General features: G+C 39.8%; 1 protein-coding gene and 2 pseudogenes across 6 annotated transcripts; 1 reads left to right on the top strand and 2 right to left on the bottom strand.

Moving 5' to 3' along the window:
* Positions 1–5,300: 5,300 nt before the first annotated feature.
* Positions 5,301–5,953, bottom strand: LOC143661659 (ubiquitin-conjugating enzyme E2 variant 1-like; annotated as a pseudogene).
* A 72,157-nt stretch (positions 5,954–78,110) lies between these two features.
* Positions 78,111–269,802, bottom strand: KCMF1 (potassium channel modulatory factor 1). Of its 6 annotated transcripts, none has more exons than XM_077134757.1 (8): positions 269,649–269,802; positions 259,877–260,062; positions 124,113–124,280; positions 98,134–98,273; positions 89,711–89,812; positions 87,109–87,283; positions 85,292–85,574; positions 78,111–78,735 (listed from the first exon to the last, which is right to left on the bottom strand). In XM_077134757.1, exons 2-8 carry the CDS (start codon positions 259,932–259,934, stop codon positions 78,474–78,476), a joined length of 1,188 nt encoding a protein of 395 aa, XP_076990872.1. In that variant the 5' UTR covers positions 259,935–260,062; positions 269,649–269,802; the 3' UTR covers positions 78,111–78,473. The 6 variants fall into 6 exon arrangements, with proteins under 6 accessions (XP_076990872.1, XP_076990874.1, XP_076990873.1 ...); XM_077134759.1 differs by lacking the exons at positions 259,877–260,062; positions 269,649–269,802 and adding exons at positions 148,029–148,144; positions 197,615–197,760; XM_077134758.1 differs by lacking the exons at positions 259,877–260,062; positions 269,649–269,802 and adding an exon at positions 197,615–197,762.
* Positions 254,865–255,946, top strand: LOC143661266 (farnesyl pyrophosphate synthase pseudogene; annotated as a pseudogene).
* Positions 269,803–270,304: the final 502 nt, after the last annotated feature.

Raw genomic sequence — 270,304 nt, 5'->3', positions numbered from 1 at the left:
TTCCAGTCAACTTTGCTGTTTGCTGATAACAAGCAGTTTAGGCCTTTCCTGTCTTTTTTTTTTACACACAATTAACACATGAATATGGTCTAATAAAACTTTTTCAAACAATATGGATGTATCTCCAGTAGCATCTTGAGTAGAAGTAGAAGTTCTTCTTTTCCCCCAGAATTGCAGGACTCTTACCCCCAGTTAACCCCTGTAAATATCTTGGCATAGTATCCTTCACGACTTTATCCCAGGCAGCTCCATACATATGTAAGTACTTGTGCAAATGTCCAGATTTGCTTTGACATGAATAGTTCTATTTTAGGGTGGGTACATTATATTATTTTTATAAGATTTTAAAAGTCAGCAGCTTTGTTGTGTGACCCATGAACGCATGAAAACGTGTTGTACTGGTTTCCTGTGGCTGCTATAACAAATTCCCACAAACCAGGTAAAAGAACAGAAATTTATTCTCTCATGGTTCTGGTGGCTTGAAGTCTGAATGAAATCAGCTCCACTGAGCCAAAATAGGGGACCTGGCAGGGCTGTGCCACTCCTTGCCTCTCCTGGCCTCTGCTCCTAAAGCTGGCAGCATCATTCTCTGCCTCTGTGCTGGCATGGCCTCCTGCCCTTCTGAATGTCGAATTTCCCTGTGCCTCTCTCTTAGAAGGTCACCTGGGAAGGCATTTAGGACTCACCCTGATAATCCAGGGCCATTACTTAGTCCTTAGAAGGGAGCATTAACAACTTCTTGGATTAGGAAATGGGTGGAGCTTTGAGAAGGGCTATCAGCCTACTGCACCTATTAACTTCCAAAAAATGCAAATTTTTTGGAAGCGCAAAAGTGCCATTTTTCATCTATCAGATTGGCAAAGGTGGAAAGACTAGAAAACACATATAGCCACTGGGCAAGCTGTTGTGTAATTCTTAAAGGAAGTTTGGAAATACTCATGAAAAACAAAAGTGTAAACCCTTTGACTCACCGATGTATTTCTAAGATTTTAAACTTGGAAATAAATGAATAAACCTGTAGAAGCGTGTTCATGATAGTCTGATTTATAACGGTGAAAAGCTAAACACAACCTCAGTGTCTCAAATTGGAAATTGTTAAATAAATTGTGGTGCATTAATCCAATGAAACACTATGACACTGAGGAAATATGTTTGTTAATGTGGAAAGAGGTTTATAACAGTGAGTGAAAGTAGCAAATTAAAATGAACATATCTGGACTTCTAGTTCCCTTTCAAATGGAATATCAGATTTGCCCTTTCACACAGAACAACTATAAACATTGGATAAAATATAATTGAAATACCTACAGCAAACCCCACTGTTATGAAGGCAAAATAATCAACCAAGTCAGCCAAGGCTAGAGGAATCAACCTGTGAGTTTAGAATTTTTTTACATTTTTGAATAGTGAAAGAAAAATCGAAAGAAGGATAAAATTTTATGACACCTGGAAATTATATGAAATTAAAATTTCAGTGTTGATAAAGTTTTTTAGAACATTTTCACACTCATTAATTTACAGATTTCCTATGAAGACTTTCACATGGCACCTAGTGCAGTAGAGACAATACGTGGCATTCTGTTTCTTTATCCTGTTAGGTGCAGTGATAACTAGACTGTTTTGAGTGCCATGTCAATCACTGCACCGCCATCTTTTATGTTATTTTTTTGTTGCCAATGTGTACACATCATCTCAAAACGAGGTGGTGATGCATTTTTAAATTATTCAATGACACCCGTTCTGCCAAAAGAGATGATTAACAGCATTACCAGATCAAGCAATCATCACTATTTTTCCAACTGACAGGAAAGGAATGGTCAGAAAAATTAGAAAATTGAAAACAGAATATGTCGTCACAGCAAAACTTCTTCACAAACTTAGTTTCCTAGTGGTACATTTGTTAGCCAAATGAGGAAAGCTGTTTACTGATGGTGAATTAACTAAATTTTGTATTTGATTGCAACAGTCATACAAAAGTATTCAGAGAAATAAACTTGTTTAAGACTTTCAGCATTGCTTAAAAAGGTGAGGACCTTGGGAGCTGATTAGAAAACAAAGACAAGGGGTTACAAGTGGCTTTTTTTTTTCTTTTCTTTTTGCTAAGTTGACAGATGCTCCTAGTGCTACTCAGTTATTGCTTATTTGTAGGATCAGCGCTGACTTGGAAGTGACTGAAGAATTAGCATCTAATAATAATCTGTGTGGAATAAACTACAGGGAAGAATATTTTCAAAGAAGCTGAGAATATGCAAAGTCAGTACAACCTGAAGTAGAATCTGCTAAGATGTGCTGTAACTGATGGAGGTAAAAAGGATGTGTGGGGCAAAAACAGGACTTATTTGATCAAATGTACAAATTTTCTGGAAATGCAAGGTGTGTATATAGCCTATGGTGTTTATTTTATCATTCATCAGCAAGTACTTTGCAGAAAATATTTGAATCTATCATGTGTTATTGAACCAGTCATGTCAAATGGTAAACATTATTCATTCTTGTTGGGAAGGGCAAGTTAAAACCATAAGGGGCTAACACTTCACACCTACTAGGATGGTTAGAATGAAAAAGACAGATAACAAGAAGCGTTGGCTAGGAAGTGGAGAAATCAGAATGCTCATACATTGAAGGTGGGAGTGTAAAATGGCGTACTTTCTTTGGAAAACAGTCTAATGACAGTTTCTCAAACCCAGAAGCATAGAATTACCATTTGACCTAGAGATTTCTCCTACATATATACCCAAGAGAATTGAAAACATATAGCCCCACAAAAACTTGCACATGAAAGTTCATGGCAGCATTTTTGTCATAATAGCAAAAAGTAGGAATAAGACAAATGCCCATCAGCTAATGAATGAATAAACAAAAGTATTTGTCAAAACAGTGGAATATTCAAGAATAAAAAGAAATAAATTACGGATACATGCTACAGCATATATGAACCCTTGACAATATTGTGTTAAGTGAAAGAAGTTGATCACAAAGGACACAGACTGCACAATTCCATTTATATGAAATGTCCAGAATAAGCAAATCTATAAGGCAAAAATCTAAGTCAGTGGTTTCCCAGGGCTGAGGAAGATGAGAGAATTGGAGGGTTACGGTTAAGGAGTATAGAGTTTCTTTCAGGAGTAATAAAAATGCTCTAAAATTGATTGTGCTGGTGGGAACAATTCTGTAAATACAATAAAAGTCATGCAATTGTACACACTGAATGGGTGAATTGAATAGTACATGAATAATACCTCAATAAAGCTATTTAAAATAAAACAATAAAAAGTCTTAAAAAGTAAAAAATTGCAGTGGATGTATTTTATGAGTTGAAACTACAACTCCAGCAGTGTTTTTCAGACATTGATACAAGTGCAAAGAAAATTTCCATATTTCAAAATCCATTTAACTGTTCAATAGGGAACTTCTACCTAAACTTAAATGGAAGTGATTAAGCTGCAGTGTTATGACATTTAAAAGGGAAATTATCAAGAGAAATATGCTCAATTAAAATCATACACCCATGGATCGATATCAGTATTTAGTGCAGAACCTATCTGTGTGAAAGGCATTTTCAAAGAGGAAATAAGTAAAATCTAATTACAGATTGCCATTAACAGGTAAATATTTGCAATTGATTTTGATGATAAGAAAGACTAATTTTGATACATAGTTAATACAAATATTATTCCCCAAAAGAGAATTCATTCTTCTCATTAGTAGAGCAGCATTATGTAATTGTACTAAATTGTGAGACGTTTTATTTTATATTGAGTAGTGTCAAAAATTTTGTGCAAATTTGTTTTCTTTCTTGTTATTTAAGGACATACATAATCAGAGGACTAACATCAGAGACAAAGATCATTGTAGCCATCTTAAAATTCTGCCTATCACAGTCAGTAGAAAATATCCCAGGTTGAAGCACAGAGAGATAAAAGGAAGAAAAATCTACAAGAGTTTATAAGAAAGAGTGAAAATAACTAACTAGCTTACATTTAGAGTCCAGAAGAAGAGAGATAAAATGTGGTAAAAGTAATATTTGAAAAGATTCCAGCTGAGAAGTTTCTGAAACTGATGAAAGATATGAAGACACTGTTTCAGGAGGACCTACAAAGTTCAGGCAAACTAAAAACAAGCAGACAAAGGTGGAGGGATGTGGGGGTACAATCCACAACTAAGCACATCATAGTCACTGATGAAATCCAAAGGCAAAAAGAAAATCTTACAATCAATTAGAGAAAAAAAAAAAAAAAGAACCAGACTAAGACAGACAGCTAACTTTTAAAGAGAAACCATGGAAGCCAGGAAGCAATGGAACACATTGTTACATGAGGAAAGAAATAACTACCATAGAATATATCCAGTTAAAATGAAGGGAATCAAAGGAACTTACAGATAAACAAAAACTGTGAGAATTTATTGCCAGTAGACCTCTTCTGGAAAACAAAAACCAAGAATATTAAAGGGAGTTCTTCAGGCAGAAGGAGAATGATCCCAAATGGAAGCATGGTAAAAGAGGAAGTAATGAAGAGCATCAGAATAAGTAAATATGCATGTAAATCTAAGTATTATTCTTTGTTTAAAACAATAATCATATTTTTGCATGGCTTAAACAGATATAGGGTGATACATGGAATTAAACCCTATTAGGGTTAACTGGAAGTGGTGGGTGTATTAATTTAGGGCATCTTTATAAGCCAAGGGAGCATGCTGTCACCTTTAGGATAGCACTCACAGATTAATAAACTAATGCATCACTAAAAAAAAATTAATGAGCAAGAAAGGAGAAAGAATTAAAGAACAAATGAGACAAGTAAAAAACAAATATTAAGATGTTAGATTAAAACCAAATTTATCAGTAATTATATTAAATGTAGATAATACTCCAAATTTAAAGACAAGAGTCTGACGCTAGAATTTAGAAAAATCAACAATATGCTACCTACAAAAGCTACACCTGAAGAATGAGGACACAGAGTGTTGAAAGTAAAAGCTGGAAGAAGATAAACAGGAAAACACTAACCTAGTGAAAGCTGATGTATCTATTCTAACATTAATAAAGTAGACCTTAAAACAAGAATATTACTAGAGATAGGAGGAATTTTTTTTGTTATAGTACAACTTATATATTTCAAATGGACCAAAAATTAGTATCAAAAGACAAAATATCTTTGAATGGGAGCTTCCTTTTCTGTATTTTGAGGTCTACAAGATGTGTCTAGGAAATTTGCTGCTGTGGAAAATGAAGACTGCTTAAATCAAATGGGAGTAAGGGGAGGGCATGTGGGTTTTCTTTTATACTAAATGCTGTAAAACTACCCTTCAGTTGGCTGAGGGAGTTTCATATTTTCTTTAGACATTAGGCACTAAAGCTCTTGCAGGACTACTTTGACAGTATATGAATTCTGTCATTTTGCTAACACTGATATGGCTCTTGTGTCTATCACTCCATTAGAACTATTAACTCCATTCGTATCAATTTTTGTTATAAATCTTACAAAGTGTGTGGAGGGGTACTTCTGAGCATTTGGGTCCACATTCTATTTTGGTGTATGTGTGTGTGTTGTATGGCAGGGTCACATTTCATTATTTTTTTCCATTTGAGTATCCTGTTATTGCAGCACCATATGTTGAATTTTTGTTTGTTTGTTTGTTTTGCTTGTTTGTTTGGGTTTTTTTGGAAGTACATGGGCCAAGAATTGAACCCAGCTCTCCCACATGGCAGGCAAGAATTCTACCATTGAACTATCCTTGCACCCCATCAGCATTCTATTTTAAAGTTGTACATTCAGTTTGCATAAATTTTTCTTGGAGACCCAATTAGCATCCCTATCCATCCCACGTCGTCTTCATTATCTTCTAGATGCCAGCTAACTGCACCATCTCCTACTCCTTTCTGGCCTTCGAGTTCTGCCAACAGTTGGAAATTGTGAGGGACTTTTACTCCTGAAACCATGGTGTCTGCCATCTTGCATCACTGTCGCCCAAAGGCACCAGGAAACAAAGACTGGGACTGTATAACTTAGCAAAACCTCTATTACTGTGGCAGGATCTGGGGCTGTGGCAGGCAACCAAAACACCCTCCTTTGCCTCCAACATATTCTTCTTGTGTGGCTCTGATGAGGGCTTCTCAGCCTTGGCACCATTTTGGAGTAGATAATTCTTTGTTGCGGGAGACTGCCTGTGAGTTGTAGGTTGGCTAGCAGCATCCCTGGGCTCTACCCACCACATGCCAGTATGACAGTCAAAAGTGCTCAGCACTTCTGGCTATTTCCCCATACGCCTCGGAGAAATATTAATTAATGGCAAAAGAGGCAGATTTAATTATTGAAAGTTTGTATTTCCATAATAACAGCACTTCAAAATATATGAAGAATAAACAGACAGAACTAAAAGGAGAAATCGACAAAAGTACATTCATAGCTAGCAGTTTTAACATACCTCTTTCTGTAATTGATAGAACAAGCCACAAAAAAGCCAATAAGGAAATAGAAGATTTAAACAACACAATTTAAAAAATCTGACATACATAGAAAGAAATTTTTTTTAAATGCCATGCAGAATATATTCTTCATCAACACTGGAATTAAGTGAAAGATCAATTTAAAACAAAGGAAAACAAAATATGAAACTTACCAAATTTTTGGAAGTTGGCAATATATTTTTAAAGAGAGAAGGTAGTGTACAGTAATCAAAAGGGGAGCATAAGACATTAAATATATTGACATTGAAAGCCAAAAGGATAGTATGAGCAGGTTTATATATATAATAAATTTGAAAATTTAGATGAATAGACAAATTACTTAAAACTCAACCTACCAAATTGACATAAGAAAAACTGGGAAATTTAGAATACATCTATTACTAGTAAAGAAATGTAATCCATAATTTAAGGCTTTCTCACAAAGAAAACTCCAAGCCCAGATGGGCTTCTTCCAAATTTTTAAGGGAAAAAAAATAACACAATCTTACAACTCTTCCAGAGAATAGAAAAGACAGGAATACTTACCAATCATTTTATGAGGTCAGCATAGGCTTAAGATCAAAACTAATAAAAACATGTGGAGAAAGAGGTACACTTATTCACTGTTGGTGAGAATGTAGAATGGTGCAACTACTCTGAAAAGCAGTTTGGTGGTTCATCAAAAAGCTAATTATAGAATTGCCGTATGATCTAGCAGTCCTGTTACTAGGTATATATTCCGAGGAACTGAAGCCAAGAACATGAATGGACACTTGCACATTGATGATTATAGTGGCATTATTCACAATTGCCAAGAGATAGAAACAGCCCAAATTTCCATCAACTGATGAGTGACTAAACTGTGGTATATACGTATGATGGAATATTACACAACTGTGAAACAAAATAAGGTCATGATGCCTGCAACAACATGGATGAAACTTGAGGATATTATGCTGAGTGAAATTAGCCAGAAACAAAAGGACAAATACTAAATGGTTTCACCAATATGAAATAGCATTAATTAGCATACTTTGAGAGTTGAAGTTGAGAATACTGTTTATCAGGAGATAGAAAGAGAGTAGAGATTGGGCAACAGAATGCTCAATAAGATTGATTGGAAACATCCAGAAATGGATACCACAATACTGTCTGATGGTAACACAATATGCGTAAGTGCAGTGAACGAAGCTGAATGTGAGTGTGATTGAGGGAGGAGGTCTGGGGGCATGTATGACATCAAAAGGAAAGATAGAGGATAAAGACTGCAACGGTATAATTTAGCGAAGCCTAGAGTAGATAATGATGGTGGTTAAATGTGTAAATAGAGGAATGCTTTTGCTTGAGGGAGAACAAATGAATGTCAACATTGCAAGGTGTTGAAAATGGGATGGTGTGTTAGTTAGCAAGTGGCCAGAATGTGACATACCAGAACTGGAATGGCTTTCAAAAAGAGGAATTTAGTAAGATACAAGTTTATGGTTGTAAGCCTATGAAAATGCCCAAGCTAAGGCATCCAGGGATAGATACCTTAATTCATGAAAGGCCAATGCATCTGGAACACCTCTGCCAGCTGGGAAGGCAGGCTGGGCCCCTGCTCCTGGGCTCTGTTGCTTTTAGCCTCTCTTCCTGTGGGGGTTCCTCACTTTGCGTCCTTGGGGCTGGATTTCATTTGCTTCCCTTGGCTCTCTCCATGTTCTGGCTTGCTTGTCATGTCAGGGCGACATCTGCTGGACTCTAAGCATCTCCAAACACCTGTATCTCTGTTCTCCAAGTGCTGGCATCTGTGTCAGCTCTGCTCTGAAGTTTCTGTCGGCTCTCTCTCTGTTGGCTCTAAGGTTTCTGTTATTTACAGCTTTCTCCAAAATGTTTCCTCTTTTAAAAGATTCCAGTAAACTCATCAAGACCTAGCTGGGAATGGGTGGAGTCACATCTCTGTCTAATCAAAAGATCACACCCACAACTGGATGTGCCATAACTCCATGGAGATAATCTTATCAAAATTTCCACCTATTGGCAAAGTATTGAATCAGGATTAAAAGAGACTGCTGCCTCCACAAGATGGAATCAGGATTAAAACATGGCTTTTCTGGTGTACATAATACTTTCAAACCAGCACAGGTGGTATGCAGAAAAAAAAATACAATCAATGCAAACTAAGGTCTATAATTAATTCCCAGTATATGCACCTTCCCCCTCTCCAAAAAAAAAAAAAGTGATCAGTCTTCAATTAGAGAATTGAATGCAGCTGATCTGGTTAAGACTAAATAAAGCAAATCAGACTAAGGGGTAAAGGATGATATAGACTGTATATTAAACCTTCAAGTTCTTTGTGAGACCAGAGGAAGAGATATTTATTTGGTGCAAAATTTATGAAACTTATTCCTGCAAAGGAGAAGCTAAGCCCACTTACCATCATGCCTAAGAGACACCCCCAGATAAACTCCTTTGGGGGTGCAAGGGTGGTTCAGTGATAGAATGCTCGCATTCCATGCAGGAGACCCAGGTTCGATTCCTGGACCATGTACCTCCCTCCAAAAAAAAAAAAAAGGAGAAAAGAAAAGAAACAAAAACTCCTTTATTGCTCAGATGTGGCCTTTCTCTCTAAGCCAACTCGGCAGGTGAGGTCACTACTCTCACCCCTACATAGGACATGACTCCCAGTAGTGTAAATCTCCCTGGCAATATGGGACCTGACTCCCAGGGATGGGCCTGGCCCTGACTTTATGAGATTGCTAAATCCTTCTCGACTGAAAGGGGAAAGAGAAATGAAACAAAATAAAGTTTCAGTGACTGAGATATTTCAAATAGAGTCGAGAGGCCATTCTGGAGGCTATTCTTATGCAATATAGAGATATCCCTTTCAGGTTTTGGTGTATTGACATAGCTAGAGGGAAATACCTGAAACTGTTGAATAGTAACCCATTAGCCTTGATTCCTGAAGATGATTGAATAGTTATATAGCTTTTAAGGTGTGAGCGTATGATTGTGAAAATCTTGTGACTGACTTTCCCTTTACCCAATGTATGGATAGATGAGTAAGAAAATGAAGACAAAAAATAAATAAATAATGGGGAGATGGGGGGATGGGAAGTTTGGGGTGTTCTTTTTTACTTTGTTTTAATTCTTATTTTAATTTTTTTCTGGAGTGATGAAAATGTTCAAAAATCAATTGTGATGGATGTACAGTTTTATATATATATGTATACCATGAACCACTAATTGTATACTTTGGGTGACTATATCATGTTGGAATAGATAATATAAATAACTAAAATTGCATTAAAAAACTAATAAAGATATTATAAGAAAGGAAAGTTACAGTACAACCTTTCTCATTATGATAGATGCAAAAACTCAAAATAAAATATTATCACATTGAATTCAGTTATGTATAAAAAGGGTAATACATTGTGATCAATTAGATTTATTCCAGGAATCCAAGATTCAAATATCAGTCAATAAAATTTATCACAATTACAGATTATGGATGAAAGAAATGAAGGAACATCTCAATAGATACAGGAAAGTTATTTTTATAAAATTCGACACCCATTTATGATTGGCAAAGGAGCCAAGGTTTCCAGCACCTGGTCTTTGGAAAGAAAGCAGAGCCCTGATTACACCTTGATTTGGACATTTTCCCAGCCTCTAAACTGTATGCAAATAAATTCCCATTGTTTAAGCCAAATCCTTTTTATGGTACCTGCTTTGAGTGGCCTGGGAAGAAGTAAAACTATCACTACTTTTGGGGCAACATGATTGTGTATGTAGAAAATTTAAAAAGAATTTATAGGGAGACCATTAAAATTTATAAGTGAATTTAACAGATCACTAGATACAAGTTCAAAATAACAAATTTTAGTTTTATTTCTAAACCTAACAATAAGCAATAAACAATTAGAAAACTCAAAGTAAATACGCATTTAAATTCCATCAAAAGATATCAAATATAACCATCTCAATTGATGCAGAAAAGGCATTTGACAAAATCCAGCACCTCTTCTTCTTTTTTTTAATATTTTTATTGACAAATCTTTACACATGTACAGTCCAAACATGGTGTACAATCAATGGCTCACAATATCATCACATAGTTGTGCATTCATCACCATGATCATTTTCAGAACATTTGCATCACTCCAGAAAAAGAAATAAAAAGAAAAAAGAAAAAACTCATACAACCCATACTCCTTACCCCTCCCTCTCATTAACTGCTACTATTTCACACTATCCAATTTATTTTACTTCTTATGCCCCCTATTTATTTATATATTTATTCATTTATCCATACTTTTTTTTACTCATCTGTCCAAACCCTGGATAAAAGGAGCATTAGACACAAGTTTTTCACAATCACACAGTCACATTGCAAGTTATATCGTTATATAATTGTCTTCAAGAATCAAGACTATTCATGTTTCTTGAAGATGATTGTATAATGATATAGCTTTCACAATGTGACTATGTGATTGTGAAAACCTTGTATCTGATGCTCCTTTTATCTACCTTATCAACAGATGAGTAGAACATATGGAATAAAAATAAATAATAGGGGGAACAAATGTTAAAATAAACTTAGATTGAAATGCTAGTGATCAATGAAAGGGGGGGTAAGGGGTATGGTATGTATGAATTTTTTTCTGTTGTCTTTATTTTTTCTGAATTGATGCAAATGTTCTAAGAAATGATCATGATGATGAATATGCAACTACGTGATGATATTGTGAATTACTGGTTATATATGTAGAATGGAATGATCATATGTTAAGAATGTTTGTGTTTCTTTCTTGCCATACATATTTTTTAATTTAAAAATTAATAAAAAATTAAAAAAAAACGAAATTGGATCCAGCAAAAAAAAATGAATGTATTAAATGCCACTGAACTGTTCACTTTAAGATGATTAATTTTGTGTTTTGTGAATTTCACCTCAACAACTTTTTAAAAAATTTTAGTTTTAAGTGGGTGTGTTAGTTTATAAGCTGCCAGAATGTGATATTTAAATGGCTTTAAAAAAAAAAAAAAAGAATCAAGGCTATTGGAACACAGCTCAACAGTTTCAAGTTACTTTCCTCCAGCCACTCAAATACACCATAAACTAAAAAAGGATATCTATATAATGCATAAGAATAACCTCCAGGATAATCTCTGGACTCTATTTGAAATCTCTCAGCTACTGAAACTTTATTTTGTCTAGTGTCTTTCTTCTCCCTTTTGGTCAAAAAGGCTTTCTCAATCCCCTGATGCCAGGTCCTGGCAGATCCCAAGAGTTCTGTCCTACATTGCCAGGGAGATTTACATCACTGGGAGTTATGTCCCACAGTGTGGAGGGCAGTGATTCACCTGTGAAGTTGGCTCAGAGAGAGAGGCCAAATCTGAAAAACAATAGAGGTTCTCTGGGGGCAGCATCTCTTCTTGATAAAAACACTTAGATAACTAGAAATGGAAGGAAATTTCTTCAACACGATAAAGGGCATATACGAAAAGCCCACAGATAACATCAAACTCAGTAATGAAAGACTGAAAGCCTTCCTTCTAAGATCCTGAGCAAGGCAAAAATGCCCACTATCATCACTTTTATTCAACCTTGCACTACAAGTTCTAGCCAGAGAAATTAGGCAAGTAAAAGAAATAGAAATCATCTAAATTGTAAAGGAAGAAGTGAAACTTTTCCTAATTTCATGTGTCATGATTCTAAAAAATCCACAACAAAGCTATCAGAACCAGAAAAGAAAAAATAGATAAATGGGACTTCATCATAATTAAAAACTTTTTCGCATTAAAGGACTTCATAATGAAAATTTAAAAACCTATGGAATGGGAGAAAATATTTGGAAACCACATATCTGATAGGAATTTAAAATCCAGAATATATAAAGAAATTCTACAACTTAGCCACAAACAGACAACCCAATTAAAAAATGGGCAAAACACTTGAATAGAATTTCTCTGAAAAAGACACACAAATGGCCAAAGGCACACAAAAATATGCTTAACATAATTAGCCATTAGGAAAATGCAAATCAAAATCACATTAAGATACCATTTCATATCCACTAGAATGACTAATATTTGAAAATTGAAAAATCAGTGTTGGAAAGGATATGGAGAAATAGGAACACTGGTTCATTGTGGGAATACAAAATGGTGTAGCTGCTGTGGATAACAGTTTGATAGTGCCTGAAAAAGTTAAGTATAGGATTACTGTTTCAGTTAGCTGCCAGAATGTGATATACCAGAACTGAAACAGCTTTTAAAAGGGGGAATTTAATAAATTACAAGTTCTAAGCCTAAGAAAATATCCAACTAAGGCATCCAGGGAAAGATACCTTAACTCAAGGAAGGTCAATGGCTCAGAACACCTCTGTCAGCTGGGTAGTCACATGGCTGGCATCTGCTGGTCCCTTGCCCCTGGGCTCTGCTGCTTTCCACCTCTGTTCTTGTGGGGGTTCCTCACTTTGCTTCTCCAGGGCTGGCTTTCATCTTTGGTTTCCCTTGACTCTTTCCAGGTTCTGGCTTGCTTAACATTCCATTGTGACGTCTGCTGGGCTTCAAACATCTGTGTCAGCTCTCTCGCTCTCTGGTGGTTTTTTCATTTCTGTAGACTCTCTAGCGGTTCCAAGGTTTCTATCACTTCTGTCTCCCCCCAAAATGTTTCCTATTTTAAAAGGATTCCAGTAAACTAATCAAGACCCACCTGGAATGGGTGGAGTCACATCCCCATCTAATCAAAGGTCATACACACAACTGGGTGTGTCACATGTTTGTGGAGATAATCGAATCATGGACTTCCAATTTACAGTGTTGAATTAGGATTAAAAGAAACAGCTACCTCCACAAGACTGGATAAGGATTAAGACATAGCTTTTCCAGGATGCATAATACCTTCAACCTGGCACAATTACCATATGACCCAGCATTTCCACTTCTGGGTATATACCCCATAGAATTGAAAGCAGAGATTTGAACAGATATTGGCACACCAATGTTCAAAGTGGCATTATTCACAATTGCCAAAAGATGGAAGTAACCCATGGCCATCAACTGATGAAAATGGATAAATAAAATCTTGTATATACATAGAATACAATATTATTCAGCCATAAAAAGTAATGGAGTTTGGTACACACAACAAGAATGAACCTTGAAGTTATCATGTTGAGAGAAATAAACCAGTCATGAAAGGACAAATATTGTATGATCTCATTGATGGGAACTAGTTAGAATAAGCCAATTCATAGAACCAGAAACTAGGATACAGGTTACCAGGGGCTGGGGTGGGGGTGGGGAATTGTGAGTTAATGTTTAATGGGTGCGGAGTTTCTCTTTAGGGTGGCAGAAAAGTTTTGGCAATGGTTAGAGTGACAATGGTAGCACAACCTTGGGAATGTAATTAACACCCTTGAGTTAAATATGTGAATGTGGTTAAAAGGGGAAATTTTAGGTTGTATTTATATTACTAGAATAAGAAAAAATTTTTAAACATAATACTGGTGGACAGAGGAGTCCAGGCCTGGAGAAGAGACTCCCCATTCCTATTCCTTCTGCAGATCTTTCCTTCCTGACATCTTCCTTCTTGACCATCCCGAGGAGTCTACTGCACCCAGAGGGGTCACTGGGATTGAGGAACCTCAGCCCTGTCTCAGGGATTCAGCCAGAGAGACAGAAAGGAGTGTACCTTCCTGTGGGCACCCAAACTCACATATTCTGACCCATGATGACATCAAACACCCAGGAAATGTCTCAGGGCTCAGTTCCCTGGACCCTGGTGCACCTCCACAGTGAGGCTCTAGCTTTGTCCCTGTAGGAGGTGCCCAGGATTCTGGGGTATCTCTGTCCTTTGCATGCTTGTCTAGTTGTGAGTGAAAACCCAGGGTAAGATCATTGTCAGCCGAGCTATTGACAATGTAACCACTAAATTGGAGAGATCAGAATGGATTGAGAGGCTTCTTGTACTCCTGAACATACTGAGGAAGTGAAGATAGAAGAGAAGCAATGAGCGTCGGTATTTGAAGACCCCCAAGGGAAGTTGAGATGGAAAGATCACATATCCCTGGAACGGTCAGGCTAGGGCCATCCGTTCAGTAAAGCAGTCTCAAGAGAGTTAGTGAACTTGAAAGATGCAGTTATAGACTTCATCCAGAAAGAGCAGTCCCTGATGGACATATCCCAGAGAAAGCTGTTCAGACATGTGATGCTGGAGAATATCAGTTATCTGGTCTCAGTGGAACATCTGAAACTCAAATCAGAAGTACCTTCCCAGTTGGAGAAAGGAGAGGAGCTGTGGAGAGAAGAAATTGCATTTTTCCAATCCCAGAATTCAGGCAGGGAAAGTGGTCTTAAAAAAAAAGAAATACTTTCCATGCACCATAACATCAGGAAAGACACATCTAACATTCTGTCTTTGAAGCAGAATTCTCATACTTAAATGAATTGCTTTATATGTTGTGAATTGCCAGAAGATTTTACTTGCAGATCCAGTGTGACTCAACATGTGTTAACTTGCAATGGAAAGAAACTGTACTTCAGCAATCTCATTGGAAAAGTCCTAATTGACCAGTCATTTGTTAATGAAAAGAAAAGTAAGTATACCTTAAAAATAAATCATATAAATGCCATCTTAAATGGTAAATTCTTTATTCAAAACTTTGGCATTATACATGACAATGGAACTCAACCTAAAGAGAAACCCATAGGTTCTCTTTAGGCCATCTATGTGGCCTTCACTCTATATTTTGCCAAGAGACAACATGAAAGAACTGACACTGGAGAGAAACGATATAAATGCCATATATGTATGAAAGCTTTCATCCATTATTGTATCTTGAGACAATATGAGAGGAGTCACAGTAGAGAGAGACCCTATGAATGTCACCTATATGGGAAGCCTTCACTAGCAGTTTTAACCTGAGTCAATATGAGAAAACTCACACTGGAAAGAAACCATGAAGATGCCATCTCTGTGGGAAAGCCTTCATTCTGTGCTTCTCTTAGAGTACTTCTGAGAACTCACACTGGAGAGAAACTGTGTGAATGCCAGCCTTCACCCACTGTTCTAACCTGCCACAACATAAGAGAACTCACACTGGAGAAAGACTCTATGCTTTGGTTTTCTAAATCTGCTGGAATGTATCATAGCAGAAATGGAATAGCCTTTGTAAAGGGAATTTATTGTTATAAGTTTACAGTTCTAAGGCCATGAAAATGTCCAAATTAAGGCACCAAGAAGAATTTACTTTCACTCCATGCAACATCATCAAGAAAGACTGATGCCTACCAGAACTCCTCTGTCAGCTGGGAAGGCAGCTGGCTGAAGTGTGCTGGTCCTTTGCTCCTGGGCTCCATTGCTTTAAGCCTCTGTTTCTTGTGGAGTTCCTCATTTTGCTTCTTCAGGGCTGGATAGCATCTCTTGCTTCCCTTGGCTCTCTCCAGATTCTGGCTTGCTTAGCATCTCATGGGAAGGTACAAGGCAACATCTGCTGGGTCCTGCATCTCCAAACATCTGGGTCTCATGTTGGCTGTATCGACTCTCTCGCTTCTGTTCTTCAAGCTTCTGCATCTGAGATTTCTCCAAAATGTTTCCCTTTCAAAGGACTCTAGTAAACTAATCAAGCCCCACCTTGAGTGGGTGAAGTCACATCTCCATCTAATCAAAGGGTCCCACCCACAATTGGGTGTGTCACATCTCCATGGAAGTAATCTAATCAAAAGGTCACATCCACAATTGAGTGGGTCAATCTCCATGGAAACAATCCAATCAAAGTTTTCCACCCTAAACAATAGGTCTGGCCTCACAACATTGGATCAGGATTAAAACATGGCTTTTCTGGGCTACATAATAGTTTCTAACTGGCACACCTTACAAATGTCATCTTTGTGGGAAAGTCTTAACTTATAATTCAGAAATTATAGAAAACTTTAGAAAACTTACCTTGGAGAGATGCCATAAGAATATCATCTCTCTGGGGAAACCTTTGTTTATTTCTGTGGTCTTAGACAAAATGGCAGAAACTAAACTGGAGAGAAACCATATGAATGCCATATATGTGAAAGGCTTCAGTCAATATTCTGACCTTAGATGACATGAGAGAACTCATTGTATAAATCTTTTATATATGGAGAGATTTTAGTCCTTGATTGAGCCTTGAAACATGCTAGAAAACTCACACACTGAAAAAACACCGTAATCAATCTAGGAGAGCTTTTACTCATCCTGACTACTGCATCAATCTAAGCAACTTTGTTCTGGAGAGAATCAGTGCATATGTCACCTACGTATAAAACTCTTTAGTAGATGTTCTAATGATAGGCCACATGAGAGAACTCATAATATATGTGTAATGAAAGTGGAAGAGTTTATATCCACTGGTCCATCTGATAGAGAGACGAGTCTTTCCAGGAGATGAAGCCCCTTGAGAGAGTCCCAGATAATGCACGCTGGAGATGTTATTCATGAAAAATCACATAAAATCATTTATTCATACAGCAACACTCGTAGGGCAAGTGTGAATTCACGCTGTATAACTGTTATTGATGTCATGAATGAAGGCCTGTCTTTGGTGATGAAGAATATTATTAGCATTAATATTCTTATGCTTCGGAATCAATGATTCTAACCTCAATTTAGGAAAATCATCAGCTGGATTTCACATCAGGAAATTCATAGAGTCATATAAAATACCTTATATGGACCATTTAGCACCCCATTCAGGGAAGTTAAGAAGTTTGAACAAGACTTACTATTGAAATTCTGTAGGAAAACAATGTAAAATTGTGTCACGTCACTGGTATTATACTGAATGATGAATTTTGTAAGAAGTATTATGAAGTGAGATTAATTCCATAGATTAGTACTTGCATATATGTCAGCAACAAATATTGTTGCTGAAAATCTAATATGTTGGCCATGTTCTAGTTTTGTTTTTATGCAGTTCTAAATAAAAATGTTTGAATCAATCAGAAGATAACTTTAAATGTTAACTGAAACACTTAGAATATAAAATTATGATTCTTAACTATTATCGTAGTTTTATATATATGTTCATGGCAAGGGTGAAAACAAACTTGATAATAAACACCCTTCAGTAATAGAGTCTTATGGTACATAAATACTCCTATTTTAAAATACCATTTATTTTAGAAAGGAATTTAAAATGAACTATTTTAAATAAAATCAAACACATCAAAAAATAAAACACACCTTAGGACTGTACAACACAATGAGTGAACCCTAATGTAAAATGTGGACTATAGTTAATAATGTAACTATAATACTGTCTCTTTAATTGCAACAAAGTTACCATATTAATGTGTTAATAATTGAAAAATTTAGAGAAAACTGGGAGGGGGCGAGAGAGGTATATGGGAACTTTGTATTTTCTGCATAGTTTTTCTATAAACCTACAACTTCTCTATTAACAATTAATTGTATTTCTACATCCTAGCAATCAACAATTAGAAAATTAAAATAAATGTGCCATTAAGATAGCATCAAAAGATATTAAATAATTAGAAATAAGTTGAATAAAAGATGTGCAAGAGCTCTGCAGAGAAAACTTAAAAAAAATCAGAAAACTAAAAAAAAAAAATCAGAAAAATCTGAAAACTAAAAAAATCAGAAATAAAGAAGACCTAGATAATAATAAAAGGGATATATTGTGTTCATCTACTGGAATAATCAGTTGCAAAAATGTTAATTCTTCCTAAATTAATTTATAGATTCAATGAGATCTCAATAAAAATTCCAGCAGGCTGTGTGTGTGTGTGTGTGTTTGTGTGTGTGCTGGAAATTGGCAAGCTTATTCTAAAATTTATTTGGTATTCAAAAATAGCATAGATAAGTTCAAAGAAGAGCAAAATTGAAGGATTTGCACTAACAGATATCAAACACTTTTAATAAATCTGCAATGTCTTCTTGATGCAAGTTTAGACAAAGAGACTAATGGAAAAGTCCAGAGACAGACCCACATATATACCGTACCCATTATGATAAAGATACCACTGCAAGGAAATGGGTAAAGGATGGCATTGGACCAAATGGATATTAATATGAAGCAGAGAACCTTGGCCCCTAACTCAAACTATAGAAAAATCTAGTTCACATAAATTGTAGACCTAAACTTAAGGTAAAATAATAGCTTTTAGAACATAATATAGTGCAATATATTCATAACTTTGAAGTGAGCAAAGATTACTTAGCTAGGACCCGAAAAGTACTAAGTATAAAGGGAAATAATGTAAACTGGACTTACATTAAATTTAAGAATTTCTGTTCATCAATTGGCATCATTTTCAGAGTAAAATGGCAAGACACAGACTAGAAGAAAATATTTGCACAACGCATATCTTAACAAGAGACTCATATTCCGTATATACCAAGAACTCGTATGAAACAATAAGAAAATGCAGATACCTCCCAAGAGAGAAACAGGCAAAAGACTTGCACAGGCACTTCATAAAAGAAGATATCCAAATAAACAAGAAGTATATGAAAACATAGTCAACATAATTAGTCATCAGGGAAATATAAATGAAAACTATAACCAAATTGATAAAATATATATTGGCAATACCAGGTAAGGCCAAGGAAGTGCTGTAGTGGAAAAAAGTATGTTATTGGTAGGAGTGTAAATTGGTCTAAGCATTTTGAAAACTCAATGGCAATATTTACCAAAGCTGGCAAAAGCATATTTCATGGACCAGCAATTATATTTCTAGGTATACACTTAATGAAATGAGTACAAAAATGCACCCAAACAATTCTTTTTTAGAGCAATGAAAATGGTCTAAAATTGAATGTGATGATGATTGCACAATGAGGTAATGATACTATGAGATGCTGAGTGTATACTTTGGACAGAATATATGAAATGTGACTATATCATAATAAAATCTGTTTTCATTTCTACTATTCTATAATGCCTCCAAATTCTCCCTGAGACACACTTTCATTTATGCATTTTCTTATTAATTTAATACCTATTGACTGAGCCCTAACTGTACCCAGGTCATGGTTTGTATCCCTGGGAATTCCAAATTGTCTGGGAGGGAAACCACGGGCAGCCACGACTACCCTGGGCATTCCCAGGGGCGGCCCCACATGGTTCAACTGCAGCTCCCAGGGAGGCCTCACCGCCCTCACCCCACACCCTCACACCTGGCCTCTTGGGCCCTCAGAACTCCCCATCTTTCAAGGTCGATGGGAAGGCAAATTCCTTCCCCTTTCTTCAGCTGAGACCAGAGAGGAATTACCTTAAAAGACCTTTATTAGGAAATCAAGGTAAAGTGACGATAGCAAGAAGACTCAACAGACAGAATCACAAAAGTGGAAAGGTTTCATACCAGAGTCTGGGTACAGTGGGGTTGTCATAAATATTTAATTAAATGCTTAGTGACATAGAGCTCTTACACAGCTGAACTTTTGTTGGCCATGACATTCGGGGAGTCAACCAATGCAATATTTCTGTTCTGAGTTTTAAATGGTAATCAGATTACAAATTTAGGAATGTATGTATTTATGCCCAATAACTTCTAAGATTCTGTCACCCTTTAATTTCCAGCCAATAGAAATGTAGGAGAAATATGTAGCAACACAGACAATGCTGAGTGAAGAATAGCACACTGCAAAACTGCAGGTACTAGATAATTCAATTATACATACTGATGAGGTCTTCAAAGAAAATAAAAACGGGTTCACGTGGTGGGAAAAGTGGGCAATTTCTCCCTCTTTTCAAAAATAGCCACTATTATTCTTACGATGATGTCTTTAGCAATACAGAAAAGTCACACCAAGATTTTATGGAGCATGAATATAGTACAATGCCAATTCATAAACTGCTCCCAAGTCCAATTTTAAGCTGCTAATTTAAAAACTGGTGCTATTTTCTAGTAGCAAAATGTATGCATAACTCTGCATTTCTTTTCATCAATTTGACCAACCTCTTTTGGCATCGTCTGCAAACTGATGAATGACGTGTAAGGCATATCAAACGCCTTGTTCTAATCTGGGATAATTTATTGCAGTAATCACTGGTGGTTGTTCTGATATCCACCAGGAATGGAAGCAGTAGGATGGGGATTCATTTTGTTGTTATCTTAACTGTAGAGATCATGATTATTTAATTTTTGTGTTTTGGATTCCTTTCATACAGCGTTAATTACCTTGAAAAAGTTTTTTCCAAAATGTGTTCTTTGGGTAGCTATTTCTAAATAAATATCTCTTCCAGGTGGCCCAAAACTTTCCTGGTCTGGCATGTAATACCAGATTCATAAAGAAGGTATACATTCAAAGTTCTTTTTACATTGCCACAAATCCACTGTGGTCAGAATGAATTTTTCCAGTTACGTCATTTAGTCTATTTTGCAAATGTGGAGTTAAATCATTTTATGGATCTGTTAAGACTTGAGCACTCAACCTACTCATTTCATGAATTAAGGAATTTTCCTGTGTATAAAAATCCCACTAAATTATCCCAATAAATGGTTATTAAACATTCTTTGGATTTTTAAAATAAAGTTGTGCATTAAACCCAGCTTTCTCATTACTCTCAAGATGGAGAACACAATGAATCACAGTAAATAATGAGGATTAGGGTTTACATACAGGTTCTGTGTCACTCTGGACAAATTATCTTAGTATCTTGAAGCCTCAGTTTCCTCACCGTGAAACAGAGTAACAGAGCCACCAGTTCCCCTGTCTGGCCCTGATTATATAAACAAATAAGATGTAAAGGGCATTTTGGGGTCAACTGGGGAAATCTGAACATTGTCCCGGTACTGAGGTAATAATAACTTGGTAAATAACAATTTACCAAAAACATGCTTTTTTTTTTAGTATTTCCCTCCAACAAGTCAACTTTTCTTTCTTAGCTTGTTATGAACTTTCTGGCTTTGAATTATTTTTGTGTTATTGTTCTTGGCAGAATTACATCAGTTTATTTTCTTTTTCCCTCTGATTTTGAGGGAGGAGGTGGCACTCTAGCACTTTCAACTAATTGCAGCTTAAAAATACAGGCATACATAGCATGGAGATATTGCAGGTTAGAATTCAGACCACTGCAATAACGTTAAAACAGCAATAAAATAAGTCACATGAATTTTTTGGTTTCCCCATACATATAAAAGTTATATTTATACTATACTGTAGTCAATTAAGTGTGCAATAGTATTATGTTTAAAAAACAATGTGCATGCCTTAATTAAAAAATACTTTATTGCTAAAAAATGCTAACGATCATCTGAGCCTACAGCGAGTTGTAATTTTTTTTGTTGGTGGAGGGTCTTGCCTTGATGTTGATGTCTGCTGACTGATCAGGGTGGTGGTTGCTGAAGGTTGGAGTGGCTGTGGCAATTTCTTAAAATAAGATAACAGTGAAGTTTGCTGCATTAATTGACTCTTCCTTTCATGAAAGATTTCTCTATAGCATATGATGCTGTTTGATAGCACTTTACCCACAGTAGAACTTCTTTCAAAATTGTGGTCAATCCTCTCAAACCCTGTGTTTTAGTTTCCTGGGCTGCTCAAGCAAATACCATACAAAGGGATGGCTTAAACAATGGGAAATTATTTGCTCATGGTTTTAAGGCTAAAACAAAGCTCAAATCAAGGGGTCATGAAGGCATTGCTTTTTCCCAAAGACTATGGCATTCTGGGGCTGGCTGCCAATAATCCTTGGTCCTTAGCTTTCATAAAGCAATGCATATGGCAGCATCTTCTGGACTCCCCCTTCCTTTCTCGCTTCCATCTATGTTCTGCTCCTGGCTGCTTCCTTGTAGACTTTCTCTCTGTCTGGATTTCATCCCACTTATAAAATATGACTCCAGTAATAGGGTTAAACCCACCCTGATTGAGGTGGGCCATAACTTCACTGAATGGACTACATTTAAGAGCATGTTTTTCTGGGACACATACAGTGCTAAACCACCATACTCTGCCACTGCTTTATTAAATTTATGTAGTATTCTATATCTTTTTTTTTTTCATTTTAACAATTTTCACAGCATCTTCACCAGGAATAAATTTCATCTCAAGAAAACACTTTTTTTTGCTCATGTACAAGAAGCAACTCGTCCTCTTCCGTTAAAGTGTTCTCATGAGATTGCAGCAATTCAGTCCCATCTTCAGGCTGTTAATCTTGATATTTTGACTTCTTTCCAGGAGTCACAAATGTTCTTAATGGCATGTAGAATGGCGAATCCTTTTCAGAAGGTTTTCAATTTACTTTGTCCAGATCCATTAGAGGAATCACTATCTATGGCAGATAAATGTATTTCTCTAACAGTAAGTCTTGAAAGACAAAATTACTCTTTGATCCATGGGCTGAAGAATTATGCTTTGTTATCCAACATGAAAACAATATTAATCACATTGTACATCACCACCAGAGATCTTGGAGATGCACTGTCGATGGGCAGTAAAATTTTGAAAGGAATTTTTTTTTTTTTTTTGAGCAGTAGGTCTCAACAGGGGGCTTGAAAATTTTGGTAACCGTGTTGTAGATGTGCTGTCATCATTCAGGCTTTGTTGTTCCATTTATAGAGCACAAGCAGAGTAGATTTAGCATAATTCTTAAGAGCCCTATGATCTTCAGAATGGTAAATGAGCATTGGCTTCAACTTAAAGTCACCAGCTGCATTAGCCACTAACAAGAAAGGCAGCCGGTCATTTGAAGCTTTATAGGCAGGCATTGACTTCTTTCTAGCTGTGAAAGTCCCACATGGCATCTTCTTCCAAAAGAACGATGTTTTGCCTCAATTGAAAAGCTGTTGTTTAGTGTAGCCACCTTCATCAATGATCTTAGCTAGATCTTCCGATAACTTGCTGTAATTTCTAAATCAGCTCTTGCTGCTTCACTTTGCACTTTTATGTTATGAAGATGGCTTCTTTCCTTAAATCTCATGAAACAACCTTTGCTAGCTTCAAACTTTTCTCCTGCAGCTTTATCACCTCTCTAAGTCTTCACAGAATTGAAGAGAGTTAAGGCTTTGTTCTGCATTAGGCTTTGGCTCAAGGGAATGTTGTGGCTGGTTTGATATTCTATCCAGACCACAAAAACTTTCTCTGTATGAGTAATAAGGCTGTTTTACTTTCTTATCATTCATGTATTCACTGACGTAGCACTTTTAATTTCCTTCAAGAACTTTTCCTTTGCACTCAAAACTTGGCTAACTAGCTTTTGGATTATCTTGGTTTTTGACATTCCTTTCTCACTAAGCTTAGTCATTTCTAGCTTTTAATTTAAAGTGAGAGACATGGTACTCATCCTTTCACTCGAACACTTTAAAGGGCATTGTAGGGTTTTTAACTGACCTAATTGCAAAATTGTGGCTCAGGGAGTTAGGCCTGAAGAGAGGGAGAGAGATGGGTTACAGCAGGTTGGTGGACCAGTCAGAACACACACATTTATTGATTAAGTTTGCTGTCTCATACGGAAACAGTTTGTGGCATCACAAAAGAAGTACAATAGTAACATCAAAGATCAATGATCACACATCATCATAACAGATATAATATTAACAGAGCTTTAAAGGTAGGCATTGACTTCTCCTCTCTACCTGTGAAATTCCTAGATGGCTAGTTTTTGAAGTATTGTGAGAATTACATGCTGTTTGAAATATGGCACCAATAGATTTGCTTGACACAGGGTTGCAAACATTCAATCTGCAAAAAAAAAAAAAGTCTGCAAAGCATAATAAAGTGAAGTGCAATAAAATGAGGTATTCCTATAAAAGATCATTAAACATTACTCTAAGTGCATTAGTAAGGATGAACAATGCTCAATGATGGTTCTAGGAGAAGACAAATAGGAAATAAAGAACAAAGATCTTCCACAACAGTCTTCAAAGGTAACTCCTGAGGACGTCACTGAAACTGTTTGCGGTGGGGACTGTGGAATCCTAAGCTGGAGAAAGAGGTGGGGCTGGGGGTACTGTGTTAGGAGAAGTGACTTGAACTGAAGTTGGAATATGGGACCAGCCCTCTGGCTTCAGTGTTGTGGGGTTTTTTTTTGGTAAATATCTCTTCTCTTGTGGTCATTGTGAATTTGTGCTTGGTCATATCAGAAGTTAGGTCTCTAAAGAGGAAGTTAATGTCATTACCAACTAGTCTTCTGACCTTACATGCCAAGGAATCCAAGGATTGTTCACTCCTGTGGGGTCTCCTGTGGCACCTGTGGCCCTTTTGATTCCAGGTGAGTTTGGTGCATAAGCCCTTCCACATCTCATGGTTTGGTAAAGAAACACCTTATTATAGACATGGTCATAGCAACAATTTCACTTCTTCCTTTCTGTGCTGGCTTGAAGCTGTAATGTACCCCCAGAAAAGCCTGTGTTATTTTAAACCATCCCTATGTGTGCAAACCTAATGTGGATGGGAATTTTGTTTAGCTTGCTTCATGGAGATGTTACCTGGCCCATTCAAGGTGAGTCTTAATCCCCTTGCTGAAATCCTTTTTGAGAGGATAAAAGGCAGAGATATTTTGAAGAGAACTCAAAGACAGAAATGCCCCAGGAGATACTAGCAAGGATCCACAGAAATGCCCTGACGCTTTTGGAGAGAAGGACAAGCAAATGTTGCCATGTGCCTGCCCGTGTGATGGAAAAACCCTTGATGCCAGCAGCCTTTCCTCATAGATGGTATCTCCCTTAATTTGGATATTTTCATGGATTTAGAACTGTACATTTGTAACCTAACAAATCCCCTGTATAAAAGTCAATCCATTTCTGGTATATTGCATTCCAGCAACTTTAGCAAACTGAGACACTTTCTCCATTTTTCTCTGATGACTTTTATTTATTTTTCTTGCCTAATTCCCCTGGCTAGAACCTCCAGTACCAGGTTGAATAGAAGTGGCAAGAACAATCATTCTTGTGTTGTCTAATCTTAAATGAAAACCTTCAGCATTTCATCATTAAGTATGATGTTAGCTGTTTTTGTTGTTATCTTGTGGTTTGTAGATACCTTTTATCAGGTTGAGACATTTTCCTTTTATTCCTTTCATTTGGTGACTATTTTAATCATGACAGGGTATTGAATTTTGTCAAGTACTTTTTTCTGCATCTATTGAGAAAATCACATGGTTTTTGTTCTTTATTCTATGAATTTGATGTATTACATTAACTGGTTTTCATATATTGAACCAGCCTTGCATTTTCAGGACAAACCCACTGGCTCATTGCGTAGAGACATTTTTATATGTTACTGCAATTGTTTGGATTTTATTTTGTTGAGGATATTTGCATCCATATTCATAAGTGAATATGATCTATAATTTTCTTTCCTTGTGATGCCCTTGCCAAGTTTTGGTATCAGGGTGTTTAGTTTGTTAAGTGCTCCTGGAATGCAATACACCAGAAATGGAATGGCTTTTAAAAAGGGAATTTATTCAGTTACAAGTTTACAGTTCTTAGGCCATAAAAATGTCCAAAGTAAGGCATCCAGAGATAGATACCTTGACCTGAGAAAGGCTGATGTCTGTCACATGGGAAGGCAGATGGATGGTGTCTGCTGGTCCTTGTTCCCAGCTATGTTGCTTCCAGCTTCTGATGCCAGTGGTTTCCTCTCTAAGCATCTGTGGGCCTTCACTTAGGTCCTCTGGGACAAAACTCTGGGTTCTGGCTTATTTACCATCTCATGGGAAGGCACATGACAATGTCTGCTGGGCTCTGCATCTCCAAACATCCATGTCTAGGCATCTGCTCTCTCTGTCAGCACTCCAAACATCTCCAAACATCTGTGTCTCTATCAGCTCTGAATCAACTGTCTAACTTTGGTTGGTTCTCTCAGCTCCTGGCATCTCCTGGGGCTTCTGCATTTCCAAACATCTGTGTCTGTGTCTGTATCTGGGATTTCCTCAAAATGTTTCCCCTTTTAAATCTGGGATTTATTGGGGCATCACTCTGGACAAACCTACAAAATTTTATGCCCTACTCAAGGTTCCATGTACTTATGGTGTTCAATTAAGCTGTCCACATAAGTTATATTAGGAAACGCACTAGTCAAAATATAAATTTTTACCAAATAAACATTTTTTGCTTTAGTCTCACACATAAGTTAAAAATTTTAAATATTAATTACCATCTATTTTCAACACATTCTGCAGTAATGACATTCCTTTGTTCTTCCTCATGCAAAAACATTTTTAAATTTGTACATTTAGTCACGATCATTATACAATCTAGGCATGCCTGGATTATATCATCTCAGTCTTTAACGTCTATCTTTCTTTCTGATTTCATTTGTGCCCCAACCCTCCTTCCTCTATCATTCTCACATTCAGCTTCATTCAGTGTCTTAAATTATTGTATTACAGTTAGGTAGCATTGTGCTGTCCATTTCTGAATTTTTACAATCAGTCCTGTTGCACAATCTCTATTTCTTCAGCTTCAATTACCCAGTATCTACCCTATTTATATCTCTTGATGACCTCTGTTCTTAACTGAAATTATCCAAGTTCATTAGTTAATGTTAGTTCATATCAGTGAGACCATACAGTATTTGTCCTTTTGTTTCTGGCTAATCTCACTCAGCATAATGTCCTTAAGGTCCATCCATGTTGTTACATACTTCATAACTTTATACTATCTTACAGCTGCATAATATTCCATCGTATGTATATACCACAGCTTGTTTACCCACTCATCTGTTGATGGACATTTAGGCTGTTTCCACCTCTTGGCAATTGTAAATAATGCTGCTATAACATTGGTGTGGAAATGTCCGTTTGTGTCTTTGCCCTTATGTCCTCTGAACACATACCTAGGAATGGTATTGCTGGGTTATATGGCAATTCTATACTTAGCTTCCTGAGGAACCACCAAACTGCCTTCCACAGTGGTTGTACCATTTGACATTCCCACCAAAAGTGGATAAGTGTGCCCCTTTCTCCACATCTTCTCCAGCACTTGTCATTTTCTGTTTTATTGATAATGGTCATTCTGGTGGGTGTGAGATGATATCTCATTGTGGTTTTGATTTGCATTTCCCTAATAGCCAGGGAAGTTGAGCATCTTTTCATGTGCCTTTTGGCCATTTGTATTTCCTCTTCTGAGAAGTGTCTGTTCAAGTCTTTTTCCCATTTTGTAATTGGGTTGGCTGTCTTTTTGTTGTTGAGTTGGACAATCTCTTTATAACTTCTGGATACGAGACCTTTATCTGATATGTCATTTCCAAATATTGTCTCCCATTGTGTAGGCTGTCTTTCTACTTTCTTGATGAAGTTCTTTGATGCACAAAAGTGTTTAATTTTTTTTTATCATTTTAAATTTTTTATTAATTAAAAAAATTACAAGAAACACAAACATTCCCAACACATACACTCAGCAATTCACAATATCATCACATAGTTGCATATTCATCATCATGATCATTTCTTAGAACATTAGCATGAATTCAGAAAAAGAAATAAAAAGACAACAGAAAAATATAACAAACAAAGAAAAAAAATTTTACATGCCATACCCCTTACTGACCCTTTCATTGATCACTAACATTTCAAACTAAATCTATTTTAACATTTGTTCCCCCTATTATTTATTTATTTTTTTTAATTTTTTTTATTAATCAAAAAAAAAGAAAAGAAATTAATACAACATTTAGAAATCATTCCATTCTACACATGCACTCAGTAATTCTTAGTATCATCACATAGATGTATGATCATCATTTCTTAGTACATTTGCATCGATTTAGGAAAAGAACTAGCAAAATAGCAGAAAAAGATATAGAATGTTAATACAGAGAAGAGAATTAAAATAATAATACTAATTAAAAAAAAATATATATATATATAAAGGAAAAAGAAAAAAACAAAAACAAAAGATACAAACACACAAACAAAAAAAACCATATTTCAGGTGCAGCTTCATTCAGTGTTCCAACCTAGTTACATTACACTTAGGTATTATTGTGCTGTCCATTTTTGAGTTTTTGTATCTAGTCCTGTTGCACAGTCTGTATCCCTTCAGCTCCAATTACCCATTATCTTACCCTGTTTCTAACTCCTGCTGGTCTCTGTTACCAATGATATATTCCAAGCTGATTCTCGAATGTCGGTTCACATCAGTGGGACCATACAGTATTTGTCCTTTAGTTTTGGGCTAGACTCACTCAGCATAATGTTCTCTAGGTCCATCCATGTTATTACATGCTTCATAGGTTTAGTGTGTCTTAAAGCTGCATAATATTCCATTGTAGGTATACGCCAGAGTTTGTTTAGCCACTCGTCTGTTGATGGACATTTTGGCTGTTTCCATCTCTTTGCAATTGTAGATAATGCTGCTATAAACATTGGTGTGCAAATGTCCGTCTGTGTCTTTGCCCTTAAGTCCTTTGAGTAGATACCTAGCAGTGGTATTGCTGGGTCGTAATCCATTCTGCCATTCTATGTCTTTTGATTGGGAAAATTCAGTCCATTAACTTTTAGTGTTATTACTGTTTGGATAATATTTTCCTCTACCATTTTGGCTTTTGTATTATATATATCATATCTGATTTTCCTTCTTTCTACACTTTACTCCATACCTCTCTCTTCTGTCTTTTCGTATCTGACTCTAGTGCTCCCTTTAGTATTTCTTGCAGAGCTGGTCTCTTGGTCACAAATTCTCTCAGTGACTTTTTGTCTATAAATGTTTTAATTTCTCCTTCATTTTTGAAGGACAATTTTGCTGGATATAGGAGTCTTGGTTGGAAGTTTTTCTCTTTTAGTAATTTAAATATATCATCCCACTGTCTTCTAGCTTCCATGGTTTCTGCTGAGAAATCTACACATAGTCTTATTGGGTTTCCCTTGTATGTGACAGATTGTTTTTCTCTTGCTGCTTTCAAGATCCTCTCTTTCACTTTGACCTCTGACATTCTAACTAGTAAATGTCTTGGAGAACGCCTATTTGGGTCTATTCTCTTTGGGGTGCGCTGCACTTCTTGGATCTGTAATTTTAGGTCTTTCATAAGAGTTGGGAAATTTTCAGTGATAATTTCTTCCATTAGTTTTTCTCCTCCTTTTCCCTTCTCTTCTCCTTCTGGGACACCCACAACACGTATATTTGAGCGCTTCATATTGTCATTCAGTTCCCTGATCCCCTGCTCAAGTTTTTCCATTCTTTTCCCTATAGTTTCTGTTTCTTTTTGGAATTCAGATGTTCCATCCTCCAGTTCACTAATTGTAGCTTCTGTCTCTTTAGATCTACCATTGTAGGTATCCATTGTTTTTTCCATTTTTTCTTCTTTGTCCTTCACTCCCATAAGTTCTGTGATTTGTTTTTTCAGATTTTCTATTTCTTCTTTTTGTTCAGCCCATGTCTTCTTCATGTCCTCCCTCAATTTATTGATTTGGTTTTTGAAGAGTTTTTCCATTTCTGTTCGTATATTCAGCATTAGTTGTCTCAGCTCCTGTATCTCATTTGAACTATTGGTTTGTTCCTTTGACTGGGCCATATCTTCAATTTTCCGAGCGTCATCCATTATTTTCTGCTGGTGTCTGGGCATTTGATCAGATTTCCCTGGGTGTGGGACCCGGCTGGTTGAAAGATTTTTCTGTGAAATCTCTGGGCTCTATTTTTCTTTTCCTGTCCAGTAGGTGGCGCTCGTGGCGCTTGTCTGTCTGCCGTGCAGTCGGCCCGGGAAACCGTGCGTGGAGGGGGGGTCGCCGGCCGCCGCGGCTTGGGAGAGTGCCGGTCCTAATTGCCCAGCTGGCCCGAAACGCCAAGCGTGACGGGAGGGCCCCGCTATCCAACGTTCCCAGTCAGACCGGGGAGCCACATGCGTGAAGGGGACCCCAGTCGCCAGCCGCCCCAGCCGGGAAAACACGCGCCCTCGGGTATCTCACCGCAGCGGATTCTCCCTGCCCGTTCAGCCGTTCCAGAATGGGGTACGCTGTCTTTTTGGTCTCTGTCGTGACTCCGGGAGCTGTTTCGTATTGTTTCTGTTTCTTTAGTTGCTTTTCTGGAGGAGGAACTAAGACCCGCGCGTCTTACTAAGCCGCCATCTTCTCCGGAAGTCAAAAGTGTTTAATTTTGAGGAGCTCCCATTTATTTCCTTCTTCAGTGCTCTTGCTTTAGGTTTAAGGTCCATAAAACCGCCTCCAATTGTAAGTTTCATAAGATATCTCCCTACATTTTCCTCTAACTGTTTTATGGTATTAGACCTAATGTTTAGATCTTTGATCCATTTTGAGTTAACTTTTGTATAGGGTGTGAGATGCGGGTCTTCTTTCATTCTTTTGCATATGGATATCCAGTTCTCTAGGCACCATTTATTGAAGAGACTGTTCTGTCCCAGGTAAGTTGGCTTGACTGCCTTATCAAAGATCAAATGTCCATAGATGAGAGTGTCTTTATCTGAGCACTCTATTCGATTCCATTGGTCGATATATCTATCTTTATGCCAATACCATGCTGTTTGACCACTGTGGCTTCATAATATGCCTTAAAGTCAGGCAGCGTGAGACCTCCAGTTTCGTTTTTTTTCCTCAAGATGTTTTTAGCAATTCGGGGCACCCTGCCCTTCCAGATAAATTTGCTTATTGGTTTTTCTATTTCTGAAAAATAAGTTGTTTGGATTTTGATTGGTATTGCATTGAATCTATAGATCAATTTAGGTAGGATTGACATCTTAACTATATTTAGTCTTCCAATCCATGAACACAGTATGCCCTTCCATCTATTTAGGTCTTCTGTGATTTCTTTTAGCAGTTTTTTGTAGTTTTCTTTATATAGGTTTTTTGTCTCTTTAGTCAAATTTATTCCTAGGTATTTTATTCTTTTAGTTGCAATTATAAATGGGATTCGTTTCTTGATTTCCCCCTCAGCTTGTTCATTACTAGTGTATAGAAATGCTACAGATTTTTGAATGTTGATCTTGTATCCTGCTACATTGCTGTACTCATTTATTAGCTCCAGTAGTTTTGTTGTGGATTTTTCCAGGTTTTCGACATATAGTATCATATCGTCTGCAAACAGTGATAGTTTTACTTCTTCCTTTCCAATTTTGATGCCTTGTATTTCTTTTTTTTTTTTTTGTCTAATTGCTCTGGCTAGAACCTTCAACACAATGTTGAATAATAGTGGTGATAATGGACATCCTTGTCTTGTTCCTGATCTTAGGGGGAAAGTTTCCAATTTTTCCCCATTGAAGATGATATTAGCTGTGGGTTTTTCATATATTCCCTCTCTCATTTTAAGGAAGTTCCCTTGTATTCTGATCTTTTGAAGTGTTTTCAACAGGAAAGGATGGTGAATTTTGTCAAATGCCTTCTCTGCATCAATTGAGATGATCATGTGATTTTTCTGCTTTGATTTGTTGATATGGTGTATTACATTAATTGATTTTCTTATGTTGAACCATCCTTGCATACCTGGGATGAATCTTACTTGGTCATGATGTATAATTCTTTTAATGTGTTGTTGGATACGATTTGCTAGAATTTTATTGAGGATTTTTGCATCTATGTTCATTAGAGAAATTGGTCTGTAGTTTTCTTTTTTGGTAATATCTTTGCCTGGTTTTGGTATGAGGGTGATGTTGGCTTCATAGAATGAATTAGGTAGTTTTCCTTCCACTTCAATTTTTTTGAAGAGTTTGAGGAGAGTTGGTACTAATTCTTTCTGGAATGTTTGATAGAATTCACATGTGAAACCGTCTGGTCCTGGACTTTTCTTTTTAGGAAGCTTTTGAATGACTGATTCAATTTCTTTACTTGTGATTGGTTTGTTGAGGTCGTCTATGTCTTCTTGAGTCAAAGTTGGTTGTTCATGTCTTTCCAGGAACCCGTCCATTTCATCTAAATTGTTGTATTTATTAGCGTAAAGTTGTTCATAGTATCCTGTTATTACCTCCTTTATTTCTGTGAGGTCAGTAGTTATGTCTCCTCTTCCATTTCTGATCTTATTTATTTGCATCCTCTCTCTTCTTCTTTTTGTCAATCTTGCTAAGGGCCCATCAATCTTATTGATTTTCTCATAGAACCAACTTCTGGTCTTATTGATTTTCTCTATTGTTTTCATGTTTTCAATTTCATTTATTTATGCTCTAATCTTTGTTATTTCTTTCCTTTTGCTTGCTTTGGGATTCGTTTGCTGTTCTTTCTCCAGTTCTTCCAAGTGGACAGTTAATTCCTGCATTTTTGCCTTTTCTTCTTTTCTAATATAGGCTTTTAGGGCAATAAATTTCCCTCTTAGCACTGCATTTGTTGCGTCCCGTAAGTTTTGATATGTTGTGTTTTCGTTTTCATTCGCCTCGAGGTATTTACTAATTTCTCTTGCAATTTCTTCTTTGACCCACTCATTGTTTAAGAGTGTGTTGTTGAGCCTCCACGTATTTGTGAATTTTCTGGCACTCTGCCTATTATTGATTTCCAACGTCATTCCTTTATGATCTGAGAAAGTGTTGTGTATGATTTCAATCTTTTTAAATTTGTTAAGACTTGCTTTGTGACCCATCATATGGTCTATCTTTGAGAATGATCCATGAGCACTTGAGAAAAAGGTGTATCCTGCTGTTGTGGGATGTAATGTCCTATAAATGTCTGTTAAGTCTAGCTCCTTTATAGTAATATTCAGATTCTCTATTTCTTTATTGATCCTCTGTCTAGATGTTCTGTCCATTGATGAGAGTGGTGAATTGAAGTCTCCAACTATTATGGTAGATGTGTCTATTTCCCTTTTCAGTGTTTGCAGTGTATTCCTCACGTATTTTGGGGCATTCTGGTTCGGTGCGTAAATATTTATGATTGTTATGTCTTCTTGTTTAATTGTTCCTTTTATTAGTATATAGTGTCCTTCTTTGTCTCTTTTAACTGTTTTACATTTGAAGTCTAATTTGTTGGATATTAGTATAGCTACTCCTGCTCTTTTCTGGTTGTTATTTGCATGAAATATCTTTTCCCAACCTTTCGCTTTCAACCTATGTTTATCTTTGGGTCTAAGATGTGTTTCCTGTAGACAGCATATGGAAGGATCCTGTTTTTTATTCATTCTGCCAGTCTATGTCTTTTGATTGGGGAATTCAGTCCATTAACATTTAGTGTTATTACTGTTTGGATAATATTTTCCTCTACCATTTTGCCTTTTGTATTATATATATCATATCTGACTTTCCTTCTTTCTACACTCTTCTCCATACCTCTCTCCTCTGTCTTTTCATTTCTGACTCTAGTGCTCCCTTTAGTATTTCTTGCAGAGCTGGTCTCTTGGTCACAAATTCTCTCAGTGACTTTTTGTCTGAGAATGTTTTAATTTCTCCCTCATTTTTGAAGGACAATTTTGCTGGATATAGGAGTCTTGGTTGGCAGTTTTTCTCTTTTAGTAATTTAAATATATCATCCCACTGTCTTCTCGCCTCCACGGTTTCTGCTGAGAAATCTACACATAGTCTTATTGGGTTTCCCTTGTATGTGACAGATTGTTTTTCTCTTGCTGCTTTCAAGATCCTCTCTTTCTCTTTGACCTCTGACATTCTAACTAGTAAGTGTCTTGGAGAATGCCTATTTGGGTCTATTCTCTTTGGGGTGCGCTGCACTTCTTGGATCTGTAATTTTAGGTCTTTCATAAGAGTTGGGAAATTTTCAGTGATAATTTCTTCCTTTAGTTTTTCTCCTCCTTTTCCCTTCTCTTCTCCTTCTGGGACACCCACAACACGTATATTTGTGCGGTTCAAATTGTCCTTCAGTTCCCTGATCCCCTGTTCAAATTTTTCCATTCTTTTCCCTATAGTTTCTGTTTCTTTTTGGAATTCATATGTTCCATCCTCCAAATCACTAATTCTATCTTCTGTCTCTTTGAATCTATCATTGTATGTATCCATTGCTTTTTCCATCTTTTCTACTTTATCCTTCACTTCCATAAGTTCTGTGATTTGTTTTTTCAGTTTTTCTATTTCTTCTTTTTGTTCAGCCCATCTCTTCTTCATGTCCTCCCTCAATTTATCAATTTCGTTTTTGAAGAGCTTTTCCTTTTCTGTTCGTATATTCAGCATTAGTTGTCTCAGCTCCTGTATCTCATTTGAACTATTGGTTTGTTCTTTTGACTGGGCCATATTTTCAATTTTCTGAGCGTGATCCGTTATCTTCTGCTGGCATCTGGGCATTTAGTCAGATTTCCCTGGGTGTTGGGCCCAACAGATAGAAAGATTTTTCTGTGAAATCTCTGGGTTCTGTTTTTCTTATCCTGCCCAGTAGGTGGCGCTCGTGGCACACGTTTGTCTGCGGGTCCCACCAGTAAAAGGTGCTGTGGGTCCTTTAACTTTGGAAAACTCTCACTCTGGGGGAGGTTCGCCAGCAGAAGCGGCTTGGAAGAGTGCCAGCTGGCCCGGGGATCCAAACGCGGGGAGGGTCACCGGCCGCCGCAGCTCAGGAGAGCGCCCGTCCGAATCTCTTAGACGGCCCGGGGCACCAAGCGTGGCGGGAGGGCGTCAGCCGCCGCGGCCCAGGAGAGTGCACCGTTCCCAGCCGGACCGGGAAGTCCAAGTTGTGTTTGGAAGGGACCCCGGTCACCGTTCTCCACGGCCTGGGGATCTCTGATCCAATTCTCCCAGTTGGTCCGGGGGGCCACGCGTGGGGGGGCGCCAGCCGCCGCGGCTTGAGGGTACCGCCTGTCCAATTGTCCCAGCTGGCCCGGGAAGGAGGAAGGGAGGGACTCCGGCCGCTTGCCACCCCGGCCTGGGGAAGCCCGCGCCCCTCGGCGATCTCACCGGAGTGGGTTCTCTCAGCCAGTCAGCCATTCCAGGATGGGGTACGCTGTCTTTTTGATCTCTGTCGTGGCTCCGGGAGCTGTTCTGTATCATTTTTACTCCCCTAGTAGCTGTTCTGGAGGAGGAACTAAGATCCGCGCATCTTACTAAGCCGCCATCTTCTCCGGAAGTCTCCTCTTTCATTCTTTTGCATGTGGATATCCAGTTCTCTAAGCACCATTTGTTGAAGAGACTGTTCTGTCCCAGGTGAGTTGGCTTGACTGCCTTATCAAATATCAATTGTCCATAGATGAGAGGGTCTATATCTGAGCACTCTATTCGATTCCATTGGTCAGTATATCTATCTTTATGCTACTACCATGCTGTTTTGACCACTGCAGCTTCGTAATATGACTTAAAGTCAGGTAGCATGTGACCTCTGACTTCATTTTTTTTCCTTTTAGCTATTCAGGGCACCCTGTCCTACCAGATAAATTTGGTTATTGTTTTTTCTATTTCTGAAAAGTAAGTTGTTGGGATTTTAATTGGTATTGCATTGAATCTGTAAATCAATTTAGGAAGAATTGACATCTTAACTATAATTTAGTCTTCCAATACATGAACATGGTATGCCCTTCCATTTAATAGGTTTTCTGTGATTTTTTTTAACAATTTCTTATAGTTTTCTCTGTATAGGTCTTTTGTCTCTTTAGTTAAATTTATTCCTAAATATTCTTTTGGTTGCAATTGTAAATGGAATGTTCTTCTTGATTCCCCCCTCAAATTGTTCATTACTAGTGTACAGAAACACTACAGATTTTTGAGTGTTGATTTTGTAACCTGCCACTTTACTGTACTCATTTATTATCTTTAGTAGTTTTGCTGTGGATTTTTTGGGTTTTCAACATATAGTATCATATCAACTGCAAACAGTGAGAGTTTTACTTCTTCCTTTCTAATTTTGATGCCTTGTATTTCTTTTTCTTGTCTAATTGCTCTGGCTAGAAGTTCCACCACAATATTGAAAAATAATGGTGATAGTGGACATCCCTGCCTTGTTCATGATCTTAGGGGGATCATGTTTTCAGTTTTTCCCCATTGAGGATGATGTTAGCTGTGGGTTTTTCATATATTCCCTTTATCATGTTGAGGAAGTTCCCTTCTATTCCTATTCTTTGAATGTTTTCAACAAGAAAGGATGTTGAATTTTGTCAAATGTCTTTTCTGGATCAATCAAGATGATCATGTGTCTTTTTTCCTTTGATTTGTTGATATGGTATATTACATTAATTGATTTTCTTATGTTGAACCATCCTTGCATACCTGGGGCAAATCCTACTTGGTCATGGTGTATAATATTTTAATATGCTGTTGGATTCTATTTGTGAGAATTTTGCTGAGGATTTTTGCATGTATATTCATTAGAGAGATTGGTCTGTAGTTTTCTTTTTTTGTAATACCTTTGTCTGGCTTTGGTTTGAGGGTGATGTTGGCTTTGTAGAATAAGTTAGGTAGCTTTCCCTCCTCTTCAGTTTTTTTTGAAGAATTTGAGCAGGATTGGTGCTAATTCTTTTTTGAATGTTTGGTAGGATTCACATGTGAAGCCATCTGGTCCTGGACTTTTATTTCAGGGGAGCTTCTTAATGACTGATTCAATTTCTTTACTTATGATTGGTTTGTTGAGGTCATCTATTTCTTCTCAAGTCAATGTTGGTTGTTCAGGCTTTTCTAGGAAGTTGTCCGTTTCTTCTACATTGTCTTGTTTATTAGCGTAGTATCCTCTTTTGTTGGGTCAGTGGTTATATCTCCTCTTCCATTTCTGATTTTATTTATTTGCATCCTCTCCCTTTTTCTTTTTGTCAACTTTGCTAAGGGTCCATCAATCTTATTGATTTTCACAGAAAACCAACTTCTGGTTTTGTTGATTTTCTCGATTGTTTTCATATTCTCAATTTCATTTATTTCTGCTCTAATCTTCATTATTTCTTTCCTTTTGCTCACTTTGGGCTCAGTTTGCTGTTCTTTCTCTAGTTCTTCCAAGTAGACAGTTATTTCCTCTAGTTTTGCTCTTTCTTCTTTTTTGATATAGGCATTTAGGGCAATAAATTTCCCTTTTAGCACCATGTTTGCCGCATCCCATAAATTTGGATACGTTGTGTTTTCATTTTCATTTGCCTTGAGGTATTTACTGATTTCTCTGGTAATTTCTTCCTTGACCCACTGGTTATTTAAGAGTGTGTTGTTGAGCTTCTATATATTTGTGAATTTTCTGGCCCTATGCCTATTATTGATTTCCAACTTCATTCCATTATGATCTGAGAAAGTGTTTTGTATGATTTTAATCTTTTTAAATTTATTGAGACTTGCTTTGTGACCCAACATATGGTCTATCCTTGAGAATGATCCATGAGCACTTGTTCCTCATTATATCTTCTTTAACCCATTTGGAAATGTTTTGTTTAATTTCTACATATTTGTGAATTTCCCAAACTTCCTTTTGTTTTTGATTGCTAATTTCCTTCATTCTGGTCAGAGAACATTATATAATTTCAGCTTATTAAATTTTATTAAGACTTGGTTTATGAGCTCACCTATGTTCTATCTTTAGAGTGTTCCATGTACATTTGAGATGAATGTCCCTTCTGCTGTTGTTGGGTGGAGCATTCTATAGCTTTCTGTTGGGTCTAGTTGGGCTATAGCATTGTTCAAGCCTTCTATTTACTTGTTAATTTTCTGCCTAGTTGTTCTATCCATTATGGAAAGTGGGGTATTGAAGTTTGAAACTCTTATTATTGAATTGTCTATTTCTTCATTTTTTTTATGTTTTGAGGCTCTATTGTCAGGTGCATACATGTTTACAATTGTTATATCATTAACTGCAGTTCTTTGCTGCAGAAAAAATGGTTTTGAATTTCACTATTATGTTAGAATATCATAAATATTATGGTGTGATGCTTATTTAGAAAATGTGTTGGCTCATCAACATGGACAGAGATGCTGTTGATTTTACTTTATTGTAAAAAACCTCTTTCATCATTGGGCATGTCATCAACATAGTGTTTTATATTGTTTGGGAGAAGAACCTTTCCATTTTCAAATAGTGCATCTCGTTCTAGAGTTCATTCAAGTCTAACTTGAGTCCGGCATTATTAGATTCTCACCAACAGTATGAGTTTTCCTTTTCTGGACAATATGTTCTGCTACTGAATAATTTTTCCCAAGTCTTTCCATTGAATATGATTTTTTTTTTGTATGGACAGGCACCAGGAATCAAACCTGGGTCTCCAGCATGGCAGGCAAGAACTCTGCCACTGAGCCACCGTGGTCCACCCTGACTTTTTTTTTTTTTTTAACAAAAGCTTTACTTTCTTTGTAGATTCCACTAGCCTTTACTACAATTAGTTCCTTTACTTGTCAATGACAGGGTCTTGTATTTAAGTGTCTTTTCAATTTTATTGGTGCAATTGCTGAATGTGTAAATTGTTCACCACACACAGTACCAGAGGAATAAAACAACTCAATTTACTAGCTTACGCAAAACCCCTTAATAAATACCTTTCATTGTAAAGATGGACCTTTCTGTGTCCCTTGACCCCAGTACATTGAAATAACTCAGAAGACTGAAATTTTTCATCATTAACATGATCAGAGATGTCTGCTTTTTCACAGTGTATCTTTACAAATCACCATGCTGGACTGTCAAATGAACCTACTTGAGAAATTTGCAACAAATGATCAACACTGCATGATACATATAACTTCTAACATACTCAATACACATTTTGCAACACTTACAACAACTGCAAAGTGACTGTGATGGTCAGCTAAGTTTCCACACTGAAAATTCCTTCTTTTTTTAATTTAATTTTAATTTTTTTTAAATACCAAACAAATGCAAACATTCTCAACTTTTGATCATTCCATTCTACATATATAATCAGAAATTCACAATATCATCACATAGTTGCATATTCAGCATCATGATCATTTCCTGGAACATTTGTATCTATTCAGAAAAAGAAATAAGAAAACAGAAAAAAAATTCATACGTATCATACCTCTTACCCCTCCCTTTCATTGATCACTAGCATTTCAATCTAAAGTTATTTTAACATTTGTTCCGCCATCTTTATTTTCATTCCATACGTTTTACTTGTCTGTTGATAAGGTAGATAAAAGGAGCATCAGACACAAAGTTTTCACAGTCACACAGTCACACTCATCTTCATACAATCATCTTCAAGAAACATGGCTACTGGAACACAGCTCTACATTTTCAGGCAGTTCCCTCCAGCCACTCCATTACATCTTGACAAACAAGGTGATATCTATTTAACGCATAAGAATAACCTCCAGGATAACCTCTCGACTCTGTTTGGAATCTCTCAGCCATTGACACTTTATTTTGTCTCATTTTATTCTTCCCCCTTTTGGTCGAGAAGTTTGAAAATTCCATCTTTAGAATGAAAATTTCTCTCATTTTCTATTTCACTGTTAGGACTTGTTTGCCTTTTAAATGGCAGTGTGTAAGGGGAAGTTGCAGAATGAAATGTAGGTGGGAGAAATGGTGTTTTTAAATATGTCCACAAATTCTTTGATATTTGCTATTTAATAAATGGAGTCCAATTCTGCTCCCTGTATGTGTGAGCCAAACTTAGTGATTCACTTCATGAACAGTATGTGACAGACGTGACCTTGTATGAGATTCAAGATTAGGACATAAAAAGCATGTTGGCTTCCGCTTTCTCTTGGAATGAATTCTCTGGAAGAAAGCAGAAGCCATGTTTTCAGGATACTCAAGCAGTTTTACAAAGAGGCCGACCTGGTGAGGATCCAAGGCCATCTGCCAAAAGCCAAGTGAGGGGGCATTTTGGGAGTGGGCTTTACAGCCCCTGTCAAGCCTTCAGATGACCAAATCCCTCGGTGACATCTTGGAGACCCTGAGCCAAAACTACTCACCTGAGCTGCTCCCAAATTCCAGATCCACAGAAATTGTGAGATAATCATTGGTTGTAAATTTTGGAGGAATTTGCTATGTAGCAATAGGTAACTAATATAAGAGGCTGACACCATTAGCTTGGCATCCACCCCTCCATGTAATACAAAGCTCACCATTTACCAACAACCTCCTCATCTAGTGTCAAAACTGCTCATGGATTCAGCCAAATGAACTCACCGCTGCCCCACTGCCAATAGTATCCCATTAACGAGAGCAAGTCACATGGCCAAGCCCGGGTTCAAAAGGAGGAGAAATGAGCTCAGCCTCTTGACGGAATTTATGTCCATTTTAAAAATCTACCACAAGTGGGCACATTTTGTGTCATAAAACACAAAAGCTGTCGAGGACTAATGGAGTCCTTTTAAAAGGACATGTGGCAGACTGAATCATGCACCCCACAAAGACGTGTTCGCGTCCTAACCTTTGGCCCTTGGGGCTGTGACTTATTTGTAAATGGGATCTTTGAAGGTCTTACTTGGATGAGGCCACATTGAATCAGGGTGGCCCTTACTCCAGTACAGCTGAAGTTCTTCTAAGCAGAGGACATTCAGATGTGGTCCATTAGGAGAAGCCGGAGAAGAAGAGGGAGAGTGCCTTATAACGGAGACATTCATGCACCCCACATATTGCCAATGGCTGGCACCAGCAGGTACAGACCCCAGGAGAAAGCATGGCCTGCAAACACCTTGGTTGGGTCTTCCAGCCTCCCCAAATGGTGCAGTAATAAGTTCCTGTTGTTTAACCCAACCAGTGTGTGGTATTTGTCATAGTAGCCCAGGCAGACCAACATAACCTATGAGACAACTCAAAGAGATATCCACTGGCCTAGGGATGCTTTAAAATACCCTAGAAAAGCCTGGAGAAGACACTTACCAACTCTGAGCCTCAGTTTATATATCTATAAAATGATTCTCTCTGGCTTTACGATGGATTTTTTTTTTAATTAAGAAAAATAATTTTTTCTAGTACTTTACTACATGCAGGACAAGATTTCCAGAATAGTGCACCTCTTAACTCATTTAGTCTTCTCGAAAACCCTGAAAGGAAACCGAGGCTGAGAATCCAGTCACTTGCCTGAGGTCACTGGAGACTGGTAGCACCAGGACTGGAATCTCACAGGTGTACCCCAAAGCCCCACTGCTGGCCTGCCTCATCGTCCGCGACCTCCAGACCCCCCATAAATACATGGGGTTAGGCTATATAACCCAAGAAGTATAAAAAGAAATATGACAGGTCTGGACCCTGAACTAGTTTATGATCTTCATGGATACAATGGGTCGAAATTATGTCAGACAAGGGGCCCTTCTCCTCCAAAACACCTTTAGAGTATGAGCAGCTTAGCAGCTATCCCATCCTGTAAACTGAGTTGACAGACTAAATGTGATTCCCTCAGCTAGGTAAGAAGAAGAAGAAGGAAAAAAAGACTGTGGAAAAAAAATTGTTGATGGGTGGGGAGATGGAACACAATTGGCAGAATATTGATAATAGTTACAGGAAGTTCTGGACGCAGGAAGGTCTATTTCCTAGTCTTTTTGCTTTTGGTATATTTTCAAATGTCCTTAATAAGAAAAAAATTAAAATTAAGAAAACACAGAAATGTATAAAAAATACAAAAATCATGGGTTAATCCCACCACTCAGAGCGAGGTACTGGTAACACTGGAACTTTCCTTCTTGGCTGTTGCTATTCAGATCTGCAAACCCTGAGCTCCAGGATACTATTCAGGAGTGTCTTTAAGTATTATTAAGAACACCCAGCCTGCTGCCGCTCACCAGGGGAGCCACTCCTTCCAGTTACCTGTGGGGAAGCAGCTTGCTTGCAAATTGGCATCTGCAATGCAATCCAGAGTCTCCATCCCTGGCACAGTGGGTTTGAGGCTTGGGACTAATGTCTAAACCGTCTTCACCCTGACTCAGCAGCTTAACCCTTGGGCAGGTCCCTTTTGGCACTTGCACGTCTGTCCTTGAACTTGATTAGCTGTGGTCTCTGGATCCAGGGCTGTGGGTGTGCCACACAGCCTGCATTCAAGTCCCATCCTAAACAGACTCTATGAATCCTAAAGAGACTCTATGAATTTAGAGAGGCTTCTGCCCTACTTTTCACATTATTAGACAACAAAAAGACTGAAATTCTAAAATTTAACATATTTATATTTATTTTTCAAATTGGGATCATGCCTTACTTTTTTCACTTTCCAAACACTGGAAGCATTTTCGTGTGCCATTAAGAATACTTAATAACACGATTTTTAGTGCCTGTGTAATTTCCTGAAGCCCACATGGTGTACATTCAAATCCGTTTCCATTTTCTCACAGTTCTCAATAACGCTGCAATGAATATTCATGTAACTAAACCTCTCCAGTAATTCCTAGCTGGTAGTATGAAATGTGTTTGCGAGGTTTTTTTCTTAGTGTTCTACAATCTTGAAAGTTTCTATAAGAATTCTGTGTTACTTTAATACATTCCAAAAACTGTTTAAAACATCCTTTAAAAAACGCAGCCCCACCCGGCTGGAAGCCCTCCTCGCCGGGTTTGCAAACGACCCCCCAGGGGGCTGCACACCCGCCCCCACCCCACCCCACCCCACATCTCAGAAGGCTGCGTGGCTCCGTGGCTCCATGCTCCCGCCCAGGTGCCCAGCTATGACCCCCTCACCACTTGAGCTGCTGTCGCCTTGGCGATCTGGGGACACTGCTGGCTGGAGAGAGGGTCCTGCTAGCGTTGAGCAAGCGAGAGGGAGCCAAGAAGCGCTGCTGCGAGCTCAGGCCATCCGGCGCCGCCATCTGTGCTGCAGCCTGGTGAGCCCCAGCGGACCTCGGCCTATTTTTAGGATTTATGGAGCCAGCCTGGTGCGGCCGAGGCTGCCTGTTAGCATCATTCAGGAAGTGTTTTAAAACAAGTCTATACTGGGCCCCATCGCAGAACTAATTAAAGCAGAATCTCTGGAGGGAAGGCCTGCCAGCGGCAGGTGAGTATAAAGGTCAGACAGGATTGAAAACCGCCGATGCGAGTACTGAGTTCTCGCTCCGGTTCTCCTGGAGGGGGAAACTGAGGCTTGGAGGCCAAGTGCGTCTCGGGCAGTTCCAAGGCCCATTGGTGGACTCAGACCCAGAACCCAGCGGGTAGCAGGAACACAAAGCATCACAGCCCCGCTGCCGGTATTTAGAGGGTTCGGTGGTTCAGGAAGCATTTTCTCAGTCACAGAACATGGGGTGAAGAGGACACGTAGATTTTTTCTCTGCTTTGAAGCCCAGGAAACTGAAGTCCAGAAGGATGGAATCCAGAGAACTAGCGTTGACTCAGTTCCCGGGACACCCGAGCAGGCAGGACTCCCTTCAAAGGTGCGAGTGCTTTTTTTGCCGGCTGCAGCGCCCATTCCCCAGTCCGCTCCAGGCCCTCTACCAGCACGTCTGGGGCTGAGTGGGTGCAGTTTTTAGGAACTCCTCAGGGGATTATAAGGAGCGCTGAAGTCTGAAGATGGTTTCAGGTTCCTCCACCCTGAAGCCCTGCGGCCAAATAGCAACAGTGTGTTTCAATTTTTCTTTTAATTTTGAGAAGAGGGTCTTCTAAGTTTTGATGGCTGAGCAGAGGAAAACCTTCAAGAAGTTGGGACTAATCCTCAGAGACATGAGAAGACAGTGTATTCATTAAATAAGATAAGGATGGTATTTTTTATTTATTTATTTATTTATTTAATTTTACAATTTTTTTTTAAATTAGAAAAATTGTAGTTGTACAGGAAATTTATGTAAAACGTACCGTGCTATATTCTTCACCTTATAGTGATTTGGTACATTCATTTTAATGAATGAGAGAACCTTTTAAAAATTGTACTGTTAGCTATACTCCATCGTTTACGATAGGGTTCACTGTGTTGGACAGTTCCATGTTCTGTTTTTAAATATTTTTCTAGTAACATCTATAAGACCTAAAGTTTCCCCTTTTAATCACATTCGCAAATATGATTCAATGGTGTTAGTTATACTCATGATGTTGTGCTGCCATCACCACCAGGATGGTGTTTACATTAAAAAAGGAGGGCGGACCATGATGGCTCAGCAAGCAGAATTCTCGCCTGCCATGCCAGAGACCCAGGTTGGATTCCAGGTGCCTGCCCATGCAAAAAAGAAAGAAAGAAAGAAAAGAAATAAATAAAAGGAATTACAACAGTGAAAAACAAAAGCAACGGAGAGAAGCAACCCAGGTGCTCAGCAGATGAATGGATAAATCAAATGTGGTGCATTGATACAATGGAATATTATTCAGCCTTAAAAAGGAATGAAGTCCTGATCCATGCCACTACATAGATGAGCCTTCAGTCATGCTGAGTGAAATCAGTCAGATACAAAGGGACAGATGTTGTTTGGTTCCATTTATAAGAAACAGCTAGGATATGTAAATGCATAGCGATAGAAAGTAGATACATATTACCAAGGTGGGGGCATGGAGATAGGGACTTAATGCATAGAGAAGGCAGGGTTTCTGCTTGGGGTGATGATAAAGTTCTGGTAATGAATGATGGTAAGGGTAGCACACATGGCAGTGTGGTTAATTCATTGAATTGCTTGAGAGTGGTTGAAGTGGGAAAGTCTATGTTGTATATATGTTTCCACGATTGAAAAAAAAGCAACTAAAGAACAGTGACAATTAAATGCAATGCATGATCCTAGACTGGGTCTAACAGTGGAGGAGAAACTGCCCCAAAGGACATTATTGAGACATGAAAATATTGAAATTCAGACGGAAAGCTTTGTGACAATGTTCAAGTTCTTGAACTTCATAGCTGTTTTTAAGGTGTTACATAAGTAAATATCCTTGTTCTTAGGAAATGTATATGAAAGTATTATGCATTCAAGGAGCATGATGTATACAATCTACTCATAAATATTTAGAAAATTGATTGATAAATAGCTAGATGGACACATAGATGGATGGATGATGGATAGATAGCTAGCTAGCTGTAGGTAGAACGATACAGCAAATGTGACAAAATGTTAAAATTAGTGTATCTAGCTGTTTTAGTTTGTGAAAGCTGCCAAAATGCAGTTTACCAGAGATGGAACAGCTTTTAAAAAAGGGAATTTATTAAGTTGCATGTTTAAAGTTCTTAGGCTGTGAAAATGTCCAAATTAAGGCACTAACAAGCGGTTACCTTCGTCAAAGAAAGGCTGATCTGCTCCGGAACACCTCTGTCAGCTGGGAGGGCACATGGTGCAGTCTGCTAGCTTCTCTCCTCATTTCAGAAGGCTTCCCTGGGGGCGTTTTCCTTCTGCATCTCCAAAGGTCTCTGGCTGTGTGGGCTCTGTCAGCACTAAAGCTTTTTCCAAGATGGTTCCCTCTTAAAGGACTCCAGTAAGCAACCCCACTTTGAATGGGTGGAACAACTCCATGGAAACCACCCACGACTGGGTGGGCCACATCTCCATGGGAGCAATAAAAAAGATTCCACCCAGAAATATTGAATGAGGATTAAAGATCATGGCTTTTCTGGGTTACACAACAGTTTCAAACCAGCACACTAGCTATCTGTAGATGGTTAATACTGGAGTTCTCTGTATGGATTTTGTAATATTTTCTACAACTGTCCTGTAAGTTTGAAATTACTTAGAACTAAAAGAGTTGAAGATCAAAAAAGTCAATGGAAGATATGCTTACAAAAGTCTGAGTGACAATGCTTTTTACCTATGGATTCATTCCATGTCAAACTATCAATGAGTGTATATGAAATGGGGAAGTTTTCAGACTTGCAAAGTGAAAAGTGAAGCAAGCAATGAACAAGCAAACAAAAAAAGTATGTGTTCTTTCCCAGAAATCTGCTGTGCATCAGAAACCAACCAGTTCCGGCTGGAGGTAGAGGACAGCAAACTCTAGGGTGAATGTTTCTGGGAATACACATGAAGAGATACATTTGGCCCTATGGAAAAATTGTACTAAGAGGATTGAAAAATAGGGGAATACTTGCCAGAGTTTCAGAGAAAGCTGAACAAATGGGGGGAAATGAGATGAACACCAAAAGTTACTTTAGAAAGGAAATGTAACCAGAGTATGCCACTTGGCTTACTTGTAAGCAGTGTTTCATAGAATAATGAAAACACTGATTATGGATTCCATAAAAATTACAATATATTTAAGTTTAGGGGGGTGAGAGGAAGGGTGGGTATTAGAGTGCTAAAGTCCTTTCTTTTTGCCACAAAAGAAAGTCAGTGAATAACGAGTAAGGTTGATTATCGAGAGATGGCAGTATGTGCATGTTATTTAGAAATGCAGGGGTAAATACTAATAAAAATGAAATTAATTGAATGTAGTTGCCGCTGGGAAGTCAGAGAGGAAAAATGGGGGTAGGGAGTAGAGGATATTCAGCAATCTAATGATTTGAAGAGTTTTTAGATGTTGTTTGGCTTTTTAAACTATTTGCATGTATAACATTAATCTTTTGTTTTTAATCCCATATCTTCCAAAGGTAATTCCAAAAATGTTTGACCCAGTAGCATCATTGTTTGGTTGAATTTCAGACAGGAAGAAGATATTTGCAACACATATACCCAAAAAAAAAGGTTTGTAAGGAGAATATGTCAAGAACTGCAGATAAATTAGGAAAAACCTCAATTTAAATGAAAACATGGGCAAAAGATATGAACAGGCAATTCATGGAAGAGAAATCCTTGGATGATTCACATATATATGGAAAGTTTCTCACTAGAAATTAAGGAGATACAAATTAAAAGCATAGTGAGATACCATTTCATTTTTTTCTTTTTTTTCTCACCTTTTTAAAGCACGAGTTTTAAATTTTGCTTGTTTTTTCTTTCATTGTTTCTCCTGCTCATATGGGAATAATATATACTTTTAATGTTTATTACTATCTTTCTCACCCTAAATACTTAAGACAGTCTAAAGGAACTATCTTAACACTCATTCCTTCCGAAAAACCCAAGAATCTTGTCTTCTTGTCCAGTGTTTTAGTTTTCTATTTTTAACCCTACAAATTAGGATTTTTTTGTTATTGTTTAGTAATAGAGAAGGTTTGTTCAGATTTCCTACAAAGTTACAAATTTCTTGGCTCTCCATTTCTCTTTGCATCTTAAGCCATTTTTCTTCTTGCTGAAGTACAGCTGTGGTATATACTGTTTGGACCCCACCTAGATCCCTTCTATGGGCAGCCCTGCCCCTCCCTGCGCTGTGCGTATCAGCTGCCAAAGGCTCGCATTCGTGTCCTGCTCTGGAGAATTTCCCTTGACCAATGGGAGCAGTCTCACCTGGAGAGGCCTGGGAAGTTACGCTGCCCTTCAGGGGCACAGTCAATGACCAAGAGTCAGTGATGGGGGATACAGAAGTCCAGACCCCTTGCACCCAGGTGGGAACTGAGGTTCCATTACTGCTCCAGAGCTCCTGAGTAGACTTCGGCTGATTCTATATCTTTGCTTAGCCTGTCCTGTCTTGCTACCCTCAATTCTTTACAGGTTTTTCCTGAGATTGCTTTGAGGGACTTATACCTAATGAAGCATCTTTTAGAAGTTCCTTTTGTATAGATCTATTATGTATAACTCTCTCCATTGTGGTCTGTTATATCAAATTCTCTCCATTTTTGTTTTTCTGAAACAGTGTCTTTTCTCTTTGTTCTTAAATGGTAGTTTTGCAGGATAAGAAATTTTAGGTTGGCATTTATTTTTTTCTTAACACTTTAAAGAGGTTATTTGAAATAAGCATGTGAAAAGATGCTCAACATCATTAGTCATTGGGAAAATGCAAATTAAAGCCCAATGAGATACAACTTCACACCCACCAAGATGGCTATCATAAAAAAAAAAGATAAACAATGATCAGCATTGACAAAAATGTGGACTAATTGGAACACTCATACATTGCTGTTGGGAATGTAAAATGGTGCACCCACCATGGCAAACAGTCTAGCTGTTTTCTCAAAAATGTAAACTTAGAGTTACTATATGTTCTAGTAATTGCATTTATAGGTACATACCCAAGAGAAATGAAAACACAGGTCCACACAAGAACATATGAGCAAATGCTCATACCAGCATTATTCATAATAGCCAAAGAGTAGAAAAACCCAAATATCCGCCCACTGATTAATGAATGAACAAAAGATGGTCCATCCATAAAATGAGATATCTTTGTAGATAAAAGGAAATATAATTGTTAAAATAAAATCTCAATGAACAGACAAATCTCCCTCATGAATAAATATTAGCAAATAGAATCCAGCAATATATAAAAGACATACACCATGACCAAGTGGGGTTTATTCCAAGAATTCAAGGCCAGGTCAATATTAGAAAGTCAATCAATGTAATCTGCCATAATAACATATCAATTGATGAAGAAAATGTATTTGACAAAATTCAACCTGTTAATGATTTTCTTCAACTCTCAAAAAGCTAGGTATGGAAGGAATGAATCTCCAGAGAATTATGCTGAGTGAAAAAAGTCAATCCAAAAAGTGTATCTATGACTCAATATATACTATCCTTGAAATGATGAAATTATAGAAATAGAGAAGAGATTGGTGGTATATAGAGTTATGGGGGAGTGGAGGAAAGAGGGAAGTGGCTGTAGGTTTAAAAGGACAGCATGAGGGTCTTTTGGGAAGATGGAATGTTCTGTATCTTGACTGTATCGATGCCAATATCCTGGTTGTGATACTGTATTGTAGTTGGTTGTTTTTCCAACTTAAAAAATTATTGAGGTGAATGCACATAACATAAAATCAGTCATCTAAAGTTAACAATTCAGTGATATTTAGTACATTCACAATAATCAGTCTAGATACAAAACATTTCCATAACCTCAAAATGAAAATCCATACCCACTAATCATGCACTGTAGTTTTGACAGATGTTATCATTGGGATATTACCATTCACCTCATGTGACTCTATAATTATCTAAAAGTTAAAAGTCCATGAAAGGATAAACAGTAAATTATATAAAGATGAAGAAATGATCCAGTATGAAGTAAGGAAGACAAAAGAGATGGAAAATATGAAAAGGAAGTTACTAGAAAAGAAGGGCAGGGCAAGAGGGTCTAGCAAATGTTTATCAGAGCTCCAGAAGGAGAGAATAGAGAAAATGGAAAAGATGTGCCTTTAAAGAGGAGAAGCTGAGAATTTTCCAGTACTGAGGGTAGATCAAAACTCATAGCTGCAGGAAGCGAGATAAATTAAAACAAAAAGAGTCAATACCTAAACACAGTATAGTGAAACTGCTAAACACTTCACTAGAGAAGATCTTTAAAAAGACTATAGAAAAAAAGTCAGATCACGTACAAAGAAACTGCAATTGGCCTGTATTAGTTGTTAAGCTGCCTGGATGCAATATACCAGAAATGGAACAGCTTTTAAAAATGGAATTTAATAAGTTACAAGCTTTCAGTTCAAAGGCCATAAGTATGTCCAAACTAAGACATCCAAAGAAAGACACCTTGGCTCAAGGAAGGTTGATGTGGGAAGGTATGTGGCTGGCATCTGCTAGTCCTTGTTCCTGGTTCTGTTGCTTCCAACTTCTGATGCCAGTGGTTTCCTTTTTAAGCATCTGTGGGACTTCATTTAGCCACTCTGGGACACAATTCTGAGTTCTGGCATGCTTAGCATCTCATGGGGAGGCACTTGGCAATGTCTGTGGTTCTACCTGTGTCTAGACATCTGTTCTCTTTGTAGGCACTCCAAGCATCTCCAAACATCCATGTCTCTGTCAGCTCTGAAGCAACTGTTCTCCAAGCATCTGCATCTGAGGTTTCTCCAAAGTGGTTCCCCTTTTAAGGGACTTTGGTAATCTAATCAAGGGTCCCACCTTGAATGGGTGGAGTCACATCTCCATCTAATCAAAAGGCCACATCCCAAATTGGGTGCATCACACCTCCGTGGAAAGAATCTAATCAAAAGTTTCCACCCTACAATATTGAATTAGGACCCCAAAAGATTGGATCAGGATTAAAACAAGGCTTTTCAAGGGTACATCATAGTTTCAAACTGACACATAGACTGACAGTAGATTTCTCATAGCAACTTTGAAGCCAGAAGACAGAGGAAGTATATCTTAAAAAAATAACTTCATTGAGGTATAATTCACATACCATTTAAGTCACATACCATTTAAAGTCTCCGATTCATGTTCTTAGTATATTCACAGGGTTGTGCAACCGTCACCAAAACCAATTTTAAAACATTTTCATTACCCCTAAAATGAACCTCACATCCCCTGGCTGTCACTCACCATTCCCCCCTTGCTCCAAACCAAGCTCTGGGCCACCGTGAATCCGCTTTCTGCATATAGATCTGCCTGTTATGAACATTTCACATAAATGAAATTGCACAGTATGTGGTTTTCTGTGACTAGCTTCTTTCTTTTAGTATAATGTCTTCAAAGTTACTTCATGTCACAGTAGTGATGTTAAGCGTATTTTGATGTGCTTTTTAGTTATTTGCATTTCCTCTTTGGAAAAATGTGTATTCAAGTCTTTCATCCAATTTTTAATTGGGTTGTCAATCCTTTTGTTATTGAATTGTAGGATTTCTTTCTATATTCTAGATATTAAATCCTTATCAGATATATGGTTTTCAAATATTTTCTCCCATTGAGTCAGCTGCCTTTTCACTTTCTTGATAAACTCCTTTGAAGCATAAAAGCTTTTAATTTTGAGGAGGTTCCACTTATCTATTTTTTTTTCTGTCATTGCTTGCGCTTTGGAAGTAAAGTCTGAGAAACCACTGTCGACCAGAAGATATGAAGATGTTTTCCCACATTTTCTTCTAGGAGTTTTATGGTCTTAGCTCTTAAATACAGGTCTTTGATCCATTTTGATTTAATATTTGTATAATGTGTGAGATATGGGTCCTCTTTCATTCTCTGGAATATGTATGTTCAGTTCTCCCAGCACCATTTGTTGCAGCCTTGTCAAAAGTCAGTTGACAAGAGGGGGGCAAGATGGCAGCATAGGGAGGTGTGGGATTTATTAGCGCAGCCAGTAAATAGCGAGGAACTGTCTGGAACGATTGTTTGGGGGATATTCATGACTGGATACACGTTGTACACCCGTGTGGAATATGTGGAAGGGCCAAGACCATAGCCCAGAACTGTAAGTGAAGCCCCCGAGCTCACATGGCTGGCTCTCTCCCCACTGGCATGGCAGGCTCAGTCTGGGGTTTCTTCCCTGTGGGAAAAAGAAACAGCCTCTGCTAGTAGCTAGGGAAGGCAGCTCAACCAAGCTCTAATTGTGGCTTTAATGAACAAATTTGCACTGCTGAATACAAGCTCCAAGCCAGATAAACCCAGAGAAAGCAGAAAAGTAACCCTGACAAAGAAGAAAAAAAAATGGAGATGGCTGAGTTCAGAATACTGGAAAAGGGCTCTGCCCCAAGATAAAGGGCATATAGAGTCAGGTACCAACTCCAGCTCTTGACTGGTGAACCTTAGGGACTGGGACTGGCTCTGAAAAAGGATTTTTGGACTCGCTGCTTCGTGGTGCTGCAGCATTCTCTGCACTCTCTGAATCTCTTCATTCTCCAAAATGTTTCCTCTTTTATAGGACTCCAGAAACTTATCAAGACCCACCCAAATGGGTGGAGACATGTTGTCACCTAATCCAGCTTAACAGCGACGCTTGATTAAATCACATCTCCAGGGAGATGATCTGATTATAGTTTCAAACATGCACTATTGAATAGGGATTATTCTGCCTTTATGAGATGGGATTTAGATTAAAACATGGCTTTTCTAGGGGACATACATCCTTTCAAACCAGCACAGATGGATTGTATGATGTGTGAATAAAACTATTTAAAAGTAAACAGAAAGATACAAGTGCTGGAGAAAACGTGGAGAGAGAGATGTTCCTATTCACTGTTGGTAGGGAAGTGGAACGGTGCAGCCCCTCTGGAGGGCTGTGTGGTGATTCCATAGGAGGCTAAGTTTAGGGTTGCCATATGATCCTGCAGCTCTGTTATTGGTATATACTTGGAAGATCAGAAAGCAAGGACATGGATGGACATTTTCACAGTGGTGTTGATGGTCATAGTATTCACGATTTGCAGTGGATAGAGGTGAGCTAAGGGTACATTAACTGATGAACAGAGTGGCGAATTGTGGTGTATACATACAATGGAATATTGAGCAACTGCGAGAAGGAATGAAATTGTATGACATATAACTGGATGAATGAAACTTGCAGATAGTATGTTGAATAAAATAAGCGAGAAGTGAAAAGACAGTATTATAATGCCTCACAAGTATGGACCAGGTATAATGTATAACCTGTGAGAACTGAATTTGAGAGCATAAGTTATCAGAGGAAGGTTTATTGTAAAGGTTCCTAAACTGTAAGCTCTAACAGCACTCATATCTATTCCAGAGTTGTAATTGTTATTTCTGAATTCTGAAATGTTGAGCTCTTTGTGTATAACCTGGTGGTTCTCTGGAACTTCAGGTGTCTGTGTGACACCTGAGACTCAGAGCTAGAGTTCTGTAGTTATGAAAGTCAGCATTACCCCATATAGCAACTGTTAAAAAATCTGAAAAAGAGGACAGACTTCAGTTAGAGATATGAATGAAGCTGATCTGGTTAGGACTTAGGTAAATCAAAATAAAGAGAAAAAGATGATATTGACTGTATTTTTAAAACTTCAACTTCCGTGTGGGACCAAAGAAAGATATGTTTATTTGGTGCAAAACTTATATCTAATTTAACTTATATGGTCAGCTTATTTGTACACCATAATTACATGGAACCTTGAATAGGGAGCGAGATCTTGTTGATTTTTACAGGTTAGTGTGATGCCCCAATACATCCCAGAGTAATCTGGACAAAAGATAAAAAAGTATTTGCAAGGTTCCCTTGAGGAACTAGGGGGAAATGTAAAATATTAAACTTCCCCCCCTGGGGAAGACCTGATATTCTCACAAGCTACCAATTTACTAGGCCAAGACTTCAATCAGGGGACTTGTCCTTATGAAACTTATCCCTTCAAAGGAGAAGCTAAGCCTACTTATAATTATGCTTAAGAGTCACCCAGTGAACCTCTTTTTTTGCTCAGATGCAGCCTCTCTCTCTAAGCCATGACTCCCGGGGGTGTAAATCTCCCGGGCAACATGGGACATGACTCCTGGGGATGACCCTTGCCCTGGTATTGTGGGATTGAGAAAAACTTCTTGACCAAAAGGGGGAAGAGAAATGAAACAAATTAAAATTTCAGTGGTTGAGAGATTTCAAATAGAGTTGAGTGCTAATTCTGGAGGTTGTTCTTATGCAGAATATGCATATCCCCTTTCAGTTCTTGGTGTATTGTAGTAACAAGAGGGAAAAGCCCGACACTGCTGAACTGTAATCCAGTAGCCTTGATTCTTGAAGATGATTGAAAAACTATAGACGTTTTCAGGTGTGACCATGTGATTATGGAAACCCTGTGACTGACATCCCCTTTATCCAGTGTAGGGACAGATGAGTAAGAAAATAAAGACAAAAAATAAAAAATAGGGGGGATTAGGGGTGTGGGAAGTTTTGGGTGCTCTTTTTTACTCTTATTTGTGTTTTTGTTCTTGTTCTTATTGTTTTTAGAATAATGAAAATGTTGAAAAATCTATTGTGAAGATGAACTTACCACTACATGATGGTATTGTGAACCACTGATTGTATACTTTGGATGATTAGTATTTGAATATAACAATAAAATTGCATTTTAAAAAATCAATTGACTGGAGATGTTAGGGTTTATTTCAGAACTCTCAGTTCAAGTCTATTGATCAATGTGTCCTTCTTTATGTCATTACAATGCTATTTTGAATACTGCAGCTTTATAATAAGCTTTAAAATCAGGAAATGTGAGTCCTCAACCTCTTTCTTCTTTTTCAAGATGTTTTTTGCTATGCAGGGCCTTTTACCTTTCCAAATAAGTCTGATAATTGGCTTTTCATTTCTACAAAGTTAGCTGTTGAAATTTTGATTGGGGTTGTGTTCAATCTGTAAATCAATTTGAGTAGAATTGACACATTAATAATATTTAGTCTCCTAATCCATGAAAGCAAACTGTCCTTCCATTTATTAGGTTTTCTTTGATTTCTTTTAACAATGTTTTATAGTTTTCTGTGTACAGATCCTTTATATCTTTGGTTAAATTTACACCTAGATATTCTTTTTAAAGTAATGTTTTTATTGTGAAATATAACATATATACACACACACAAAGCAAGAACTTTCAAAGTACATTTTAATGTAGTTACAGAACAGATTTAAAAGTTTGGTATGGGTTACCATTCCACAATTTCAGGCTTTTGCTTCTAGCTGCTTCAAAACACTGGAGGCTAAAAGAAATATCAATATAGTGATTCAGCAGTCATACTCATTTGTTAAATCTAATTCTCTGTTATAACTCCTTCTCCTTTGAACCTTCTCTCAATCTATAGAGATCTTTGGGCTATGCCCATTCTAATTTTTTAATGTTTCATAGTGGTGTTGACAATATAGGATAGGAGGATGGAATTAGTTGACACTCTTGGAGAGGCTGACCCCTCTGGGTGTCAGGGCTTATCTGGCCTAGGAACCCTGTGGAGGTAATGGGTTTCTGGAAAGTGAACTTTCCAGAAGTTCATTGCATGAAACTTTTGTAATGTCTCAGTTGGAGCCCTAGTTGTTCTTCAGTTAACAGGAATGATGTTGACTGGTGTTTGGCAAACCATGGCAATTGGCAATAGCCAGGTGAAGCTTGCATAAGAGTAGCCTCCAGAATAGACTCTCAACTTTATTTGAACTCTCTTAGCCACGACAACTTATTTTGTTACATTCCTTTCCCCACCGTTTGGTCAGAAAGGCATTGTCAGTCCCACTGTGCCAGCTCCAGGCACAATCCTGGGAGTCATGTCCTCTGTTGTCAGGGAGATTTTTACCCCTGAAGGGTCCCAAGTAGGGGGGAGGGTAATAGTTTTCCTTGCAGAATTGGGCTTAGAGAGAAAGAGGCCACATCTGAGCAACCAAAGAAGTTTCCTGGAAGCAACTCTTAGGCTTAATTATACATAGTCTTAGCTTCTCCACCACAGAAATAAGTTTCATAAGGGCAAACCTCAAAATCAAGGGCTTGGCCTGTTTTCTTGGGAGTCTCTAATGTTTGAGACAGTACCAGGGGTTTCTCAGGTGGGAAACGTTAATAGTTCCATATTTTTTTCTCCAGTCCCTCAAGGGACTCTAGCTATACTTTTTAATGATCTGCCCAACAAACTGTGGGATGTGTCTGGTATTCCGTTAAGGTATACAGAACTACAAGGCCTAGTTCCCATTCTTGACTCCATGTGTTTGGATTGTTTAAGTGAGCTACCCAGGAAGGTTGATTTAGATTGTGTGTTACAGAAAATTAGATTCTAGACACAATAAGCCTCTCTGCCTTTGGTCTTATATGGTAGGTGAAGCTCTAGAATATGTTCAATATCATCCTTTGTCCTGTATTCCGATTTACCTTAGTACCAGCCAAATTGACTTTGTTTTTATCTCTAACAGAAGCCTGTTCTCTTTTTCAGTTAGTTTTACACCTAGATATTTTCATTGCTATTGTAGATGGAATTTTTTTCTTGATTTCCTCCTCTGAATGCTCATTACTGGTGTATAGAAACACTATGGATTTGGTGTGTTGATCTTTTATATCCTGCCACTTTACTGAACTTATTTATTAACTTCAGTAGCTTTGTTGTAGATTTTTCAGGGCTTTATATTCATAGGATCATATCATCTAAAATAGAGAAAGTTTTACTCTTCCTTTACAATTTGGAGGCCTTTTACCTCTTTTACTTGTCTAACTGCTCTAGCTAGAACTTCTAGCACAATGTTGAATAGCAGTGGTGACAGTGGGCATCCTTCTTTTGTTCCAGATTTTAGAGGGAAAGCATTCAGTCTTTCACCATTGAGTACGATGTTATTAGCCATGCTTTTTTCACATATGTTCTCTTTTTTTAAATAATTTTTTAAAAACTTTTAAAATTGCATATGTCCTAGTTTGCTAACTGCCAGAATGCAATATACCAGAAAACAGAATGGCTTTTTTAAAAGTGGAATTTAATAAGTTGCTAGTTTACAGTTCTAAGGCCAAGAAAATGTCCCAGTTAAAACAAGTCTATAGAAATGTCTAATCAAAGGCATCCAGGGAAAGATACCTTGATTCAAGAAGGCCGATGAAGTTCAGGGTTTCTCTCTCAAGTGGAAGGGCACATGGAGAACACAGTCAGTGTTCCTCTCTCATCTGGAAAGGCACATGGTGTACATGATGTCATCTGCTAGCTTCTTCTCCTGGCTTCCTGTTTCATGAAGCTCCCCGGGAGGCATTTTCCTTCTTCATCTCCCAAGGTCACTGGCTTGTGGACTCTGCTTCTTGTGTCTATGTCGTTCTGCTCTGCTCTCTCTGAATCTCTCATTCTCCAAAATGTTTCCTCTTTTATAGGACTCCAGAAACTAATCAAGACCCACCCAAATGGGTGGAGATACGCCTCTACTTAATCCAGCTTAACAACCACTCTTGATTAAATCACACCTCCGGGGAGATGATCTAATTACAGTTTCAAACATACAATACTGAATAGGGATTAGCAGAAACGGCTACCTTTACAAAATGGGATTAGGATTAAAACATGGCTTTTCTGGGGTACATACAGCATTTCAAACCAGCGCACATAATATAACATATATACAAAGCAAAGAAAGGAAAAAAAGCAATTGTTTTCAAAACACTCTTCAACAAGTAGTTACAGAACAGATCCAAGAGTTTGTCATGGGCTACCATACCATCATGTCAGATTTTTCATTCTAGCTGCTCCAGAACATTGGAGGCCAGAAGGAATAAATATTTTTTATCATCACAATGGACTTTTTTTTTCTATTTTGTGAAAAATACATATATACAAAAAATTCAATAAATTTCAAAGCACAGTGCAACAATTATTTGTAGAATAGATTTCAGAGTTAGGTATGGATTTCAATTCTCCTATTTTAAGTTTTTACTTCCAGCTGCTCTAAGATATAAGTCAAAACTGTTCTTTATTATGTAGAAGAAGTTTGCTTCTATTCTTACTTTTTGAATTGTTTTTATCATGAAAGGATGCTGAATTTTGTCAAATGCCTTTTCTGAGTCATTTGAAATGCTCATGTGGTTTTTCCCCTTCAGCTTGTTAATGCATACATTAATTTTCTCACGTTGAACCACCCTTGCCTACCTGGGCTAAAATTCACTTGATCATTGTGTATAGTTATTTTAATGTGCTTTTAATGTGGATTGATTTGTAAATATTTTGTTGAGGATTTTTGCATCTATGTTCATTAGAGAAATTGATCTGCAATTTTCTTTTCTTGTAGTATCTTTATCTGGCTTTAGTATTAGGGTGATGTTGGCTTCTGTGCTGGTTTGAAAGGACCTATGGACCCTAGAAAAACCAGATTTTAATCCTTATCCAATCTTGTGAGAGCAACCATTTCTTTTAATCCCTATTCAATAGTATAGGTTGGAAACTTGATTAGGTTATCTCCACAGAGAAATGACTCACCCAATTGTGGGTATTAACCTTGATTAGATGGAGATGTGACTCCACCCATTCCAGGTGGGTCTTGATTAGTTTACTGGAATCCTTTAAAAGAGCAAGCATTTTACGAGAACAATGGGAGACCCACAGGGGCTACAGAGCCCACACAGCCAGAGACCTTTAGAGAAGAAGAAGGAAATGCCCCTAGGGGAGCTTCATGAAACAAGAAGCCCAGAGAGAAAGAAACCTAGTTGACTTCGTCATGTTTACCATGTGCCTTTCCAGTTGAAAGAGAAACCCAGAACATCACTGGCCTTCTTGAACCAAGGTATCTTTCCCTGGATGCCTTAGATACAACATTTCTATATCCTTGCTTTAATTGGGATATTTTCATGGCCTTAGAACTGTAAACTAGCAACTTAATAAAGTCTCCCCTTTAAAAGCAGTTCTGTTTCTGGTATACTGAATTTTGGCAGCTAGCAAACTAGAACAGCTTCATAAAATGAGTTAGGAAGTGTTACATCCTTTCAATATTTTGGAAGATTTTGAGCAAGATTGATATTAAATTTTCTTGGAATGATCAGTAGAATTCACTTATGAAGCCATCTGGTCCTGGACTTTTCTTTTTGGAAGTTGTTGATGACTGATTCAATCTCTTTCCCTGTAATTGGTCTGTTGAGATCTTCTATTTCTTCTAGAGTCTGTAGGTTTGTTGGTGTGTTTCTAGAATTTTTCCATTTCATCTAGATTGTCTAATTTGGTGGCACACATTTGTTCCTCTTATCCTCTTACGATCCTTTATATTTCTGCAGGTTCAATAGTAATGTTCCCTTTCTCATTTCTGATATTATTTGTTTGCATCCCTTTTTGTCTTTGTCAGGTTAGCTAAGGGTTTGTCAGTTTTATTTATCTTCTTAAAGAACCAACTTTTGGTTTGTGAATTTTATAAATTCTCAATTTCACTTATTTCTGCTTTAATCTTTGTTATTTCTTTCCTCCTGCTTGCTTTGGGTTTAGTTTGCTATTCTTTTTCTAGTTCCTTCAGGTATGCAGTTAGGTCTTTGATTTTCTCTCTTTCTTTTCTAAATGTAGGCATTTAGGGCTATAAACTTCCCTCTCAGCACTGCCTTCACTGCTTCCTGTAGTTTTGACATGTTGTGTTCTCATTTTCATTCATCTCCAGATATTTACTAATTTCTCTTGCAATTTCTTCTTTGACCCATGGGTTGTTCAAGAGTGTAATATTTAATTATTTTTGTGAATTTTCCAGTTGTATGCCTGTTACTAGATTTCCAGCTTCATCCCATTATGGTCAGAGAGAGTGCTTTGTATAACTTCAGTCTTTTTAAATTTAGTGAGACTTTTTTGTGACCAAACATGTGGTCTATCCTGGAGAATGACCTGTGTGCCCTTGAGAAGACTGTGTATCCTGCTGTTTGGGGGGCAATGTTCTATATATTATTTATATATTATCATATTATATTATTTATCATATTATTCAGTTCTCTGTTTCATCTTCTGTCTAGATGAGAGTGTGTATTGAAGTCTCCACCTGTTAATGTAGAGAAGTCTCCCTTCAGTAATGCTCTTGTTTGCCTCATGTATTTTGGGGCACCCTGGTTAGGTAGACAAATATTTATGATCGTCTCTTCTTGGTGGATTGCCTCTTTTATGAATATATAGTGTGCTTTTCATCTCCTGTAACAATTTTGCATTTAGAGTCTACTTTCTCCTATATTAGTATAGCTACCATAGTTCTTTTTTTTTTTTGTTATTGTTTGCAAGGAGAAACGTTTTCCAATCTTTCACTTTCAACCTATTTTTGTCTTTAAGTTTAAGATGAGTCTCTTGTAGACAGCATATAGTTGGATCATACTTCTTTTATCCATTTTGCCAATCTGTGTCCTTTGATTGAGGGGTTTAATCCATTAATATTCAATGTTATTAGTGTAATAGCAGTACTTACCTCAGCCATTTTGTCCTTTGTTTTTGTGTGTAATTTTTGCCTCTCTTTGTATCTCTTTTGTATCTTAATTTCATCTTTCTTTTTTCCCTTTTAGTTACCCTTACTGATAAACTTCATTTTTACCCTCTCCTCTACATCTCTGTCCTGTCTTTTCCCTCAGCCTTCAGAAGTTCCTTTAGTATTTCTTGTAGGGCAGGTCTCTTTTTGAAAACTCTCTCAGTTTCTGTTTGTCTGGGAATCTTTTAAACTCTCCCTCACTTTTGCAGGATAACTTGGCAGGATAAAGAATTCTTGGCTGGCAGCTTTTATTTTGCAGTACCTTAAATATGTCCTATCACTGCCTTCTTACCTCTACATTTTCTGATGAAAATGGCACTTAGCCTTATTGTGTTTCTTTTGTATGTGATGAATAGTTTTCACCTGCTGCTTTCAGGATTCTTGCCTTATCTTTGGCATTTGACATTCTTATTAGTATGTGTTTTAGGGTACATCTGTTAGGATTTATTGTGTTTGGAGTACGTTGCACTCTTTGAACATGTATATTTATGTCCTTAATAAAAATTGGGAAATTTTCAGTCATTATTTCCTCACTTCTGCTTTCTGCCCCTTCCCTTCTCCTTCTGGGACACCCATGATGGGTATGTCTGTGCACTTTGTGCTGTCATTCAGATTCCTGAGACCCTGCTCTCATTTTTTCCCATTCTTTCCCTATCTGTTCTTCTATGTGTAAGATTTCTTTTGTTCTGTCTTCTAGTTCACTGATTTTCTTCTCCCTGTTCAGATTTATTGCTATATGCCTCTAGTATATTTTTAATATCTTCTATTGTCTTTCATTCCCATAATTTCTGTTATGTTTCTTTTTATATTTTCAACTTCTTCTTTGAGCTCACACAGTGTCCTCTTAATATCCTTTATCTCTTTAGCCATATTTTCCTTCATCTCCTTGAGTCAATTTAGGGGATTTGTTTGGACATCTTTGATTAGTTGTTCCAAATTCTGTGTCTCCTCTGAAGTTTTTTCTTTTTTTTTCACATGGGCAGGCACCGGGAATCAAACCCGGGTCCTCGGGCATGGCAGGCAAGCACTCTTACCTGCTGAGCCACCGTGGCCCACCCTCCTCTGAAGTTTTAATTTGTTCATTTGGGCCATATCTTCCTGTTTTTTTGTATGGCTTTTAATATTTTGCTGGTTATAGGCATCTGATTATCTTGATGAATTTACTCTGGAGGTCAGTGTCTCTCTCTTGCCTAGGGTTTTATTGTTTTGGACTTTGTGTTAAGGTACATCTTTGACACTTGCTTCAACTTATTCTAGACCTAGAGAATAACTCATGTTTAATCAGATTTTTTTTCAGCTCTTTTTTCATCTGATTCTTGCTCTGGATACGTGATAAAATTTTCAAGAGTGCACTATTTGTGCAATTGTTTCACCCCAGGAGAAAGCTTCCTTTCCCTGAGAATGTTGACTTGTTCTGTTTGGTTTTTGCCTCTATAGTCTTTTAACCTTTGTATTGTTGCTGCTAGCTGTTTTTGCCTGGAGGGCAAATTCCGGGAGGCTATTTCACAGGCAGAGTGCACTTCCCCAATCAGCGCTTCCCAGTCAAAACAGGCCAAGAGCCCAAGAAGGGGCTAGATCAGTTCTAAGGTGCCCATTTTTGAGCAGACTTGTCTCAAGCAGTTACCCCACGTCCGTCCCACCATGGTATATTGGGAGGGCAGGTATCTTGTTACGTAAGTTTCACAAATCCACAGAGAGGAGCCATACTCATGAGCTAGAAATACACACAAGACTCCTTGTTCACGCTTGGTTTTAGATGATGAAATTCTGAATTTTGGGTTGATGCTGATGAGACATTTGGGGACCTTGAGAAGGAGCAAATTGATTTTGCCTATGAGAGGGAACTGACTCTCGGGGCCAAAGGGCAGACAGGGGTAGGCAGCCCCAGTTGTCCCCACCTCCAGTTATCCATATGTTGTGTAATAGCCACACCTGGACCAGGTGACTCTTTCTGAAACCAAGAACCTTAGCAGGTGCTCCAGATCCCACCAGCGGGGTTGGGGGTGGATCCCATGGCTCAACACACGGCCCCGTGGTATCAGGTTCCCTGAGCCCAGAGCAGGCCATGATGTCTCCAGGTGGCTCCGGAGACACTGCCCTGCTCTGATTCTCCTCTGGCCTTTGCTCACCCTGTGAGAGCACTACCCAATCTGATCTTATCCTGCAGCTTTAGTCTATCTCTCAGAAGCCCGTGCTCTCAGAGGGGACCCTGAAAAGGAAGGCAGCCTTGCCCTCCTTGAAAGTATCAGGGTAGAACAGTCTGATTATTCAGGGGCCCCACTTTCCTTGGAGTGCAGGGTCTCATCCCGTCGTGGGGGTGGGGGAGGTGAGGTGCTGACCACTCTGCAACACTGCTAGTCCTTGGTCACTGTTCTCCTGGCTGCATCTGCTCCTGGTGGGTCTGGCATCTTTGCTTGACAGCCTTTTCAGAATGTGTAGGCTGAAGGTGCATTTGAGCTGTGCTGGGAGCCAGAGTGATTGACAGCTGGGGCTCCTAATGGAGCTCATTAAGGGAAGCTGGGGTAGGGGTCTAGGAGAGGCCAACTTCCCTAGCCAGCCCCAGATCCAGGGAGTAGGCTGGGAGGGGACAGGAGAGGAGGCCCGAGCCTGTCAGGCTGTATGTTCTCTGCCTTCTGCCAGCTTGAGCCCCAGCTGTACCCACTGCCAAGGGTAATGCTCTTCTCCTGAAGATTCAACAGAATAGCCAGTTTGGAATATTCATAAGTGCCAAGGCCTCCCACCCCGGGGCCTGTGGGCTTCTTCAGACCACCTGACACATCCTTCACTGCCTTCTGTTCTAGAGACCACCAGCTACTAGGTATTGCTCCCAATTTTTCTTCCTTTCTGCCCAAATCCTTCCCTTCCCCAATTCCCAAGTCCTGCAACACTCTGGGCCTGTCTGTCAGCATACTGATTTGCAAATTTAATCTCCCAAGAGCTGGTCATAATATACGGTGTCAAAAACCAGATGTATATATACATGGGCTAGTGGAGAGATTTTTCCTTTTCTATCTATACCTTTTTCTGTTGTCCAAATATTTTTTATGACTCTCTGTTACTTTCAAAATCTAGCAAAAGCAATAGATATTTCTGATTTGGAGGGGAGATGAAGCCCACTCTTTCGTCCCCCGGTGGTGAAGGGTAAGAACTCAAACCATACCGGCTGCATGTGAATCTACCTTTTCCAGCTGGGTGGCATTGGCTAAGTTGCTAAAACATGAAGGAATGAGAATCATTCCTATCTTGGAGGGTTACTCTGAAGCTTAAGTGAGTGAATATGCATAAAGAGCTTACTGATACATAGTAAGTAGTAAATAAGTATTTATTGAATAAAAATGTAAAATTCAGCTCAGCTGTCTATGAAAAGAGGCAGATGCATCACGGGGTCCAAGGGCTCCTGGCCTGGCGCCGGCTCCCATCTCTTCCCATCTGCTTCTCACCCTTTCTCCCCAGGGTCCAGATGTCAGAACCCGTCTTGGTTCTGGTTCCTACTCCAAGCTGTTGGCCCAGAACCCCATCCAACCCCTGGGCAGGTCCTGAGGGCCTTGGGCCAACCCCATCCTCTGCCTGTCCTTGCCACCCTGCAGACCATCAGGGCCTGTGCCCAGGCCACCCACACCTCAGCTGCCCTCCCACCTGGCTTCCTGGGGTCACCATGTCCCTTGCTGTCCCTCCCAGGCACTGTGGGGCCCTGGGCCAGCCCTGGATCTGAACACTGAGTGCAGGCTGCCTAGAGCCCCACGCCAGACCCTCCGCCCGCTCTGCTGCTTGCCTCTCACCCCCAAATCCCAGCCTCACTAGGTCAGAGCCCGCCCTCTCTGCCTGTGAAGTCTGGGGCTCCATCCCGAAGCCTGTGTCCCCAGCCCCTGTCAGCCCTGCCCTGTTTCTCTGGGGCCCGAGAGGCGCTAGAGGCTCCTGAGTGCTCACTCATCACCTGGGCTCAGGCTGCAGAGACAGGTTGTGATGTGCTGGTGGGCGGGCTCTGCCGCTCAGCAGGGTCCCGTGGAGAGGGTGAGGGCGGTCAGGGTGTACCAGGCCAGGCCACATCATGGCTAGGGGCCGGGGCGGGGCAGCCTCGAGAGAGCAGACGCACGCGCTGTCTGGGCGGCGAGGTTGATGCAGAGGTGGACTCCGAAGGGAGCGTGTGTTTGATGAGGGTCCTCGGGCTGCACTGTGACTTCTCCGAGCTTGTCTCCTTGTCTTTAGAATGGGGGTGCCTGGTCGAGGAGAACCCATGAGATGATGTTGCAGTGACCACAAAGTGCTTAGCACGGTGCCTGGTACAGTAGGTTCTTAAGAAGGAAGACTTGAAAGCGGTTTGTCTGGTGTCGGCAAGGCCTGTCTTGGGAGGGGGGTCCGAGAATAGATGGGGGACGGGGTGGCAGACCAGAGGTGACTTAAGGTGACAAGGGGCGAGGGGTGAGTTGGGTAACAGTGGCAGCTGTCCTTTCCTGACATTTATTCCTTCAGAAGTTCTCTGCCCCCAAATTCCTTTTTCTCTCTTTTTATTGCAGCTCAAGGAAGCCTTAAGCTCGAGATGGGACCTTTTCCCACCAGTGGCTCATGACAGGGGAGCGCGGCTGCTCTGCCTCTGCAGAAAGGACCAGGGCCCGGAGTGGATGGCCCCTGCCTGGGTTCAGCTCTCTGCCTCTCTTGGGGCCAACATCAGGGAATGGGCCTGGGGGGAAATGGCCACTGCTCTGTCACAGGTCAGCAGGTTGGGGGTTCACCGGGCTGGCTTTTGCCACACCCCGAAAGCCTCAGAATTTCCCGGGCAGTTGAGCTTGTCCTCCTTGTTCTCTGGGACTGGATCTCCCCAAGGCAAGGGGTGTAGAAAAGTTGAGGATTCAGCATCCATCCATCTCAGTGATTCAACTGATTGTATGTCTTGGCAAGTTTCTGAGGACAAACTCCATTAAAGCGGGGCCATGTTTGAGACTTATAACCCCAGAGACGTCAGAGCCCACACATGACAAAGAATACAGACTTCCCACAAGTAGTTAAGAAAAGTCATTAAACAAGTGACTAAACAAGGCTACAGCCTACAGCAAACAACAAAAACAAACCCCAAGGAAGGGGAATAATCTGACTTTCAGACTTACCACATTACAGTGCTCAAAATGTCTAGTTTCCAACATAATTTATGAAGCATCCAAAGAAATACAAAAGTATGGCCCATTCACAGAAGAAATAAACTCTCCTGAGAAACAAAGACATCAGACTAACTAGACAAAGACGTTAAATCAACCGTCTTAAGAATGCTAAAGAGCTAAAGGAAACCAGGAGACAATGTAGCAACTCATAGAGAGCATCAAGGAAAATGTAGAATTTACAAAAATGAACCAAACAGATAAGGAAAAATGAGCCAGAAACAAAGGAGTGAATATTGTATGATATTATTTAGAAAATACTTATAAGAAAACAGGGGCCTAGATTGTAAGCTCTCATAGTAGTTACACATTTAGTCCAGAGCAGTAATTGTTATTTCTGGATTTTGAGAGGCTGTTTTATTTCTGTACAACCTGGTATTTAGAGATAAGAATGAAGCCAATCAGGTAATTCAGAATTCAGGGGTAAGGAAGACATTGTCTATATTTTAGAACCTCACCTACTCTTTGAGACCAAAGAAAGAAAGTTTTACTTTGTCCAGAACCTAAATTTTCTGTAGCACATAATCTAACTCAACCTGTCTGGATAGATCATTTAAACAATCCAAACACAGGGAACCCAGAATAAGAATGAGGGCCTTTAATCTGTATAGCTTAAGGTAATGCCTGGATAAATCTTAGAGTATATTAGGCAGATAATTTTTAAAAAGGAGTGGGGGGGGGGGAGAAAAAATACAGAACTATTAAATTTTACCACTGGGGAAACCCCGATACTGTATCAAACATTAGGGACACCCAAATCAATAGGCCAAGCCCTTGATCTTGAGGCTTGCTCTTGTGACGTTTATGTGTATAGTGGAGAAGTTTAGCTTACTTATAAGTATGCCTAAGAGTTACTTCTGGGGACCTCTACTGTTGCTCAGATGTGGCCTCTCTGTCTCTCTAAGCCCAATTCTGCAAGTGAAATCATTGCCCTCCCCCTTACATGGGACATGACATCCAGGGGTGAAAGTTCTCCCTGGTGGTGTGGGAGATAACTCCCAAAGATGAGTCTGGCCCTGGTACCATGGGATCAACAATGTCATCCTCACCAAAAGGGGGAAAAGAAGTGTAAAATAAGGTATCAGTGGCTTAGAGAGTTCAAATAGAGCCAAGAAGTCAGAGCCTACTCTGGAGGTCAGTCTTACACATGCTTCATTTAGACATTGCTATCTGGCACAACTTGACAACCCCCAACCAAAACCATTTCTGCCAATCCTAAAGAACACCTAGGGCATTACATAAGATTCTACAAAGGTTCCATGCACTAGAGTAACTTTTCAGAAACCTACAACCTCCAGATTGGTCCCTACACCGGAAAACTCCTGAAATGCTGAGGGGCCAGCCTCTCCAGAACATCAACTAGTTCCATCCCCCTATCCCATATTATCAATAGCCCTTTCCTACATGAAAAGGTTAGAATGGGCATAGCCCAAATAACCCTAAAGAGTGGGAGAAAGATCAAAGGTGATGGTGGAGTTATGCAGAGAAAGTAGGGTTTAACAAATGAGTATGGTTGCTGAATTATATTGATATTTCCTTTAACCTCCAGTATCTTAGAGCAGCTAGAAGTAAAAACTTAAAATTGTGGAATTGTAACACAAACCAAACTCTGAAATCTGTTCTACAACTAAGTGTTGTAATGTGCTTTGAAATGTATTGCTTTTTTGTATATATGTTATTTTTCACAAAAAAAGAAAAAAAATTCTTCCAGCTCCAGCGTTTTGTAGCAGCTAGAAGGAAAAATCTGAAATAGTGGAATGGTAGCCCATAACAAACTCTGCAATCTGTTCTGTAACTACTTGCTGAAGTGTACTCTGAAAATCATTGCTTTTTCTTTCTTTTCTTTGTATATTTGTTATATTTAACAATTAAAAACATTTAAAAAAACTGAAAATGCATATTTGATAAGGAATCAGTACCATGGGCTAAAGTAAGATTAGATGGAATATGACTGTACTTCCTTCCCATCTTATGAGATAAATTCATTGGTTTTATTCCCAATCAATAAATAGCAAGAAAAAGAAGACAGAACCAAACAGAAATACCAGAGCTGAAAAGTACAACAACTGAAATAAAAAACTCACTAGAAGGTTCAATAGCAGATCTGAGCAGAAGAATGTCTACTTCTATTTCAGACTGCTAGCTTTTCTTGGATATTCATTGTCACCTTCACCATATTTCCAACTTGCAGACTGCTTTATGGAACACTGTGAATGTGCTACATTCCAGTGAATTTTTCACTTTTATATGGTTGATTTTATGTTCTGTGGATTTTAATAAAAGCAATTGTATAGTTCTTAGGTAACCTAATAGAATTCAATGGTAAAAGAAAAAAAAGATTTTAGATCTAAATATAAAGACAAACACTATAAACTTTTAGAACAAAACAAGGAGAAAATCTTTGTTAGGCAAAGGCTTCTTAGACATGACACTAAATGCATGATTCATAAAAGAAATTCTTTTTCTTTTTCAATTTCTTATTGAACTTCATCAAAATGTTAAACTTTTGCTCTGTGAAAGATAATATTAAGAAAATGAAAAGTCAAACCATTTACTGGGAGAAATGATTTGCAAATCATAAATGTGGTATGGACTTTTATTTAGAATATAAAGAACTCTTGCAACTCAATTCAAATCCAATTAAAATATGGGCTAAATAGACATTTCACCAAAGCAGATATACAAATACTTATCAAGTTTGTGAAAGATGCTCAGTGTCATTAGTCAATTTGTAAAAGTAAATTAAAACCACAAAGAGATACCCACTGTGGTTTTATATACACATTAGAATGGCTATTAAAAAGAAACCCCAAACTGTAGGTATTAGTCCAACTACCAAGTATCTCTATTCTGAATTTTCATCTGGGAACTGGGGAAATGACCACTGATGGGCCTATTCTGAGCTGGACTTTAGCCAGAACTCCATTTATCACTTTATTATCTAGCTCTTACATGCCCTGACAATTGCACTTTGGTTCTCAGGTTATCAAAATTAAGTAGGATGCTGAGTCCAACAGTCTTAAAATGTTTAGATAGTTCCCTTTTCCCAAAGCCTAATTACCCAAGTAAATGGCCATAGGTCCCTGTTTTGGTTTGCAAGCTACCGAAATGCTATATATACCACAAATGAAATGGCTTTAAAAAGGGGAATTTATTAAGTTGCAAGTTTATACTTCTAAAGGCCATGAAAATGTCCAAATTAAGGCATCCAGGGAAAGATACCTTCATTCAAGAAGGCTGATGATGTTGGGGTTTCTCTCGCAGCTGGAAAGGCACATGGCAGACATGGTGATGTCTGCTAGCTTTCTCTCCAGGCTTCTTCACTGGATTCCCTGGGTGTGTTTTTCCAATGGTCTCTGGCTGTGTGGGCTCTGGTGGCTCTTGTGGCTCTAAAGCTTTTTCCAAAATGATTCCCTTTTAAAGGGCTCCAGTAAGCAACCCCACCTTAAATAGGTGGAGACATATCTCCATGGAAACCATCTAACCAAAAGTTACCACCCACAATCGGTCCATTCACAGTGTTCTTTCTCTCATTCCATAAATATTGAGCACCTGCTGTATGCCAAGCATTGTTTCAGATAGAGGGATACAGTGGAAACCACCAGAAAGTTCCCATTCAGCAATACTGAATGAGGATTAAAGGACATGGCTTTTCTGGGATATATGATAGCTTCAAACTGGCACAGTCCCTTTGAGGAAAGGGCTGAAGCAGTCATCATCATGTCCAATCGTCATGTGTTGCGGAAGGCTCCCTCCTGAAATCCCAGTCTCTTCTTTAATCAATGGGTTCTGGGTCTGGAAACTGACTTGGGGTGGTCACTGGGCGAGGGAAGTGATTGTCTATCGAGGCACTGCTTTCTCCTTCATGTTCACCCATCTTGATTTCTTTGATGGTTCAATTTGAGTAGAACGTTTGCTGGCTAACCAACTATTTTGTACCTAGCTGTGCCATGTTCTACTAACCATCTCCATAACTCGCGTCTGGTCTGACCCCATTGACTACCCCTGTCCCCAACCCTGCTGCTCATTCTGTTCATTCCAAGCCCCAGGCAGCTGGAGTGAGGTGCTGCATGCAGCCTGTCTGCCATCGTTCTGGAGTCGGGTACCACTCCTTCCCAAGGGAGCCATTTCAGAGGAGGAAACAAGGTCAGGGAGGATTAAAAGGGAAGGTAATACGTCTCCAGTATCACAAGGCTGTCAACGTTGGAGGCAGCTTCGAACCCAGGCAGTGTGGTCATAGACACCACACTTCTATCCAATTCCTACTACCACTGCTTGTGAAATTGATAAAATGAAAGTTAAAATGGACCCCTCTGAGGCCTCCAAGGACTGGGGGGCTGGGCAAGGGGTTAGCCCTTCAGTTTTGTATCGATCCACTGCCCCCATGTGGCCACGTCCTGAATTTCTCCCTTCTTTGGTCCTTGTTCTGAAACTTTCCCACCTCACCCGGCTGGGAAACACCACCCCCCTTCTCCCCCTACACAGTAGACAGCACTGTGTGACCAGGCCACATCAGTTATTTAACCTTCCTTAGCCTCGGGTACATCCTTTCCAGAATGGGATGACAGCAGACAAATATGCGCTATGACGCTGTGATGCTCAGTTTCCTGATCTGTAAAAAGCTCTCCTCACACTGTTGCTGTAATACAGGAGCTGTAGAGTCAGGCACGGGATTCAAAGTGAGGTTCTTGAAGAATGTCCTGCCAGCCTAGCTTGGGTCTCACTGGCTTGACTCCGACCATCTTTGAATAAAATAGCCAAATGTACTGGCCAAAGGAAAGGCCCGGACCTGTTCACATCTCTGTGTCTGAGAATGTTCAGGCTGGAAGGACAGACAGACTTCCCCAGGCTTGCACTCAGGGAAGCATGCATTTCCCCCAGAGCTCTCCTTACCAGCCAGGAGCTGCAACCTTCCGACGGGCATGACTTGGGCTCCTCTTCACAGCCTGCCGGTGGATTAAGCCTGCCATGTCTCGCAGAAGGGAAGCAGAGAGAGAAGTTGCTGCTCCCACTCTGGCTCCCGCAGCCAGTGTAGGCTGGAGCTGGTTTCAGACCCAGACCTGGTGCCTCACGGCACCTGCTCACCAGCCTCATGGATCTACAAGGGGCTCCCCCACTGTCCTTGTACAGATGCAGTCAGTCCCAGTGGGCCCAGGTGATTCCGTAGACAGCAAAGGTAAAGTCCACCGGTGCCAGGTCCCCCGTACCTCAAGGAGGACACCGAACCAGAAAGTCCAGAGAACAGCGAGCCTGGGCAGTGCAAGAGGGGCGCAACTCCAAAGCAAAGCCAAGTGGTTTCATAGAATTACCTGGAGGTGCGCTGCTGGGCCTTTGGTCTCTAGGCGAGACAGGGCAAGTCTTGCACTCAACTGAAGATAGAGAGGTGGAGGAGAAGGATGTGGCACATTCCCGCAGGACAGGGCTGCAGGCGAGGAAGCACCTCTCAGCAGCAACACGTGAGGCGGCTTGGGTATCCCCTTTCCAGGAGGGATCGTGGGGCTCGGTTCGACTGGGGGTCAAGCCTTTGCTGGCCTGCTTGGTGGTGGCCAAGGTTCCTGGGCCCTATGACTGAACTGTCCCCACACTCAGCTCCACCACCTCTGCAACAGGTCTATGAGAACACCCATCCTCGATGTGTACTTCTAAATCATATAAATCACTCTGGTCAGAGCCTGGGCCGTTCAGTGTTCCTTGTCTCATTCCATAAATATTGAGCACCTACTGTATGCCATGCATTGCTTCAGATGGGGGATACAGTGGAGAAGAACCAACAAAGCTCAGCCTGCACAAAACTTGTATTCTAAAGTGGGTGTGTGGGTGCATGTCCGTGTGTGTGTGTGTGGTGGGGGGATTGTCAGATGGCGTTGGGAGTTCTGGAGCAACAGTGAAGCTGGGGAGGGGGTGGGGAGGTGCTGGGTGGGCATGGGATGGCTGTTTTAAAGTGGGAAGGCCGGAAGAAGCAAGTCCAGGAAAAGGGGACTGCAAAGGTAGAAGTCCGAGGTGTGCCTGGGGGACAACAAGGAGGTCAGCGAGGGAGTAGAGTGGCAGGGGACAGGCCCATCCGAGTCATGGGCAGCATCCTGCAGCCCTGGGGTCATGGGAGGCTCTGGGCTTCACTCTGAGCCACAGGGCCTTGGAAAGGTTTTGGGCACAGAGCCCGCTGTGCTGAGGGGAGACTGAGGGGCGATGGCTGATCCTGGAGAGAGGCTGGTGGCCGGGGCCAGAGATAGTGGTGGAGACAGGGTGGCATGGGCAGTCCCTGGCTGAGCTGTGGAAATAGAGCTATTTGCTCATGAAATGGATGCAAGGTGCGAGAAGAAAAGGAGGGTCAGAAAACGACCGTGGGGGGTTGGGCCTGTCCAATGCTGAAAGGAATAAGAGCTGTGCCAGTTAGTGAACTGGGGTGAGCGTTGGTTTTGTTCACTGCTGAGCCCCAAGTGCCTGGAGCAGTCGGTGTCCAGCACTTGGTGCTTAGAAAATTGATTGCTTGCAAGAGTGACAAGATGGCAGGCTCCATACAGAGGTCTCAGCATCTATCAGTTGGCACCACTGGTCACCTGACCTCAGGCCATAACTCCCTCCCCCCAGCTCTTGAACTCTTCAGATGGAGTCTTTTGAGATTTTGTGATTTTTATCAGGTTGACAACCCTCACGGAGATTTTTTTGGCAGAACTACCCAGAGGTGTTTGGAAGACGGTGGGCTGACTGAATAACTGTACTGCAACCCCACACCACAGCTCAGGTCTGGGGTTTGCTCTGAAGCAAATCCCACCCTCTTCATTGGCTACCTTTGGTCACTGCTTTGTTCACAGCCTTCTGAGCTTCCACCTACCATACACCAGGCACTGCATCAGGATATTATTTAATGCCATTATTTTTTGGCTCATGTAACAGTGAGGCAGCAGGCACGCTTATTAACTGACCCCAATTAAGTGGGAGATTCAGCACTGAAACTCGTATCTGTTCTTGTAATGTGTGCGTACAACGAGTGAACTTGATCTTCTCCCTGCTCTAGGGTGGACGTTCACTTGTCTGGAGGGTTTTGATAGGCATTCCTTCATTCAGAGGACAACTGAATCTCCCCTAGTCTAAGTTTTTTTTTTTTTTTCTTGCACCAGGAATCGAACCCGGGTCTCCAGAATGGCAGGTGAGAACTCTGCCACTGCGCCACCATGGCCCACCCCCAACTCCAAGTTTTAATTCCCAAGTTCCAGTCCCCAGGTTTTTCTTTACCTCAGCTTTAACCCAACTTGGTTTCTGAACTCTAGCCAGTCTGTGACAAAATGTCCTCACCATAAAATTTCAAAATCTAACATTTGATTAAAGAACACTTTATCTTCTCTCCCCACTTTTGGGCAGCCTGCACCCGTTATCCAGAGACTTCTGCAGATTTGAAACTACTGCACAGGACTGACTGACTGACCAGGGGTTATTGCCAGAACTTGCCTTCTTGTTCAGGCGCGATTTGGGCACTTTAGAGGCGGGAGAGGGAACCTTAAGATGATTAAGCTGAAATCCATGTCCAGTCTCATTTTTCCTGTCACCTTTCCAACCTCCTGTTATTGCAGGCCTTCTTCCATTCCTTCTGATCACCAGCTCTGGCTGGTGATCAGAATTTGCCAACATCTGAAAGCTGAGTATTTTCCAGATACTTCACCAAATAATGCTTTATATTCTACCCAAACTGCCCCATCATGATGTCTACAATCTCTATCTTACAACCGCATAATAACATGTGAAAAGCAATCCCTATCGTATTCTTTAAGAAATATTAAAATCAATGATCAACCCACCTCCTCCAATTTGGCTATCAGACTCCAGGGGAGCTGAAGGCCATTTGAAATCCAACTGTGGGAAAAGAACGCCTGGTGCCAGGGCCACTGGACAGGAGCCCAAGATGGTGGGATTTGTTTTTTTTTTTTTTATTTTTTATTTTGAGAAAGGGAGGAAGGGAAGGAAAGACAGAGAGAAGGAAGGAAGGATGGAAGGAAGGAAGAAAGGGAAACATCTTTAAACATTTTCTTGTTTTTTTTTTATTATATTTTGTTTGTTTGTTTGTTTTTTACATGGGCTGGGGCCGGGAATCGAACCGGGGTCCTCCGGCATAGCAGGCAAGCACTCTTGCCCGCTGAGCCACCGCGGCCCGCCCGGGATTTGGTTTTATCATCAGGACTGCTGGGGACCTACAACCACAGAATGGCAAGTGCTTGTAAAACCAACAGTTTGAAGGATTAAAAGATTCCTCATCTAAACCTGCTAAAGGCGTTCTTAAAGGAGATACCCCACCCCTCCCCAGAAGAAAATGACTTAGGGGACACCACTTCATAGTCCCAATCCCCGGAGCCCTGGGCTAAAAAGTGAAAGGGTTTTGTTTTGGCTGGATGCTAGACTTTTGTGGTTTTTATCAATCACTTTTAACCTGCCTTTCCAGTCGAGGTATTGGGCACTCAAAAGGGAAAAACAGCAACCAAAAAGCCACAGGAGCTCTGAAGAGGAAAAAAACAAGGAAAAATATCTGACAAGGAAGAAGACACTGAAGACAGAAGGAAAGAGGAAAGGAAGCAGAGAATGAGAAAAGGAATGGGGTACTCATGAGGCATCAAAACAACAGAAATTCTGTCCAGCATAGCTGAGACTCGGTGTTCACACGGGGACCAAGTCTGTCGTCAGGCACTTCTCTCATCGTAAAAGGGCACAGTACAGCCAGTGAAGTCAAACTCCATCATCCACATGAGTGGAATGGGGACTGACGTGTCTAAAACCAAGTTTTAAATACAGAATGTGCCCAAGGATATATTCAAATCAGAATCCACAGAAAATCTGGTGAACAAGTGGTCTTACAAACGGTTATCTTTATAAAGACTCCTGGGGAAGCTAGTCTTGGAGTCTGTTGTCTGTAATTTACCTTAAAATACTTCACTACAGTCAGGGTGATAGTTTGCAAGTCTAGTCATTAACTCTAGGTGTGATCAGCAAACAGTAGCTGCCACCTCATTGGACCACATTCCAGCGGCAGTTACTGCAAACTCTCACAATTCTTCGCAAGTTAGCATACCACAAATTAAAAAATGGGTTTTTATTGGTGAAACCAGTGTCTGTACCTAAGAGGAGCATCACCCATTGGTTACTTTAAAAAGCCAAGAGTGTGTGAAAACTGACTGGGGCTCCTTTCTAGGGCAGGAGGAATGGGGAGCTGTTAAGTGTGTAAATGAAAGAAGACTGGTGTGGTGGTGGTTTATGTCCACTGCCTGTAAGTGGAATAGCCCAGACGCTAACCCTAGTGGTTAGTAAAAACCTGACGAGAAAAGTCATCTATGCCCAAGGAAGACAGTCCAAGGGGTTTGGACACAAAAGGCCCACAAGTGTATCTAAGCCAAGCAAGCCAATATGCATCCTCTTGGTGTCTGTGCATAAACTAGGCAAGGAAAGAATGAGCAGGGACACAAAATCTTGCTTGGGTTCTTTCAAATGGGATGATTGCATTTAGTAGAGGGTGTAAAGTTCAACTGACTTTATAAAGCCCAAGGATTTGTGTGTGGGGGGGCGAGAGGGGGTGCTCTTTCCAGGAACCTGAGGCACCATCCCTTACAGCAGTGGGCACAACGTGCAGGGTGTGGGGTAGATTTCAGGTTCGGGATCAACTTTCCTGTGAGATGAACAAACTATCAAAATTCGAATCTGTTAACCAAATTTTGTTTTTGTGGAGTGGCAAATGACTGGAAAGCTGAAAACTGCTGCCCCTCCTGTATTCCAACCCTAGCCTCTCCCCACTCCAAGCTGGAGACAGGCTTCAGTGACAGCCAAGGTGCTTCGCACAGGGCCCCACTCTCCAGGAGAGGATGGTTTTGGGTTTTTAAGCATTTAGTTGGGCTTTAGTTACAGAAAAGGGTGACCCTTTGCCAGCATTAATGTCAGCTTCAGCGTATTATAATTCCGGAAAAATTTCATAACCAATGTTTTACCTGTTATTGCACGAGTCAACGTTGCATGCGCCTACAAAAAAATTAACACAACAGATACCTTGAATATTGTAGAGTGCTTGGAGGTTTTTCTCTGCAAAACTGATGAGTTTCTTGAGCTCTCAGCACCCACACCTCCTGCCATTACTCCTATCATAGGGCTATGACAACCATATTATGCTTTACTACCTCCCTCCGTGGGCTTTGTGACTTCCACAAAAGTTGGGCTCACATCTGAATGCCATTTTCTTATCTTCTGGCTCAGTATACAATAGGCTTATATTTTAACCGAACTTTTTTCTGTGGCAGAGATCCCATTCTAAGACCCCTTTTCTCCAACCACCTACTTCCACCATCTCCTTTCCCTTCCTATTCTCCCTTCAAGTCTCCAATAAATCTATGAACTACTGACGTGTGTGCTGATCCCAAGATCCATGTAGTAAAACGTACAAGGGAAATGGAAAACTAGGCTGGGAGGGGCCTAGTTTTGTATTTGGACCCCCACCCATTTTGTTCACTCTGGCTCACTGACCACGTAACACAGGCTTGGTGACTTTTGAAATTCTTTTTAGTTTTAGTACATTATTGAAATTTCAAATATCGATTGAGAAAAATGGGGGGGGGGGGACAGGATAATAGGATGGGTTCTGTGTTACTTTTGTTAATCTAATGAAATCATCTGCATTCCTCCGGGCCACGGGGAGATGTGCTTTCTCTCATTGTACCTGAGTCTCATCACAGAAGAAACAAAAATCCACTACTCTGTCAAGAACAGGTCTAGGTTCCAGCTCTGTTTTTTAAAACTATGCAAACTAAACACAACTCCAAACAGCTTACTGTGGTCAATTGCACCAACTGTATCTTATGCCTGCAGCTAAAGAAGACACAAGAATTCCTATTTGTTCTAAGAGTTGAAAGATTTCAGGAAAGCAAACAAATGAAAAACCAGCCTAGGAAGTCATGAGGTAGATTAAACTATTTCAATCAAATTTCACATTCTGATTTTCCCTGTGATGAAATATCCAGGAGAGTGATGCCCATGGATATCCTACACACAGCTGCACTATAGCTTAGCAGGAGTTATCTTTGGAATTCTTAAACATATTGTATATCTCATTCCATCAATTATACAGAAATAGAAACAAGCATAGTTGTAAACTGTGAGGGTTCTCTATGAGACATGAAATTTAACTCCTTCCAGAACACCTTAAGCAGAAAGACTCAAATTATTCCCAAACAGGACTTAAAGTGCAGAACACTTACCAATTTATATCATCCTAGACACTCATAGCTCAACAAAACAAACTAAAACCCCTCAAAATTCAGGATCTGGTTCTTAGAAATTTGCAAGTCTAGTAAAAACAACGGTGTATTTCAATTTTGTTTCCTCTCCATCAGTCTCTGCAAGTTATTTTTATTCAGTAGTACATCCACTATTATGCTAATTCAGAAACTAAAGAAAAAGGACACAAGAATTTGAAGGGCTGAAATATATTTTTATATTGATATTGTGTCTTTCTACCCTAAAATAATACATTTTTATTGATTACATACAGCATGAGGTGAGGTATTTGTAAAATATCTGATAAAAAATAATGAATATACAGTATTCTACATGAGATGGAATCTTATGAACCTTTAGGTCTTCTGAAGTGTTAAATTGATTATCTAAATTAAACTGCCCTGAATGGACTTACAGTTGGTTCCTTAAAACCATGTTAAGAAAGGAAGGATCTTACATATTCCCAGAATTTGTGCACAAAGGGAAAGCACATATATTGGCAATTTCTATTTCTCACATTCAAAGTAACACATTCACACAAAATCAGGATCTTCATGTTTAGCATACAGAGAAAAAAAGATGCTGGAGTAGAGATACAGAATCTCTGAGCAATGATTAGGCTAAGTCACCAATACCAAAGAAATTCAAGTGCTCAACAGTCTTGAAAATGCTTTATTGAAATGTGTGACTTATGTGCAGAAGATGTGTTTGAAAAGACCACAGCTTGAAAACTGGTTTTTGAAACTTCTCAACAACGAATTAAAGAAAGAAAGGAAAAAAAAAATCCCTATCGGAGTTAACTTCTAGTATAACCAGAAGCCTGGTGTAAAATTTTTGTAATACAGAAACTAAAGAAAACAAAACAAAGCTATTGTATTGGAAGTCGTTGGAGTCTGAAGTTTCAGAGGAGGAGAAGCAACAGTTTTTTAGACCCGTGGGTGACTTCTTTTTTTGGTTACATGTGGATGAACATGGACTTCACAGTTCTCAGAGGAACACTGGAGGGTGTTCCGGCCTGTACGCTTGTTGTGTTGGAGAAACGGAAGAACACAGACAGGAGGGGAAAGGGAGAGGAAAAGAATGACGGGAAAGAGAGGGTGGGCCGAGAAAACGTTCAGAGAAGAGAACTGGAACGAGACATGATTAGGTTAAGTCTAGTTTATAAATTTATCAGAAGCTGTGCGCACCTTTTTTAAAAGTCCTAAATTTACATTCCAAAAACTGCCCCCCACCCAATCCCAAACCCGCCATCCCTGCCTTGGAGCTATTGTGAAAGTCTATGCACAAAAAACTGAAACAAAAAATAACCCGGCCCTTCTATACCCCAAAACAAACCCAAAAGAGCTGTACATTTATTTTTTACACATAGAATTAATAATATAGGCATATAGGTGGCATGATTCAATTAAAAGGCTTTACTTTTTTTATGCCAGGAAAAAACCCAATAAATAAAAGGTGCTAAAGTTACCCTTAAGAATTTGGTTGTAATATATTGACAAAGTCTGGGAAGGCAAATCCTCAAAGCTCCCCTGATACTGTCTCAGCAAACTACAAAACAAATACATAAATAATGCAAAATAAGATTGAGAATGTGAGATTTTTAAAAACAGAGACAACATAATTCAGGTTAACGTTGTTGAACAGTGAACAAATGAATTCATCTAAACCTGAATAAAACATACTTAACAATCAAAAACATTTTCAACAACCACAAAAAGAAAAACTTTAAACAATTATGAAGAGGATTTGTTTTTAGGGCACACAGTGCACCTGCAGCAGATGCCAACAGTAGCTTTACTGGTGTCTTCTGCGGACGAGGTAGAGCCGGGCTGGCTCCACAGGACAGGGCAGGGCAGCCCGGCCTCGGGCCCCGACTCCACTGCAGAGCTGGCTTTGTGCGGAGGAGGCACACACAAAGGTGGTTCAGGCAGACATTACTCAAGAGCTACTTGTCATGTAACCATTGAATAATGTTTGGGAAAGCTTTGGGCTTTTTTTATTTTTAAGTTTTACTCCTTGTATTTAATTTTTTAAATAACAAGGTCACTAAAACTCATGCACGCTGCAAAAAACCTCATGCAGTAGTTAAGGTAAACCATCCAAGCAGTTTTTATTCATTAATATTCATAAATACACACAGCAGCTTCATTAGAGATTTCAATTTTCCTCTTCAGTTTGAATGTGGAATATTAGGAGAGCCTTTTGCATGTCAAGGTACAGGAAGCAGAGATCACCCCTGCACTGCTACCTACATTTACCTGCTAGAAGTAAAAATTAGTTAAGTGGAAATGATTATCATATATATTTTCTCTCTTCCTTTTGAATGTACACAATGTAACAAGAGTGACAGACCTGAAATTACAATCACCAAACAAACCCAATATAGTTGTTGTCCACTTTCATTGGCAAATACAGCACAGAGGACATTGTCTGCGAATTGGGATGTCATCAAAGAGGAGGTGGTGGAGGCTCATTTCCTTTATTACTCTCTTTTAAATTTAGGTTTTCTAAAGCAACATCTAAAGGCATAATATCTACACAGCCCATAGCACCGAAATCTGCCATCTCCCCCCGTTCATCCTCGTCTGAGGACGAGCTCTCTTCGCGCACTAATGTGGACAGAAGGAGCTCTTGGACAAACAGGCTGCGGTCTGCACGCTCGCTTTCCACAGACTGGCGCTCGGTTTCAGACATTTTAGGGTCATTCAACCTGTGTGAGTTAAAGAGAAAAGAGCTGATTGGTAAAGGTTCGTGAACAATGCCATGGCCGCGCCCTCTGCTCTCTGCGCTCCGACCCATCCCATCCCCTTCCCCATGCTAGCAGCAATGCTGTTGTCCTGAGGTACACATTTGTACTTTAATTAGATTCAATGAGAAGAGAAGAAAAACAAAAAACATTTGGACTTCTCCCACACCTTCAGAGAAAACTGTGGTGAAAGCTTTTCTGAGGAAAAACAGGATTTCTAACACAGCAGATGTCTGGGGAAATAGTGACTTCCCTAGCCGGAATTTCACCCATGGTCACAAAAAAACAAATCTGCAGTGACTACAATGTTCAACTAAGAAAATCCCAACTTTTCCCCAATTTTTCTCAGTCCCTTCCACTTAGCTTTTCCTGAAATAAAGGTCTGCTCAGAAGTCTCCAAGAGCAAGAAAACACACATACACATACCACATTCCCCTACCAAGGACTGTGCAGCAGGCAGACATGAGCTCCACCTGCCCGACATGCTCACCTACTGCGTGCGTTCGTCAAGTCAGGACAGGCTAGGGGGCAAAGCCATGTGCACAGAGATGTGCCAGGAGGTGAGAATCCTACTGACCAACTCGGCACAAACCTGGTGAACGACTTAAAAATGACAACTCTTCAATTAAAAATAAACAAAATTCTGCCTAGATTAGGTATTGTTTTTATTTCTCTACACTTTTAGTGGCAAAGAGAGACTAGCTGGAGCACTGGGTCAGGAGGCCTGGCAGCCATACACCAGGCATGTCTCTCGAGAATCCAGATGCCCTCAGAGCCCAGAGAGAGGTCCACTCAAGCTCCTCCACCAGCAGGGTACCTACCCTCAGTCCTCCTTCAGACACCCCAAAGCACTCAGTGTGGATAGTTACTCTGTTTTAAGTGCTTTTTACATGCTTTTAGGCTTCATAATAGTTCTATGAATTAGGTCCTATTATTATCAAAATTTTACAGGAAGAGGAAACTGAAACAGAGGTTAAGTAACTTGTTCATAATCTCATAGCTGTTAAGTACAAGACCACAGAATGATCAGATCTATGACTCAGAAAACAAATGAAATATCAAAAGAGAGTACGCAATGGGATAGGAGATTGAACAGAAGGCTACATATTTTCAGTCCAAAAGTATAAGAGTATTGAGGAGGAGCCAAGATGATGGCTTAGTGAGGTGTGGAATTTAGCTGGTCCTCCAGAGCAGCTACCTGGTAAACAGCCAGGAACAGTACAGAACAACTGCTGGGACCACATCAGTGACCGGACACACAGCGTACCCCAGTATGGACAAGCTGGACTGGCTGTGATCCCCTCAGAACTGAGAGTCCCCCAAGCCATGGTGGCTGGCACCCCTCCCCCACAGGCTACTTTCCAGAGGGGAAAGGAAAGAGACTTTACTAACAACAGCAGGGGCAGAACCCAACCAAGCTCCAATTGTGGAATTAACAAATTCTGATTACTAAAAATAGGCCCTCAGCTCAGCTGAACCTTGAGTAAAAGCTGAGGTTGCTGGTTTTTGCCCTGGTGAAGAGGGGGCAGGGCTGACGGAAAAAGAAAAAAGAAACAAAAAGAAAAGAAAAACCCAGAGGTTTTTTGGATCAGACAACCCAGAATACTTGAAAGGGTCTGGGCCCTGAAGGAAAGGAGGGGGCACATAGGACCTGGAGATACACAGAGCAACGTACCAACTTAAGCTCTTGACTGGCAAACCCGAGGAATGGGGGTCCTGCCCTGAAAAGGAATTTTCTTTTCTTTTCTTTTTTGTGGCTGTGTTTCTATGGCTTGACTGTCCTTGGATAAAGCTGCCCAGGCGTGGGCAGAATTAAGCTTGCTTGAGAGTTTGTTTGGAGGCTGTGCATTCCCCAGGAGAGGAATGGGGCCCAGCTCAGGTGGAATCCTTCCTGCAAGGTATTCAGACCCCAAGATCTGGAAAACTGAAGTGATTAAGAACAACCTACAACTTCTCCTCTGTCTCAACCACACCCCCAGCAGGAGCAGTTTGCTCAAGTTAAAGGTACCACACATCAATCAGGAGATAGAAACAGGGTAAGATATTGGGTAATTGGAGTTGAAGGGATACAGATTGTGCAACAGGACTGAATATAAAAACTCAGAAATGGACAGCACAACACTACCTAAGTGTAATAAAATTATGTTAGAACACGGAATGAAGCTGAATGTGAGAACGATAGAGGGAGGAGGGCTGGGGGCACAAATGAAATCAGAAAGAAAGACGATAAAGACTGAGATGGTATAATCTAGGAACACCTAGAGTGTATAATGATAGCGATCAATGTACAAATTTCAAAAATGTTTTTGCATGAGGAAGAACAAAGGAAGGTCATTACTGCAGGGTGCTGAAAACAGATGGTAATTAATATTTTAAAATTTTAACTTATCTGTGAGACTAAAGCAAAAAAATGTTTATTTGGTACAAAATTTACATGTTGACTAGTGCATTTCCTAATATAACTTATGTAGACAGCTTAACTGAACACTATAAATACATGGAACCTTGAACAGGACATGAGATTTCGTTGGTTTGTCCAGAGTGAAGCCCCAATAAATCTCAGGGTGATTTGAACAGTAAATAAGAAAATATTTGCAAAGTCCCCTTGGGGGAATGGTGAGAAAGAGGGAAAATTCAACTTCCCCTAGTTGAATTCTTGATATTCTCACAAGCAGTGTGGATAACCAAAGCTATAGGCTGAGCCTCCAATCTTGAGGTTTGTTCATATGAAACTTGACCCCACAAAGGAGAGGTCAAGCCTACTTAAAATTAGGTTGAAGAGTCACCCCTAAGAGAACCTCTTTTGTTGCTCAGATGTGGCCTCTCTCTCTCCAGCCAGCACAACAAGCAAACTCACCGCCCTCCCCTGTCTACATGGGACATGACTCCCAGAGGTGAGGTATGGACATTCCTGGCAACGCGAGAGAGAAATACTAGAATGAGCTGAGACTCAGCATCAAGGGACCGAAAAAATCTTCTCAACCGAAAGGGGGAAGAGCGAAATGAGACAAAATAAAGTGTCAATGGCTGAGAGATTCCAAAGAGTTGAGAGGTTATCCTGGAGGTTATTCTTACACATTAAATATATATCACCTTGTTAGTCAAGATGTAATGGAGAGGCTGGAGGGAACTGCCTGAAAATGTAGAGCTGTGTTCCAGTAGCCATGTTTCTTGAAGATGATTGTATAATGATATAGCTTTCACAATGTGACTGTGTGATTGTGAAAACCTTGTGTCTGATGCTTTTAGCAAGACTAAAATCATACAAAACACTTTTGCAGATCATAAAGGAATGAAGTTGGAAATCAATAACAGGCAGAGGGTCAGAAAATTCACAAATATATGGAGGTTCAACAACATACTCTTAAACAACCAGTAGTTCAAGGAAGAAATTACAAGAGAAATCAGTAAATTTCTTGAGGCAAATGAAAATGAAAACACAACATATCAAAATTTATGGGATGCAGCAAATGCAGTGCTAAGAGGGAAATTTATTGCCCTAAATGCTTATATCAAAAAAGAAGAGCAAAAATCAAGGCATTAACTGTCCACTTGGAAGAACCAGAGAAAGAACAGCAAATTAACCCCAAAGCAAGCAAAAGGAAAGAAATAATGATTAGAGCAGAAATAAGTGAAATTGAGAACGTGAAAACAATCAAGAAAATCAACAAAACCAGAAGTTGGTTCTATGAGAAAATCAATAAGATTGATGGTCCCTTAATGAGGTTGACAAAAAGAAAGAGAGGATGCAAATAAATTAAATCAGAAATGGAAGAGGGGACAAACACTGACCCCACAAAAATAAAGGAGGTAATAAGAAGATACTATGAACAACTTTATGCTAATAAACTAGACAATGTAGATATCTAGTTTAGATGACAACTTTCCAGAACGGCATGAACAACTAACAATGACTCGAGAAGAAATAGACAACCTCAACAAACTAATCACAAGTGAAGGAACTGAGTTAGTCATTAAGAAGCTCCCAAAAAAGAAAAGTCCAGGACCAGATGGGTTCACGTGAATTCTACCAAACATTCAAAAAAGAATTAGCACCAATCCTGCTCAAAGTCTTCAAAAAAAAACTGAAGAAGAGGGAAGCCTACCTAACTTATTCTATGAAGCCAACACCACCCTCATACCAAAGTCGGACAAAGATATTACAAAAAAAGAAAACTACAGACCAATCTCTCTAATGAAGATAGATGCAAAAATTCTCAACAAAATCCTTGCAAATCAAATCCAGCAGCACATTAAAAAAATTATACACCATGACCAAGTAGGATTCATCCCAGGTAAGCATGGATGGTTCAACATAAGAAAATCAATTAATGTAATACACCGTATCAACAAATCAAAGGAGAAAAAACACATGATCATCTTGATTGATGCAGAAAAGGCATCTGACAAAATTCAAAATCCTTTCTTGTTGAAAATACTTGAAAGAATAGGAATAGAAGGGAACTTCCTCAAGATGATAAAGGGAATATATGAGAAACCCATAGTTATTATCATCCTCAATGGGGAAAAACTGAAAACTTTCCCCCTAAGATCAGGAACAAGACAAGGATGTCCACTAACACCACTGTTATTCAACATTGTGTTGGAAGTTCTAGACAGAGCAATTAGACAAGAAAAAGATATACAAGGCATCAAAATTGGAAAGGAAGAAGTAAAACTCTGTCTGCAGATGATATGATACTTCATGTCGAAAACCCTGAAAAATCCACAGGAAAACTGCTAGAGCTAATAAATGAGTACAACCAAGTGGCAGGTTACAAGATAAACACTCAAAACCTATAATGTTTCTATACACTAGTAATGAACAATCTGAGGAGGAAATCAAGAAAAGAATTCCATTTATAATTGCAACCAAAAGAATAAAATATTTAGGAATAAATTTAACTAAAGAGACAGAAGACCTATACAAAGAAAACTACAAGAAATTGTTAAAAGAAATCACAGAAGACCTAAATAAATGGAAGGGCATACCGTGTTCATGGATTGGAAGATTAAATATAGTTAAGATGTCAATTCTACCTAAATTGATTTACAGATTAAATGCAATACCAATTAATATCCCAAAAACTTACTTATCAGAAATAGAAAAACATACCAACAAACAAATTTATCTGGAGGGGCAGGGTACCCCGAATAGCTAAAAATATCCTGAGGAAGAAAAATGAAGTTGAAGGCCTCAGCTACCTGACTTTAAGGTGTATTATGAAGCTACAGTGGTCAAAGAGCATGGTACTGGCATAAAGATATACTGACCAATAGAATCGAATAGAGTGTTCAGATTTAGACCCTCTCATCTATGGACAACTGATCTGTGATGAGGCAGTCAAGCCAACTCACCTGGGACAGAACAGTCTCTTCGATAAATGGTGCCGAGAGAACTGAATATCCACATGCAAAAGAATGAAAGAGGATCCATATCTCATACCCTATACACACATTGTACTTTTGAGCTGATACACTGTACTATTTTTCTTTTTCATTTTATGTAAGGTTTCTACCTTATATTTCTCTTGATTCCACTGAAAGTCCAAATGAGTCCAGGATGGGTCTCATCTCTGTCTCTAGCAATCTGCCAAGCCTAAGTTTCAACTCATCACTGCTCTTTTTAAAATCCTTTATATTCATAAGAGTCGCATAAAATGTCTATAAGGTTTTCGTAGAGGAGTATTTTCAGTTACTAAGGACAGTTTCAAAAGCAAAGAACTCTCTTCCATTTAGTGGAGGTGTTTACTGTGCACTGAAAATTATTTATCCCGTGGCAAACTTTTTTGTTACAGTTACTTATGTGTGCCAATAAGTGATGCAAATGTTCTAAAAATGATGATGGTGGTGAATATACAACTATGTGATGATACTGTAAGCCACTGATTGTATACTATGGATGGACTGCATGTGTGTGGAGATTTCTCAATAAAAATATATTTTTAAAAAAGCTGAACAAATAAAAGGCTAAAAACATTACAAAAATTTTCAAATAGCTCTGCATAAATTTCAGTATTACAGATTCTATGGAGACTGTTAATAATAATGAGTGTATGCTTTTAAAATAATAAAGCTTTAACATTCAGAAAAAAAGAAATTCTCAAGAGAAAACTATCACTATACTACAAAATCCTCTTTTGTAGCTTTTAATATTTCAGAGCAGACTGAGAAGGGTGATAAAAAAGAAAGCAAAGTTGATTACACTAAAAAATGTCTATCTATGTCATGATCTGGGGTTTAAGTTTTATGGGCAGAAGGGAAAAGAAATTGTTATTAGCTAATGAAATAAATGTGAGAACAAGACCAGCATTTTATCTAAATCATACTGTCGTACACATTCTTGGGGAAATAGTAAATATGCAGTTTTGATTAGAGATCTGTGAATTTCAATGGTATGATCAAAGGCAGAGTTTCTAAGAAAATACAGCCGTACAAAAGAAAAGGCAGATAATTTCAGATGGCATGGTGTTAATAAAACACTACTTTTCAAAAAAGGTAATATGAACAAATGTGCTACCTTGTTAAAAGAAATTGTGAATTCTGGAGAGTTTGCTGACTGCTCTCTGTGTTAGCTGTGTTGGTTGTTGCTGTGGATTGTGTGATTGTAGTGGTGACACTGCTTGTGTTGGTGCGCCGGGTTGCGTTGCGTGCAGTCTCCAGTTGCTGCCTTGCTGCCTGGGCGTGCTGCCGCTCTAGCTGCAGCTGCATCTGCAGTTGCTGTAACTGAGAGGCAGAAGGGCCGGAAGAATTAAGCTGTCCTCCTGCAGAACGTCTCACTCCTGATAACTGAGATAAGAGCTCTGCCAACAGAAAAGAAGATGATTAAAGTTGACTTATATACTGAGGGAAATAAAATGCTCAGGCCACTATTATTGGGAGAACCAATAAATGATGCTAAAAAGCATCATGAACTGGTAGGTATCTACCTGTGATATAGAGAGTGGGCTTGGAGCGCAATACCTTTCAGAGAATGCCTCCTAGATTGTTGGGTATGGGGATGCAAACACACATGACTATTAACACACATAATTATTATCGTTTAAAGCAAATAACTTAATAAAACTTGTTTAAATTACAATTACTTAATAAACTAATTTAGTCAATACTTTCTCTTTGTATTTTATTAAAGTGGTATATCTACTGGCTGAAACATAAGCCCTTCAACACAGGCTCCCTGAGAGCAGGAATTAAGTCTGCTTTGTTTACTATATCCAGCTCCAGGAACACAGCCTGACACATGCAGACTCTTATAGCAAGAAGGCTGTGCTCCTTAAGAGCCATACAGACCCTCTGCCCCTGTGCCTTGCTTCAGTAAGGAGTGGCGACTGCATCCTCCCAAGCGGAGGGGACACCCAGCTTACAAAGAACAGATGACGGCCTCACATACTCCCAGGCCAGCAAATACTCTTTAGTAACAAACTCATGTCTGAGTTTGTTTCCGGGTAGGTTTCTGTTTTCTTGCTCATGGTTGCTTCATCCCAGGTGCTCTTGCAGCTACTTTTTCATGGACTATATTTTCTATTACTAAAAGGAACTGATTATCATTGACAGGAAAAAATGAAGTTGTGGACAGAATTTTTCAATTTTTCCCTCAGAAATTACTTTAACCTTTGGAATCTATGACCAAAGAAAGAAGAACAAAGGAATATTAACACAAACAAAACAAAACCCAAACTCAGTTACTGAATTGCTTTCAGTGGTGATGGCATCTATATGTGTGAAAAAAGCACACTTGAAATTGAGATTTTATAGTGTATATCCCACTTAGTGATTTCTGACACCTGTGCTCTCTGCTAGTTTCCCAGTTGTGTAATGCACTGGATCAATGACTTAGCCATAAACATGTTCAGATGTTGGTTTATTATTTTTTTAAAATAAGATTTCCCCCAAACTTTTCAATATATTTTGCAATAATATAGTTATCAAGACAATGACAGAGAAATTCCTATTTACTTCCTTTCATGAGAACAGCTTTATGTTTTTCAGTCTTGTCAACTCATCAGTTTTTTTGTTTATAATCTGTGTAGTTGCAGAGGTTGAATCATTGACTTTTGGAGATCTTCCAATCTGTAACCTTTCATGATTTTCACAGGCTTCAAAGGAAGCCACAGATATAACTAAAGTCCTTATTATCTTATGTCCCTAAGTACTTGAAGAAATGCTAGAAAATATATGAACTGCTTTATGTTGTCTGTTTTTAATGTATTTTCTACATTTGGGAATTTAATGAAGGAACATAGAAATGTGATCAGGAAGTAAAAGACCCCAGACCCACACACAAAACATTAAAGAGACCTGCCCAATATTCCCTTTATAAATGTGGAACTAACTTACCAGCTATAGGATCCATGGCCTCCCTACTGCTTGGAGAATATGAACTCTGAGAAGAAGAAAGTCCACCAGTAGAGCTGCTAGTAAAGTGCATGTTTGATCTACGAGCACGAGGACCTCCTAAGCCCCGGCCAGGGTGAAACATTCTACGTACATGTCGAACACCACTCGATTCATCATAACTCAAAAGTTAAGAAAAAGACCAAAGTACTTCACAGAAAGGGGGGGAAATCACAGGAGCCCTTGCTACATGGACAAGAAGACTTCTTAAACTGTAAGCATTATAAAATAGTACATCTAATTTACAATGCAAATGACCCAACTCTATCTATGACAGCTATTAAGTGTAAAAATGACACTCAAATATAAAGCAATGTGTGAGTGCATATTTCATATGTGTGCTCCCCAGGGCCCAGTGACCATGACCAGTGACTCTGCCAGTACAAGGTCTGAGCGGCCCACAGCAGGCACCCAGGCAAAACATTCCCTGCCCTGACCTCAGTACTAAACCTCAGATATTTCTTCAGGCTCTTTTCCAGTGCTGCGGTGAAACAGCAAGGCAGAGATGTCAATGCCTAGTGGAAGTGGAAACGCAGAGAATATCATCACATTTACCAAGAAGGCAAATTTTCTGCAGGCTCAGCCATCTTACACAGCTGAGTATGGGTCAAGCTGATATAAGTTTACAAAGGAAAATGTGTGTGTGGGAAAAGAAAAAAACATTATAGCAGAAGAATAAGATTTTTCCTAAAAAGCAGCAAAGAGAATAGCTATGTAATACAGATTAACTCTTTTATAGGCTCCTCAGTTTTTCAGCTGATGGTTTTGAAGCTATTCAGGGACAGGTTCAATGGTCCCAAGAGGCCTGCAGGATCCTTATAACTCAAACTGTTTAGTAGAATCCATGGTGAAGGTTAGGGATCTAAAGAAAATGATATAACGATCACTATATCTTGTCATATAAAAGAGTAGCTATGCATGAAATGGAATTTAAGAATTTCATCCAAAGAATGAAAAAGAAAAAAGTTATGATGCTGAAGAGGTTACATAGAAGACACCTCTGATGTCAAACAGAGTGACTACAGGGTAACATCAGGACTATCTGAAAAATTAATGTTATCAGGATAATTGCCGTGTCAACATTTTCATTTCTAGAATTTAATGTTAATACTTGTTAGGAAATTCTAAAATGTAATCCACGTCTTCTCTTTGTCTTGTATTTTACATAATTTAATATTTTCTTGGTCACTAGAGGCTCATTAAACTCATAAAAATTGAGGCAGATGATGTGGGACATTCTAGTGAATGGACACCCATTTCTTCCGAGGCCCTGGAACTTGTTGGAAAGGTCCAGCATGCCAGCTTGGTTTTAAGTTTATCTGTCTAGTTTCTTCATGAAGATGGAGCAAAGACAGATAAAGCACAACCTTCTGGGTATTGTTCAGGAATCTTCCACGCAAAATTGCAAAGTGACTCAAAATTTTAAGCACTCCTGACTCATTTGGATTTTCTCAATCTCTTAAAGAAAAAAAAAGGTCACCCCTTTCCTCAACACTAGGGAGTATGGTTTTCTTTGTCCACTGAATGCTCACTCCTAGCCTGACCTGGGTTAGGCTGGCACTAATTTCTCAGGTTGGTTCCACTTCTTTACCTTTCCATTAGTTTCTCTTTATCTTCCCCTATATCTAAAGGGCCATTTTCCAATGAGAGAAGTAGGGATTGTGAACAAGGGACGGGGCTAAAGAAAACCACCAGTCCAGTTTCTTTCTCAATAGGTTTGAGGTTGAATTACAACTGCCAGAGGCAACTGAAGGGATCAGGAGAAAGCTGGCAGAGAGAAAAGAGAGATTAGCTCTTGGATTGCTTCAAACTGCGCTGACCACTGAAGCATTTACATGAGAACAGGACTCTAAAAAGGGACAGTTGTGGAAAAACAATTCATAATCTGAAACGAGAGACATTAGCCCTACAAAATTAAATGCTCTCCTGGGCTGGTAATCTCTTAGAGATTACAGGGAACACTGCCTATATTTTTGAGAAATAGGGTTGGAAAGAGGATGCAGAAATGTAGCAGGAAAGGAATAGAGCTGGACTTAGCCTTATGCTATCCTCAGAGACAAGGCTGGAAATGGCTGTCTCTGGAGAAGGGGACCCCAAAAGAGAAAAGAGATCCAAGACGCACTCCTCCCACGACAGACGTTGAGAGGAACAGGGTGCGGGTCAGAGCAACAGAGGTGAAACAGATAAACCTTCCTTTTATTTAATTAGGCAGATTTTAATTTGGATTAACACTTTCCTCTTTCAGATGAAAACATCCTCCAGGAGGGCACATGGCCTGATCAAACTGCCTTCAGAAAAGCTGTGACTGTAATGAACTACAGGAAAGATGACGGGCAGATGTCCCCCACGTAATGAGCAGGATGTGCACAGTGGTGATGGCACGGAATGAGAGATGGAAGAAAGCGCACCTTGACACTTTCAGGAAAGGGCCAAATAAATAATCTGGAGATTAGTTTTTCTCTCTTGGGGGATAGTGTCCTTAAAAACAGTCAAAATGACAAGTGTTTAAAAACACCCTTTCCCTTGATGTGTCTTAAAAGGATATTAAATCTCTAGGGGCTCTGTGTTCAAGTGTAAGGTGAGCTGCAAAGTCGTCCGTGACATGATTAGGATCGCCTCCGGGTAATGCTGCACAGATTGGACAAATCTGAAACGAAAGTCAAGAAAGCAGGGTTACTAAGCGAACATGGATTACGCATTGTTATGGACCAGTGCTTTACTATTAACTATTACTATCAGCAAATTGTAACCAGGTAAAAGCACAGTAGATCCAGAACCAGAGAAAAACAGTGGACTAAACAGACACTGCAGTACATTTGAGAAGCAGATGCGGTGAGGGCTGTCTTCAGGACCAGATCCATCTGTTCCTGACGGTTCAGACTTCACTTCCAGCACAGCTTTCTAACAACCTTGCTAAGTCATTCGCATGGTCTAGCAAAATGGTTTGCTAAATAATGTGCTATTCAGTGCATGTTTTTGTCTGACTAAGTCTAGCTTGAATGGCAAAGACTGAGACATAAGCTTACAGCACACTTCCCCAAAGTCACTTAGAATTGTGGCCCAATCCCCAAAAGATAGCAGATGTTTAGTTAAACTCAATCGTGTAAACTTGTATACTTTGAATGTAACAGGGTAAGACAGACAATTATTATTACTGATATGCAAATGTGCTGTATATATTCATGAATGTGACTTTCAAGGAGAAAGGGGGGGTGGGAGGCCCTTTTTGGAACCTGATTTTCCAGACCAGTGAGTCGAGGCGAAAACAGGGTGTAATGATTTAAGGGATGGCAGGTAGGAGAGATACCTGTAACCCAATCAAGGATCAAGGAGCAGAAGACTAACTTCCCCTTGGGCCTTAAGGCACAGGATAAAAGGAAGAAGGAATACAGCAGATGTATAGAGCCCAGGGGAGGAGGCCTGGCAGGCTGGGAAGGTGGCATGTGAAATAGTAGTTTGAGTAGAAATAGGAGAGGGGACAGCTAAAAAGAGAGAGGTACTTTCAGTGGGAAGGTCTTTACTCTTCCAGAAACTGAAATGGGCAGACAGTGGCCCAAAAGTGGCTGAGCTGCAAAGCATGGAGAATTTTAATCTTAAGGATGCAGAGGCACGACCAAAGGGAGTCCCAAGGAAGGTACAATTAAAGATTTTAAGCTTGTCCCAGAGATAAGATAGGATATGGGGTTCATCTTGCCAGTACATGAGCTATATGCCTACATTCTTTCATCCTGGAGTAAAGTCCAGGCAACAAATGGGCCTTACTGCTGCTCAGAGTAGAATGAGAAGAAGGGGTAGGACTGGAGACAAGGAGGCAAAGGAAAAGTGAGACTTGGAAGGACAATGCAGGGGTTTGGAGGGGAAAAGCAAGCTACTCTGGTTCCCTAGCATTAAAGCAAACTCAATACCTTCTTATAACTAGAACAGGAAATCCCTGAGAGTTTGACTTTAATTCAACGCCCTTTCCTCTCATGCCCAATCAACTAATCCAGTCACTTGCTTTAGGAAGCAGAGAACACACAAAACTAACCAAGCAAATGTCTTAGAAATATCCTCAAGAAAATCAAGACGTTCATGAGATGTAACATTCAAGCATGGCAGTGTGCAAAAGGACTAGGAGGTCAGAACAGAAGGTGCCTTTGAAGCACGTAAGAGAAAGCAGACAGACATGCTTGTTCGTATCTTTCCTAGAAAAATGCCAGAAATGTGGTCAGGTATGTTTTTTTTTCCATCAAAGAGAAAAGCAATTTTGTGTGATTGCAAGTTTATAGATTTTTTACTCTCTCTTTGCTAGGAATTTAGGACCTAACACCATTATTGTACGTGACACTGTGTCTAGCGTCTGATTCAATTATTTTACTTTTCATGTGTTAATGTCTCATCTAGCCCCTGCATAAACCCTATGAGAGATGCAGGACAGTACAGTCTGTCTCTGGTTTGGGAACTGTGACCAGATTTCTGGCTGACTTAAAATAAAAAGACCAACAAGATGCAGAGAGGAATCAAACTGCAGTTATTTAAAAATAAAATGAACAAGCCAGTTTAGATATGTTGAGATTCTTCCCATTTTTTTTAACAATGATACTCTCAGTGCATCGAATAGTGTCCCCTAAAATCCATGAACACTCGTAACTTTAAAATGTGCCCTTATTTGGAACTAGGGTCCTTGCAGGCACAGTTGATTAAATTAAGATGAGGTCCTACTGGCTGGATTAGGGAGGGCCCTACATCCATGACTGGGGTCCTTGTAATAAGAGGGGACATAGGGAAGGCAGAGCCACAGGGAAGGCCATGTGATAAGGGAGGGAGAAGTTGGACTGAGGTAGCCAGTCAAGGACTGCTGGCAACGAACAGGAGCTAGAAGAAGCAAGGATAGATTCTTCTAGAGTCTTCTGAGGGAGTAAGCCCTGCCAACACCTTGGTGTTGGTCTTCTGGCCTCCAGAACTGTGAGAGAATAAACTTCTGTTCATTAGAGCCACTCGATTTGTGGTAACTCGTTGTGGTAGCTCTAGGAAACTAATATACTGAACTATGTACAGTTTTATCACAATATCCTAAGATTTTATATATATCAAAATAAAGGTATCGAAAATATATATAGGTATCTTTCTAAAATGTTTCCCTTTCGAGTGGTCTTTGAGTAAAATCTATGTACAATCTGAACTGCACAAAGATGGCTGCAGAAGTTTCAGTACCTTGAGGATACATTTAAATGTTCTTAGTGAGAAAGGTTTTTCAATGACATGCACTCTTGGAAGGGAAACTACAGCTATCAAACATATTGAGACTTCTCTAATAAAATGGATTATCTCCTACAAACTAGAAAAGCACCTTTGAGATGGGGATGTAAAACAAAAAGAAAGAAAATCAAGACCCTTCATTATTGTACATCAACTTCAGTTCTAAACTCAAATCCTTTAGAACTGCTTCATTCAAAGAAAAATAATACAAAAAAGAAAAAAACAAAAAAACCTTCTCTAATGACTAGGGAGAAAGAATTACTAAAGATAAGGGATTACTAGCGTGGGAGGATCACCAAGTTTGACAGCTGATGTAGAAAAATCAAGAAACCAGGTAAGAATTGAGTGAAAGATGCCACACCCTTGGGCTGTGTTAAGCTAACAGATGAATTCAGACCTGGAAAGCGTTGGTTAGAGCAGAAACCTGGTCATCTCTTAAGTTTTATATTTCATACTTAGCAAGCTAATTCACCTTTTAGCATAAAAGCTCTGGCAACTCAGAGGAGCAAAGTGGGCAGGGGAAACAGAGCATAGGTAAGGGAGGGGAAGGGGGGAAGGGAGGAGGTAGAGAGGCAGAAGGCTGCTCTGTATGCAGCGCATGAACGTTGGTTTGTTTTAAGTACACCTGTGCTTCCACCTGATGGTCCCTCATGCCTTCCACAAACCAGAAGTTTGCCACTTGTTCTGTAATATCTAATTGCTGGAACAGGAGAATTCCAAATAACATATTAGCTTTAAATTTTGACTGCTTGTCAACATTAAAGCTTACTGACTTGGCTTAAATTGGTGCTTCCTAAGTTTACCTTAGACTATAAATCACTTAAGGCACTTGTTAAAATCTATTTTCCTAGGTCCCTGCCTGGAGACTGATTTCCAGAGGTTCAGAAAGTTCGATGTTTCCCCATTCAGGTAATTCTTATAACTCAATAACTCTGGCAGATACTGCTTAAATACATAATGGTGCTGAATGCCTGTGGAACGAAACACTATAAATATTTTCGTATTATATGAACACCATAACAATGAAAAAGTCCTTATTCACAAAGTCCAAAGTCCTTGCTATTGCCCGAGACTTCCTCTTCTGCTTCATCTTGCCACTGAGGGTCACCATCAATCTGCTTTTCATCTGCAGCCCTGCTGGAAGCCTCTCCCAGCATAGTAAGATGAGATCCGTCCCAAGAGCATCATGGAGTTTCCACATAGTCCCAGGGCATGAATGCCCATAAGCAAGTCAGGGCGATTCTAATGTGGGTCACTGGAGCATATCTCCTAAAGTCCTAACTCCACTTTGAAATGCCAAGTCACTGCTGAATGTATAAAACTCACTCCACCCATGAAATAGGCTATAGAGATCTATTTAAAAATTCATCTAGATTTTTTGGTGTTTGTTTTTAAACAAGAGCTCCATCATTTGTCCCCATGCAATGATCAACTAGGCTAAAGTGCCTTGGGATCTGTACTAAGTCCTTTCTTGTCCATACTGAGGCATTCTCTGAGTCCTATGCAGGAAGAAGGGCTAAGTTACAGGATGAGATAAGTGCTTTTACCTCTTTTGGGGAGTGGGGAGAGGTGGAGAGATTTCACAATAGGTAACTTGCCTATCTTGTTCATTGCTACAGAAAAATGCATGAAAAATCCTGTTAATCTGATCCAGCACATGGATATTCGTCTGGAATAAGGTTGGTACATATTTCCCTTTCCAAGCTGTCCTTAATAACTGGCCCAGGAATTATCTACAACAGCCTTTCCTTTCTCATAATCCTTCTGAGAGCAAAAAAGTGGGTAAAGCAAATGATGTGTTTCCCTCACCCTTTTCATTTTTTACTGATGACGACTCAGTTAATTTTTGCTCAGGCACCCACACTTTTTCTCACATATAAGCCTTCTGCAGTCTCCACCCTCCTGTGTTCCCGTGCTTTCTGTCTAGTCATTGCTTGAAAATTCCTTCCTCTTGTCCCTCTCCCCATTCCCTATGCCTATTTACAGCTGTGAGTCAAACTATGAACTTAATCACGGTTGAAAAGCTTGAAAGAAGGATTATCCTTTTAACTGAGGAGTTGCAGGTTCTGAAGTGAAATCAGATAAAATGAAGACTCCATCTGACTGCTATAGCTCCATCTTTGGAAAAACTCTACCCATTTCTTCATCCTCCCATGAATTTGCTTTTTACCCAACCATAAGCACAGAAAGATAAAAACAAAATTTCAAGTTAAATAATTTTCCTGTGTTAATACAGTAACTCATTTTCTAGCGTAAAGTTAGGAAAACTTTCCTAGGCTAGCTTTGAAATGAAAGTTCACCACATGGTGTATTCTGACAAGTTATGTGCTTGCTTGCTCGGAGTTCCAAACCATTTATCCAAAGAATGTTTACAAAAATAGTCTCATTTTAAGTTGGGTTGCTTCCCTTCTATAAAATATGTAGTCTGTATAAATCTGAACAAAAATATGTAAGTAATAAAAACATATTAAGTATGTAACTCAGGGCTAACAATACTTTGGGTTATAAAAAGTATCAAGAAATGGGCATGGATACAGCTCACCACTGAAGTTCATATGAATTTTGTCTCTTTTTAAAAAGTTTTAAAAAACTGGGGTGTATTTTTCAGTATTCTTTTTCCCCAATTCAAACCACTTTAATATGTACATTTCAGTGATATTAATCACAGTCACAATATAGTGCTATTTTTCCCTACTTTTTAAAACTGGGATACAGCTCATATCTTTCCTTTTGAGGAGCTCTTAGAATTCAGCTCCAGAAATATCTCATGTCTGTTTCAAAAGACAGATTTTCTGGTCCACTTGTGATACTATTAATGGGGTGTTTCTAATGCGGTTTTTTTTTTCATCTCAGAAGAGTGATGACCCCAAAAAAGCTATTAGAATTTAAAGCCAAGACACAAAAAATCTTTACATTCATAAATCTTAACAAGTACACTAAAAAACTGTTGGCATTCTATTGGGCTAACCACTGCCAAGGCTAATGATAACTTCAGGTTTTTGGACTTCCCGCTACTATTAAAAGTAGCATTTTACTACTATTAACAGTAGTATTTTATTTTATACCATCTGCAGATGTAATCAATGTAAGACTGAAAACTGGAGTTCTGCTTTGACAACATACATAAAGTACTAAGGGAAAAATCCATGCTACATGGTTAATAAACTCCTTTTGGGCCTTCTAGAATTCTCTCAGAGCTCCTTGCACCTTGGCTGTCCATTCTGCCAATAACCATGCTTTTGAGATTTGAGTGAGTACACGGTTCAACCAGATCATAATCTAACTTTCTGTTGTTACAATGGAAGGTTAGAATTAACCTATAATTACATGAGTTTACATTTTTTCACATTGAATTAATTTTTTTTCCCTCCATTTCATTCTTCCCATTTTAATGCTGAGATTGAAACTGTTACTTGTTTCTGAAGGGTGGTATTTAGATCTAGAGTTTTTCTATTTTAAAAAGTTTAATTTTCCTTACATTTTAATGTGTGATTTACAAAGTCCTAAGTAATTTAGTTTTGGTTTAAATATATTTTTTTGTACTGAAATTTAAATTATATGTGTGTGCTGATACACCGGGAACGTAAAACCTGAAACAACATAATTTAGCCACGCTGAAAAATAATTCCATAGGAGTCAGAGTTGATCCATTTCATTTTGTTGACAATTCGCTATAAATAAACAACCCCCATGTTTACTTAGAAGATAAACCTAAGATCTACGTTTCTATCTTTCCAGAGGGTAGTTACATACTTTACTTGTGGACTTCGAGAAGAGAAGGAAATGGAACCTCCTATTGACTGATGGTGTCAATAAGAACATGAAGGCCAGAAGCGCCGGGCAGAGGGAAGAAGCAGAAATGAACTCCACAGACAGGGTGTGCACTGTCTGTACTCCCTCTGAATGAGAGTCTGGCAATGATCCAAGCGTTACATGTGCCTGTTCTCAGGGACATAACAAGTTTGTCAAGCAAGCTGGGTTTAGCAGAGCACCCTAGAAAAAAACAACCTCAGTCATCAAAACTGAGGTTGGCATGTTCAGATAACTTCAGAGAACTTAACAAAGGCATACTTTGTCTGGGACAGACCACAAGATCATTTGTAGATGGGGGGCATTTAATTTTCAAACTGGGTATCAGGCATTTAAGAGTATGAACAAATTCTGAATATTTTCTTTAAGACAAAAAAAAAGAGGCAAGGCTAGTAGGGGCATGGTAATTCTTATTTTGGAAACAGAATACTATGCTTTTTGTTCATGAACTGACTTAAATTTCCATTGGATTCTCTGATACTGTGTGCACAAAACCCCAGTGGGGTTATGGAAGTACTAGGGTCTATTGGATAATAACGATTTTAAGAATGCCTAATTTACAAAAAAGGATCTCCTATTACTATGTACCCCTAGTACATAGATAAAAGTAACCAAACTTAACATAAATGAAATAAAAAAGAAATGAATGCAGGTTTTCTACAATAACAAGGATGAAGATGCAATCAAACATGATTCTTCAACTTGATGTCTGGGAATGTACCAAGGGCAAGCAAACTTACCTTTACTGAATTAAAAAAAAAAGACTGAGAACAAACAGTACAGGACATTCCAGCAGTGTTCAAGGCTCCCCAGGTGCCTGGTAAGAACACTTCACTTCTGAGCTGTTCAGGGGTCAAATCTGGTGTGGGGATTATGTGATGTAAATTTATTAACTGAACTACAAATCTCATAATGCTTTTTAAGCCTCAAATTAACAGCAATACAGATTGAGATGAAAGTGAATCTGGACTACTATCAAGGTTGTGTTAACAATGGAGTCCCAGAGGAGGCAGAACAGGACACTGGGTAAGTATGGACTTTGGAATCTAATAAGACTGTCTAAATTGGCACACCTGGCTCTGATCCTCACTGGCTGTATGTCCCTGGGAATATTATTCCTCTGGGTTTCAGTTAATTTGTTTTGGACATATTCGGGGCTTATTAATTGTTACGATATGCAATTGCCTATTACAAAATTTAACATTTACAGTTCCATATCAGTACGGTAAAGGTAAAGCCTTTGCTTTACCTATTAGTACCAACAGTAACTGGGGGAGGGGACCCTTTGGGTATACTGGATCATTTCTCTTAGTTGGGTGCATGCTGATTCAGACGTCAAGTAGAGAATACCAAAAGCTTTCAATGCAAAATTTTTTTGTGTATACTATTCTGGGTCCTTGGCTTTTAGCCACTGGAACAGATTAGTCTAGAAGGTACTTTCGGGGGTCCAGAGCAAGAGATCTGATGTGATGAAAATCAAGTAAGGCCACTGATATGCTACAATATGATATAACAATGGATTGATTACTGCTCAATATATGACAAAATATTTTTACATTTCTTTGTCAAGTTTGCCTTATAAAAGAAAAATTAAGCAGGTAGCAAGAATACTTACTATAAGAGGAAATATTGTACAGCTTGGGGTACTTTTAACTTTTTCAAAATGTATTTAACAAATGGCTTATGAATTTGGTCAAGGCTCTAAGTGCTGTGCTATTTTTTTAAAAAGAGGGCAACAGAGGCTCGTGTGGACAAATGAGGGCCATTATCTCGCCCAAATGTAGCCTCTTAGGATATATAAACTTTGTTGTTGAAAGGTGATTTTATTGTTATGCAAACAATATCAGTACACCTAGCTTTTTAAATTTTAGGAATAGAGTACTTTATGACATCATTTTAGACACAATTAGTTTTGCTTACCACTTCTGTTGATGTTTCTGCGTGTTCAGAAGTAACATGTTCTTGAAGAGATGTCTCCGTATAGCCCATTTTTCCACAATAGGGACAAGTAAAAGACTGTGGCTGTTCTACAGAAAAAGCTTCCCCACCATAGTACAAATCTGAAAAATAAGGTGGAATTGCATTGAGGAATAATTACGTTTTTAAATATATATATAAATGTGATCACATGGTACAAAATAAGTTTTTAAAAAGTGGGCTTGAATTTGGTACAAAATTTCTATTTTCACTAGTGCATCTCCTAACATAACTTATGTGGACAATTTAAATGAATACCATAAGTACATGGAACCTTGAATACGGCATGAGATTTTGTAGGTTTGTCCAGAGCAATGCCTAGCTAAATCCCAGAGTGATTTGAAGAGTGAATAAAAATAGTATTTGCAAAGACCCCTTGCAGGAATGGTGAGAAAGGGGGAAAATTCAACTTTCCCATGTGGAGAATTCCTGATATTCTCATAATATCAGGAATTTTGGCAGTGGGGACTACCAAAGCAATAGGCTGAGCCCTCAATCTTGGGGTTTGTTTATATGAAACTTATCCCTGCAAAGGATAGGCTAAGCCTACTTGACCCTTAGGCCTAAGAGTCACCCCCAGAGAACCTCTTTTGTTACTCAGGTGTGGTCTCTCTCTGGCAGTCAACACGAGAAGCAAACTCACTGCCCTTCCCCTCTCTACACGGGACATGACTGCCAGGGGTGTAAATCTTCTTGGCAACGTGGGAAAGAAATCCTAGGATTAGCTGGGACTCAGCATCAAGGGATTGAGAAAACCTTCTCAACCAAAAGGGGGAAAAGAGAAATCAGAAAAAATAAAGTACCAATGGCTAAGAGATTTCAAACAGAGACAAGGGGTTATTCTGGAGGTTATTCTTATGAATTATACAGGTATCACCTTTTTAGTTAAGGTATAATGTAGAGGCTGGAAGGAAGTGCCTGAAAATGTAGAGCTCTGTTCCAGTAGTCATGTTTCTTTCTTTCTTTTTTTTAGTTAAAAAACTTTTTTTTAATACCAAAAAACACCCAACAAATGCAAACATTCTTAACTTTTGATCATTCCGTTCTACATATATAAACTGTAATTCACAATATCATCACATAGTTGCATATTCATCATCATGATCATTTCTTGGAACATTGGTATCTATTCAGAAAGAGAAATAAAAAGAAAGCAGAAAATAATTAATAAATACCATACCACTTATCCCTCCCTTTCATTGAACACTAGCATTTCAATCTAAATTTATTTTAACATTTGTTCTGCCTATTATTTATTTTTATTCCAAATGTTTTACTTGTCTGTTGATAAGGTACATAAAAGGAGCATCAGACACAAGTTTTCACAATCACATAGTCACACTGCGAAAGCTATATCATTATACAATCATCTTCAAGAAACATGGCTACTGGAACACAGCTCTACATTTTCAGGCAGTTCCCTCCAGCCTCACCACTACATCTTGACTAACAAGGTGGTATCTATTTAATGCGTAAGAAGGATAACCTCTCGACTCTGTTTGGAATCTCTCAGCCATTGAAACTTTATTTTGTCTCATTTCACTCTTCCCCCTTTTGTCAAGCAAGTTTTCTCAGTCCCTTGATGCTGAGTCTCAGCTCATTCTAGGATTTCTGTCCCATGTTGCCAGGAAGGTCTACATTCCTGGGAGTCATGTTCCATGTAGACAGGGGAAGGTTGGTGCGTTTGCTTATTGTGTTGGCTGGAGAGAGAGGCCACATCTGAGCAACAAAAGAGGTTCTTTTGGGGGTGACTCTTCGGCCTAATTTTAAATAGGCTTGACCTATTCTTTGTGGGGTTAAGTTTCATATGAACACACCCCAAGATCAGGGGCTCAGCCTATAGCTTTGGTTGACCACTGCTTGTGAGAATATCAAGAATTCAACTTGGGGAAGTTGAATTTCCCCCCTTTCTCACCACTCCCCAAAGGGGACTTTGCAAATACTTTTTTATTCACCGTTCAAATCACTCTGGGATTTATTGGGGCATTACTCTGGACAAACCAACAAAATCTCATGTCCTATTCAAGGTTCCATGTACTTATGGTGTCCAATTAAGCTGTCTACATAAGTTATATTAGGAAATGCACTAGTCAAAATGTAACTTTGAATCAAATAAACACTTTTTGCTTTAGTCTCACACCTAAGCTAAAATTCAAAAATGTTAATTACCATCTATTTTCAGCACCCTGCAGTAATGACATTTCTTTGTTCTTCCTCATGCAAAAACATTTTTTTAATTTGTACATTTAGTCACTTTCATTATATATTCTAGGCATTCCTAGATTATACCATCTTAGTCTTTATTGTCTATCTTTCTTTATGATTTCATTTGTGCCCCCAGCCTTCCTCCCACCCTCTATCATTCTCACATTCAGCTTCATTCAGTATTTTAACATAACTGTATTACAATTTAGTATTGAGCTGTCCATTTCTGAGTTTTTACATTCAGTCCTGCTGCACAATCTGTATTCTTTCGGCTCCAATTACCCAATATCTTACCCTATTTCTATCTCTTGATGGTCTCTGTTACCAATGAAATTCACCAAGTTTATTCACTAATGTCAGTTCATATCAGTGAGACCATACAGTATTTGTCCTTTTGTTTCTGGCTAATCTCACTCAGCATAATGTCCTTAAGGTCCATCCATATTGTTACATACTTCATAACTTTATCTGTCATACAGCTGCCTAATATTCCATTGTATGTATATACCACAGTTTGTTTAGCCACCCTCTGTTGACGTTCATTTTGGCTGTTTCCATCTCTTAGCAACTGTAAATAATGCTGCTACAAACACTGGAGTGCAAATGTCCGTTTGCGTCCTTGCCCTTGTGTCCTTTGAGTAGATCCTAGCAATGGTATTGCTGGATCATATGGCAATTCTATATTTAGCTTTTTGAGGAAACATCAAACTGCCTTCCACCATTTGACATTCCCACTAACAGTGAATAAATGTGCCTCTTTCTCCACATCTTTTCCAGCATTTGTCATTTTCTGTTTTATTGATAATGGCCATTCTGGTGGGTGTGAGATGATATCTCTTTTGTGATTTTGATTTGCATTTCTCTAATAGCCAGGGAAGTTGAGCATCTTTTCACGTGCATTTTGGCCATTTGTATTTCCTCTTCTGAGAAGTGTCTATTCAAGTCTTTTGCCCATATTGTAATTGGGTTGGCTATCTTTCTGTTGCTGAGTTGAACAACTTCTTTATAAATTCGGGATACTAGACCTTTATCTGATACATCATTTCCAAATATCATCTCCCATTGTGTAGGCTGTCTTTTTACTCTCTTGATGTGTAAGGTCTAGGAAACCACCTCCTAGCATAAGATTTATAAAATATTTCCCTAAATTTTCTTCTACTGCTTTATGGTCTTATATCTAATGTTTAGGTCTTTGATCCATTTTGAGTTAATTTTTGTATACAGTGTGAGATATGGGTCCTCTTTCATTCTTTTGCATATGGATATCCACTTTTCTAGGCACCATCTATTGAAGAGATTGTTCTGTCCCAGGTGAGTTGGCTTGACTGTCTTATCAAAGATTAATTGTCCATAGACGAGAGGGTCTATATCTGAACACTCTATTCTATTCCATTGGTCAGTATATCTATCTTTATGCCAGTACCATGCTCTTTTGACCACTGCAGCTTTGTAATATGCCTTAAAGTCAGGTAGTGGGAGAACTCCAACTTCATTTTTTTTTTCTCAGGATACTTTTAGCTATTCAGGGTACCATGCCCTTCCAGATAAATTTGGTTATTGGTTTTTCTATTTTTGAAAAGTAAGTTGTTGGGATTTTAATTGGTATTGCATTGAATGTGTAAATCAATTTAGGTAGAATTGATATCTTAACTATATTTAGTCTTCCAATCCATGAACATGGTATGCCCTTTCATCTATTTCGGTCTTCTGTGATTTCTTTAACAATTTCTTGTAGTTTTCTCTCTATAGGTCTTTTCATTTTTAGTTAAATTCATTCCTAAATATTTTATTCTTTTGGTTGCAATTGTAAATGGAATTCTTTTCTTGATTTCCCCCTCAGACTGTTCATTACTAGGGTATTGAAACACTACAGATTTTTGACTGCTGATCTTGTAATCTGCCACTTTGCTGTACTTGTTTATTAGCTCTAGTAGTTTTGCTGTGGATTTTTCAGAGTTTTTGACATATAGTATCATATCATCTGCAAACAGTGAGTTTTACTTCTTCCTTTCCAATTCTGATGCCTTGTATTTCTTTTTCTTGTCTAATTGCTCTGGCTAGAACTTCCAACACAATGTTGAATAACAGTGGTGATAGTGGACATTCTTGTCTTGTTCCTGATCTTAGGGGGAAAGTTTTCAGTTTTTCCCCATTGAGGATGATGTTAGCTGTGGGTTTTTCATATATTTCCTTTATAATTTTGAGGAAGTTCCCATCTATTTCTATCCTTTGTAGTGTTTTCAACAGGAAAGGATGTTGAATTTTGCCAAATACCTTTCCTGCATCAATCGAGATGATCATGTGGTTTTTCTGCTTTGATTTGTTGATATAGTGTACTACATTAACTGATTTTCTTTTGCTGAACCATCCTTGCATACCTGGGATGAATCCTACTTGGTCACGATGTATAATTCTTTTAATGTGTTGTAGAATTTGATTTGCTAGAATTTTGTTGAGGATTTTTGCATCTATATTCATTAAGAGATGAGATTGGTCTGTAGCTTTCTTTTTCTGTAATATCTTTGTCCGACTTTGGTATGAGGGTGATGCTGGCTTCACAGAATGAGTTAGGTAGCTTTCTCTTCTCTTCAATTTTTTTGAAGAGTTTGATCAGGAATGGTGCTAATTCTTTTTTGAATGATTGGTAGAATTCACATGTGAAGCCATCTGGTCCTGGACTTGTCTTTTTGGGGAGCTTCTTAATGATTGATTCAATTTCTTTACTTGTGATTGGTTTGCTGAGGTCGTCTATTTCTTCTCGAGTCAAAGTTGGCTGTTCATGCCTTTCTAGAAAGTTGCCAATTTTATCTACATTGTCATATTTATTAGCATAAAGTTGTTGATAGTATCCTGCCATTACTTCCTTTATTTCTGTGGGGTCATTGGTTTTGTCTCCTCTTCCATTTCTGACCTTATTTATTTGCATGCTCTCTCTTCTTTTTGTCATACTTGCTAATGGTCCATCAATCTTATTGATTTTCTCATAGAATCAGCTTCTGGTTCTACTGATTTTCTCAACTGTTTTCATGTTCTCAATTTCATTAATTTCTGCTCTAATCTTCATTATTTCTTTCCTTTTGCTTGCTTTGGGGTTAATTTGCTGTTCTTTCTCTAGTTCTTCCAAGTGGACAGTTAATTCCTCGATTTTTGTCCTTTTTCCTTTTTTGATACAGGCATTTAGGGCAATAATTTTCCCTCTTAGCACTGCCTTTGCTGCATCCCATAAGTTTTGATATGTTGTGTTTTCATTTTCATTTGCTTCAAGATATTTACTGATTTCTTGTGTAATTTCTTCCTTGACCCACTGGTTGTTTAAGAATGTGTTGTTGAGGGAGAAGATGGTGGCTTAGTAAGACGCGCGGATCTTAGTTTCTTCTCCAGGACAGCTACTAGGGGAGTAGAAACGATACAGAACAGCGCCCAAAGCCACAACAGAGATAAAAAAGACAGCGTACCCCATCCTGGAACGGCTGGCTGGCTGAGAGAAGCCGCTCGGGTGAGATAGCCGAGGCGTGCGGGCTTCACCGGGCGGGGCGGCAAGCGGCCGGAGTCACTCCCTTCCCCCTTCCCGGGCCGGCTGGGAGAATTGGAGAGGCGGTCCCCTGAAACCGCGGCGGCTGGCGCCCACACCACGCGCGGCCCCCCGGACCAACTGAGAGAATTGGATCGGAAATCCCCAGGCCGCGGAGAACGGTGACGGGTGGGGGAGGCCCTTCCAAACCCGTGATTCCCCGGGAACGTGCACTCTCTCGGGCGGGCCACTGCCGCTGGCGCCCTCCCGCCACGCTTGTCGCCCGGGCGAGTAGGAAATTCAGACGGGTGCTTTCCTGGGCTGCGGCGGCCAGCAACCCTCCCTGCATTCGGACCCCGGGCCGGCTCGAACCCTTCCAAGCCGCTTCGGCTAGCGAACCTCCCGGACGGCGAGAGTTTTCCAAAGTTAAAGGTCCCACAGCACCTTTTACTGGTGGGACCCGCAGACAAACGTGTGCCCCGTGCGCCACCCACTGGGCAGGATAAGAAAACAGAACCCAGAGATTTCACAGAAAAATCTTCCAAACTTTTGGATCCAATACCCAGGGAAATCTGTCTAAATGCGCAGACGCCAACAGAAGATAACGGATCACGCTCAAATAATTGAAAATATGGCCCAGTCAAAGGAACAAACCAATAGTTCAAATGAGATACAGGAGCTGAGACAACTAATGCTGAATATACGAACAGAAATGGAAAACCTCTTCAAAAACGAAATCGATAAATTGAGGGAGGACATGAAGAAGACATGGGCTGAACATAAAGAAGAAATAGAAAAACTGAAAAAACAAATCACAGAACTTATGGAAGTGAAGGACAAAGTAGAAAAGATAGAAAAAACAATGGATACCTACAATGATAGATACAAAGAGACAGAAGATAGAATTAGTGATTTGGAGGATGGAACATCTGAATTCCAAAAAGAAACAGAAACTATCGGGAAGAGAATGGAAAAATTTGAACAGGGTATCAGGGAACTCAAGGACAATATGAACCGCACAAATATACGTGTTGTGGGTGTCCCAGAAGGAGAAGAGAAGGGAAAAGGAGGAGAAAAACTAATTGAAGTAATTTTCACTGAAAATTTCCCAACTCTTATGAAAGACCTAAAATTACAGATCCAAGAAGTGCAGCGCACCCCAAAGAGATTAGACCCAAATAGGCGTTCTCCAAGACACTTACTAGTTAGAATGTCAGAGGTCAAAGAGAAAGAGAGGATCTTGAAAACAGCAAGAGAAAAGCAATCCATCACATACAAGGGAAACCCAATAAGACTATGTGTAGATTTCTCAGCAGACACCATGGAGGCTAGAAGACAATGGGATGATATATTTAAATTACTAAAAGAGAAAAACTGCCAACCAAGACTCCTATATCCAGCAAAATTGTCCTTCAAAAATGAGGGAGAAATTAAAACATTCTCAGACAAAAAGTCACTGAGAGAATTTGTGACCAAGAGACCAGCTCTGCAAGAAATACTAAAGGGAGAACTAGAGTCAGAAATGAAAAGACAGAAGAGAGAGGTATGGAGAAGAGTGTAGAAAGAAGGAAAGTCAGATATGATATATATAATACAAAAGGCAAAATGGTAGAGGAAAATATTATCCAAACAATAATAACACTAAATGTTAATGGACTGAATTCCCCAATCAAAAGACATAGAATGGCAGAATGGATTAAAAAACAGGATCCTTCATATGCTGTCTACAGGAAACACATCTTAGACCCAAAGATAAACATAGGTTGAAAGTGAAAGGTTGGGAAAAGATATTTCATGCAAATAACAACCAGAAAATAGCAGGAGTGGCTATACTAATATCCAACAAGTTAGACTTCAAATGTAAAACAGTTAAAAGAGACAAAGAAGGACACTATATACTAATAAAAGGAACAATTAAGCAAGAAGACATAACAATCATAAATATTTACGCACCGAACCAGAATGCCCCAAAATACGTGAGGAATACACTGCAAACACTGAAAAGGGAAATAGACACATCTACCATAATAGTTGGAGACTTCAATTCACCACTCTCATCAATGGACAGAACATCTAGACAGAGGATCAATAAAGAAATAGAGAATCTGAATATTACTATAAAGGAGCTAGACTTAACAGACGTTTATAGGACATTACATCCCACAACAGCAGGATACACCTTTTACTCAAGTGCTCATGGATCATTCTCAAAGATAGACCATATGCTGGGTCACAAAGCAAGTCTTAACAAATTTAAAAAGATTGAAATCATACACAACACTTTCTCGGATCATAAAGGAATGAAGTTGGAAATCAATAATAGGCGGAATGCCAGAAAATTCACAAATACGTGGAGGCTCAACAACACACTCTTAAACAACGAGTGGGTCAAAGAAGAAATTGCAAGAGAAATTAGTAAATACCTCGAGGCAAATGAAAATGAAAACACAACATATCAAAACTTATGGGACGCAGCAAAGGGAGTGCTAAGAGGGAAATTTATTGCCCTAAATGCCTATATCAGAAAAGAAGAAAAGGCAAAAATGCAGGAATTAACTGTTCACTTGGAAGAACTGGAGAAAGAACAGCAAACTAATCCCAAAGCAAGCAAAAGGAAAGAAATAACAAAGATCAGAGCAGAAATAAATGAAATTGAAAACAATAGAGAAAATCAATAAGATCGATGGGCCCTTAGCAAGATTGACAAAAAAAAGGAGAGAGAGGATGCAAATAAATAAGATCAGAAATGGAAGAGGAGACATAACTACTGACCTCACAGAAATAAAGGAGGTAATAACAGGATACTATGAACAACTTTACGCTAATAAATACAACAATTTAGAGGAAATGGACGGGTTCCTGGAAAGACATGAACAACCAACTTTGACTCAAGAAGACATAGATGACCTCAACAAACCAATCACAAGTAAAGAAATTGAATTAGTCATTCAAAAGCTTCCTAAAAAGAAAAGTCCAGGACCAGATGGCTTCACATGTGAATTCTACCAAATGTTCCAGAAAGAATTAGTACCAATTCTTCTCAAACTCTTCAAAAAAATCGAAGTGGAGGGAAAACTACCTAATTCATTCTATGACGCCAACATCACCCTCATACCAAAACCAGGCAAAGATATTACAAAAAAAGAAAACTACAGACCAATCTCTCTAATGAATATAGATGCAAAAATCCTCAATAAAATTCTAGCAAATCGTATCCAACAACACATTAAAAGAATTATACATCATGACCAAGTAGGATTCATCCCAGGTATGCAAGGATGGTTCAACATAAGAAAATCAATTAATGTAACACACCATATCAACAAATCAAAGCAGAAAAATCACACGATCATCTCAATTGATGCAGAGAAGGCATTTGACAAGATTCAACATCCTTTCCTGTTGAAAACACTTCAAAAGATAGGAATACAAGGGAACTTCCTTAAAATGATAGAGGGAATATATGAAAAACCCACAGCTAATATCATCCTCAATGGGGAAAAGTTGAAAACTTTCCCCCTAAGATCAGGAACAAGAGAAGGATGTCCACTATCACCACTATTATTCAACATTGTGTTGGAGGTTCTAGCCAGAGCAATTAGACAAGAAAAAGAAATACAAGGCATCAAAATTGGAAAGGAAGAAGTAAAACTATCACTGTTTGCAGATGATATGATACTATACGTCGAAAACCCGGAAAAATCCACAACAAAACTACTAGAGCTAATAAATGAGTACAGCAAAGTAGCAGGTCACAAGATCAACATTCAAAAATCTGTAGCATTTCTATACACTAGCAATGAACAAGCGGAGGGGGAAATCAAGAAATGAATCCCATTTACAATCGCAACTAAAAGAATAAAATACCTAGGAATAAATTTAACCAAAGAGACAAAAAACCTATATAAAGAAAACTACAAAAAACTGCTAAAAGAAATCACAGAAGACCTAAATAGATGGAAGGGCATACCGTGTTCATGGATTTGAAGACTAAATATAGTTAAGATGTCAATCCTACCTAAATTGATTTACAGATTCAATGCAATACCAATCAAAATTCCTACAACTTATTTTTCAGAAATAGAAAAACCAATAAGCAAATTTATCCGGAAGGGCAGGGTGCCCCGAATTGCTAAAAACATCTTGAGGAAAAAAAATGAAGCTGGAGGTCTCGTGCTGCCTGACTTTAAGGCATATTATGATGCCACAGTGGTCAAAATAGCATGGTATTGGCATAAAGATAGATATATCGACCAATGGAATTGAATAGAGTGCTCAGATATAGACCCTCTCATCTATGGACATTTGATCTTTGATAAGGCAGTCAAGCCAACTCACCTGGGACAGAACAGTCTCTTCAATAAATGGTGCCTAGAGAACTGGATATCCATATGCAAAAGAATGAAAGAAGACCCATCTCTCACACCCTATACAAAAGTTAACTCAAAATGGATCAAAGATCTAAACATTAGGTCTAAGACCATAAAACAGTTAGAGGAAAATGTAGGGAGATATCTTATGGATCTTACAACTGGAGGCGGTTTTATGGACCTTAAACCTAAAGCAAGAACACTGAAGAAGGAAATAAATAAATGGGAGCTCCTCAAAATTAAACACTTTTGTGCATCAAAGAACTTCATCAAGAAAGTAGAAAGACAGAATATTTGGAAATGATATATCAGATAAAGGTCTAGTATCCAGAATTTATAAAGAGATTGTTCACCTCAACAACAAAAAGACAGCCAACCCAATTACAAAGTGGGAAAAAGACTTGAACAGACACCTATCAGAAGAGGAAATACAAATGGCCAAAAGGCACATGAAGAGATGCTCAACGTCCCTGGCCATTAGAGAAATGCAAATCAAAACCACAATGAGATATCATCTCACACCCACCAGAATGGCCATTATCAACAAAACAGAAAATGACAAGTGCTGGAGAGGATGCGGAGAAAGAGGCACACTTATCCACTGTTGGTGGGAATGTCAAATGGTGCAACCACTGTGGAAGGCAGTTTGGCAGTTCCTCAAAAAGCTGAATATAGAATTGCCATACGACCCAGCAGTACCATTGCTGGGAATATACTCAAAGTACTTAAGGGCAAAGACACAAACGGACATTTGCATACCAATGTTTATAGCAGCGTTATTTACAATTGCAAAGAGATGGAAACAGCCAAAATCTCCATCAACAGAAGAGTGGCTAAATAAACTGTGGTATATACATACGATGGAATACTATGCAGCTTTAAGACAGGATAAACTTATGAAGCATGTAATAACATGGATGGACCTAGAGAACATTATGCTGAGTGAGTCTAGCCAAAAACTAAAGGACAAATACTGTATGGTCCCACTGATGTGAACAGACATTCGAGAATAAATTTGGAATATGTCATTGGTAACAGAGTCCAGCAGGAGGTAGAAACAGGGTAAGATAATGGGCAATTGGAGTTGAAGGGATACAGACTGTGCAACAGGACTAGATACAAAAACCCAAAAATGGACAGCACAATAATACCTAATTGTAAAGTAATCTTGTTAAAACACTGAATGAAGCTGCATCTGAGCTATAGGTTTTTGTTTTGTTTTGACTTTACTATTATTACTTTTATTTTTCTCTCTATATTAACATTCTATATCTTTTTCGGTTATGTTGCTAGTTTTTCTAAACTGATGCAAATGTACTAAGAAATGATGATCATGCATCTATGTGATGATGTTAAGAATTACTGATTGCATATGTAGAATGGTATGATTTCTAAATGTTGGGTTAATTTCTTTTTTTCCGTTAATTAAAAAAAAAAAAAAGAGAAGGGGTAATTGGAGCTGAAGGGATACAGACTGTACAACGGGACTGGATATAAAAACTCAGAAATGGACAGCACAATACTACCCAATTGTAATGCAATTATGTTAAAACACTGAATGAAGCTGCATGTGAGGTATAGGTTTTTTTTTTCTTTCTATTAATGTTTTAATTCTTATTCTGTTGTCTTTTTATTTCTTTTTCTAAATCGATGCAAATGTACTAAGAAATGATGAATATGCAACTATGTGATGTTATTAAGAATTACTGATTGTACATGTAGAATGGAATGATTTCTAATTGTTTTGTTAATTCTTTTTTTAATTCATAAAAAAAAAAAAACAGAAGGGAAAAAAAAAAAAGAATGTGTTGTTGAGCCTCCATATATTTGTCGATTTTCTGGCACCCTGCCTATTACTGATTTCCAACTTCATTCCTTTATGTTCTGAGAAAGCGTTTTGTATGATTTCAATCTTTTTAAATTTATTGAGACTTGCTTTGTGACCCAGCACATAGTCTATCCTTGAGAATGATCCATAAGTACTTGAGAAAAAGGTGTATCGTGCTGTTGTGGGGTGTAATGTTCTATAAATGCCTGTTAAGTCTAGCTTATTTATTGTATTATTCAAATTCTCTGTTTCTCTATTGATCCTCTGTCTAGATGTTCTGTACAATAATGAGTGGGGAACTGAAGTCTTCAACTATTATGGTAGATGTGTCTATTTATCTTTTCAGTGTTTTCAGTGTTTGCCTCATGTATTTTCGAGCATTCTGGCTCAGTGCATAAATATTTATGATTGTTATGTCTTCTTCTTGAATTGCTCCTTTTATTAATACATAGTGTCCTTTGTCTCTTTTAACTGTTTTACATTTGAAGTCTAATTTGTTGGATATTAGTATAGCTACTCCTGCTCTTTTCTGATCGTTATTTGCATGAAATACCTTTTCCCAACCTTTCACTTTCAACCTGTTTATCCTTGGGTCCAAAATGTGTTTCCTGTAGACAGCATATAGATGGGTCCTGTTTTTAAATCCATTCTACCAGTCTATGTCTTTTGATTTGGGAGTTTAATCCATTAACATTTAGTGTTATTACTTTAAGAGCTGAACTTTGTTCTACCATTTTGCCTTTTGGATTTTATATGTCATACTAGTTTTTGTTCTATTTACCTTTACTGATAGTTTTCCTTTTTACACTCTTCTCCACACCTCTCTCTCCTGTCTTTTTCTATCTGCCTCTAGTGCTCCCTTTAGTATTTCTTGCCGAGCTAGTCTCTTGGTTACAAATTCTCTCAGTGATTTTTTTTGTGTGTGTCTGAAAATGTTTTAATTTCTCCCTCATTTCTGAAGGACAATTTTCTGGACATAGAATTCTTGGTTGGCAGTTTTTCTCTTTTAGTAATTCAAATATATCATACCACTGTCTTCTCGCCTCCATGGTTTCTGCTGAGAAATCTACACATAGTCTCATTGGGCTTTCCTTGTATGTGATGGATTGCTTTTCTCTTGCTGCTTTCAAGATTCTCTCTTTCTCTTTGACCTCTGACATTCTGATTAGTAAGTGTCTTGGAGTACGCCTATTTGGATCTATTCTCATTGGGGTACCCTGCACATCTTGGATCTGTAATTTTAAGTCTTTCATAACAGTTGGGAAATTTTCAGTGATAATTTCCTCCATTACTTTTTCTCTTCCTTTTCCCTTCTCTTCTCCTTCTGGGACACACACAACACATATATTTTGTGCGCTTCATATTGTCATTCAATTCCCTGAATCCCTGCTCATATTTTTCCATTTTTTTCCCTATAGTTTCTTTTGCTTGTTGGATTTCAGATGTTCCATCCTCCAGTTCACTAATCCTATCTTCTGCCTTTTGAAATCTAACATTGTAGGTTTCCATTGTTTTTTTTTCATCTCTTCTACTGTGCCTTTCATTCCCATAACTTCTGTGGTTTCTTTTTTCAGACTTTTCATTTCTTCTTTTTGTTCATTCCTTGCCTTCTTTATATCCTCCCTCAATTCACTGATTTGATTTTTGACAAAGTTTCCCATGTCTGTTCATACACTTTGAATTAACTGTTTCAACTTCTGTATCTCATTTGAATTGTTGGTTTGTTCCTTTGACTAGGCCATACCTTCAATTTTCCTAGTGTGATTTGTTTTTTTTGCTGGCGTCTAGGCATTTAATTATTGTAATTAGTTTATTCTGGAGACTGTTTTCACTTCTTTTACCTAGGTTTTCTTACTTGATGAATTTGTTGTCTGTTCTTTGACACTCAGTTCAGCTTTTTCTGGACTAGTAGCTCAGGTTTTGCTTAACAGAGGAGAATTTTTCAGTTCTTGTTTTCTTGCTTCTTGCCCTGCCTGTATGGTGTCTCCCCCCACCCCCCGCCCCACCCCTTAGGAGGGTCTACTTAGGTATTATAGACTCCAGCCAGATTTTCCCAGACCAAACTAGTCTCCTGTCAGGAGGAAAGAGTCACCTGCGTCAATTTTCCCTGAGGGTGAGATCCAGCAGGTTGAAAGACTTTCCTGTGAAGCCTCTGGACTCTGTTTTTCTTATCCTGCCCAATATATGGCGCTTGTCTGCCTGTAGGTCCCACCACCATAAGATGATGTGGTACCTTTAACTTTGGCAGACTCTCCCTACTGGGGGCATGGTGGAGACAGAGGAGAGGTTGTAAGCTGGTTTTAATGGCTTCAAGTTACCAAGCCCTGGGGTCTGAATTCCTGAGGGAGGGATTCTACTTGAGTTGGGCTTTACCCCTTCCCTGGGGAAGGCACAGGCTCCAGACAAGCTCTCAAATAAGCTTGTTTCTGCCTGTGCCTGGGGCAGATGCAGCCTGAGAAGCCCTGCCACTGTATCCAAAGGCAGTCAAGCCTATGTAGAAACACAGCCACAAAAACCTGTTTCTTTTTTTTTTCTTTTTCCATCAGCCCTGCCCCCTTGGTGTCGGAGCAAAAATCAGTGACCTCTGCTTTGTCCAGGTTCACCTGAGCTGGGGTCCTATTTTTAGTAGTCAGAAATTGTGAATTCATTCCACACTTGAAGCTCAGTTGTGTTCAGCCCCTGCTGCTGGTAAAATCTCTTTCCTTTCCCCTCTGGGAAGAAGCCTGTGGGGGAGAGGCGAAAGCTGCTGTTGCTTGGGAAACTCACGGTTCTCGATGGGTTCAAAGCTGGTCCAGCTGGTCCAGACTGGGGTACGCTGTGTGTCTGGTCACTGACGTGGCCCCAGGAGCTGTTCTGTACTGTTCCTGGTTATTTAGTAGCTGTTCTGGAAGACGAACTAAATCCCACACCTTGCTAAGCCGCCACCTTGGCTCAACCTCTACTACTATAATCTTAAAAGCAAACAAGTTTCCCTCCCTTTCATTTAATTCTGACATATCCCTGATTTCACAGTAATTTCTTTTTTTCCTCATGTCTGTAGGTGTGCCGTTATTCAGCCACAGATGAGCAGGGTGCTATGAAGACAATGCTACTGCTTAGGGGGAAGCTCAGAAGACCAGGATCAACATGCCAGCCCGCAGATGCATCCACCTGTCTGTGGAACACACAATTCTCAAAGCAGTCTGACCCCGAGGCCTCCAGTTTGTGGAGATGCTGACTTGAAGGGAGCACTACAACAACACACTCTCCCCCACTTGGTAAATGAAGGAATAAATAGCTGGCAAGGGTGCAGGGATACTTTGTTTACCTCATTAGTATGTTTCAGGGAATAAGTTTGTTTTTCTCCTTAAAGTTACATAAAAGAAAATGAGAGTATATTTAGTATGCTATGCTACTTCACTCCTGGAAACTATTGCACTATTTAACATGAAACAAAAGACAAATAAAGATATTGTGAGAAAAGAACATGGAATAAAAGTGTTAACTGTACAAATGGCTCATATTCATTTTCAGGAAGACACATTATCTCATATGTATTTACCAGTTATTAAGTGCACAATTTTGACAGGTGAATTTTGGATAGGTGGGGATAAATCCATAAGGAAGAAAATTTCTTCCATCTGACAAAGGAATCTATTTAAAAAAAAAACCCACAGTAACATCATATTTAATGTAAAGACTCAATGCTTTCCTCCTAAAATCAGAAATAAGACAAGGATGGCTGCTCTTGCCACTTCTCATTAACACTGTACGTACTGGAGTTTCTACGCTGAACACATAGGGAGGAAAATGAAATAAAAAGGCATCCAAACTGGACAGAGAAAAAAAGTGATCTACATTTGCAGATGACATGATCTTGTATAAAGAAAATTCTAAGGAATCACCTAAAAAAACTATTAGAATAGATGAGTTCACCAATGTTGTAGGATAAAATATCAATAAATGAAAATAAATTATATTTTTGTACTTTTCCAAGTAAAAATCTGAAAATTAAGAAAACAATTCCATTTACACTATAAGAATAAAATACTTAAGAATTCACTTAAAAGATGTGTAAAACTAATACTCTAAAAACTACAAAACACTGTTGAAAGAAATTAAAGAAAACCAAAATAAATGGGAAGACATCCCACGTTCATGGATCAGAACACTTAATATTGTTAAGGTGGCAATACTTCCCAAATTGATTGACAGATGGCAAATGCAATCTATAGCAAAATTCCAGATGGCTTCCTTGCAGAAACTGACAAACTGTTACTAAAATTCATATGGAAATTCAAGGAGCCAGAAACAATCCAATCTTGAAAAAGAACAAAGTTGGAGGACTCAAAGTTCTCAATTTAAAAACTTTCTACAGAGCTACAGTAATCGGGACAGACATATAGATCAATGGAGCAGAACTGAGAGTTCAGAAGTAAGCTTCACCTTGATGGCCAACTGACTTTCAACAAGGATGTCAGGACAGTTCACTGGGGGAAGGAAGTCTTTTCAACGAGTAGTGTGGGGAACATCCAGATATCCACACACAAAAGGATGAAGCTGGACCTCTATCTCATTTCGTATTTAAAAAAGAAAAACTGAAAATGGATGAAGGACATATATATATAAGCTAAAACAAACTCTTAGAAGAAAATAGGTGTAAATCTTTGTGACCTTGAATTAGGCAATGGTTTTGAGATAACCGTAAAAGCCCAACAAAAGACAAAAATAGCAAATGACATCATCAAATTTAATTTTTTTCTGCAAAGGACACCATCAAGAAAGTAAAACATGTCTTCATTCCTTCCTCAAACTGCACAATATTCCATCATATGTATACACCAGTTTGCCCATCCACTCATCAGTTAGTGGACACTTGGGCCACCTCCATTCCTCAGCTATCGTGAATAATGCTGCCACAAACATCAGTGTATAAATGTCTATTTGTATCCCTGCTTTCAGTTCTTCTAAGTATATATCTAGTAATGGGACTGCATTATCATATGGCAATTCTATATTTAGCTACCTGAGGAACTGCCAAACTGCTTCCTACAATGGCTGTACCATTCTACATTTCCAACAGTGAATAAGTGTACATCTTTCTCACATCCTCTCCAGCACTTGTAGTTTTTATTTTTTAGTAGTATTATTAATATACCATACAATCCACCCTAAGGGTTGAATCCAGGGATCCTAGTATAATCACAGTTATGCATTCACTATCACAGTCAGTACAGGAACATTTCCATTTCTTCCAAAAAAATATCCATTATATCTGTTATTGACATTTAGATTTGGTATAGTGTCTGTTACAATTACTGAAAAAAATTACAATGTTATAGTTTTTGCACGTAACAACATGGATGAACTGTAAGGACATTATTTTGAGTGAAACAAGCCAGAAACATAAGGACAAATATTGTATGGTCTCACTAATATGAACCAACTATAATGAGCAAACTCCAGGAGTTATTTGAGAGCACAGGTTATCAGAAGATAGAAAGAAGCTAGCAGTTGGGAAACTGATGCTTAATGAGTACAGAATGTTTAATAAGATTGATTGTAAAAGTTTGGAAATGGATAGTACAATACTCTGTGATGGTAGCACAATACTGTTAGTGTAAATAACAAAGCTGAGTTTGAGTAGAGTTGAAAGAAGAAGGCTAGGGTTGTGCACATCACCAGAAGGAAAGCTAGGAGATAAAAACTTGAACTGTATACCTTAGCAAAACTTAGAGTGGAGAACGACAAAGTTTAATTGTACAAATATAAGAAAGTTCTTACCTGAACTAGAAAAAATGTACGTCACTACTAAAAGGTATTAATAATAGGGTGGTATATGGGAAAAAATACATCAATGCAAACTAAGGGCTATAATTAACACTAACATTGTAATATTCTTTTATGAATTTTACAAAGGCACTACACCAAAGCTAAGTGTTGATGATAGTGCGATAAGGAGTATGAGACCTTTTGTTTGTTTTAATAAAAATTAAATAAACAAACAAAAAAATTAACTATTACTATTTTACTTTTACAAAAAAGTAAAAACACAAATCTCTGAATGGGAGAAAAGATCTACAAAAATATATGTGATAAAGGACTAAAATATATAAACTCTTGTACCACAACAATAAAAAGACACATAACCCAATTTAAAAATGGGTAAAGACTTGAACAAACATTTCTCTAGAGAACATATACAAATGGCCAGTAAGCACAAGAAAAGATGCACAACGCCACTAGCCAACAGGGAAATGCAAATCATAGTCACAATGGGATACTATGTGAATTCCCATTCACTACTGACAGCGACAACCAAAAAGACAGAGAATAACAAGTGTGGTGAGGATTAGGAGAAACTGGAACCCTCTACACTGCTGGTGGGAATGTAAAACGGTGTAGATGCTTTGAAAAACAGTCTAGCAATCCTTAAACACAGAGTTATCATATGACCTCACAATTCCACTCCTTGGTATATCCAACAGAAATGAAAACATACATGCACATAAAAACTTAAACATGAAGTTTTATAGCAGTATTATTCATATTAGTCAAAAAGCAGAAACAACTTAAATGTCCGTCAAGTGAGGAATAAACAAAATGCCGCATATCCATACAATGATTCTGCCAAAAAAGAGAGAATGAAGTACCAATACATGCTATGTGAATCAAACAATTAATATGCTAAGTAAAAGAAGCCAGTTGCAGAGGGCCACATACTATTTGATTCCATTATATGAAATGTCCAGAATAGTCAAATCTGTAGAGATGCAAAGTAGATTAGTGGTTGCCTAAGGCCGGGAAAAAATGAAGGATTGGATGGTTGATGTTAGCCAGGGTGTATAAGGTTTCTTTTTAGGGTAATGAAAATGTTCTAAAATTAATTGCAGTGATGGAGCCACAACTCTGTGAACATGCTTTAAAAAAATACTGAACTGTATATTTTAAATGGACGAATTTAATGGTATGTGAATTATGGATCAATAATAAAAAAAAAAACATAGATCACATACATTTTTTGTAGATCTTTTCTCCCATTCACAGATTTGCGTTTTTACTTTTTTGTAAAAGTAAAATAGTAATAGTTAATTTTTTTGTTTGTTTATTTAATTTTTATTAAAACAAACAAGAAACAAATGGTTCTAGACCTCAAAGAACTTACCACAAAATTGGGGTGAGAAAACAAACACATACTTAACAATCTGAAAATAATATATAAACCTAATGTATTTAAGTGCTCCTATCCTACTGTCTTCTTGATTGCTGAGAAATGTTTTAAACAAGAGTCATCTATCCTTTAAAACAAAATTTTGATATAATTCATATACAATGGAATTCACCCTTTTAAGGTGTAAAATTCAGTGGTTTTTAGTATATTCACACAGCTGTGCAACCATCACCACTATCTAGCTCCAGAACATTTTCATCAACCTAAAAAAGAAACCCCAAACCCAGAAAAAGTCACTCAGCATTTTGCACTTTCCCCAGAACCTGGTAATCACTGACCCACTTTCTGTCTCCATGGACTGGCCTGTTCTGGACATTTCATGTAGATGGCATCATATATACTTGGCCTCTGTGTCTGGCATTTGTCACTTAGCATAATGTTGTTTAAGGTTTTTCCATGTTGTAGCATGTATCAGCTCTTAATCTCTTTCTGTAGCTGAATAATATTCTATTGTATGGAGCTCACTTTTTAAATTCTTTTTTCTTGTTTTTCTTTTAACCCCTGGATATTAGATTACATTTTCTGGCATCATAAAAATGTATCTGATTTACTGAAGAGTAACATAAATATAAATTAAAAGCCATTCAACTAATAAGCTAAGACATTACCAATGCTACTGCATCTTTCTTCCCTCTTATCTCTGCAACTCTTTTCCCATTTTACAAAAACAAGAAGATGATAGGTTGAATAAACTCACCACATCCTTTTCCTTTTTTGGTCTTTGTATTTAAGAAATGGTTTCCCACCCTACCTCATAAAATATTCTCTCTCCTAAATGATCATTTTTGCCTTTCACCCTCAAATCTTTAATACGCTTGGAACAGATTTTCTGAATACAGTTTGAAAGAGAAGGCCAATTTTATTTTATTGTTACAGATAAGCAATTAATTAAATGGCCTTTCCTTCCCCATAAGCAATACCTGCTTTAAGTCAAATTCCGATATACGTATGGGTTTATTTCTAGGCACTCTATTATGTTTCATTGTTTTTTCTAAGTCTGCCTCCATAGAAAACTTTTAATTACTGCAACTTTTAGGATACCTGGTAAGACAAACCAATTCACTTTTTGCTGGACTATTCTTGGCCCTTTGCACTTCCACAAAAGTCTTAAGGGTTTCGAATTTTCAGGTTTTGTGAAAAAGTCCACTGGGATACTGACTGGAAATGCACTGAATCTAAAGACTGACTTAGAGAGTACTGACACTTATAAAATTGAGTCTTTCTAGCCAAAAACATGTTACAGTTCTCCATTTGTTTTGATCTTTTTGGACATATCTCAAAGCAAAAAATTTCCTGTATACAGGTCTAGATTTTTAGTTACTAATGGAAATGGCATCTTTTATAGAAACACAACTGACTTTTACATGTTGATTTTGCATTCAGCAACTTTGCTAAACTCTTAATTTCAATAGTGAAGGTATAGCATTTTCTTTTTGTTACTACAAAACCATCATACCATCTGCAAATAGAGTTTTGATTGTTTTTAGCCAATAAGTATGTTATTCATTTCTTTTTCTTGTCTTATTACACTGGCTATGGTGGAATGCTGAGTCATTGTAATGATACCAAGAATCCTTGTAAGCTAACTTTCAACACTGAACCATTAATTATGATGTTTGGTGTTGTTTTTTGGGGGGAGATGCCCTTATCAGGGCTCTTTCTATGTATGGCTTCCTAAGAACTTTTGCCATGACTTTTATAATCAAGTTATTATTTTGTATGTACTTCAATCTGTTTATATTATAAATTCTTCAACTTTCCAAGATTAAAGCACGTTTAAATTCCTGAGAAAACCCTTTCTAGACCTTGAAACAAAAATTTTTTTTACATTGTTGGATTAAATTAGCTGATAATTTTGTTTATCATTTTTGCATCCATGTTCATGAGTAAATTGGGCTCATAATCTTCCCTTCTTATGCTGTCTTTACTTTGAGGGACTGTTTTATTCAAATCTCAATGTCTTTTTTATTCAGTTTTGGTAAAGTGTCTGCTTGATCTCTGTAGCATGTCAAGTTATATATCCTTTTAAATCTCTAATACTGGCATTTGTGCCTTCTCTCTCTTTTTTTCTTACTCAATTGGGTCAGAGGCATGTCATTTTATTAGTTTTTTTTTGAAGAGCCCACTTTACTGTATATTTTCTTTCTTTTTATTTGTATTATATCCCTCCTTTTACTTCATTTGAATTTATTCTACTATTCCAAGTTTATCCTTACTAAGCCAGATGCTTAAATCATTCATCAGGGCTTTCTTTTCCAATGTGAGTTTAAAGCTAGGGAATTTCCACTAAATAATTTTAGCTGTTTCCCACAGGTATTTTTGCTATTGTTTAGTCCTTAGTGTTTTATAATTTCCATTATGATTTTTCCTGACCCACTTGAAAAGTACCCTTTTCAAGTTTCAAATAAGGGATTTATCTAGTTGTTTTTTTTTTTTAATGCAGTGACTCCTATTTAATTGCACTGTTTTCTGAGAATGTAGCTGGTATTACAACAACTCTTTGAAATCTGTTGAGGATGGCTCTGAGGCCTCCATATACTCAATTTTCACAATATTTTTATGTGTGTTAGAAAAAAATTATCGTACTTTCAGAAAAAAATTATCGTCCTTTCAAAATGTTAGAAACAATATTTTATTTTATAAGATCAAGTTTGCAAATCTTACAATGCTGGATGGAATCTATTATGCACCCCAGAAAAGTTCTGTTTTAATACTGACCCAATCTTATGGGGCCAGACCTCACTTAGGGTTTAAAGTTCAACTGGATAATCTCCATGGATATGTGACACACCCAAATATGGGTGTGACCTTTTGATTAGATGGAGTTGTGATTCCATCCATTCAAGGTACATCTTGATTAGTTTCCTACAGCCATTAAAAAGGGGCAACACTTTGGAGAAACTTCAGAGCAGAAATGATGAACATGTCATTGCAAGGTGGAAGGAAAGGAATCTTTGTGAATGGAAGACAGATTTTGAGAGTGAGGAACTTGGATATTTAGCAGAGGAATTTCCAAACTAAATGTGGAAAATGCAGTCTGGTTGCTCCTTGCAGCTTAAAGTGAAATATGAGAGAAGAGGTAAGTTGAAAACTTGGGTACAAAGAAACCAGAAATTAATGGTCTGGAAAATTCTGGGCTTCCAGAAAGTGAGACCCCAGTGAACAGGGCCCCACATGAGGACTTGACCAAACAAGGAAACAGTCAGCCATTTCAAGAAAAGCCAGGATTGGAAAGGGAATTATCCATAAAGGATCTGTAAAAGTCCTATTGTCTGATGGTTATGATCCCCACATACTAGAAAACCAAGAAAAGTGTTGCGGGATCTGGGTAAACGGAACCACTGCAAATCCAGACTAAAAGGGACAGAACAGGGACAAAGGGAAAGAAAAACGACCTCGGCAGCAGAACCCTGGAAGCTAAGGTCTGAAGCCAAGAAACGCTGGGCGAGGAAAGTGGATCGACCCATGCACTTGGAGAGGGTGAGTTTGCCCCAGAAGGCAGAGTGCGGGCCTTCTGGAAGAGTTCTGCTCAGGAAAAATTTTGCCACTCCAGGCCTCAGAGAGAGTGGAGTGCATAAACCGGGGATTGGGGGTAGCCTGGTTTCCATCCACTGGTCTAGAGGGGTTGAGCATGTGCCCTGGAGAGGGACGAGATCCTGGTTGCTGCCTGGAAGCTTGGAAAGGGTGGAGCCGAGAAAAAGGTTGGGTCCCTACAATATGCCCCAGTGTTACACATCCCATCCCAGCATTTGGAAAGAGCAGAGTTGCTGCATAGGCCCTTGGAAAGGGTGGGACTGCTCTTTCTCAAGCCCAAAGGATAAATGACTCCCAGACTTTGAAATCTGATGGAGTTTGCCCTGCAGGTTTTTAGAACTGTTTGGGTCCAATGATTCTGGTTTACCTTTCAATTTCTCCCTATGACAGTAGAAACATGCATCCTATGACTGTCCCTCCTTTGTATATTGGCAGTAGATAACCTGTTCTGAGTTTTTCAGGTTCACAGCCAGAGAAGAATTTTTTGCATTATAACAGACCATGGCTATAGCTGACTTTGATGAGATTTTGTACTGTTTTTTTTACTTTCTATGGTTATTTGTATTGTTACTGAAATGATTTAAGGCTTTTGTGATATTGTAATGGAATGAATGTATTTCGTATGGAAAGAACATGTCTTTTGGGGGTCCAGAGGGTAGAATGTGCCAGTTTGAATCTATTACGTACCCCTGAAAAGCCATGTTTTAATCCTGATCCAATTTTGTAGGGCCAAACCCACCACTTAGGGTTTAAACTCTGAATGGATTACTTCCATGGAGATATGACATACCCAAACGTGGGTGTGACCTTTTGATTAGATCAAGATGTGACCCCCACCCATTCAAAGTGGGTCTTGATTAGTTTACTGCAGTCTTTTAAAAGGGGTGACATTTTGGAGAAACCTTGGAGCAGATGTTGCTTGGAAAACAGTTGCTTTCAGAGCTGACAGAGACATGGATGTTTGGAGATGCTTGGAGTGCTGATAGAGAGCAGATGCATAGACACAGGCTGAGCCTAGGAGATGTTACCATGTACCTCCAAATGAGATGCTAAGCCAGAATCCAGAGTTGTATGTCAGAGGAGATAAGTGAAGGCCCACAGACGCCAAGTTAGGAATCCCCTCAGAGGATGAAAGCACAGAGCCCAGGAGCAAGAGACTAGTAGATGTCAGCCATGTGCCTTCCCAGCTGATAGAGGTGCTCTGGATGGCATCAACTTTTCTTGAGTGAAGGGAACCTCTTGTTGGCACCTTAAATTTGGACATTTTCGTGGACTTAGAACTACAAACTGGTAACGTACTAAATTCCTTTTTAAAAAGCCATTCTATTTCAGGTATACTGCATTCTGACAGCTTTAGCAAACTTACTTTCTGTTTAATTTACCGAGTTATCAAAATAATTATTTTAAAACTTTCTATAATTATGAATGGTTTGAAATTTTCTCTTTATGATTACTTTACATATTTTGAGGCTATGTTCCAAATATATACAAATGTCAAACTACTTTTTCCAGATGGATTTATCCAGATCAATTATTTTATCTGTTATTAATAACCTTTTATAGATTTTTTATTTCTTGTACTTTTAGTTTCTATTATTCCCAATAATATAATTCATAGAATTAAAAAAAGTTATCTGAGTCCATATTGATATAACTAAGTAATTGACTAATAAACTAAGTGAGGGTGAAGGGACAACCTTTCGTTATAGAGCATTTCCAACAAATAAAGAAGGAATGAAGGAAATAAAAAAATCACCAGGATATCATGGTAATAAGTGCTTCAGGGAAGATTCACCAATGGGCGGATGGTGGGCAGAAGCTTAAGGAGAAACAGGATCTTCGCATATTTCAAAGCCTCTCCCTCAAAGTAAATATTGACTAGTTACAAATGGGAAAATAGTAATTTCACAGTGGAAACCAAGTAATTAAGACTGACATAGCCCGTCATGAGGCATACTACACGGACTGTGATGTGAAATACTGGGCAGGGCACGGCACCACTGCAGTAGTACTCTCCCAATAAAGCATGGCCTCAACCCAATCACAAGACCACACTCAGTGAAGTCCAACTAAGGTGCTTCTACAAAGTAATTGGTCATATTCTTCACAAAAAGACAAGGAAAGACTAAGGAAACTTGACTAGAGAAGACTAAGAAGAGACAAGTAAATGTAATTTGGCATTCCTAGAGTCAATCCTGGAATGGAAACAACATTAGAGGGAAAACTGAGGAAACGTGAGTAAAGGCTGGCCTTTAATTAACAGAACGGCACCATGTTAACTTCAGGGGAATCTGGGTAAAGGGTTTACCTGAACACTCTACTATTTTAAAGACTCTTTCACATGTCTTAAATTATTTAGATTCCACTCATAATAAAATCTGTTGGAGTGGTTCATTTTATCTACGATCCAATCTGTTGTCTTTTAACTGGAGAAATTTAGTTCATTTATAGTTATAAATATGAATAATATACTTTCGTTTATTTCTGAAATACATACTTTTTATTTGACCTGGTTTGTCTATTTCCATTTCTTTCTACTACCTTATCTGTCTTTGTGTATATTTAACAGAGCCTCAAGTAATCAGAATCTTCATCCTCTTCTTGAGCAATATAAGAACCTTAGAATGTTCTAACTTAATACTCCCATCAAACTTATTTCTTTTATGCCTTCCTCCCACATTTGATATAATTTGATAATATCTTTAGGACTTACACATTTAACACAATGCAATTTACCAATTCACAGCTTACCCTTCTTTTTTTAAGGCAGCTTTAGTGAGGTATAAGTCATCCATTTATGATGTACAATTTAATGAGCTTTAGTATATTTTTAGTATTTAATATAATGATAATATGCAACTATCACACCACAATTTCAGAACATTTTCACTGCCAGAAAGAGATCCCATATTTTCTATTGCCCCCACCCAGCCCTAAGCAACTACTAACATAATTTCTGCCTCTATTCATTTTCCTATTTTCGTTCATATGAATGGAATCATATAATACGTGGACTTTTGTGAATGACTTCAATTTCATACCTTGTCAACTGTGTATCTTTAGGTGTAGCTTTCATAAAAAAGCAGACTGATTATGAGAGAGAATTGTTTAGAATATAAAAGATTGGTTTTACTTTTAGTGAATTTGGGGTCACAACATGTATGTTATGAGGGACAGCTTTAGAACATGTTGCCTCTGTTCTTCACATACATATGCACAAAGTTTGAAATGACAAACTATTAAAATTATTAATTAAATACTTACCAAAATCTACCCTTGTTAATATACACTGCATTGGGTGGTCAGTTGTATGCCTTGTTGTTGTTGCACCACTTTCATAACAAGATGCACAAAGATCGTAATCGTAGCAAATTAAACACTTGTATCTGCGACCTCGAAAATTTCCCTTTAAACATGCATCACAGCTGACACCTATAAAAAAAGAAATCTTTAATTAGCAGCTATTTCATTTCATACTTATAAATTTTTAAGATGTTAATTTAACCCCACATTTCCTTTCAAAAATGACTAGAAACAACATAGTGAAATAATACGGGAATGTCCAACGTTAGGCTGGACTCATCACTCTGATTTCCACTCTTGGTAAAAATCTTTAAAATGTTTGATAAAATATTAAACATGTTTTTAAGTGCCTTGATGAGTTAACAAGAAGCACTAAAGGCAGCTTGAGGGCACCTGTCCAAAACAGGTAAAATCTAGACTTAGACTCTTAAAATTAGCAAGACAGAGGACAGGAAGCAAAGCCTGAGGCCTGCTGGAGATGGGAGTCTACTAAAAGAGGTGCTGCATAAAGCTGAAATGCTACCACATCCTCAGTGAATCATGGGTGGGCCAAACCACTTCCTAGGGGATTGCAAAATTGTGTGAGTAAAGGAGACTTCTCAAAACAGCATCAAAAATCTTTGGAAATACATAATTATAAACCAGCCCTCTCACAAGTTTACAGCCCTAATTCTGACTACCACATGGGCCAAAAACCCTCGAGTCAAGAAATTTGCTTAAAGTGTTCCTAATTTGCTACCAAGAATCTAGCAGGAATAAACTTCTGAGGAATGAGTTCACACTCAAAATCGCAAAATACACCAAAAAACCCCAAGGTATCACCACCATGAACTAGTAGAAACAGACAGCAGTCAGGCTGTCAGAGCGTTCCTACCAGAATTGTATATCAAATAACAATGCCTATAATATTAAAAGAAAGAAAAGAGAAGCTTGAAGAGAGGCAACAGCAGATGTGAAAATGAACCAAGCAGAACTTATACATAGGAAAAAAAAAACATATTAATTAAAATTTAGATTCAATTTGCAGATTTAATGATGGGAAAAGCCTTTCATTCACAGATAAGCTAAATTATTAAAATTAATAAGCATTAAGCAAGGTTGCTAGATACAAAAACCAATTTAATAAGAAATCGACTGCATGACTTCAATTTGAAAACACATCATGTTCTTGCAACATCATTTTTAAAAAGTGCCTATGAATAAATCTAAACAGATACAGGCAGTCTTTTATGAAACAAATTAGTAAACATTTATTCAAGGGCATTAGAGAACTTTAAAAAAAAAAAAACAGAAATGTCAGGTTCATGGACTTGAAAATTCACGACATTCTCCCCAAACTTACCCGTGGATTCAATGCCATTCTAATTAAAGTAACGAATTTTTTTGTGGAACAGAAGCTGACTCCAATTTTTACATAAGTTGTGAAGGGTCAAGAACAGCTAGCTGAGATACTGCTAACGAAAACTAAGATGGGGAGATTTGATTAAAATAAAACAGCATTACAAAACTACAGCAATTAGGAGAGAATGGTAATGGTATAGGAACAAACTGACCCAGGGAACAGAACAGATTTCAATAAGTCTGTTTTATGACAGCATGGTCACTGTGGATCAGTGGGAATGGAGGAAAGGGATAATAAACGAAGTTGGGAAAGCTGACTATCCACATGTGAGGAAAATAAAATTGGACTTCTCCATACTCAACACAAAAATCAATTCCAGATGGCTTAAAGACAAACACAAAAGACAAATTTAAAAAACCATAGAAGATAATATAGGAAGACAGTCTTATGAGTAGGAAACAATTTATTAACTCACACACACATACACACACACAAAGAGACACATTCGATCATGTTAAAATTAACTTTTTCATACTACTGAATTGTACACTTGCATGTTTAAGTTAAAATGGTAAGTTCTGTGCTCTATATTAGTTACCACAACAAAAAACTTGAGGAAAAAAAAATTGTAGCTTTTTTGTCACCTTCTGACATCCCAGAATGCCTGAAAAGTCAAGGCCCAGAAACTAGGAGATGATGTGTGCAGTATACACCACAGGTATAATGTTCTGAGTATAGGAAAAACTCCAATGAATCAATAAAGAAATGGCAACCCACCCAATAAAAAAATGGGCAAAGATTTTAGTGGGCAATACAAAGAACAACAAACACAATCGTATGGCCAATAAACATGAATAAATGCTCAATTTCTTTCGTAAAAGTGCAAACAAAACCATCATGAGCAGTAAGTATTATTCATAAAAGCAAGTAATACAACAGAAAAAACTGCAATCCTTCATTATGGACAGCAACCAAACATTATGCTAATGGATGTATACAATGATGGAAAATACGTGTATGTGAACAGAACTTATGAAAGAGGGTGAATTGTTGTATAAAATTCTTAGAAAATTTTCTATGAAGGACAGGCCAGGACTGTCCTATTTACTATAACCAAAAACTGTTGAGTACCTGCACACAGAAAGGGTGGTTCACAGAGATTTGAAACCTAGCAACCTTCTCAAAGAGGTGAATCTGGTCACCCAGAATCTATCTAAATTTGTGATTTTGGCCTTGTAAAATAACTAGGAGCAGAATATGGTCTTCTCCTGACTCCTAGCTATATTGCAAACTTTGCTGCCCTAGAGATTTTAATACGACAAGGCTATGAGGCTGCTTGTGATAAACGGAGTCTTGGTGTCCTTCTCTACAGTGCCTAGAGGTTACCCTCTATTTGCAAACGGCCCTAATAATACACTAGAGGAAATAATGGCACAAATAAGTAGTGGAAAAATATCATTGAGTGGCTGTTACAGGAATTCTGTGTCAGACACAGCAGAGGACCTGGTGTCAAGGATGCTTCATGGCTCCTTGAAGCCTGGTTGCTACCCTGGTGCGTAGGCATTCTTGGGTTGTGCCCTGGAACAACCTCAGCAGACAGGATGCACCATCTCTAGGAAAGGGTGCATGGCAGCTACATGTTCTGCTGTAAACCATAAGCAGTCACTGGTTTTGGAACCAGCAGGCCACTCTACTCTTGCTCAGTGGAGAGGTATTAAAAAATCACCTTGACAGCTCTGTGAGGTGACCTCAGTGAGATACGTGGTACCATGGTGCAAGCTGATAGCACACCATGGTACTTGGTGACAGGGAACACATATCTGAGAGTCACCTGCAAGCAAACACTGTCCCAGCTGGTTCCCACAGCTGCTGCTCTTGCTTTCATCTTCCTTTAAATGATTGTGAGCAAGTTAGATTTTCGTGGAGCTTCAGATGGAATGGAAATGGAAACATGATGAAGATATATTCATTGAATCAAAAGGAAGAATAATGAACATATGAAAACCACCTAAAATACACTGAATAAAGTACACTACACCATACAGAATTATTTTTATAGGAAATATTTTATGTCTCTTAAATATCTTGTTAGTTATAGGACGAACAGCTTATTGTTTACTTAGCTTAAACAATCTGTTTATATTAGCACTGTATCTTTTGTACCATCCAACATTTTGCAAGTTTTAGTAATAATTCATATACAATAAATTTCTGTACTGCTTCCTTTAATGTACACGTGCCTCTTTTGTCTTGGAATCTATTATTATTAATCATTTGACTATTAAATCTGGTTAAATAGTTAAAAAACAAACCATCATGAGCTATCATTTTACATCTACCAATGTGGCAAAAGCCTAGAGGTCTGATGATATCAAGTACCAGTGAAGCTAAGGAGCAGAAGAAATACATTGGTATAAGAACTTTAAAATTGTCTTCATGTTCTAGTAAAGCTAAGTATGTGCACTTCCTGTGACTCTACAATTTCACTTTGAGATATATCCCCCGGAGAAACTTTTCTAAGCATACCAAAAAAATGTAGGAGAATATTAAAAGTAGAAAATTTTGTAATAGAGGGAGGGGTGTGGGGAGTAGGGGAAGAAGGAGGCTGGGGGTTCCAACCCAAAAGCCCACCAACAGTACATATTCATAGAATAAAAATTTACATCAATGCAAAAGAACAGATTCTAGCCACTGAAGACAACAGTTGGGAATCTCAGATGAATGAAAGAAAGTCTGAGAAGGACAGATATGAACACATATGGCCTCAGGACCCTTCTGGACTTCCTGACCCCTGGAGGCTCTAAATAGCAACAGGAACTGGTGGCACTATCCACAATCCCTGAAGACAGAGGCAATCCTTGTTGGTCAACAGAAGAATGGGTAAATTAACGTGCTACATACATATGGTTGAATGTTATGCAGCCATAAAAAGTAGTGCTCTGGTTCATGTGACAACATGGATGAACCCTGGAGATGCCATGTTGAGTGAAATGAGCCAGACGCAAAAGGACACATACTGTGTGATCTCAATGATATAAAATAATTAGAATAAGCAACTTCATAGTCAGAAACTAAAACAGGTTACTAGGGGCCTAGAGAATGGGAAGTTAATGCTTAATTGGTGCAAGTTTTTGTTTGGGGTGATGGAAGTTTTCGTAGTGGATGGTGGTGGTGGTAGTGCAATTAATACCACTGACTGTACATCTGAAAGGAGTGAAAGGGAAATTTTAGGTTATATGAATGTTACCACAATAAAAATTAAAACAAAAAATCAAAAAAACCATAGAACTATAGAACACAGAGAACCCTAGTATAAATTATGGACTATAGTTAATAGAATAACTATAATATTGCTTCATCAATTGTTACAAAGGTACCACATGAATGCAGTGTTAATAACAGGTAAAACTGTGTGTATGAAAGGGGTGTATGGGAACTCTGTATTTACTGCATGATTTTTTTTGTAGCCCTACAAGTTCTCTGATTAAAACAACAAACAAAACGATTGGATCTCATGACACCCTTGCTGGTCCATGCTCCCAGTGTGGGTCCCTGGTCCCGGATCCTGGTGGGGCAGAGTGCACATCTGGGAACGTGTATGTCTATGCCAGTCTGTCTGGTGGTGGCTTTGTCAAAGATTCATGGTACCAGAACAGAAATTTCCTAGAGGATGATGTGGAAGAGGAGTCAAGTGGTAGTGGCCTGGAGCAAGAGAGTGTGGGTTGAGGGTCATTCAGTGGTGTGCATGTGGCCATAAGGAAAAGAGGACATGTAAACTGGGGAATTTCTAGGGCCATGTGTGCATACCCAGGGCAAGATGAGTATGTAGAAAAGAATGGAAAGGAACCCACGCTTTGCCTTGGGCTGTTCTCTACATATGCTGTTACAAAAACTATGCTCTGAAGGACAGTACTCACACAGGACAAACTGCAAAGACTGGGAAAAGGTGTTGTATTTGTTTTCTTGTTAGCTCCTGGCATTCAAGGAAATCTGTCATAACCCTAGTGGGACACAAACTTAAGGAATAGAGACACCTCAGTGTCTAACTTCTGAGATGCCACATTAAAATATATAATGTCTAGGATGCAAGGAAACCCACACCTTCGACATATGATGCAAAGACCTTTTAAAAATGTTCAGAGGGCTAAAGGAAAACATGGTCAAAGAACTAAAGAAAGTCAGAAAATGAAAGAGGAACACGAATATCATAAAATGGAACTGAACAGAACTGAAGACCACAGTAATAGAAATAAAAAAATTTCTTAGAGAAACTCAAAATCAGATTAGAGTGAACAGAGGAATCAGTAAAGTTGAAGATAAAACAATGAAAATCTTTCAGTCTGAGGAACAGAAAGAAAAAAGAGTGAAGAAAAGGAATAGAGTCTGAATGACCTGTGGGGTACCACCAAGCACATCAATATATGCATAGTGGGAGCTCTAGAAGACTGAGAGAAAGGGACAGTGAAATAGTCTAAAGAATAATGGCTGAAACTTCCCAAATTTAATGGAAGACATGAATATACAAATTTCAGAAGCTCAATGAACTACAAACAGGATAAACCCAAATCAACTTATACTAAGACATGAGACTCCTTAAATTCAAGGATACAAGTAGCTTGAAAGTAAAGGGTGGGAAAAAATATTCCACACAAACAATAATCAAAAAGGAACTGTAGTGGCTATACTAATAGACTTTAAGTAAGACAAAATATACTTTAAGTAAACAATTGTTAAAAGGGACAAAGGGTATTATATATTGATAAAGGGCTCAATTCATAAAGAAGAAAAAATGATTCTAAAGATACATGCGCCTAACAACAATCCCAAAATATATGAAGCAAACAAGCACAGACTTGAAGGAAGAAACATGGTTCTACACAGTTGTACATTAATAGTATGAGACATCAACACACTGCTATCAATAACAGATAGTGAACATCTAGAAAGAAGATCAATAAAGAAATAGAGAATTTGAACAATATAACTACAAACCAATTATATCGAGTGGACATATATAACACTTCATTCAGCAGTAGAATACTCATTCATCACAAGTACATATAGATCATTCTCTAGGATAGACTATATTAAGTAAAAAAAGACTCAATAAATTTAAAAAGATTGAGATCATACGAAGTACGTTCTTAGACAACAGTGAAATGATATTAGAAATCAGTGAGAGAGGGAAAACTGAAAACTTCACAAATAGATGGAATTAAAAACAACACACTCAAGGAAGAAATTACAAGGAAACTGAGAAATATCTTGAGACAAATGAAAATAAGAACACAACACACCAAAATGTAACAAAAGTAGTACTCATAGGGGGAATTCATAGCTCCAAATGTTTGCATTAAAAAAGAATGATCTTAAATTAAAACCTAACCTCACATATACAGGAACTAGAAAAAGAAAAGCAAACTAAACTCAAAGTAAGCAGAAGGAAGGAAATAATTAAAAATTGAAGATAAATAAAATAGAGACCAGAGAAACAATGAAACCAACAGCTGGTTCTTTGAAAATATCAATGCAAATTGAAAAACCTTCAGCTAGAATGACAAAGAAAATAGGACACAAATAAGTAAAATGATGTTCTAAAGCACATGACCAGATGAGCATAACGCTGAGTAAAATAAGCCAGACACAAGAGGATAGATACAGCATGATTTTGCTTTTATGACCATGGTATAGGTAAACTCAGAGGTTTTTTATACAGCATATAGGGGACCTAGCAGTTAGCTAATGAGGTTGAACTTAAACGTAAGGGAATGGAGATGCAATTCATTAGTGGGTCTATAAGTAATATTTCCATACTGAAGGTACACATAATTTGAAAGGGGTGATATAGAATCATGTATCCCACTGATTAATACTACAAATATAAGTTCTTGTATGAAGTACTTCAAAGTTTGAATCTTTGTACACAGAGTTTATAATATTGAGGTTTGGGGGAAAACTACCATTGTATGCTATGGGCTATGTTTAACAGGAAGACATCATAAGCACCTCAGCAATACCAGGGGTAAATAATGCAGGGGAGTGGGGAAGGTGTAAAAGTTAAGGGGAAATTCGGATTTTCTATTTGGTGAGTGTGTGTTTAGACTGAGAAATGAATTGTGGTGTATACATATGATTGAAACTGTGCTGCTACAGAAAGGAACAAAGTCGTGAGGCATGCAACGTTGTGAATGAACCTGTGGGACATGATGTGATGCAAAACAAGCCAGAAACACAACAGCAAATACTATATGGTCTCATTTAGAAAATGCTTATAAGAAAATTGGGGCCTAGATTGAAAGCTGTTATAGCAGTCACAATTAGTCCAGAGCCATATTGTTATTTCTAGATTTTGAAAGGCTGTGTATAATCTGGTATTTCCCTGGAACTTTGGGTACCTAAAACTCAACAGTAACAGTTCTGAAGGTCAGCATTACCACATACAACAACTATTAAAGAAACTGAAAAAGAGACTGGGCTTCAATTAGAGATAAAAACAAAGCCGATCAAGTTGGGATTAAAGAGAACTAGAATACAGGGGTAAGGGAGGAAGGACACTGTTTGTATTTTAGAACCTCCCCTACTCTATGAGACCAAAGGAAGAGTGGTTTGCTTTGTCCAGGACCTAAATTTTCTGTAGCACATAATCTAACTCAATCTGTCTGGATAGATCACTTAAACAATTTAAACACAGGGAGGCCAGAATAGGAATGAGGGCTCGTAATTCTGTATAGCTTAATATAATGCTTAGATACACCCCAGAGTATGTTGAGCAGATAATTAAAAAGTAATGGCAAAGTTTCTTGACTTTCAAAATATGAAATTATGAAACTTTACCACCAGAAAAACCCAGGACTGTCTCAGACATTGGGGACTTCAAGTCAATATACCAAACTCTTGATCTTGAGGCTTGCTCTTGGGAAGCTTATTTATGTAGCAGAGAAGCTAAGCTTACCTATACACGTAATTATGCCTAAGAGTTACTTCTAAAGGACCTCTTTTATTGCTCAGATGTGGCCTTTCTCTCTAAGCCCAACTCTGCAAGTGAAATAATTGCCCCCCCCCAACCCCCACAAAGGACATGACATTCAGGGGTCACACTTCCCCTGGCAACATGGGATATGACTCCTGGGAATGAATCTGGCCCTAGCACCGTGGGATTGACAATGCCTTCCTGACCAAAGGGGGAAAAGAAATGTAACAAATAAGGTTTCTGTGGCTGAGAGTTCAAATTGAGTCAGGAGGTTACACTGGAGGTAATTCTGATGCAAGCTTCAGCTACATATTGCTACTTCTGGTTTGCCAATCCCCAACCAAAACCATTCCTGTCAAACCTTAAGAACACCAAGGGCTTTATGAGAGTGTATAAAGGTTCCATGCACTAAGATTACTTTCCAGAAACCTAGAATATCCAGATGGATTTCTCAACCTGATAAGTCCTGATCCCAGAGGGGCCAGTCTCTTCAGAACATCAACCAGTTCCATCCCCTTATCCCATATTACTGATAGCCCTTTCAACATGAAAAAGTTAGAACAGGCATAGCCCCAATAGCTAAAGATTGGTAGAAAGATGAAAGGAAAAGGTGGAACTATAACAGAGAAGATAGTGACTGCTGAACCATTATACTGATTTTATTCTCCAGTGTCTTGGAGCAGACAGAAGGAAAAACCTAAAATTGTGGAATCGTAACCCATACCAAACTCTGAGATCTTTTCTACAACTAATTGTTGCAGTATGCTTTGAAACTGATTACTTTTTTGTATATATGCTATTTTTCACAATTAAAAATAAATTAATTTTAAAAATCTGAATGAAATTGGGAAAGTCACTACTGACTTTACAAAAATAACGAGGATATTATGAGCAACTGTATACTAACAAATTAAATAACCTAGATGAAATGGACAAATTCTTAGAAACATAAACTGATTCAAGAAGAAATAGAAGAGTTCATCAGACCAATAACTAGTAAAAAGACTGAATCAGTAATCCAAAACCTCCCAAGAAGGGAAATTTCAGAACCAGATGGCTTCACTGGTGAATTTTACCAAACATAGAAAGAATAATTAACACCAATGCTGCTCAAACATTTCCAAAAATTGAAGAGGAGGTTATAATTCCTAATTTATTCTATGAGGCCAACATCATCCAAACAGAGACATCACAAGAAAATTACAGACCAATATCCCTTAAGAACATAGTGCAAAAATTCTCAATAAAATATAACAAAATGAAACCAACAGCACACGAAAAGAGTATACACCATGATCAACTGGGACTTATCACTGGAATGCAAGGGTGGGTCAACATAAGGAAATTAACCAGTGCAATACATATTAGCAGAATGAAAGATTAAAAAAATACATGATCATCTTGATTGATGCACAAAAGGTGTCTGACAAAATGCAGCACGTTTTTAATATTTAAAAAATTTTTTTAAACTATGACAACACACAAACACGAACATTCTTACCATATGATCATTCCATTCTTGGTATATAAACAATAACTCACAGTATCATCACATAGTTGTATATTCATCACCATGATCACCTCTCAGAACATTTGCATCAATCCAGAAAAAGAAATAAAAAGAAAACAAAAAAATTCATACATACCATACCATACCTTCTTCCCCTCACCGATCACCAGCATTTTGATCTACTAAATTTATTTTAACATTTGTTCCCCTTATTATTTATTTATTTTTAATCCATATGTTTCACTCATCTGTCAATGATAAGGTAGATAAGAGGAGCATTAGACACAAGGTTTTCACAATCACATTGAAAAAGCTATATCATTATACAATCATCTTCAAGAAATATGGCTACTGGAACACAGCTCTACATTTTCAGGTAGTTCCCCCCAGCCTCTCCATTACACCTTAACTAAAAAGGTAATATATATATATATACCGCATAAGAATAACCTCCAGGATAACCTCTGAACTCTGTTTGGAATCTCTCCGCCATTGACACTTTGTCTCATTTCTCTCTTCCCTATTTTGGTCCAGAAGGTTTTCTCAATCCCTTGATGCTAAGTTCCAGCTCATTCTAGGATTTCTGTCCCACGTTGCCAGGAAGGTCCACACCCCTGGGAGTCATGTCCCACATAGAGATGGGGAGGGCAATGAGTTTGTCTGTCATGTTGGCTGAGAGAGGCCACATCTGAGCAAAAAAAGAGGTTCTCTGGGGATGACTCTTAAGCCTAAGAGTCAAGTAGGCTTAGCCTATTCTTTGCAGGGGTAAGTTTGATATGAACAAACTCCAAGACTGAGGGCTCAGCCTTTTGCTTCGGTTGTCCCCACTGCTTGTGAGAATATCAGGAATTCTCCACATGGGGAAGTTTAATTTCCCCCCTTTCTTGCCATTCCCCCAATGGGACTTTACAAATACTTTTTTATTCACTGCTCAAATCACTCTGGGATTTATCAGGGCATCACTCTGGACAAACCTACAAAACCTCAAACCCAACTCAAGGTTCCATGTACTTATTGTGTTCAATTAGGCTGTCCACTTAAGTTATATTAGGTAATGCACTAGTCAAAATATAAATTTTGTACCAAATAAACATTTTTTGCTTTAGTCTCATACATAAGTTAAGGTTTTAAAATATGAATTACCGGGCGGGCCATGATGGCTCAGCAGGCAAGAATGCTCGCCTGCCATGTCAGAGGACCCGGGTTAGATTCCTGGTGCCTGCTCATGTTAAAAAAAAGAATTACCATCTATTTTCAACACCCTGCAATATTTACATTCCTTTGTTCTTCCTCATGTAAAAACATTTTTTAATTTGTACATTTAGTCTCTGTCATTATACACTCTACATATTCCTAGATTATACCATCTCAATCTTTATAGTCTATCTTTCCTTCTGACTTCATTTGTGCCCACAGGCCTCCCTCTATCATTCTTATGTTCAACTTCATTCAGTATTCTAACATTATTGTATTACAGTTAGGTAGTATTGTGCTATCCATTTCTGAATTTTTACAATCACTCCTGTTGCACAATCTGTATCCCTTCAGCTTCAATTACCCAATGTCTACCCTATTTCTATCTCCTGATGGTCTCTGTTCCTATCTGAAATTCTCCAAGTTCATTCACTAATGTTAGTTCATGTCAGTGAGTCCATACAGTATCTGTCCTTTTGTTTCTGGCTAATCTTATTCAGCATAATGTCCTCAAGGTCCATCATGTTGTTACATACTTCATAACTTTATTCTGTCTTATGGCTGCATAATATTCCATCATATGTATATATCACAGTTCGTTTAGCCACTTGTCTGCTGATGGACATTCTGGTTGTTTCCATCTTTTGGCAATTATAAATAATGCTGTTATAATCATTAGTGTGCAAATGTCTGCTTGCTTGCTGTCCTTGCCCTCATGTCCTCTGAGTAGATATATAAGCAATGGTCTTGCCGGATCATATGGCAATTCTACACTTAGCTTCCTGAGGAACCACCAAATTGCCTTCCACAGCAGTTGTACCATTTTACATTTCTACCAACAGTGGGTAAGTGTGCCTCTTTCTCCACATCCTCTTCAGCACTTGTCATTTTCTGTTTTATTGATAATGACCATTCTGGTGTGTGTGAGATAATATCTCATTGTGGTTTTGATTTGCATTTCTCTAACAGCCAGGGAAGCTGAGCATCTTTTCATGTGCCTTTTGGTCATTTGAATTTCCTCTTCTGAGAAGTGTCCTTTTATGTCTTTTGCCCAATTTGTAATCGGGTTGTTTGTCTTTTTTTGTTGAGTTGAACAATCTCCTAATATATTCTGGATACTAGAGTCTTATCTGATATATCATTTCCAAATACTGTCTCCCATTGTTTAGGCTGTCTTTTTACTTTCTTGACAAAGTTCTCTGTTGCACAAAAGTGCTTAATTTTGAGGAGCTCCCATTTCTTATTTTCTTCAATGCTCATGCTTTGGGTGTAAGGTCTAGAAAACCACCTCCTATTATAAGATTTATAAGATATTTCCCTACATTTAAAACCCAGCACTTTTTTTTTGCATGGGCAGGCACCAGGAATCGAACTCAGGTCTCCAGCATGGCAGGCGAGAACTCTGCCTGCTGAGTTACCATGGCCCATTCATAAAATCCAGCACATTCTTCATAAAAATATTCAGAAAACTAAGAATAGAAGGAAACTCCTTTAACATGATAAAAGAATATAAGAAAAACCCATAGATAACATTGCATTTAACAGTAAAAGACTGAAAACCTTCTCCAATGATTGCCACTACTATTCAACACTGCCTTGGAAGTACTCCCAAAGCAATTAGGCAAGAAAAATAAATAAAAGATATACAAAATTGAAAGGAAGAAGTAAATCTATTCTTATTCATAGATAACATGATGCTATATATAGAAAATCCAGAAGAATACATGAGAAAGCTAACAGAGCAATAAATAATTCAGCAATGTGGCAGGGTTACAAGATCAATACACAAAAACTAGTGGCATTTGTATACACTGACAAGGTACAATTTGAAAACGAAATTGAGAAAACCACTCTACTTATAATAGCAAATGAAAGAATAAAATATCTAGAAATAAATTTAGCCAAAGATGTAAAAAACTGGTATTGAGAAAAACCATGCCAGTTTTCTGAAAAGAATTAAAGAAGACCAAACCTATGGGAAGATGTTTCATGCTCATGAATCAGAACAACTAATATCATTAAGATATCAACAGCACTCAAAACAATTTATAGATTTAACACAATCCCAAACAAAATTCCAACAGCCTTCTTCATAGAAATGAAATTCATACAGATGAATAAGAGGCCCAAACAGCCAAAACTATCTTCAAAAAGACTAAGTTGGAGGACTTACTTTCCTTATTTCGAAACTCACTGTTACAAAACTATAGTAATCAAAACAATGCGGTATGGGCACAAGGACAGACATACAGACCAATGAAACAATTCAGAGTTCAAAAACAAACCCATACAACTAATGGATAACTGATTTTTTTTAATTTCATGATTTTATTTTTCATGTAAAAATTTTATAACGTGATTACAAAGTTTAAATATTATGAAATACAAGAACACAGAAATATGAACAGAATTTTAGATGGTAATAAGGCCATTCCAACAATTTAAAATTTGAATTGTTCAATCATACAGATCAATTTCAAACTAATTTGATGCTTTTTAATAAAAAGTTATTTCTGAGAACATTCAGTTATTTGTATATGAAGTTGCAATAAAAAAATTTACCGTATAATATGACACATACAAAGCAAAGAAAGAAAAAAGCAGTCTTCAAAGCACTCTTCAACAAGTAGTTACAGGACAGATCCCAGAGTGTGTCATGAGCTACTATACTGTCATCTCAGATTTTTCTTTCTAGTTGCTCCAGGACACTGGAGGCTAGAAGGAATAAATTTTTTTTTTAAATCATAATTTGCTTTTCTTTTCTTTTTTTGTGAAAAATAACATACAAAAAAGCAAAAAATTTTAAAGTTACCACATTAACTGGAGAACAGATTTTAGAGTTCGGTATGGATTACAATTCCACAATTTTAGGTTTTTACTTCTTGCTGCTCTAAGATACTTGAGATTAAAGAAATATCAATATAATGATTCAGCAACCATACTTGTTTGTTAAACCCTACCTTCTCTGTATAACTCCACCATCACCTTTGATCTGTCTCCCACTCTTCAGGGATATTTGGGCTATGCCCATTCTAACTTTTTCACGTTGATGGGGTAGGGAGATGGGTCTAGTTGATGTTCTGGAGAGATGTGCCCCTCTAGGTTTCAGGACTTATCTTGTCCAGGGACCTATTTGGAGGTTGTAGGTTTCTGGAAAGTTACCCTAGTGCATGGAACCTTTGTAGAATCTTACATAATGCCCTAGGTGTTCTTTAGGATCGGCTGGAATGGTTTTGTTTGGGGTTTGGCAAGTTATGATAGGCAGAAATATATTACTGAAAGCTTGCATAAAAGTGACCTGCAGAGTAGCCTCTCGACTCTATTTGAACTCTTTCAGTCACTGATACCTTATTTGTTATACTTTTCTCTTTGTTGGTCAGGTGCCATCGTGCCAGGGCCAGATTCATCCTAAGTATTTGAGGGAAATAGAGGACAGCATTGGCAGCCAGAAGAATGGACTAGACCAGGTTCTCATCGCATGAACTTGAGCAGATCAATTCTCACCTTTGGCTGTCAATGTCCTCATCTGCAAAATGGGCACAATATGTGAGCAAACGAGAGAATCTTAGGATTCCTTCAGCTTAGATGCCCTAGAATTTTTTTATATGTATATATATATATATATATATTTATATAAAAAGACCAATAGCAGTATGTTATGCATCAATAGCAGCAACAGCTTTTCCAGGTTCTGCAGTCATCTGAACGAAATTATAGAAATGCTACAGATTTTTGAATGTTGATCTTGTAACCTGCTACTTTGCTGTACTCATTTACTAGCTCTAGTAGTTTTGTTGTGGATTTTTCCGGGTTTTCGACGTATAGTATCATATCATCTGCAAACAGCGATAGTTTTACTTCTTCCTTTCCAATTTTGATGCCTTGTATTTCTTTTTCTTGTCTAATTGCTCTGGCTAGAACCTTCAACACGATGTTGAATAATAGTGGTGATAATGGACATCCTTGTCTTGTTCCTGATCTTAGGGGGACCTAGAATTCTTTTTAATTGACTTTGTTCTCTGCAAGGAGCCCAGATATAAGGCACCTTGGGAGACATATAAAATATGAACCAATCAATACCCTCAAGATATCTTCAATCTAGTCAGAAAGACAGACTGACAACAAGTAATAGTGAATGCCAGGCATCATGTAATTAAATGCTAGCTGCCTGGTACTTAACATTGATGCATTAGAAACTCAGAATTAAGGGAGGGTGTTGGAGAATGCTGTGAGCGAGAGTATTTGGGAGTGGCTTCATGGAGGCTGTGGATGCTGGAGGTAGTTGAGATTGGGTTAGGTGAGAGTACATCCCAGGCAAGACAATAGAAAGGCAGGGTCCAAATCGAGCCAGCAATCCCCTGGCCAAACCTTGCATCCAAGAGGCTGCCTGTGCCTACAGGGGCAACCCTTCAACTCTGTATAAAAGCAGTGTATCGGTTAGCCCCAGTCCTGGCTTATTTACCTGGAGATCCTTTACCTGGACAACTGAGCATCATCACTTGGCCAAGTTGACACCAGAACCTAACCATCACAATACACAATGGAATATTACTTCACTCTATAAAGAGGAATGAAATTCTGTACAACATTGATGAGCCTTGATGGCATCATGCTGAGTGAATTAAGTTAGACACAGAGAACAGATATTGTAGGATTCCACTTATATGAAATAGCTAGAATATGCAAATTCATAGGCAGAAAGCAGACTACAGGTTGGAGAGAGGAGACATAGGAATTACTGCATAATGGGTTCAGGGTAACAGACTTTGGTGAGGGCAGGAAAACGCTGTCAATGTGATTAATTTAGTGAATGGTAAGTTTGGGAATGGTTGGGACAGTGAAGTTCATGCTGTAGATATGTTTACACAATCAAAAAATAGAGGGAGCAAAGAGAGAGGAGAGAATAAACAGACAATAACACCTAAATACAATACCTGGACCTCAAATGGATCTAATAATGAAGGAGAAAATGCTCTAAAAGGATATTATTGGGATATATGCATAAATTGGAATATAGACTCTAAGCTTTAAATCAATGGTAAATTTCCCAATCTTGGTAGCTATACTTAAGGTGGTTACAAAAGTGAATACCCTTGTTCTTAGGAAAAGTATATGGAAGTATTCCATATGGAATGTATGGAAGTATGGAAGTTCAAATGCTTGTAAAACAGACAGATGGAGAGACAGAATGATACTTAAATGTGGCAAAAAAAATTGGTGAATCTGCATATCAGGGTAGGGGTATGCTAGAGTTTTCTATATGGGTTTTTGTACGATTTTTGTAACTATCCTATAGTTTGAAATTACATCAAAACCAAAAGTTTATTAAAAATGCATATAATACAAAATTCAAAACCAGTATTTCCCATGTAGGAGACCAGGGTTCGATTCCTGGCCCATGCATAGCCCCCCACCCCACTTTCAATCAAAATTTTGTTTAAGAAATCAAATATGTGGTAAAACTGTAAAGGAAAGCAAGGGAATTATGATTAAAATTTTTGTTCATGGTTCCCTCTGGAAGATGAGGACAGCCAGAAGGAGAATACTGTGGAACACTTGGAGCCCTAAGAGGTAAACATTCTTAAATCTGGAGGAGGGTATCTGTGGCACCATTTTTCTTTTATCTTGTATTTATTTTAGAAATATTCTTATATAGCCACTCAAGGTTTTTATACATCTCCTCCTCCCTATCCAAGAAAAACAAAAGAAGAAACCAAAGCTGGGGTTGTTTAAAACAACCTGTAGGCAGTCAGTTCAAAGTAGAAAACTAGCTTAGTTTTGACAGATTGCAGCATCTCCATAAATATTAAATGAATACACTTATATTTAACAAAAAAGAATATGGGACTCCTGTTATTTAACAAAAAAGAATATATGACTCCTACCCATGACTATGAGTTTTTAGGCAAATCATTGCTCAATTTCTTTGTTAACTTTGCTCTGAGAATAAGATGAGGAAAAAAAGAGACAAGGAAGTCCTAAAATTTTAAGGCACTAACCTTAATATTAGCTCAATATTATATTCAAATACAGTGAAGTTAGGTCATCAAATTTCCTTAGTATATACTTTGCTCTCATCAGTAATATACATTACCTTTTAAATTCATCCTCAAGATAGCCTTCAGGATCTTTGAGGTTTCCAAAGTTGTCCTGTCATTCTACCAAGTTACACTGAGAGGCAATGATGGTACCAAGGCAGCAATTTTTCAACAATATCGCTAGCGTGCCTATTATAATAGAAGTGCTGGGCTTACCACAACACAGACAAAACCCTGTCTCCACTGAGCTAACATCTGAGTGGGTAAAGAGACACAGGAACAAAACAATGAAGTCATACAGCAGGTCAGAAGGTAAATACTATGGAGAAAATAAAGCAGGGAAGGATTACATGGGCAGAGAAAGTCTCACTGAAAAAGTGAAATTTGAGGAAAAAACCTTCTCCAAAATAGCTTCCCAGCACAATGCTTTAAGCCTAATACTGAAAACAGTATAAGGGGTAAATATCTAGTTCGATTCACAAATGAAAGTTTAATGTGGCTCGTTATGATAACCTTGCCAAACACAGTGAAAACTGTGTTAAAAAGGTGCCAGGAAGATAAATCCAGCTCTGAACACAGGAGCTTTTTGGTGTGCTTCTTCTTTCTGTGATGGAAATTCCTACTGATAAGTTTAAATGAGTAAAACAGGGCAACAGTAGACTGTGATTTCACTGAACACTGTATCATTTTCAGTAAAAAGGTGCCAATGACACTTGTACCTCTTGCTGGCTCCACTTTCCTGATTTAATTCAAAGCTGCCTACATCTGAACACCCGTGATTCATGGAAGGAGGTATGGTCTTACCTTCACCTACTACCCAGCTGGCATTCAGTAACTGTTAGTCCTTTAAGAACCGGTGTTGTTTGTTTGTTTGTTCTATTAAAAGATATTAACTGTTTTTGATGTACTATGTTTAAAATATGCTTTCTAGCTTCTTAAACATTGAAAGATACTGAGCAACTTTTATGATTCAAGATCATTATTTGAAACACTAAATATCATATATTTAAAGCCATACCATCAAACATTATGCTAGGTAGGTTCTCAATAGGTTCTCATAAGGAAGATTCTTCTATGATGGCCAGTACCTTATGAAGGATGTGTTTTTTTAAATGATTAGCATAGAATGAAGAACAAGCCAGGAAAGTAAAAAATATTTTAGAACAAATAGTTTCCCTTATACCCTGCTATCCCCTTCTCATTGTTTTGCTTGACCTAGCTCTGCCCTTTAATTTCTTCTAATGTTTTCATAAGCTTAACTCAAATATCTAATTTTATAGATGACTCCATATCATTTCTGAATTGAAGGTAGCTCTAAATCACTACTTAAAAGCACAGAATCATGCATGAACTTTGCTGCAGTTTCTCAATATCAGCAGCCCTGTCCCCAACACACAACACTTACTCAGAATCCCTAAATCTTTAGCTTTGAACAGGACCCCAGGTTCCCCACTCAAAACAGAGTCCCTTCTAAGTATTTCTGCCAGAATCTGTGCCATTTTGTAATAGTTTGACAACGTGTGCTCCCTTAGTGTCACCTACAGGTAATCTACAGTTTCTATTGGAGAAAACACATCAGCTACAGTTCCTTTGTTCACACCAGTGGTTCTATGTGCTGCCACAAGGTTCAGGGAAATCTGAAACAGAATATATACATGGCACATGTAAAACTATCAATTCCCTGACAGGAAGATTGAAGTTGCTTCTGATGAGATTCAAGATATATTTAAGATATGAAAGTTCTAACAGAAAAGTATGTCATGACAATATTATGTCAGAAGAAATAAATTTTTGAAAGACAAGACTGAGGAACCACAGATAGCACTGAGATCCACCGGAATAAGCGGGTGCTTAGGTTTCATTTATTCCATTATATACCCTGCAGAAAACTGAGATAACTAAATAATGAAACATGCCACCCTTCCTTGAATAATCTAGCTTTAGACATATGGTGACATAAAGAAGTAAAATGTTAACTAGCAAAAATCAGAATATGAGATCACAGTGTGAGATTTGTGATTCCCCATCTGCTGAGGTTCACCTACCAAGAGAAGCGAAAATAGTTTAACTTTCATTCTGACACTAACACAGGTAGCACCTAAATGAAAAGAAAAGTTAGTATCTGGCAACCCCTCTCTCAGCAACGCAAGTCTGTAAAATATATAAAGGCTATGAACTAAAAACTAAAAGCAGAGGGAAAGAATGCCCTCTAGTGGGAACAGGTCTGTAAAAAGTTACTGAAGTAACATGTAATAAGTCATTTTCTTCTTTTTTAATTTCTGAAAAAATGGAACCAAGAGATTGATTTGTTTATTTATTTATAGCTTTTTAAAGGGGAATAAAAACTGAAGGTTGACATGGCTTTTACTTTTGATTTGAATTAATTTTTAGGTAGGGAATAGAGAGCTGGTGAGAAGGTAAGGCAAATAAAGGGTAAGTTACCTGTCAAGAAACAAAGGGGAAAAGAACACAGGAGAAAGCAGACACAATCTGAAATCTGAAGGCCTGGGATTGTTGTTTAGTACTTGTCACTGGCAACCAGTTTTGATTTCTCAAAGCCATGTAATTTAAGGGCTTTTAACTTTGGTGAAATGTCTAAATATTATCTCTTGTGGGCCCATTCACCCCTAACAAATATGACTTAAAATAAACAAACAAACAAAACCCACAAAGATACATTTACATGTGTATATGTATTAAATGAGCTATGCAGTAAGATATTGAGAACTGCATACAGAACTATACCACTCAAATACTTTTACAATGATAAAGACAATTTCTAAGAAGAGGATCTTTGCATCTAGTCAGTTGAAAAATCATGCATTCTTTGAAGAGGCTATCAGATGAGAACAAAAGCAATTAAAGAAATGAATTATATTAATAGTGAAAAGCAGCAATAGTCAGAATTGTTTTGCTTAAAGAAGATAACCAAAGGTTACTTCCAAAAGTCAAAGTGTTACAAGAAGGAATCAGATTAGATATGAAAGCCTGAATCAGGAGTGGAAATCTTCTTGCCTGTCTATTAAGGAACCAATCACAAAGGAAATATAAACCATAATGCTTTGCAAAGGTAAAAGTAACTTTAGGAGTGTGATTCTTGCCCCGGGGGCAGGGGCTCTATTTAATTATTTTTAGAATTAAGAACAGAACCAAAAAAGGTTATTAAATATGTATATTTAATATGTATATGTACTTAAAAAAATCTATGCCATGTGATTAAGGGAGAGACTCCAGAGGAAAGAAAATGGAGTAGAGAGATCCATCCAGACATACTATTCAAGAATAGACCTGTTGTTAAGCGATTCTAGGGGCAGAGAAAGAGAAATGCAAAAGGGGGTACAAGTCAGGGGAGAGGAGGATGGAGCAGGAAGGGTACTGGGTGATACTGAGAACATATCAATAGGGGGAAACAGGGAGCAGGTCTTGCAATATGAGTGTTCTTACTTGGTAGATGTGCTTCAAATTGTGAAGCATTCACTCCATAATTTAAAACCCTTTCCGTACTGGAACTTGGCTTTTCTACTTTTTTTTTCTGGTGGAATTCTGCAAGTTCTGTGATATGTGACAATAAGGCACATCTATACATCTTTTTAATATTTACTGAGCATTTATGATGTGCCAGGATACAGCAGTAAAGAAAAATATTTGCTTGGGATATAGAAATGAAGTAAAACTTCTGCCACATGGAGCTTATGCTCTAGTGGTATTACTAGCAGCATCCTTCATTATTTTTTATACGCCTAGACAATGTACATATATTACTTCATTAACCCTCACAACAAAGAGGTAGTGGGAAGTGTGATAAAACTTCCATATCTACGATGATTCAAAGCCAGTTCACATCTGCCCAAAAAGTGAAGGAAAAGGTAGGTTAGGAGTTCCTGATAAAGCTTGTCAAAGAGGGAAGTTCAATTTTTTAAAGTTTTCAGTGTAGAGGAAGTTGGTCCATTTTGGAACACTTGATCAGCTTGCTTGGTTTGAAAGAACTGACACTCGTATTTGATAGGAATGCATCCATGGCCTACAAACAGAAACCTATCTTGGTAACAATGGACTTCCTTCTGAGTGAGTCTTTCACTAACCTCTTATCAGTAAATAGAGAAGCTTCTATCTTACTGAATCTACTATTATACTCAGCCTTGATTAGAGCTGTTTTCTAAGTCATATCATTTAATGAATATCTATTGAATGAAATGAATGAAAAGAGAAGCATTTTCCTAGAGTGAATAAGAGTTCAAAAAGAAAGAAAAAGGGGACTACCCTGTGTCTGTAATAGACTCTTGATGTTAAGAATGACTGAATGGTTAAAGTATAGAGGGAAAAAGAAGGGGCTGAACAACAGGTACGCACATGTTGCTTATAGGAGAAAAAATTTAAGTAGGTAAAGACACAGCATCAAATACTTCTAGCATCAGCCACCAGGCACAGGTGTCTGTCCAAGAGAGCTGGGTTGCAAACTGTAGCAACTAAGTGATAGGGTGGTCAATGGCAAACAGATTTTTAAGAAAGGAATCCTTTGTCAGCCAGTTTTGTGATAATCTTAGATGTAAAAAAACAATACATCATATCATGCAATTTGGTTTAGCTGCATTTCACAACGCACGCTGGACAGAAACCAGTGCTCCCTTTTGAAGATCCTGCAGACATGGCTTGGTTTAGGCTCTTTCCCTAAAAGACACTTCTCTTAGGGAAGGTGATCACTTTTGTGAAAAGATCTAGTGATTACATGAGAATTTGCAGAGACTTTTAAAGGAGAATACCAATGTAAAAACAAAAAAACAAACAAACAAAAAACATCAAATTGCAAACCTGCAGGAGCTGGTTTGAAAATTTTTAAAACTTTAAATGGGTTAACACCAGAGAATTTCCCTCAGATAATATCTTTCCAGCAATGTTTCTTTAGTAATCAACAGAGGTTCACGGACATGAATGCCCCAGGCACCAGCTAACTCTTCTTTTATAGATGACTAAATGGAGGCAAACAGGCACTAAGCAGCTTCCCCCCCAAGGCACATGCAGGCCGTTAAGTGGCCACAGCAGAGATTAAGATGGAGAGTTGGACACCCACTGAAGTTTGTCTTTTCCACATCAATGAATATGACTTCTTTTATGGGGTAAAGAAATGGAACTTTAGAGCTTTTTATTTGCTATGGCATGGAATATTTAGTGAGATGTGTATTGTTTTTCCCTCAACTCTTTGTCTTCTAAGAGATCTTAATTAAAAAAAAAACTTTTATTGACAAAACAAAACAACATAAAACGTGAACATTCTTAACATACAAACACCTCATACTTGGTGTACAATCCATGGCTCACAGTATCATCACATAATTGTACATGCATCACCATGATCTTTTCTTAGAACATTTCATCACTCCAGAAAAAGAAATAAAAAGAAAAAAGAAAAACCTCATACATACCATACCCCTTACCCTCCCCCTCACTGACCGCTAGTATTTCCATCTACCCAATATATTTTAACCTTTGTTCCCCCTATTTTTTTCCTATACCCCTTACCGTTCCCTTCCACTGATCACTAGTATTTCAATCTACTCAATTTATTTCAACACTTGTTCCTCCTATTATTTATCCATATTTTTTACTCATCTGTCCATACCATAGATAAAAGGAGCATCAGACACAAGGTTTTTACAATCACACAGTCACATTGAGAAAGCAATATTATACAATCATCTTCAAGAAACATGGCTACTGGAACACAGCTCTACAGTTTCAAGCATTTCCCTCTAGCTACTCTAATGTACCTTAAACTAAAAAGGGGAAATCTATATAATGCGTAAGAATAACCTCCAGGACAACCTATCGACTGCTTGAAATCTCTTAGCCACTGACACTATATTTTGTCTCATTTCTCTCTTCCCCCTTTTGGTCGAGAAGGTTTTCTCAATTCCCTGATGCTGAGTCTCAGCTCATTTCAGGGGTTTTCTCAATCCCTTGATGCTGAGTCTCAGTTCATTTTAGGATTTCTGCCAGGAAGGTCTACATCCCTGAGAGTCATTTCACATGTAGAGAGGGGAAGGGCAGTAAGTTTGCTTGCCATGTGGGCCAAGAGAGAGGCCACATCTGAGCAACATAAGAGGTTCTCTGGGGGGTGACTCTCTAAGAGATCTTAATTTTATCAATTTTAACTTCCCTAGAGTGGAAGCCTGGGGTTGAGGATTTACTCCTGAGGTGGGTGCTCACAATACTTATTTTATGTTCAGAGGGAGACAGTCAAACACAGCTTTACCTAAGTTGCTATTTTCTAAGTTCTTACTCTAGTGTTCACAACTTTTTAAAAATCCATGCCCCACATTGGTAAATGCTTAAAAAATACCATATCAGTATTATTTAAGTCCCAACATAAATAGTCATAACAGGAACCAAATCAAAATAATGGCAAATTTTAATGTTTTTCCAAGCAAGAAACATGTCTCACCTCACCCCATCGATTCAGTGAAGAATAACACTGTGTCTCTCAAATACATAATTTATTTTTCATTTTCAGTCTTTTCAAAACTTTAAAGAAATCCGGCATAATGAGATCTTCAGACATGGGAATCAACCACTGTTGACACCTGACATAATCACATAATGAAAGACTAGAACATTAAGTGTCAATGAACTAGACTTGGGTGGATCAACAGGTATAAATCCCCACAATAGCTCTTATGAAGCCAGGCTGCAAAAGGATATGTACAATATGGAATCACTTGTGTAAACTAAAAAAATAAAAATAAAAATGCATAACACAATATTGTATGTTTATAGACACATACATATGTGAAAAATATATTAAAATGTGGATGGGAAGGATACATACCAACTGCGAAGAGTGAGGGCCTCTGATCATATCACTTCTTCAATATGATAAAGGGTATATGTGAAAAACTTACAGCCAGCATCATACTCAATGGTGAGAGACTGAAAGCCTTCCCCCTAAGATTGAGAATGAGACAAGGATGTCCACTATAGGCACTATTATTCAACATTGTGCTAAAAGTTCTATCTAGGGCAATTAGGCAAGAAAAAGAAATAAAAAGCATCAAAACTGGGGGAAAAGAAGAAGTAAAACTCTAATTATTTGCAGATGACATCATATATTTGGAAAATCCTGAGAAAATCTACGACAAATCTACTTGAGCTAATAAACAAATTCAACAAAGTGGCAGGATACAAGATAAATGTGCAAAAATCAGTAATGTTTCTATACACTAGTAAAGACCTAATTGAGGGGGTAATTAAGAAAAAAATTCCACTCACAATAGCAACAAAAATAATCAAGTATCTAGGAATAAACTTAACCATGGATGTAAAAGACCTGTACACAGAAAACTATAAAACATTGCTAAAAGAAATCAAAGAAGACCTAAATAGGTGGAAAGACATTTTGTGTTCATGGATAAGAAGATTAAATGTCATTAAGATGTCAATTCTATCTAGAGATTCAACCCATAAATAATCAAAATTCCAACAACCCACTGCAGGTAGGGAAACTGAGAGGTGCAGCCCTTTGGAGGGCCGTGTGGTAGTAGTGATTCTGAAACCCCTTTGCTCAGTAAATACCTGGAGGAACTGAGTGTGGGGACAGGAATGGACATTTGCACACTGGTGTTTATAGCCAATCTGCAATGGATGGAGGTGGCTTAAGGGTACAATGACTCAGGAATGAATTTGTGAAGCATGTAACAAGGTGTATGACCCTTAAGGACTGTATGCTGAAGTGTCAGGAACAAAAAGACAAATATTAACATGCCTCAATCATATGTACTAACTAAAACATAAAAACCTGGTGAACTGGTTGAAAACATGGGTTATCAGGTTGGGGCCTACTGGAAAGGTCCTAGATTATAAGCTCTTACAGCAATCACAAATATTCAGGAGTTATAACTGCTATTTTTAAATTCTGAGATACTGAGATGTTTGTATGTAACCTGACTGAGGAACTTCGGGTATTTATGTGACAACTGAGACTCAGAGTTAGAGCTCTGAAGCTATGACAGTCGGCAGTACCCAATACAGGAACTGTTTAAAAAGCTAAAAAAGTGATCAGACTTTGAGTAAAGATATGAATGAAGCTGATCTGGATAGGACAAAGGTAAATCAGAATACAGGGTAAAGGATGATACTGTCTATATTTTAAAACATCAACTTCTATGTGAGACCAAAGTGAGAGATGTTTATTTGATGCAAAATTTATGTTTTGGATAGTGCATTTCCTAATATAACTTGTGCAGTCGATTTAGTTGAACAGTATAAGTACATGGAATCTTGAACAGGGAATGAGATTTTGTTGGTTTGTCCATGTTAGTGTGATGCCCTGGTATATCCTAAAGTAATTTGGGCAGTGAATAAAGAAGTATTTGCTAAGTTCCCTTGAGGGACTGGGGAGAAAGGAGAAAATAGTCAACTTCCCCCTTTGAAAAATTTCTGATACTCTCACAAGCAGTGGAGACAACCAAATCAATAGTATGGGCCCTCAATCTTGAGGTTTGCCCCTATGAAACTTATCCTGCAAAGGATAGGCTAAACTTACTTAACATTAGGCCTAAGAGTCACCCTAGAGAACCTCTTTTGTTGCTCAGATGTGGCCTTTCTCTCTAAGTCAACTTGGTAGGTGAACTCATTGCCCTCCCTTCTACATGGGACATGACTCCCAGGGATGTAACTCTCCCTGGCAATGTGGGTCAGAAATCCTGGGATGACCCAGGACCCGACTGAGAAAGTCTTCTAGACCAAAATGGGGAAAAGGGAAATAATACAAAATAAAGTTTCAGTGACTGAAACAGATATGAGAGGTTATCCTGGAGATTATTCCTATACATTACATAGATATCCCTTTTTAGTTTACAGTGTATTGGAGTGGCTGGATGGAAGTACTGAAACTGTTGCGTGTATTCCAGTAGCCTTGATTCTTGAAGATGATTGTATAAAGATATAACTTTTACAATGTGACTGTGCGATTGTGAAAACCTTGTGATTGATCCTTTTATCCAGGGTATGGACAGATGAGTAAAAACATATGGATGGGAGGGAGGGAAGAAAAAGAAAGAAACAAGGAAGGGAGGGAGGGAGGGAAGGATGGAGGGAGGGATAAAGGGTAAAATAAATTGGGTAGATGGAAATACTAGTGATCAATGAGGAGACGTAAGGGGTATGGTATATATATGAGTTTTTTTTTTATTTCTTTTTCTGAAATTGTGCAAATGTTCTAAAAAATAATCACGGTGATGAATACATAACTATATGATGATACTGTGAGCCATTTATTGTACACTTTATACAGAATGTATGCGTGTGAAGATTTATCAATATAAATATGTTTTTTAAAATTTCTATCAACCTACTTTAAAGACTTGGAAAAGCTAGTTACTAAAATCATCTGGAAGGGAAAGAGACCCCAAATAGCTAAAAATATCCTTAAAAAAAAACAAAGTGGGAGGATTAACACTTTCTGATTTAAAAGCTCATTATAAAGTCACAGTGGTCAAAGGAGCATGGTACTGGCACAAAGATAGAAGTATTGACCAATGGAATCTAATAGAGAGTGCAGAAATAGACCAAATCTATGATCAACTGATCTTCGACAAGGCCCCTGTTCTAGTTTGCTAGCTGCCGGAATGCAACACACCAGAGACAGACTGGCTTTTAATAAAAGGGGATTTATCTTGTTAGTTCTTCAGAGGAAAGGCAGCTAACTTTCCACTGAGGTTCTTTCTTACATGGAAGGCACAGGATGGTCTCTGCTGGTCTTCTCTCCAGGCCCCTGGGTTCCAACAACTTTCCCCGGGGTGACTTCTTTCTGCATCTCCAAAGGCCTGGGCTGAGCTGCAAGTGCCGAGATGAGGAATGCCGAGCTGCTAGGCTGTGCTACCTTGCGCTCTCTCATTTAAGCACCAGCCAATTAAGTCAAGCATCACTCATTGCAGCAGACACGCCTCCTAGCTGACTGCAGATGTAATTAGCAACAGATGAGGTTCACGTACGATTGGCTTATGTCTGCAGCAACAAGACTACGTATGCTCACCTGGCCTAGCTGACAACTGAATCTAACTAACACAGCCCCCAAATCCACTGAACTGGGACAAGATAATCTTTTCAATAAACAGGCATGGGAGAACTAGATAGCAATAGCCAAAAGAATGAAAGAAGACCCTTAACTTGTACCTTATACAATAACTAATTCAGAGTAGATCAAATACCTAAATATAAGAACCAGTACCATAAAATTCCTAGAAGAAAATGTAGAGAAGTATCTTCATGATCTACTAATAGGAGGCAGCTTCCTAAACTTGACACCCAAAGCACAAGCAACAAAAGAAAAAATAGATGAGTGGGAACTCCTCATAATCGAATGCTTTTGTGCTTCAAAAAACTTGGCCAAAAAGGTGAGGAGGCAGCCAACTATAGGTATTTTTCTGAAGAGCAAATACAGGTGGGTAAAAAGCATATGAGGAGATGCTCATTTTCATTATCTATAAGGGAAATACAGATCAAGACTACAAAGAGATACCACCTCACACCTATAAGTGTGGCTGCTATTAAGCAAACAGGAAACTACAAGTTTTGCAGAGAATGTGAAGAAATTGGGACACTTATGCACTGCTGGTGGGAATGTATAATGGTACAGCTGATATGGAAGACAGGTGGTTTCTCAGAAAACTAAATATCAAGTTGCCCTATGACCTGGCAATACCACTACTCAGTACACACCCAGAAGAGCTGAAAGCAGTGACACAGACATTTGTAGAATGATATTCATAGTAGTATTGTTCACAATTGCCAAAAGATGGAAACAATCCAAGTATCCATCAACTGATAGATGGAGAAACAAAACATAGTATATACATATGATAGAATATTATGCAACAGTAAGAAGACATGAGGTCCTGAAGCATGCAATAACATGGATGAACCCTGAGGACATAAGGCTCAGTAAAATAAGTCAGAAACAAAAGGATAGATATTGTATAATTTCATTAATATGACCATCTAGAAAATGTAAACTCAGAGTCTTGAAATGTAGAATACAGGGGATCTAGAGATAGACAGAAGTTAGAGAGGGTGAGGTGGTTACCTAATATGTACAGATTTATTAACGAGGTCAATCTTAAATGTTTGAGAACAGACAGAGGTGATGGTAGTTCGTTATTTGGATTATGCATAATGGTGTTTATTGAAGGTGAACATGATGGAAGGGGGTTGTTTAAAGTCAGGTATCTCACCAATAAACACCACAAAGTTCTTGCATGAACTACTTCAAATATATGACACTTGTCCATGCTACGGACTATATTAAACAGCAATACCTTACTAGTATCACACTAATACTAGAGATAAATAATTGGGGGGAGGGGGATAAGGGTATGAGGTATTTTGACTTTTTTGTTTTTGGTATGCTATATGATGGGGGCCATGTTTCATTCTTTTTCCATGTGAGGATCCTCTTATTGCAGCACCATTTGTTGAACTGCCTCCCCCCCCCCCAACATTTGTTTGTTTGCTTGTTTGTTTTAGGAAATGCATGGGCCAGGAACTGAACCCAAGTCTCCTGTACGGCAGGTGAGAATTTTTCCACTGAACTACCCTTGCACCCCTGAGTTTTCTTTTATGTGTGCCTGCATATATGTTATTTTTATCTTTGAGCAATGAAAATTGAGAGTGAGGATCACTGTACAATGATGTGAGGATATTGTGAGACAGTGATGTATACTTTCGATAAACTATATGGTGTGTTGACTATATCTTAACAAAAGCTGCAGAGTAAAAAATAAATAAACAAACAAAGCTACACGTGCTGGAGAAGATGTGGAGAGAAAGGTAAATCTAATCAATGTTGGTAGGGAAGTACAATGGTACATCCCTGCTGGAGGGTAATGTAGTGGGATCCACAGGAGGCTAAATACAGGGTCACCATTTGAGTAGGCAATCCTCGTTACTAGGAATATATTCAGAAGAACCAAAGGCAAGGACATGAATAAACATTTGCATAATGATGGGTACAGCATTATTCACAACAGCCAATGCATGATGGTGGCTGAGGGGTCCATTGACTGAGGAGGAGAAGGGTGAGCTGTGATGTATATATATGATGGAATACTGTGCAGCTACAGAAGCAAATGATGTTGTGAGGCATGCAATGAGGTGAATGAATCTGAGGACATTATGTTGATGATCACAATAAGACAGAAACTGGGTGTACGGGTGGTTCAGTGGTAGAATGCTTGCCTTTCATGTGGGAGACTTGGGTTCAACTTTCAGACCATGCAACCAAACAAAACAAAACAAAAAATCCAGAAACAAAAGACTAATACTGTATGGTCACATCTAGAAAATGTTTTTAAGAAACTAAGGCCTAGACTACAAGCTCTTAAAGTAGTCACATTTATTTTAGAGTTTAAAGGGTTATTTCTAAATTCTGAGATGCTGTGCGCTTTGTGTATAACTTGGTAGTTCCCTGGATCTATAGGTATCTGTGTGACATCTATGACTCAGACTTATAATTCTACAGCTCTGAAAGTCAGCATTACTCCATACAACAACTGCTGAAGATTAAAAAGAGATCAGACTTCAATTAGAGATATGAATGAAGCTGATCTGTTTGGGATTACGGTAAATCAGAATATAGGGTAAGGACTAATATTACCTGTATTTTAAAACTTCAACTTCTGTGTGAGACCAAAGGAAGAGATGATTATTTTGCCCAAAATTTAAATTTTCCGCAGCATACTATCTAACTTAACCTGTTTGGCAAGTTTATTTATTTAAATAACCTAATAAATACATGGAGCCTAGAATAGGGAATGAGATCTGCTGAGTATTTTGGGCAGATAAAAAGTATTTGCAAAGTCCCCTGAGGGAGTGGATAAAACATATGGAATTATTGAAACTTCCCTACCTGAGAAATGCCTGATATTCTCTCAAACACTGGGGACGCTCAATTTAATAAAACAGCCTTTCATAAGGCTGGTAGTTATGAAACATCTCTCCAGTGATAAGCTAAGCCTACTTATAAACACACCTAAGAGTCACCTCCAGAGAACCTCTTTTGTTGCTTAGATGTGGCCTCTCTGTAAGCTAAACTCTGCAAATAAACTCATTACTCCCCCACCCCCATGTGGGACATGACTTTTCAGGGATTTAACGTGGAACATGACTCTTAGGGATGAGCTTGGCCCTGGCATCATAGGACTGAGAATGCCTGCTTAACCAAAAAGGGGGAAAGAAATCTAACAAAATAAGGTTTCAGTGGCTAAGAGATTTCAAATAGTTGAGAGGTCATTCTGGAGAGGTTACTCTTACACAAGTTTCAGTCAGATACTGCCAATTGCCATGGTATGTCAAGCCCGAACTATCAACATTCACAAAAGCCCTAAAGAAAACCAGGGCTCTATCCAAAACTCTATAGAAGTTTTACTTACTGAGTTTATTTTGGAGAAACTTGAGACCTCTAAACTGTTCCTATACCAGATAAGCCCTGAAATTAGAGGTGCCAGTCTTTTGCAGAACATCAACGAGTTGCATTCCGCTACCCCATATCAACACCCCTTTTCAACATAAAGAAGTTGGAATGGTCATTGCCTAAATATCTGTGAAGACTGAGAGAATGATAAAATGAGAGGGAGGAGTTATAACAGAGAAGTTAGGATTTAACAAAGGATTATGACTACTGAATCATTATATAGATATTTCTTCTTAGTTTCTAGTATATTAGAACAGCCAGAAGGAAATACCTGAAATTGTGGAACTGTAACCCACATTACATTTTGAAATGTGCTCTATTAACTACCTGTTAACCAATATTTTGAAATTTGTGTTACATTTCACAATAAAAGGTCACTTGTTCTATATATAAAAAAAATCTTACATTTGTAGAATCCTTATAAAATTTCCCACTTTTCTTAAACATTAAAAATTTCCAAATGGGGGGGGAAAAATCATGGCCTGTGAAAGGAAAGAGGAAGGAAATGGAATGGAATCAAGAAAATGTATAGAGTAGCATTCACTTGCATTTGCAATGCCATATTTCTTTCTCTCTGTTTAAAATGTTTCATTAAAATAAAACTTTAAAAAGCCAAATGGAAAAAACTCCCCACCTCTGCTCAACTCACAACATTCACATTGAAAGTGTGGCTTTTTGGTGACTGGATAGTTGGTTTTATGCTGAATACAAATGGGTTAGACAGTTGACCTAGCAAAATCATGAAATAAAACTACCCTTTTTGACCCCCAAAGTTGGTAACATCCTTAATGGACCACAAAGATGACTAAGGAGGGAAAAGAAAATATACTGTTTTCACTGGCATGACAGGCTGTTGGAAACACTTCCCCATGACAAAAAGAAGCCCTCTCTACTAGGAGCAAGAGAGGGTACCTAAACCAAGCTTATACCGTGGTTTTAATTAACAAATTTAGATTGCTCACAGCATACATAACCCCAGAGAAAGCAGGAAAGTTACCTGGAGGTCTCTCCCAGCAAAGAGGAGAATGGGTTGATGAAGAAAAATAAACAAAAAACATGGAAGCTTGAGTCAGCTGAGTTCAGAATATTGGAAAGCGGCTGTACCCTAAGAAAAGAGGTGTAAAGAGTCAGGTACCAACTCTGGCTTTTCATTGGCAAAGGCTGGGGACTGGGGACTGGCTCTGAAAAGGATTTTTTTTCATTTATTTTTTCCTTTTTTAAGTATTTATAGTTCATTAGGGAAAGCCTCAGGCATTTTCAATTGCTAGCACTGGCCGAGGCAAGGGCAGAGTTAAGAAAGATCTGAGAGACAAAATAACAAGTCAAGTGAAGCAGATAATTCTCTAAAGGGCTTATTTTCCCCTAGCAGGGACAGGGTTCCCAGTTCCCTAAGAATTAAACACACTGCACCACTTTACCCAGATGGCGTGGAGCAGGCTGACAAAAGTGCCACATGCTGGGAAGGCTAGGAAAAACATAGAGTCTAGAGCCTTCACAGAAAAGACTGACAAACTGCTGGATCTCATCCTTAGGGAAACATGGTACTGATTACACCCTCCTCCTGAGATCTGGGTCTGTCTGGTCTGGGAAAATCTGACTGAGGTTGATCATATCTGGGGAGATCCTCCTTACAAAAAAAGAGTTCCATAGAGGAAGGGCAAGAACCAGAAGAACAAAAGCTGAAAATTTCTGATCAAAACAGAAGCTACACTAGAAGTCTAGAAGAAGTTGAACTGAATGCTAAATAAGAGATAGAGAACAAAGCCAAACAACAAGAAAATCCCAGGTGAAAGCGCGAAAGCGACCTTCAGAATAAATTAATCACGGAAGTCAGATGCCTGGACACCAGCAGAAAAACATGAGCCATACCAGAAAAACCAAAGATATGGCCCAGTCAAAGGAATAAGCTAACACTTTAAATGAGATACAGGAGCTGAAAACTCCTAATTAAAGATGTTCAAACAAGCATGCTAAATCGAATAAAAATCAAATCAATGAGCTGAGGGAAGATACAGCAAAAGAGACGAAGGAGATAAAGAAGACATTGGACAATCATAAAAATTAACTCAAAAGCTTGAAAAAACAAACAGCGGAACTTATGGAATGAAAGGCACAACAGAAGAAATAAAAAACAGTGGAGTTAAGAAAGGATCAGTGAACTAGAGGACAGGACACCTGAAATCCTACACACAAAAGAACAGAAAGGGGAAAGAATGGACAAGCATAAGCAGGGTCTCAGCGAACTGAATGGCAACATGAAGCACATGAATATACATGTTATGGGTGTCCCAGAAGGAAAAGAATAGGGAAAAGGGGCAGAAAGAATAATGCAAGAAATCATCACTGAAAATTTCCCATCTCTTATGAAAGACATAAAATTATATCTTCAAGAAGTGCAGAATAGATCCAAATAGACCTCCTCTAAGACACTTACTAATCAGATTGTCAAGTACCAGAGAGAATTCTGAAAGCAGCAAGGAAAAAGCAACCCATCACATAAAAGAGAAGCTTCATAAGACTATGTATGAACTTCTCAGCAGAAACCATGGAGGCAAGAAGGTAATAGTGTGATATAATTAAAAACCTGAAAAAGAAAAACTGCCAACCAAGAATTCTATATCCAGCAAAATTGTCCTTCAAAAATGAGGGGGAATTTAAAATATTTTCGACAGACACAGAGAATTGTGGACAAGAGACCTGCTCTATTTAGTAGAAATACTAAAGGGAGCCACCACAGGCAGATAGGAAAATCTGGACAGGACAGAGAGGTCTGAAGACCAGTGCAGAAACAAAGACTATCAGTAAAGGTAAAAAGAGAGGGAAAAGTAAGATATATCAGATTTAAATACATGACACATGCAACAACTTGGATGAACCTTGAAGACATTATGTTGAATGAAATTAGTCAGAAACAAGATGACAGATACTGTATGGTCTCACCAATATGAAATAACATTAATAAGCAAACTTTATGTTCTTGCATATAGACTGTGGTGGTGAATGGCATATGCAATTATACTGGGAACATTTGTTTACTTAGGATGAATTGCATGGTGTGTGAATAAAACTGCTTAAAAAATAAACAGAAATACATACAAGTGCTGGAGAAAATGTGGACAAGGATGTATCTATTCACTATTTGTTGGTAGGGAAGTACAATGGTTCAGCCCCTCTGAAGGGCAGTGTGGTAGTTACACAGAAGGCTAAGTTACAGGGTTGCCAAATGGTCCTGCAAACCTGTTATTAGGCATATACTTGGAAGAAAAGAAAGCAGGGACATAAACAGACATTTGCACAATGGTGTTTATGGTGGCAGTATTCATGATTTGCAATGGATTGAGGTGTACTAAGGGTACATTGGCTGATGAACAAAAGGTCAAACTGGGATATATATACACACAATGCAATATTGAGGGGCTGAAGTGTGAGACATGCAACTATGTACATGAACCTCGAGGACAATAAGTTGAGTGAAATTAGCCAGAAATGAAAAGACTGATAAAATAATGCCTCATTAATATGGACTAACTGTAATGTGCAGACTCAGAACTGAATTCAAGAGCACAGGTTTTCAGGGGAAGGCATATTCTTTAGGGTCCTAGACTGCAAGCTCTTATAGCAGCTACATCTTTAGGGTCCTAGACTGCAAGCTCTTATAGCAGCTACATCTATTCCTGGGTTGCAATTGCTATTTCTAAATTCTGAGATGCTGAGCTCTTTGTGTATAACCTCAGTTTCTCCTAGAACTTCAGGTTATCTGTGACACCTGATACTCAGAGCGAGAGTTCTGCAGCTATGAAAGTCAGCATTACCCCTTAAATGCAACTGTTAAAAAGGCTGAAAAAGAGATCAGACTTCAGTTAGAGATATTAATGAAGCTGATCTGGTTAGGACTAAGATAAATCAGACTAAAGGGTAAAGATGATATTGACTGTATTTTAAAACTTCAACTTCTGTGTGAAACCAAAGGAAGAAATGTTTATTTGGTGCAAAATTTGTCTTTTCAATAGACAATATCTAATTTAACTTGATGTATGGTCAGCTTATTTAAATACCATAATTACATGGAACCTTGAACTTGGAGGGAGATCTTGTTGGTTTTTACAGGTTAGTATAATGCCCTGATACACCCCAGAGAAAGTTGAGCAGAAGAAAGACCCGATATTCTCACAAGCGTTAGGGGCAACCAATTTAATAGGCCAAGTCCTTGATCTTGGGCCATGCCCTGATAAAACTTATTCTTGCAAAGGAGAACCTAAGACTACTTATAATTATGCCTAAGAGTCAGCCCCAGTGAATCTCTTTTGTTGCTCAGATGTGGCCTCTCTCTCTAAGCCAACTCTGCAGGTAAATTCATTGCCCTTCTCCCTACAAGGGATATGACTCCCAGGGCATAAATCTCCCTGGCAACAAGGGACAGGACTCCCAGGGATGAGCCTGGCCTTGATATTGTGAGACTGAGAAAGTCTTCTAGTCCAAAAGGGGGAAGGGAAATGAATCAAAATAAAATTTCAGTGGCCGAGAGATTTCAAATAGAGTCGAGTACTCATTCTGGAGGTTATGCTGATATCCCTTCTCAGTTTTTGATGTACTGGAATAATGAGAGGGAAAAGCCTGAAACTGCTGAACTGTAATCCTTAATTCTTGAAGATGACTAAATAACTATCAAGTTTTTAAGGTGTGACCCTGTGATTGTGAAAACTTTGTGACTGACATTCCCTTTATCCAGTGTTTGGATGGATGAGTAAGAAAATAAAGACAATAAATAAATAAATAATAGGGGAGTGTTCAAGTTTGCAAAAGCTGCCAGAATGCAATATACCAGAAATGGAATGGCTTTTAAAAGGGGGAATTTACTAGGTTGCAAGTTTACAGTTCTAAGGCTATGAAAATGTCCAAAATTCTTGAGTGTCAACCAATACTAAAGAAAGGCCTATGAAATTCAAGGTTTCTCTCTCAGCTGGGAGCGTACATGGTAAAGTCTGCTAGCTTTCTCTCCTGGCTTCTTGTTTCATGAAGCTCCCCTGGGGGCATTTTCTTTCTTCATCTCCAAAGGTCTCTGGCTGTGTGGTTCTGGTTGCTCTAAAGCTTTGTCCAAAATGGCTCCCTTTTAAAAGGCTTCAGTAAACACCCCAACTTGATTGGATGGAGACACATCTCCATGGAAACCATCTAATCAAAAGTTACCACCCACAGACAGAAATCCTAGAATGAGCTGGGACTCGGCATCAAGGGATTGAGGAAACCTTCTTGAACAAAAGGAGGAAGAGTGAAATGAGACAAAATAAAGTGTCAATGGCTGAGAGATTCCAGAGTTGAGAGGTTATCCTAAGAGGTTATTCTTACACATTAAATAGATATCACCTGTTTAGTTAAGATGTAATGGAGAGGCTGGAGGGAACTGCCTGAAAATGTAGAGTTGTGCTCCAGTAGCCATGTTTCTTGAAGATGATTGTATAAGGATATAGCTTTCGCAATGTGACTGTGTGGATGTGAAAACCTTGTTTATGGTGCTCCCTTTATCTACCTTATCGACAGACGAGTAAAACATATGGATAAAAAATAAATAAATAAAAGGGGGAACAAATGTTAAATTTAGTAGACTGAAATGCTAGTGGTCAACGAAAGGGAGGGGTAAGGGGTATGGTATGTATGAATTTTTTTCTGTTTTCTTTTTATTTCTTTTTCTGAATTAAAAAAATATTCTAAGAAATTATCATGATGATGAATATACAACTATGTGATGATATTGTGAGTTACTGATTATATAACAAGAATGGAATGATCATATCGTAAGACTGTGTTTGTATGCGGTTATGTTTTATAAATAAAAAAAAAACCTGTACATTCAACTTGACTGTTAGTGAAAGATATGGACAACAGGAACTTGAGGGAAAATAGGCTCAGAGGAACTTCGTCAAGAACAGAAACAAAACTAAATTAAATGATGAGACGGATTTTGAGGAAAAGGAGAGGTTTCTGGCAGAGGAGTTTTAACTTATAATCAGCTATAGAATTCATAAGAAATCATGACATAACATTTAAATGGAGACATTAGACTTAGGTGAGATGATTTGACTTTTCAATTTAATAGGACAGCAGGAGTAATTTGTGTGTATGTATGGAGTACTGGAAGATTTTATGTTATACTGTAATCAGAAAAATTACATAATCCACCTGCTTCATTGGCGATAATTCCACCTGTTAAAATAAAGATAAATGTATGAGGTTCAGAAGGCATGGAGAAGATTAGGAGTATTTCTAAAGTATGCCAGAATAATTTAATTATCAATATATGGTAGGGTCACCAGGTATATTTGAAAATCACTAGAAGTTGTGACTGGCTTTAGGCCGGGGTTAATATCATATTACGTGTAATGTCAGATGTAGTCATATAAAAATGCTGGCATTTGGAGTCACCAACTATTAGGATTTTGATTGGTAGATGTGGTAAAGAGGTGCATAATGTTGGTAGTGATAAGTTATCTGTTGAAGTGAATAACTGGGAACTAAACTGAGCAATAAAATGAGTAGCTGCAGAGGCCAGTGTTTGACAAGAGGGGTCCCCATTTTATATCGGATTCTGGGCAGAGAGAGTATTTGTGTGAACACAGACTAGAAGGGGAGAAAGTTGTGGTTTACAGGGTGTGACCTCTAATGATTGATATAAAAGGGACATTCCAGGTAAAACCTAGGAGAGGTGTGTAATTTTCAAGGAATTTGTGCTTTGCACTTAGGCAGAGCAAAACTGAAATTCTAGCTGTTTCACTATTTAGCCATTGTAGTATCATATTATTAAAGATTTATGAACCTCTTGAAACAAAAAAAATTACCACCCACAATTGGGTGGGTCACATCTCCATGGAAACAATCAAAAAGGTCCCACCCAGCAATAAAGAATGAGGATTAAAGGACATGGCTTTTCTGGGGTACATAACAGCTTCAAACTGGTACAGAGAGAATAGAGGGTATTCTTTTGTACTTTTATTTTCTTCATTTTATTGCTTTTAGAGTAATGAAAATGTTCAAAAATCAATGGTGGCAATGAATTCAAAACTATAGGATGATTCTGTGAACCACTGATCAAACACTTTGGATGATTATATAGTATGTGAATATATCTTAATAAAAATGCATTTAAAAAAAAGATAAAATGCAGTACACGAAGAGAGAGGAACAGAGAACTATAGACACATACCCAACATGCAAAAACAGTAAGAAATGACCTGCCCTGGTAGGGGGCTGGGAGTACAACAGAACTCACATTGGCTCTATCCTGACATGCTCTCCATATATACAATTCCTGAGGTACCCACTCCTGAAAATGCTGACATACAACTTTGGGTTCTTTTGTTCCACGTTCCCTACAAACAAAGCAGATGCTCTGAATTCTCCTTTAAAAAACCCAATCCATAGTTCAAGACAAGATTAAGTCACCTCCTCTCCTTTCCTAGACTAACAGAGCCTCAAAGATCCTACTTTCGATTTTTAAGTTAGTGCCAGTTCCTTCACTGATTTGTGAAAACAAAGGGACCGATACCAGACAAAACTCTGGATGGACTGCGAAAAATTAATAAGTACAGAGGAGGCTCTAGCACTGGGAGGACAGAGGCATGGCTTACGTCTAGTTTAGGAGGCTCACAAGCCGAATTTTAGAAGGAAAGGACAAAGCATAAAGACCAAATGAGGACAACAGTGCTTGTAATTTTGAAGTGAATCTCTAAGAAACCAGGTTAACTAGCACTCAAATATAAGTATTTCAATACACAAACACATTTCTAAATAACTGGCTTTAATATAAATACTGTTTTTGTTTCTTCTTCCCTCTATTTATAAACATTTCCAGCCATAATTCTGTTCAGTAAGGATGACCCTTGGAGGGCAACATTCACAAAACGCATCCAGGACGACAACATATCATAAAGACGCTGAAATGCAACTCTCAAAAGAGCAGTTCTCTCAATTAATAATAGAATGGTATTAACTCCAACACAAACACTTTGAGAGGAAACTTTATGGTTGTGTAAACAAATCTCAACTTCATTATTAAGGATTTGAATCCTGCTTTACAGATTGCTTAAATGATCTTTCTTTTCTTAATTAAAGAAACACACCCACACCTATAATAATAATCTATATTGCAGTACTGTCGTGGGCACATAAGCAGTCTCCCTTCCTTCCTTTACATTGCAAGGACATGAAGTAAAGTAGATGCTGGTTATTACCACTGTTTCTCAGCTCCAAGCCCTTTCTTATACTCTTGCTCTGTGATGCAGGTTCTACAAAGTAGTTCTTGCCCCCGGGGGATATTTGGTATAGAGACACTCAGGGATGAAACAAACAGGAGTTTGGGGTAAAAGGAGCAACTGGCATCTAGGGATGATACCAACATCCTACAAAGCACAGGACAGCCTACCCCGCAACCTGACTTAAGATGTCAATAGTGGAGGGGCCAAGATGGTGGCTTAGCAATGTGCGTGTTTTAGTTTGTCCTCCAGAACAACTACTAAATAACCAGAAACAGTACAGAACAGCTCCTGGAGCCACGTCAGTGACCAGACACACAGTGTACCCCAGTTGGGACCAGCTGGACCGGCTGCAAGCCCCCCCAAAACCGTGAGTTCCCCAAGCTGCGGTGGCCAGCGCGCAGCGCCCCTCCCCCACAAGTGGTTTCCCAGAGGGAAAGGAAAGAGACTCTAAATCTGGTCAAGGCAGAGGTCACTCATTGGGCTCACGGAAAAAGAGGAAAGGGGAGGAAATGGAGGCTTTAGTGGCTGTGTCTCTACAGAGACTTGGCAGCCTCTGGATTCAGTGGCCGGAATTCTCAGGCTGCAACTGCCCCAGGAATAGGCAGAAACAGACTGCTTTCAGGGCTGTCTCCCACCTGTGCCTTCCCCGGGGGAGGGGTGCAGCCCAACTCAGGTGGAATCCCTCCCTCCAGGAATTCAGATCCCAGGGCTTGGCAATTTGAAGCCATTAAAACCAGCCTACAACCTCTCCTCTGTCTCCACCATGCCCCCAGCAGGAAGAGTCTTCCAAAGTTAAAAGTGTTCCATCATCTTTTGCTGGTGGGACCCGCACGCAGATGCGCCACAAACAGAGCACAGAGACTTCACAGGAAAGTCTTTTAAACTGCTGGGTCTCACCCTCAGGGAAAACTGAAGCAGGTGACTCCTCGCCCCTGATAGGAGGCCAGTTTAGTCCCAGAAAACCGGGCTGGAGTCTATAATACCTATGTAGACCCTCCTAAGGGACGGGAGGAAAAACGCACCATACAAGCAGGGCAAGAAACAAGAAAACAAGAACTGAAAAACTATCCTCTGCTAAACAAAACCTAAGATAGAAGTCCAGAAAAAGCTGAACTTAAGGTCAAAGAACAGAGAGACAACAAATTCATCTAGCAAGAACACCCTAGGTAAGAGAAGTGAAAGCAATCACCAGAATAAACTAATTAAGGTAATTAAATGTCTAGACGCCAGCAAAACATAACAAATCACACCAGGAAAATTGAAGATATGGCCCAGTCAAAGGAACAAACCAATAGTTCAAATGAGATAGAAGATCTGAAACAACTAATTCAGAATATACGAACAGACATGGAAAACCTCATCAAAAACCAAATCAATGAATTGAGGGAGGATATGAAGAAGGCAACGAACCAACAAAAAGAAGAAACGGAAAGTCTGAAAAAACAAATCATGGAACTTATGGGGATGAAAGGTATAGTATAAGAGATGAAAAAAACAATGGAAACCTACAATGGTAGATTTCAAGAGACAGAGGTTAGGATTAGTGAACTGGAGGACGGAACATCTGAAATCCGACAAGATACAGAAACTATAGGGGAAAAAATGGAAAAATATGAGCAGAGACTCAGGGAATTGAATGATAATATGAAGCGCATAAATGTACGTGTTGTGGGTGTCCCAGAAGGAGAAGAGAAGGGAAAAGGAGGAGAAAAACTAATGGAAGAAATTTTCACTGAAAATTTCCCAACTCTTATGAAAGACCTAAAATTACAGATCCAAGAAGTGCAGCGTACCCCAAAGAGAATAGACCCAAATAGGCGTTCTCCAAGACACGTACTAGTCAGAATGTCAGAGGTCAAACTGAAAGAGAGGATTTTGAAAGCAGCAAGAGAAAAGCAATCCATCACATACAAGGGAAACCCAATAAGACTATGTGTAGATTTCTCAGCAGAAACCATGGAGGCGAGAAGACACTGGGATGATATATTTAAATTACTAAAAGAGAAAAACTGCCAACCAAGACTCCTATATCCAGCAAAATTGTCCTTCAAAAATGAGGGAGAAATTAAAACATTCTCAGACAAAAAAATCACTGAGAGAATTTGTGACCAAGAGACCAGCTCTGCAAGAAATACTAAAGGGAGCACTAGAGACAAATACAAAAAGACAGAAGAGAGAGGTGTGGAGAAGAGTGTAGAAAGAAGGAAAATTAGATATGACATACAAAATACAAAAGGCAAAATGGTAGAGGAAAGTACTACCCAAACAGTAATAACACTAAATGTTAATGGATTGAACTCCCCAACCAAAAGACATAGACTGGCAGAATGGATTAGAAAACAGGATCCTTCTATATGCTGTCTATAGGAAACACATCTCAGACCCAAAGATAAACATAGGTTGAAAGTGAAAGGTTGGGAAAAGATATTTCATGCAAATAACAACCAGAAAAGAGCAGGAATAGCTATACTAATATCCAATAAATCAGACTTCAAATGTAAAACAGTTAAAAGAGACAAAGAAGGATACTATCTACTAATAAAAGGAACAATTCAACAGGAAGACATAACAATCATAAATATTTACACACCGAATCAGAATGCCCCAAAATACGTGAGGAATACACTGCAAACACTGAAAAGGGAAATAGACACATCTACCATAATAGTTGGAGACTTCAATTCCACACTCTCATCAATGGACAGAACATCTAGACAGAGGATCAATAAAGAAACAGAGAATTTGAATATTACAATAAATGAGCTAGACTTAACAGACATTTATAGGACATTACACCCCACAACAGCAGGATACACCTTTTTCTCAAGTGCTCATGGATCATTCTCAAAGATAGACCATATGCTGGGTCACAAAGTAAGTCTCAACAAATTTAAAAAGATTAAATCAGACAAAACACTTTCTCAGATCATAAGGGAATGAAGTTGGAAATCAATAATAGGCAGAGGGCCAGAAAATCCACAAATATGTGGAAGCTCAACAACACGCTCTTAAACAACCAGTGGGTCAAGGAAGAAATTACAAGAGAAATCAGTAAATACCTCGAGGCAAATGAAAATGAAAACACAACGTATCAAAACTTATGGGATGCAGCAAAGGCTGTGCTAAGAGGGAAATTTATCGCCCTAAATGCCTATATCAAAAAAGAAAGGGCAAAAATACAGGAATTAACTATCCACTTGGAAGAACTGGAGAAAGAACAGCAAACTAACCCCAAAGCAAGCAAAAGGAAAGAAATAACAAAGATTAGAGCAGAAATAAATGAAATTGAGAACATGAAAACAACTAAGAAAATCAATAAAACCAAAAGTTGGTTCTATGAGAAAATCAGTAAGATTGATGGGCCCTTAGCAAGACTGACAAAAAGAAGAAGAGAGAGGATGCAAATAAATAAAATCAGAAATGGAAGAGAAGACATAACCACTGACCCCACAGAAATAAAGGAGGTAGTAACAGGATACTATGAACAACTTCATGCAAATAAATACAACAATGTAGATGAAATGGACAACTTCTTAACTTTGACTCAAGATGAAACAGATGACCTCAACAAACCAATCACAAGTAAAGAAATTGAATCAGTCAATCAAAAGCTTCCCAAAAAGAAAAGTCCAGGACCAGACGGTTTCACATGTGAATTCTACCAAACATTCCAGAAAGAATTAGTACCAATCCTGCTCAAACTCTTCAAAAAAAATTGAAGTGGAGGGAAAGCTACCTAATTCATTCTATGAAGCCAACATCACCCTCATACCAAAACCAGGCAAAGATATTACAAAAAAAGGAAAATTAGAGACCAATCTCTCTAATGAATATAGATGCAAAAATTCTCAACAAAATTCTAGCAAATCGAGTCCAGCAACACATTAAAAGAATTATACATCATGACCAAGTAGTATTCATCCCAGGTATGCAAGGATGGTTCAACATAAGAAAATCAATTAACGTAATACACCATATCAACAAATCAAAGCAGAAAAATCACATGATCATCTCAATTGATGCAGAGAAGGCATTTGACAAAATTCAACATCCTTTCCTGTTGAAAACACTTCAAAGGAGAGGAATACAAGGGAACTTCCTTAAAATGATAAAGGGAATATATGAAAAACCCACAGCTAATATCGTCCTCAATGTGGAAAAACTGAAAATTTTCCCCCTAAGATCAGGAACAAGACAAGGATGTCCACTATCACCACTGTTATTCAACATTGTGCTGGAAGTTCTAGCCAGAGCAATTAGAGAAGAAAAAGAAATACAAGGCATCAAAATTGGAAAGGAAGAAGTAAAACTATCACTGTTTGCAGATGATATGGTACTATATGTCGAAAACCCTGAAAAGTTTTCTACTAGAGCTAATAAACGAGTACAGCAAAGTGGCAGGTTATAAGATCAACATTCAAAAACCTGTAGCATTTCTATACACTACTAATGAACAATCTGAGAGGGAAATCAAGAAACAAATTCCATTTACAATTGCAACTAAAAGAATAAAATACTTAGGAATAAATTTAACCAAAGAGACAAAAGACCTATACAAAGAAAACGACAAGAAACTTTTAAAAGAAATCACAGAAGACCTAAATAGATGGAAGGGCATACCGTGTTCATGGATTGGAAGACTAAATATAGTTAAGATGTCAATTCTACCTAAACTGATTTACAGATTCAACGCAATACCAATCAAAATCCCAACAACTTACTTTTCAGAAATAGAAAAACCAATAAGCAAATTTATCTGGAAGGGCAGGGTGCCCCGAATTGCTAAAAGTATCTTGAGGAAAAAAAATGAAGCTGGAGGTCTCACGCTGCCTAACTTTAAGCATATTATGAAGCCACAGTGGTCAAAACAGCATGGTACTGGCATAAAGATAGATATATTGACCAATGGAATCGAATAGAGTGCTCAGATATAGACCCTCTCATCTATGGACATTTGATCTTTGATAAGGCAGTCAAGCCAACTCACCTGGGACAGAACAGTCTCTTCAACAAATGGTGCTTAGAGAACTGGATATCCACATGCAAAAGAATGAAAGAGGACCCATATCTCACACCCTACACAAAAGTTAACTCAAAATAGATCAAAGATCTAAACATCAGGCCTAAGACCATAAAACAGAGGAAAATGTAGGGAAATAGCTTATAAATCTTATAGTTGGAGGCAGTTTTATAGACCTTACACCTAAAGCAAAAGCACTGAAGAAAGAAAGAAATAAATGGGAACTCCTCAAAATTAAACACTTTTGTGCATCAAATAACTTCATCAAGAAAGTAAAAAGACAGCCTACACAATGTGAGACAATATTTGGAAACGACATATCAGATAAAGGTCTAGTATCCAGAATTTATAAAGAGATTGTTCAACTCAACAACAAAAAGACAGGCAATCCAATTACAAAATGGGAAAAAGACTTGAACAGACACTTCTCAGAAGAGGAAATACAAATGGCCAAAAGACACATGAAGAGATGCTCAACGTCCCTGGCCATTAGAGAAATGCAAATCAAAACCACAATGAGATATCATCTCACACCCACCAGAATGGTCATTATCAACAAAACAGAAAATGACAAGTGCTGGAGAGGATGTGGAGAAAGAGGCACACTTATTCACTGTAGGTGGGAATGTCAAATGGTGCAACCGCTGTGGAAGGCAGTTTGGCAGTTCCTCAAAAAGCTGAATATAGAATTGCCATATGACCCAGCAATACCATTGCTAGGTATCTACTCAGAGGACATAAGGGCAAAGACACAAACGGACATTTGCACATCAATGTTTATAGCAGCATTATTTACAATTGCAAAGAGACGGAAACAGCCAAAATGTCCATCAACAGACGACTGGCTAAACAAAGTATGGTATATACATACGATGGAATATTATGCAGCTTTAAGACAGAATAAACTTATGAAGTATGTAACAACATGGATGGACCTAGAGAACATTATGCTGAGTGAGACTAGCCAAAAACTAAAGGACAAATACTGTATGGTCTCATTGATATGAACTGACATTAGTGAGTAAACTTGGAATATTTTGTTCATAGCAGAGACCATCAGGAGATAGAAATAGGGTAAGATATTGGGTAATTGGAGCTGAAGGGATGCAGACTGTGCAACAGGACTGGATACAAAAACTCAGAAATGGACAGCACAATACTACCTAACTGTAATATAATTATGATAAAACACTGAATGAAGCTGCATGTGAGAGTGATAGAGGGAGGAGGGCTGGGGACATATTGAAATCAGAAAGATAGATGTTAAAGTTTGAGATGGTATAATCTAGGAATGCCTAGAGTGTATAATAATAGTGAAATGTACAAGGTACAATTTTAAAAATGTTTTTGCATGAGGAAGAACAAAGGAATGTCATTATTGCAGGGTACTGAAAATAGATGGTAATATTTTAAAATGTCACCTTCTGTGTGAGACTAAAGCAAAAAATGTTTATTTGGTAGAAAATAAATATTTTGACTAGTGCATTTCCTAATATAACTTATGTAGATAGTTTGATTGAATGCCATAAGTACTTGGAATCTCAGGTAGGACATGAGATTTTGCTGGTTTGTCCAGAGTGATGCCCCGATGAATCCCAGAGTGATTCGATCAGTGAGTGGAAAAGTATCTGCAAAGCCCCCTTCGGGGAGTGGTGAGAACGGGGAGAAATTCAACTTTCTCTAGTTGAATTCTTGATATTCTCACAAACAGTGTGGACAACCAAAGCTATAAGCAGAGCCCCCAGTCTTGGGGTTTGTTCATATGAAACTTAACCCCACAAAGGATAGGTCAAGCCTACTTAAAATTAGGCCTAAGAGTCACCCCCAAGAGAGCCTCTTTTGTTGCTCAGATGTGGCCCCTCTCTCCAGCCAACACAAAGAGCAGTCTCACCACCCTCCCCCTCTCTACGTGGGACATGACTCCCAGGGGTGTGGACCTTCCTGGCAACGTGGGACAGAGATCTTGGAATAAGCGGAGACTCAGCATCAAGGGATTGAGAAAAACCCTAGAATGAGCTGAGACTTAGCATGAAAGGATTGAGAAAACCTTCTCAACCAAAAGCGGAACAGGGAAATGAGACAAAGTGTCAACAGCTGAGAGATTCCAAACAGAGTTGAGAGGTTATTCTTATGCATCAAGTAGATATCACCTTGTTATCCAAGATGTAATGGAGAGGCTGGAGGGAACTGCCTGAAAATGTAGAGCTGTGTTCCAGTAGCCATGTTTCTTGAGGATGACTGAATAATGATACAGCTGTAACAATGTGACTGTGTGATTGTGAAAACCTTGTGTCTGATGCTCCTTTTATCTACCTTGTCAACAGAGGAGTAGAACATATGGAATAAAAATAAGTAAGAGGGGGAAGAAATGTTAAAATAAATTTAGTTTGAAATGCTAGTGATCAATGAAGGCAAGGGGTAAGGGGTATGATAGGTATAATCTTTTTTTTTCTTTCCTGTGTTCGTTTCATTTCTTTTTCTATTGTCTTTTTGTTTCTTTTTCTGAATTAATGCAAATGTTCTAAGAAATGACAAATATGCAACTAGGTGATGATATTGTGAATTACTGATTATGTATGTTTTATTTTGTTTCTTATTTTTTAATTAACAAATAAATTTAAAAAAATAAAAAAGATGTCAATAGTGCCGAAGTGAGAACCATGGTCTAGGACCTACAAACAATTTATCAGACTCCTTAAGTTGCTAGCTTCTGGTTTATGTACTGCCAATGGAAGGCACAAGTGCGAGAGTGAAAGATAGAAGAGATCAGCATTTCTACAGAAGCAGAGAAGCTCTAGCACCAGACTCTGTGGACACTGGCACTACCAAACAGCTGTACGCCACTCAGAGGGCCAAGGGCCAACTATGTAAAGATGGAGGGGGGGTCCCCTGAATTCTATAACCTCTTCTTTTCCATTTTTGCAATGATGGAAATGTTAAGTATCTGTACTGTTTAATGGAATAGCAGATTGTCACTAGCCACTAGCAATTACAATTTCTTGTCAGTTGAGAAGACCCAGAAGCAATGATATTCCAGTAGCAATGAGCACATCAAGTACTCAGATCTTGGTTTCCAAATACCATCTTCACTATTAGGAGGAACCAGAGCTCCTTGGAGAAACAGATTTCAGGTGTCAGGGCAGGAAAAGTATATACAGTTTCAGAAGGAATGATTCAAAAAGAATGTTGGAGACATGTCAAAAGGACACAGAAAGACCCCATACTAACGCTGAGTATCAATAATTCCTTTTGGAGCAATGAAAATGTTTTAAAATTGATTGCGGTGATCAATACGCAATACTGTGAATATAGTGTGAACCATGGGTTGTATACTTTGGATGGACTGTATGGTGTGTGACTGTACCTCAATAAAACTGCCTTGGACAAAAAAAAAAAAAAAAGGACACAGAAAGACATACGAAGTTTCCCAATGGTCAAATCCAGAATATTATGAGCACCAAAATAAATAATAAAAGTAATAGATTATAACCCATCAAATAATACAGGAATCCATGATATACTGATATAAGTGAATAGACAAACCAAGCAGAAGAAAGTAGGAAAAACTCTTCCTTATCGTAGGCCTACTGACTAGAACTCCTTCTTCCAACTCCTACTTCACCAGCCCTGGACCTATGCTGTCCAGTAGGATAGCCTCTAGCTACATGTGTGTTTACATAAATTTAATTTATTGAAATTAAATAAAATGTAAAACTCAGTTCTTTAATGGCATCCATCATATCTGAAGTGCTCATGCTGCTACTGGCCTGTCGCTACACCGGACAATGGCATTTGAGACACCGGCCCATAATTTTGTGAAATAACTGTTTAAAACAGTCACTAGTTAAGACCTAAATTTGTTCCTTCCTGAAACACTTAAAATTCAGTAAGTGAATTAAAAAAAAAAAACAAAAACAATCCCACAAAGATAGGGAGAACGAGCGTAAACAAAAGCAACAAAATTTTGGAAGCTGGAGAGGAGATGGATAGTGGTAACAGAATTAGGAGAGTGGAGAGAGCAGAATCCTAAATATGGATGAAGGGGAAAGCTAAGAAACAATCCAATTTACAATGCAGATTGACCAAAATGCCTGGTTCTGGCAATATCAGGTACTACAGGAACTACATACAGCTGGGGTGGAGAAGCACTTAAATACGGACAATGGGAAAAGTACTTTGAGAAGCAGTTGTTTCTAAGTTGCCTCTCCCACATATACTTCACTTTAAGTGGAGACTGGAAGTTCATTCATTGAAGAGAGTAAACTAGAGTCTCTGACCTAAGGAATTCAAAGTACCACTGGCAATAAGAGTGCATACTTGACTGAAAACAGGGGGATTACATAACTAAATTACTTCTAGAAAGAAGAGGTGTACCTAAGACAATGGATGAAGAGAGACACCAACCACCTTTCAGGGAGCAGGCACAAAAAGGAGATTCTACTAGTTTCCAAGAGGGTTGTATAACAGGGAGGTTACACACAAAGATCAAGAATCTGATATTTTCGACAGCAACTCAGGATACTAAAAGGCTATGCACTACTGTCAATGCACTCTTTCTCTATTAGCTATGGGGGGAGGGGGTGAAATACATGAGATAGGATATAGGAATCTGGAGATCCCATACAAGAGAGAAGCAATGAAAATCATCAGGAGGACAGCAAAGGGAGAACCCAGGATGAGAAGCCACGCAGCAGATGAGGAGGCAAATAGTCCACACTGGATTTGTTACATCTAAGGGCCAGAAACACTGAATGTGGTCACCACACAGATTCTAAGGCCACAGTATTGTTTTAAACTGTTTACTCAAGAGTAACACACATGCAGAAAAGTACTCTAATCATAAATGCACATCTTGGTTTTCATGAATACATATCATATAACTAACACCTAGATCAAGTAATGTCCTTGAATTCCAAATGTCCCTCTCAGGCTCCTACTAGTATCTACCCTAAATTATTCTCCTGACTTTTAACATTCTAGATTAATTGTGCCTGGGTTTGTTGTGTATGTGTGTGTACGTGTGCGTGTATGTGTGTGTGTACATATACCAGGTATCTGTATGTAAACTGGTTATATAGAGGTGCACATTCTTTGTAATCTAAGGACAGAATCCCCCAGGCCCAGTTTCTCATCTGGACTTGGCTGGCCTTGATCATGTGCTAATGAAGCTCCTGTTTTCACCTCCAGAGGTCGGGTTGAAGACCAGCACTTTACCCCAAGGAATGTTCTGCTCTGACCTGCTGCTCCTGGGAGCTGGAGATGGGCCATGGTGGGCAGTTCATCCTTTGATTACCTCTCAGCCAAAAATCTAATCCCTGGTCCACACATGACAGCCCAGCCAAATGTCCCCTCAGAGGTGGGCTCAAAGACTCCAAAATTTACTTGGGATCTTATTCAGTGACTGCCCCAAAAAGGTCTACTGTAAACTCTCAGGGAGGCAGGCTGGAGGCAGACTGTAGCTTCTCCTCTCCTAGCTTTCCTCTAGAGGTATAAGCTGCCCTTCCCCTCACACAGCTAGACCTGAACTTGCTACTCCATGTTTCATAACTAGATAAGATGTGGTTAGGGATAAATATATTTAAATAAGGTCCAGACAGTAGTTACTGACATATAAATGAGATGTTCTATTTCTTAACCTGGGTGCTACAACGGTATCTGTTTTATTACCATTTTATTGAATATAAATTTTGTACACTCTTCTTAATGCATGATACACAACCCACAATATACAAAAATTCCATACTCAAAGAAAAGGACTGCCTGGCCATATATCTAAAAAAAATATATATATATATAATGCTTAGGTTAAAAAAAAACCTATAGACTTCTTAAAAGAAAATACAAGAAGCTATCTTTATTATCTATTACTAATTTCTAAGCAATACAGGGACCCATGAAACCATAAAGGAGGCGGGAAGATATCTTGTAAACTTGATAATAAATAAGTATAAAACTTTATATATAAAATCAAATCACAACAGATGGGGATAAATATTTGCAATAAATAAAACAAACAATGGGCTCCTAAAAATTATTAAGAAAAAGACCAACAAAAATATGGAAAATGATTTATGACTAGGCATTGCTGAAAAGGATATATGTCATTTACATATCTCCTTGGTAATAAAAGAAGTATGACTAAAGTCCTCTGATATGACTGTGCCATTCATAAAAAGGCCTAATTCAACAAGGCTAACGAATATCTTCAAGTAGAGGGTTTTGGTATAGCAAGTGAAATGAAAAGGCAAACTACCAATCCTGACATTCACAACTGGCTTCCACCTTAAATATGTATGACCCTCCCCCTTCTCCACCTGCCCCTTCTCCAAAGGCTGCAGTTGCTCTCATTGGGCAAAATGCCTAGCTTAGGCACCATTCACAGCTAGCAATAAGGCTGAATCAAGGCCTTCACCCTAGATTAACAGGGTTTTTAGCTTTATCATGCAGTATTTGCTACATCTTCTTTTCACCTGCCCAGTTATCTTGGTAAGGTCACGTACATGACCCCATTTGGCATGATGTTTTCACTAGGGACTTAAAAAAATAAATTGTGGCAAATTAATTAAGTAGAATTTCAGTTTCAATATTAGTCCAAGAATGGATATAGCTGCTAAAAAAAAGTCAGCAAATAAACCAGTTTAGGCTGCATTAACAGACATACTGGACACATAACTGTAATATTTCTACAACATTCTACCCTTGTCAGACCAAATGTGTAAAGAACTGCACTAGGTTCTGGGTGTCTCATTGTAAATCAAGAACAAGGACATATATTAAGAGAATAGCAAAAGACTTGGAAACTATGTTAAGAGAAATTACTAAAAGGCAAAAAAAGGCTATTTAAGCAGAAGCGCTGGAAAAGGCAATGCAGAGGGGAGGTAGCAGCTTCAGAGAGATCCAGCACAACTAGACAGTAGCACACTGGTCCTGTGTGCATCTACCAAGGTTCAAACTACATGCATCATGGTACCCTAGACTGTGTCCTGCAACAGAAGAGGGCATTAGGAAAATTGTCAAAATCCAACTAAAGTTGAGTTAGCAGTAATGTCATAATTTTGGGCTTTTAGATTTGACAAATGTGCTGTGGAGATGTAAGAGATCAACATGAGGGAAACTGTGTGAGGAGTCCAGGGGAACTCGCTGCACTATCTATGTAACTGAATTCCTAGTAAGAATGACTTCCCAGTAGTATAGTGAACACTCTGCTGGTGCCCAGCACGCGTTTCGAGATTAGAAGACAACCTGAAATGGGTACTTCTGAAAGGACTCCTCACTATTCTGCAGGATACTGTACCATTAATTTAGTATTTTGAAGTCTGAATGACCAAAAGTATCTTCATCCCTACCAGGAAAAAGTAATCTTGCATTTGCAATCTTGTTCTGACTTCTTCATTCCTCTATCTTGGAGGAGGATCCCCCAAGCCTCTACTTGTGTTTTCCCAACTTGAGGTCACACCCTAGGGAAATCAATTCAGTCACAAAGACTTAATTGGGAGGTACCCCTAGTTGAACCTCGGTTGTTGAAATCTTAGGGGACTTTACTGGCATTTGTGGGGGGAAGGTGCCAAAGATGCTAGATGTCTTGCAATGCAATGAAGCATCACAATAGGACTTTCAAATCTCTCACCAGACATTCAAGAAGGAAACTGAAAACAAACATTTATAGCTGTCACTTTCAAACATGTAGAGGATATTAGACCCTTTGCTGAATATATTTATTTCCAAACATTATTAAGTTGGTAGGAACTCATGAAACATGGTTCTTGCTAAATGTCATTAACATTTTTTAAAACATTCATATTAACATCATTCTATATATATTTAATTTTTGTGACACAATGATTAGAAATGTGAAAATTAAACATTGAACTTATTTTTCTTTCTTATTCTAATTATGTTCCCCAAAGTTTACCACACAGCTGCTACTATTTCTTCTTCGAATCTACCATCTAATTCCCAGTGTCTATCTCCAGGGGTTTTAAGCACCAGAGGCAAAATTTTCATCAGATTTTCTGTAAGACTTCATCACCTTCCTATCCCATGCAAGGTCATTTCACAGGGAATTATTCTGACATTACACTTCAAAATAAAACTGAACTCACTGGCGAGTATGTGATACTTCATTATTTCTCTGTAATTTGTCTCACGATAGTTCTACATCAATGAAGATCATCTCCATTTTCTTTTATCTTATACAAATCACTGTCTTTATTTATCCAACAGTTTTTATTCCAGTACCTACCCATATCTCAGCTCTTTCATTTCCTCTATTTTTTATAGGATATGCCTTTTGATCTTATTCCCTTTAAATCCAAACTCATTCATTATAAGTGCAGACACTCAAATAATTCACTGTGACTTCTAAGGCAGGTGAGGCATAAACATTTTAATACTGAAAAACATGTTATCAATTATTTTCCTTTTATTCCCTTTAAATTACACTTAGGGTAGCATATGGATTTTATTTTTGAAGTTATGTGTAAAGATGACTTTATTTCAGGATAATAAAGGGTTAAAAATACTTGTTTCAAAAATAAATGAGGGCAGGCCACGGTGGCTCAGCAAGCAGGAATGCTTGTCTGCCATGCCAGAGGACCCGGGTTCGATTCCCGGTGCCTGCCCATGTAAATAAATAAATAAATAAATAAATAAATAAACAAACAAACAAACAAACAAACAAACAAACGAAAATAAATGAGGCACTGGGTCTGACAGGGTTGAGAATCAGTAATTTGGTGGACCTCAACCAAAACGTCTTAAAAAATGGAACAATATAAGGCAGGCCACAGTGGCTCAGCAGGCAAGAGTTCTTGCCTGCCATAACAGAGACCTGGGTTCGATTCCCGGTGCCTGCCCAGGCCAAAAAATAAAAATAAAAATAAAGGAACAATATTGAAAACATCCATGCAAATAAATAGGGTCAAGTTTCATGAAACACCACCGTTAATGTGTTTCCCCCAACTCCAAGGCCTTCCACCTTAGATGAGGTTCAATAACTGGACAGATCTGAATTCTCCTACAAGGCCCCTCAAGCTCCCTGGCTTCCCTCACAAAGGTCTCCTCCCCAGTCTGGCTCTGTCTCACTCGATGATCCACTTCCCAGCTCTGTATCCTCCCCTATCTCAACTCCAAAAACACGCTTTTACCTTCCCCACCTCTGAGTACACCTTCTTCAAATAACTCCTTCAAATTGCTCTCTTATCTCTTCTGGTTTTTTGTTTGTTTGTTTTAAGCATAGGCATGGCAGTGGCCTTTTTAGGAATATGAGACACAAAGGTCATAAAAGAAAAGGCAGAGGTTGCGTTTACGATAAAAATCAAAATCTTTTGGGGGAGCCAAAAGACGCATAAACAAACCAAATGAGAAATTATTTAATTATTTAAAATTGTTTTAAAAATATTTAAATTATTTAAATTTTTTAAATTTCCTTTAAATCCAAACTCATTCAATATAAGTGCAGACACTCAACTAATTCACTGTGATCTCTAAGGTAGGTCAGAAATTATTAAAAAAAATATTTTTAAAAGGTTAACTATCCTTAAGTGTCACAATAATCAGGAAGAAACAAGCAATTCCGTAAGGGAAAAAAAAAAAAAAGGATGCAGTTTTTAAATGAAAACTGAGTTGCATCCCTAACGTATGACCCAGCAATTCTCACTTCTAGGTATGCCCAGGAGAAAGAAGAGCATTAGTCCACTTTCACATTTCTTTGGTCAATGCAAGTCACAGGTCAGTCCACATTGAGGAGGAGAGGACACAGTCTGTTATGGATGCAAGGAGGGCATTGGCCAGACAGGGAGGGAAAGAATTGATGGGAGCCAATCTTGGAAGACTAACACAGTTTTCTTCAATGTGCCTTTCCTATTTGATTTACTACTAAGAATTTTACGGGTTGTGTTATTACTGTAAATAGTTTTTCCCCATTTCAATGCCTGGGTGCTTATTGCTGGAATAGAAGTAAGTTATTGATTTTATCATAATTACCATAAATCCAACCACTTATTAATTATCTCACTTATTCTAATAATTTTTTTAGAAGAGTCTCTTAGGTTTTTAGGTATGCAGTAATATTAGCAAAAAGACAGCTGATTTTTTTCATATTTTCCAATGCTGATTTATGTTGGATATTTTAGTTTCTTGGCTTCAGACCCTCACTCCACCTGGGCTCTGAAGGAGGTTACTGCCACGTCTGGAAGGGTGTTGTGAAGATATGGTTGTCAGGGTGCCTGGCTCTGGAGGTCAGAGGTGGGTGCCGCACTGAGATGGACGGTCCCTGCCTCTCACCTGACTTTCCAATGTCCTGACAGAAAAACTTGTCTATAATTACCTGAACCAAGACACTAACTCAATTGCATGGTTTTAGCATAGAACTGAAATCACCAGCAGTACAACTATTGGGTCAGTTGTTTGGAACTTGACATCATGAGTTGTTTGAAAAGAACCTACACCAATGGCAACACTGCTTTACAGTGTTTGACTTGCCAACACAATGTCTGGTTTGGATCTGCACTGGAAGCTGGTACATCAGAGTGACTCTCTATATAGGTACATGCATTTAACCCTCTCCTTATACCCCCTAAAACAATTGTGTCTGATCACTTATATCTTGAAACAAATATTATTATACTATACATTATTTCATTTTATTTACATTAGAGTATCATAGTGATTTCTTTAAAGCATGTGACTAGAATTCCAATGAATAAATACAGAAAAAATAAATGGTGGAAAATCAACATTCTACAACCACTCTGCAACAATGGACTCAGGCAGCTTCCATCATGTCTGCCAGCAGAGGGTCAGGATGACATCTGAATCCACTGAGACAACCAGACATTATGGACCCCTTGATGTAACAGAGGAAGTGTTATGAAATATTCAGTATTTATAAAGTATTCTTACCACCCTACCCACCAAAAAACAAAACAAACTGAACTTGAATCTAACCAAGCCTCTAGAACTGAGTCTCACCTAAAAGAAATATGGGGGATGGGAGGATACATGGACATGATGGCATAAAAATGCAACCCAGAGGTGGGCCACAGTGGCTCAGCAAGCAGAGTTCTTGTCTGCCATGCAGGAGACCCGGGTTCGATTCCTGGTGCTTGTCCATGCAGGGGCGGGGAGGGGGGAAGGGAACCTAAAAATGTAATCCAGAATGTGAGAAATAAGACATGATCCAGTGTCTTCAATAAATAAATAGTATTTAAAAGGGGAAAAGGCTGTTATGATCCAGATAAAGGAGGTTTCAAAAGATATATCAACCAAATGCAAATCAATCTCGTTTGGATCCTGATTTTAACAAACTAACTTTAAAAATATATTTTTGAGACATTATGAATTGGTATTAGATAACAGTCAAAAATTACTATTGATTCTATGAGGTATGAAAATGACTGATTTCTATGGTAGCATAAACACACATATATTATCCCTATCTTTTGTTAGAGAAAAATAGTAAAATATTTATGTATAAAATGATATGCAGGTTTGGAATTTGTTTTAAAATGCTCAACAAAAAAGAAAAGAGAAGTGAGGTAGAGAATCGTTCTACAGATTGCAAAATACTGATAAGCACTGAAGCTGGTAACAGTACAGGGGAATATATTAACTATATGTTAATCTCAATTATTAAAAAATCTTCAAACAAAGGAAGCAACAGAATCACGTGTCCTTCCCTGACTCTAGGTTAATAACACTAACCGATGAACTACCTCGTGATAAGTTCCTCTTCTATCATCATCCAACACGTCTAGCTTGTCCCTGAGGCCAATGACAGCCTTTGTCTTATATACCCTGTTCATCAGAAGACACTATGGTTATGGTGATGTTTTGATACATAAATCTGGAAACCCAATCCAAAAACAGGTGAGTCTGGTTTGCTTTGCTTGGCCTTGGTGTATTCCCATGGACCCAAATTCCTACTATCTTCCACAGACCTCTTCCTCAGCAAAGCTGTTCTTTTCACTGTTCACAAATTCTTTCACTTTGATATTTTCCTTACACACTCACTTCTGCCCACCCCACAAGCCTGGTTTGACCCACTCTCACTGCATACAGGCAAGTCCCTTCTCCACAAGGCTTGCTCAAACCCCTCTTCAGTTTCCTCATCAGAAATCCTATAATTTTAAATAGGTAAGCCTTGATGTATCTCTAGTATTTCTATTATTTCCTAACTCATATTGCCTGTTACTTAACTTTTTATGAATTTGTGTCCTGTCCTTACCCATTAGAATGCAAAATGTGCTTGGGGCGAGGGACCATATTTTACATAAGGAAATATACACTGTATATTATTACTACTCAAGTTACATACTAAGTATTTGAGGATGGTAGACAGCTATTTTCTACATCTAGGATGAAAATGATGGTGACATTTACTAATAGCTACAACAGCGAGTGCTCACTATATGCCCGGCAGTATTCTAAGCAATAAACAAACAAACATATATATATAAAATAACCATCTAACACAGAGGTGACATACAGAGACACAAAGAACTCACCTAAGATCACAGTAAGTGACCAGGCTGGGGTTTGAACCCAGACCATCTGTTTCCAAAATCTCATTCCTAACTTCACTGTTCAGCGTCTCAAGAAAAACTTAAGAACAAACTTGTCCAGTGCAGAAATCTAGTCTTGAAATATCTATAAACTTATAAACTCTGAGCCTGCAGTGGTGAATCTCTTCATCTCAGCAGCATATACAGTAAAAAATAGGCTGGAATAAGAGTCAGGGGATAAAAAAAAAAAGAGTCAGGGGATCTAGATTCTAGTAGTAACTGTCACTAGCTTGCAGTATGATCTCAAGTAATGTAACAACAACTTACTACATTGTAGGTTAATTTGGGAGGACAAGGAGGAGGAGAAGGACCAGGAGGAGGAGGAAAAGTAGGAGAAGAAGGTAGTTGATTTTCTTCTAGTTTTTGCTTGATTTTATTAAAGAAAAAGAACTGAAAGAAACAAATTCATTATCTAGCTGTCAAAGTGGCCTCATTTCCACAGCGACATCTTCTGGCTGGGACCTGTCTCACTGGCTGCAGCACTGACATTTAAGATACATAAAATTTTCCACCCTTAGGTGCCCTCTTGCCTGCTACTTTGAGGAAGAAAATAAGGTTTTCACAGCCCCCCAAAGACATTTACTTAATAAAAGGTTTGGGGAACTCAAGCCACAACAAACAGGAGAGAAGGGCAACATACTCACACCCTGTCTTGATTTCAAGACCCTTAAGGCCACTGGTGATAAGTATTCACTCAATCATTTAACCCAACTGAACTCTAGCTTATTCACCCAAATGAGCACTGAAGCCGATAGTAGTACAGGGAAGTACATTAACTATGTGGTAATCTCAATTTAAAAGTAAATCTTAGAACAAAGAAAGTGACAACACTACCACTTGAACATCCAACAGGCACTTCCAGTCCAGCATGTCTGAAACAGAACCCTCAACCATGGCCTCCGAAAATAGCTCTCCCTCCCCTCCAGTCTTCTCTAACCCTACAGTCTCAGGAAGCAGCCCCCTTCTCACCCACGCAGTCTTGCAAGCATGGCCTAGTGGCCATCCTTGATTCCTCCCTTTTCCCTAAACTACACCAAGAAGGACTGCTGGCTCTTCCTTCAAAACATACCCTGGTCAGATCATGTCTCACCACCTTTATGCAATAACTAGTTCAAGCCAACTTCATCTTTTGCCAATAGCAGCCTCCCAAATGGTCTGCCTTCTACTCTTGCCTCACTCCACCAAGTAGCTAGAATGATCTTTAAAAATATATATAAATAAGGTCAAGTCACTCACGTGTTCAAAACTCCCCAGTGGGTTCTGAGCAAGAATGAAAAGTAAATTCCCCGCCATGGCCTCTAAGGCCTCACATAATCTGGACCCAGTCAGTCTATCCTCACCTCATCTCACCATCTCTTCTTCTCCCCTTGGTTTAATCTGCTCCAGCTCACCTCAGAGCTCTTATACGTGAAGTCTCTGTTCAAATGTTAACTCCTCCAAAAGGCCTTCACTGATCACTCTTTCTAAAACAGCCACTCAGTCCACTCATCTACCTTCCATAGATCTGTATTTCCCTGTTCTATTTTTTTCAGAAGACTGATTACCATCTAAAATTAAACTGTGTTTCTTTTCTGCCTCCCCTTCCTCTACCAAAATGTAAGCTCTGCCATAAAAATTTGCTCTGGGCTTCAATAAAAGTCCCTGGCAGAGAAACAAAAGGACAAATACTGTACGGTCTCACTGATATGAACTGACGTTAGTGAATAAACAGAGAATTTCATTGGTAACAGAGACCATCAGGAGATAGAAACAGGGTAAGATATTAGGTAATTGGAACTGAAGGGATACAGATTGCACAACAGGAGTGACTGTAAAAACTCAGAAATGGATAGCACAATTCTACCTAACTGTAATACAATTACGCTAGAACACTGAATGAAGTTGAATGTGAGAATGAGAGAGGGAGGAGGGCTGGGGACACAAATGAAGCCAGAAAGAAAAGACCATAAAGACTGAGATGGTATAACCTAGGAATGCCTAGAGTGCATAATGAGAGTGACTACATGTACAAATTTAAAAATATTTTTGCATGAGGAAAAACAAAGGAATGTCATTATTGCAGGGTGTTGAAAATGGATGGTAATTAATATTTAAAAATTTTAACTTATGTGTAAGTCTAAAGCAAAAAATGTTTATTTGGTACAAAATTTATATTTTGACTAGTGCAGTTTCTAATATAACTTATGTGGACAGCTTAATTGAACACCATAAGTATATGGAACCTTGAGTGGGGCATAAGATTTTGCATGTTTGCCCCGAGTGATGCCCCAATAAATCCCAGAGTGAATTAAACAGGGAGTAAATAAGTATTTGCAAAGTCCCCTTGGGGGAGTGGTGAGAAAGGGGGCAAATTAAACTTCTCCAAGTGGAGAATTCTTGATATTCGCACAAGCAGTGGGGACAACCAAAGCAATAGGCTGAGCCCCCAATCTTGGGGCTTGCTCATATGAAACTTAACCCCACTAAGGATAGGTCAAGCCTATTTAAAATTAAGCCTAAGAGTCACCTCCAAGAGAACCTCTTTTGTTGCTCAGATGTGGCCTCTCTCTCCAGCCAACACAACAAGCAAACTCACCAACCCTCCCCTGTCTACATGGGACATGACTCCCAGGAGTGTGGACCTTCCTGGCAACGTGGGACAGAAATCGTAGAATGAGTTGAGACTCAGCATTAAGGGACTGAAAAAACCTTCCTGACCAAAAGATGAAGAGCAAAATGAGACAAAATAAAGTGTCAATGGCTGAGAGATTCTAAACAGTTGAGATGTTATCCTGGAGGTTATTCTTACATATTAAATAGATATCACCTTGTTAGTCAAGATGTAATGGAGAGGCTGGAAGGAACTGCCTGAAAATGTAGAGCTGTGTTCCAGTAGTCATGTTTCTTGAAGATGATGGTATAATGCTATAGCTTTCACAAGGTGACTGTGTGATTGTGAAAACCTTGTGTCTGATGCTCCTTTTATCTACCTTATCAACAGACAAGTAAAATATACGGAATAAAAATAAATAATAGGGGGAACAAATGCTAAAATAAACTTAGTAGATTTAATGCTAGTGATCAATGAAAGGAAGGGGTAAGGGGTATGGTATGTACGAATTTTTTTCTTGTCTTTTTATTTCTTTTTCTGAATTGATGCAAATGTTCTAAGAAATGATCATGATGATGAATATGCAACTATGTGATGATATTGTGAATTACTGATTATATACATAGAACAGGTAGGCGATCATATGCTAAGAATGTTTGTGTTTGTTATATTTAAAAATAATAATAATAAAAAAAAGTCCCTGGCAGGGTATTTGCTAAAATGAATGAATTTTTCCATTCTCTATATGTCAAATTCTGTGTCGGGTGCTTCCAGCTGCTGTTCTCTATCCTTTCCTTCACAGCTAACCCCCTGGGCAGTGACCATTCGAGATTTAACACTGGCTTCAGCCCCCTCCTTTGAACGGGCCCATTAAGTTCCAGGACCTTTCCTTCTCCAAAGGCCCAAGCCAATGAATACTTCACTCCTTATCTACTTGACCTTTCTGCAGCAATAATGACCATATCCTTTTTCCTGAAAATTACCTTCCTGAATTTCAATGTCAATACTCTTCTCCAGGCTCTCCTTTCACCCTCTAGGTTATGCCCACTCACTCTCATGCTCTTGAAATGTTAAGTGTTATCCTCTCTATCAGACATTCTCAACCTCCCTGAGCAATCAACACTACCACCATGGTTTTTACTTTCGGCTAGACCTCGTCCTCCTGACTTCCAGATTCACACAGTCAGATGTTTCACAGGCGCCCCAAACCCAACAGGCTAAAAACAGTTTACCTCTCCCTTCACTGCTCAGCGCTGTCACTCCACCCCCCACTCTCAAAACATGTTTCTCTGTCCTATATTTGAATCTTGATGAATGGCACTGTCCAATTAACCAAGGCTGAAACCTGAGTTTTCCTAGACTTTTCATTCTTCTACAATCCCTATGCCCAATCAATTAGCAAATATATCTTCTATCCATCCCCAGTACCACCACTGTCCTATCTATCTTGTGGTAATGTTATGAGTCCCCCTGCTGCCGTCCTCCCTGCAAATCCATCCTCCAGAGCCTGTCTTCATAGGACGAAAATCAACATGTCATTTCCTGGCTTAAAATTTCACAAAAACTCACTCCCCATTGTCCCACCCCCTTGATGAGACTCGTGTCCTGGCATAAGCTCTCCCTTTCTGCCCTAGTAATGCTACCTATATTCCTTGTGGTTGGCCCCATAAAGGAAAACCCTTGCTGTTCATGCCTCCATGCCTGCTCCTCATGGAATTTCCTCCCTCACACTACATGCCTGGTGACCTATCAACCATCAGCTCAAACTTATTTTTGCCTCTGGATGCCTTCATGAATTCATCCACGCAAACAGAGGATCCTCTCTTATCCATTCTTCCACTATACCTCATGTGTATAAATCTATCATAGCTGGTTCTGTTCCTTTCTTTTTTTTTTTTTTTTTACTACACTGTTTTATAATTGCCTGCCTCATCTTAGAAGGCTGGAAGTTCCTTTGTTTTTTATCCCCAGCAAAATGTCTCCACATAGGGTAAGTACTCAATACATAATAATTCAATACATACTTATGATTGCTTTGTACTCCAACAGCAGAGTGATGCTGTTGTGACAGAGAGCATATGGCTGGCAAAGCCTAAAATATTTACTATCTGGCTCTGTACAGAAAAAGTATGCCAACCTCTGGATTAAATATAAACGAATACAAGCTTTAGTTTCTGACAAGAGCCTGGTTCAAAATCCTGGTTTTACCATTTACTACTTGTGCAACCGAGGGCAAGTAAGCTAATCTTTCTGGGACTCAATTTCCTAATTTGTAAAAGCGAATAACATCTACTTTGCTGGGCTGTTCTGAAAATTTAATAAGCCTTTTAACTGAGCTCCCTGCTGCTGGCACCATTTTATAAACTGCCTGGTACTGAGTATAGACCAGGCCTGGATTTGAATTCCAGCTCTACCACCTGCTGTGTAACTTTGGTCAAGATACTTAACTTCTCAGTGCATCCATTTCCTCTTCTACATCCATTTCCTTCTCTCTTCTCTAGGCTTCTTCCCTTCAAAACTTAACTAATCCCCAGGCCTCAATGTAGAAATCTACAAAATTCTCCTCTCTAGCCAGGATTCCTCTCTCTCAAGCCTGTTTTGTATTTCCTAATTCCTAGAGAGCATTTCTACTTGAGAGTCTACCATCACCTGAAATTTAAAACGTCAAAAGTTGAAAAGGCATTCTTTTTCTGTCTCCCCCATCTTCCCACTTATTAGAAGAACCTGCCATTCTCCTAGCACCCTGGCTGGTTGTCCTGAAATTATACTTTATTCGTTGCTCTCTCACAATGAGAATTTATCCCATAGTCATCCTTTTCCTTTCTGTTCCTACAGCCACCGACTAATTCAAGTCCTTTCTACTTCAAGTCTCATTCAAGTACAAAGCCTCTAATCAGTATCTCTGCCTCTGGAACCAACCTTTCCTTCACACACTACTACCCTAGCCTTAAAATATACCGCTCCTCATCAGGTGCTTTCTCTGCTTAAAAACTCTGCCCAGTCCTTCCTCCATTCCACAATCTGTATGAAAAGAGGAAGCTTGACATTAGGGGGCAAACTTCTTCATTACCTACCTTGCTCTAACTTCCCTTTCCAATCTTATATCCCATGATGAAAACACCATCACCTTACATTTATGCAGAGCTTTATCTAGCTGAGAGACAACCTGACATGTTCTGGCATTTCACATCCACAGCAACCCCTGGAGAGAGGCCAACAGGCCCGAGTATCCCTTTTTAACAGAGGAGAAAACAGACTTCTAGCACCGAACTGGAAGTCAGAACAAATGGGTCCCTGACCTACATACCTTTTAGAACCTCAGGTAAATCAAACAATCTTTCTAATATAGCTCACTCTCACCACTTACAGGAGTCTTCTGCCCCAGAAACTCATCTACTCACTGTTGGCCCACCCACCACTCCAATACACCTCATGTTTTCTTAGCTCTGTGCTTTAACTCCTACCATTCTCTCACTTGGTAGAGATGCCCCACCTCCAACCGTTTCTATTAAAACACAGCATTTCTTCAAAAGTCTTGAGTTTAAATGCCTTCCCTTTGGAAATGCCTTCTCTGACACCCCAAAAAAAAAACTCATTTCACTTGCCAACTCTATGGAACTTGTAGTAATTAATTTGACACTTTTAAATGCCCCAGTCACACTACAGCTTTGAAGTATTTTATATAATTAGAACTTATCGTTTCGGCCATATCACATACTATTCCAAGAGGGAAAATGATATACATATAACACAATACTTTGCATATAAGGACTCGAAGTTTTGTCCTGGACAGACTAGGCCAGTGTTTTTACAAACAGCAGGTTGCCCCTGAGTAGAATGTGAAATCAGTTTAGACGGTCACAACTAGTATTTTTAATGAAACAGAACAGTAATGTTTTGTGAACTTTGTTTTAATTACAAATATATGTGGCTACAGGATCACAACATACAACTATTTCTTAAATGTGTTAAAATATTAAAATAAAAAAAACTGAAAGCTGCTAATGCAGACCCAATTTCTGCCTCAAGTGCTTTACATTCAAATCCAGGATATATCTGCTCTCCACCAAACTCCATACCCTACAAGATACAGCAGTTAAACATAATATAAAGCTGCATGGGGCTAGGGAAAGACAAAGCTTAAAATAGCAAGTGTAGGGGAAAGTTGGTACACAAATGTTTCTTAGAGATGTTTGCAATTTATTATTCATTTACTCAAAAAGATTCCCAATAGAAGGGATTCTGAAATGTGCGTTTCAGAGCCCTTGCAGTAAAGCAGTCTTCCCTGCAAGCTATGCTGTGAGGGAATGTGGAATCTGGCCTCAGCTCTCGTAACCCAATTTCCTGCCCTGTTTCCCCAGACCCCTAGTATCAGGGCCTCTGCACTTGCTGTGCCCTTAGCCATCATTCCTCCTTCAAACACCTCACTTCACTCAGGTTTTTCTTTACATGTCCCATCATCAAAACGGGCCTCCTGACCATTCTACCTAAAGTCACCCCCCTCTTCTCTTTTCCCTTCACATGCTTTAAGGTTTTTCATAACACTTGTCACTTTGTAACACTTGGTAACATATTTATTTTTTTATTGTCTATCCCAGAGGTTCATAAAGTTTCTGTAAGAAGATGGTTAGTAAATGCCTTCAGCTCAATTCTGCTACTGTAGCACAAAACAGCCACAGTCGATACATAAATGAGCAGATGTGGCTGTGTTCCAATAAAACTTTACAGAAACAAATGGTGGGCCAGATTTGGCCCATGGGCCCTGGCTGGTCAACTTCCGGTATATCCCTTCTAATAGAATGTGAGTGTCACAGAACAGGAACCTTCTGTCTTGTTCACTATGGGATCCTTTAGGGTCAGATTAGTGCCTGACCCCAAATTTGTATACAATAAATATGTGTTGAGTGGATGAACAGTACTAGACTGGGGTGGGGAGCTCCACTTCTCTTTTACCTCCTCAGGTGATAAGCATGGTGTTCAAGCATAAAAGGATGAGGCCAAAGACAGCAGCTTTATTCCCATCAGGTTAGTGCCACAACATTACCACTGGGTGCCCCTGTCATCAGCTATAACCAACTCACACACAAATGCTTTTAATAATAACTGGCCCAGGCAGGAGTTTATTAAGGCATGAATTACTGTTTCAGTGGGTCTAGGGTGGGACCTAGGATAGGCATGAATTACTGTTTCAGCGGGTCTAGGGTGGGACCTAGGATAGGCATGAATTACTGTTTCAGCGGGTCTAGGGTGGGACCTAGGATAGGCATGAATTACTGTTTCAGCGGGTCTAGGGTGGGACCTAGGATAGGCATGAATTACTGTTTCAGCGGGTCTAGGGTAGGACCTAGGATAGGCATGAATTACTGTTTCAGTGGGTCTAGGGTGGGACCTAGGATTCACGCCTGCTAGCATTTCTAGCAAATTTCCAGGTGATGCTGCTGCTGGTCCTAGAACCCACATTTGGAGAACTATTAGATGGCAGTTTTATACTTTATATTATTAAAAAAAAAAAAAAAAAGCCACACATTCCTGAAGCTTAAATGACCTGGCTGGAGGGGAAATGAAAACGAATAAAACCATAAAATTGACTGCTCAGTGGAACTGTTGCTTCAGTAAAATTAAGGCAGGAAAACAGTAGACCTTTAATTTTTAACAGCCTATCTTCTAAACACTCCTTTCTATTTTTGCTTGCAAACCTAGTTTTAACTAGTTAAAACAATAAGCCAATAGCTAAAGGAGATATCACCAGAGAGTGGCTAAGGTTGATAGTGTGCTAAGTATCAGCCTTACAGTTTCCTTAAAATTACCTTAAAGAAGGATCATTACCATCTGTTTTTCTAACCGTTAGATACCAAAAGCCTTTTCAGGATGGATCTAGAGATCAAACTCAGTACAATGGAATATATCTAAGATAAATTACCAAGCCCAGCTCCTTTTCTTCAAATGATGAAAAGTCTGTCACAACCAGATAGAGCTCACATCTATCTCTGAATTCACCATTATAAAATGTGTAATGCACTCGTAACAAATTCTACAAGTTCTACATTTCTCAGCGCAGGGGATAAAATACTCCAAAAAACATATTGGAATCAGGGCAGTGCAATGGTAGCTCAGTGGCAGAATTCTCGCCTGCCATGCTGGAGATGCAGGTTCACTTCCCAGACAATGCCCATGACACAAAAAATAAATAAATAAACAAATGATTGTCAAAACATATTAGAATCATCCCAAAGGCGTTACTTACTCCCCCAACCTGAACAAATTAGAAATTATGCACATATAAATTTATAAATTGATGCAGTGATGCTATGCTGCCAAATTAGGTAAAAAAATAATTTTAGGTTAAAAAGGAAGGTAAAAGCTAGGTTCTTAGGAGAGAAATTCAAGAGCAGAACTACAGAATGTTAAAGGATGGTCCATTAAGTAGAAGACAATACAGTTATTAAAATGTACCTAACAAAAAGAGGTAGTATACATAAATCTTATGAGTATCTCCGCTAAACTCAAGTATTTTTTTAATCAAAATAAAGCATCCACCAAAATAAAATGTGTGGAGTGTAAAATACATACCAGATTTAAAGACTTCATATAAAAAACAAGGTTAAAATATCTCATTGACAGTTTTTTTCTGTATTGATTATATTTTGAAATGATCTTTTGGATCTACTAGGTCAAATAGCAAATTATTAAAGTTAATTTCACCTGCTTCTCAATTTTTTAAAGTGGTTCCTAGAAAATTTAATTATTACCTATATGGCTTGCATTATACTTCTATTGGACAGCACGGGTCTACCCCAATTCTGCAAGGTACGGAGCAACAAAGGAGCATAAAGATGTACCATATGCCTGATGATGTAGTAAGGATCTTCACCCTGGGCTAGTACCTGGGAACAGCAGGGTCAGGGCTCATGCTCTGTGGCTTGAAAATGGCTCTAATCACCATTTTCCCTCGAGAAGAAAAGATTACAGATTAGTCCCAGCTCTGCAACCACTATATATGTCCATATCTATAGCCATATAAACGCATGGTACAGTTTACAAATAACTTCAAATTGCAATTAATGGTATCAGAATCTGTCCTGGTGTTAATAAGGCCAAAAACAACATTTGTGAACATGAAAACTATGTGACCCATCATGTGACCACTCCTAGCTCCCAGCATCTACTTCACCTTTACAGAAAAGAAATGTCTGGAACAACTTCTCCTTTATACAATCCCTGCCCCCTTACTTCAATGGCCTGGATTTTAAGTAAGAAAGCTTCTCACGTGCTTGCACTGCCAGCCCCCTATAACCACAGGGGACACGAAAGGGGAGCACTGGCTGACAGAGTAACAAGAGGAGTGGGGTCCAGTCAGTTGACAGTTGTAAAACCTCTAGTGCTAAAAAAATTTACATTGAACACAAAAATTAAGCATTTTATCCCTCCAGCTTTTCTCTCTAAGCATCAACAGTGTAACCCCAGACCTAAGCGGAATCATCTATTTGAGCATACTTTACCATATGAGGACATGGGTTGGGATTTCAGAGTGACTATAGTTTAAGGACACTATTGTCAAGAAAAGAAACGTGCTGCTGGGTAGAATTAAAAGTAATTGTGAAATTCAGATGAAAATAAGTTCAAAAAGGGGGCAGGGTTCAGATATTGCCAAAACATTAAAATACTTACATGACTTAATTACCCTGTCATTAAAATGAATTCCAGGCAGGCCACGGTGGCTCAGCAGGCAGAGTTCTCACCTGCCATGCCGGAGACCCAAGCACACTGGAAAAAAGCCACAGCCCATGCAACAGGAAAGTATTTAACTTTTAAACGTGTATTTCAAACCCATTGCATATTATCGTCCTACAGCAAGGGTCAACAGCCTATACCAAATACTGGATAGGATTCTGAGTGGTCCTTGAGAAGGCAGTCCATAAATATTTGCTGAATGAACCAGAAACTTCGCAAACACACTGTAATTCATATGCAGAACCCATGGCCAGTTCATCTGAAACCAGAGTCAAAGGGAGACGACAGTCTATCTATCCCTGGCCATTCCCCCAGGAGTCAGCTTCCCTGAGTTTTTGCTGTATGTAGTTTATTCATCCCCTCCTCTACTTTTAAGTCCAAAAATTCTGTAAAAGGTCTAAGTCCTTCCTCCCACAATCCCCTTCCCAGCTTACCCAGGAAGAAACAGAGAACAGCATTTTCCATGCTCACTAGATTTCAGACAAGTCGTAACATATCTAAGTCACCCACAGGCGTTCGCATAGCCTCCCAGAGGCCAGTCACTGCACTAGGTGGCAGGGTACAAAGGTGAATGTGTAACACTATACCTGCCCCTCAGGTGGCTTGGAGGGAGAAGGGAGGGGGCAGACAAAGGATGGCAGTGTGAAAGGAGCCCAGAGAATAAGGCCCACCGGAGGGGTCCTTGACTGTGCTGGATAGGAGCGGAGGGTGACAAAATCACAATCTTACAGAAACAATAAAAGAAACAAAAGGCAAAACCCAAAACTACAGTCAGGTCAGTGCCCCAAAGGAGTCTCCCAACTACAATCCACTTACTATGGAAAGAGTCAGAGCTCACAGCAGTGGCAATGAGTACTACAAGAGAAAACTCAGATTGGCAGAAAGCAGCGTGCAAACCTAATTAGCCATGATGCAAGAGTCTTTACCCACTTTCTGCTCCGTCCTTCCTAGCTGATGGCCACATGACTGATTCAGTCCTAGGATCTCAGGTTTTTTTCCTAGCAGCACGGATAGATGTGCAGGGATCCAGCCATACTTTTTCCCCAACATTCTGTGATAAAGGCAAAGCACTGGCCGACTGCTGGCAGGCACTGAGCATGTAAGAGATGCAACGAATAAGCTGTCCACATGGACAGGATGGACCCACAATGCCGCTTTTGCTCATAGACAGCAACTAGAACAGTTACATCCACAAGAACATAGATTTGCAGACGTTCAGGGAAAGGCTGTGAGGGAGGGGGCAGGGACTGTGGAAGGTCCTAACAAGGCAGTTCATCTCTTGCTCATTCCCAGGACACTAGTGTTCAAGGCCGTGGTACCCAACTCCCAGGACATTCCATCAGGCATGCCAGTGGACTTTCTATTTCTGATTCCTTGTAGTTTCAGATCATTTCCCAGCTGCAGACCCCGGCTGCCTGACTTTACTCGGCCCACACCCTCCTGGCCACTTCCTTCCCATGTAATCCAGGTACTCTGTTCCCTCGGCAAACTAGCTGCTTCATCCTAGATCTCCAGAATCAACTAGGAAATGGCTAGCATTTTTTAAATGCTCTGATCAGTGTATCTTTTAAGGGCTACTCTCTTCCCTCCTCAATTTTACTGAATAACATCAGTGACCAAAAAAATGATACCCTATCACTTTAAGGAGATTGAAAAACATCATGGCCCTTAGCACAACACTATAATTAATACAAAATTAATCTTCTATAAACAAAGATTTTAATTTTGAACTGCATACTACTTTTAACTTCTAAAATTTGAAGTGCAGAAAATGGCTTCTGAGTTCATGTTCAAGAAAGAAGCCCCAGAGTTGTATTTGTAATATAATTTTTTAAAAACATTACTTCTAGGATAAGGCAATAACACCTTAACTCACTAAAAACGACTCGTTCGAACCTCCACTTTAAAAAACCAAAATCAAACTCGGCAAATTTATACGGTAGATATTACATAGCTGTGCAATTTTCTTTTGTAAAAAATGTTGCGGGTCGAATGCAGAGATTTGTTTCAAATCAAAGTTTCCTAAGTACTACTGTGAAAAAAGTTTGCTATCTTTAAATAAAGTTGTTGCTACCATATCTTAAAATTCTTCTAAGACTAAAAGGAATTAAATTCCTAATTTTAAAAAAGAAAAGAGTTTTATTTCACTAATTTCATCATAAATTCAAATAAGTCAAAATATGGCGAAAGAGACTTCAAAATCAACTTTATATGAAATTAAAGTCTCCAAAAACTGCACTTTCCTGTCAACTTACATTCTCATCTATCCTTTCTTGAAAACCAAGGTAGAGGTAATTAATGATTTGCTGAAACTGACAAAGTCTTAAGAGTGTCAATCTTTTAATAGGTTACAGTTAAAGTGAAATAAACTATAAGACATGATGGTAAACATCTTTTCAATAGTAGTCAATTTACTTTGCTACAGAATGGCAAAAGGCACCACATTAAAATCACATGCTAATTACCATTCCTGGCGTTGCCGTAATCAAATCCTGAAAACAAAATTATTGCAACTCACTTCGGAACTGTATGTGTGTTTTAAGTGCTGCACAGCATTTTTTGAGAAGAGAAAATTGAAATCTATTAATGAGAGTGACAAAACTTTCAAAAAGTTGGAAATAAATCAGACTAATGTCCTACCTATTCTTACACTTTACATTTTGAAAATAGCATCAGAGGCTTCTGAGACTAGCATAAGAATATCATAAATCAGGAAAAGATAATGACTCTTTTTGAAATCTTGAACAATTTTGCCCAAAATCAAGAGATGACACCCAAATGTAAAGATGGCACTTAAGAAAAGGGTGTTAGAAATCATAGTAGGTTCTCTCAAATTGGGTAAAATTAGTAAAAAAAAAAAAAAAGCTGGCGACTTTCTAGTCATCAATTCATTTATCCCGTCCTCAAGCATGTTTCACCCTCAAATTGGGTAAAATTAGTAAAAAAAAGCTGGCAACTTTCTAGTCATCAATTCATTTATCCCGTCCTCATGCATGTTTCACCCTGTGCTGTAGAAGCAGTGGACAAATGCACCTTCCCCATCAGACTGAAGGGGAGGCGCCTGTCTCATTCATTCATCCCCACACTCTCCAGTTCCTAAAAGAGCACGCTCTAGACATAATAACAACTGCGAAAACCTGGAGTGATTTAAGGGGATAAATGCATTCCTAGCTCCAGGTAATCACTCAGGCTCCAACTCATGCAAGAATATCCATGATTTCATTTTAGCTAATTAATAACCACTGAGTAATTTGATAAGTGCATTTCTTAACATGCAAAGCTATTAACTAGACTTTAAGTCAGAATAACATTTTTTAAATATATGTAAAAGAATGTATGGTAGTGAGAAATTTTAAAAATACTCTTGCACAAATAAAATAGAAAATGACTGATTTAACTGTACGACACAAAACTAGACAGTTTTGGTATGGTGGACACAATGTGATTGGGCCTAATGTCTGTAAATATGTTTGTTAAGCTAACAAGACCATTACAAAGAGTATACGAGGCCCTGGAATTTTGGCTAGTAAAGTCTGAATGGGCAAGCAGGAGGTTTAATTAATGTAGAGTACTGCCATCTCCACTCAGACGGATCTGGGAAGGTGGGGAGCCTATTTCCTAGCCCGGAGTAACACTTCTCCCTAGTCAAGATGGTGCTGCTGGAAAGTCATGTACAGAGGGGCAGGTCCAAGCCATGGATCCAAGGAACACCAATGAAGGGGCCCTTTACTGGACTCCCAACAACTTCAATTCCATCAGCTCTCTAAACTCCTGGAGCAAGGGTAGGCAGAATAAGGCCAAACAAGGGTCCACAGGCCAAGTTCAGCCACAGCTCATTTTTGTATGGCTGGCAAGCTAAGAATGGTTTTCACATTTTTAAATAGTGTGGGAGAAAAAAAATCAAACAGAAGAATGGCATTTCATAACATCTGAAGAAGATATGAAATTCAAGTGTCAGTGTCCATACAACTGTCAACTGGAACATGGCCATGTGTATTCATTTATTTAGGCTAAATCCGACTTTCCCTACAATGATTTAGCTGACAGAGATCTCAGAGTTCACAAAGCCTAAAACATTTACTATCCTGCCCTTTACAGAAAAAGTTTGTGCTCTGGACTAGACCACTTGGGTATGCTCCTGGTGGTCTCCTTCTTCAGGGGCAGTTCACTGCTTCACCAAGGAAAGGCCATCAGAGTTGTTCAAAGTTACATCATTACATATAATGAGAGGACACAAAGACTGGGTAACAAATTACACGCACACAGAAGGCGCTGAAAAAAAGAAGCACAATACAAGTACAATATTACAGGCAAGACAGAGCAGACTTTTTTCCAGACTACTTACATCTAGTTCTGGGTCACACTTCTGAAGGGAAACAAGGAGAACAACAGAGAATTTGGAGGTGGCCAGAAGATTAAAAGAGCTCAAAAATCGTATCACTAAGGAAATGCTGAAAGAAATGGGATCTGGTCGACCCAAAGAAGAGGGACGTGAGGAAAAAACTATAATGTTGAGAGTATCAGACTCTACATTTACTGATAGGTCAAATTCACAGATGAAAATATTGGCAGCCTGAACTAATACTCCACAAAATATATAACTAATGAATTAGTTATATATGAATTAAATGTGATACTTAATGAGATGTCATTCCTGCTTCAGGACTTAAATGAAACTCTTACAAGATAGTCACTTGTCAAATACTGTACTGTAAGTCTTCAACAGACATAGTACAGGAATGTTCCTTTTTCAGAAACACCTGGCACTAATGAAAGCTACTAGGAAAGATGTGCTATTGGTGCTGAGGTTCAGTAATGTTCAAGAAACCAAAGGCGGTTTAGGTTTCAGAATCATAGGTTGTTCCCCAGGCCCAAACAGGGGGAAATGAGCTCAAATTACAGAATTTACTCTACGTTCAAGAACGTTCCAACTGTGGGCTTTTAATTACTCTCACAGCTTACTGAGGGTACAGGAATCTTCCTCCCAGGATACTGCTCAAGTCCAATTAGAACAGTCAACCTGCAACTATCCGGAAGTTTTCTTGAAAGCAAGGAGAATGGGTTACTACCTAAGTTCTCAAAGGCCCTTCTTCTGCATGGCTAGGATGCTGTAATTTTAGCTCTCCAGTTCTTGTGAACAAGAGAGTGGCAGCCATTGCTCACTTTCATTTTGGCTTGAAAGTAGTCAATGTACACACAAGAACTACAGTCAAGGATAAACCTTAACGTCCCCAAATAAAATCTGATTAAAAGTTTAATTACAACTTCGTTGAATTTACAAAGATGGGGAATAGATTTCCATTAAGTAGATAACATGGAGAAAAAAATATAGTTTCCAATTATATCTACATGGCCTTTCAATGGTGCTAACTACCTTACTGCAAAATGTCTACAACTGAACACAGTAAGTGCTCAATAAAGGTTGGGTGACGAAAATACAGCATATTTCATATTATTTTTGTAATTTTAAAATACAGAATCCTTGAACACAAAATGTTCTTTGAGTAATCCCAACACTGCAATTAGTAATACAAATTCTGAAACTTGCTCTAAATATACTTTCAATCAATCTAAGCTTTTTAATCCCAAATTCTAAGTTCTACATTTCCTTTAAAATACCCTTTCTACAGCTTGAATCACGAACTAAACGGAATCACGAAACTTTCTCCCCTCGTGGATCACCCATACAGGATTTTTAAATCAAGACTACACAGCACTTTGAAGCCACATCCACACTCTTGAATTAACCTTGCTAAGACAAACTTTCCGCCAGGTCTCTTTTACTTTTATTTTAAAGACCTGTAGTAGCGAAACAAAGAAAACACACACCCCCTCCCCCTTTTCTCACCCATATGGCAGTAAATTGAAGTTAACTTATTTTTCTCCAGCTTCACACTTATCCATTGCCCCAAACATTTGTCTCTTTGTGCCCTGGGACGGGTATGGAGGTGTCCGCTCCTGTGCATCTGTACCCCAGCCGTGTTTTTAAATCGCACAACAAAGTCCCAAAGGCTCCTCGACCAACTGAGACCTCCTCACGGTCTGTGATCAGAACCGGACTCGGTCGGTGGCGCCCAGAGGGGAGGGCCAAGGGGCTGGCCGGGAGCGAGCTCCGCGCCGGCGGGGTGACGGGGCAGGGAGTTCCCTCGCCTAGGCCAGGCCCAGCCGGATCCGCCCCGGGAACTTGGTTACCAGAGCCCAGGGCCGCGCCGAGGCCTAGCCGCGAGGCCGGGGCGGGCTTCGGGCGGCGGGGGCTTCCCGTCCGCTAGCGCCGGCCGCAGAGCCTCTTCCCACCCGCCCCGTGGCCGCCCGCCGGCGGGGAGCCGGGGGGAGGGGGCTCGCTGTCGTCTCCCGGCGACCGGACGCGCCCGCCGAGTCCCGACCGTGCTTCCCTGACTCGGCGGCCGCGCCGAGCCCTTCCGGGGAGGCGGGAGCGCTAGGCCGCGCTGGGGGCCCGAGGCTCCAGGGTCGGCCGGTATCGTCCCGAGGGCCAGGTTCCCGCCGGTAACGGGCTCCACCGCCCCCTCCCCCTCCCCCGCCCCATGACAGTGCAAACCCTCCCGCCGGCCCGGCCGCCCCGCCTCCGGCACCAGGCCCAACTCTGGCCCGCGGCCGTGGCGGCGGCGCCGCGGTTCTCCGCCCTCGCTCGCTCGCTCGCTCCCGGGCCCGGCGTCTCGGGCCCGCCTCGGGCCCAGCCAGGATCCCCTTCACCGCCCGGCCACCTTCCGCGGTACCAGGGCCGGGCGGGGCAGGCCGAGGCCCGGGCGTGGGGGTGGGGCGGGGGGCCCTCTCACCTTCATGTCGGGACATCCTAGTTCAGACGGTGGCGGCGCGGCCCCTCCCGGGCTCCGGCTGCAGTGTCCCCCGCGGGGTCCCGGCGCTGCCCGCGCCGGCCGGCCGACTCCCACTCGACTCCCGGGCTCGGCCGCGGGGGCGGGGTGGGCTGGGAGCGCTCCCGCGGCGGCGGCGGGGAGGCGGCGCGGCGCGGGGCGGGAATGGGGCCGGGCCTGGCCGGGGCTGCGCTCCTCCAGGAGGCGGGTCCGACGCGGCGGCTCCGCCAGCGCCCGCCGTGACACGGTCACTCTCGGGCCTGCCGGCTCCCGGCAGCGGCGCCGCGCTCCGCAAATCCCGCTCCTCCCCTCCCCCGGCCCACCCCCCGCCCTCTCCCCCGGCTCCCGGCCACTGCCTCCGCCTCCGCCTTCTCTTCCTCCTCCGCCGCCTCCTTCCGCCGCCCGCCGGCCCCGCCTCTCGCTGCCCGCGCCGGGCCCAGCCGCCCCGGAGGCCCCGCGGTCGGCGGGCGCGGCGGGGCAGCAGCGGCGGTGGCGGCGGCGACTCAGGGCGCGGCGCTCGCCCGCGCTCTCGGGCAGGCCGCGAAGGAGCGCCCGAGCGGGCTTCGGCCTGGCGGCCGCCGCGCCGCACAACACGCAAGCAGGAAGAGGAAATGCCCGCCCGCCCGCGTGGCCCGGGTCGCCAGCCGAGCACGGACTAGGCTGGGAGCTTTTTGCGACCCCTAGGGCCCCGTTCATCGGGCCGCATGGCTGCCGGCGGGCCGCTGACCGCCAGGGTGCTTGTGTTTCTTTTGAAGCCGGCGGCCCTGAGGGGAAAGGTGGCCCCCCTCCGGGGGTCCGGGCTGCCCCGGGCCGCGGCTTGCCGGAGGGAGGCCGCTTCCGCGGAGACCAGCCCGGGAGGAGCCCGCTCCGGCCGGCCGGGGGCACTCCGGCGCCCGGGCTCACCGTGAAGGCGCTGCTGGGAACGAATCCTGGGACTGCTTTTTCCCGGTGTCTTGCCCTGTGGACGTCTTTCCCGATTTTATCTTTCATGTTTTTTCCCCCTCTCTCCTTATTGCCGACTTTGCTTTCAGGCATTATTAATGAAACGCATTTTTCTTACTCCCCCTTATCATTAGTGGTAGTTGGCAACGTGGCTTGGTGGAAATAATTCGCGCCACCTTGGGATTCTGGTTCTTCTGATGTACCCTCTGTAACCTCAGACAAGTTACTCAACCTTGTCGTCGAGCGTCTGTTTGTTACTCTTCTTTTGTTATTTTAATTTATTTTCCTATAGGATTTCGTGTCCCTAGGCTAAGCCTGCTGAAGTTGGATTCTAGGGTATTTTTTGCTTTGGGATTATTAAGTCCTGGTGGTCCGCAATTGAGAACCGTGTGACTTGGGCAAATGACTTAACCTCTCTATGCCTTGACTTCCCCATCTTTATAATGGGCAGATAGCAGATGTTGGATAATAGTCGTGACAGAGGTAGATGTTTGGAGGATTATGTGCTAAAGCGTATGTGAAACATCTAGCACAGGAAACAGTAAAAGGGCAGTTACCATATTTCATTGAAATTGATTATGACACTTCCTGACCTCACAGGGAATGAAAAGCTCTTGGACAAATTATTCCACTTACATAAAATAAAATTAATCGAGAGAGAAAGTAGCTTAGAGGTTGAGGGGGCCAATGGAAGGGGAAATGGGGAGTTACAGCTTAATAGGTACAGAATTTCTGTTTGAGGTCATGAAAAAGTCTTGGTAATGGACGGTAGTGATGGTAGCACAACAGTGTGACTGATGCTAACACCACTGGAGTGTACACTTACAAATGGCTTAAATGGGAAATTTTGTGTTGTGTGTATGTTACCACAATTTTTTTTTAAAGTTTGCTAGTGGTGTAATCAACCAAAAACTAAATGATTATCCCTGTTAGTACTATGGCCCTAGGAACATAACTATGCTTATATCTGGACTAAACTATAATTAAATGATATTAAATCATATGTTTAATGAGAATTTAGGTCTCTGCTACTAAAAAAGTAAGACAGATGACATTACGATTGCAGAGCACTGGAAAACAGAGGCCATTATCCAGAGTAATTATTCCTTTTTGTATAGGTGGAATTAGAATGCACCTTGAGAAAATGCTTGAGATACCCATACAGTGTAATTCTCAGCACCGGTTTAACGTTACTATTTTGTTATACTCTTTATCAATAGTTCTCAGTCTGCAGACAAGTACTGGTCCATGGCCGTTTTCAGAGGTACATGGCAAAAATTTTCAATCCAAGGCCAACAAATGTCTTTTCTTAAAAAAAGGCTGCACTTTATTCTGAGATTATGTCCTTGATATATTTTCAGTGTTAAAATGTTCTCTTTTATCTATAGTGATGATGTATACTATATTAACATCCTTATCGACATATAAAGCTGATAACTCTCAACAAAAAGTTCTTGAAATTCAGGAAATGACATTAGATCACACAGGTCTGTCCAGGGTCTGTAACTAATGATAACACACTAGCTATCAGCCAAATAAAGGCATAAGCAACCTGGGGCTTAAATGAGGACTTTTGTCACCAGAAATATTTGCATTGAGTGTATGGAGCTTTAGCCTAAATTCAGTCCAGCACACGCTGTTGTAGAGAGAGGTCCAAGGGGATACAGGGGCTCAGTAGGTTAGAGAGAGAACCGGGCTTCTCCAACAACGCTAGCTAACATTTCCAAAGTGCTTGCCACATGCCAGTGCCACTCTGAGCATTTTACGCGAGTGGGTGTGTGTTCCTGGGTTCTGACCACTTAGGGGCCTCAGTTTCTTGAGCTGTAAAAGTGAGGGAAAAACCGCTGACCTCACAGTCTCTTGATGAGTAAATGATGTTTGTAAATATGTTACAGCATCGGTGATTAAGTCAAATAAAATGTTGGAGCAGGTAGGCAAACTTAACAAAAATTAATGAACTCCAGGAAGGAATGGCAGTAAATATAGAAGTTTAGTTTGTTTTGGTGGGAGGAGGAGTTAATCCTGTTACACAGGTAACTTAGTCTAAACCTAAAGGGAACATCAGTTCTTTGAGGCTATTTCATTATTTTCAATCAGGTTAAAGGAAGAAAATGAAGAAAGTGGCTGAATTTTTTTGTTTGTTTGAATAAGAGCAGGTTGGCAGGAACCTTATGTTTGTGGGGGATTTTCATGACCGTCCATTCAGAGATCAGGCACCTTCAATTTAAAAAACCTTCAGCTTGCTGGCCTACCCTATGGGAGATTTCATTTCCAAAAATAGTATTGATTTGAACTGTTCACATTGTTCATCTAATGCTTTCTTTTCTACCCCAGAAATGTTTGCCTCGGGTCCTTTCCTCTCCCCGGATCTCCTTGAGTTCTCCTTTCATCTGTGGGCAATTATAACTGACTCATGTTCTGGACTCGCCAGCCCTTGAAATTCCACGCCACGACCCTATAATGTTCTTTAAAACAAGCTAGTGCACGTAAAAACCAGTGGAATCTGAGCGAGGTCTATAGTCTAATTAATAGTATTGTACCAATTTCGATTTCCTGACTTTGATATTTTTCAGTAGTTATGTAAGATGTTTCCATGGGAGGAAGCTGGGTGAAAGGTACACCTGTGGATCTAGGATTATTTCAAAATAAAAAATTAAGGAACAGAAAGCAGGTCAATCGCCAGCAACTGAGGAGTGGGGGACAGGAATGACTACAGAAAGAACTTTGGGGGGATGATGAAATTATTCTATGTCTTGGTTGTGGTAATGTTTACACAACTGCATATGTTCATCAAGACTTACAGAACTAAATACCTAAAAAGGGTAGATTTTACTTCTGTGTAAGTTATATTTCAATAAACTTGACCATAAAAAAAAGAACAAGGACAACATGCTCTTGATGTCCCAGCCTTCTTTGGCCAAGAGGGTGAAAATTTAACTTCCATGTAAAACCCAACATGCTTTTCTGGGGTCATAAATTTCCTTTCTTCTTCCAGTGCTCCTGTGTTTCCTCCTTGCCCTGTACTGGCTCCTGTCTCTGGACCTTTGCACATGCTGTTCCGTCTGTGTAGAGAGAGCACTGGGAACTCAAGCCCCAATTCAAATTCCCACTAATTCCATCTTCTGCCCTCCCTCATTTAAAATTTTATACCTCTTCTCTAAACTCTTCTTCTGGGAGATAGGAAACACATGATTCATCTCTGTATCCTTGGGATCCAGTTGTGTTGAAAGAGTGAATGAAAAAGCAAATAAATAGTTGTATGGAAGAAATCTTAGAGTTCTGAAAGTGTGGTCCAAGGTCCCTAGAACTTTTCAGAGGGTTCGCAAGGCCCTGGCATTTTCTTCATATACTTCAACCAACAGTCCATCTCAATATAAATAAATTGATATGAAAAGCAGATATGATCCAGTATCTTAGAGCAGCTAGAAAAAAAAACCTAAAATTGTGAAATTGTAACCCATACCAAACTCTGAAATCTGTTCGACAACTAATTGTACTGTGCTTTAAAATTTATTGCTTTGTTGTATATATGTTATTTTTCACAAAAAAAGTCAATTGTGATGATAAAAAATGTATTTATTCCTTGTGGCCTCCAATATTCTGGAGCAGCTAGAAGGAAAAATCTGAGATGGTGGTGTGGTAGCCCAGGACAAACTCTGGGATCTGTCCTATAACTATTTGTTGAAGAGTGCTTTGAAAAAATTGCTTTTTTCTTTCTTTGCTTTGTATATATGTTATACTTTATAATAAAAAAAGTTAAAAAAGGAAGAAAAAGCAAATATGAGGCTCCAGCTGCCTCAATTAAGCCGTCCATTAAAGAAATTTACAAAAATTTAAAACAATGTCACACTTCCATTTTTTAGTTTGAAAGATATAGTTATTTTTTTCATAAAAATACGTTATTTGTGTTACCAGGTAATGAGTTTGTTATTGTTTTTGTTTTTGGCATGGGTAGGCTCTGGGAATTGAACCCAGGTCTCTGACACAGCAGGCGAGAATTCTGCCACTGAGCCACTATGCACACTGCCCCTGTTACTGTTTTTAAATGAATAAATGTTTAAAAGGTATTTCCTCAGTTTTAATTTCTAATGTGGAAAATATTAATAAGAATAGGTATAACACATTAAAATTTTTAAAAGCTCTTTGCAGCCTTAAGTAGTTTTTAAGAGTGGCAAGAGGACCTGAGACCATAGAGTGAAAGAATCTCTGCCTTAGAAACTGTTACAGTCCCTCATTGTTCAGATGGACAATGAAAATATTAACATTTACATGCTGTTGTGGTACGTGTGGCAGACTTGTTCTAAGCGCTATAAAAGAGTTAAAACACAACATACCTAAAGGATGCATTTATAGCATCTTTATTTTATTGATAAGGCCGGTGAATCACAGAGAAGTGAAATAACTTGTCCAAGGCCACACAGCTGTTAAGTAATGGACCCAGGATTTGAACCCCATTGTGCTCTAGAGGCTCTGCTGCCAATCAGTTCTCTGTCAACTCGCTGGAGGCCTGGAGAGGGTCATGAAGGCGCATGACATCTGGGCACACCTCCCATTCTTCCAATCCTAGACATTATGCAAGATACACGGAGACCTCAAATCTGCTTTAGTCTTCGCCCCAAATTGTGCCACCAAGAATGATTTGAACAATGGCCTCAAAGCCTTAATTCCGTCAAATGCAACCATGTGCACCTCCAGTATCACGGACTCCCCTTCCATGACCAAAGCGTAGGCTCTAATTTCATGTCATTGTAACATATTTTTCCAGTTTTCTTACTCTTTACTGCTAAATCTCTTCTGGAATTTCTTCACGAATCCAATCCCTTGACATTTCCATTTGGCTCTTTTCTTCTTTTAATCCAGTTCTCTTTCTGATCCAAATTGTGCCCTGCTCAACTCAAGCTAGTCTCATAAGTACCTTCATCTTAGACCCCTTATCCTCCAGCTGCATCAGCGTTGCCAATTCCCAGCCCTGAATCAATTGTACAATTGGGGTACAGAATATAGCAGAAAAAAAATGATGAAATTGTACAGATTGCAGTTGCTGCAAATCTAGAGAATCCAACTGTAACTGAACCTCAGTTCCACTGAGCAGTCTTTGCTTTGTTCAGAGCTCTCTATTATTCTCAGATTACTATAAACTTTCACCATTGACTCCAGGTTCTTACATCCACAACAGAAAACCTTGCCTCCTGATTCACTGAAGGAATTGAGGTCACACTGAAAACTGCAAAGCACTGCTGAAAGAAATTAAGTAGTACCTAAATAAATGGTAAGACAGCCTACGTTCATGAGCTGGAAGGTTGTAATACTGTTAAGATGTCAATATTACCCATAACGATCTACTGATTTAACACAATACATATCCAAATCCCAATAGCCTTTTTTGCAGAAATGGAAAATTAATATGGAATTACAAGGGACCCCAAATAGCCAAAACAATTTTGAAAAAGAGGAACCGAGTTGGAGGACTCATACTCCCTGATTTCAAAACTTACCACAGGGTGGTGCAACAGTGAGTCACTGGCAGAATTCTTGCCTGCCATGCCAGAGACCCAGGTTTGATTCCCAGAGCCTGCCCATGCCAAAAAAAAAAAAAAAAAGAACAAAAAAAACCCTTACTACAAAGGTAATCAAAACAGTGTGATATTGGCATAAGGACAGACATAGAGGTCAATGGTATAGAGTTGAAAATTCAGAAATAGACCTATATATCTATGGCCAGTTGATTTTCAACAAGGGTGCCAAATATATTTAAAGGGGAAAGAATAGTCTCTTCAACAAATGGTGTTAGGAAAACTGGGAATCCACCATGCAAAGAAGTGAGCTTGGACTCCAACCTCACATAAGATACAAAAATAACTCAAAATGCATTAAAGAACTAAATATAAGAGCTAGAGCCATAAAATTCTTAGAAGATGACATAGGCCCAAACCTTCAGGATCTTGGAATCAGCAAAAGATTCTTACATACGACACCAAGAGCTCAAGCAACAAAGAAACTAGATAAATTGCATTTCACCAAAATTAAAAACTTTTGCACATCAAATGTCACCACCAAAAAAGTGAAGAGACAACCTACAGAATGGGAGAAAGTAGTTGCAAACCACGTATCTGATAAGGGTTTAATATCCAGAATATATAGAGAAATCCTACAACTCAACAACAAAAAGACAACCCAACTGTAAAATGGACAAAAGTGTTGAATAGACATTACTATAAGGAAGATATACAAATAGCTGAAAAGCACATGAGGAGAACATCATTAACCATTAGGAAAATGCAAATCAAAACCGTAATGAGGGTGGGCCACGGTGGCTCAGCAGGCAGAGTTCTCTCCTGCCATGCTGGAGACCTGGGTTTGATTCCAGGTGCCTGCCCATGCAAAAAAACAAACAAACAAAAAAACACCTTAATGAGATACCACATCACAAGGATAGCTACTATGAAAAAACAAACAAAATAAGTGCTAGCAAGAATGCAGAGATTTTGGAATCCTTGTGCATTGTTGGTGAGAATGTAAAATGATGCAGCTACTGTGAAAAGCTGTATGGTAGTTCCTCAAAAAGTTAAACATAGAATTACTAAGTGACCCAATACATAGCTAAAGAAATTGAAAACAAGGATTCAAACAGATATACGTACACAAATGTTCATAGCAGCATTATTTTTTTTAATTTTTAAATTTTATTTTTTTAAATACCAAAAAACACCAAACAAACACAAACATTCCTATTTTGATCATTCCGTTCTACATATATAATCAGTAATTCACAGTATCATCACATAGTTGCATATTCATCATCATGATCATTTCTTGGAACATTTGCATCTATTCAGAAAAAAGTAAAACGAAAACAGAAAAAAATTTATCCATACCTTACCCCTTACCCCTCCCTTTCACTGATCACTAGCATTTCAAACTAAATTTATTTTAACATTTGTTCCCCCTATTATTTATTTTTATTCCATATGTTCTACTCGTCTGTTGACAAGGTAGATAAAAGGAGCATCAGACACAAGGTTCACACAATCACACAGTGAAAGCGCTGTATCATTATACAATCATCATCAAGAAACATAGCTCCTGAAACACAGCTCTGCATTTTCAGGCAGTTCCTTCCAGCCTCTCCATTACATCTTTTACATGGGCAGGCACCAGGAATCGAACCCAGGTCCTCTGGCATGGCAGGCAAGCATTCTTGCCTGCTGATCCACCGTGGCCCACCCTCTCCATTACATCTTGACTAACAAGGTGGTATCTATTTAATGGGTAAGAATAACCTCCAGGATAACCTCTCCACTTTGTTTGGAATATCTCAGCCATTGACACTTTGTCTCATTTCACTCTTCCCCCTTTTGGTTGAGAAGGTTTTCTCAATCCCTTGATGCTGAGTCTCAGCTTATTCTAGGATTTCTGTCCCATGTTGCCAGGAAGGTCCACACCCCAGGGAATCATGTCCCATGTAGACGGGGAGGGTGGTGAGTTTGCTTGTTGTGTTGGATGGAGAGAGAAGCCACATCTGAGCAACAAAAGAGGTTCACTTGGGGGTGACTCTTAGGCCTAATTTTAAGTAGGCTTGACCTATCCACTGTGAGGTTAAGTTTCATATGAACAAACCCAAGACTGGGGGCTCAGCCTATAGCTTTGGTTGTCCACACTGCTTGTGAGACTATCAAGAATTCAATGTGGGGAGGTTGAATTTCTCCCCGTTCTCACCATTCACCGAAGGGGACTTTGCAAATACTTTTTTATTCACTGTTCAAATCACTCTGGGATTTATTGGGGCATCACTCTGGACAAACCAACAAAATCTCCTGTCCTACTCAAGGTTCCATGTGCTTATGGTGTTCAATTAAGCTGTTTACATAAGTTGTATTAGGAAATGCACTAGTCAAAATATAAATTTTGTACCAAATAAACATTTTTTGCTTTAGTCTCACACATAGGTTGAAATTTTAAAATATTAATTACCATCTATTTTCAGCACCCTGCAGTAATGATATTCCTTTGTTCTTCCTCATGCAAAAACATTTTTAAAATTTTTACATTTAGTCACTATCATTATACACTCTAGGTATTCCTAGATTATACCATCTCAATCTTTAACATCTATCTTTCTTTCTGATTTCAATATGTCCCCAGCCCTCCTCCCTCTATCATTCTCATATTCAGCTTCATTCAGTGTTTTAACATAATTATATTACAATTAGGTAGTATTGTGCTGTCCATTTCTGAGTTTTTACATTCAGTCCTGATGCACAATCCACAGCAGCATTATTCACAATAGACGAAAGGTAGAAACAACCCAAGTGTCCATCAACAAATGAATGGATAACAAAATATGGTATATACACAGTAGAATTTTACTTGACTATAAGAAGAAATGAAGTTCTGAGACATGTGACATGGATGAACCTTGAAAACATTATGCTAAGTGAAATATTGTCATAAAAAAGGACAAATATTTTATGATTCTGCTCATGTGAAATGTCTAGCATAAGAAAAATCAGAGATAGAAAATAGATTTGCTATTACTAGAGGTGGAGGGTAGGCAAATAGGGAGTTATTGCTCAAGGGTAACAAGTTTCTGTTTGGGGTGACAAAAATTTTTAGTAGTGGAAGTTGGTGACAGTAGTACAATATTATAAAACTACTGTCACTGAATTGTACACTTAAAAATGGTTAAAGTGGCAAATTTGGGGTTGTATATATTTGACCACAGTAATTTTTTTTTAAAGTAAGATATCAAAAAAGGGAATGTTAATCAGCCGTAAAAAGAATGAAGTACTGATTCATGCTACAATGTGAATGAAACTTGAAAACATTATGCTTAGTGAAAGTCAGACACAAAAGGCCACATATTGTATAATTTCATTTATATGCAATTTCTGGAACAGACAAATCCATAGCAACAGAAAATAGACTAGTGGTTAGTAAAGATGCAGGGGAGAGGAGAATGGGGAGTGACAGCTAATAGGTAGCAGGTTTGTTTTTGCAACAACGGAAATGTTCTGAAATTAGATGGTGGTGATGGTTGTACAATTTTTGTGAATATATTAACCTCTCCCAAACGATGAATTTTATGGTATTTAAATTATATTTCAATGATTTAAACCTATCAAGATCTAAAGGTCCTACTGATCTTTCCAGCTCGTCTTCTGCCACTCACCATGTGGTCAGGGTTGGATGGGGTGTCCTGTCTGCAGAGGGTTTTCCTTCCTTTCCTGCCATTTGCTGCCTTCTGCCTGGGAGGTTTGTACCTGATTCTTCCTATGACAAGAATCAGCTCTTAACCATTCTATCTCATATAAGGCTGTTCTGTTTTTTTAAAAAAGAAACCATACTCTTCTGTTTATTCTTTCTTGATACTTATTCACACTCTGTTATCATTTTCTTTTCTTCCATCTCGCTCACAGCCAAGCCCAGAATCTCAATAAATATTTGTTCGGTAAACAAATGAATGCTTACATGAAGTAGTGGGGTGGAGAGGGCATGCAGGAGAGGGCTGATGAGAATCTGAACCTGGGCTCTGAAATGCCTTGCAGCTGAAATGATCAGGACTTGGAAGCTGAGTGGAAATAAAGGGATCTAAGGTAACACCCAAGATGGGGCCAGAGATGAAGGAGACAGTGGAGTCCTTGGCTGAGCTCAAGGATGCAGGGGGAGGTTGGAGAGATAAAGGGTTCCAATTTGGGTACTCTGAGTTTGAGAAGTTTGTGGTTCACCCAGGTGATGATATCCAGTAAGTAAAACTCAGTAGAGGTCGGGGTGGTGGTGGTGGGGCAGTGGCTATTCCAATTTGGGGGTCGTCATGCCTATGATGGTATTAATACCATCAGTGTGGGCAGAGTCGAAAGGAGAATCAGTACAGAATGAAGGGTAGAGTGTTGGGGGGTGGGGAGTGTTGGGGAATAGTGGTGCTGAAGGGCCATCAGGAAAGAAGTCTATGCCAGAGAGAGAGAGTGGCCAGAAGAGGCTAAGGTTGCAGAAATCAACAAAGCAGAGCCCTCCAGGAAGAAGAGACCAATGGTTTCTACTGCACCAAAAAGATCCTGATCTCAGAACACAGAAATCATCAGTCACCTGCCAATTCCAGCTGAGGGGTGGGGTCAGAGCTGTGGTGCCATGGGCGAAGGTTGGGAGTCCAGGAAAGACTAGAAACTGAGCAGGGCAAGAGAGGACGTTTTACCAAAGATAAGCTGAAACAGGCATGTGAAATAGGCTTAACCACTAGGAGTCCAATAAATACAAACTAAAAAGAGATACCATTTTTCATCTATCGAGCTGGCAGAACATTTTTTTCCCTTAATACCCGATGATGATGAGGGTGCAAGAACCATTATAACAACCATCCCAAAACAGGATTTTGTGGCAGGTTGGAAGGGTCATGGACTTTTGCCCATTCTTTGTCACAGTGATTCCACTTCAATGCTTTAAGCCTATTTAAATAATGATGGACACACACCAGGATTTTGGAGTGGTGGAGACCAAGGATCTGCATTTGAAAGGCCACCCTTGGGGATGTTGATGGTGCAATCAGGTTGGAGAACCACCCCACTAAGTGTTCTCAATACCCTTTTACAAATCTCCAGGATTGCGATTAAACCGTTTCTTCCCATTGGGCTGCCCCCTACCAGGCTGCCCCTTAGCTCGTATGTGTCTCTTCATTCTTTTCCTTTAGGTTCTTCTAGTTCAGCCTTGTGCTGGCTGTCGTGGTGGCTTTGGAAACTTACTTGTGAAATGAATGCAAGATGTGTCCAAAAACCGAAACCCAGGTTCCTGATCTCCAGGTGTGCCAGTTTGAATCTATGGTGGACCCCAGAAAAGTCATGTTCTTTAATCCTCATTCAGTATTGCTGGGTGGGGAGCTTTTTGATTGTTGTGGGTGATAACTTTTGATTAGATGGCTTCCATGGAGTGTGACTCCACCCATTCCAGGTGGGTCTTGATTAGTTTACTGCAATCTTTTAAAAGAAGAAGATTTTGGAGAAAGTCCCTTTTAGAAAGCCATGAGACTGATAAGATAGCCATGAAAACTATAGAGATCACCAGCCAGCAACGTTTGGAGATGAAGAAGGAATATGTCCCTGGGGCAGCTTCATGAAATAAGAAGCCTGGAAAGAAAGCCTGCAGAGGTAGCCATGTTCGCCATGTGCCTTTCCAGTTGAGAGAGAAACCCTGAACTTCACTGGCCTTTCTTGAGTGAAGGTAACCTCCTGTTGGTGCTTTAATTTGAACATTTTTATAGAGCTGCTTTAATTGGGACATCTTCATGGCCTTAGAACTATAAACTTATAACTTAATAAATTCCCCTTTTTAGAAGCTGTTCCATATCTGGTATATTGCATTCTGGCTGCTAGCAAACTAGAACACCAGGCCCACCCATTCCCACATGACATCATTTTTCTTCTCCCTTTCAGAAACTCTGAGAGAAAGTCACTGAATTCTTCTTGAAAGTATTTTCTGCTTCTACGGTGCTAAAAACCCTACATTCAGACGGAAAACCTCACAAATCCACATAAAGAGTACCTGGGAAGTGTGGGACGTGGTGTAGAGGGTGTTGTTTGCCCCAAGGAAGGTCAGAATCTGAGGCTCACTGAAAGTGAGCTGAGGGCAGAAATGGAGAAGCAAGCCCCACCAGCAGGCATCTGTCCCAAGTGGGTCTCTGAATCTCCCCCAAACCCATCAAGAAGTTAAAATCCACCCTGGAGTGTCATAGTTATTGAGGTGAGGGGGTGCTCATGAGGTGACATGTCTTTACAGTGGGACTAGGGATTGCATGGGGTCCTGAAAAAAGGGAAGTTATAAGTTAGAAATGATAGCATCTCTCTCACATCCAAGGATAAAGATGTTCTGACACATTGGCTGGTGCTGTTGATTTAAAGAGAACAAATCCAAATGCCTAAGAACAACTAATCCCCTTTCTTCAGTCATTCAATGCATCCATTTTGAGGACCTCCCACATGCAGGGCTGTACCCACTGCTATAGAGGGCAAAACTGGCATGGGATCCACACCTCAAGGAGACACAACATCATTTCTGCTCACTCAACAGACTTCAAACCTCTAAGTTGGTATGTTCTGTGGGTTTACCTGGCAAGGCATAATCCTCTGAGCAAATGGCCAAAGCCAATTATTAGTTGAGTTAGGCCTCCTGTTCTAACATGAACAACATTCAAGTTTTGGGTGAGTGGGTAAAACTGTCAATTCCCCAGAGTTGGATTTCCCTAGAAAATGGATACATAATTGGGTCTACTAAACTTAACAAGATGTCCCCACCCTGTGAAGCCCTGCCCCACACCAGCTGGCCTGTCTTCAGGGGGCCCCCAGGTGACACACAGCCTTGGTCTCATCCTTCAGCCCCACAAGGATTGTTTGTGTCCTTTCCTACTTGCAGGGCCCATCTGAGGGGTCTCCAAGAGGATTTCCAGTTGGATTTCTGGGCTTCTTGAATTCCAAAGAGCTTGAGAGGGCAGAAACTGTAGGTTCCTCTTGCTCCCTCCCCATCTTATTTTAAAGACAGGGAGTAAGGTACCTGGAGGAGAGTGGATATAATAGGGATAGAATTTGGGATGGGGCACCTGTGACTTTGAGCGCAGCCCCCAGGCTCTTAGTCTCCTGGAGAGAACCCTCTGATGGCCAATAATCTTTAGCCCCGGGTGATTCCTAAAGGGACATCTCCTCCTATAGACCCATCTCTGAAAACATTCACTTGGGCAGATCCAAATCTGAGAACCTGAGTCTTCTACATTTGGTGGTGGGGGTGGATGGGTGGATATGCCAGTCTGAAACTGTTGTGTACCCCCAGAAAAGCCATGTTCTTTAATCGTCATTCGACATTGCTGGGTGGGATCTTTTTTATTGTTTCCATGGAGACGGGACCCACTCAATTGTGGGTGGTAACTTTTGATTAGATGGTTTCCATGGAGATGTGTCTCCACCCATTCAAGTTGGGGTTGTTTACTGGAGCCCTTTAAGAAGGAACCATTTTGGAAAAAGCTTCAGCACCTACAGAACCCACATACCCAGAGATCTTTGGGGATGTAGAAGGAAATGCCTCCAGGGAAGCCTTATGAAATGAGAAGAGAAAGCTAACAGATGTTGCCTCGTGCCCTCCTAGCTGACAGAGATGTCCAGGAGCCAAAGACCTCAGCAGGTGCCTTCCCAGCTGACAGAAGGGTTCTGGACAACATCAGCCTTTCTTAAGTGAAGGTAGCCTCTTGTTGGTGCCTTAATTTGGACATTTTCATGGCCTTCCAACTGCAAACTTGAAACTTAACAAATTCCCTTTAAAAAAAGCCATTCCATTTCTGGTATATTACATTCCATCAGCTTAACAAACTAAAGCAGTGGGGGAGCGTTGTGTCTTAAAAATATACAATGTTAGATCCAGGGCCTTGAATGGGGTCTATGTAAGCAGGTGAGGGACCCTGAAGCTTTAGCATCAATAATTTGACAGTTATTCTGTCAGTGCCCTTATGCTAGAGTGTAAAAATATCTCATGTCTTTGATCTCAAGGGATCGCAGGATTCTCTCGATGCTCAGAGGAAGAAAGAAGGCAAGGATAAGAGAAACTTTAAGTGTTTTGCTTCCTTGATCTTATTAATAAGTCATACCCCCTTTTCTTCACCCTCCACATTCAATCACAGGTTAAATGCCAGACGCTGAGCTTCTTGAGGACAAGACTCATAGCTCATTCATCTTTGGATCCCCAGCACCTGACACATGGCATAAGCAAAATATTTGTTGAATGAATGCATGAGCAAGTGAATGAATTCTCTGAGGCATGGAGGCTTGACAGTCCTGTATGTTCCCCTGTCCCCATCTTTTCTGACTGCCTCTGGGAGGTGACATGGAATAATGGAAGGAGCATGAGCTATAGAATCGAACCTGGGTTTGAATCACAGCTTTGTGCTCCCCATTTGTATGGCCTTGGGCAACCTTACCCAACATCTCTCAGCCTCAGTTTCTTAATCTGTAAAATGGAACTAATCATACTTCCTCTGTAAGAATGCTGTGAGAATCGGCAATAATGCCCCGGAAGTGTGATAGCCCTTGGGCAGGATCTGGTCCCACCTTCTGTTTTTGTAAATAAAGTTGTATTGGTGCACAGCCATGCCCACTTGTTACATATATGTCACTGCTTTCGTGCTATAATGGAAGATTTCAATAGTTGCAACGGAGACACCACAGCCCAAAAAGCACAAAATATTTACTCTCCGGCTTTACAGAAAAAGTTCACCAACCCCTGATTTAGGCCTTCATCTCTGTGCACTTGATTTGTATTTGCCTCCTAGCTGGTCTCCTGGCCTCTGGTTTTTCTCCTTCTCCCATCTCTTTCTACTGCGCTGTCAATCATTTGCTAAAATATCAATCCTAGAATGTCATTCCTCTATCATAAAAAAAAAAAAAAACAAGAAAAAGTTTTTGTGGTTCCTTATTTTCAGCAAAGCAGCCTTCTCCTCTGCACCCATCCCCCTCTGCAGTCTCGTCTCTTTCCATTTCCTTCTCCTCTCAGTGTCCTGAACCCTGGCCAAGCAGGCCACGGGACAGGTGGCTCCTGCAGCTCTGCAACTTCCCAGCCCCTGTCCCTTCTTTAGGAAGTCCTTTTCTCAGCCACACCTGCCTTGGTCTCCTACCTCTAGATTCATATACAGGTCAGGAGAAGGCGAGTTATGCTGGCTCATGATCAACCAACTTCAAAATCTCAGAGACTTCAAGCTACAGATCAATTGAACAAATGATGACTGACATATATAAAAGCCCACTCTCCTCAATGGCTCAAAAAGAAGCTATGAGTTTTTTCCAAGAATGGCAGAAAAAAACCTGTCCTTAATTTTTGCCATATGTGCAGGACAACTGCTATTACCTTATTAACATCTACTTTGCCTAAAACAAATGTTTTTGTGGAGGTTGTGGTTGGTAAGTAATTGTAAAAAGATAAGTTCAAAACGTTAAAATAAATTTAGTAGATTGAAATGCTAGTGATCAATGAAAGGGAGGGGTAAGGAGCGTGGTATATATGAACTTTTTTCTTTTTATTTCTTTTTCTGAATTGATGCAAATATTCTAATAAATGATCATGATGATGAATATACACCTATGTGATGATATTGTTAGTTATTGATTATATATCAAGAATGGAATTATCATATGGTAAGAATGTTCGTGTCTGTATGTTGCTATGTTTAAAAAATAAATTAATTAATTGAAAAAAAAGAGAAGTTCATGTAAGGTAGAAAGAAATAGAAAGTCTGAGCAAATAAAGTGCAATTAAAGAACCGTGCTTAGAATGGTGACTGGCACACAGTAAGGGCTCAGTAAATGCTGGCTCCCAGCTGGCCCACTGCTATTTCCTCTACCTCTAGCTCTGGAGACAGCCCTTACCAGGCAGGGGCTGTGTGAGGTCTCGGCCTGGTAGTGGGATCCAGTGAACGTGGAGTGGGGTCTGTTGAAGCCTCCTGATGCTCTTAGCAGTACTCTCCTCTTAGGAAGACGTGAAACCCATGTTTGACCATGCCTAAGGGGCCCGGGAGTGTCTCCAGGTCACCCGCTTTCCTCCATTTTTGCTCTACCCTGACCTGCCCCCTGATACTCATTTTTTGCTATCTTCCCAGCTCCTTTGGCCTGGCACCTTGGAAAGGGCACCTGCTCGGCTGGCCCTTAGCTTTCCCCCTGAAGCTGTCCCATTTTCTCCCTGCATCCTGCCACCCAGCCCATGGGCTCATCTTCATTCCAAGGAGGAAGTGGGAAGCAGACTCTGCTCTGTTCTCTGAGCCCTGACTCCTGTTTGCTGCTTCCTAAGCTTTTGCTTTCTACTCTGGCCCCTGGAGCCTCCTTGATGCTCCTGAAACCATTGCTCCCTCTGCCCGTTACCCTGTCCGTGCGCTTGGCCTTCTGTTTGGGACCTGATGCTCTGTCATGCCCTCGTCCCCGCCCTCCCTCTCAGCTGCACAGAGAACTCTGAGCCCAGTCCCAGAGCCTGGGGTCCTGCCCTCACCCTCCCAAGCGCTGCTCCACCCGTACCCTCCAAGAGGCCAGGCTTGGAGAGCAATCCTGGCGATGTCCCGACACACCATATCCAGATCTGTACCGTGTTCGGGAGTCCTGGCTCCACCTGATGTCATGTCCAACCCCGAGAGTGCCCCATGGGCCGCCCCTTTGGCTTTACCTTCTTCCCACATCTCTTCCACACAGTTTCTTGCCTCCTGAGGTATCTCTCTGACCCCCTGCCACAGACTGCCCTCCACAGAACTCCGGCTTCAGGTGGTTAATTGTCCCGCCCCAGGGTCCGGAGAAGTGTGAGGAGTTGCACACTTGGAGGGAGTCCAAGGCAACCTGCTCTTTCATTGTGAGTGGACCAGGGGCACCTCTTAGGCGGGGGGTGGACATAGGCTTTGAGTCAGGGAGACACAAGGCATGGGGTCTGGTGTCAGCAGCTGCTGAGGTGTGGCTGACAGATGCCAGAAATAGCGGGCACAGCCCTCGAGGCCACAGGCCACTGGAGAGAGGAAGGCAGTTAGCTGGGACCACCGGGAAGGGCAGGGCTTCTCCAAAGGGAAAAGTCCACCTGGAGCAGGTAACCGGCAACTTCCTCTGGGTCTGCTACGTGGGAATAATGTAAGAAAGAAAGACTGAAATGAAAGGATGAATTGAAAGGGGGAAGGAAAAAGAGAGAAGGAGAAGGAAGATAAAGAGCAGCAGCAGACACACCAAATGAAAAATGAATGAATCAAGAGAAAAATTTGACTTCCAGGGACCTTTTCCTTTCTCTCCCTCCCTCTCTCCTTCCCGTCCTTCTCTCTCTCTTTTTCCTTTCTTTTCTCCCTCACTTCTTTCTTTCCTTCTTCCATCCCTCCTTTCCTCTCTCTCTTTCTTTTCTTTCTCTTTCCTTCTTTCCCTTCATTCCTTTCTTTCCTTTTTCCTCTATTTCCCTTCCTTCCTTCTATCCTTTCTCCTTCCCTCCCTCCTTCCCATTTTCATTCCTTCTTCACTCTCTCTTTCTTTCTTCCCCCCTTCCTCCCTCCCTATTTTTTTTTTTTTCACATGGGCAGGCCTCCAGCATGGCAGGTGAAAACTCTGCCACTGAGCCACCGTTGCCCACCCTCCTATTTCTAATCCTGGAGCAGGAGGGAAACCTGTGGCTGTCTGAAGTCTGGTCTGAGACCTGCAGGGCCTGGGGAGGCCCATCGGCAGTGCTGGGCATAGGGCTTGGTTTCACACAGGAACTTGTAGGAACCCCAAAAGAACCCCCATATGCATGAGCACTCACTCCTTAGTATCCCCTGCCCTCACCCCAACCCCTGGCAACCACTAACCTACTTTCTGTCTCTATGAATTTGCCTTTTCTGGACATTTCAAAGAAGTGAAACCATAAAATATTTGTCCTTTTGTGTCTGGCCTCTTTTACGCACTGTAATGATTTCAGGCTCACCCATTTTGCAGCCGGTACCAGTACTTTCTTCCTTTCTGTGACTGATATTCTTTTGGACATTGTTGATGGACATGTAGGTTGTTTCTACTCTTTTTTTACTTGTTTTCACTTTGGGGCTATTATGAATAAAACTGGTATGAACATTCATGTTCAAATATTTGCATGAACATATATTTTCATTTCTCTTGGGAATATACTTTTAGGAGTAGAATTGCTGAGTCATATGGAACTCCACTTTTAACTTTCGAAGAGCTGCCAAACTTTTCCACCATGGTACACCATTTTACACTCCCACCAGCAATGCATGAAGGTTCCAATTTCTCTACATCCTTCCCAGCACTTGTTATTGGATTTTTTTTTTGTAATTATTATTATATTCATCCTAGTGGATATGAAGTGGTCTCTCATGATGGCTTTGATTTCCATTTCTCTGATGAAGCTGAACATCTTTTCACGAGTTAATTGGCCATTTGTATACCTTCTTGGGAGAAACATATATAATAAAGTGCAGCTTTAACTTTGCACACACATAGCCACGTCCCCCAGTATAGTCCTAGGCTGTGTACTATTTCTGAAAACTGCTTCTTTTACTATTATTATTTTTTTGGGGGGGTGGGATACATGTTCCGGGAATCGAACCCAGGCCTCCCGCATGGAAGGCGATCATTCTACCACTTAACCACCTATGCACTCCTCTGATAACTGCTTCTTCAGTCACCCTCGGTGGCAATATTGGAGAGGGGCAAATGCCCAAGATTACCTGAAGGGAGGAAGAATGCAGTATGGGATGCTGCATTCAAAATCGCCTCTTTTGGAAGTTCTGGTAGAGTTTTGAATATGGGCAGAGAGGTAGTCAGCAATTCACACAGTTTGGCATCTATTCTCATTGGCTGATGCCAGTGCCGTGGTGATTACCAAACCTTGGGAATATCATGCCTGCATATAGTATAGCCAGCACACGGGCCTTGCATAGACTTGATTAATTGCTCATTTCCTTTTCGTTCTCCTTTTGGTTCCTTTTTGTAGGCCATTGATTGCTAGTATCTATTTTCTTAGTGACTTCTATTCCTGAATTTTTGCCTTATCCTGCTCTCTGGTGTTCTTTGGTGGTTGTTCTGCCACTTTCTCATAACAACCAGCTCTTTCTCTGCACCTTCTGCCTTGGTGATTTAGCAATTGCTCAGATTCCCACAGTTGCCCTTGGAGTCACTTGGGTCTGGGACTCAAAAGCCCTTTTAGAGGAAATCTTTCTGCTCACATTCAATAACTCTGTCATTTATTGATGCCCGTGGTGTTTACCAACTGGAATAATAGTAAAAAAAAGGGGGGGGGGGTTGGTGGCATTGTTTGTAATGCTGAATAAATGGAATCAATATAGGTGTTACTAATAGGGCGCCCATTAGATAAAGCAACATACCGCCATATAAAGCATGGGTGGCACACTTGTTCTGAGGTCCAGACAGTATCTCCAGGGAGGTAATCTAATTAAAGTTTCAAACATACAGTATTGAATAGGGATTAGAAGAAATGGCTGTCTTTACAAAATGTGATTAGTATTAAAACATGGCTTTTCTAAGGTACATACATCCTTTCAAACCGGTACACTCATCGTTCCCCTATGGGAACTTTGCAAATACTTCTTTATTCACTGTTCAAATCACTCTGGGATTTCTCGGGGCATCACACTGGACAAACCTACAAAATCTCATGCCCTACGCAGGGTTAGGGCATGTGCTTATGGTGTTCAATTAATCTGTCCATATAAGTTATATTAGGAAATAGACTAGTCAAAATATAAATTTTGTACCAAATAAACACTTTTTGCTTTAGTCTCACACAGAAGTTGAAGTTTTAAAATATGAATGACCATCTATTTTTAACACCCTGCAATATTGACTTTTTTTGTTCTTCCTCATGGAAAGACATTTTTTTATTTGTACATTCAGTCACTATCATTGTACACTCCAGGCATTCCTAGATTATACCATCTCAGTCTTTATCGTCTGTCTTTCCTTCTGGTTTCATTTGTGCCCCCAGCCCTCTTCCCTCTATCATTCTTACATTCATTCAGTGTACTTACATTATTGTGCTACAATCAGGTAGTATTGTGCTATTCATTTCTGAATTTTTACAATCTGTCCTGTTGCACAATCTGTATTCCTTCAGCTCCAATTACCCAACATCTACCCTATTTCTATCTACTGATGACCTCTATTCTTAACTGAAATTCTCCAAGTTTACTCACTAATGTTAGTTCATATTAGTGAGACCATACGGTATTTCTTTTGTTTCTGGCTAATCTCACTCAGCATAATGTCCTCAAATTCCGTCCATGTTGTTACATGCTTCATGACTTTATTTTGTCTTACAGCTGCATTGTATTCCACTGTATTGTGTATGCCATACCTTGTTTAGCCACTCATCTGTTGATGGACATTTGGGATGTTTCCATCTCTTGACAAAGAAAACAGCATATTCTTAAAGCTAATCCATTCCTATGGTGTAGATTTACCATGGGTGGGACCTTTTGATTAGGTATTTCAGTTGCGGCATGCCCCAGGTGGGCCCTAATCCTCATAGTGGAGTCCTTTATAAGAGAAAAAAGTCAGAGAAGACGAGAAAGAAGGATACACAGAAAACAGCGAGAAATCACAGAAACAGAGAGAAGCCACTAAAGTCAGAAACTGGAAGCAGTGAGACCCAGGAGAGAAGAGAGAGGTCAGCATACGCCACTGTGTAACAGAGGAGCTGAGGTTCACTGATGGCCTGTCTTTGGGGAGAAAGCATTGCCTGCTGATGCCTTGATTTGGACATTTTTCACAGCATCAGCAGTGTAAACTGGTAAGCGAATCAATCCCCGTTGTTAAAAACCAACCCATTTCTGATATATTGCATTTCAACACCTTCAGCGAACTAAAACACCAGCTCTCCTCTGGTCTTCAACATTTTAAAAACTTAGCTCAGGTGTCACCTAGACCAAAAGAGTTCACTGACATCCTGCCCGGTCCCTCTCCAGCGTTCCCAGGCCACTCCGGGCCTCTGGCTGTCTCCACGCGACTCCCACTGCCCGAAGATTGCATTTCAGTTTCTCATTTGCCACTCCAGCAGGGCCCTGGTCTCGTTAATCTTTGGGCCTCTTATGCTGAACACCAAGCCTGGCAGAGAGAAGGTCGCTAGTGAATATCTGCTGACCGGATGAGTAAACAGATGAACAAAAGGTCAAGAGAGGCCTGGGAGGCTGTGTCAGAACAGCATGGCATGTGACCAGTTGGCAGGGGCACGGGGAAGGTGGCAGGGAGAAAGTGGCATCTAAGGTGATTCCTGGCCTTCTGGTTTGGGAAGATAGAGGTGACGGCAGGATTAACCCATGCAGGATAGGGGGGAGAGAGGCAGATCTGGGCAAGGAGATGGCCCCAGTGTCTGCTGTGCACTCACCCCACATGACAATGGTCATTTATTCTTATCTTCCGTGGTAAAAGGGATTGGCTGGCACCCCCACCTCTACTCGGGGCTGAACTGACAACCACAGATTCCAGGCTCGGCTTCCAAGGGACCTGTTTCCCATTCTCCCCTACATCCTCAAGTGTCTCTTGTCTCTCTGAGGCTGCTGCACCTTTATGCAGTTAAGTGTCTCACTGGATCCATATCCTAGGCCGAGGGGCCACAGGATAAATCCATTAGGCCCATTTCACGAGTCAGTCTAAATAAAAAGGGATATCATCAGGGAATTCCCTGATACTGTGTCAAACTTTAGGGATACCCAAATCTATAGGCCATGCCCTCAATCATGAGGCTTACTCTTGTGAAGCTTATGCAGGTAGTGAAGAAGCTTAGCCTACCCATAGGCATGCCTCAGAGCTGCTTCTGGAGGACCTCTGTTGTTATTCAGAGGTGGCCTCAGTCTTTCTATGCCCAACTCTGCAAGCTGCCCTCCCCCCTACGTGGGACATGACATCCAGGGGTGAAAGTCTCCTGGTGATGTGGGAGATGACTCCCAGTGATGAATCCAGACCTGGCACTGTGGGATCAACAATGCCATCCTGGCCAAAAGGGGGAAAAGAAGTGTAATTAATAAAGTATCAGTGGCAGAGAGCGTTCAAGTAGAGTTGAGAGGCTGCTCTGGAGGTTGCTCTTATAACAAGCTTCAGTTAGACCTTGCTACCTATCATAACCTGCCAACCCCCAACCAGGACCATTCCAGCCAATCCTAAAGAACTACCTAGGGCAATATATAAGATTCCACAAGAGTTCCATGCACTAGAGTAACTTTCCAGAAACCTACAACCTCCAGATGGGTCCCTGGTCCAGGTAAGTCCTGAAACCTAGCCCAGCCTCTCCAGAACATCAGATAGTTCCATCTCCCTACCCCATATTGGTGACAGACCCGTCCAACAGGAAAAAGCTAGAATGGCCATAGCCCAAATATCCCTAAAGAGAGGGAAGCAAAAATCAAAGATGACAGTGGAGTTATACAGAGAAGATAGGATTTAACAAATGAATATGAATGCTGAATCATTAAATTGATATCTCTTTTGGTCTTCAGTATTTTAGAGCAGCTAGAAGTAAAAACCTAAAATTGTGAAATGAAACACATATCAAACTCTGAAATATGGTCTACAACTAATTGTGTTACTGTGCTTTGAAATTTATAGCTTTCTTTGTGTGTATATGTTATTGTTCACAAAAAAAGAAAGAAAAAAGTCGATGGTGATGATAAAATATTTAAGCCCTCTCATCTCCTATGTTCTGGAGCAGCTAGAAGGAAAAATCTGAGAAGATCATATGGTAGCCCATGACAAACTCTGGGATCTGTCTTGTAACTACTTGCTGAAGAGTGCTTTGAAAACTATTGCTTTTTTATTTCTTTGCTTTGTATATATGTCATACTATATAATAAAAAAAATTAAAAATTAAAAAAAAATTTTTTTTAAAGGGAATGGCTGGCTTACACACCTGAGCATCCCAGGGGGTGGTTCTAATTTTAGCCCGTGCTTGATGCAGAGACCTGAGTGCTATGAGGACCTGTTTCACTCCCTGATGATTTTGTGTCACTCCTTGTCTCAGCTCTGTTCTCAGTGGGCTCTCCCTGTCCAGCTGAAGGCAGGCCAGCAAAGAGCAATCCTCTTACAGCAGGGCAGGCGGCCAACTGGGGCCATTACGGTCACTTGCAGGCCTCTGAGCCCAGCCCCTGGGGTCAGGATCCCACAGCAGTGTCTTGTGCTGGAGATGGAGGGGCTGGGTCCTGGGAAGGTAAGTGATAAGTTTCCTTCCACTATAGAGGGCAACACTGAACTCCCGCCAAGTGCCTGGCAAAGCACAGCCCCCAGGAAATTGTTCCACGTGGCCTGAAAAGATTGCGGTGCAGAGCCCCGAGCTGGGGTCCTGGGACGGAGGCTGGGTTCTGGCTTTATGGACCAGGCGGGCCCAAAGGGCTCAAGAGGCCTTCTGGCCGAGCCAAAGCGCCCCGAGGCCAGCCACGCATAGGCCCTTCTTTTCTAGATCTTTAATGGCGAATCTTGCTGGGGAAATAGCAGCGAGAAGACAAAAAACCCAAATATGGGTAAACCGCTGAGAATCAAGTTCTCTTGGAAGTTACGATCACGTTAGTTCCTAGTCTATGGTTTCCAGTTCTTTTTCCTAGAGGGAACCCACAGCACTGCTGATTATTTGTTCACTCGTCTGACAAACATATAGCAATCAAGTATGGGCCAGACTCAGAAGGGGTAAGGGCAGATGAGGCCCTCACAGAGCTCACAGGCCAGCAGGAGAGAACGACCGACCTAAGGAGCAAACCAGCAGGAATTTGATGACTGAATAATAAAGAATAAAGGAAGAGCTTTGGAAGCTCCCAGGAAGAAGCAGACCTCTCTTGGGGGCTGACTCACTTGCGCTCTTTGTAGGGCCCCCGAAGGGGAATTACATGTCACTGCAGGTCCCAGATGGTCTCATTTCATTCTTGGAGTGTTGCCGTATATTGAAAACAGGAGAGTAAAATTGAATAGACTTTATGGAGGGCTGGATAACTAGCGAAGCTGAAAGTGCACATTCCGCCTTTCCAGCATTTTATTTTCCAGGAACGTGTCCCATTGATTTCCTTGCACATGTGAGAAATTACATTGTGCAGAGTTTTTCACTGCAGTGCCCTCAGTAATAAACAAAGACCAGAAACATCTCCAGCAGGCCACAAAAAGAAACATGGTGCTGCCATTCAAAGGAATACTATGTAACTATGTAACTATAAAAAACAGAGGAGGCATTTTAGGAACTGATCTGGACCTTTCTGGAAGATGTACTGAGAAACAAGCCAGTGTCTGAACTGCGTTAAAATATGCTACCTTTTTTTAAAAAACTTTTTATTAATAAAACCAATCAACATGCAATATGAACATTCTTTTTTTATCACAGTTGCATATTCATCATCATGATCATTTCTTAGAACATCTGCATCAATTCAGAAAAAGAAATACAAAGAAAACAGAAAAAAAATTCATACATACCATACCCCTCATCACTCCCCTTCACTGATCACTAGCATTTCAATCTACTAAATTTATTTTAACATTTGTTCCCCCCTTTTATTTATTTATTTTTAATCCATATGTTTTACTCATCTGCCCATAAGGTAGATAAAAGGAGCATCAGACACAAGGTTTTCACAATCACGCAGTCACATTGTGAAAGCTACATCACTATACAATCATCTTCAAGAAACATGGCCACTGGACACAGCTCTACATTTTCAGGCACTTCCCTCCAGCCTCTCTGTTACGCCTTAACTAAAAAGGTGAAAAGGTGATATCTGTTTAATGCATAAAAATAACCTCCAGGATAACCTCTTGACTGTTTGGAATCTCTCAGCCACTGACACTTTATTTTGTCTCATTTCTCTCTTCCCCCTTTTGGTCGAGAAGGTTTTCTCAATCCCTTGATGCTGAGTCTCAGCTCATTCTAGGATTTCTGTCCCACGTTGCCAGGAGGGTCCACACCCCTGGGAGTCATGTCCCACGTAGAGAAGGGGAGGGCAGTGAGTTTGCTTGCTGTGTCGGCGGAGAGAGAAAGGTCTTAGGCCTAATTTTAAGTAGGCTTAGCTTATCCTTTGCAGGGTTAAGTTTCATATGAACAAACCCCAAGATCGGGGGCTCAGCCTATTGCTTTGGTTGTCCACACTGCTTGTGAGAATATCAAGAATTCCTCATTTGGGAAAGTTGAATTTTCCCCCTTTAATATGCTACCTTTTGTAGGCAAAAGAAGAGAAAACAGTATATAGGTATATCGTTTGCATATGCATGAACTAGTCCTAGGAGAAATGAAAAAACAGTGAGTTCCTTTGGGGAGAGGAACTGGACATCTTGGGGTGACGAGAGAGAGACTTCCCTGAACACTCTTTTTACAGTTTGCATGTTGACTCAGGGAACATATGCCTGGGTGTCCTATCCAAGTGATCCCTTCATCTCCTCCGGAAAGGCCATCTTTGGGCGTTCCTTTCTTCGCATTGACTTGAACATTTGGTGTTATCATAGCTGCGTAATCTAATATTAGCTCTCCTTTCCTTCCTCCTCCCCCAAGAGAGGCTTGGTGCTTTCCCAAACCTCAGAGTTGTGTGAGATTCTGGGTCTCAGACTTGCCAGACGCTGCCTGGCTCCAGCCGTAGGCAGCTGAGTGGACATTCAGCATCCCTGCCTTCATCCCTTGCCAGCCGCAGCTGTTTGCAGCTAAGTTTGCTCTTTGCTCTGGGGCTGGTCCAGTTGTCAGCTCTTCTTCCTGCTCTGGTGGGGAAAGTCCCCTTTGAAGCCACGTGCTTAAAACTGAAACCAAAGTCGAAAGGGCCTGGCTACCACAAGGGCGGCTCTCCCCTCCCCCTGCTCGGCTCCCAGGACCTCCTGCGTCCTCGTTTCCTTCCTCTGCAGGAAGATCCAAGACCAAGGTGGCTGGAGGACCCCAACTCCTGGAGATCTCGAAATCTAGATCTGTTTTCCCTCCAGAGAGATATTAGGGACCCCTGCCTCCCCTTTCCCCGACATGCCCTTTTACTTATGATCCACATTTTACATTTAGCCAAGAATTGCAAAACATTCTTTAAGGATGATAAAAGCCACATGGCCACCTCTCTTTCTCTTTGGACCCAAAGAGGTTGAGGATGTGTCACCTCCATTTTCTTGTGGACCTTTAGTCAGAGTGGGGGAGTGGGGGGACTGGGAATGTGCCTCAAGGGTCCGGCAGGTAAAGAGAAGGAGAATGACTACCCAGGAGGAAGGTAGGAAGGGTAGGGGGCTGGGGGGTGGGCTGGCAGCTGTAAGAACAATGAGGTCTTAGAGAATTCCCTGCCCAGCACAGGAGGTAATGCCACTCTGCTCCACCTGATATAGACACATGGGATTCTTTTCTGTTTCTTAATAGCGATATATAACAGTTTATTTATCTTTAATTTCTGACTCCACAAGGGCAGGGATTTCTGCTCTTTAGTTTATTGCTAAATCTCCAGCATCTAGAACAGTGGCCAGCAGAAGAAACATACTAATAAAAAATCATGCTGAATAAATAGAAATATCTATAAACATACAATAAAAGATCATAGAAAATGATTCAATTTATGGAAGATCATTTTATACAGTTTGAGAAATAGAAGTCATCCCATAAGACCAAGTTCTCAGAGACCACTCTTGGTTTTTTTTTTGACTTTTTTTTATTGTACAGTATAACATATATACAAAGCATAGAAATAAAAAAGCAATGGTTTTCAAAGCACTCTTCAACAAGTGGTTACAGGACAGATCCCAGAGTTTGCCATGGGCTACCATACGATCTTCTCCTATTTTTCCTTCTAGCTGCTCCAGAATATAGGATAGCCACATGGAAATTTGATGTGAAATTCCCTGTGCCTTTCAAACATCATGAGCCTCCAAACCTAGAGTAGGTCTCCTACATACACGCTGCTCTCTAAGAAAGAGCCCACACTTCTGCCAGTTTTCCTCCAGCTGTCCCTCCCTTTATTGGGGCTGCCGTTAGGCCAGGGGCATGCTACTTGGCCTGTCCCCTGCTTTGTGTAACCAAAGGCTCTTTGATCAATACAGTCTCTCAGATGAAGAGGGAGGCCCTGTGTTTGGATGGTTCTAATATTTGTTTTGGTTGTATTTACTATTTTGGCAGTGTCTTACCATCCAGGATTTCAGAATCATTTAAAATTGCTTAAATTTTTGCCATTATTGATTACTTAGGTATTACTTTTCCTATTTATATTTTTGCAGTTGTTTTATTGAGATATAATTCACACACCATGCAATTCACCCATGTAAAGTATAAAAGTCATGGGTTTTAGTTTATTCAGAGTTGGACCACCATCAGCTTAGTTAAGCTTAGGATATTTCATCACCTCAAAACAAAACCTGTACTCGTTAGCAGTGACTTCCCATTTCTTCACCTCCACCCCAGCCTTAAGTAACCATTAATCTAATTTATATCTCTATGGATTTGCCTGTTGTGGACATTTCCTGTAAATGGAATCATACAATGTGTGTCCTTTTGTGTTTGACTTTAACTCAGCATAGTGTTTCCAAGGTTCATCCATGTTGTAGCACGGATCAGTACTTCGTTCTTTTAATGGCTAAATAATATTCCATTGCATGGATAACACCATATTTTGTTTATTTATTCATCTATTGACAGACACTTGGCTTGTCTCAACTTCGTGGATATCATGAATAACGCTGCAATGAGCGCTCAGGCACAAGTTCTTGTTTTTAATCTCTGCTGGGTATATACTGAGGAGTGGAATTATTGGATCATACGGTGACTCTGTTTAAGCACTTGAGGAACTTCCAGATTGTTTTCCAACATGGTTGCACCATTTTACATTCTCACCAGCAGTGTATGAGCCAACACTTATTATTATCGCTAAGATAAGCAATCTTAGTGGGTATCCTATTTCCTTTTGTAAAAATTTAGAGCAAATAGGAAAGCACAGACAAACAAACAAAAAAGACACTTGTAATCTACCATACTACCAAGAAGAAGTTTGCACCGTAACTTTTTTGGTGGTATCATTCTCATTATTTTATAGGTATATTTTCTTTTTCTTGGCAGCCAAAGCAGCAGCGTAAAGACCATAGATTGAAGTAATTTGGCCAAGATCTCAGAATTACCAGTCAGCAGTGCCTATACTGACTCCAGACATTGAAATCTCAACCATCCACCCATTTAAGTCTGTCATTAACATTTCTTCAGCCTTTGACTGGCAGGAACAGCAGGAGCTGAACTCAAGAGCTAGCTGGGGTGATTTCTAGCACATTTTCCAATGGTGGTGGCTTTTCAACATATTTTTGACTTATTTTTAAGGTCATATATTTAGATGGCAGTTGTTAAGACTATGACAAAAAGCATTAGAGAAAGAATGTGAGATCAAGGCTTGGTGGGGGTGGGGGAGGCATATTTTGAACTGGCTTCTTAACCAACCAGTGGCTTAGCCCTACCACCTCATCTTAGGGATCTTCTTTTCCTGAGGCCTGACCCCCAGAAGCCTCCTGCTTCTGTCCATGTTGTGACACCACCAGCACAGCCAGCAGCCATATGAGCAAAGCAGTTAGAACTTCCAGTGGGGCCCTTGGGAATGCGATTGTTTATAATTTGCTCTCTAATGACCTGTGCCAGCTGTGGAAGAGCTTGAAGCCTGGTTCTTGCTGCAGAAAACGGAAAGACAAGTCTTTTTCCATGGATGTGAAGATGGCTCAGTCATACGGAAGTAGTTAGAGGAGGGGTCCAAGTTAGCAGCTGCCTCTGATGGCTCATAGTTCAATGAATCTAAACTCAAGTTGCGGTTTTAGGTGAATGTCCCCAACTCTTGATAAGTTTAAAAATGGCAATCTAAGTCAAGGATTGGCAAACTATGGCCTGTGGGCTAGGTCCAGCCCATTTGGTCTGCTGTTGCATGGCCCACAGGCTAAGAATGGATTTTACCGTTTCAAATGATTGGTAAAACAATTAAAGAAAAAAAAGTATTTTGTGGTTTTTGAAAATTATGTCATTCAAATTTCAGTGTTCCTAAATAGAACTTTATCGGAATAAAGCCACACATTCCCTAATGTATTATCTGTGGCTGCTTTTACCCTACAGTGGCAGAAGTGGGTAGTTGCAGCAGAGATTGACCAAGGCCTGCAAAACCTGTTTTCTATCTGCCCTTTTACAGAAAAATGTTGCCAACTCCTCATCTAAACAATCAAATGACCTTTTCTGGCCATCTTGCAGTATATCTCCCCGTGGGTGGAGACGGGCACTGGGAGGTAACATTGCTCAAAGCTAGTTTTGCAGTGGTTCTTCAAGTGCTTTCCTGAACATTTATTTTGGCCAAGGTAGGTATCAGAAATGAGCTGTCTTCAAAATCCTTTTAGCCAAGTCATTTAGAGTAGGACTTTGAGGCCTCCTTTTCTGTGCATATGAATGTAGAACTGTCTTCTGAGGAGAATCCTAGCCCTGGCAGGTACTACCATGGAAAGAGGCAAGTCACTGTTGACTCGGATGTGTGGCTTTCTTTCCTGCTGGTCATTGCCTGGAAGTTCTGAACTCAGCTCCTGTGCTGGCTTGAAAGGATGCATGTTCCCTAGAAAAGCCATATTTTAATCTAAATCCCATTTCATAAAGGCAGAATAATCCCTATTCAATACTGTATGTTTGAAACTGTAATCAGATCATCTCCCTGGAGATGTGATTTAATCAAGAATGGTTGGTAAGCTGGATTAGGTGATGACATGTCTCCACCCATTTGGGTGGGTCTTGATAAGTTTCTGGAGTCCTGTGAAAGAGGAAACATTTTGGAGAATAAGAGATTTGCAGAAAGCAGAGAACGCTGCAGCACCACGAAGCTGACAGTCCAAGAGCCAGCAATCTCTGGAGATGAAGAAGGAAAGTACCTCCTGGGGAGCTTCATGAAACTGGAAGCCAGGAGAGAAGAAGCTAGCAGATGACATTGTGCTCATCATGTGCCCCTCCAGATGAGAGAGGAACCCTGACCGTGCTCACCATGTGCCTTTCCAGATAACAGGGAAACCCTGACCATGTTCGCCATGTGTCTTTCCACTTAAGAGAGAAACCCTGAACTTCATCAGCCTTTTTGAACCAAGGTATCTTTCCCTGGATGCCTTAGATTGAACATTTCTATAGACTTGTTTTAATTGGGATATTTTCTCAGCCTTAGAACTGTAAACTAGCAACTTATTAAATTCCCCTTTTTAAAAGCCATTCTGTTTCTGGTATATTGCATTCCAGCAGCTAGCATACTAGAAAAGCTCCCTTGAGGGCGTGGAACTTTCTTCCATGCAGTCTGACTGTGGAGAAATGCATTAGCAGGCCACATTACCTTTAGCTTCACTGTCTATTATGGATTCTCTAAACCACTATCACAACAACCACCATCACCACCACCACCACCATCACCACTACCACTTTCATCACCATTGCACCATCATGACCAGTATCACCATCACCATCACCATCACCATCACCATCACCATCACCACCACCACCACTACTATCACCATCACTACCACCATCATCATAGCAGCACAACCACCATCACCATTATCACCACCACCACAACCACAACTCCCATCACCAGCACACCACCATAACCCATATTACCATCACCACCACCACCACCACCATCACCACTGCCATCATCACTGCCACTACCATCACCATCACAGCACCACGACTACTATCACCACCATCATCACCGCTGCCATCACCATCACTGCCACCACTATCATCATCACCACCATTACCACCACCGTCACAGCACCTCGACTACAATCACCACCACCATCACTACTGCCATACCATCACTACCACTCCCACCATCACCGTAACTACCACCACTTCGACAACATCACCATCACTACCATCATCACCACCACCACCACCACAATGCCACTTTGCAAGTTCATGCAAGTTCATATAAGAGACTTCACTGAAGGATTGGGGTAACTAAGTGACGGCAGAGAATATACATTGGTCACGTCCTGGAGCAGCTGAAGGAATGGTGAGCAATGGTGAGCAGGGCATCTGCATAGATCTGAGGAAAGTCAGAGGAGCTGTACCCAGAACATCCCTTCTCTGCAGGCCGGTGCATCCTCAGCTAAGTAGACTAGAAACCTGTGTGGACTATGCTGCTGTGGCATAAGAACACTCTGATATGTGTGGGGACTTGTTTCTTAGCATGTCACCCAATGGACTGAACATATAGGTCTGTTTAACCACGAAAGAGCTCAGTCAAGTCTTACCATAGGGCCTTCCTCTTGTTTCACTTTTTGAATTACTAATAAACCACACACATAAATCATTATTATGAGGAACTACAGTATAGATTTCTTTCAGGCTTTAGTGCCACAAACACTTTTAGTTTGTATCAAGGAGTTTGCCTTAATCTCACAGATGCTGTGAGTTGTAGCTGATCAGCTATTCCTTTCAAATAGGTTACCAGGAAGCTAGGAGCCAAATATATGCCCACCCCTGGCAATCTGAGTTCTTTAAGGTCTGGATTTTTGAGCTTTGTTCCTGGCTTCACTTTGTCTCTGTTGTATTTTTGCCTTCGTTATAATTTCTGTCTTGTTATACACCTCTAAGCCACCTTAAACCCTTCTGCAATAAGATGGAGATTAGATGGATAGATGGATGTCTAACCTCTCCTCCTGTGGAAATTGACGAGATTGTGCTGAAAACTAAGTGGAAGATCCCTGGATATTGCACATTTAACTTAAGACTGCCTAAATAGATACAAGTCTCTAATCTCCTGATGAGACAAACATTGTCTCTAGTTTTTGATTCCTGGGAATGTGACCTTGGACAAATTGCTTAACCTTTTTATGCCTCTATTCTAGTTTGCTGGCTGCTGGAATGCAACATACCAGAAACAGAATGGCTTTCAAAAAGTGGAATTTAATAAATTGCTAGTTTACAGTTCGAAGGCCGAGAAAATGTCCCAATCAAAACAAGATTATAGAAATGTCCAATCAAAGGCATCCAGGGAAAGATACCTTAGTTCAAGAAGGCTGATGAAGTTCAGGGTTTCTCTCTCAAGTTAGAAGGCACATGGTGAAGACTGTGACTGTTGCTTTCTCAGCTGGAAGGGCACATGGTGAGAGCAAGGTATCATCTGCTAACTTTGTCTCCTGGCTTCCTATTTCATGAAGCTCCCCGGGAGGCGTTTTCCTTCTTCATCTCCTAAGGTCACTGGCTTGTGGACTCTCTGCTACTCGTGGCTATGTCATTCTTCTCTGCTGTCTCTGAATATCCCATTCTCTAAAATGTTTCCTCTTTGATAGGACTTCAGAAACTAATCAAGACCCACCCGAATGGGTGGAAACATGTTGTCACCTAATCCAGTCTAATAACCACTCTCGATTACATCACATCTCCAGGGAGATGATCTAATTACAGTTTCAAACATACAATGCTGAACAGGGATTAGGAAAAAACGGCTGCCTTTACAAAATGGAATTAGGGTTAAGACATGGCTTTTCTAGGGTACATGCATCATTTCAAACCAATACAGCCTCAATTTCCTAATTTAAAAAATTAGAACAATAGTTGCACCCCTCTAATAAGAACATGAGTATTAAAAGAATTAATACATGGAAAATGCTGGCACATAGTAAGCACCTAATAAAAGTTAACTATTTGCAAAAATCAAAGCACCCAGCCCTGGGCGTTATATCCTTTCCTTACCCTAAAGATATAACAAATTTTTAAATAATCACCCAATCAGAACTCTATCCAGGATAATCTGTCTATTCTTTTTTTTAAAATATATATTTTAAGAAGTGTATTATGTTTTCACCAATATATTTTAAAAAGTGTATTGTGCTTTCAACAATCCCACATTGTCTTGACTATGTCAGTCCTCCAGCTTTGTTCTTCTTCAGTGTTTTGTTGGCTATTCTGGGCCTTTTTCCTTTCAATATAAACTTTAGCATTAGTTTGTCAATATCTGCAAAGATAATTTGCCAGAGTTTTGGTTGGGCTTGTATTGAATGTATGGATTAAGTTGGGAAGAACTGACAGCTTAACAATATTGACTCTTCCTATTCATGAACATGGACTATCTCTCCATTTACTTAAATCTTTATTTATATTTTTCATAAAAGTTTTGTTGTTTTCCTTATATAAATCTTTACATATTCTGTTAGGTTTATTACAATGTATTTCATTTTTTATGGCTCTATTGTGAATGGTATGGTGTTTTTAATTTCAAATACCAATTGTTAAAATAACAAAAACCAAAGCTGATTGTTCATTGCTGATTATATACAACTGACGTTGTATATTAACTTTCTACCCTAAAACCTTCCCATAATCACTGATTTGTTCAAGGAGTTTTTGAGTTTTTGTCAGTTCTTTGGGATCTCCTACATAGACAAACATGTCATTTTCAAACAATGACAGTTTTGTTTTTTCCTTCACAATCTCTATACCTTTTATTTCATTTTCTTGTCTTATTGCATAAGCTAGGACTTCCAGCATGATACTGAATTGGAGTGGTAACAGGGGACAGCCAGTCCTTGTTCTTGATCTAAGGGGGAAAGCACCTTTTTTCCCCCTCACCATTAAGTATGATGCTAATTGCACATTTTTTGCAGATGTTCTTTATCAAGTTGAGGATGTTCTCCTCTATTTCTGGTTTGCTGAGAGCTTTTTTTTTTTGTCACGAATGAGTGTTGGATTTTGTCAAATGCTTTTTCCACACCAATTAATATGATCATATCATTTTTCTTCTTTATCTTGCTTATGTGATGGATTACATTAATTGATTTCAAATGTTGGACCAGCTTTGCATATGAGGGATAAATCCTACTTGGTCATGGTGTATCTTTTTTTGGGGTGTGTGTGCATGGCCTGGGAAGCTGTATCATTTTTTAAAATATAAGTGGGCTTGAATTGCCAATATTCTGTTGAAAGTTTTTCCATCTATATTCATGGAATAATAAGGATCAGTCATTTTCCTTTCTAGTAATGTCTTTGATTTTGGCATTAGAGTTATGCTTGCCTCACAGTATGAGTCAGGAAGTATTCCCTTGGAGAAGCTAAGAGATGGAATGCACAGAAAAGGCACAGAGAAGCTGTAATGGTTAGGTTCCGGTGTCAACTTGGCCGGGTGATGATGCCAGTTGTCTGGTCAGGCAAGCACTGGCCTAACCATTGCTGCAAAGACATTTCATGGTTGGTTGATAAACTGGAAGGCTGGTGTATTAAGTTATGCAGTTGATTGCAGCTGTGACTGATTATTTCTGTCATCAGCTTAGGCATGTCCCCCACAATGAGATAATCCAGTTGGTTGAAGACTTCTAAGGAAGAAGAGAAACTTTTTATCTGCTTATTCAGCCAGCAATTCTCTCCTGTGGAGGTAGTCCAGACCCTTCATCAGAGCCACCAGCTTCACAGCCTGCCCTGCAGATTTTGGACTGTTCCATTTCCATGGTTCCATGAGATACTTTTATAAATCTCATATTTACAAATCTCTCCTGCTGGTACTGATTCTCTAGAGAACCCTGGCTCACACTGAAGCTGAGAGAGAAAAATCAGAAAAGTTGAGAGAGAAGGACACGCAGAAAACAGAAACATGCAGAAGCTTGGAAAGAAAACAACAGATGGAGCAGCCAGCGCTACCAGCAGTGAAACCTGGGAGAGAGGTGCCAGCAGACACTACCAGGTGCCTTCCATGTGACAGAGCAGTCCCGATGCCAGCACCCTTTCTTCAGGAAGAAGGGATTGTCGCCTTGGTGCCTTGATATGGACTTTCCTTGACCTCAAAATCATAAACTTGCATGTTAATAAATCTCCAATGTGAAAGCCAAAATAAAAAAACACCAAAAAACAAAAACAAAAACATATTCCCTCTGCTTCTATTTTCTGGAAGAGATTGTAGAGAATTGGTATTTCTTCCTTAAATGTTTAGTAGAATTCACCAGTGAAAGCATCTGAGCTTTGTGCTTTCTTGTTTTGAATGTTATTAATTCTTGATTCCATTTCTTTAATAGATATGGGTTTATTCCAATTATCTGCTTCTTGTTGTGTGAGTTTTGGTAGACTATGTCTTTTAAGAGATTGATCCATTTCATTGGAGTTATCAAATTGATGGGCCTAGAGATTTTCATAATATTCCTTTACTGTCCTTTTAATATCCATGAAATCTGTAGTGATGGCCCCTTTTTCATTTCTGATATTTTTTTCCTTGGTTAGCCTGGGCTAGAAGTTTATAAATTTTATGGATCTTTTCAAAGAACAAGCTTTCGGTTTCATTAATTTTGTCTGCTGATTTCCTGTTTTCTGTTTCATTGATTACTGCTTTAATTTTTATTTCTTTTCTTCTGCTTGTTTTGAGTTTTAATTACTCTTTTTTCTCTATTTTCCTAAGGTGGAAGCTTGAATTATTGATTTTATAACTTCTTTCTTTTCTTACATGCATTCAATGAGATAAAAATCTAAGTGTGTGCTGGTGTGAAAGTACTGTGTACCCCAGAAAAGCCAGGTCCTTTAATCATGATCTAATATTGTAGAGTGGAGTCTCCTTTGATTAGGTTATCTCCACAGAGATGTGGCACACCCAATTTGGATGTCAACTTTTGATTAGATGGAGATGTGACTCCACCCGCTCAAGTTAGGTCTTGATTAGTTTATCAGAGTCCTTTAAAAGGGGAAATATTTCAAAGAAACCTTGAATGTAGATGCAGACACAGACATTTGGAAAAAGAGCAGATGCAGACACCTGGGAAACAGTTGCTTCAGAACTGACGGAGTCAACATGAGACCCAGGCGATTGGAGATGCAGGGCCCAGTGGATGTTGTTATTTGCCTTCCCATGAGATGTTAAGCAAGCCAGAATCCAGAGTGTGTCTCAGAGGAGCTAACTGAAGTCCTACAGATGCCAAATGAGGAACTCCGGCAGGAACAGATACTGAAAGCAATGGAGCCCAGGAGCAAGGGATCAGATGACAGAGGTGTTCCGGATGGCATGAACCTTTCTTGGGTGAAGGTAACCTTTTGTTGGTGCCTTAGTTTGGACATTTTCTTGGCACTAGAACTGTAAACTTATAAGTTATTAAATTATTTTTTTAAAAGCTGCTCCATTTATGTTAAATTATAGCTTTCTGACAGCATTAACAAACTAGTATACACTGCTTTCACTGAATTCTATAAATTTGATGTTGTATTTCCACTTTCATTTAGTTCAAAATTTTTAAATTTCTCTTGAGATTTCCTATTTGACACATGTATTATTTAAAAATGTGTTGTTTAATCTCCAACTATCTGGTATTTTGTAGCTGTCTTTATATTACTGGTTTCCATTTTGGTACCATGCGGCCTGAGAGCATACTTTGCATGATTTCTATTCTTTTAAATCTGTTGAGGTGTGTCTTATGGCCAAGAATGTAATCTATCTTGGTGAATGTTCCATGGGAGTGTAAAAAGAATGCGTATTTTGCTGTTGTTGCATGAAATATTCTATAAATGCCAATAAGATCCAGTTGATTGATGGTGCTTTTCAGTTCAACTATATCCTTACAGATTTTCTGCCTGCTGAATCTGTCAGTTACTGGTAGAGGGGTGCTGAAGCTTCTAACTACAATAATGAATGTATTAGTTAGGGTTCTTTAGAGAAACAGAATCAACAGGGAACACTCGCAAATATAAAATTTATAAAAGTGTCTCACGTGACCGCAGGAACACAGAGCCCAAAATCTGCAGGGCAGGCTGTGAAGCCCATGATTCAAATGGAGGGTCTGGACGAACTCCATAGGAGAGGCTCACCAGCCAAAGCAGGAAGAGAGCCTGTCTCTTCTGAATTCTCCTTAAAAAGCTTCCAGTGATTAGATTGAGCATCACTCATTGCAGAAGACACTCCCCTTGGCTGATTAAAAATGGAATCGGCTGTGGATACAGCTGACATGATCACGATCTAATTCTATGAAATGTCCTCATTACAACAGACAGGCCAGCACTTACCCAACCAGACAAACAGGTACAACCACTTGGCCAAGTTGACACAAGAACCTGACCATGACGGTGGATTTGTCTATCTCTTCTTACAGTTCTATCAGTTTTTGTTTCATGTATTTTTGTGGTTGTTGTTTCATGTATTTTGATGCTCCATTCATAGGTGTATATAGGTTAAGAATTATGTCCTCTTGGGTAATTTATCCCCTGTCATTATGTAATTTATGTAATGCCCCTCTTTACCCTGATATTTTCCTGTCCTGAAGTTTGCTTTTCTGAAGTTAACATAGCTACTCCAGCTTTCTTTAGATTCATATTAGTATAACGCATCTTTTTCCAACCTTTTATTTTTAGCGTCTCTGTGTCTTGGTGCTTAAAATGAATTTCTTATAGACAACATAGAACCAATCATGTCTTTTTTTTAAATCACTCTGAGAGTCTTTGTCTTTTAATTGGTGTATTAAGCCATTCATATTTAAAGTGATTATTGATAGAGTTGGCTTACTACCTACTGTTCTATTTTCTAGCTGCCAGAATGCAATATACCAGAAACAAAATGGCTTTTAAAAGGGGGAATTTATTAAGTTGCAAGTCCATAGCTCTACGGTTGTGAAAATGTCCAGGTAAAGCAAGGCTATGGAAATGTCCAATCTAAGGCATCCAGGAAAAGATACCTTGGTTCAAGAAGGCTGATGATGTTCAGAGTTTCTCTCTCAACTGGAAAGTCACATGGTGAACATGGCAGTGACTGCTAGCTTTCTGTCCTGGCTTCTTGTTTCATGAAGCTCCCCTGGGGGTGTTTTCCTTCTTGATCTCCAAAACTCTCTGGCTGCCTGGGCTCTGTCTCTCTTTGGTTCCCTCTTAAAGGGCTCCAGTCAGCAGCCCTGCCATAAATGGGAGGAAACACACCTCCACGGAAATCATCTAATCAAAAGTTACCACCCACAAATGGGTGGGTCACATCTACATGAATAACTTAAAAGCTCCCACCCAGCAATACTGAGTGAGGATTAAAGGACATGGCTTTTCTGGGGTCCACCACAGAATCAAACTGACACACCTACCATGTTGAATTAGTTTGCTAAATGCTACCAGAATGCAATATGCTAGAAATGGAATGGCTTTAATAAAAAGAATTTAATAAGTTACAAGTTTATAGTTCTAAACCTATGAAAATGTCCAAACTAAGGCATCCAAGAAAGATACTTGAATTCAAGAAAGGCTGATGGTTCTGGAATACCTCTGACAGCCAGAAGGCACATGGCTGACATTTGCTGGTCCCTTGCTCCTGAGCTCCATTGCTTTCAGCCTCTGCTCCTGTGGGGATTTTCACTTTGCTTCTCCAGGGTTGGCTTTCATCTCTTGACTTCTCTTGGCTCTCTTCAGGTTCTGGCTTCCTTAGCATCTCATAGGAAGATACATGACAATGTCTGTTGGGCTCCAAACATCTCTAAACATCTGTGTCTCTGAAGTAACTGTTCTCCAAATGTCTACATCTGCTCTCTCTGTCAGCTCTGGCTCTCTCCAAAATGTTTTCTTTTTTAAAGACTCCAGTAAACTAATCAAGACTCCCTGCAATGGATGGAGTAGCATCACCATCTAATCAAAAGGTCACACCCACAATTGGGAGTGCCACATCTCTATGGAGAAGAGCTGATCAAAGTTTTCTGCCTTACAGTATTGAATAAAATGAAAAGAAATGGCTGTCCCCACAAGAGTGGATCAGGATTAAAACATGGCTTTTCTGGGGTACATAATACCTTCAAACTCGTACACATGTTGTGCTGGTTTGAAAAGATGTATGCCCCCTAGAAAAGCCATGCTTTAATCAAAATCCCATTTCATAAAGGTAGAATAATCCCTATTCAATACTGTATGTTTGAAACTGTGATCAGATTATCTCCTTGGATGACGTGATTTGATCAAGAGTGGTTGTTAAACTGGATTAAGGGACGACATGTCTCCACCCATTTGGGTGGGTCTTGATTGGTTTATTGGAGTCCTATAAAAGAGGAAATATTTTGGAGAATGAGAGATTCAGAGAGAGCATAGAATGCTGCAGCACCACGAAGCAGAGAGTCCACCAGCCAGTGACCCTTGGAGATGAAGAAGGAAAATGCCTCCCGGGGAGCTTCATGAAACCAGAAGCCAGGAGAGAAAGCTAGCAGATGACGCCGTATTCACCATGTGCCCTTCCAGCTGAGAGAGAAGCCCTGACTGTGTTTACCATGTGCCTTCTCACTTGAGAGAGAAACCTTGAACTTCATCGGCCTTCCTGAACCAAGGTATCTTTCCCTGGATGGATGCCTGAGATTGGACATTTCTATAGACTTGTTTTAATTGGGACATTTTCTCGGCCTTAGAACTGTAAACTAGCAACTTATTAAATTTTCCTTTTAAAAAGCCATTCTGTTCCTGGTATATTGCATTCCAGTAGCTAGCAAACTAGAACACATGTATATAAATGTTTTCTATTCATTGCCCTTGTTCTTTATTTCTTTTTTTGGTCTTCCCTGCTTTTTCTTCCTTCTCTGGTTTTAGTTGAGCACTTGATGCAATTCCATTTTCTTTTCTCTTTTAGTCTATCAATGACACTTCTTTAAAAATTTCATTATATGTTTACAAATAATCTAAGTCTATTTTCAAATAGTACCAAACTATTTTTGTATGTAGTGTAGGTACATTATTGTTTATCTGTCTCCCTCTTCCTTTTCATTTTTCTTCTTTTTTTCTCTTCTGAAGTAGTTTAAAGCAAATCCCAGATATCATTTCATCCCTACATACTTCAGCACACAGCTCTGAAAAAAGATCACAGGTTTTTCTTTCTGTTGGTTGGTTGGTTTTGCTTATGTCAGTTCTGCTGTTTTAGTATGTAATTTTTCTCATTTCATTTTGCTGACAAACTTAATGGGAGAAACATTTTCTTCTAAAAAAACATAGAGTATTTTTAAATATTAAATATTAAAATAGCCCTAAACCAAGGTTTTTACATGAACAATATTTATGAAAACGTTTACTCAAAACTATGGAGCATTTGGGGCTTCTGTATCCCCCTGTCCCCCTTTTAAAAAATAAGGTAACAGCGAATCAAGAACCTGTTAAAATGCTCTCTGTTCACTAAGTTGAATATTTATAATTGGGGGAAGCAGTGATGGTTTCTAATATTTTAGAAAAGTAAGACTCCTTAGGCTGGCATGAAAAAAATCAGGGAAAACTACTCTGAAAAGAATGTTATTTTCCTTTTCTTCAGTCTTCTAATTCTTACCTGCTTTTCCCTCCCAAGTAGATTTTTTTTTCCAAGTAGATATTTTTAGAACACACTTATCTGAGAATGGAAGTCAGTTACACATTTTACATTTGCAAAGGGAAAAATGAAAGCTAAAATTTTAAATTGTATTATGACATCCCTGAGCCTAAATATAATACTTGTAGTTTATTTCTAGGTCTGCTAAAACCTGAATGAAAAGAAAAGTGCCTTGACACTAATTAAGGCCTGTGAGGTTTAAATTATTGTCCTATTCGTTACCTCCATTGTACAAATATTATTTCACAACCAGCCTGGGCAAGATTCTCTAGCATAGTAACTTTGTATCCAAGGTTACTTCCCCACAACCACTGAAGGAGTAAGAAATGCAGAGGTAATATAAAGTTTGTAGTCCTTCCAATAAAGATTTACAAAACAAAACAAAACAAAACTATCTTTATACCTGGTAATTTTGTGGATTTAGAATATTAATATGTATGACATGAAGTGATGCCTGACCTTAAACTCTGGACCACCCTGGCACGTTTTCATTCTTTTTTTTTTTAATTAATTTTTTTTATTAGAGTAGTTGTAAGGTTACAGAAAATCATGCAGAATGTATGGCATTCCCGTATTCCACCCTCCCCATCTCCTCTACTATTAATATTTTTCTATACCTTTGTTACAATTGATGAAATATTATTTTACAATTTCAACTACAGTTCAAAGCTTATATTGGGGTTCATTTTTTTGAGTGTTTACAGTTCCATTCTGGTAACATATATACAACCTAAAAGAAATCATTCTAACCACTTTCAAGCATACAATTCAGCGGTGTTAACTACATTTATAAAGTTGTGCCACCAGCACCACCATCTGTTACCAAAACTTTTCCATCACCTCAAACATGAACTCTGTACGCATAGAGTCTTACAGCCAAATCCCCAGCCCCGCCCTCGCCCCTGCTAACCTGTATTTTCATTTCTAACTCTATGAATTTGCATACTCTAACTCACATGCATTTGTTCTCTTTTACAGCAGGTGCTGTCATTGTAGGGTTCTGTGACTGGCTGACTTGGTTTCCCCTTTCTCCCGGTGTCCTTTCCGATGCTTGTCCCTTTTGCTGTTGACTCCTGACAGAAGCGGTTGTTGGACAGCAGTCCCCTCTCCCCTCACACCTGCCTTGAGTTCTGTCTGCTGCTTCTGTTTGTCCCTCTCTGTCACCTGAACACAAACTTCCCTGCCCCACCCACCCCTTGTTCCAACTTGGATATTCCATTCACTCAATAATTACTTATTCATGAGTTGAACACACTTGTTTGCCAGCGTCTGGGTACATGTACATGTATATGTATATACCCCACCTTGTACCAGAAGAGATTTAAGATGACTTCATATAACTGTTGAACTGTATTCCATAGCCTTGATTATTGAACATGACTGTATAACTATATAGTTTTTACAATGTGACCATATGATTGTGAAAAGCTTGTGACTGATGCGCCCTTTATCCAAGCTATAGACAGATTGCTGGTTTGGAAGGATGTATGCCCCCTAGAAAAGCCATGTTTTAATCAAAATCCCATTTCATAAAGGTAGAATAATCCCTATTTAATACTGTATGTTTGAATGTAGTCAGATCATCTCCTTGGATGATGTTATTTAGTCAAGAGTGGTTGTTAAATTGGATTAGGTGATGACATGTCTCCACCCATTTGGGTGGGTCTTGATTGGTTTATTGGAATCCTATAAAAGAGGAAACATATTGGAGAATGAGAGATTCAGAGAGATCAGAGAATGCTGCAGCACCACGAAGCAGAGTCCACCAGCCAGTGACCTTTGGAGATGAAGAAGGAAAACGCCTTCCAGGGAGCTTCATGAAACCTTAAGCCAGGAGAGAAAGCTAGCAGATGATGCTGTGTTCTCCATGTGCCTTTCCAGCTGAGAGAGAAGCCCTGACTGTGTTTGCCATGTGCCTTCTCACTTGAGAGAGAGACACTTAACTTCATCGGCCTTCTTGAAGCAAGGTGTCTTTCCCTGGATGCCTTAGATTGGACATTTCTGTAGACTTGCTTAATTGGGACATTTTCTTGGCTTTAGAACTGTAAACTAGCAACTTATTAAATTCCCCTTTTAAAAGTCATTCTGTTTCTGGTATATTGCATTCTGGCAGCTAGCAAACTAGAAGAACAGATGAGTAAAAAAATAAGGACAAAAAAGTAGATAAATGGGGGGGACTAAGGGGTAAAAAAAAGGGTAGGTTGCAATACTAGTGAACAATGAGAGGGAGGGGTAAGGTATATGGTATGGATGAGTTTTTCTTTTTATTTCTTTTTCTGGAGTGATGCAAGTGTTCAAGAAAAATGATCATGGTGATGTATACCCAACTATGTGATGATATCGTGAGCCATTAATTGTACACCATGTATAGAATATGTGTGTGTGAAGATTTGCAACAAAAAATTAAGAAAAAATAGATGATGTCATATATATATATATACATACAAGATTTAAAAAGAAGTTGGCCAGGGACAGGATTGTAAGGATTCCAGGCAAATTTGTAATCATTAATTAAGAATCCTTAATTAAGAAAATATCTGATACTGTGAGCCATTGATTGTACATCATGTATGGAATGTTTATATGTTAAGAATGTTTGTGTTTGTATGCTGTTTTGGTTTGTCAATCAAAAAGAAAAGAAAAGAAAAGAAAATATCTGAGCTCTGCGGCACCTTCTCCTCTTACAGGAATGTGGGGAAAGGTCATAAACCCCAGAGGTGCTTTCTCCCACGTACCTTCAGACCTGCTTTCTTCTGTCTCTCCTAGCTGTGGTCACCGTAAGTCATGAAAAGCACCCATTTGTCTGTGTTTGGTGAAAGAAGGGGAGCTGGGAAGACTGTCCTCAGTTAGATCAGGCTTGTATTGAGCGGTGCCCAATGCAATTGTATGCCTGTGGGTGGGAAGATAGCTTTGGAGAGGAGGAAAATTCCCCAGGGGACCCAGCTGAGGTTCGGGGAGCTCCACCAGAACCCACTTTTGGAGGTCTTCTGAGTTTCTACTCTATGAAAGCGATATCTCCTTGTATGCATCCTAAGCGACTCTTAAGTTTGAAGGGCAGCGCTTTCTTTTTCCACCAAAATTAAAAACTTTTATATATTAAAAGATATTAGCAAGGAAGGGAGAAGAATGTAAGAGAATATTTGGAAACCATAGAACTGATTATGCTTTAATATCCAGAATATATAAAGAACTCCTGCAACTCAACAAAAAAAGTAAAACAACCCAAATAAAAATGGGCCAAAGACCCGAATAGACACTTCTCCAAAGAAGACACATGTGCTGGTTTGAAAGAATGTATGTCCCCTAGAAAAGCCATGTTTTAATCCTAATCCCATTTTGTAAAGGCAGCCGTTTCTTCTAACCCCTATTCAGCATTATATTTGAAACTGTAATTAGATAATTTCCCTGGAGATGTGATGTAATCAAGAGTGGTTGTTAAACTGGATTAGGTGACTATACGTCTCCACCCATTCAAGTGTGCCTTGATTAGCTTCTGAAGTCCTATTAACAGAGGAAACATTTTGGAGAATAGGAGATTCGGAGAGAGCAGAGAATGCTGCAGCGCCATGAAGCAGAGAGTCCACGAGCCAGCAACCTTTGGAGATGAAGAAGCAAAATGCCTCCCGGGGAGCTTCATGAAACCGGAAACCAGAAGAGAAAGCTAGCAGATGATGCCATGTTCTCCATGTGCCCTTCCAGCTGAGAGAGAAGCCCTGACTGTGTTCGCCATGTGCCTTCTCACTTGAGAGAGAAACCCTGAACTTCATCGGCCTACTTGAACCAAGGTATCTTTCCCTGGATACCTTTGACAGGACGTTTCTATAGACTTGTTTTAATTGGGACATTTTCTTGGCCTTAGAATTGTAAACTAGCAACTTATTAAATTCCCCTTTTAAAAAGCCATTCTGTTTCTGGTATATTGCATTCTGGCAGCTAGCAAACTAGAACAGATTTTGGTACCAGAGAGTGGAGCGCTGTTTTGTGGTTTGCAAATACCAAATATGTTGGAACGGCTATTTAAATGGATAAGGGGAAGATTCTGGAAAAGTTGTGAGGAGCTTGATAGAGAAGGTTTAGAATGCTTTGAAGAGACTGCTGGTAGAAAGTGGACTCTAAAGACACTTCTGATAAAGCCTTAGACAGAAATGAGGCGTGTGTTATTGTAGACTGGAAGGAAAACGAGCCTTGTTTTAAAATGCCAGATATACTGGCAAAATTGACTAGTGACTTTGGCTGGAAGGCTGATTTTAAAAGCCATGAACTTGGATATTTAGCAGAAGAGATCTCCAAATTAAATGTGGAAAGTACAGCCTGGTTTCTCCTCACAGCTTATAGTGAAATGCGACAGGAGAGAGACAAGCTGAAAACTGAACTCTTGAGTACAAAGAAACCAGAAATTGATGCCATTGAAAATTCTGGGCTTCCAGGAAGGGAGACCCCAAAGAATGGTGCCCCATGTGAGGATCTGGCCAAATGTGGAACCAGTCAGCCATTTCAGAGAAAGCCAGGATTGGACATTGAGTTATCCAGGAAGGATTTGTGGAAACTCCTTATGTCTGATGGGCATGAGCCAAGGCTACTGCATAGAAAACCAACGAGAGTGCCTTGGGACCTGTATAAACAGAGCTGCTGCCAGTCTGAACTGTGTCAGAGAAGGGACACATTGGAGGAAAAATAACTTCAGAGGCAAAACCATGGAGGCTGAGGTCTGATGTCAAGAAGCCTCGGGCCATGAGAGTGGGCCCACCCAAGCCCATGGAAAGGGTGAGTTTGGCCCAAAGGCAGAGGATGGGCCTTCCACCTGCTTACAGTGGAAGAGTTATACCACCTCAGGCCTTGGAGAGGGTGAAGCACATTCCTTGGGGTTTGGGAAAGTCTGGCTGCCACCACATGGAGGGGTTGAGCGTGTGCCCCGGAAATGGCAGAGAGTCTGGGTGTGGCCTCAGTGCTTGGAGAAGGTGCAGCCGAGAAAAAGGTGTTCTCCCCAATATCCCCCAAGGTTGCATTCGGAGAGAGGCAAGCCTCTGTGTAGGCCCTTGGAAAGGATAGGGCTGCCGCTTTCAGAAGCCCCGAAGATAAATGATTCTCAGACTTTGAAATCTAATGGACTTTGCCCTGTGGGTTTTCAAAACTGTATGGGTCTGGTGATCCCTGTGTTCCTTCCTCCATATGGAAATGTGTATATGTATTCTATGACTGTTCCTCCTTTGTATGTTGGCAGCAAATAACATGTTTTGAGTTTTTATAGGTCCAGAGCCAGAAGAGAATTTTGCCTTAGGACAGATCATGCTTGTAATTAACTTTGAGATATTGTACTGGTTTTAACCTTGTATTGCATTTGATTGTTACTGAAATGCTTTAAAGTTCTCTGATATTGTTATGGAATGAATGTATTTTGTATATGGGGAAAACATGTCTTTTTTAGAGTCCAGAGGGTGGAATGTGCTGGTTTGAAAGGATGTATATCCCCTAGAAAAGCCATGGTTTAATCCTAATCCCATTTTGTAAAGGCAGCTGTTTCTTCTAATCCCTATTCAGCATTGTATGTTTGAAACTGTTATTAGATCATCTCCCTGAGATGTGAGGTAATTGAGAGTGGTTGTTAAACTGGATTAGGTGACAATATGTCTTTCCACCCATTCGGGTGGGTCTTGATTAGTTTCTAGAAGTCCTATAAAAGAGAAAACATTTTGGAGAATAGGAGATTCTACAAAGAGTAAAGAATGCTGCAGCACCACGAAGCAGAGAGTCCACAAGCCAGCAACCTTTGGAGATGAAGAAGGAAAATGCCTCCCGGGGAGCTTCATGAAACCAGAAGCCAGGAGAGAAAGCTAGCAGATGACGCCATGCTCTGCATGTGCCTTTCCAGATGAGAGAGAAGCCCTGACTGTGTTCGCCATGTGCATTTCCACTTGAGAGAGAAACCCTGAACTTCATCAGCCTTCTTGAACCAAGGTGTCTTTCCCTGGATGCCTTAGATTGGACATTTCTATGGACTTGTTTTAATTGGGACATTTTCTCGGCCTTAGAACTGTAAACTAGCATCTGATTAAATTTTCCTTTTTAAAAGCCATACCATTTCTGATATATTGCATCCCTGCAGCTAGCAGACTAGGAACAACACACAAACAGCCAATAAGCACATAAAAAGGTGCTTAAATATAATCAGCCATTTCTTGAGTACAGAAACGCAAATGGAGACCACAACGAGACACCACCCCACATCCACCAGAAAACATTATTTTTAAAAATAGAAATACGTGCTGGCAAGGATGCAGAGAAATAGAAACCCCCATAAACAGTTGGTGGGAATGCAAAATGACGCATTTGCCGTGGCAGACAGTTTGGGAGTGTGGTGGTTTGAATCTGCGGTGGACCCCAGAAAATCCATGACCTTTAATCCTCATTCAATATTGCTGGCTGGGAGCTTTTTGATTGTTCCCATAGAGATGTGACCCACCCAAATGTGGGTGGTAACTTTTGATCAGCTAGCTTCTATGGAGTTGTGACTCCACCCATTAATCCTTTAAAAGAGGAAGCATTTTGGAGAGAGTCTCTTTCTGTAGAGCCACGAGAAAGCCAGCAGCCACTACCATGTTTGCCATGTGTTCTTCCAGCCAAGAGAGAAACCCTGAACGTCATCAGCCTTCTTGAACCAAGGTATCTTTCCCTGAATGCCTTAGATTGGACATTTCTAGAGTCTTGTTTTAATTGGGACATCTTCTCGGCCTTAGAACTGTAAACCAGCAACTTATTAAATTTCCTTTTTAAAAGTCATTCCATTTCTGGTATATTGCATTCTGGCAGCTAGCAAACTAGAACAGGAAGTTAAACAAAACTATGGCATGAGTCAGCAATGTCACCCCCAGGTGCATACTCAAGAGAAGTCAAAGCGGGGATTCAGACAAACTTCTGCACACCACTCTCCACGGCAGCCCCACCCACAAGAGACCAAAGGTGGAAGCAACCCAAGTGTCCAACAGCAGATGAATGGATAAACAAAACGTGGTATATCCATACAATGCAACACCATTCAGCCATAAAAAGGAACGAGGTTATGATTCATGCCAGAATAGAGATGAATCTTGAAGACACCAGGTCGAGGGAAATAAGCCAGATACAAAAGGACAAACAGTGTGGGATTGCACTTATATTTAAGTAGTAGAATATGCTAATTCACAGAGTTCAGGTTACCAGGATGCGGGGGATGGGGAGAGAAGGGGGCTGATGCTTAATTGGTAGAGTTTCTGTTTGGGGTGATGGAAAATTTTGGTAATGGGTGGTGGTGATGGTAGCACAATATTGTAAATACCACTGAATTGTATATTTGAAAATGGCTAAAATGGGTATTTTAATGTTGTATATATGCTACCACAATAAAAAAATTTTAAAACATCTTAAAGCTATAAACTGCTTTCTGAACAATGCTTTAGCTGCACCACAGGCTTTTAGATATGTTGTATTTCCATTATTATTCAGTTCAAAGTATTTCCTATTTTCCTTTACAATTTCTTATTTGACCAGTGGATTACCTAGAAATGTGTTACTTAATTTTTAAATATTTGTGATTTCCTAGTGTGCAGTTAGCAATATATCTTTTCAATATATTGCCTCTAGGCTCCATCCTTCAGTACCTCTTCTGTGATAATAACTTGGATCCTTGGTTTTTAAAAATTTTTTTTAATTTTTAACTTTTTTATTGTATAATCTAACATATATACAAAGCAAAAAAAGAAAAAAGCAATAGTTTTCAAAGCACTCTTCAACAAGTAGTTACAAGGCAGTTACAAGTTCATGGGCTACCATATGATCCTTCCAGACTATTCCTTCTAGCTGCTCCAGAACATTGGAGGCTAGAAGAAATATGTATATTTTTGTCATTACAAATTGACTTTCTTTTCTCTCTTTTTTTTGTGAAAAATAACATGTATGCGAAACACCGATAAATTTCAAAGCACAGCACAACAATTAGTTGTAGAACAGATTTCAGAGTTTGGTATGGGTTACAATTCCGCAATTTTAGGTTTTTACTTCTAGCTGCTCTAAGATACTGGAGACTAAAAGAAATATCAATTTAATGATTCAGCAATCAGTATCTGTTTGTTATTTCCTTTATATAACTTACGTGAACAGCTTAATTGAACAACACAGTACATGGAACCTTGAGTAGGGCATGAGATTTTGTAGGTTTGTCCATAATGATGCCCCGATAAATCCCAGAGTGATCTGAACAGTGAATAAAAAAGTATTTGCAAAGTCCCATTGGGGGAATGGTGAGAAAGGGGGAAAATTCAACTTCCCCAAGTGGAGAATTCTCGATATTCTCACAAGCAATGGGGACAACCAAAGCAATAGGCTGAGCCCCCAGTCTTGGGTTTTGTTCATATGAAAGTTAACCCCACAAACGATAGGTCAAGCCTACTTAAATTAGGACCAAGACTCACCCCCAAGAGAGCCTCTTTTGTGGCCTCTCTCTCTCAGCCAACATCACAAGCAAACTCACTGCCCTCCCCTCTCCACGTGGGGCACGAGCCCCAGGGGTGTGGACCTTCCTGGCAACGTGGGACAGAAATCGTAGAATGTGCTATGACTCAGTATCAAGGGATTGAGAAAACCTTCTCGACCAAAAAGGGGAAGAGCAAAATGAGACAAAATAAAGTGTCAATGGCTGAGAGATTCCAAACAGATTTGAGAGGTTATCCTGGAGGTTATTCTTATGCATTAAATAAATATTGCCTTTTTAGTTAAGGTGTAATGGAGAGGCTGGAGGAAACTGCCTGAAAATGTAGAGCTGTGTTCCAGTAGCCATGTTTCTTGAAGATGATTGTATAATGATATAGCTTTCACAATGTGACAGTGTGATTGTGAAAACCTTGTGTCTGATGCTCCTTTTATCTACCTTATCGACAGATGAGTAAAACATATGAATTAAAAATAAATAAATAATAGGGGGAACAAATGTTAAAATAAATTTAGTAGATTGAAATGCTAGTGATCAATGAAAGGGAGGGGTAAGGGGTATGGTATGCACGAATTTTTTTCTGTTTTGTTTTTATTTCTTTTTCTGAATTGATGCAAATGTTCTAAGAAATGGTCATGATGATGAATATACAACTGTGTGATGATTTGTGAGTAATTGATAATATATCAAGAATGGAATGATCATATGGTAAGAATGTTTGTGTTTGAATGTGGTTATGTTTAATAAATAAATAAAGCTACAAAAATATATATATATATGTATTTGTTTGTTAAACCCTACCTTCTCTGCATAACTCTACCATCACCTTTGATCTTTCTATCCCACTCTTTAGGGGCGTGGTAGTTAGATTCAGTTGTCAACTTGGCCAGGTGAAGGCACCTAGTACTGTTGCTGTGGACATGAGCCAATGGTATGTGAACCTCATCTGTTGCTCATTAAATCTGCAGTCAGCTAGGAGGCGTGCCTGCCGTAATGAATGACATTTGATTTAATAGGCTGGTGCTTAAATGAGAGCTCAACGTAGCATAGCCCAAGCAGCTCAGCATACCTCATCTTGGTACTCGCAGCTCTGTCCAGGCCTTTGGAGATGCAGAAATAAATCACCCTGAGGAAAGTTGTTGGAACCCAGAGGCCTGGAGAGAAGGCCAACAGAGATCACACTGTGCCTTCCCATGTAAGAACCTAGGTTGAAAGTTAGCTGCCTTTCCTCTGAAGAACTGACAAAATAAATCCCCTTTAATTAAAAGCCAATCCATCTCTGGTGTGTTGCATTCGGGCAGCTTGCAAAGTAGAACAAGGGGTATTTGGGCTATGGCCTTTCTAACTTTTTCATGTTGGAAGGGGCTGTCACTAATATGGGGTAGGAAGATGGAACTAGCTGATGTTCTGGAGAGGCTGGGCCCTATAGGTTTCAGAACTTATCTGGTCCAGGGACCCATCTGGATGTTGTAGGTTTCTGGAAAGTTACTCCAGTGCATGGAACATTTGTAGAATCTTATATAATACCCTAGGTGTTCTTTAGGGTTGGCTGGAATGGTTTTGGTTGGGGTTTGGCAAATTATGATAGGTAGCAATGTCTAACTGAAGCTTGCATTAAATTGATCTCCAGAGTAGCCTCTTGACTCTATTTGATCTCTCTCAGCCACTGATACTTTATTGGTTACACTTCTTTTCCTCTTTTGTTCAGGATGGAATTGTTGATCCCACAGTTCCAGGGTCAGACTCATCCCCGGGATGACTCATCTCCTATGCCACCAGGGACTGTCACCCCTGGACGTCATGTCCCATGTAGGGGGAGAGGGCAATGATTACACTTGCAGAGCTGGGGTTAGAGAGACTGAGGCCACATCTGAGCAACATCAGAAGTCCTCCAGAAGTAACTCTAAGGTATTCCTATAGGCAGGCTAAGCTTCTCTGCTACCTACGTGAACTTCACAAGAGTAAGCCTCAAGATCAAGGGCTTGGCCTACTGATTTGGGTGTCCCTAGTGTTTGACACAGTATCAGGGGATTCTTTGATGGTAAAATTTAATAGTTCCATATTTTTTCTCCCATCCCTCAAGGGACTTTGCATATATATGTATATGTATACATATATACATATATATGGCATATATGGGCAGGCACCAGGAATCGAACCTGGGTCTCCGGCATTGCAGGTGAGAACTCTGCCATTGAGCCATCGTTGCCTGCCCTGCCAATATTTCTTGATTATCGGAAGGGCAGCACTTTTGTAAACAGGCTGTAAAGAGCATTCAACCAGAACTGTTAAAGCAGAATGCAGAGGTGCATTCTGAAAAACTATGGGCCTTCCTGAGAACCCAAAGAACTTGAAGGTCTACAGGAAGCTTTGCGAGGACTGCAGACCAGCCATGGTCTGTACATCGTGAAGGACCCTCCAACTCATGCTCCTCACTGCAAGATTCAGGAGCCAGACCTGACCCCAGCGTTCCTGGGCCCTCTCTGTTTCCCGACAGTTGAGTCAGAAAGGAGACACCTATGAAAACTTGGTGGCTCGTTCCAGGTGCTTCCATGACACATGCCCTGTGGGAGTTGCTCCAGTACCATGTGCAGCAATGCAGAGTTGCTCAATTCCCTTGCTCCTGTGATCACTGCAGAACTGGTTTGGCTGAGGTTCGGGAGGACGCAGGAGGAAGGCATTGGCTACATCAGAACACAGAGGACGTCATCTTTAAATCTCATCTCCGAGGATGGGCAGGTGTGTGCCTGGAAGGAGAGAAGGGAAGGTAGGGCCTGTTTGGGGAACAGGGGAAGAGTCATTTGCGGTCGGAGCAGAGGCCATGCTTTGGACTTGCTGGATCTGGTTTGGCGTGGCCCTTCGTTACACTGCTCTCTGGGTTCGTTCTGCTTTGCCGAAGGTCATGTGGAATAGAACAGGAGCTAAAGAGCTTTCCAGCCCATGCTGCTATTCCAGAGACAGCCACCAGATGGCACTGGTTCCCTCTTTCCGTAGCCCCTGGTTTCTGTTACACTTGCACCCTGGGGTATTTGGATCCACCTACTGCTGCCTTCAGACTGGTGGTTTGAGTTCCTTACTCTTTCTCTAATTCTTCATGAGAAAAGTCAGCTGTCCTTCTAAAACATTTAGTGCTTCCTTGAAGGATGGCAGAGTGACAGAGCATGTAGGGCTAGGCAAGGGCAGATACGGGCAGCCCAGAAAGTGTTGCTCCAAAGTTGTGACAGGAAAGCTGAGCCCACATGTCTGGGGAGCCTGCACACCTTGCATCCTCCCATGTGTGTGTGTGTGTGTGTGTGTGTGTGTGTGTGCATGGTCCAGAAATTGAACCCTGGTCTCCCACATGGAAGAATTCCACTGAGCCACACATGCATGCACTTCACGTCCTCTCGGAGTGACGATCATGGGTGTCCATGCCGCACCCCCTAAATCATCCAGGGAGAAGGAATGGAGGCTGGCTCCATTCTCCCTGCCACCTGCGGCCATTCCCCTTTACCCCACCAGTTCCTAGATGTGCTTCCAGAATCCCCGTTGACCACGCAGCGGGCCAGAGAGGTGATGCATATGCATGAAGCGGGGGTGGTGGTGGTGGTGGTAAAATTTTGGGGAGCAGTGGGCTTTAATGGGGGTGCAAGCTTCTCTTAAAGGCATTCACATTTAAAATTTCTTAAAATCTGGTGTTGGCCTAACAAAACACATCTGTGCGCTACTTGCATGGAAAGCCTCTGGCCCAGGGCAAAGTCCAAATTCACCAGCATGGTCCTGGGAGCTTCGCGGCTCTCCCCACCCCCCTGCCCATCCTCACACACACCCCTCCCCCGGGCATGCTCTGCCTGGGACCAACCCCAGCCCCTCTGCATGGTGCGTCCTGCAGATGCCATTCCTGGTACCCACGAGGCCCTTCCTTGGACTCTGCACCTCACTCAAGAGCTGCTGGGGGTGGCCCTGGGGGTGCTTCGAGGGCGATGAGTAGCACCTGGTCCAGGCAGGCGGGGGGGCCTCAAACCTCCCAGGGGTGTGGGCTGCACAGTGCCATGGGACCCAGAGCTGGGGTTGGGTGTGTCCTAAGCCCTGGTCCCTCTTCTCTATTGCTTCCTCCCTACAGAGACCTCCCCATGGACCACCCTAGTCTGAGCATCGAGGGCTGACCACGAGTTGGCCATCCATGCGGGACACGGGGTCTCCAGTTTCTCTTACCCCCAATGGCCCCAGACCCCCTCAGCTCGGCAGAGGTCTTCAGGGTCATTTTTACCCCATTCTGCTCCAAAATTACTTCCTAGCACACCTCAGCCACAATTCCCTTCCACATGGACAATAGCAGCTCAAGAAACTGCTCCCTGTGTCACCAGCCCCTCCCGCGATGCTTGGGCCCTGACCTGGCCCGGCTCAGCCGGTGTCCCTGGGGAGGCAGTTTTCAGAGTGGTGGCCAGGAGGTTCTGGAAAGGGGCCCCCAAGCATTCCCTGCACCTGTAACTGAGAGGTAAGAATTAGCAAATAGTTAGGACTACTGAGGCATGATAGAGATGCTTTTCTTACTTTCTCATGTATTGTACAACGACCAAAGGAAAATGCCTGAGGTAGCTGCCCTAATGTCTGATAATGATTGTATAACTCTATAGCCTTCCATTGTAAAAACCTTGTGACTGGCCCTGCCTGTACCCCCTTATCTGGTTTTTCAATGTTAGAGTTTTATGAGCACTAAAGACAGTTCCTACTGTTTATTAATTGAGGAAATTGAGTCAGCCCAGAGCTGAATCCGGTCCTAAACTACATTGCTAGAAGGAGCTGAATCTGACGAAAATGGGTTTGCCCGACATGCGCAGTAGCTTAAACTTTAACCTATAAGTGACTGATACCTCATTATAATACTAAAAATCACACCCACCATCACATGGAGGCCGCCATTTTCTTGCATATGACTAAGTATGTAATCAATCTGTACATGCTTGATAATTAAATTGGCTCTAACCTCGTCATCTCGAGCCATTGTACACATTATCCTAAAACCTGTCCATCTCTTAATACTACAAAACTATCAGAGTTACTGCAGTTTGGGGAGACAGATTTTTAGTCCAATAAGCTCAGATTTTAGTCCAATTTGCTCTCCTGTTTCATGTTTAGCAATAAACTCTGAAACCCTAGTGTCTCTGGAGCTGGTCATTTTAGTGCATGGAGCAGAGAACCCACTGCTTTTGATTGGTACCATACCTGCGGGTAGGTGGGGAGGACTCGGTTGCAGGAGGGGCTGTCTGACAGCTCTGGCACCCCACCTCCGCCCCCTGCCCCCTTCCCAGGGGAGGTGGGCATAAGTGATGGAAACAGCTGTGGCTAAAGGGCCAGTCATCTGCCTTGTTTTGTATTGTCAGTGGCTTCTCTAGAATTCTGAAATGAAGCGACTCAGGGGCAGCTATCTTGTCGGCAGGGAATGGCCAGTGGAGCGGGGTCTGGATGCTGGGTGCAGAATTCTCAAAGTTCCGTGTGCCTAGTAAGGATGCTGCTTTCACAGCTTCATAAAAACAGCAAAATTTACAGGCAGGTATTATTATAACTTTATTTTCCTTGCCAGGTGGGTCTGCATCCCTTGGCACGGATTGTGCGCTGGGTAACAGAATGTATGGGTGAGCGGTGCTGGCAGTAAGAAAATTCCATGAGTTTTTGGGGTCTTCTTGAGCCATTCCAAGGAGGGCTGCCCAGGGCAGGGCTGCTAAAGGCCAGTGAAGCCTCAACCACAAAGGAAGAGGATGGAGATGAAGTGGCAAGACAAAGGGAGGAAGGTTTGGGAAGACTTCCCAAGACTCGGAGGGTTTAGGAGTCCGTAGCATCTGACTCGGTGCTAGGCAAGGAGTGGAGTGAAGAAACTGGGGTAGGGGCAGGAACAGAGATACGTACGGATGAAGGCCAGGAGGTGACCCTGGCAAAGACCTGAGGCAGATGCTGAGTTTGGGGCCTGAGGTTGCAGGTGAAAGAGATGGTCCTTTCTTAACCAAGATCCGAACTAAAAAAAGCCATGAAGGAAATGATGAATGCACAGAATTATGTCCAACTCGAGTGGATAAATGACACCTTAAACAAAGGCAAAAGACAAGCAACTGGCTGGGAGAAAATACTTGCCACGTGTATTAATTCTCATCTGCATCCAGAAAACCCACAAAGCAATCACAGAAGGGCAGTCAGTACAAATGGACTTGTGTAGAGGCCATTGATACGATTGGGTCAGTCACAGAAGAAGAGACACACATGGACTATAAACTTATGGAAAATGGTCAACCTCAGTAGTAATCATGGAAACACCAACTAACAGGATGTACTGCACTTTTGTCCTTCAGAGCAACATTAAAGATCCCTAGTTTTGGTGAGGCGTGGAGAAAAAACATTGTCATTCGCAGTTGGGGGAAGCATTAAGTGGCCCCACTGTCTGGAAGGTGGACAGCTGTGACCACTAGAATGTGACTGGACATGCCTTTCTCCCAGTGAGGCCACTGTTGGGAAACTTTGCTATGAACATCCGCATGAGTTTGCAATAAGTTCGAACTCAGCAGCGTTACTTATCATTGCAAGGAATTGTGACAACTATATATTCGTAACTGGTTGAGTGGAATTGTAAAGGGATAAAATGCAATCGTTTTTCAGTCATAAAAAAGATAAGGTGGATCTATTCATACTGAGGTTGAAAGGTGGTGTAATGCATATTGTTAAGTACAAAAAGCAAGCTGATAAATGAGTTTTGCAGTATGATCCCCATTATGTGAACTCCACAATGTCACCATGTTGTTCTATTAGTATATATGCATGTATAGTATGTAAACGCACAGAAAAAGGTCTGTAGGATACACACCAAACTGCCCAACAGTAAGTTACCTTAGAGGAGGGGAATGGGATGGGAGAGGGGAAGTGTTCAAGGGAGCTTTTGCTTTATCTGCGATGTCTGAATTTCAGCAAGAATGAATCCATATAGTGCCTGTTTGTTGAAAAAATAAATGAATGTAAAAGACACATAGGTCAATGGAATGGAATATAGAGAACCCAGAAATAGTCCCACACAATTACAGTCAATTGATTTTTGACAAAGGTGCAAGAGCAGTTCAATGAAGGAAGGATGGTCTTTTCAACAAATGGTGCTGGAGCAATTGAATATTCATAGGCAAAAACAAAACAAAACAAAAACAAACAACACACCCCTCAATCTAAACCTCACTCTTCATACAAAATTTAACTCAAAATGGATCTCAGATTTTAAATGCAAAATATAAAGTTATAAAGCTTTTAGAAAGAGACATAGGAGAAAATCTTTAGGACCTAGGATTGGTGAAGGGTTTAGGCATAATACCCAAAGCACAGTCCATAAAAGGAAAAGTCATAAATTGACACCATCAAAATTAAAACAAAACAAAACAAAACGTCTGCTTTGAGAAAGACGCTGTTAGAAGAATGAAAAGTCACTTAGAGACTTGGAGAAAACAAAACCACTGAATTAGTTTCCCATGGCTGCTGTAACAAATGACCGCAAACAAGGGCTTAACACAGCACACCTTTATTCCTTTACTGCTGTGGAGGCCAGAAGTCTGAAAGCCAGGTTGCCAGCTGGGCTGCATTTCTGTGGGAAGCTGCAGGGGGAGCCCGTTTCCGTACCTTCTCCAGCTTCCAGAGGCCACCGCATTCCTTGGCCCCTTTCTTGCATCACATGCGGTATGATTCCATTCGTCGAATAGTCTTCAAATGATGAAATTGTAGAGATGGAGAGAACAGATTAGTGGTTGTCAGAAATCAGGAGTGGTGGGGGTGCAGAGGGCATGGGGGTGACTTCAAGAGCCACCGCGGTGGTGATGGAATAGTTCTGAGTTTCGAGTGCGGCGGTGCCTGCACGGATCTGCAGGCGGGATACAATGACACAAGCCACACACACCTTGTGCCCATGCCAAATTCTAGATTTGATCCCAGACTCTAATTCCGTAACATGTAGCTGCAGGGAAACTTGGGTTTCTGTACTCTCTTTGCAACTTCCTGCAAATCAATAATTATTTCAAAGTGCAAAGTTGAAAGATAAAAGAAAAAATTAAATATAAAAGAACGGTTAACAACAAAGCAAAAAGCAAGAACCAGCATCCAGAAATAGAGCACTTTGCTCTTCCCTCAGAATGAACGGAGACAAGAAATCTGATGTTCATGCCCAAGAAAAGCAGAATTTCATCCAGCACTTCTCCCAGATTCTCAAGGTGCTAATCGAGGATGAGATGGGGCACTCAGAGACAGGAGATGCTTTTGCCTGGCTCAAGGAGATCCTGGAGTAGACTGCCAAGTGCAGTCGGGGTTTGACGGTGCTGGCAATTTTCTGGGAGCTGGAGGAGCCAAAGAAGCAGGATGCTGATAGCCTCCAGCTGGCCCTGACTGTGTGCTGGTGTGTGGAACTGCCCCAAGATTTTTCCTGGTCTCAGACAACATTGTGGATTCATCCCTCACCCAACGAGGACAGCCCTGCTGGTATCAGAAACCAGGTATCGGTTTGGATGCCATTAATGACGCCATGTGGCTGGAAGCATGTATCTACCATCTACTGAAGCTCTACTGCTGGGAGCAGCCCTATTATCTAAACCTGATTGAGCTGTTCCTGCAGGTTTCTTATCAGACTGAGATCGGGCAGACTCTGGATCTCATCACAGCCCCTCCAGGGCAATATGGATCTTGGCAGATTCACTTAAAAGAGGTACAAATCCATTGTCAAATACAGGACAGCTTTCTACTCCTTCTACCTTCCTGTGGCTGCTGCCATGTATATGGTGGGCATTGACAGGGAGAAGGAGCGTGCCAATGCCAAGGAGATCCTTCTGGAGATGGAGGAGTTATTTCAGATTCAGAATGATTATCTGGACCTTTTGGGGGACCCTGATGTGACTGGCAAGGTTGGCACTGACGTCCAAGACAACAAGTGCAGCTGGCTGGTGGTTCAGTGTCTGCAACTGGCCTCTCCAGAACAGTGCCAGATCCTGCAGGAAAATTACAGGCAGCAGGAGGCTGAGAAGGTGACCCGGGTGAAGGCGCTGTATGAGGACCCAGAGCTGCCAGCTGTCACTATACATACGAGGAAGACACTTGCCTTCTGGGTCTCATCGAGCAGCACTCTGAGCCCCTGCCCCCGACTATCTTCTTGGGGCTGGTGCACAAGATCTACAAGTGGAAAAAGTGACCCAGAGACTGCGAGGGCGGGGAGGGGAGGTGCTTAATAAATGAGTCTATACTGCATTTCTTAATACAACTTATATGGACAGATTAATTGAACACCATAAGTACATGGAACCTTGAATAGGGCATGAGATTTTGTAGGTTTGTCCAGTGTGATGCCCCGATAAATCCCAGAGTTATTTGAACAGTGAATAAAGAAGTATTTGCAAAGTCCTCTTGGGGGAATGGAGAGAAAGGGGAAAATTCAACTTCCCCATTTGGAGAATTCCTGATATTTTCGCAAGTGGTGGGGACAACCAAATCAATAGGCCGAGCCTTCAATCTTGGGGTTTGTTCATATGAAACTTATCCCCACAAATGATAGGCTAAGCCTTCTTAAAATTGGGCCTAAGAGTCACCCCCAGAGAACCTCTTTCGTTGCTCAGATGCGGCCTATCTCTCTCTCAGATAACACAGCAAGCAAACTCACAGCCCTCCCTGTCTCTACGTGGGACATGACTCCCAGGAGTGTAAACCTTCCTGTCAACGTGGGACAGAAATCCTACAATGAGCTGGGATTCAGCATCAAGAGACTGAGAAAACCTCCAGTTTTTCTGAAAGGGGAAAGAGAGAAATGAGACAAGGTAAAGTGTTAGTGGCTGAGAGATTTCAGAGTTGAGAGTCTATCCTGGAGGTTATTTTTATGCATTATTGTAGATATCCCTTTTTTAGTCTAAGGCTAGAGGGAATGTGCCTGAAACTGTAGAGCTGTGTTCCAGTAGTCATGTTTCTTGAAGATGATTGCATAATAGTATAGCTTTTGCAATGTGACTGTGTGATTATGAAAACCTTGTTCTGATGCTCCTTTTATCTACAAAGACCAATGAGTAAAACATACGGATTAAAAATAAATAAATAATAGGGGGAACAAATGTTAAAAAAATAATAGATGGATACAGGGGGGAAATGTATCTACTGCAAACTGCAGGCTATGGTTAACAATAATATTTTAATATTCTTTCATTACCAGTTAACAAGTGTACCACACCAATACTATCGGTCATGGGTGGGTGGGTGGGGGAGGGATAAGGGGTACGGGAGGATTTGGGTTTTATTTTTTATTTTTATTCACTTTCTGGAGTAATGAAAATCTTCCAAAATTGATCATAGGGATGTATGTACAACTATGTGATGATACTGTGAGCCAGTGATTGTATACTTCAGATGGACTGTATGGCGTGTGAGTGTATCTCAATAAAAACTGTATTTAAAAAGAAAGATTAATTTTAAAAAGTAAAAAAAAAAAAAAAAAAGAATGAGTCTAACCGTCAAAACAAACAAACAAAAAGCAAAGAAAAAAAAGAGTGAGAAACCCTTCTTGAGCGAAAGCACAGGTGACAGTTTCAGAATAGGCTGGGGCCACGCCAGGCCAACCAGGGGAGCCAGTGAATATGGGCAGGAACCTGCCGGCAGCACTGAATTGACCTTTCAAGGTTGCAGCCTTTTCTTTCTGGGTCCATCCTGCCCTTCTCCCTTTATCTAAGCTGCTGCCCAGCTACCACACCACCACCATTGCCAAGTACAATCTACTCTTGGGAAAGAAGGTAATAGCTGTGTCCCCTTTTCAGGGACGTGTCTCTTAGGGTGGAGTGAAGACCAGATACTGTCATTCCCTATATCAGCAGGGGTGCGGTAGGAAGGTACTGATCTGGGGATGACACTAACTGTCAGGAAATTTCATGCTTATAACTCCATTGACTTCTTCTTTTACAGATGGGAAAAATGAGACTTGGAAAAATTACCTAATTTTCCCAAAGTAAACCAGCTGGTTCCTGTAGGGGCAAAGTCTCTCCTTAGCACTCCTGAAACCATCCTTCTCCTTATCAGAGTCTCTCCCAAGACCAGGGTAGCCAATGGGGGTGGGAGGTGGGGTTGTGGCCTGCCTTGGAGCAGTGGCTTCTGGGCTTGGCATTTGGGTAAAAATGCCCCCTCACTCCAAGGTTAGAAAAATATTCATTTATATATTTTTCTAGATTATTTTATGGCTTCATTTTTTTTTTTTTTTTTTTTTTTTAGGGAGGAAGGGAAGACAGAGAAGGAAGGAAGGAGGGAAGGAAGGAAGGGAGGAAGAAAGGGAAACATCTTTAAACATTTTCTTGTTTTATTATATTTTGTTTGTTTGTTTGTTTGTTACATGGGCTGGGGCCGGGAATCGAACCGGGGTCCTCCGGCATGGCAGGCAAGCACTCTTGCCCGCTGAGCCACCGCGGCCCGCCAATGGCTTCATTTTTTAAGAATATTTTTATTATAAACAATGAGCCAACATTCTTGACATACAAACATTCCTGACATACAGACATTCTTGACATACAAACATTCTTGACATGGTGTACAATTGATGGCTCACAATATCATCACATAGTTGTGTATTCATCACCATGATCATTTTTTTGAACGTTTGCATCTCTGCAGCAAAAGCAAGAAAAAAGAAAACTCTCACATGCCATACCCCTTACAACTCCTTTTTGTTGACCACTAGTATTTCAATCGACTCAGTTTATTTTAACTTTTGTTCCCCCTATTATTTGTTAATTTTCTTAGCCATATTTTTACTTATCTGTCCATACCATAGATAAAAGGAGCATCAGACACAAGGTTTTCACAATCACACAATCACATTGTGAAAGCTATATCATTGTACAATCATCTTCAAGAATCAAGGCTACTGGAACAAAGCTCTACAGTTTCAGGTACTTCCCTCTAGCCCCTTCAATACACTCTAAACTAAAAAGGGATGTCTATATAATGCATAAGAATAACTCCAGGATAACCTCTCGACTCTGTTTGGAATCTATGGCTTCATATTTTTTTTGCATGGGCAGGCACCAGGAATCGAACCCGGGTCTCCAGCATGGCAGGTGAGTACTCTGCCTGCTGAGCCACCATGGCCCGCCCTATGGATTCATTTTTTTTAACAGTTTTTTTTTTTTTAACATGGGCAGGCACCAGGAATCGAACCCGGGTCCTCTGGCGTGGCAGGCGAGCATTCTTGTCTGCTGAGCCACGGTGGCCCGCCCTGGATTCATTTTTAATATCAAATCTTAACACATCTTGTTAACCAAAAAAAAAAAATACATTTGGAATTTCCTTTAGTGTCTGATATGAGCAAAGTATCCATTTTTTAAACACTTAACTAATTCTCTCAGTACCATTTCTTGAACAATTGAATTTTTCAACACTGATTTAAAAGATCATCTTTATCATATATATACATACACACACATTTAACGTTTCATATATATCTAGGCATTCTAATCTATTCTGTTCATTTAATTGGCTATTCCAGCAACAGTACCAAACTTTGAAGATTAGAGTTTTAAAGTGTTTTGAGATGAAGCAGCAAGAATATTTTCCCCCTAAAGTTTGCACCCTTGCCCTGCCTCCCCCCTCCCGCCATTTATATTTCTGTAATGAATTTGTTAGTTTCAAATGATAGCTCATTGGAGACTTATTTAAATTGGACTAAATTTATAAATCAATTTGGGAGATAACTGTTGTTTACAATTTTGAGTCTTTACATTCAAGAGCATGGCATATCCTTCTCATTATTTAACTCTTATTCAATCTCCACCGGTAGAGTTCGATAGTTTTCTACATGAAATTTCTGTACCTTTCTTGCTACATTTACTCCTAAACATATTTTGTTCTGGTTATATTGCTGCTTAACTAACGACCCCAAAACTTAGTGGCTTAAAAGCAAGTATTTTGCTATATCTCATGTATTGTGCCTGATCGGGAAATTGAGCCGATTCAACTGGGCAATTCTGTTCTTTGGGGTGTCATTTGAGGTTCCTCAGTGGTACTCCGCTCATAGGTGGTCTGGTCTAGAAGTTTCAAGGTGGCTTCGCCTACATATCTGGTTCCCTGGCAGGGGCAGCTGAAAGGCTGGACTCACCTGGGGCTTGGGGACGGGGCACCGTGGATGGGAGAGCCAGTCGTGGCCCCTCCAGCATGGCAGCCAGTGTGGACTTCTTCCACAGCACTGGCTTCTGGAGTGAGCCTTCCAAGACAACCAGGCAGGAGCTCCGTGGCCTTTTGTGATCTAGCTTCCAAAGTCAGGCAGCAGTACGTCAGCCATATTCTGTGGGTTACAAGAAAATGTTAAGGCCAGCCCAGAGTCAGGGCCTCTTGGACGAGTGGCAAGGTCACCTCGAGGAAGAATACGTGGTATAGGATTGATCATTACGCCGAAATTGGAAAATACAGACTTCCAGATACAGAAATAGAATGTTCTATAGTGCATATTAATTGTGTAATTAATAGTCTTATTATGTATTATAAATTAGTCTGTTGATGGACATTTGGGTTGTTTCTACCTTTGGGCTATTACAAATAATGCTGCTGTACATATTTGTGGACAAGTTTTTTGTGGACAAGCTTTTTGTAGACATGTTTTCTTTTCTCTTAGGTCAGGTATGGAAGTGCTGGTCAGATGGGAATGAGGTTTAGTGGATCTGAGGAACTGCCAGACTGTTTTCCAGAAGGGCTGCACCATTTCACATTCCCACCAGCCGCCTGGGGCTCTGACACTTGTTATTATCTGACTTTGACTCTAACCATCCAAACAATAGGTTGAACAGTGATGATAGATTTCCTAACATTGAAATATGCTTGCATTCTTGGACTAAACCTTAATTGGCAATGCTGTAGTATTATTGTATTATAGTACAATATAATAATACAATACAATATAGTATATCGTAGTATAGTTCTTGGTTTATAAAATTTTAAAAAATAGTGTTTTATTTAGGCTTTTGCAGCAGTATTTACAGCAGATTCTGTTTTCAGGATCGTTTTGGCTTTGTAAAATGAGTTGGGAGGCATATGTCCTTTTCTAGCTATTGAAACAAGTTTTGAGGTGTTGAAGTCGTTGCTTTCTTGCAGCTTTGAAAGAAATCATCTGTGTGACCATCTGGACCTGGCACTCTTCTAAGTGGTAACGTGTGTGTGTGTGTGTGTGTGTGTGTGTGTGTGTGTGTGTGTGTATGAGGGATATTACTCAGTGCATAAGGATTTATGGCTGCTTTTAAAATAATGGATTATCAATATAAACAACCCTCTTTAACTGTTTACTGTTTTTTTTTGCCTAGAATTTTACTTTGGTTAACATTCTAATCCCTTTCATGGAAGAACTGTTGCAGATGTCTCTCTCCAGAAAGAATATGGTTGAAAATGCTTCTGACCCAGACTTAGAGTCTTTTAAAAGGATTTTTTTAAAACTCGCTTTTATATATGGTCAAAACTGACCTCTTTAGTCTTTTTTTTGTCATCTTGAATCATGCTTTTTTTCTTTTCTTTTTTTGCATGCTTTCTTTTAAAAAATGTTTCCTTGCCGGGTCTTTTTCTTAAAAGAGCTCTGTCTTCTTTAATTTTTGTATCGTCATAGAATCGGGCTCAGCTGTATGATGAAAAATCTCCTAAAATCCAGTGGCTTAGAGGTCACAGAAGCATGTTTCCCTTATTCCTAAGGAAGTCTGGAAGGAGAAGACAGCTGAGGCCCGGGGTAGCTGCTCCAAGGTCGCAGGCTTAGGATGGAGGCTCCTTCCAGCTTTCTTCCCCACCGTCCTCAACCTGTAACTTCAATTCCTAGGGTCATCTCCCAGCATGGTGAGGGTGGGAGCGGTATTTCTGCATTCATTGCTCCCTCATACCGGCCGGGCCTGGTATGGGATGGGCTGATGCCTGGTCTGAGCAGATGAGGCCTGCTGGAGTCCTGGGGCATGCGAGGAAGTGAGAAAACAAATCTCCAACCCCAATACAGGCGCCAGCTCCTAGGAAGGGGTTCAGCTATCGCTGTTCTGGGGCCTGTTTACACACCCTTGGGGGTTCAGCCTCCTCTCTGGATCCTGAACCGTGTTGCTGGGTCCCCCCACCAGTACTACCAAGACTTTCAGCCCAGACTGTCTGAATTGCAGCTATTATTCTACTCGTGGTTTGGTTTTCTCTTTGCTTTAATGGAGCAGTCTGAAGGTAAATATTTTATATAATGTTTTCCACTTTATTAACTTTTTAATTTCTTCAAAAAATTGGGACACAAGATAAAAGGATTTGGGGATGGGTTAAATCAGTTTAGACCTCATGCCTGGACTTTCCCAGAGTCTGATACAGAGAATGATACCCATGTTATATTACTCTCTCCTTTTAAAAGAGCCAGTCTCTGTGAGTGGTGATATATTCTGATTCTTATTTTTTAACTTTTTGTTTTGAAATCATTTCATTACAGAAATGTTGTGAGTGTAGTACAAAGATCTCCCATGTTCTTGTCACCTAGATTCATCCACTATTAATTTGGCTGTATTTGTTTTCTTTTTCTTACTCTAAACACAGACACACAAGGATTGCTTTTATTTCGCTGACCTAGTTGAGAATAGGTTGCAGAGAGCATGATCTTTGTCCCCAAATCTTTCTGCGCATGTCTCCCAAGAACAGGACATTTTCTTACATAACCACAGTACAGTCCTCCAAATCAGGAAATTTAACATCATTAGAATGTTTTTTGTCTAAAATAAGATCCATATTCACATTTCATAAATTTTCCAATACTGTCCTTTACAGCAATTATTTTTCTCCAATGTAGAATCAATGCTGAATCAAGCCGTGTATTGGGTGTCACATCTCTTTACTCCCTTTGAGTCTCAACAACAATGTTGTCCTCCACCTTTTGTCTTTTGTGATCTTGACATTTTTGAGAGTGAAGACCTTCAATTTGGGTTTGTCTGGTGATGCCTCAGCAATATCACAGCTGTGATGCCAAGTTCATCATAGTGTTTCATATCGGTGGCACATGGTGTTGGTTTGTTCCATTATTGGTAACGTGATAGTTAGGTTCAGTTGTCAACTTGGCCAGGTGATGATGCCCTGTTGTTCTGTTTCTGCTGCTTTAAATCAGCAGTATGCGAAAGTCATCTACGGCATTCATCTAAGATATTTGCAGTAACTAAGGGGAGTGCCTTCCACAATGAGTGAGGTTTAATTTAATTAGCTGGAGGTTTAAAAGAGGGAGGTCAGAAGAGAACTCAGCAGCTCAGCCCAGGCATTTGGAGATGCAGAAACAAATCGCCCAGGGGAAAGCCACTGGAGCCCAGGAGCCAGGAGAGAAGCCCAGCACTCATCGCCATGTCCCTTCCCGCATAACAGTGAACCTCAGGTGAAAGTCAGCTGTCTTTCTTCCGAAGAACTATAAATTTTTAACAAATAAATCCCCTTATTAAAAGCCGATCCATCTCTGGTGTGTTGTAGTCTGGCAGCTTGGGGAAGACTAAAATAGGTGATGCCAACTTTAACCTGATTGTTTTTTTCTTTTTTAATGTCAAGAAAAAACATAATCAGTGGAATTATCATTTGATGTACTTAGCAACACCTTTCATCATTAAGCATCTATCTTCCAGGCCTTAGTCATATTTTAAAAATTAGAGAATTAAGTAGTATTCTTTGATTTCCCTTTGTCTTATCTCCTTGTGGTACTCTGCCTAAATTTTTACTTACAGCTAGGCATCATAGATGTAAGTGTATGGCTGTCTGTCTGTTTTTAAGCTCAGGACTCTTGCCCCAGCCCTGGTCTTTGGCAGGGACACTGAGAAGAGGGCTCTGATGACAAAGAAGTTTAGGTCTCCTCCACAAGTCCAAGTTTGCCTTCCCCAGGGTCCAGCCCAGAATAGCCCATGCAGTCCCAGGGGTTAAGTGCTTAATGGGTCTTTCATACACCCATTGAGCAGACAATTGTGTAGACATTGATGGGTTTGGAGGCTCAGCATACATTTGCTCTCATCCCGTGAATCCCTGATTTTCATGCAGATTCTGCTCCATCTCCATTTGCTGGCTTCTGACTCTAGTGGAGCTGACCCATTCCTGACTGCGGGGGCAGCGTGTCACCTAGGTTGAGCCCATCATTGTCCTCACTGACCTGGCCAGCACGTGTGGGTCAGGGATCGTCGTAGGACCTGATTTAGGCTGGTGAAAGTTAGATGCAGGATTTTTGTTTGAAGTGGACGAGGAGAAGTTCTTTCTTTTCTGCTGTTTACACCCAGGAGAAATGTATTCTTTGAACTGCAGCAGGCAAACAATTACCCAGCCAGGAGCGTCAGCCTGGAGCAAAGCCTTCAGAAGAAGCAGAGCTGAGAGATGCAGTGAGGGAACTAGGCTCCTGTGACATCATTTGACTCCCTCCATCAGCCGTCCTCGACTCAAAGCCCACTCCCTGGACTCCTCATCAATAAGTCCCTTTTGCTTAAGGCTGGCTGGATAGGGTTTTTAGTCACAAACCCAAGAATCCTCATGATGCAGGGATTGTACACTTGACTGATTCTTTTCTAAAACCAAGCCAGATTAAATAATCTGCATAGCAGAGAAGAAAAGGAGGGACAGCTTGGCAGGAGAGAACATTTGGACAAAATAGTGACTTGAATAATTTGTTTCTTTTAGCCACCAGGGTTTCAGAGGGAGGTCTTAGTGCTGCGCTGATGCAGGAGTAAGTCTTGCTAAGAAGACTCTCCCTCAGGTATAACAGGATTCTCCACCATGTAGAGAGAATTCTTAGTTATGGTTGGGTGCTAGGAAACTTTAAATGTCATCCAAGGGGCCGAAGGTTTCCATTTCCCAACCCATGGTCGAACCCTCCTGAGTTTATCTACACCTACAAACCACACCCATTTAACGTGATAGAAACAGACACAAATGCTACAGGAATTCAGGGTAAATGTTGACAAAAGCCAGGGCTGTGCCAACAGGGCTGTCTCAGCATTCAGGGCTCAGTATTTTGAATTTCACTGGGAAGGTGAAAAATAAACTTGTTCCTTTTCAGTTTTAAGTCAGTATACAGAATTGCAAGGGCCTATCTAACCGTCCTTAATCTGAGTCTGTGAGAGAATGGGGTATAGGGGAATTCATTTTTGCTTTTCCTGAGCAACTAACACCCATGACTCAGCATTTAGTAGATGTTTAATAAATTGTGGTTGAATGAATGAAGAAAGCAATGAATCAATAATTACTATGGCTCCTACAATGTGTCCGGGCCTAACAAGTTTGTTGATTCTGGCCAACTCAGCCTGCTCTTCTCCCACTCAGATTCCCACTGGTGTTAGCTTCCTGGGTTTGGTCTGAACCAAGATCTATGATGTGTGTTCTTTGACAAGCTCTGCTATCTACATGATGTCTTGAGCTTTGGGGTTCAGAGCCAGAGGCGGCAATTTAAACATGGCTTTGCTTTATTGCCTCTCTATACAATGTGTTGGCCATTGTTTTAGTTTTCCAGGCTGCTTAAGTCATGCAGCGGGCTGGCTTAAATAATGGGAGTTGAAGGGTTCATGGTTTTGAGGCTGAGAGAAGTCCAAATCAAGGCATCATTAAGGCAATACTTTCTTCCAAAAGACTTGTGTTCTGGGGTTGGCTGCCGGCCACCCTTGGTCTTGGGCTCCTTGGTCACATGGCAATGCCTATAGCGGCCTCTCCTGGCCTCCCCATTCTCTTCCAGGTTCCCTTGACCTTTGGCTTCTGTCTGTTCCTTCTGTGCTTTCTCTCTGAATTTCACTCTGCTTATAAAAGACTCCAGTATTAGGATTAAGACCCATCCAGGTTGAAGAGGGCCACACCTAAAATAAAGGAGCCTCATCAAATGGTCCCACTTACAATGGGTTCACACCCATGGGAATGGATTAATTTTAAGAACATGAGACCAATGCAATCGCTCTCCAAAGCAGAACTGTGACTCCCAATATCTTCCTGGGAAATGCCCTGTTACAGGATGCTTTGGTCTTCCCTTCTGGAACTTAGAACAGAGAAGAGAAGTCAGGTACCAGCAAAAAATGTTTGTCTCTTAAATGACAACTTTTCTAATTGCCCATATAAACTGAAATCTTACTAATTCTCCCTCTGCAATATCTTTCATATTTGTTGTTTTCCTATCCTATTCTTGGTGACCTGCCGGGGCTGCTGACATCAGCACACAAGAGCCAATTGTTAAATGATCAGAAACCAGGCAAGCTCACTGTTAAACGTTGGCAGCTTGAAACTGGCAATATTTACACTACTGAAATTGGCAAAATGCTGCAAATCAGCCCCCCAACCTGAACTGAGAGGGGACTGTTAAATGTTTAACACAATACCACTATGTCTAGGTTTTCCCTAGTTTAAGTCTTTGTTCCCTCTGGCCTGGAGGGAATGTCACAATATCCTACATGTCACAATATCCTGCTAATCAGTATGTCTGCACTTAAGATTCTTCCCATTCCAGCTCTCTGTTAGAATGCTTTTGACTACGTAACAGAGAACCCAACCACAGATTTCTTAAATCTAAGAAAAGTTTATCATTTTACATAACAAGAAAGTTCAGCAATGAGGAAAACTCAGCAGCGCAAGAACTCACCAAGTTCCCAGACTCTTTATTTTTTCATCCATGTCAGCATTTGTCCTCTCAAGCTTTCAAGTTGACTAAAACAGTCCATTTGAAACAGCTTCACAAAACATTTGCGCTTTTCCTTCTGTTCTTTGTGAAGAGCTATACAGTTTTCCCAGAAGCCCCCCAGAGGGCTTCCTTTTGGGTCTTTTCGTCCAGAATCTCACCCTAAATGAGGTGGTTTGGGGCTGTATGTAGCCCAGAAAAGATGTTCTTAAATCTAATCCATTCCTGTGGGCGTGGAACCTATTTTAAGCAGAATCTTCTGACAAGACTACTTGAGTTAGGTGTGGCCCTCAACCAGGAGTCCTTTATAAAAGAATGTATGAAATACAGACGGAGTGGGAGCAGCCAGAAGTGGAAAGTCAAAAGAACCCAGAAGAGAAGGGAGAGACAATGAGACTCTGCTGTGTGCACTGCCATGTAACAAACTAAGGACCAAGTATTACTGGTAGCCAGCCCCAAAACTCCCCAGTCTTTGGGGAGAAAGCATCGCCTTGTTGATACCTTGATTTGGACTTTCTTTTGGACTCAAAATAAATTCCCATTGTTTAACCCGATCCATTTAATGGCATTTGCTTGAGCAAGCCAAGGAAATTAAAACCCATACCTATTCTTAAATTGATCACTGGCAAGGGGAATGGAATTGCCATGATTGTTTTGGATCACTATTTCTTGACACTTTAGAATAACATCTTTTACATAAACTATTTTATAATGCCTCTCTTTCCTGAAATAAAAATAAAAGATAATATAACCCACCCATACACATACAAAAAAAAATACAGAAAATAAAAAAAAATACAACCCTCTAACTGGAATATAAAGGTGAAAGAAAGATGATTTATAAAATATTGTATTGCAATGTGTTAACTTGGCTGGATGATGGTGTTCAGTTATTTGGTTAAAGGTTACTGTGAGGGTATTTCCTGGATTTAAACTACTAATCAATTGGTTGCATCTAAGGCTGATTATAACTACAACCAACAAAGGAGATTGCCTTCAGCAATGAGAAAAGTCTCATCGAGTCAATTGGAGGCCTGAAAGGAGAATTGAGGAGTTTAGCAACAAGAAGGAATTTCAATTTCTACTTCAGCCAGATAGCTTTTCCTGGGGAATTCATCATCATTCTCGCTGGAATTTCTAACTTGTGGCCTGTCCTACAGAATTTGGACATGCCAATTCCCATTGTCACATGAGGCAATTCCTATAATCTCTCTTTCTCTCTCTCGATATATATATATATATATCTTTTAAATATATATATATATATTTATTAAGATATCTTCACCCACCAAAGTATATAATTAGTGGCTCACAGTATCATCACATGCTTGTGTATTCATCATCATGATAAATTTTAGAACATTTGCATCACTCCAGAAAAAGAAATAAAAAGAAAAAAGAAAAATCCATACATCCAATACCCTTTACCTCTCCCTCTTATTGATCACTAGTATTGCAATCTACCCATTTTTTATCCCTTATACTCCCCTATTATTTATTCATTTTTTGTCCTTAATGTTTTTTTTTTTTACTCATTTGTCCATACCCTGGATGAAGGGAGCATCAGACACAAGGTTTTCACAATCATCAAGTCACATTGTAAAAGTTACATAGTTATACAATCTTCTTCAAGAATCAAGGCTACTGGAATACAGTTCAACAGTTTTAGGTACTTTCCTCCAGCCACTCCAATACACCATAAACTAAAAAGGGATATCTACATACTGCATAAGAATAATCTCCAGGATAAGCTATTGACTCTATTTGAAATCTCGCAACTACTGGAACTTTATTTTGTCTCATTTCTCTTTTCCCCCTTTTGGTCAATAAGGCTTTCTCAATCTCATGATGCTGGATCCTGGCTCATCCCTGAGAGTCCTGTTCCACATTGTCAGGGAGATTTATACCCCTGGGAGTCATGTCTCACATAGGGGGGAGAGCAGTGAGTTCACCTGCTGAATTGGCTTAGAGAGAAAGGCCACATCTTAACAACCAAAGAGGTTCTCTGGAGGTGACTCTTTGGCATAATCATAAGTAGGTTTAGCTTTTCCTTTGCAGGAATAAATTTCATGGGCACGAGCCCCGAGATCGAGGTCTCAGCCTATTGAATTGGTTGTTCCCACTACTTGCAAGAATATCAGGAATCCCCCAGATGGGGAAGTTTAATATTTCCACATTTTTCCCCAGATCTTAGGCTTACACTAATCAAGACTCATTCCTGAGGCTGGGCTCCTTGAAACCCATCAACTGCCTGATAACTGTAAAAAACTGTGCCTCCACTGAGCATGAAGGAATCAGGGAAGCAGATGTGGCATGGATGATGTGATGGTGACGGTGATGGAGGTGGCGATGATGGTGGTGGTGGTAGTAGAGGTGGTGACGGTGGTGGAGGTAATGGTGATGGTGGTGGACACCTCATAAGGACACGCATTATACTGGATTTAGGTTCTACTCCAATCCAGCTTCACCTCATCTTAACTTGATCACATCCGCAAATACCCTCCTTCCAAATAAGGCTACATTCACGGTTCTGGGTGGGCATGAATTTTGGGAAGACACTATCCAACCTGGTGCAGATGAATTCCTTATATTTTTACCTCACAGTTTCCTGTTCCCTTTATCTAAGTCCCCCACTCCCTGCTTCCCAAAGGTCCCCCATTAATCTCTCAAGAGCTAGTTTTGGTTCTGCAATATATGAAGAGTAGGGAGATGGCTGGGGGGAAGAGATAGAAAGGTGCTTTGGGGGAGTGATAGGCAGCGGTGTGTAAAGGTATGGAAGCGGAAACACCTACTATTTTCTGAGACAAGGAGGTGTTTTCTTGGGGGTGGGAGAGAGATCTGGGGTATTGGGAAGTATTGGCAAGAGTGGTCCTACTTCCCGAGGGTACCTGAGTGCAGACTGGCTTCACCTTGATGTTTTCCCAGTATGTTGAACAATGCGTGGCACCTACTAGGCTCTCAGCATATGCTTACAGAATGAATGAAGGCCTGGGCCCAGGAAGGAGAGTGTGGGTCTCTGGGGGCCTCCACAGTCCTGAGCCACATCCTACGAGATGGGAAAACGTTCTTAGCCTTGAAACTACACCTAACAGGGCCGCCTAATTATTAAAAGCTCATTTTAGGAATGATATGAGAAAACAAAACTGAAAATTTAAACAAGTTTGAAAAGGAACGCAACATCTTTATCTCGGCTTCAGAGCAAGCGGCAATCATTTTGTGATTGGACTAATACTTGGTTCTTGAATTCTTAGACAACAAAAAAAGGGCATACATTAGTCATTTTGTATACTTCTCCCAATGTGGACGCGGCAGGATAATGGGTAGGAAGGAGTGGGACTGGGATGACTCGATGCTCTCTGACACCGGAGCTAACGTACTGCGGCCGCCTCCATCACGAAGCCTTCTGAGATTCCCTTGCGCGCCGGATCAATCACCCGGAAGGAGGCGGGGTTTCGGCAGGCTGGCCCCTCCGCGCATGCGCAGTTCCTTGGGCGGGGCCCTTCCTGTCTTTGACACTGGGGCTCTGGGCTGGTCGCTTGTGCGCTCCGGAGCGACCCGAGTAGGGTGGGCGGCCGGCGTTCCCGCGTAAACCCGCGGTAGTGAGAGAAGGGTTGTGTGGTAGACACGCCCTTCCGCTGCCGCCTTCCTCCTGTGCCCTGCCCCCCTTCGGCCAGCCTCGAGAGTGGGAAAGCAAGACAGACAGTCGGCAGTCTCCTCATTCTTGTCTTAGATTCGTAGGAAGGGCAGGGCTCTCCTCGGCACCCCAGCACCTCAGATGGCGGATTTCCTGGGGAGGGCCTGAGAACGGCGTGAAAGGAAGCGGGGGCCCGGAAGCAGGGCTCTGTGGCTGCTCTCCCGGACAAGCGCGGGTCGGGGGGCCCCCAGAGGAGATTGCGGGGATACGCGGGAAGACCGGCTGCTATTTGA

Source organism: Tamandua tetradactyla, chromosome 17, assembly GCF_023851605.1.
Source record: "Tamandua tetradactyla isolate mTamTet1 chromosome 17, mTamTet1.pri, whole genome shotgun sequence".
Classification (NCBI taxonomy): Eukaryota; Metazoa; Chordata; class Mammalia; order Pilosa; family Myrmecophagidae; genus Tamandua; species Tamandua tetradactyla.
Note: the sequence above shows the minus strand (reverse complement) of the source record. Positions and strands in the feature narration are given on the sequence as shown.

Coding starts and splice junctions, on each gene's coding strand:
- KCMF1 (XM_077134753.1), bottom strand. CDS start 196,786: ATGCACAGGAGCGGACACCTCCATACCCGTCCCAGGGCACAAAGAGAC. Junction 98,274..124,112: donor ATTAACAAGGGTAGATTTTG/GTAAGTATTTAA, acceptor CTTATTTTTCAG/ATTTGTACTATGGTGGGGAA. Junction 85,575..87,108: donor GGCCATGGATCCTATAGCTG/GTAAGTTAGTTC, acceptor TTCTGTTGGCAG/AGCTCTTATCTCAGTTATCA.